At 43.8% G+C, this 243,793-nt stretch overlaps 2 protein-coding genes across 8 annotated transcripts; one reads left to right on the forward strand and one right to left on the reverse strand.

Moving 5' to 3' along the window:
• Nucleotides 1–30,852: 30,852 nt before the first annotated feature.
• On the reverse strand, nucleotides 30,853–137,605 carry shld2 (shieldin complex subunit 2). 7 transcript variants are annotated; one of them, XM_067972686.1, is made up of 11 exons: nucleotides 137,545–137,605; nucleotides 100,524–100,679; nucleotides 79,230–79,312; nucleotides 75,538–77,207; nucleotides 63,679–63,786; nucleotides 62,459–62,653; nucleotides 59,894–60,028; nucleotides 59,087–59,293; nucleotides 39,695–39,929; nucleotides 35,222–35,337; nucleotides 30,853–33,065 (listed from the first exon to the last, which is right to left on the reverse strand). In XM_067972686.1, the coding sequence occupies exons 4-11, from the start codon at nucleotides 77,129–77,131 to the stop codon at nucleotides 32,893–32,895; spliced, it is 2,763 nt and encodes a 920-aa protein (XP_067828787.1). In that variant the 5' UTR covers nucleotides 77,132–77,207; nucleotides 79,230–79,312; nucleotides 100,524–100,679; nucleotides 137,545–137,605; the 3' UTR covers nucleotides 30,853–32,892. The 7 variants fall into 7 exon arrangements, with proteins under 7 accessions (XP_067828787.1, XP_067828784.1, XP_067828786.1 ...); XM_067972683.1 differs by lacking the exon at nucleotides 137,545–137,605 and adding an exon at nucleotides 137,357–137,525; XM_067972685.1 differs by lacking the exon at nucleotides 137,545–137,605 and adding an exon at nucleotides 137,254–137,343.
• Nucleotides 137,606–137,978: 373 nt separating this feature from the next.
• On the forward strand, nucleotides 137,979–228,536 carry glud1a (glutamate dehydrogenase 1a). The gene is made up of 13 exons (XM_067972689.1): nucleotides 137,979–138,594; nucleotides 163,615–163,695; nucleotides 164,459–164,514; nucleotides 178,688–178,751; nucleotides 185,097–185,191; nucleotides 195,421–195,600; nucleotides 197,116–197,253; nucleotides 197,872–198,009; nucleotides 204,287–204,367; nucleotides 210,188–210,311; nucleotides 214,900–214,991; nucleotides 221,531–221,593; nucleotides 225,777–228,536. The coding sequence occupies exons 1-13, from the start codon at nucleotides 138,156–138,158 to the stop codon at nucleotides 225,894–225,896; spliced, it is 1,671 nt and encodes a 556-aa protein (XP_067828790.1). The 5' UTR covers nucleotides 137,979–138,155; the 3' UTR covers nucleotides 225,897–228,536.
• The last annotated feature ends 15,257 nt before the right edge of the window (nucleotides 228,537–243,793 follow it).

The following is a 243,793-nucleotide window of genomic DNA, read 5'->3' on the forward strand; positions in this document are numbered from 1 at the left end:
TCTGGGGCACTGGTGGAGACGCTAAGATTGGCCTCAGCGCCCCTGGGCTAGGGAGGAGAAATTCACTGACACTCGCTGTGCATGTTCACTCACGAAGATTAGACACTTGGGCCTGACACCAGGATCTCCAGGCAAGGAGCGGAGAAAATTGGAGAGATCATTTTCTTTTAAAAGAAGCTCACTTTCTCACAAATACCGTCAGAGAAATCAGTGGGAAAATACTCCCGGGTTCAAAGTCACTCTTATGCAGGACTTGTTGTTCAGTGCAGTGCCCAGTGACCCTTGGTTACGATGCTGCGTCACCTTCAGATGGCTATGTACACACCTGAATACCTGCTACCTAGCAGGGTGGAAAGGTCCATCACTTTAATAAAGGCTGTCTCGCTGGGTTGATACTTGGTCCTGAACTCAATGGCTCTTTCATCATCATCAAACAGGCACTCGTAGGATGACCAAGGTGTGGTGTGCAGTTCCAGGTCCCCAGTGATGGGATTTTGACTGACCAGCAGCTTTCTGAAGTCCCAGACATGACCTAAAAGACCAACAGATGCAGCAGTAATGGGCTTTAGTCACAATAAGTAAAACAATAAACAGAAGCAGGGATATCAGGTCAACTGGGCAGAGGCACAGGACAGGTAACACTGTCCATATAGAACTGGGAACCACAGGTGCAATGCCCAGTCTGTGCTGAGCCAGGGTAAGAGTTACAATTTGGCTCAGTGAGCTCGGATTCTCGAGGAGAAAACTCAGAAAGGGATCCTGTTCCTGGTCAAATACCCAATGATCCCTGCATTTACATCGGGTGAGGACAGGATCCAGAAAGGCTGTGAATTCACTGCTCACTTCACGGTTAAATGGCTTGTCGACTCTCAGTATCTCGGTTCACCAAACAAGAAGCAGCGTTTTCAGCAGTGGTGGGAGAAATTTAGGAAAGGAAACAGACTGTCCATTATTCAATGGCCCTTACAGACATCGAGCATCGTTACCCCTCGGTCACTCCTTACACACACCGTCCATCATTATCACTTGGTCAATCTTTACACACACTTTCCGTTATTACCCCTCGGTCACACCTTACACACACTGTCCATCATTACCCATTGCTCAGTCCTTACTATGGACGCTGTGTCTCACTCATCCAATTTTTAAAAAATCTGAGCGTGCCAGGCTGTCCGATTTCCCCAAAGCGTCAACGTGCCTGGGTGATCTTTGACCTGCTCCACGTTCAGCAATACTTTCCCTTCCCACTATATGTGTAGGTGTTCTCTGTACATGAGGTAATGTCACGTTATACAGTGCACCATCAGCCGCAGCAACCTGTAAATATTTTACTGAACAGAAGCATAAAATAATGGAGTGTTTGAATCTGCTTGTTAGTGACCCGTGTTTAGATGATCATATAATAAATACTGCACTTTTTTTTAAATGAGGTTTCTCAAGTTTTACAAAATCTTTTTTTCCAGTGCCTTTTTCCACACACGCGCGCGCCAGCCTGGTATTAGACTATAGAGAGGGTCTCAGAAACCTCTCCAGCCTGTCCTCACCTATACAGTTTGTAGTTGGGTCACTAAGTAGCAATCAGAGAGGGAACCCTGTCTGATTCTCCCCTCCCAACTCCTTCTGGTTCCTGCACTCCCAGGAGGTGAGTTTTCCTGCTCCAACCTTCCAATACTCTGTCATGTAAATGACACTACAAAATCTAACACTGAAAACTATGCAGGGTGACGTAAGGTTTAACTCGATATGTCACTAATACTAGGAACCCTTACTCTTAATAGAATAAAGGTCAGAATAACCTTTGAACGAGTGAACTGAAACAAGTTTTCATCAAAAAACACTTTCTCTGGGAACCAGGTGGGAACGCTGGCCTTTCATCTCCAGGTCAAAGTTCAAAGTCTGAAGAAAAGAAAAAAGGAAGACTTGCATTTATATAGCGCCTATCGTGACCTCGGGACGACCCAAAGCGCTTTACAGCCAATGAAGTACTTTTGAAGTGTAGTCACTGTTGTAATGGGAAACACGGCAGCCAATTTGTGCACAGCAAGGTCCCACAAACAGCAATTTGATAATGACCAGATAATCTGTTTTAGCAATGTTGGTTGAGGGATAAATATTGGCCAGGACATTGGGTGAACTCCCTTGCTTTTCTTCGAAATAGTGCCATGGGATCTTTTACATCCACCTGAGAGGGCAGACGGGGCCTGAGTTTAACATCTCTTCTGAAAGACGGCACCTCCGACAGTGCAGCACTCCCTCGCTCCCTGCATTATGTGCTCAAGTCTCTGGAGTGGGACGGGTTCTCCGTTTAACGTCTCATCTAAAAGACGGATGAAGGGATGAAAGTCTCCTCGACTGGCTGTAAGGGTCCTCTGTGCAATGAGTCTGAGCAGACTTCTTGTGGACATGTGCCCACAGCACAAAACTGTTGCTAATTGGTAATCTTATTCAGAGGCTAGAGTTAGGCTAATGTGGGAAACGGAAAATATGTCACAATGGTGCAACAAGAGGTGCTCTTGAGGTAGGATTGAAGCTTGGGGAAGAGTAAAGGGAGCTTTACAACAGAGGTGGCAGAGCTGTACTTGATCTGGGAGTGTTCGATGGTGACAGTGGAGCCTTAAGTTTCCATAATATCGCCCGTCACCGCCCCTGCCGCAGCCCATCTGCTGCTAAAACCCTCATCCATGCTCTCGTTACCTCCAGACCTGACAATTCCAATGCTCTCCTGCCCGGCCTCCCACCTTGCACCCTCCGTAAACGTCAGCTCATCCAAAACTCTGCTGCCCGTATCCTGACTCGCTCCAAGTACCGTTCAACCATCACCCCTATTCTCGCTGACCGACATTGGCTCCCAGTCCGGCAACACCTCAAATTTTAAATTCTCATCCTTGTGTTTAAATCCCTCCATGACCTCATCCTTTCCTATCGCTGTGGCCTCCTCCAGCCCTACAACCCTCTGAGGACTCTGCGTTTCTCCAATTTTATTACGTTAAAGGTGCTGTATAAATGCGAGTTGTTGTTCTTGTTGTTGTTGTTGTTGAGTGGGAAGTGTTCCATTCTCCAGCAGTAATGTCCCTCATCATGATGATCATAAGAAAAAAAACTTTTACAGCTTTGAATATCAGACAGCATCCAACCCCTGACTGGTGAATACACCGCGTGGTGTGGAGTTCAGCTGTGTTTGATTTCCAGTCTGTGCTGAGTTAGCTGATCTCAGATTAGAATTAGCCTGAGAAGGAATGAAAAACATTAAGCAGGATTCTCACTCCTGATCGCTGTCCAGGGCCACCGCTGGGAAGTGCGCTTGTCAGGACAGGATAAGGATTTCATGCATTGCCCTCCATGGTTAAATAGCTTGCCACACTCTCTGTTTACTGCTCACACATAAAGAATAGCTGCTTTGTGTAAGGTAGTGGTGGGGAGAGGCACTGCAGGTGCCTGTGGAAGCCCCGGACCTTCAGGAGAGAAGGGGAACAAACATCGGGAGAAAAACAGGGAGTGGTCAGAGGGCACAGACCTGAGAGCACAGTGATGAGGACGACTTTGAGTCGTGCATGTACCACTAGGCCTGGCTGCAGCTTATCGAGGTTCACGTACTGCACAGAGTCCGCACATTGATGGTTTGTGGACTCCACAGTCAGAAGTCGAGAGTGCTGGGATGAAATATGTGCTACGAGCTCCTTCAGTACCGTTGTATTCACTGTTTGAGACCCTTTAGAAACAAAACATTCAGGAACAGTTAGCTTTATACGTATAGAGAACTGTCAGACAGGCAAAATTAACGTGTATAAAACCACACACTAAACTGACACCAAGCGTGAACGACTGGAAGTGGGATTACCAGGAGGCACTTAGAGAATGTTACAAGGATTAGGACTGAGACTGACAAAAGGTGCTGTGCTCCTGTTCAATAGTCTGGGACTAAGAGTGACTAATAATAGACAGGAGTTTACAAATGACTTCTGGGTCCTCTCACTCAGTCCAGTGCCTTTAATCTGGATCCTGTCACTCAGTCCAATGGCTTTAATCTGGATCATGTCACTCAGTCCTGTGCCTTTAACAGGAAAGTATAAGGATCCAAACCAAACAACTTTTAATTTGATTCACAATCTCAACCAACAATCACACCTGGGCATCTGAATCCCAGTCTCAACATCCAGACTCACCCTGAATCCCAGACAACCTCCAGACTCGCCCTCATAGAATCACAGAATGATACACACAGGAGGATGCCATGATAGAGGTCTTCAAGATTATGGAGGGGTTTGATAGTGCCTTTATTGCACTGCTTGTGGGCCCGGAGGATCAGGAGTGCTTCATCCTGGCCCAACAAGCTCACCTCGCCTACAGGAACACTGAAAGTGACCACACCCCCCCCCCCCCCCGATGTCTGGTATTGGGTGAAGCCCCCCACCCTGCGGCTGGCTGAAGCCCCTGATCCCCGGTGTCATCCACATCCCCTCACCTCCCCCACTCTGATTTTTTTCAAAGCCTGATGATCTCTTTTTCCCTTCCGACCCCCTCTCTGATTTGCAGCTCCTTTCAGGATGTCAATCTGGCAGATTGCAATGCACTCAATTCGCTTCCGGGTTCCTCACACGAGTATCTGCGGATGGTGGGGCACCCGGCTCGCAGTAAAAATGATGCCCAAAATCGGAAACTCATTTATAAAGAATAGGTTTACAATATTTCTGTTTTTATTTCAGATTTCCAGCATCCGCAGTATCTTGCTTCTGGTTTAAAGTTTCAAACTTAATTACTGCTGTAGTTAATGCACCTGTTTCTCCTCCCCTCCCCTCCACCTGCCCCAGTATCCAGCAGTGGGCTGTAGTTTTCAAAAATTCATCAATCAGACAGCTTGTGGCCTCTGTAAACCCAAAGCAGGAGTTTTAAACAAAGCATTGGGAATGAAGCTGCCCTCACCAGCTGCTTGATAACCAGGTGGATGGGAGGTCAGTCTATTGTTACAATTAAAAAAATATTTTAACTCAGCACCAGTCCCAGGAATTGAGGGCAAACCCGGTGCTTTCTGGTCTGAATGGCTCAGTGCCACACAATGCACCTATTAACTACACAAAATGGGAGCAAAGAATTAAGTATTAACCTGGGGCTTACTGGGGGTGAAGCTCAGAAGCACTATTTCAGGAGTGCTTCTCTGCAGTCCATACCTCACCTCTCATGGTTGAATGGGTTTCACACAGTTTGAACCCACTATCAATTTACAGTTTTTTTCTCCGCCTCCTCTCCTGATTAACTCCTTGCTGGGACAAGGTTCTACCTACACTACGAGCTCCTTTTCCTTATCAAAGTGGCCATGTAACTCCAGAGAGTCAGTGCTGGTGAGCTATTCGACAGCAGGTGGCATCACATCCACGCTGGATCCTGTCCTCACCCACTGTCTGCACTCTCAACATGGGTCCCTGCGTAGCAATAGGAGCTGGCCTTGGGCTTAGTGGTAGCATTCCTGCCTGTGAGTCAGAAGGTGCAGGATCCGAATCCCACTCCAGACAGTCCCAGTGAGTGGAGACCAGAGCTCTGGCTCTGAATTCTGGGCTGACAGCCAGTGAAATAATCGCACCCGGTAAATGTGGGTGGCTCCCCCCACCTCATTGTGTGGATGGTGGGAGCCCATAAAACTCTAACGTCGTAAAGGTTTAAGCACCCTATTGACTGGTATAGAGATGGTCACAGGATCGATCATGGTGCGGCCTGTTGGACTGTGAATCAGCCTGTGAATCCTTCCACTACTTCACATTATTCTCCAAGGGAAGAGTGCGAAGATACAAAAACAACAACTGCACAGTGATTGGGTGCAGGTGAATTTTTCCCCTCACAAATGCGGGGTTGCTGAGGCCAATTGGAGAGGCCCTACCACCACGCAGGTTGAAACCTGACGACTCAGCGCAGACCCTTATTTGCATTTGCAACGGGTCTACTGCCTGGTTCCGGCGAGGGCACGGTACCTTAAGTTTTTTTCTTTCTCACTATGGCGGTCGGTTGGGAGCTTGGTAGGTCGTTTTTTAACCCAGCGAGTTGTAATGATCTGGAATGCACTGCCTGAAAGGGTGGTGGAAGCAGATTCAATAGTAACTTTCAAAAGGGAATTAAGGACAATACACTGGATAACAGTGAACACTCTCACAGGGTAGGTTGGCATAAAGGATTGCTAATGAGCACCGCTTCCCGCAGTAGAAACTATTGGGGGTTCAGCAAGGGGCATTGTCCTTTCTCTGGTGCATCGTCCTTAATTAATACCAAATGTGATCAAAAGGATTTGATGTATTAAATATTTAAAACAGAATATATTAGTACTGATCTACCATTAGTAAGTAGAAACAATTTAAATTGAAGATAATGCTTCTGATCAGTTCCAGTTACTGAAGAGCCTATCAGATATCTCTCTGGTCCTTTACAATTCTCTACAAAATGTGTCTTAAACAAAGCCAATTTTCTATTTTCCCTTTACACTCCGCTGATGCTCATGTTAAGTCTTATTGACGAACCACAATCGATTTCTAAAGAGTGAAAAAACAACTGTTGGTCCCCAGACTTCGCACCCAGTTTTCACTGAAATGTTTCACTTCAAAGTTGACCAGTCCGAGCTGGATACAGCCTGATGATCACATCTGGATCGGGATTTGTTTCCATTCAAAAAAAAACAACAGACTCGTCAGCCGGAGTCTGCATTATAAAAATGTTTGTGTTTCTGTTTTGACAGCTTGGGCTGATCACCTGTTCCTACAATCTCTCCGTGTCACAAAATCCTACACAGCAGCAGTTTTGTTTCTTTGCCCAGCGAGTTGTAATGATCTGGAATGCACTGCCTAAAAGGGTGGTGGAAGCAGATTCAATAGTAACTTTCAAAAGGGAATTAGACAAATACTTGAAGGGAAAATATTTAAGGGTGACCTGACAGAGGTCATATAGAATCATAGAAAGTCAAGGCACAGAAGGAGGCATTGGGCCCATCATGTCCGTGCTGGCCAAAAAAGAGCTATCCAGCTTAATCCCACTTTCCAGCACTTGGTCCGTAGCCCTGTAGGTTACGGCACTTCAGGTGAACATCCAGGTACTTTTTAAATGAGTTGAGGGTTTCTGCCTCTGCCACCCTTACAGGCAGTGAGTTCCAGACCCCCACCACGCTCTGGGTGAAAAAAATTCTCCTCAGCTCCCCTCTAATCTTTCTACCAATTACTTTAAATCAAAGGCACCTGGTCACTGACCCCTCTGCTCAGGGAAATAGGTCCTCTATAACCTCTCTATCCAGTCCCGTCATAATTGTGTATACGTCAATTAAATCTCCACTCAGCCTCCTTTGTTTCAAAGAAAACAATCCCAGCCTATCCAATCTTTTCTCATAGCTAAAATTCTCCAGCCCTGGCAACATCCTCATAAATCTCCTCTGTACCCTCTCTAGTGCAATTATATCTTTCTTGTAATGTGGTGACCGGAACTTGTCGCAATACTCAAGCTGTGGCCTAACCAATGTTTCATGCAGTTCCAGCATAACCTCCCTGCTCTTATATTCTATGCCTCGGCTAATAAAGGAAAGTACGCCGTTTTAACCACCTTATCAAACTGTCCTACTACCTTCAGGGATCTGTGGACATGCACTCCAAGGTCCCTTTGTTCCTCTACATCTCTCAGTATCCTCCCATTTATTGTGTACTCCCATGCCTTGTTTGCCCTCCCCAAATGCATTACCTCACATTTCTCTGGACTGAATTCCATTTGCCACTTTTCTGCCCACTTGGCCAGTCCATTGATATCTTCCTGCAGTCTACAGCTTTCCCTCCTCACTATCAACCACACGGCCAATTTTTGTATCATCTACAAACTTCTTGGTCAAGCCCCCCACATTCAAGTCCAAATCATTAATACATACAACAAAAAGCAAGGGACCTAGTACTGAGCCTTGCGGATCCCCACTGGAAACGGGCTTCCAGCCGCAAAAAATGACTGATCTTCAAGATCATGAACGATTATGATAAGATAAATAATGATTGATTGTTTTCACTAGTTGGCAAGATTGTAACAAGAGGTTACAAATTTAAGATAATCACAAAAAGTGCAGGATGGTGGGATGTGCAAAGAAACATTGAGGCAGACTTGAGGGGTTAATGGCCTGTCTGTGTGCTGGAACCTTCTATGGTGGCGGTGTAGCAGTAATATATCCGTTACAGTTAACGTACCATGAGATCAAGGAAAAGAGGAAGTCCAACCATTACAAACGAGCATGCGGAAAGAAAATTTTGATATTTTCAGGTCCTTCCTTGCTCATGTTTCATTAGAAGAAAAACCTTCTCATACACAAATTCCTGTCAACTGCAGTGAAAACGCGAACCAAATTAGTCAAAGAAGGCAATTACCAGCCTTACAACCCAACTACCTACAACCCGATGTCTGCTGGGCCTGTCCCGGGGGGGAACTGAGCATCTAAGATTGCTAACCGGTCGGTTTTGGGCTGGACTACCTGGAAGTGTGAACCAGAGATCAAGAAGTCTGAGGTGCTACACAGAAAAGCAACCCAATTCACACAAAAAAATCTTCTTTGGTTGGAGGTTCCACACATCCCTTCCTGACTGCCCACCACCCTCTCCAGGACCATTGCCAATCAAATCTCAAGGCTCTCGAATCATGTGACATTATCCGAATATGTAAAACCATATTGGCAAATTTAAACTCCTGCAAACACTGTGGGAAGAACGGGGCCGAGATTCCAAGTAATTACTGGGCAGGCGCGGGGTGCTGGGCACAGCTCCCAACCAGCGGCACGTAACCTGAAAATCAGCCGCAACGTTAACAAGATCTCGGTCAGTACATAGAGAAGAAAGTCTTGCATTTATGTAGTGCTCTTTCCAGACCTCAGGATGTCCCAAAACGCTTTACAGCCAATGAAGTGCTTTTGAAGTGTCGTCACTGTTGTAGTGTAGGAACCAATGTAGCCCTGTAAAAAAGTCTAAAAAAAAGCCTTCGGTTTCAGGAAAATGTTCCCAATGATGCACAATGGAAATCACAGATCGGAACCTAATTTCCTGTTCAATATCCATTTATATCATAGACCCCTCTCAAAAGGGGAATTGTTCCATGAGATGGTGCTTCTGCCCCAATTACACTCTGGGGTGAATATCACATCAAAACTGCGCAAGCCCAGTTATTTTATTAATTTATTTCTCTCTTGTCTTCCTCAAGAGTCTGACTCGCTCATTATAGCACACGTTCTGGTAGTGACCCTCCAGCAACTCATACAAGCAGCAGCTCTTCACGTCTGAGCCTGGACAGTGAGGGTTAGCAGCTTGTAGAAACCCATCACCGAGTGACCCACCAGTGTGTTCAGGGTAATGATTTGTGGGGTACAACACCCGGAGTTCACATTAACTAAGCACCAAACTTATTACCTGCCGACACAGCCCTAGATATGTACTACACAAAGTACACTCTCCAGAGTATATACTACTTAGAGTACACTGTCCCAGATATGCACTACACTATTTGATGGTTTACACAACCTGAGCTACAGTGCCTAAAATATACACTGCCCAGTTACATGATAAGGTTATGACTTGCACTGAGACTCTGGGTTATGCTCTCCCTTATATGTGTGAAAAAATTACTTTTACAGTCAGAGAGTGGATTACTCTATATTACTACCTAAGTTATACAGTGTTTAACAGCTACTGAGATGGGAAACTATAACCAACCCTGAGAATCCACAGCACAAGACTGAGTGGAGAGGAAATCTCTGTTTGTTTGCAGTGTTCAGCCTTTTCAGTATAATTCTCGACCACTTGCCATTTTTGTCTGGCACCTTAATTCAGCAAACAGCAAAACATGTCACTGCAACAATGAATGGAACCTCAGTCCTAGCAGAAAGGATAAATAGGGCGCTGAAAAAGGCTTTAAACTAGCAAGATGGGAGGAGGGATTTGGTTGCAATAACAAAAACCTAAAGATAAAAGAAACAGGAGATGAGTGTAAAGGGTAAGGAATAAAGATAACATAAACAGTCAAGGAACAAATACAGTTATAAAACAGAAGTATAAAGGATTGTTAAAAATAAAGCAAAAGGAACAACTATGAATTAGACTGCCTGCACAGCAACGAACACGGCGTCCAAAATAAAAAGGGGAACTGGAGGCAATAATCCACAGTGAGGAATGAGATGTAATAGGAATAACTGAAACATGGCTACGTAAAGAATAGGAGTGGCAACTAAATATTGCAGGTTATAACATAATCAGAAAGGACAGGGAAGGAAGAAAGGGAGGTGGAGCAGCAGTACAAATCAGAGATAACATAATGGCAATAGAAAAAAGGATAGAAACAGGATGCATATGGATTGAAATAAAAGATAAGAGATCGATCATGCTGATAAGGGAATATTACTGAACATCTAATAGTGGAAAGGAAGTGGAGGAAGAAATATATAAGCAAATATATGAAATGAGTAAAGGACATAAAGTAATAATTGTGGGAGATTTTAACGAACCACAAATAGACTGGCAAGAAGAGATAGGTAAAAGGGTGCAGGGAATGGAGTTTTTACAATGTGTGCAGGGCTCCTTTCTTACCCAATATGTAAAAGGCCCAACAAGAGAGGAAGAACTGCTGGATCTAGTAACGGGAAGTGAACCAGAACAGATAACCAATGTAAGTATCGGGAAACATATGGGCAATAGCGATCACAACATAAGGTTTAAGATAAAGATTGAGAAGGACATAAGTAAGACAAAGAACAAAGTAATAAATTGGAAAAAAAGTTAATTTTAAGGGGATGAGCATAGAACTAGGGAAAATAAACTGGAAAAAATTACTGAGAAACAAAGAAATAGAACAGCAGTGGGAAACATTTAAAACGATGATCAGCAGAGTCCAGGAGAAATATATCCAACTAAAAAGCAAGAAAAAACTAGCCAATAATGACACACCTTGAATGATTAAAGAAATAAGGACAAAGCTGAAACTGAAGAAAAAGGAATACACTGTGTACATAGACAAAAAAGGAGTGGATGACAAGAGGGAATATGAAATGGTTAGGAAAGAAGTAAAAAAAACAATTGGGAAGGCAAAGAGAAACTATGAAATTCAATTATCAACAAATTTAAAAAGAAATAGTAAATTATTCTGCAGATACATAAATAACAAAAGAAAAATCAGGATAGGGATAGGGCCACTAAGGGACACATATGATAAATTCACAGGTAATGACAGCGAAATGGCAGAAATATTGAATCATTACTTAGCATCATTATTTACCAGGGAGACTAACATAGTCAGCATGACATTAGAAGAAGAAATCAAAAAAGAAATAAAGACATTTAAGATAGAAAGGGGGAGATAATTGATAAACTAATCAAACGTCGAGAGGATAAAACCCCTGGTCCGGATGGATCGCATCCACGCATATTAAAAGAAGTTAGGGAAGATTAGACCAATTAGCTTAATATCGGTGGTAAGATAGATGATGGAAGCCTGACTAAAAATGTCTGGAAAAACATTTGCAAAGCAAAAATATAATAAGATTAGTCAGCATGGATTTCAAAAGGGAAGGTCATGCTTGACCAGCCTTACTGAATTCTTTGAAGAAGTAACAGAAAGAGTAGACAAGTGTAATGCAGTAGATGTAATATTTTTGGATTTTCAAAAGGCCTTCGCTAAGGTACTGCATAGTGGACCCATGACGAAGGTCAGTGCATGTGGAGGCAGGGGACAAATAGCAGAATGGATAGCAAGCTGGCTACAAAACAGAAAACAGAGAGTCGGGGTTAAAGGTAGTTACTCAGACTGGCAAAAGATGGGAAGTGGTGTTCCACAAGGATCGGTGCTGGGTCCACTGTTGTTCACCATTTACATAAACAATTTGGACTCGGGAATCGAAAGCAAGTTAAACTTGGACCACACTTGGAGTACTGTCAACAGTTCTGGTCTCCTTATTATAGAAAGCATATAGAAGCACTGGAGAAGTTGCAAAAAAGATTTACTAGGATGATACCAGAAATGGAGGTTATACCTTTCAAGAAAGATTGAACAGGCTGGGGCTCGTTTCTCGAAGATTTTTCCAGTTGTGGGGGAGACGAGAGCTAGGGGCCATAAATATAAGATAGTCACTAATAAATCCAACAGGGAATTGAGGAGAAACTTCTTTACCCAGAGAGTGGTTAGAATGTGGAACTCGCTACCACATGGAGTAGTTGAGGCGATTAGCATAGATGTATTTAAAGGGAATCTAGATAAACACATGAGGGAGAAAGGAATAGAAGGACATGCTGATAGGGTTAGATAAAGTAGGGAGGGAGGAGGCTCGTGTGGAGCATAAAGCACACGGACCTGTTGGGTTGAATGGCCTGATCCTGTTTTGTACATTCCATGTAATTCTATGTAAGGTAAGTACAGGAGCTTCACGCCGTTCAATACATTTGAATGGGGAGCCAGACAGCGAGATGCCATTTTCGCACAGCTTTTGGAGGAGCATCACATCTCGGCCAGCAACTTCCGGATTTCCGTGTTTAACTGCGCATGTGCAGTCGCTGGAAGTTACTGTCTGATTTGCACTTGAATAACGATGAGCACTGTTAGCCTCAGCGTTATTTTTACAGCAAAATCCGGGCCAATGTGTTTAGTCAAAATGTATTTGGTCTAATGGGTATCAAAACACCATAAAAATTGGTTAAAATTACTCCAAACAAAAATCAATTTTTAAGATGTTAGTGTCACATCTTAAAAATGTCACAATTACTGCAGCATTTTTACTGCAAACAGGATTGAAATGTTTGCTTGTAAACATCTGCAAATGAGATCATTTTATTTTAAGAGTGAGTGCTAATGACGTAAATTGGGGGAACTGGCTGGGAAAGTGAGTGAGACGGACAATTTGGAGTTCTGGGTTCAAACTCAGGCTACTGATGGGATGAAAGTCTACTCTCACTGACTGTGAAGGTCCTGTGTGAAATGAATTTTCCCATTACTAAACTGTCAATAGACTTGTTCATCTCACTCCATGAGGACGGTTGATGTGGGAGATGGAAATGCCACTCTGATGCTCTTTCAAGGTTGGGGCATAGCAGAGGGAGCTTTCCTCTGCATGTGGCTGTGCTGTAATTAACCTGGGAGCACTGGGTGACAAAATTGGCAAAATCAGCCCATTCCCCAACATGGACATGCTTCATCTCGATAAGCACTGATGCCGGTCCTGCTTCCCCGAATAAAAAATAGACTGGTTTATAGAACTTTGTTTCACAATTAATGGGAATGAGTGGATAAGTACGATAGGTAATTAATTAAACCTGACCTTTCGACCTTTGACTCTGAAAGTAAAGAGAAACTTGACATTTCTTTATAACCGTCCTATGAGTTAATGTTAAGAAACAAATGTGCCCTCCTCCTCACCCCTCCCCATCCCTCAGATGAGCAAGGCATTAAACCAAGTGATGATATCCAGCAGTGAGTCAATTACTCAGAGATTAACTTCCATTTCCTCTTCAAAGAGCTAAAACTCAAATTATTCTCACTGAAATTATTAGCTCTTAAAAGACAGCACCAGGATTGGTTTAACGGGTGACTAATGAGCACCACTTCCCCCAGTAGAAACTGCGGGAAGGGGGCAAGGTGCTGTCATTGTTATCCAGTATATCGTCCTTAATTAGTACCAAGTGCGATGAAAAGCATTGGATAAATGAAATCTCATACGATGTATGAAATGTTTAAAACAGAATATTTTATATTGTTCTGAATAAATTATACTGATATACTAAATTGAAGATAATACTTCTGATTAATTCCTGTTACTGAGGATCCTATGAAACATTTATCGAGTCCTTTACAATTCTCTACAAAATTTTCAGCTTGGCAGACTGTAACTAGTAGGGTGCCACAAGGGTCAGTGCTTGGGCCTCAGCTATTTACAAACTATTTTAATGACTTAGATGAAGTAACTAAGTGTAAAGTATCCAAGTTTGCTGATGATACAAAGTTGGGAAAGTAAGCTGTGAGGAGGACACAGAGTCTGCAAAGCGATAAAGGCAGGTTAAATGAATGAGCAAGAAAGTGACAAAGAGAGTACAATGTGGGGAAATGTGAGGTTATTCACTTTGGTAGGAACAATAGAAAAATGTAATATTTTTTAAATGGTGAGAAACTATTAAATGTTGGTGTTCAGAGGGATTTCAGTGTCCTCGTACAAGAAACACAAAAAGTTAACAGGCAGGCATAACAAGCAAATAGAAAGGCAAATGGTATCTTGGCCTTTATTGCAAGGGGGTTGGAGTACAAGAGTTAGGAAGTCTCGCTGCAATTGTACAGGGCTTTGGTGAAACCACACCTGGGGTACTGTGTACAGTTTTGATCTCCTTACCTAAGGAAGGATATACTTGCCTTAGAGCCAGTGCAAGAAAGGTTCACTGGATAGATTCCTGGGATGAGTGGTTTGTCCTATGAGGAGAGATTGAGTAGAATGGGCCTATAGTCTGTGGAGTTTAGAAGAATGAGAGGTGATGTCATTGAAACATATAAGATTCTGAGAGGGCTTGACAGGGTCGATGCTGAGAGACTGTTTGCCCTGGCTGGAGAGTCTAGAACTAGGGGGCATAGTCACAGGATAAGGGGTCGGCCATTTAGGACTGAGATGAGGAGAAATGTCTTCACTCTGAGGGTTGTGAATCTTTGAAATTCTCTACCCCAGAGGGCTGTGGTTGCTCAGTCATTGAGTATATTCAAGACTGAGATTGATAGATTTTTGGACTCTTAACGGAATCAAGGAATATTGGGATCGGGGAGGAAAGTGGAGTTGAGGTCGAAGATCAGCCATGATCTTATTGAATGGTGGAGCAGGCTCAAGGGGCCGAATGGCCTACTCCTGCTCCTATTTATGTTCTTATGAAATGTGTCCTAAACAAACCTAATCTTCTTTTTTCCCTTTACACTACGCAGATGCTTACGTTAAAGTTTCATTGACGAACCACAACAGATTTCTAAAGAGTAATAAAACAACCGTTGTTCCTCAGACATCACACCCAGTTTTCAATGAGAGGTTTCACTTTAAAGTTGACCAGTCCGAGCTGGATGCAGCAAGTTTGCGCCGTCAGTGCACCACCACATGGGAGGACAGGGTGGGTTTGTTTCACTTCCTAAAGATTTCTAAATCTAAAGCACCCTGTCTGCTTTACCGGTGCCGCACACTTAGCAGCAAAGCCGTTTACAACACACAACTCTTAGCCATATCAATCCAAAATTAATCCCACTGCCCCGTATCTTTCTTCGCTTCAAATATTCATCCACCTTTCCCTTAAAAGGTGCAATGGCCTCTGCCTCTACTAGTCTCAGTCTCAAAGCATTCCAAGCTCAACAACTCTCTCCATAAATTTCTCCTAACTGCTCTTCTCACTCTCTCAGTGACAGTTTTAAATGTAAAGAATCTTACAACACCAGGTTATAGTCCAACAATTTTATTTGAAAATCACAAGCTTTCGGAGATTATCTCCTTTGTCAGGTGAGTGACGAAGGAGATAATCTCCGAAAGCTTCTGATTTTCAAATAAAATTGTTGGACTATAACCTGGTGTTGTAAGATTCTTTACATTTGTCAACCCCAGTCCATCACCGGCATCTCCACATCACAGTTTTAAATGGATGACCCCTTGTTACTGACTTACAGTGGGGCAGTACCATTATAGTAGGAATGGTACTTTCAGCATCATTACTGTCAATCAACATTCTCCACACTGAATGAAAGCTTTTCTCCCTTCTCTCTTGAATCACCTGGCTCCTTACAGCTCCACAGGTGCTGGTTACCCCGGTACATGACCCGAGTGGCCATTCTTCATGAGCTAACCTGGACACCGAGAGACAGCAGACTATTTGACCACAGAAAACATCGCAGCAATGCCCGATTCTGAAGGTGCTGAATGATTTATTTTTAATCGATACGCAGCAAACTAGCAATTACGGAAACTACACATATCACAGGAGCTGTTTGTAGAAATCCGCCAGCAGTCCCTGTGAAAAGCAATGGGAATGTGTGTGGGCAGAGGGATAGCACCGTGCCCCGCATAGCCTGATGATCGCATCTGGATTGGGATTTGTTGCTATTTATAAAAAAACTGATCCTCAGCCAGAATCTGCATTATAATAATGTTTGTGGTTCAGTTTTGACAGCTTGGGCTGATCACCCATTTGTCCTCGTCACAAAATCCTATACAGCAGATTTCCAATCATGTCCACTCTGTGTTTTATTCTACTATTGGTGAATCTACACAGAAGTACAGAACTCACTCGTGCCATACTGCAGGTAACTTTTCCCTAAATACAGCAAATTGACAAAGTTAGCCATTACCTTCAGGATACTGAATGTTATTTACCAACTACAGAGAACCAGTAATTGCTGTATAACCTACTGTACGTTATATACTGCTTCGGACTTGTGACATTGTAGTCTGTAACACTAGCTGTTATACACTGCACTGAATTTATGATACTGTAGTCTGTAATAATAGCTCACTGCGCTGAATTTATGATACTGTAGTCTGTAACACGAACTGTTTAACACTTCAAACTTTTTTTCTCGTGACCCAGTGGAAGACAAACACTTACTCCAGGGACCCAAAACAATAATATCTTCTGACTAGAGTTTTCATAAAATCACAATAAAGGTCAATACATGCTAGATTTAACCACTTCACTTCAAGTAATAACTAAAATTAGACGTTACTTGAAAAACATTTTAAATACAGTTTAAAAAAAGATCAGGTTGACTTTCACTTACTTAATGTGACGGGTGGGTCTGCCTGTTGTTCATGATCTCATTCCAATCTGGATCACAGGATGAAAGCACTACATGCATATCAGGTGCGCTGTTGAGTCAGTTTCTTTCTCTTGTTTTTAACCTTGTCAAAGTCGAAAATTCCAGTTCGCACATGTAGGTTCTTGTTAACGCAGCAACAACAGAACACTGATCTTACTTAACAGTGGATATTCTTTGAAAGCTCTGATCCAAAAAGATGGCAGACTTAATGACTTGCGGCATGTTCTCAATGTGCTATCACAGGTGAGTTGCACCGGCTTGTTTTCTTGCTCAGGCATCAAGTTTAGCTTCATTATTGATTCAGGATTTTCAAAACCGAAAGGATCTTTCCCAAAACGCTTTTCCTTCAAATTTTCAAACCCCTCTGCAGGGAAGTAGCGACAAAAGTTGTCAGACAGAGCAGCGAGATGTAACCGTATGACATTTCATTTCATTCACTTTTTCTTCATTGATGCTGTTCTCCTCAATACGCTGTAATAGTGTTGGGAACATGGAATAGCTCGGGCGATTACTTTTCAGTCACGCTTGCCACAGTTCTAATGACTTTTGGAATGCTTGTATCTGTTCACAATGTCGAAACGAATCATTGCCTCTTCCTTGTAATTTCAAATTCAGTTTGTTTAAAATTGAGAACATGTCAGCTAGGTATGACAACTTCATTAGCCAGCTGTCATCGTGAAAAAAAATTTGCCAAGTTAGACTGTTTCTCTACCAGAAAAATGTGAATCTCTTTGCGGAGGTCGTACAACCTTGTAAGCACCCTGCCCCATGACAGCCATCGTACTTCAGTGTGAAACGGTAAATGAGTATGTTCCGTTCCCATTTCTCAGCATAACACTTCAAAAAGCCTACAGTTCAGTGAGCTTCCTTTCATGAAATTAACAATTTTCACTACTTCCTTCAGTACTTCCGTAAGATCAGGGGGAATACCCTTGGAAGCCAAAGCTTTGCGGTGAATGAAACAGTGATTCCAAACAATATAATTATCAGCTGCCTCAGATATTCTTCTCACAACTCTGGTATTCCTACTTGTCATATTTGCTGCCCATCACTTTGCAACTAGTCCAGTCCAATTTGTATTTTCCAACTATGAAGTATTGCAGTGCTTCGAATATCTGTGCTTCTGTTGTATTTGTTGGTAAAGTTAGACAACACAGCAAATCTTCCATAAAGTCTTCTTGCCATACATATCTCACATAAACTAACAGCGTTGCACAATTTGAAATATCAGTACTCTTGTCAAGTTGGATAACAAAATCTCCGGCTGACTGTAATCGAGTAATAAGCTTAGCTTCTAAATGCTCTGCTATAGAACATATTCACCGAGACATTCTGTTATCACTAAGAGGAATGCTTCTCAATTTTTCAGCAGACTTCCCATTGAAAATTTTAAGCACCATATCCAGAGATGCTGGAAGAATAAGTTTTTCGGCAACTGTATGACGCCAGTTGTGCCTTATCATTCAAAGTAGTTGACAGACTAAGAATTTGCGCTGAAAACTTTCATTCCTGCAGTCAGAGGGAGTTAGAAGAGAAAATATGCAGGCAATTTTCTGAGAAGTATAAAAACAAGAGAGTAATAGTAGGGGATTTCAACTCTCCTAATATTAACTGGGGTAGAATCAGTTTAAAAGGTATAGAGGGCGCAGAATTCTTAAAATGCATTCAGGAAAACTTTTTTAGCCAGTAGGTAGCAAGAGGGGGCAGTTCTGGACTTAGTTTTAGGGAATGAAGCTGGGCAGGTAGAAGGAGTGTCAATGGGAGAGATTTTGGTGGTAGTGATCGTAATTCAGTTAGATTTAGCATAGTGATGGAAAAGGACAAAGATAGACCAGGAGTAAAAGTTCTCAATTGGGGAAAAGCAAATTTTACTAAGCTGAGAAGTGATTTAGTAAAGTGGACTGGAAACAGCTACTTGCAGGTAAATCAATGTCAGAACAGTGGGAGGCATTCAAGGGGGAGATAGTGAGGGTTCTGAGCAAATATGTTCCCACAAAGAAAAAGGGTGGGACTCCCAAATTGAGAGCCCTCTGGATGTCAAGGACCATACAAGGTAAGATAAGGTAAAAAAGGGAAGCTTATGTCAGACACCAAGAACTCAATACTGCAGAAAGCCTGGAGGAGTATAGAATGTGCAGGGTTGAAATTAAAAAGAAAATTAGGAAAGCAAAGAGAGGGCATGAAAAAATACTGGCAAGTAAAATCAAGGAAAACCGAGATGTTTTGTAAATACATAAAGAGCAAGAGGATAACTAAGGAAAGAGTAGGGCTTATTAGAGACCAAAAAGGTAATCTATGTGTGGATGTGGAAGATGTGGGCATGCCTCTTTATTTTTTATTCGTTCATGGGGTGTGGGCGTCGCTGGCAAGGCCAGCATTTATTGCTCATCCCTAATTGCCCTTGAGAAGGCGGTGGTGAGCCGCCTTCTTGAACCGCTGCAGTCCGTGTGGTGAAGGTTCTCCCACAGTGCAGGATTTTACCCAGCAACGATGAAGGAACGGCGATATATTTCCAAGTTGGGATGGTGTGTGACTTGGAGGGGAACGTGCACGTGGTGTTGTTCCCATGTGCCTGCTGCCCTTGTCCTTCTAGGTGGTAGAGGTCGCAGGTTTGGGAGGTGCTGTCGAAGAAGCCTTGGCGAGTTGCCGCAGTGCATCCTGTGGATGGTACACACTGCAGCCACAGTGCGCCGGTGGTGAAGGGAGTGAATGTTTAGGGTCGTGGATGAGGTGCCAATCAAGCAGGCTGCTTTGTCTTGGATGGTGTCGAGCTTCTTGAGTGTTGTTGGAGCTGCACTCATCCAGGCAAGTGGAGAGTATCACACTCCTGAATTGTGCCTTGTAAATGGTGGGAAGGCTTTGGAGAGTCAGGAGGAGAGTCACTCGCTGCTGAATACCCAGCCTCTGACCTGCTCTTGTAGCCACAGTATTTATATGGCTGGTCCAGTTAAGTTTCTGGTCAATGGTGACCCCCAGGATGTTGATGGTGGGGGATTCGGCAATGGTAATGCCGTTGAATGTCAAGGGGAGGTGGTCATTGCCTGGCACTTGTCTGGCGCAAATGTTACTTGCCACTTATCAGCCTAAGCCTGGATGTTATCCAGGTCTTGCTGCATGTGGGCAGGGACTGCTTCTTTATCTGAGGGGTTGCGAATGGAATTGAACACTGTGCAATCATCAGCAAACATCCCCATTTCTGACCTTATGATGGAGGGAAGGTCATTGATGAAGCAGCTGAAGATGGTTGGGCCTAGGACACTGCCCTGAGGAACTCCTGCAGCAATATCCTGGGTCTGAGATGATTGGCCTCCAACAACCACTACCATATTCTTTTGTGCTAGGTATGACTACAGCCACTGGAAAGTTTTCCCCGATTCCCATTGACTTCAATTTTACTGGGGCTCCTTGGTGCCACACTCGGTCAAATGCAGCCTTGTTGACAAGGGCAGTCAGTCTCACCTTACCTATGGAATTCAGCTCTTTTGTCCATGTTTGGACCAAGGCTGTAATGAGGTCTGGAGCTTAATGAACACTTTGCAACTGTCTTCACAAAAGAGGGAGACGATGCGGACATTGTAGTTAAGGAGGAGGAGTGTGAAATATTGGACGGGATGAAAATAGTGAGGGAGGAAATATTAAGGGGATTAGCATCTTTTAAAATAGATAAATCGCCAGGCCCGGATGAAATGTATACCAGGTTGGTAAAAGAAGCAAGGGAGCATCATTTTCCAATCTTCTCTGGTTACAGGTGTGGTGCCGGAGGATTGGAGGACTGTTAATGTTGTTTAAAAAGGAAGAAAAGGATAGACCAAGTAATTACAGGCCAGTTCGCCTAACCTCAGTAGCTGTCAAATTAATGGAAACAATTCTGTGGGACAGGATAAATCGTCATTTAGAAAGGCACGGATTAATTAAGGACAGTCAGTATGGATTTGTTAAGGGAAGGTTATGTCTGACTAACTTGGTTGAATTTTTTGAGGAGGCAACAAGGAGGGTCGATGAGGGTAGCGCGTCTGACGTAGTCTACATGGATTTTAGCAAGGCTTTTGACAAGGTCCCGCATGGCAGACTGGTCAGAAAAGTAAAGGCCCATGGGATCCAAGGGAAAGTGGCAAGTTAGATCCAAAATTGGCTCAGTGGTAGGAAGCAAAGGGTAATGGTCGATGGGTGTTTATTGTGGCTGGAAGGCTGTTTCCAGTGAGGTTCCGCAGGGCTCAGTACTCGGTCCCTTGCTTTTTGTAGTATATATAAATTATTTAGACGTAAATGTAGTGGGCATGGTTAAGTAGTTTGCAGATGGTACAAAAATTGGTTGTGTGGTTGATAGTGAGGAGGAAAACTGTACACTGCAGGAAGATATCAATGGACTGGTCAGGTAGGCAGAAAAGCGGCAAATGGAATTCAATCCGGAGAAGTGTAAGGTAATGCATTCGGGGAGGGCAAACAAGGCAAGGGAGTACACAATAAATGGGAGGACACTGAGAGGTGTGGAGGAACAGAGGAACCTTGGAGTATATGTCCACAGATCCCTGAAGGTAGCAGCACACAGAACGGTTGTTTATAAGGTGGTTAAGAAGGCATACGGGATACTTTCCTTTATTAGCCGAGGCATAGAATTTAACAGCAGGGAGGTTATGCTACAACTGTATAAAACACGAATTAGGCCACAGCTTGAGTACTGCGTACAGTTCTGGTCACCACACTACAGAGGGTACAGAGGAGATTTACCAGGATGTTGTCAGGACTGGTGAATTTTAACTATGAGGAAAGATTGCATAAGCTGGGTTGTTTTCATTGGAACAGAGGAGGCTGAGGGGAGATTTAATTGAGATGACTAGCCCTCCCCCAATGACGCCCCTCCACCCTGGTTTCACCTCCATCTAATACTTACCTGTTCATGTCCTCTTCCTTCCTCTTCTCCCATCCGACTGAGAGCCAGCCTGTCAATCAGGCTGGCCTGTCGGGCGGGAAACGTACAAAAAAAAAGTCCTAACGTCAAAATCGTAAAGACTTCTGGGTTTTCCATTAAGAATTCCAACGCCCGCCCTCTTCCTGGCTCCCCGATAAAATCATGCCCACTGTATCAGTTATACATTGCATATAACTTGTGATATTATAGTCTGTAACACTAGCTGTTATACACTGCGCAGAACTTGTGATACAGTAATCTGCAACACTGTATCTGTTATACATTGCTTAGAATTTGTGATACTGTAATCCTTAACACTAGCTGTTATATACTGTGCAGAACTTGAGATATTATCGTCTGTAACACTGTACCCGTGGCCTGTAATCTGTGTCTAGTGACAGAAGGAGAATAATGCGATCATAAATATCACAAATAAAACCTAAATTATCAAAAGAAATCAACCAGATCATCTTGGATTTCTCCTGACAATTAATCATCTGAAGGAATCTTGGAACAAGGTACGGCCTTGCAGTGCATCGAGCCAGTCTCCTCCTACAGATCTTCTTGTGGAGGCAGAGGGCATGGCTGAGGTACTAAATGAATACTTCAGATCTGTCTTCACTAGAGAAGAGGATGCTGCCATTGTAGCAGTAAAGGAGCAGGTAGTAGCAATATTGGACAAGATGAAAATAGATAAAGAGGAGGTACTTAAAAGATTGGCAGCACTCAAAGTAGAAAAGTCACCCGGTCCAGATGGGATACATCCTAGGTTACTGAGGGAATGAAGGGTGGAAATTATGGAGGCTCTGGTCACAAGCTTCCAATCCTCCTTAGATATGTGGATGGTGCCGGAGGACTGGAGGATTGCAAATGTTACACCCCTTCAAAAAAGGGGAGAGGAATAAACCCGGTAATTATAGGCCAGTCAGCCTAAAGTCGGCGGTGCGGAAACTTTTAGAGACAATAATACGAGACACTTGGCACTTGGAAAAGTAAGGGCTAATAAAGGAAAATCAGCACGGATTTATTAAAGGAAAATCGTGTTTGACTAACTTCATTGAGTTCTTTGATGAAGTAAAGGAGAGGGCTGATGAGGGTAGTGCAGTTGATGTTGTGTATATGGACTTTCAAAAGGCATTTAATAAAGTACCACATAATAGACTTGTTAGCAAAATTAAAGCCCTTGGGATTAAAGGGTCAGTGACAGTGAAAAATTGCCGAGGGGACAGAAAGCAGAGAGTAGTGGTGAACGGTTGTTTATCAGACTGGAGGGATGTACGCAGTGGTGTTTCCCGGGGTCAGTATTCGGACCACTGCACTTTTTGATATATATTAATGGCCTGGACATTGGTATAGAGGGTATAAACTCAGAAATGTAGTAAACAAATGTGGAGGATAGCAACAGACTTCAGAACATAGACAGGCTGGTGAAATGGACAGTCACGTGGCAAATGCAATTTAATGCAGAGATGTGTGAAGTGATGCATTTCAGTAGGAAAAATGAGGAGAGGTAATGTAAAGTAAATGGTACAATTTTATAGGAGAGACCTGGGAATGCAGATACACAAACCTTTGAAGGTGGCAGGACAAGTTGAGAAGACTGTTAAAAAAGCAAATGGAACCCTGGGCTTTATTAATAGAGGCATAGAGTACAAAAGCAAGGAAGTTATGCTAAACCTTTATAAAACATTGGTTAGGCCTCCGCTGGAGTATTGTGTTCAATTCTGGGCACCACACTTTACGAATGATGTCAAGGCCTTAGAGAGGATGCAGAAGAGATTTACTAGAATTGTTCCAGGGATAAGGGACTTCAGTTATGTGGAGAGACTGGAGAAGCTGGGGTTATTCTCCTTAGAACAGAGAAAGTGAAGGGGATAGAGATGTTCAAGATCATGAAAGTTTTTGATAGAGTAAATAGGGAGAAACTGTTTCCAGTGGCAGAAAGGTCGGTAACCAGAGGACACAGGTATAAGGTGACTGGCAAAAGAGCCAGAGGCGACATGAGGGAACATGTTTTTACGCAGTGAGTTGTAATGATCTGGAATGCACAGCCTGAAAGGGTGGTAGAAGCAGATTCAATAGTAACTTTCAAAAGGGAATTAGATAAATACTTGAAGTGAAAAAAATTACAGGGCTATAGGAAAAGAGCAGAGAAATGGGACTAATTGGATAGCTCTTTCAAAGAGCCGGCATGGTGGACTTAATCGCTTCCTCCTATGCTGTACCTAATACGATACTTTGATACAGACCCCATATAACCTGCCCAACACAAAAATCTACCCCATTTAATCAGCTGTGGAAATGTAAAGGACAACTGAAGCTGCTCGAATGAAGGCTTCCACTTTGAGATTCATAAGCCAGATTGGTCCTGAGCCAGGGACATACATAATGGCTGCAGAAACTGCTGAATGCAGGAAGATCTGAAATAACAGCCTCTTCAGTAAAGCTGCCTGCTGCCCTCTCCCACACGGATTCTTAGAGGAGGGAAGTCCAAATTGGCAGTCCAGAGCTCCTCGGTTAATGCGGTACCGAGCCACACAGCTCACCTTGGGTTTCAGGTCAGAGTTAACTAATCTGCGCTAGGGCAATGGTAGAGGGTGTGCAATTTGCCTCAGTGCCCCTTAGCTAGGAACGGGAAAAGCCAGGGCTCCCGCTCCTAACTGTTATTCAGTGACTCCTCCCTGGAAAATCTGTTGTATAGGTAACAGCAGATTCAGGTCCTGTGATGTCCCGATGGTAAAACAGCCTGTCAACGCATAACGTCTGGGCATGTACATGAGCAATGAGCATTTCGGTGAGGAACTGGAGGGAAACGGTCACTCATGGACCTGTACCCCAGCAAGAGTTAGCTTCTTTAGGAAAGGATGGGCGAAAAAATGTTTGGAAAATTTGTTGGTGCAGCAAAGAGGCCCACCCAGAGTTGTGCGACATGCGCTGACACTCACAGTTTTACATTCCTAATGTCAACCGTGAGGCTGTTGGGAGGTAACTGAGCACAGATATCAAACATCTTCCATAGAGAATGACGAAAAACCATTGGGAGGGATACTATAATCAGCTCCCGTACCTACTGACTGTTACAGTGACACTGGCTTTACTGTGTACGGTTTTGGACACCTCTTTGCAGGAACAATATGATAAGCAATGCAAAAAGGCAGCGTAGATTCCATAGGTTGTTACCAGCGATGAGGGTTTTTTTCTTATTCATTCATGGGATGTGGGCATCGCTGGCAACGCCAGCATTTATTGCCCATCCCTAATTGCCCTTGAGAAGGTGGTGGTGAGCCGCCGCCTTGAACCGCTGCAGTCTGTATGGGGAAGGCTCTCCCACAGTGCTGCTAGGTAGGGAGTTCCAGGATTTTGACCCAGCAATGATGAAGGAACGGCGATATATTTCCAAGTCGGGATGGTGTGTGACTTGGAGGGGAACGTGCAAGTAGTGTTGTTCCCATGTGTCTGCTGCTCTTGTCCTTCTAGGTGGTAGAGGTTGCAGGTTTGGGAGATGCTGGCGAAGAAGCCTTGGCGAGTTGCTGTGCTGCATCCTGCAGATGGTACACACTGCAGCCACGGTGCGCCGGTGGTGAAGGGAGTGAATGTTTAGGGTAGTGGATGGGGTACCAAGCAAGCGGGCTGCTTTGTCCTGGATGGTATCGAGCTTCTTGAGTGTTGTTGGAGCTGCACTCATCCAGGCAAGTGGAGAGTATTCCATCACACGCCTGACTTGTGCCTTGTAGATGGTGGAAAGGCTTTGGGGAGTCAGGAAGTGAGTCACTCACTGCAGAATACCCAGCCTCTGACCTGCTCTCGTAGCCACAGTATTTATGTGGTTGGTCCAGTTAAGTTTCTGGTCAATGGTGATGGTAGGGGATTCGGTGATGGTAATGCCGTTGAATGTCAAGGGGAGGTGGTTAGACTCTCTCTTGTTGGAGATGGTCATTGCCTGGCACTTGTCCGGCGCGAACGTTACTTGCCACTTATCAGCCCAAGCCTGGATGTTGTCCAGGTCTTGCTGCATGCGGGCACAGACTGCTTCATTATCTGGGGGGGTTGCGAATGGAACTGAACACTGTGCAATCATCAGCGAACATACCCATTTCTGACCTTATGATGGAGAGAAGGTCATTGATGAAGCAGCAGAAGATGGTTGGGCCTAGGACACTGGCCTGAGGAACTCCTGCAGCAATGTCCTGGGGCTGAGATGACTGGCCTCCAACAACCACTACCATCTTCCTTTGTGCTAGGTATGACTCCAGCCACTGGAGAGTTTTCCCCTTAATTCCCATTGACTTCATGTTATAGGGCTCCTTGGTGCCACACTCGGTCAATTGCTGCCTTGATGTCAAGGGCAGTCACTCTCACCTCACCTCTGGAATTCAGCTCTTTTGTGCATGTTTGGACCAAGGCTGTAATGAGGTCTGGAGCCAAGTGGTCCTGGCAGAACCCAAACTGAATATCGGTGTGCAGGTTATTGGGGAGTAAGTGGCGCTTGATAGCACTGTCGACGGCACCTTCCATCACTTTGCTGATGATTGAGTAGACTGATGGGGCAGTAATTGGCCGGATTGGATTTGTCTTGCTTTTTGTAGACAGGACATACCTGGGCAATTTTCCACATTATCGGGTAAATGCCAGTGTTGTAGCTGTACTGGAACAGCTTGGCTAGAGGCGTGGCTAGTTCTGGAGCACAAGTCTTCAGGACTACAGCTGGGATGTTGTTGGGGCCCATCGCCTTTTTTGTATCCAGTGCACTCAGTCGTTTAGAACCATAGAATAGAATCATAGAAAATTTACGGCACAGAAGGAAGCCATTCGGCCCATCGTGTCTGCGCCAGCTGAGAAACGAGCCACCCAGCCTAATCCCACTTTCCTGCATTTGGTCCGTAGCCCTGCAGGTCACGGCTCTTCAGGTGCACATCCAAGTACTTTTTAAATGAGTTGAGGGTTTCTGCCTCTACCACCCTCTCAAGCAGTGAGTTCCAGACCCCCACCACACTCTGACTGAAAAATTCTTTCCTCATTTCCGCTCTAATCCTTCTACCAATCACTTTAAATCTATGCCCCCTGGATATTGACTTCTCTGCTAAGGGAAATAGGTCCTTCCTATCCACTCTATCTAGGCCCCTCATAATTTTGTACACCTCAATCAAATCACCCCTCATCCTCATCTGTTCCGAGGAAAACAACCCCAGCTTCTTGATAGCATGTGGAGTGAATTGAATTGGATGAAGACTGGCTTCTGTGATGGTGGGGATATCGGGAGGAGGCCGAGATAGATCATCCACTCGGCACTTCTGGCTGAAGATGGTTGCTAACGCTTCAGCCTTGTCTTTTGCACTCACGTGCTGGAGTCCGCCTTCATTGAGGATGGAGATGTTTATGGAGCTTCTCCTACCGTCAGATGTTTAATTGTCCACCACCATTCATGACTGGATGTGGCAGGACTGCAGAGCTTTGATCTGGTCCGTTGGTTGTGGAATCACTTAGCTCTGCTTTGTCATGTTGCTTCCGCTGTTTAGCATGCATGTAGTCCTGTGTTGTAGCTTCACCAGGTTGGCACCTTATTTTTATGCTGCTCCTGGCATGCTCTTCTACACTCTTCATTGAACCAGGGTTTATCCCCTGGCTTGTTGGTAATGGTAGAGTGAGGACTATGTCAGGCTATGAGGTTACAGATTGTGCTGGAATACAATTCTGCTGCTGCTGATGGCCCACAGTGCCTCATGGAAGGTCACATTTGAGCTGCTAGATCTGTTCTGAATCTATCCCATTTAGCACAGTGGTAGTGCCACACAACGCGTTGGAAGGTGTCCTCAGTGTGAAGACGGGCTTCGTCTCTATAAGGACTGTGTGGTGGTCACTCCTACCAATACTGTCATGGACAGATGCATCTGCGACAGGTAGATTGGTGAGGACGAGGTCAAGTAAGTTTTTCCCTCGTGTTGGTTCGCTCACCACCTGCCGCAGGCCCAGTCTGGCAGCTATGTCCTTCAGAAGTGGTGCTACCGAGCCACTCTTGGTGATGGACATTGAAGTCCCCCATCCAGAGTATATTCTGTGCCCTTGCTGCCCTCAGTGCTTCCTCCAAGTGGTGCTCAACATGGAGGAGGACTGATTCATCAGCTGAGGGAGGGCGGTAGTCGGTAATCAGCAGAAGGTTGCGTGGCCCATGTTTGACCTGATGCCATGAGATTTCATGGGGTCTGGAGTCGATGTTGATTACTCCCAGGGCCACTCCCTCCTGACTGTATATCACTGTACCACCACCTCTGGTGGCTCTGTCCTGCTTGTGGAACAGAAGTCTGGGACATAGTCATACTCACAGAATCATACCTGAAAAGTATGACTATCTCAGGCTGTTGCTTGACTGGTCTGTGGGACAGCACTGCCAATTTTGGCACAAGTCCCCAGATGTTAGTGAGGAGGACTTTGCAGGGTTCACTGGGCTTGTTTTGATTTTGTCGTGTCTGGTGCCTCGTGGTCTGTTCTGTTTTATTCTTATGACATTTTGTAGCGAGATTGTACAACTGAGTGGCTTGCTAGGCCATTTCAGAGGGCGATTAAGAATCAACCACATTGCTGTGGGTCCATAAGTCACATATTGGCCAGACCGGATCAGAACGGCAGGTTCCCTTCCCTCGAGGACATTAGTGAACCAGATGGGTTTTTATGACAAACCGGTCGTTTCATGATGGTAGCCACCATTACTGATGATAATTTTTTTAAATTCCAGATTTTATTTAATTTAAATGTCCCAGCTGCCGTGGCGAGGTTTGAACTCTGACTCCGGGTTATTCGTCCAGGCATCTGGATTACGAGTCCAGTAACATAACCACTATGCTTCCGTACCCGAGGGTTACAGTTGTGAAGACAGACTTGAGAATTATGCTTTTTTCCCCACCCACTGGAGCTGAGAAGGTGAAAGGGTGATCTGACAGAGGTCTTCAAGATCATGAAAGATTGTTTTCACTAGTTGGCAAGACTGTAACAAGAGGGCACAAATTTAAGATAATCACAAAAAGTGCAGGACGGTGGGATTAGACTAGATACTTAATGTGGAAGAAACACCGAGGCTGACTTGAGGGGTTAATGGCCTGTCTGTATGCTGGAACTTTCTATGGTGGAGGCGTAGGAGTAATATATCCGTTACAGTTAACGTACCATGAGATCAAGGAAAAGAGGAAGTCCAACCATTACAAACGAGCATGTGGAAAGAAAATGTTGATATTTTCAGGTCCTTCCTTGCTCATGTTTCATTAGAAGAAAGGCCTTCTCATACACAAATTCCTGTCAACTGCAGTGTAAACGCTAACCAAATTAGTCAAAGGCGGCAATTACCAGCCTTACAACCCAACTACCTACAACCCTATGTCTGCTGGGCCTGTCCTGGGGGGAACTGAGCATCTAGGATTGCTAACTGGTCAGTTTTGGGCTGGACTATCTGGAAATGTGAACCAGAGATCAACAAGTCTGAGGTGCTATACAGAAAAGCAACCCAATCAATTATCCACCAAAAAAAATCTTCTTTTGGTTGGAGGTTCCACACATCCCTTCCTGGTTGCCCACCACCCTCCCCAGGATCATTGCCACCAAATCTCAAGGCTCTTGATACGTGTGACACTATCTGAATATGTAAAACCATATTGGCAAATTTAAACTCCTGCAAACACTGTGTGAACAACGGGGCCGAGGTCCCAAGTAATTACTGGGCGGTCGCAGGGCGGCGGATGCAGGGCACAGCTCTGTAAAAAAAAGTAATAAAAAAGCATTTGATTTCAAGAAAATATTCTCATTGACGCACAATGGAAATCACGGATTGTAAACTAATTTCCTCTTCAATATCCATTTTGTACCATAGATCCCCCTTCAAAAGGGATATTGTTCTATAAGATGCTGCTTCTGTCCCGATTACACTGTAGGGTGAATATCTCAGCGAAACTGTGCAAGACTGAATATGCCCAGTTATTTTATTAATTTATTTCTCTCTTGTCACCCTCAAAATGCTGACTCGCTCATTATAGCACACATTCTAATAGTGGCTCTCCAGCACCTCATACAAGTGGCTGCTCTTCATGTCTGTGCCTGGACAATGAGCGTTAGCAGCCTGTACAACCCCATCACCAAATGACCCACTAGAGTGTTCAAGGTAATGATCTGTGGGGTACACCACCCGGAGTTCACATTACCTGAGGACCATTACCTGGGTACACAGCCCTAGATATGTACTACACAAAGTACACCCTCCACACAATATACTACCTAGAGTACACTGTCCCAGATATGCACTACACTATTTGATGGTTTACACAACCTGAGCTACAGTGCCAAAAATATACACTGCCCAGGGGCAAACTACCCAGTTATATGATAAGGTTATTACTTACACTGAGTCCCTGGGTTATGCTCTTCCTTATATGTGTGAAAAGATTACTTTTACAGTCAGAGAGTGGATTACTCATCACCTTGTGTATATTACCACCTAATTAATGCAGCGTTTTATAGGTACTGAGCTGGGAAACTATAACCAACCCTGAGAATCCGCAGCACAGGCTGAGCAGATTTCCCATCTCTCTTTGTTTGCAGTGTTCAGCCCTTTCAGTACAATTCTCAACCACTTGCCATTTTTGTCTGGCACCTAAATTGAGCAAACAGCAAAACACAACACTGCAACAAAAATCGGTAACCAGAGGACACAGATTTAAGAGAATTGGCAAAAAATCAAGCGGGGAAATAAGGACAACACTTTTTATGCAGCGAGTTGTTATGATCTGGGATGTACTATCTGAAAAGGCGATGCAAGCAGATTGAATAGTAACTCTCAAAAGGAAATTGGAGAAAACTTGAAGAGGAGAAATTTGCAGGGTTATGGGGAAAGAGCAGGGGAGTGGGATTAATGGGATAGCTCTTTCAAAGAACTAGCACAGGCACAATGGGCAGAAGGCTTCCTTCTATGCTGTATGATTCTATAACACTGACAAATGTTAAACGAGCGGTCACTTATAAAGTGGATGGTGCTCTCCCACTCCCCATTGTGCTCACGCACCAGCCTGGGAGAAAGGACTGTTTGTCCATAATGATGTTAGCTGAACCGTCTCATCCATTATCTTGTGTCTGACATATTCAACCACGAGAAGAAATTGAAAATTGCTGGAAGGTGAAAGTCTTAAGCACACGTTCAGTGTCATTTATAAAGATACCGATGGTGATAAATCTCACCTCCATCAGGAGTGATGTCTGCAGTTTTCACAGAAAGTCCAGGAGCCAAAGATCTTCCACGACCGACCACAGCCTCAGTTTCATACATCAGTACAAGCTGTCCGTCACTCGGTGACGCTTTAAAAACGTTCGGCCAGTTTGAAAATATAGAACACACGTCGCAACATATCACAGACAGACAATCCCTCATGGCTCAGCAAAGAAAATATCTTTTCTGCATATATCGTAGGTTAGACAAAAACAGGCATTTCAATAGAATGGGGTTGTGAGCACTGCAGGGAGAGGGTTAAATTATATTATATCCCGAGTGCTACGTAGAAGGTACTAACAGGGTTAAACCATAGCTCCAGTAATCTGTATAATACATTAACGGGATAAGCACACAGACCTCATTCTCTGTATAATACATTAACAGGGTTAGAACACAGATCCCATTCTCTGTATAATACACTAACGAGATTAGAACACAGACCCCATTCTCTGTTTAGTACATTAACAGGGTTAAAAGGGCCCCATTCTCTGTGTAATACATCAGGAGGGTCTCCGAGTATGGTTATGTGTGTCCATGCGGGTCCCCGGCTGAGGAGAGTCCGTTGACTGTCTCTGCTTGGGTGAGGCCTGAGGGCAGAGTTGAGGGTCCACTCCCAGGAAGGAGCATTGGAGAGGTGTAATGAAGGCAGCCTGGGACCAAAGTAGTGAACTGGAGAGACAGGGTGCAGCAGGACTGGGATCTGACTGACTGGCGGGAATGATATGGGTGATTCTACAATCCCGCAGTCTCGGGGATCCCATTCCGGGACAATGCGGCTTTGCAATGGGATGACCGGATTGTATGGTCACCCACTATCTGTACGCTAGGGTTGCCAACTCTGGTTGGACATATTCGGGGAGTTTCCTCACATGACCTCCCGCCTCCAACCACCCCGCCATTGGTCGGCTGACATGCCCGTCCTCGCGGTGCACTGCCTTCCCACGCCGATTGGAAAGTGAGCAGACTCTTTGTTACCTGATTGGAAGATTCTTGTCAGTCAAACAGCCTTTTTTTTCCCGTCTCCAATAGATTTTATAACTAATTAACAAGATTGTGCAAAGAAAATGGAAAAAAAACACACAATTGTTTTCAATGCCCCATGACTTTTCTTTCGGGCTGTTTGCAGCAGTGTCCGTGAGATTAATCTTTAATTCCTGGAGACTCCATGACAATCCTGGAGGGTTGGCAGCCATACTGCACACACACAATTTCTGGCAGGGACTCAGGAAGGACTCATTTCTGCCACTTTCCAGTCCAGAGGTGCAAAGCCCAATTGAGCTACCAATCTGAGACCATCCAACACAGCACAAATTCGGAATCAAACTTCGGACCTTCACGTGCCTGTGGTTTAGTTGCATTTACTTTCTGAGCTATCAGGATCCACTCCCTCCACCACTGGCGCACTGTGGCTGCAGTGTGTACCATCTACAGGATGCACTGCAGCAACTCGCCAAGGCTTCTTCGGCAGCACCTCCCAAACCTGTGACCTCCACAACGCAGAAGGACAAGGGCAACAGATGCATGGGAACGCCATCACCTCCAAGTACCCACCTAAGTCACACACTATCCAGATTTGACAAATATTGCCATTCCTTCATCATCGCTGGTCAAATCCTGGAACTCCCGACCTAACAGCACTGTGGGAGCACCTTCACCACATGGGCTGCAGCGGTTCAAGAAGGCATCCCATCCCCACCTTCTCAAGGGCAACTAGGGATGGGCAATAAATGCTGGCATTGCCAGCGATTCCCACATCCTGAGAATGAATAATAATAAAAGAAAAGGATAGAGCTAACTCAAAGGTAAATTTACTGACCCTGACCTGCAATTGAAAGGAGCATGGGTTGAAGATAGGGCTATGACTGCAGCCAATTCTCCAACCCACACTTTTCCCGCTGGGAGCTTGGGATCAGTGAATTCACCTTTACATTGCTAACCAAGTCAGAGGTTAAAGGTCAGAGCGGAAATCCAACAAGTAGAAATCCTGTTTCATGGCGATGCTGTTTTCATCCAGATGGAACAGGCTCTGCACTGTCAGTAGGTAACAGTCACTAGGGTCTGCAAACAGTGAGCAGCACAAATCCGCTATCACCATCCCGTATGTCACCTTGTCAGATGGACCTGCAACACACAAACCAAGCACTTTAGTGACTGATCTCTCAATTAGATTCATGCAGACACTTCCCATTTTAATGTCGATTTCCATTGTGGGACAGCACATTGAACTATCTACATGATGCAGCAGGCTCTGCTGACCCAACTCTAGGTCAACATGTGATCTTAGTTATAATGCCACTGCTGAACACTGATCATTGGATCAAGTTGATCGTTTGACCTTTCCAAATCAGATGTCTGGTATTGGAAAATCAAAAGAACAAGATGGGTTTGGATGTAGAAGGTCACTCTGTACATTTGATCTCATATTTCCAAGTTACCAATCCCAGAGTCAGCCCATTACAGCATCCAGTGCTCTCTTAAATGAGTCCAGTGTCCTGGGCTCAACTACTCATCCTGACAACCTGTTCCAACTACTTGCCCTTGAGAACCCTGACCCTGTGCCCTCTTACCCTGCTGCTTTGAAGCTATTGTCCTAGCTTTACTTCCTCTATCCCATAAGACAACTTCTTTTCAGGGTGAAGAGTTCCATCTTATTAAGTTGTCCTACACAGCTCAGCCTCGAACACTGGGGAACACCTGGTTGCTCTCCTCTGCATAGCCTCTAGGATCTGAACGGCCATCCTATGTCACACCTATCAGATTTGTACCCAGTGCTCCAGATTTGTTCTCACCAGAGCACTGTAGAGCCTCAGCACTGGCAGTGGCATTCACCAGGCAGAGCTATAGAGCATGGTCTGTGCCTCTCACCCATCAAACTTTCCATACACGGCTAAACTCATTGGGATAGAAATTGGGATGCATAGCACCCACGTTTTGGGTGTAAAACGAATGCAAAATAAACCAATTTAGCAGTGTGACGGCCTGAGCCCAATCTGCACAGGCATTGGTCCAACAGCTAAATTTGTGGCGCCCTATTCTTAGGTGTCCCAGGCGTTGGGCCCCTTAATTAGGGGCCTAAAACTTGCTGCAGGCCCTTCGAGAAATTAGTCGGTGATGGATTCTTCAGCGACTCCCACGGCCAATAACTTCAGGTAAGTTTAAAAAAAATTGTTAATAAAAAAAACCCTTCCAGTGGAGCCGGGAGGAACAAGATGGCTCCTCCAACTCCAGAAGAGGCGCGATCGTCTCCCGCCCTCCCCCCCCCCCCCCCCCAGCGATAGCGCTCCAAACCACCCACCCCCTGATGTCTTTGGTCGGGCGAGGTGCCTGTGGAGGTGCGACCAGCGCTGGCAGCTCGCGCCGAGTACGTTAATGATGCCCAAGGGCCAATTTCCATCGCTCTTCAGTTCTCTCGGACATGCCCTGATTGTGCAGTGCCGAGTCTAGGCCCTAAAATGGTCCCTAATTTCTAGATCATTAATCTGTGGGGTACACAGGATGCACAGTGAGTACCAAAATAGCCAGTTCAATTCACTGGCAAGGAGAAGCTCCTATAGTTATTATGGAGATACTTTTCCGACTTTGTGCTTGTGACTGTGAATTGTTCCCGCCACAGATGCATATTGGAAATTTGGCCAGTGCGTGCCAAAATTCCCAATATGTGATCCCAGAGTGGGAGGTTCCTGCTGGGAGTGGAAATTCAGAAAATGACACCTTGAATTAACTCCAACAGTATTCCTCACAAGTGGAATAGACTGAGTATTACACAAATGTACTGTGCAGTCTTTAGACAACGAATTAGGAAAAAAATAATCGCATGGTTTTACACACTTGAGCATTTTTTGAGGGAGTGTAATCTTTGTGTAATTGGAGATCACAGCAGGGAGGCAACAACAATGCAAACTCTCCCCCGTAAACGCTCCCAAATCCGGAGATTACAACTAAACCTCACTTTTATAATCCATACTCCAGATCTTCATGCTTCAGCTTGATTGGACTGGGGATAGATTTAGAGGATAATAATTCACATGTAAAAGGTGACTGGCTCCATGCTGGCTACTTGTGAGTCACTGAGACTTCCTGCCTGATGCCGCTCCAGTCTCCAGTGTGCCTACCCCACATGCTGAAAAGGCTCCTCCTGCCTTCCTGCCTAAAGTCACTCCGGTAAGTGAGTTGGAGTGATGCATCTGTAGAACTTGAATTTCTAAGCACTCAGCACTTGTGCTGTCTGGCTGCTCTGGTGATATCCTGTACTTGAGATAGAAGCTGGGGTCGGTTACCTACGAGTTTGATTAGCCAGGCGGGAGGAATATTGAGAAATATCTTCTCCATGAGTTTGGACGAGACAAGAACGTCAATCCTGGAATCTCCGTCTGCTAGCACAAGCACTGTAGGCCTGGGAAAGCACAAAGAAAACACGGATCAGGGAATGCTGAGCTGTCAGTCTAAACCATCTGATAGCTTGCTCCTGGCTGATTGAGAATGTGCAGGGCTCTCCCTGTATCTCTTCCAACTAAATACACTGCTGACATACTTACTTTGGATTGTACTGATGGGTGTTATGTAGATACTTACTCAAATAACAACAGTCGGTGTAATCCACTGTGTGGGAACTTTGATGGAGACTCTTTATGGGTGTGGCGGGGTGTGAATTTAGCATGGCAATAAATTAATTAAATGATCAATAGTGCCAACAGTGTTGGGATTGGAATGATTGTTTTTTGCGCTCATGGTGATGATGTGTGTTATTGCCTCCTCACATACAGTACGGGGTTAGAACCATTGGAAAGGTCCTTCCTTGCTCCAGGCAGCACTCTCTGGTGATAAATAAGGTTGGCTGGTTGCCAATTAAGCCTCCCTCCACACTGCCGTCTCCCATCTCCAGCCTGGTCATAAAGTTAGTCATGCCAAAAATTTGTGGAGGACGTCCTCTGTCTGGGACCTCAGCTGCTGACCCCGCCAGAGTTCACAGGCTCAGGAAGAGATCTCTTAACATCCCAACCGCAGGTGACCGTGCCAGTAGAGGGGTATATCCAGGGCCCACATCTTACCCCAGAGGACAGAAAATCAGCTGAATGCTGCAGGTTTTGGGAAGGTATGCTTCCATCTCCCCAGAAAGATGTTAGTGCCCCCATCAGTCACCTTATCAAGGCGGGGTGGGTGGCAGGGGACGGGAGGGGATATTTTCAAGAAAGACCCTCAATATTTGGTGGTCCAAGCCTGGGAGCAGAGGCCCAGGGCAGAGCGCGGACCGGGAGCGGAGGCCCAGGGCAGAGCGCGGACCGGGAGCGGAGGCCCAGGGCAGAGCGCGGACCGGGAGCGGAGGCCCAGGGCAGAGCGCGGACCGGGAGCGGAGGCCCAGGGCAGAGCGCGGACCGGGAGCGGAGGCCCAGGGCAGAGATTGCACCTCAACAGGGCCGGGACCAATATCATCACGGGGAGGTTTGCTAGTGCTGTTGGGGAGGGTTTAAACTAACTTGGCAGGGGGATGGGAACCTGAGTGTAGATTCAGAAGGGAGAGAAGCAGAGCTGGAAATGAAAGGCAGAAAATTAGTAAGTGAGTTTGGAAGGCAGAGGAAACAAAGGCTAGAAAATAGGCAACAAAGGAGTATGGCAGCGTTTAATGGTATATACTCCAATGCAAGGAGTCTAGTGAATAAGGCAGATGAGCTGAGCACACAGATAGTCACATGGAAGTATGATATCATAGTTATTACGGAAACATGGCTCAAAGAAGGGCAGGAATGGCTGCTCAACATTGCTGGTTACAGGGTTTTCAGACGAGATAGAGAGGGAGAAAAAAGGAGGGGGGAGGTCGCAATATTGGTTAAAGAAACAATTACAGCTGTGAGGAGGGATGATATGTTAGAAGGATCATCAAATGCGGCCATATGGGTTGAGCTGAAGAATACGAAAGGGGCAATCACACTACTGGGAGTGTACTCTAGATCCCCAAGCAGTCAGAGGGAGATGGAAGAGCAAATACGTATGTAAATTTCTGAGAAGTGCAAAACAATAGGGCAGTAATAGTAGGGGATTTCAACTACCCGAATATTAACTGGGATAGAATCAGTGTAAAAGGTATAGAGAGAGCAAAATTCTTAAAATGCATTCAGGAGAACATTTTTTAGCCAGTATGTGGCAAGCCTAACAAGAGAGGGGGCAGTTCCGGACTTAGTTTTAGGGAATGAAGCTGGACAGGTGGAAGGAGTATCAGTGGGAGAGCATTTTGGTGGTAGTGATCAGAATTCAGTTAGATTTAGCATAGTTATGGAAAAGGATAAAGATAGACCAGGAGTAAAAGTTCTCAATTGGGGAAAAGCCAATTTTACAAGCTGAGATATGATTTAGCAAAAGTCGTCTGGAAACAGCAACTTGAAGGTAAATCAGTGTCAGAGCAGTGGGAGGCATTCAAGAGAGAGATAGTGAGGGTTCAGAGCAAATATATTCCCACAAAGAAAAAGGGTGTGACTCCTAAATCTAGAGACCCCTCGATGTCAAGGAGCATACAGGGTAGAATAAGGCAAAAAAGGGAAGCTTATGACAGATGCCGAGAGCTCAGTACTGCAGAAAGCCTAGAGGAGCATAGAACGTGCAGGAGTGAAATTAAAAAGGAAACTAGGAAAGCAAAGAGAGGGCGTGTAAAATACTGGCAAGTAAAATCATGGAAAACCCAAAGATATTTTATAAATACATAAAGAGCAAGAGGATAACGAAGGAAAGAGTAGGGCCTATTAGAGACCAAATAGGTAAATTGTGAGTGGAGGCGGAAGACGTGGGCATGGTTCTTAATGAATACTTTGAGTCTGCCTTCGCAAAAGAGGGGGACGATGCAGATACTGTAATTAAGGAGGAAGAGTGTGAAATATTGTATGGGATAAACATAGTGAGAGAGAAAATATTAAGGAGTTGGGCATCTTTGAAAGAAGATAAATCACAAGGCCGAGATGAAATGTATTCCAGGCTGTTAAGAGAAGCAAGGGAGGAAATAACGGAGGCTCTGACCATCATATTCCAATCCTCTGCGGCTACAGGCTGCTAATGTTGTTTAAAAAGGGAGAAAGGGATAGATCGAGTAATTACAGTCAGCCTAACCTCAGTGGTGGGCAAACTATTGGAAAAAATTCTGAGGGACAGTATAAATTGTCATTTGAAAGGCTTGAATTAATCAAGGACAGTCAGCATCGATTTGTTAAGGGAAGGTCGTGTCTAACTAACTTGATTGAATTTTTTGAGGAGGCAACAAGAGGGGTTGATGAGGGTAGTGCGTTTGATGTAGCCTACATGGATCTTAGCAAGGTCCCACATGTCAAACTGGTCAGAAAAGTAAAAGCCCATGGGATCCAAGGGAAAGTGGCTAGTTGGATCCAAAATTGGCTCAGTGGCAGGAAGCAAAGGATAATGGTCGAAGGGTGTTTTTGTGACTGGGTGGCTGTTTCCAGTGGGGTTCTGCAAGGCTCAGTACTAGGTCCCTTGCTTTTCATGGTACATAGCAATGATTTAGATTTAAATGTAGGGGGCATGATTAAGAAGTTTGCAGATGATACAAAAATTGGCCGTATGGTTGATAGTGAGGAAGAAAGCTGTAGACTGCAGGAAGATATCAATGGACTGGTCAGGTGGGCAGAAAAGTGGCAAATGGAATTCAATCCGGAGAAGTGTGAGGTAATGCATTTGGGGAGGGCAAACAAGGCAAGGAAGTACACAATAAATGGTAGGATACTGAGAAGTGTACAGGGACCTTGGAGTTCATGTCCACATATCCCTGAAGAAAGCAGGACAGGTAGACAAGGTGGTTAAGAAGGCATATGTGATATATTCTATGCCTCGGCTAATAAAGGAAAGTAAGAGCAGGGAGGTTATGCTACAAATTTATAAAACACTAGTTAGGCCACAGCTAGGATACTGAGTACAGTTCTGGTCACCACATTATAGGAAAGATGTGATTGCACTAGAGAGGGTACAGTGGAGATTTACGAGAATGTTGCCAGGACTGGAGAATTTTAGCTATGAGGAAAGATTGGATAGGCTGGGGTTGTTTTCTTTGGAACAAAGGAGGCTAAAGGGGAGAATTAATTGAGGTGTACAAAATTATGAGGCGCACAAAATTATGAGGCGCCAAGAGAGAGTGGACAGGAAGGGCCTATTTCACTTAGCAGAGGGGTCAATAACCAGGGGGCATAGATTTAAAGTAATTGGTAGAAAGATTAGAGGGGAGTTGAGGAGAAATTTTTTCACCCACAGGGTGGTGGGGTCTGGAACTCACTGCCTGAAACGGTGGTAGAGGCAGAAACCCTCACCGCATTTAAGAAGTACTTGGATATGCACATGAAATGCCGCAACCTACAAGGCTACGGACCAAAAGCTGGAAAGTGGGATTGGGCTGGATAGCTCTTTCTCGGTTGGCACAGACACGATGGGCCGAATAGCCTCCTTCTGTGTCGTATATTTCTATGATTCACCTCAACCACTTCATGTGGTAGCGAGTTCTACATTCTAGCCAGTAAAGAAGTTTCTCCTGAATTCCTTATTGAATTTATTAGTGACTATCTTATATTTATGGCCTCTAGTTTTGGACTTCCCACATGTGTTGTTCACACATAGCTCTGTTGCTTCTTCTTGTAGGTTACAAAGTTATTGCAACACTGTCTTACTGCCTTGTGACACACTTCACTCTTTATCTTCTACCATGTGTAGTGTGTCTTAGGATGATGTGGGGTCCTTTGGGGAGAAACCTTATATAAGGTGCTTACCTGTAATAGATTCGCAGGGCACTGTCTGGTAAGCATGGAATACACTGCTGGTAGATGCCGTTCTCATCAAATCCCAGTTCAGTGCCACAGCTTCCACAGCCGGAGTATGTGAAATGAGAGAGAGAGGCCAAGACAGTCTCCGCTGGAGTGAGAGCATCCATCGTGAACAAAGGATTACATATTGAATAGGCACTCCACTGCATCGTTACTAATTGGGTCTTTAATTGAACAGTTCCTGCGAACAGAGACACAGACAGCAGTGAAATTAATTATATGTTATAAACAAAATACAGTGACTCCCTGCTTTTTTAAAATTCGTTCATGGTATGTGGGCGTCGCTGGCAAGGCCGGCATTAATTTCCCATCCCTAATTGCCCTTGAGAAGGTGGTGGTGAGCCGCCTTCTTGAACCGCTGCAGGTGGGGGTGAAGGTTCTCCCACAGTGCTGTTAGGGAGTTCCAGGATTTTGACCCAGCGACGATGAAGGAACGGCGATACATTTCCAAGTCGGGATGGTGTGTGACTTGGAGGGGAACATGCAGGTGGTGTTTCCATGTGCCTGCTGCCCTTGTCCTTCTAGGTGGTAGAGGTCACGGTTTGGAAGGTGCTGTCGAAGAAGCTTTGGCGAGTTGCTGCAGTGCATCCTGTGGATGGGACACACTGCAGCCACAGTGCGCCGGTGGTGAAGGGAGTGAATGTTTAGGATGGTGAGAATCCCTACGTGGTCAGTTTTTAGTAAAATATTAAGATGCCTACGTGGCAAAGAAGCAGAATGCAAAATGGTTAGAAAGGGTTAATTAGTAACTGAGATTGATACAAGTGGCCTTGCCCCCCTGCTGGGCCATATGTTTGCTTAGTCAGCAGGCCTGCATTGTCTTATCAATGATAGGTCTTTGATGTGATTCAAGGACTGGTCTGAATGTCTCCATGTTTATGGCAGATCAATATAGGTAACGAGCTTAGCCAAAGTTGAAAGACATTCCAGGTTGGGAGATAAGGAACAGAAGGAACAGGGAAGAACATTCCAAGTTGGAAAGTGAGGAAGTTATCCCCTTTGATGTCTAACAGCAGCATGATCAGCACATGGACGATCTATGATTGGCCGGCAATAATGTAACCTCACATGGCAACCTATGCCCGGCTTATGATTGGTGTTGACCCTCGTTAAGTATGTTCCAACCCCTATTCATCTGTATAAAAACGTGTGGATTTCTGTATGTTTTTGTTCTTGCTCTGCCAGCATAGAGGGACTCTATCAGGAGTCCAAATCAATGCTGCAGACTAAGAACCCTGCTATTAAAGATGTGTTGAACTTTAAAATGTATTCGACTTCAGTTATTACTGAACCAGACTGAGGGGAAAGAATACGAATCGTCATTTGGTGGCAGCGGTGGGATCTTAACGGTCGTTCACCGAGAGTTCGCGGAGTAAGAGGCGGATTGTCTCAGACACGGAGGAAGGAAATGGCGCCCCGATGTAAGTAGTCTTAATTTACTATGTCGGTTTTCCTCCAATCCGTCAGTCTGACGACGAATCGTCCAATCGCTAACACTCGTGTGCGTCCTTACAAGATTCAGGTCAGTCTGGCGAATACACAGAAATAGCAGGAAGAGGTCAGTGGTCGAATATCACTGAGGGAATAACTTGTAAGCGGTAGGTCAGTGGTTAATATCACTGAGGGTAGTCAGGGTTTAAGTTCCTGATGATTGGATATAAACAGGAACTATTGATAAAACTTAGATGCCGAAAAAAGGCTCAGGAATTAATTTGGAAAATAACAGAGGTACCTCAGCCAAAGAACTAATTGCTTTATGGAGACAGTACTGTAAAAAAATGGATAGAATTAAGTGACTAGACAAATGTTTAAAAGACAGAGACCCGAAAAAGAAAGGTTTTGTTGTTTAAGTGTACTGTCCCTTTAAAAAGCCTGTCTTGATCAGTGTTTTTTTTTGTCGGTGTTGTGGGCCACGCCCCCTTCTTACTGTGTCTTACGTGTTTTCTTCCTTTGTGTAATGTATCTGTCTTGTCGTGTGTTTAATTCTGATACTGCCGAATTAAAATTGGAGTTATTGAGGTTAAGTGACCTATTAAATTCTGGTTCTTATAAAGTGTGGGCATGTTAAATTCCAGACATGGGATCTTCAAAAAATTGGCATTTTGATTGTTTATTTTGTGATTGGCTGTAGTTTAAAAAGAGATTAAAAATTAATGGGATACATTAAAAAACTATCAGGATCATTGTGATAGGAAAAGTCGGAAAGCTGGAACAGCTCGGAGCGTTGATTATAATCACATCCACTAAAAGTATGTGAAAAAATAGTGTGCAAAAATATAGTATAAAGCAATCCACAAATGTGAGAAGTAAAAAAATCAGTCAAACCTGTGTGAAGTGAAATTTTGAAGGTGGGAACTTAATCTCAAAAGGGAGAAGGATCAAGTTACTCCTACCACAAGAGCAAGTTAATATTAACCCCTTCCATCCCAAGAAGCCAGACTGTCATGCCAAGAGCAGTTCAAACAGATAGAAATGACCCAGTCGGTTGAGAACTGTCTGAGGTTTGCCCAGAACACAGGTGAACATGAGGTAATAATTGGTATAGGTTATATTAGTAAAATTGTCCCGATCACTCGGAAATGCCAAAGGCTACAATTGACTGAGATATAAGTTTTCACGCTACAGTGAAAAATTGATAAGAAAGGAATGTAAAACAAATCATATGAAAAGGAAGCATAGGTTAGACAATTGGAAGTCCATTACTTGAGCTATGTACTGACACAGGGTACTAAACACCTATCAGTTTTACCCTGCCACAGTATGATAAGGAAGTTTTGACAAGTTCTGGGGCTATTCAATTTTATTTGAAATTAATAGTAGAATACAAGATCTGACCAAAGAGGGGAGACCTTCCCTGACAAATTATATAACTCGCATTGAGACTGCTAAGAAAACTCAACAATTAGATCAACACCTCCTAACTCAAGTGTTAAAACAAAGAGCGACATGGAATGGAGGTGGACATCGTAAAAAGAGATAGGCAAATATGGAGACGTAAAGATCTGTGATAAGTGATATAGCAACTGCCTTTACCTCAGTTGTTAACACCATTGATTTGACAACATTAGATCAAAAGGTCAGAGATTTAGGGTCTCGCATTAAAGATATATTAAAAGATAACTGAAAATACAGATAAGGAATTGTCTGAGGATCAAATGCTGACCATATATTTGCAAAGGATAGCTACAGTGCTAGAAACACATGCCCAAACCATTAATAAAAGAGGAATATAACGTATCTTAGCAGGCGGCTACTAATGATATCTGCTTAATGTGGTTACATCTTGAAAACACAGAGATTAGGACTTGGAGTTAGAAATTCCAGTCCCAGCCCTGCGTACATCTGTATGTGGAAGAGACAGTGTTTATTTCAGACAGGCTGCGGGCTTCAGAGAAAGAGCAAGAGTGGAACTAGGCAAATTCTCTCTCCTGTTTTGTTTTCTAAATTTGTTTTGGGTATAGGGATTATTCCTTTGGATAAATAAATAATAAATGAAGATTTGACAAATTAATCACTTGGGCTCTCAAGAAGAGCCGCAATGGATTTTCTGTGTTTCTTTTAAAACAGGTGACCCTGGTTTTTTTTGGGACCACGTGAGTGTTGATGGTGCAGGATTACCAAGAGTAGTTACAAAGTTACGGTGCAACCTTTGCTGGAGAAATTTGGTGCAGGAAACGATCCAGTGGTGTTAAAGATTTAAGACTTTAGCTGCAGACATCAGCAGATACCAAATGTCACAGCGTGGTGATATCAACCTGATTCTCTTCTTTTGAAAACATTTTGATTTGTTTTGTTTTAACCTATTTGTTGTCTTCCGAGACAGAGTGCTCGAGGTGGGGAGATATGGGAATTTCTCTAAAGTCATTGAATTGGGCATGATAAAAAATCAATCTGGCATAAATATACAATCGAGTGGAAGTCAGGAAAGTGTAGTTGAGAATAGTAAATTGATAGCTTTCTCGTGGAGATATTTGTGTCCTTGCCTATAATGAATAATGAGAAAACTACACTCAATAGCCTGGCCACGACCCTGACATCGGGACCATTCAGGGGGAGATAAGCACTCTAGACACCCCTGATCTTTTTGATAAGATAACCTGAAAACCTAAGAATGGCTACAGTGGACATAAAAGATACAAATGTATGTTGCCATCATCTGAAACGGAGATCAGGATGAAGAACATGATTACAAAGGCCTATGGCCTGGTGAGCTATTGCAACCACTCTTTAAACAAACCAGTTGCTTTTACAGGACTGAATCCTACAGGACATATGATGTGTGCCATGGAAAATGTTCGGAAATACCATGAGGAAGAAGAGACTGGCCAGCAGAAAGTTAATATCCAAGAACACTAAGCTCATTCCTATGAGATGCTGCTAGTATGCGGAGATACATGAAGAAGATACAGTGAAGAATGAGTCTCAGACAGGCTCAGTTACTTGACAACAGCACAACAGGAAAATGGTTAATGTGGTCCAGGCGAGTGAGAAATCCTTTTAAACAAGGCACTGACACATGGTCCATAGAGAAACCAACTAATTAATGAAACAGTCAGGAAACACTGGTATCAATCAAAAGGACTGAAATTAAAGTAAAGAGGGACACAGTAATTTGGATTTCCAAAATTCAGGGTTAGGTTCCCATCAGTTAACAATAAAATTGGGAGAAACAATATTTAGAAGATATCCGCACGATGGATACAAAATTACAAGATTATGAGGGGCCCAGATAAAGTAGACAGGAAGTACCTGTTTCCCCTAGCAGAGGGTTCAAGAACTAGAGGACGTAGATTTAAGCTGATTGGCTGGAACAAAATTAAAGGGATGTGTTACTAGACATGCTGTCACTGTGTGTCCACATAGTGTTGGACACAGCCTAGAAGCACAGTGTGGGTTTAATAATACCGGTACCAATCGGGATATTAACTGTACCATGGAGTCCCTAGAGGCGGATCTAAAACCCACTCAAGTGGTATATGCCGGAGAGGGCGAATATTGTGTTACAACTAATTTGAAAACGTTTAAATATGCCAATCTAACTTGTGATATTTTAAGTCCAGAATTCTACTCCATTTCTGAAGTCCTGGTTCGGATTGGACCCGAGGAACTGGTAGAGATACATCGGCATAACCTCACCACCGTACAAGTTTCTGAGAATGTCAGAAAGGACTTAAAAGAATATCAGGACACATTTGGGTATCTGACACCCCTGTTGCCTAAATACTTGAAAGCATTGCGAATGGAGATACGCCTCTCCCAGAAGGTTTATTATAACCTACAACAGGACAATAACAACATTAAGCATGACATTGACCAAATTAAAGTCACCACCTGGTGAAATGACCTCTGGAATTTGGGACTGAATATACAGATCCATCTTTGGATTAGATTAGTTTCATATGTATTAGTCGTAGTGCAGTTTGTTGTAATGTGCTTCTTGATTTTCATTGCATGTAATCAATGTAAGTAGAGGATGAAGGGTTTGGCAAAGATAGTAAAACAGAGCCTGGGTGAGAATGTCCCCATTGTCTCTGTGGTTTCAACTAAGAACACATCTTAATGGTACCGGGAGTAGCACCTGCTGGGGTAAGGTGCATGTAAAAGGGAAGACAATTATAGTTTGATAGGATTATCAGATGCTCTGCCTCTCTTCCACCCGGACTGGTGGCCAACACGAAGGGAACCTGGTTAAGATGAGGTACAGCATCTAATGGGATACTGTAGGGAGAATTTGGATTAAGGGATATAATGGGGAGGGCACCAATTCACAGGTGTAAAATGGTCTGAAAGGTACCATTCAGTCTAGTTAGGCTGGAAACAAAATATAAAGCACCATGGGATATTTGACTATGTTAGCCTTTTCAAACTAACATGAATAGGTTTAGCTGACCAAGGACATTCGCAGCTTACTTGAGAGATGTTTAGAAGGAGTCTGTTCCTGAGAACAGATAAGAGTACAAAGGCGTATTGATGAAACATGTCTGTGTTCTATTGGGACTTCTCTAGTTCAAGGGCTAGTCATATTCATTGTTATAACTCTTATAGTTTATTGCTTACTTGAATGTTGCTGCACTGCAGAACCTGCAGAACCAGTGAGCACCGTAATAATTGGTTATCATGATATGATAAAAGGGGGGAATGAGAATCCCTACGTGGTCAGTTTTTAGTAAAATATTAAGATGCCTACGTGGCAAAGAAGCAGAATGCAAAATGGTTAGAAAGGGTTAATTAGTAACTGAGATTGATACAAGTGGCCTTGCCCTCCTGCTGGGCCATATGTTTGCTTAGTCAGCAGGCCTGCATTGTCTTATCAATGATAGGTCTTTGATGTGATTCAAGGACTGGTCTGAATGTCTCCATGTTTATGGCAGATCAATATAGGTAACGAGCTTAGCCAAAGTTGAAAGACATTCCAGGTTGGGAGATAAGGAACAGAAGGAACAGGGAAGAACATTCCAAGTTGGAAAGTGAGGAAGTTATCCCCTTTGATGTCTAACAGCAGCATGATCAGCACATGGACGATCTATGATTGGCCGGCAATAATGTAACCTCACATGGCAACCTATGCCCGGCTTATGATTGGTGTTGACCCTCGTTAAGTATGTTCCAACCCCTATTCATCTGTATAAAAACGTGTGGATTTCTGTATGTTTTTGTTCTTGCTCTGCCAGCATAGAGGGACTCTATCAGGAGTCCAAATCAATGCTGCAGACTAAGAACCCTGCTATTAAAGATGTGTTGAACTTTAAAATGTATTCGACTTCAGTTATTACTGAACCAGACTGAGGGGAAAGAATACGAATCGTCAATGGTGGATGTGGTGCCAATCAAGTGGGCTGCTTTGACCTGGATGGTGTCCAGCTTCTTGAGTGTTGTTGGTGCTGCACTCATCCAGGCAAGTGGAGAGTATTCCATCACACTCCTGACTTGTGCCTTGTAGAGGCTTTGGGGAGTCAGGAGGTGAGTCACTCGCTGCAGAAAACCCAGCCTCTGACCTGCTCTTGTAGCCACAGTATTTATATGGCTGGTCCAGTTAAGTTTCTGGTCAATGGTGACCCCCAGGGTGTTGACGGTGGGGGATTCGGCGATGGTAATGCCATTGAATGTCAAGGGGAGGTAGTTAGACTCTCTCTTGTTGGAGATGGTCATTGCCTGGCACTTGTCTGGCGCGAATGTTACTTGCCACTTATCAGCCCAAGCCTGGATGTTATCCAGGTCTTGCTGCATGCGGGCACGACTGCTTCATTATCTGAGGGGTTGCGAATGGAACTGAACACTGTATAATCATCAGCAAACGTCCCCATTTCTGACCTTATGATGGAGGGAAGGTCATTGATGGAGCAGCTGAAGATGGTTGGGCCTAGGACACTGCCCTGAGGAACTCCTGCAACAATGTCCTGGGGTTGAGATGATTGGCCTCCAACAACCTCTACCATCTTCTTTTGTGCTAGGTATGACTCCAGCCACTGGAGAGTTTTCCTCCTGATTCCCATTGACTTCATGTTATAGGGCTCCTTGGTGCTACACTCGGTCAAATGCTGCCATGATGTCAAGGGCAGTCACTCTCACCTCACCTCTGGAATTCAGCTAATTTGTCCATGTTTGGACCAAGGCTGTAATGAGATCTGGAGCAGAGTTCCTGGTGGAACCCAAACTGAGCATTGGTGAGCAGGTTATTGGTGAGTAAGTGCCGCTTGATAGTACTGTCGACGACACCTTCCATCACTTTGCTGATGATTGAGAGTAGACTGATGCGGTGGTAATTGGCTGGATTGGATTTGTCCTGCTTTTTTGTGGGCAGGACATACCTGGGCAGTTTTCCACATTGTCGGGTAGATGCCAATGTTGTAGCTGTACGGGAACAGCTTGGCTAGAAGCGCAGCTAGTTCTGGAGCACAAGTCTTCAGCTTAACAGACGGGATGTTGTTGGGGCCCATAGCCTTTGCTGTATCCAGTGCACTCAGCCATTTCTTGATATCACGTGGAGTGATTTGAATTGGCTGAAGATTGGCTTCTGTGATGGTGGGGATATGGGGAGGAGGCCAAGATGGATCATCCACTCGGCACTTCTGGCTGAAGATGGTTGCAAACGCTTCAGCCTTGTATTTTGCACTCACGTGTTGGACTCTGCCATCATTGAGGATGGGGATGTTCGTGGAGCCTCCTCCTCCCGTTAGTTGTTTAATTGTCCCACCACCATTCATGACTGGATGTGGCAGGTCTGCAGAGCTTTGATCTGATCTGTTGGTTGTGGAATCACTTAGCTCTGTCTATAGCATGTTGCTTCCACTGTTTAGCATGCATGTAGTCCTGTACTGTAGTTCACCAGGTTGGCACCTAATTTTTAGGTACGCCTGGTGCTGTTCCTGGCATGCTCTTCTACACTCCTCATTGAACCAGGGTTGATTCCCTGGCTTGTTGGTAATAGTAGAGTGAGGAATATGCCAGGCCATGAGGTTACAGATTGTGCTGGAATACAATTCTGCTGCTGCTGATGGCCCACAGTGCCTCATGGATGCCCAGTTTTGAGCTGCTAGATCTGTTCTGAATCTATCCCATTTAGCACAGTGGTGGTGCCGCACAACATGTTGGAGGGTGTCCTCAGTGTGAAGACGGGACTGCGCTTCCACAAGGACTGTGCGGTGGTCACTCCTACCAATACTGTCATGGACAGATGCATATGCGACAGGTAGGTTGGTGAGGACGAAATTAAGTAGGTTTATCCCTTGTGTTGGTTTGCTCACCACCTGCCGCAGGCCCAGTCTGGCAGCTATGTCCTTCTGGACTCGGCCAGCAGTGGTGCTACTGAGCCACTCTTGGTGATGGACATTTTGTGCCCTTGCTACCTTCAGTGCTTCCTCCAAGTGGTGCTCAACATGGAGGAGGACTGATTCATCAGCTGAGGGAGGGCTGTCGGTGATAATCAGCAGGAGGTTTCCTTGTCCACGTTTGACCTGATGCCATGAGATTTCATGGGTCCTGGAGTTAATGTTCAGGAGTCCCTGGGCCACTCCCTCCTGACTGTATACCACTGTACCGCCACCTCTGGTGGGTCTGTCCTGCCGGTGGAACAGGACATACCCAGGGATGGTGATGGAGGCTGAAAGGTGTGAATCTGTGAGTATGGCTATGTCAGGCTGTTGCTTGACTTGTCTGTGAGACAGCTCTCCCAATTTTGGCACAAGTCCCCAGATGTTAGCGTGGAGGACTTCACAGGGTCGACTGGGTTTGGTTTGCCTTTGTCACGTCCGGAGCCTAGTGGTCCGATGTCGGGTAGTCCATCCGGTTTTATTCTTACTGCTGGCCTAGTAAGGCATTAGCAGCCGTGGAACTGAGCTGCGCAGAGCAGGGTGTTTCTCAGTTTGAATTTCAATCTGTGGCAGTGTCCACAAAACCATTCCCCAACAATGAGAAGATAACTTCAGGAGAGGAAGGAATAAATTGGCGAAGAAGATGGCAAGGGGCTGATTTTACGAATGCATGCACCCAGCGACGAGTCTCAGATACCGGGAGAGCACATCAGTAAATCACGGGCATTGTCCCCACTATATTCCGATACACGCACCCAGCGGGTGAAGCTATCTCAACAACAAAACAACAACTTGCATTTACATAGCACCTTTGATGTAATAAAACATCCCAAGGCGCTTCACAGAAGCGATTATCAAAAAGAAATTGACTACATAGAACACGTGACCAAACTTTTGGTCTAAGAAGCAGGTTTAAGGAGCACCTTAATGGAGAAGAGAGAGAGGTAGGGAGGCGGAGAGGTTTAGGGCGAGAATTAGGGCCGAGGCAGCTGAAGGTACGGCCAGCAATGGTGAAGTGATTAAAATCGGGGATGCGCAAGAGGCAAGAATTTTAGGAGTGCAGAGATCGCGGAGGATTGTAGGACTGGAAGAGGCTACAGAGATAGGGAGGAGCGAGGCCATGGAGGGATTTGAAAATCAGGATGAGAATTTTAAAATGGAGGCGTTCCCGGACCGGGAGCCAATGTAGGTCAGCGACCATAGGGGTGATGGGTGAACTGGACTTGGTGCGAGTTAGGATACGGGCAGTAGAGTTTTGGATGAGCTCAAGTTTATGGAGGGTTAGGATTAGGGTTAGGGAGGGAATGGGAGGTCGACCAGGAGAGGACTGGAATAGTCAAGTCTAGAGGTAACAAAGGCATGGATGAAAGTTTCAGCAGCAGATGAGCTGAGGTAGGGGTGGAAATGGGCGATTTACGAAGGTGGAAGTATGCGCTCTTGGTGATGGATCAGATAAGAGGTCGGATATGGGATGAAAGTCTCCTCTCACTGACTGTGAAGGTCCTGTGTGAAATGAGTTTTCTCATTACTAAACTGTCAATACACTTCTGCATCTCACTCATGAGGACGGCTGATGTGGGAGATGGAAATGCCACACTGATGCTCTCGAGGTTGGGGCATAGCAGAGGGAGCTTTCCTCTGCATGTGGCTGTGCTGCACCTAACCTGGGAGCACTGGATGACAAAATTGGCAAAATCAGCCCATTCCCCAACATGGACATGCTTCAGCTCGATAAGCACTGATGCCGGTCCTGCTTCCCCAAATAAAAAATAAACTGGTTTATAGAACTTTGTCTCACAATTAATGGGAATGAGCGGAAAAGGATGATAGGTAATTAATTAAACCTGACCTTTTCACCTTTGACTTTGAAAGTAAAAAGAAAGTTGACATTTCCTTATAACTGTCCTATGAGTTAACGTTAAGAAACAAATGTCCCCTCCTCCTCCAATAGGATATATTTACCTTAGAGGCGGTGCAACGAAGGTTCACTAGATTGATTCTTGGGATGAGAGGGTTGTCCGAGGAGGAGAGATTGAGTAGGATGGGCCTATAGTCTCTGGAGTTTCGAAGAATGAGAGGTGATGTCATTGAAACATATAAGACTCTGAGAGGGCTTGACAGGGTAGATGCTGAGACGTTGTTTCCCCTGGCTGGAGAGTTTAGAACTCGGGGGCATAGTCTCAGGACTGAGACGAGGAGAAATTTCTTCACTCAGAGGATTGTGAATCTTGGGAATTCTTTACCTCAGAGGGCTGTGGATGCTCAGTCGTTGCGCATATTCAAGACTGGGATTGATAGATTTTTGGACTCTAAGGGAACCAAGGGATATGGGGATTGGGCGGGAAAGTTGAGGTCAAAGATCAGCAATGATCTTGTTGAATGGTGGAGCAGGCTCGAGTGGCTGTACAGCCTACTCCTGCTCCTATTTCTTATGTTCTTATGCAAGTTCAGGTCTGGGGCAAGGGGTAACCGTAGTGGAAGTTTGGCTTGGTGGGCTAGGGGAAGGGAGGGAAGCGGCAGAGGCAGCTGGTACGAATGGTCTCAATCTTAGTGACAAAGTATCTCCTGTACCGTCCCCACGATATCCCGATTATCACACCCAGTGGGTGAGGCTACCCCCAGGAGCGTCCCCTCTATATCCCGATTATCACACCCAGTGGGTGAGAGGCTAACCCCGGGAGCGTCCCCTCTATATCCCGATTATCACACCCAGTGGGTGAGGCTACCCCTTGGAGCGTGCATTCCTAAAATCAGCCCTCAAGTTCATTTATTTAAGAAATGAGGCTGCCCTGTGAAGTAAATGAAGAATGGCAGGCAGTTGATATTTTCCCCAGTCATTGGGGAATGTCTGTGGGGCAAAATCCAGACTCGTAAACAGCCGGGCAGAACAATTTTGATGCTTGGGCCGTGGAACGTGGCGGATCCGACAGCAGCCAAGGCAGGTCGACAAGTTTCCACTCGGAACACTTCTGTAACATTAAAGGGACACAAGGCTTTTGGCCGCAAATCTGATTTCTTGCTGTTAATCACAACCAATGTTTGCAGAGATACTGAATGTCAAAGCAAACAACAGTGTTACTCCACCGGGAGTTAAGTGAAAGGATTTAGCCAGAGCTCCATATGACATTATCTGACAGTATCCAGTGCTCCTTGGCTCAAATTTCTAATCCAGGCTTATCCATGACCTAATGAAGAATTTCCAATAGCTAAAATGGAAAAGTACCAAGGAACATTACTGAGATTAAGCTACAGATAATCCCATAAAGCAAACACAGTAACAGATACCAAAATCCCATCTAAACTGGGACCCATCCGCACATGAAATCAACTGGCGAATGATAGCTCGAAGTGTATCCAGGCCTGTGCTAATGAAACGGGCATCAGCACGAGTATAAACAGACATCATCCAACATGATGGCAGCAGGAAATCAAATTAAGCATAATTTGAAAAAGAGACAGTGAAGAATGCAAATAAACATCTGGCTCGGCAGCAAGGGGTAGTATAAAAGCAAGAAACAATAAATGAAAGGCTGGAGCCCATGTCACAAGCAAGGGAAGAATCAGAATTAACGGCCCAGAAATTGCTTTTAAAATAGTGGTGAGCCCAACCGTTATTAAGGGCGAAATCGAACAGCAAGTTCCGGCGACCGCACATGTGCGGTTAAACGGGGAAATCTGGAATTTGCTCTTCCTGGGTTTGCCAACAATGTGACAGTTTCACCTTAAAGGGATATCGCTGGCTTCAATCAATGAAATCAACAGAGCAGAGCCAACTTGCTCTCCTGCCCAGCTGGTAAAAAACTAATCTTGCCACAAAACAGGTACGCTCAGATTTTTGAGTCTAAACTATCATTTAACAATGCAGTTAGTCTTAATGACTGACAAACATCCTCTCTGGCACTAAAAATCAACTTTTACAAATGCGGAGTCTCATTACTCCTCATTTAATTGTTCTTGGTCATTTAAGAAAACTGTTTAAAATTAAGAAATTTAATCGTTTTCCTTCGGTCACTTTTATCTCAGTCTTTTACTCTTATCCTCTCTTTGTTTCCCTTTCTCTATCTCATTTTATAATACCTTATCGGGCACATCCGAGTTTTCAGTCAGCGCAGTTTGTAAATGAACTGCACTTTCTGGTTCTTACAGCATGGTTTGCTTCAAACTGATTGGTTGAGGGGCCTTAGCGATCCTTTCACCACTCACACAGCCCGGGAAAGAATGCTGATTTTATTTGAACTCGCAGTTCAAGGAAGTTGCTGCCAAAAAGAACACAGTAATTTAGTGGGTGAATTTAAATGTAATGAGCGGTGAGCAGTGCTGGTTCGTCACTCGGAGCAATTTACAGGCAAACGTTTTGCTGCAAATCTTGCCCGTCAATATAGGGCCCATCAATATTTCAATCAACTGTAGTGTGGAGCCTCATTAATTACCCTCATCGAGTTAACCATCATCACGATTGTTGGACCAACCGTTAAGTGTGAATCACAGAATCATACAGCACAGAAGGAGGCCATTCAGCCCATTGGTAGCGTCTGGAGCTCCACCTAGTGCTAGAAGTGTGCAGCTGCAGCCGCTTCTTTCAGATAGCGGTTATTGATTTGTCAATTTTTAGTGAATGGGGCACTTGAGCCAATCAACACATTTTGAACCCTGCAGACGTTCTCATCCCCTGGGGCAACTTTCTCTACATTTGCCAGACAGAGAACTCAGTCTTTCTCAGGATCTCAAATCAATGGAACTCTGTACATGCCTCAGTCTTTAAAACTCAATCTTGATGTCACCTAATCATTAGTTCCAGATTTTGATCATCTTCTCTCCTGCTCTTTTCAACCACTGCAGTGTCCTGAGCTGTGAGCCCTAGTCCTTGGAACAGACTTTTCAATGGAAAAATATTCGACTAACATTAGTTTCACTGTTAAATATTTTATATTTTTTAGTTAAAATATGTATAAGTACACAAAAAAGAGAGTGACACCGGGCCAATAGTGTTGGGAAGATTTGAAATGTTAGCTTCGATGAGGCTTAACAGAATGTGCAAAATGAATATTAAAGACCCCATATTATAAATGATTCTATGTGTAAGTTTTCATTCAGACTCCCTTCTCCTTTAAACATTTTATTCAAATGAATGGAGTTTGAGTAGAATGGGCCTACACTCTCTGGAGTTTAGAAGAACGAGAGGTGATCTAATTGAAACATATAAGATTATGAGTGGGCTTGACAGGGTAAATGCTGAGAGGTTGTTTCCCGTGGCTGGTGAGTCTAGAACTAGGGGACATAGTCGCAGGATAAGGGGTCGGCCATTTAAGACTGAGATGAGGAGGAATTTCTTCACTCAATCTTTGGAATTCTCTACCCCAGATGACTGTGGATGCTGAGTCATTGAATATATTCACCTGACGAAGGGGATAATCTCCGAAAGCTTGTGATTTTAAAATAAATTTGTTGGACTATAACCTGGTGTTGTAAGATTCCTTACATTTGTCCACCCCAGTCCATCACCGGTATCTCCACATCATGAATATATTCAAGGCAGAGATGGACAGATTTCTGGACTCTAGGGAAATCAAGGGATATGGGGATCGGGAAGGAAAGTGGAGTTGAGGTCGAAGATCAGCCATGACCTAATTGAATGGTAGAGTAGGCTCGAGGGGCCATGTGGCCTACTCCTGCTCCTATTTCTTATGTTCTTATGAATGAAGGGCATTGGTAGGACGTATACTTTTAAGCAGTGATGCAGAATTGACTGTACAAGTGTTTCTAAAGTCCACATGTAATCTCGTGCTTGACTCATTCTATCAGTATGTATAAAATACTCTCATGCCACCTAGTGCCAGCTATAGGATGGTCTGTATGAATGAATCTGATGCCAATTAATACCAGCTATAGGGTGGTCTGTATCCTTGTGCATGAAGTATTCTCGTACCAACCAGTGCTTGCTACAAAGGACAGAGTGGGCGAGAGTGTATAAAACATTCTCATGCAATCTATTGCCTGCTTTAGGATAGAGTGGATCAGTGGGTATCTAAAGAGGTTACTTCTATTTGTTGGTAAATCAAAGATAAGTGCCCATTATTGCAAGTTATTTTGCGTCTGTCTTCACAAAAGAGGGGGACGATGCAGTTGAGGAGGAGTGTGAAATATTGGATGGGATAAACATAGTGAGAGAGGAAGTATTAAGGGGTTCAGCATCTTTGAAAGCAGATAAATCGGCAGGCCTGGATGAAATGTATCCCAAGCTGTTAAGAGAGGCAAGGGAGAATGCAGGAAAAGGGGATGCATTTGGGGAGAGAGCAGGAAATAGGGCTGTGTAAAATAAATTCCCAAGAGCGACCTAAGTTCAATGTAGCCTGTCTGTGCTAAGATTTCTGTTTCTAAACTCATTCATGCCATCTAGTGCCAGCTACAGGTTCAACTGTGTCAGTGTGTTTGAAAGCTCTAGCATGCCATCTAGTGCCAGCAAAATAGGATAGACTGTGTCAGTTTATATAAAGCATTGTCTTGCCAGTTAGTGCTATTCCACCATGGAGAGCATCTGCCATCTACAAACAAGCACTTTCCAGCATCAGCAGGACACACACAGACTGCTTACCACGAGTGGGAGGGGTGTGTACCAGGGCACCACAGCTCAGTCTGACCGTGTTCTCAACCCTTTGCAATATCGAGCAGGGATCACTGAATAGGGAACCTCAGCTGGTTTCTCCCCTCCTCAGCCTCCCTGGACGCTGAGGCTAGCTGCAGCTTCCATACTGCCATCTAGCCGAGATCAGCCAACTCAGCGCAGACAAGAACTGAGCCAGAAACCCTCTGCTGCGCCCGATTTAAAGGGATTTTGTATTTGTTGCTTTAGTTAGAGAGCGATGGCCACGGCCCAGCTCCCTGTGTTTACACTGCTGCAACCTGTTCCCTTATCCCAGCGAATCACACAGCCAGGTTTTACAATGCAGTCAGGATACGAGGCCAGGCTTGTTTGAACCGTGGAGCGCAGCTGACGGAGAGAAACTGCCCAATGGCTGAGCTCGTATGAGGGGTGATTCTGTGATCCGGGGCTCCCGGTTGGGACAGGATCTTGGGGAAATTCCAGAGAGCAGGACCTGCGATTTTCCACCTACAACAAATCCCACAACGAGCCCCATTCTGAACAGCGGATCGCAGCTGTGGCGTAACTGTTAGCGTTAGGGTTGAGTGACACCTTTGCCAACTGGAGTATCATTCACAGCCAATCCAGACAAGTAACCTGAACTCAATACAAACAGACAGATACTGTTCCTCACTGCAAATCCTAGGGAGCGCACCTCTGCTCAAATAAAGAGGAGCCGTACTCCTCCTCGCCATTCATGGGTTGGTTATTAAAACAAGAGATTTTTGTTACACAAAGCACAAATATTGCAGGTACTGGAAATCTGAAGTAGGTTAGGCAGCATCATACGATTCCGACAAAGAATATATTGGCCTTGGAGGGGGTGCAACGCAGATTCACCAGAACGACACCGGGGTTAAAATGGTTAAATTGTGAGGTTGGCTTGCATAGACTGGGCTTGTATTCCCTTAAGTATAGAAGATTAAGGGGTGATGTAATTGAGGTGTTAAAGATGATTAAAGGAATTGATAGTGTAGATAGAGAGAAACTATTTCATCACGTTTGGGAGTCCAGAACAAGGGAGCATAACTTTAAAATTAGAGCTAGGCCGTTCAGGGATGATGTCAGGAAGCACTTCTTCACACAAAAGATAGCGGAAATCTGGAACTCTCTTCCCCCAAAAAGCTGTTGAGGCAGATGGAGGTAAGATACAGATCAGCCATGATCTAATTGATTGGCGGAACAGGCTCGAGGGGCTGAATGGCCTACTCCTGTTCCTATGTTCCTACGGGTCAGAAACCTGAAGCATTAATCTAACCTTTTTTCTTTCTCCACAGATGCCGCCTGATCTGCTGAATCTTTCCAGCAATTTCTGGCTTTTATTTTATGAGTTTTTTTGTTAAATGAATCTGTGTATTTTCAGTTTGACAATGATGGGGGATGAAGAACTGAAGGGCGCAATGCCAAAATTTCTTTCAGAAAATAATATTTTGGGATACGGTATATGAGTAATTTGAGTCATGCCATGTGGTAAGTGTAGCATGCATGGGAGGAACAGGTGACTTTGAACCTACGGTTCCCTAAGCTCTCAATCACTTGGAAATATATCGCCGTTCCTTCATCGTCGCTGGGTCAAAATCCTGGAACTCCCTTCCTAACAGCCCTGTGGGAGAACCTTCACCTCACGGACTGAAGCGGTTCAAGAAGGCGGCTCACCACCACCTTCTCAAAGGTAATGAGGGATGGGCAATAAATGCCGGCCTCGCCAGCGACGCCCACATCCCATGAACGAATAAAAAACTGGGGTTCTCCTCACCTCATGTCTGGGTCTGTTGTAGACTAACTGATAGAGATTGATTGCTACGATTAGTCAACAACTCCGTTATTATTGCGTCATGCGACCACCAGGATGGTAGCAGGTGAACTAGATGAACCTTGGTCTTTTCTCATCTCGCAATTCCTATGGTCCTAATCTGGGTGTTATGTTACAATTAGAAACAAAATTATCCAGAAGTAGAATCATAGAAGTTTACAACATGGAAACAGGCCCTTCGGCCCAATATGTCCATGTTGCCCAGTTTATACCACTAAGCTAGTCCCAATTGCCTGCACTTGGCCCATATCCCTCTATACCCATCTTACCCATGTAACTGTCCAAATGCTTTTTAAAAGACAAAATTGTACCCGCCTCTACTACTGCCTCTGGCAGCTCGTTCCAGACACTCACCACCCTTTGAGTGAAAAAATTGCCCCTCTGGACCCTTTTGTATCTCTCCCCTCTCACCTTAAATCTATGCCCCCTCATTATAGACTCCCCTACCTTTGGGAAAAGATTTTGACTATCTACCTTATCTATGCCCCTCATTATTTTATAGACTTCTATAAGATCACCCCTAAACCTCCTACTCTCCAAGGAAAAAAGTCCCAGTCTGTCTAACCTCTCCCTATAAGTCAAACCATCAAGTCCCGGTAGCATCCTAGTAAATCTTTTTTGCACTCTTTCTAGTTTAATAATATCCTTTCCATAATAGGGTGACCAGAACTGTACACAGTATTCCAAGTGTGGCCTTACTAATGTCTTGTACAACTTCAATAAGACATCCCAACTCCTGTATTCAATGTTCTGACCAATGAAACCAAGCATGCTGAATGCCTTCTTCACCACCCTATCCATCTGTGACTCCACTTTCAAGGAGCTATGAACCTGTACTCCTAGATCTCTTTGTTCTATAACTCTCCCCAACGCCCTACCATTAACGGAGTAGGTCCTGGCCCGATTCGATCTACCAAAATGCATCACCTCACATTTATCTAAATTAAACTCCATCTGCCATTCATCGGCCCACTGGCCCAATTTATCAAGATCCCGTTGCAATCCTAGATAACCTTCTTCACTGTCCACAATGCCGCCAATCTTGGTGTCATCTGCAAACTTACTAACCATGCCTCCTAAATTCTCATCCAAATCATTAATATAAATAACAAATAATAGCGGACCCAGCACCAATCCCTGAGGCACACCGCTGGTCACAGGCCTCCAGTTTGAAAAACAACCCTCTACAACCACCCTCTGTCTTCTGTCGTCAATCCAATTTTGTATCCAATTGGCTACCTCACCTTGGATCCCGTGAGATTTAACCTTATGTAACAACCTACCATGCGGTACCTTGTCAAAGGCTTTGCTAAAGTCCATGTAGACCACGTCTACTGCACAGCCCTCATCTGTCTTCTTGGTTACCCCTTCAAAAAACTCAATCAAATTCGTGAGACATGATTTTCCTCTCACAAAACCATGCTGACTGTTCCTAATCAGTCCCTGCCTCTCCAAATGCCTGTAGATCCTGTCTCTCAGAATACCCTCTAACAACTTACCCACTACAGATGTCAGGCTCACCGGTCTGTAGTTCCCAGGCTTTTCCCTGCCGCCCTTCTTAAACAAAGGCACAACATTTGCTACCCTCCAATCTTCAGGCACCTCACCTGTAGCTGTCGAGTGACACATCTCACTCTTGCCAGAAGTGTGCCAGCCCTTCTTTCCTCCCAGTGTCTCAGTCAGTAACGCCATTGCCCAGTGCGCTACTGAACCATGTTAACTAGAAGGTCCCAGGTTCCACTCTTGGTCTGAGTTTGCTGATCTTATCTGGGGCACTGGTGGAGACACTAAGATTGGCCTCAGCGCCCCTGGGCTAGGGAGGAGAAATTCACTGACACTCGCTGTGCATGTTCACATACGAAGATTAGTCACTTGGGCCGGGTGCCTGAGGTGCCTGACACCAGGACCTCCAGGCAAGGAGCGGAGAAAATTGGAGAGATCATTTTCTTTGGAGGAATCAGTGGGAAAATACTCCCGGGTTCAAAGTCACTCTTAAGCAGAACTTGTTGTTCAGTGCAGTGCCCAGTAACCCTTGGTTACGATGCTGCGTCACCTTCAGATGGCTATGTACACACCTGAATACCTGGTACCTAGCAGGGTGGAAAGGTCCATCACTTTAATAAAGGCTGTCTCGCTGGGTTGATACTTGGTCCTGAACTCAATGGCTCTTTCATCATCATCAAACAGGCACTCGTAGGATGACCAAGGTGTGGTGTGCAGTTCCAGGTCCCCAGTGATGGGATTTTGACTGACCAGCAGCTTTCTGAAGTCCCAGACATGACCTAAAAGACCAACGGATGCAGCAGTAATGGGCTTTAGTCACAATAAGTAAAATGATAAACAGAAGCAGGGATATCAGGTCAACTGGGCAGAGGCACAGGACATGTAACACTGTCCATATAGAACTGGGACTCACAGGTGCAATGCCCAGTCTGTGCTGAGCCAGGGTAAGAGTTACAATTTGGCTCAGTGAGATCGGATTATTGAGGAGAAAACTCAGACAGGGATCCTGTTCCTGATCAAATGCCCAATGATCCCTGCATTTACATCGGGTGAGGACAGGATCCAGAAAGGCTGTGAATTCACCACTCACTTCACGGTCAAATGGCCAGTCGACTCTCAGAATTTGGTTCACCAAACAACAAGCAGCATTTTCAGCAGTGGTGGGAGAAATTTAGGAAACAGACTGACTATTATTCAATGGCTCTTACACACATCGAGCATCGTTGCCCCTCGGTCACTCCTTACACACTCCGTCCATTATCACCCCTCGGTCACACCTTACACACTCTGTCCATCAATACCCCTCGGTCACTCCTTACACACATTGTCCATCATTACCCATTGCTCACTCCTTACTATTGACGCTGTGTCTCACTCACCCAATTTTTTTTGAATCCGAGCGTGCCAGGCTGTCCCATTTCCCCAAAGCGTCAACGTGCCTGGGTGACCTTTGACCTGCTCCACGCTCAGCAATACTTTCTGTTGCACCTTCCCACTATATGTGTAGGTGTTCTCTGTACATGAGGTAATGTCACGTTATACAGTGCACCATCAGCCGCAGCATCCTGTAAATATTTTACTGAACAGAAGCATAAAATAATGGAGTGTTTGAATCTGCTTGTTAGTGACCCGTGTTTAGATGATCACATAATAAATACTGCACTTTTTAATGAGGTTTCTCAAGTTTTACAAAACCTTTTTTCCGGGGCCTTTTTCTACACTAGTGAGTGCCAGCCTGGTATTAGATTGTAGAGAGGGTCTCAGAACCCTCTCGAACCTGTCCTCACCTATACAGTTTGTAGTTGGGTCACTAAGTAGCAATCAGAGAGGGAACCCTGTCTGATTCTCCCCTCCCAACTCCTTCTGGTTCCTGCACTCCCAGGAAGTGAGTTTTCCTGCTCCGACCTTCTAATACTCTGTCATGTAAATGACACTACAAAATCTAAATCAAAAGCAAAATACTGCGGATGCAGGAAATCTGAAATAAAAACAGAACATGCTGGAGAAATTCAGCAAGTCAGGCAGCATCTGTGGAGAAAGAAACAGACTTAACGTTTCAGGTCGAAGACCATTCGTCAGAACTGGAAGATGTTAAAAGAGTTAAAGTTTTTGAGCAAGTACAGAGCCAGGGAAAGGTGGGGTGGGAGGGGAGGGGAGGAAAGAACAAAAGGGAAGGTCTCTGATAGGGTGGAAGGCACGAATGATTAAATGACAAGCGGGATGATGGTGCAAGGCAAGGAAGGTGGTAATGGGACAGGTTAAGAAAGAAAAGATTGATCAGGAGCAGCTGTAAACGGCAGCAGCAGAACCATTACCAGCACTAGCTGACTGAAAAAACGGGAGCAGTGGTTATGATCTGAAGTTAGTGAAATCAGTGTCGAGTCTGGAAAGTTGTAAAGTGCCTAAACGAAAGAGGAGGTGCTGTTTCTCGAGCTTACGTTGAGCTTCATTGGAACAGTGTAAGAGGCTGAGGACAGAGAGGTCGGAGTGGGAAGGAGAATTAAAATGGCAAGTGACCGGAAGCTCAGGGTCATGGTTGCGGACAGAGCGGAGGTGCTCAGCAAAGCGATCACCCAGTCTGCATTTGGTCTCCCCAATGTAGAGGAGACCGCATTGTGCGCAGTGAACACAGTATACTAAATTGAAAGAAGTACAAGTAAATCACTGTTATACGCTCTCGTAACCTCCAGTCCCGACTATCCCAATGCTCTCTTGCCCGACCTTCCATTTTGCAAACGTCAGTTCATCTGAACACTGCTGCTCGTCTCCTGACTCGCTCCAAGTACCGTTCACCCATCACCCCTATTCTCGCTGACTGACATTGGCTCCTGGTCCAAAAACGGAAATTTTAAATTCTCATCCTTGTGTTCAAATCCCTCCATGGTCTCACCCTTCCTATCGCTGTAACCTCCTCCAGTTCGACAACCCTCAGAGAACTCTGCGTTCCTCCAATTCTGGCCCCCAGTGCATCCCTGATTTCCTTCGCCCCTCCATTAACGGCCGTACCTTTAGCTGCTTAGGCCCTAAACTCTGGAATTCCCTCCTTAAACTTCGCCGCCTCTCTCCTCCTTTAAGATGGTCCTTAATGTTAATTGTATCGTGTTGATTTATATCAATTAGTGTTAATTGTATTCAGGTGGTGTGTCATTTGGGACCTGCTTGTATCCTTTTTATCTGAGAGCTTATCTAGTGTATGGTGTGTGTATAAGGGGGATCTCTGAGAGTAAAGGCTCGGAAGCAACTGAAGACCAGGCTCCAGTATTCTACCCTTCACCACCTGGCTACCCAATTTATAACACTTATAACCTACCTCTTTGACCAAGCTTTCGGTCACCTATCCTAATATCTCCTTATGAGGTTCGGTGTCAAATTTTGTCTGATAACTCTCCTGAAGCACCTTGGGAGGTTTTACTACGTTAAAGGTGCTGTATAAATGCGAGTTGTTGTTGTTGTTGTTGTTGTTGTTGAGTGGGAAGTGTTCCATTCTCCAGCAGTAATGTCCCTCATCATGATGAGCATAAGAAAAAAAAAACTTTTACAGCTTTGAATATCAGACAGCATCCAACCCCTGACGGGTGAATACACCGCGTGGTGTGGAATTCAGCTGTGTTTGATTTCCAGTCTGTGCTGAGTTAGCTGATCTCAGATTAGAATTAGCCTGAGAAGGAATGAAAAACATTAGCCAGGATTCCCACTCCTGATCGCTGTCCAGGGCCACCGCTGGGAAGTGCGCTTGTCAAGACAGGATAAAGAGTTCATGCGATGCCCTCCATGGTTAAATAGCTGGCCACACTCTCTGTTTACTGCTCACACAAAGAATAGCTGCTTTGTGTAAGGTAGTGGTGGGGAGAGGCACTGCAGGTGCTTGTGGAAGCCCCGGACCTTCAGGAGAGAAGGGGAACAAACATCGGGAGAAAAACAGGGAGTGATCAGAGGGCACAAACCTGAGAGCACAGTGATGAGGACGACTTTGAGTCGTGCATGTACCACCAGGCCTGGCTGCAGCTTATCGAGGTTCACATACTGCACAGAGTCCGCACGTTGATGGTTTGTGGGCTCCACAGTCAGAAGTTGAGAGTGCTGGGATGAAATATGTGCTATGAGCTCCTTCAGTACCGTTGTATTCACTGTTTGGGACCCTTTAGAAACAAAACATTCAGGAACAATTAGCTTTATACGTACAGAGAACTATCAGACAGGCAAAATTAACATGTATAAAACCACACACTAAACTGACACCAAGCGTGAACGACTGGAAGTGGGATTACCAGGAGGCACTTAGAGAATGTTACAAGGATTAGGACTGAGACTGACAAAAGGTGCTGGGCTCCTGTACAATAGTCTGGGACTAACAGTGGCTAATAATAGACAGGAGTTTACAAATGACTTCTGGGTCCTCTCACTCAGTCCAGTGCCTTTAATCTGGATCACGTCACTCAGTCCAATGTCTTTATCTGGATCATGTCACTCAGTCCAATGGCTTTAATCTGGATCATGTCACTCGGTCCAGTGCCTTTAACAGCAAAGTGTCAGAATCCAAACCAGACAACTTTTAATTTGATTCACAATCTCAACCAACAATCACACCTGGGCATCTGAATTCCAGTCTCAACATCCAGACTCGACCCGAATCCCAGCCTTGACCAACAGCTTGTTTCACTCACCCTAAATACCACCTTTGAAGGACAATTACATTTATCTGTCCTGGATTTAGGCCTCACCTTCTCTTCCGCCCCAAATAACTAAGAAGAATTAATCCACCACAAATTTAACAAGATAAATTACAAGTGCATGGGACTCACATCAAGGCTATAGGGGTGACTTTGTGAGGCTTCACTGCCAGTGTCACATGGGTCAGGGAATCGGGATTACAGTGTGATAGCATGATTCACACTCATGACCTGTGAGACGTCACACTGGCTCTGAAGTCGAGTGAAATTACCCTTTATAATTACTACTCTGGGCTCAGATGGTGGTTATGAATCGTTTGAACTTTCCTGTCTCAGTAGCAGGCTCTCTGGTAACTAGTACTGCTGCAGTTTAGTTTGGTAAGGTACTGAACTTTCTCCAGCATTTTGTATCCAGACCCAAACATACTGTTAACCCCAAGTGCCAATGCACCTTTATCCCATAATAAACAATGTCAGTAGAACGAAGCACCTACACTGTGCAGCCTGAATCTGTAAGCAGGGTCCCAGCTTGATCATTTTACTCCTTGGGGTGGATTGCAACATCTCCTCTCCCCGCCAGTGGTCCCAGTACACAGTGATATCTGAAAGAGCAGGAACACAAACACATCACCGACCAGTTAAAAGGAACCTTGATTCAACCTCTCTTGCCAAAACATCCAAGAGACTTTTTTTTTGCTTGCAAGCATATTTTAAACCTGATTGAGAATTCTGGACGGCCCAGAAGATGACTGCGGTAAAGATGAGGAGCTGGACTGTTATTTTATTCATAGATATGCAGAGGTTTACAAGAAATCACTGGGTTCAGCAGCACTGGGTGGATTCTGCTGACCAGCTGCTACACAAATTATCTCCACTTCACAACTCGGCTCAGTGAGCACCACTCTCGCCTCCAAGTCCTCAAAGTGCTTTGGGATGTGAAAAAGCTCTATATAAATTCTGTCTTGTTATCTTAGCCCATGTAATTTCTTTCATCAGGATTCAGCTGTACTTCAGAAACCTGAGCAGCAGGTGGCAGCATTTTGCCATTAGAAATGGATTATGGAGAGAAGATTTCCATGTGCACTGACCCAAAATCATAAACCCATTTATAAAGAATAGGTTTACAATATTTTTATTTTTATTTCAGATTTCCAGCATCCGCAGTATCTTGCTTCTAGTTTAAAGTTTCAAACTTAATTACTGCTGTAGTTAATGCATCTGTTTCTCCTCCCCTCCCCTCCCCCAGTATCCAGTAGTGGGCTGTAGTTTTCAAAAATTCATCAATCAGACAGCTTGTGGCCTCTGTAAATCCAAAGCAGGAGTTTTAAACAAAGCATTGGGAATGAAGCTGCCCTCACCAGCTGCTTGATAACCAGATGGATGGGAGGTCAGTCTATTGTTACAATTAAAAAAATATTTTAACTCAGCACCAGTCCCAGGAATTGAGGGCAAACCCGGTGCTTTCTGGTCTGAATGGCTCAGTGCCACACAATGCACCTATTAACTACACAAAATGGGAGCAAAGAATTAAGTATTAACCTGGGGCTTACTGGGGGTGAAGCTCAGAAGCACTATTTCAGGGGTGCTTCCCTGCAGTCCATACCTTCCCCCTTGTTGCTGAATGGGTTTCACACCGTATGAACCCACCATGGTGATTAACTTCTTGCTGGGACAAGGTTCTACCTATACTACGAGCTCCTGTACCTTGTCCAAGTGGCCGTGTAACCCCGGAGAGTCAGAGCTGGTGAGCTATTCGACAGTGGGTGGCATCACAGCCACGCTGGATCCTGTCCTCACCCACTGTCTGCACCCTCAGAATGGGTCCCTGTGTAGCGATAGGAGCTGGCCTTGGGCTAAGTGGTAGCATTCCTGCCTGTGTGTCAGAAGGTGCAGGGTTTGAACCCCACTCCAGACAGTCCCAGTGAGTGGAGACCAGAGCTCTGGCTCTGAATTCAAGGCTGACAGCCAGCGGAATAATCCCGCCACCACCCCCACCTCACCACATGGGTTGTGGGAGCCCCTGAAACTCTCCTGTCGTAAAGGTTTAAGCACCCTATTGACTGGTATAGAGATGGTCACAGGACCGATCATGGTGTGGCCTGTTGGACTGTGAATCAGCCTGTGAATCCTTCCACTACTTCACACTATTCTCCAAGGGAAGAGTGCGAAGATACAAAAACAACAACTGCACGGCGATTGGGTGCAGGTGAATTTTTCCCCTCACAAACGCGGGGTTGCTGAGGCCAATTGGAGAGGCCCTACCACCACGCAGGTTGAAACCTGACGACTCAGCGCAGACCCTTATTGGCATTTGCAAAGGGTCTACTGCCTGGTTCCGGCGAGGGCACGGTACCTTAAGTTTTTTTTTTCTACCAGCCAGAAATGTGCACCGCTTTCTTCCCGCCATATTCGGGGCTTGGTTGTTTGGTTAGCTCCCGAAAAATGAGTGCCTCGTGGCCGAATTTGTAGGCCTAAATGTCTGGTGCAGTGTCATGCCGGCAGTGGTTCAACAGGTAAAGCTGCCACTGACTGACGCTTCAGGACTGTGAAAGTTGCTGATACCAATCGCAATTACTCAGAATGAAAAGCTAGGATATCATCAGTCCTGAATTTCTGAAGCCTTACACAAAAACATTTCTTTGATGTTGTTCCCAAAACTCAGACTCATTAAGTGCACGGCGTCATCTACACACTAATTTGATGGTGGCTTTGGAAAGAGATTAGGATTTTAATGGTTCTTCTATAACTAGAATCTACCGTGACCCAAAAACAATGAGACTGCGCAAACCTTTCTTACTTCCACACTTAGCCACACATTTCCAATGGGAGTCACTGTATTGTGAGAGACAAATGAACCCTCTGTCGGTCAGTGAATCTCTGTGGTGGGGGGAAACAAGTCAGTTCTTTTACACTGGTGGGACTGTAATTTACCCGTCACTGCTATTTTTCCCCAGTGGTCAGATCTTGACTACAACTGCTGGACAGTGAGGTGCTGGCAGCCTCCTTTTCATCGGACAGCTGCCGACTGTATTCTAACTCGCACCAAGTCCCGTTCACCCATCACCCCTGTGCTCGCTGATCTACACTGGCTACAGTGGTAACAAAAGCATGGATGGAGGTTTCAGCAGCACAAAGGCTGAGGCAGGGGCGGAGACGGGAGATATCACCGAAGTGATGGAGAGGACGCGGGGACGGAAGCTCACCTCAGGGTCAAATAGGACGCCGAGGTTGCGAACATCAGGACTGATTCGTACCGTGCTCTTGAGAAGATCCAATCTTGTGGCAAAAAGCGGCCAAACTAATGCTTTTTGTTTTATAATATCAGCTTAATATCTAACAGTGATTTAACAGACTGTGCATCCTGTATCACCAACATAGGGGGCCAACCACAATTCCATAGTTACGTACGGACTGCGACCTTTTTGAGGACCGCAATAGCAGTTTAGCAACAAAATAAAATCCCACTGTTTTTAAAAAAAGGTGAGGCCGTACGTTTTCCTTCCCCAGTGCACTGACAGAGCATGTGCGCATGTGTATGCACAGATGGACATGTTTGTGCAGGTGCAAGTACCTGTGTATATGTTTATGTACAGATGTATGTGCAGGTATATGTATATTTCTGTCTGTGCAGGTGTATATGGTTGTACAGGCGAATATGGTTGTACAGGTGATTATTTCGGTACAGGTGTATGTGGTTGTACAGGTGTATGTATATGTTTGTGCATACAGAAGTTTAAAACTAAACAAAAAACTGCTCAGTAAAAAAACAAGTACGTACAGTTATCACCACCACACTCTAAGGTAGCAGTAATGGGATTAAATTTATTGCAGTACATATTCCCCCAAAGGCCTAGTGAGAATGGGCACCAGCTTCTACAGCACTAAGTTTTGATTAGCTAACTCAGCACAGATCGGGAATCAAACCTGCACTCTTTTAGGTCCCAAATCGGCCTCAGTGCTGCTGGGCTGGTGAGGAATCAAATTAACCAATATTCCCGCTGATAAGCAGTACCCATGCTGGAAAGGATGCGCGTGCGTGTACAAGAAGACTGAAACAACTTGCTTTTATGTAGCGCCTTTCACAACCTCAGGACGGCCCAAAGTGCTTCACTGCGAATGAAGTACTTTTGAAGTGTAGTCACAGTTGTATTATAGGCAAATGTGGCAGCCAATTTGCACACAGCAAGATCCCACAAAAAGCAATATGATAAATGACCAGATAATCTGTTTCAGTGATGTTGGTTGAGGAATAAATATTGGCCAGGACATTGGGGAGAACTCCCTTGCTGTTCTTCAAATAGCACCATAGGATCTTTTCTGTCCACCTGCGAGGGCAGATTTAACATCTCATTCAAAAGGTGGAGCCTCTGACAGTGCAGCACTCCCTCAGTGCTGCGCTGAAGTGTCAGCCTAGATTATGAGCTCAAGTCTCTGGAGTGGGACTTAAACCCACAATCTCCTGACTCAGTGGCGAGAGTGCGACCATTGAATCAAGGCTGTACGTATCAGATGAAGGTTAAATGAAGCAGGAAAGGGCTTGGCTATAAATTCCCATGGTCAAAACGTCTGCCAATGATCAAGCTTGGATTTCCTGAAAGCCCCAATTACCTCTAAACATCCCCTAGGGATTAACAATTAACAAAGAACACCTGTCTTCCTGTCTTCCACTTGTCCCGGGACCCCCACTGACCCTTCGGTCGGCAGGGGTTGGGGTCAGGCCATAGTGCCCCCATAATGGGGATCCCGGGAAAATGTGTCCCATGGTTTGTCATTTCTATTTTTCAGATTTGATGACTGCTTGGACCTGCCCGCTGAAGAATGGGCCCCAGAATGAGGGGAGCGGGTGACTTCAGCCACAGGCAGTGTAGATGCTGCCCCCACACTCCTCACACTCCCTTCCACTGGTTTTTGTTGGTGTACAAGTGGAGCTACGGTGCTTGAAAGGGTTAAATCCTAACACTTTCTTTTGTGAGCCAGAGGATTTTGTGTCACTTGCTGATTGAGAGTTGTAAGAATGGTTGGCGTGTTCTAGTGCGATGTACAATGACCTCCTCAGAGATCCCATTCATTTCACACTTTCAAACAAACAAAACACAAAAACCCCAAAATAATTTCTAATTGTGCTGACCACCTGATGTGAATCAGTTGACATTTGAGAGAAAAAGAGCAGAGGACCTAGTACAGCTATATTCGGGTCTCAGAATAGCTGTGTCTCGTGGCACTGTTCTGACAGTATAATGGACATGGTCAAGGCCCTGTATTTCCTTTTAGTCAAGGCCCAAACAGGACTTCTAACTCAGAGCAAAGCACAATCAACGGCCCACTCAGGTTAACCAGCAACGCTCCCAGTGCGGCAATGCCTCAAATTTTAAATTCTCATCCTTGTGTTCAAGTCCATCCATGGCCTCGCCCCTCCCTATCACTGTAACCTCCTCCAGCCCTACAACCCTCCAAGAACTCTGCATTCCTCCAATTCTTGCCTCTTGCGCATCCCCGATTTCCTTTGCCCCTCCATTGGCGGCTGTGCCTTCAGCCGTCCAGGACCTAAGCTCAGGAATTCCCTCCCTAAACCTCTCTGCCTCTCCACCTTTCCTCCTTTAAAACATTCCTTAAAACCTAACTTTTTGACGAAGCTTTTGGTCACCAGTTGTAACATCTCCTTATGTAGCTTGGTGCAAAATTTTGTCTGGTAATGCTCCGGTGATGTGCCTTGGGACGTTTTACAACGTTAAAGGCTCTATATAAATGCAAGTTGTTGTTGTTGTTGTTGTTGTTCTTGATGCCTAGCACGTAGCAGCTCTCCAACAGGAGCATTTGAAAATACGAACATACAAAATTGATGGGCAGGTAAACAGCAGCTGATCCATTAAGCCTGCCCCACACCATGATGGCCGGAGCATCATGACTAAACAATTTCTCCCTCCCTCCCCCACCCGAGGAGAACTCCAAACATTGTTTGCAATTTGCTCTCCTTCTCCGATGAAGGGACCGAATCTTGCCAGGATGTAGCTTCAGGGTTGGGACAGCCCTCCGGTACCTCACCCCAGGGGGCCCTTACACATGAGCAGCAGCATCACAGCTCAGCCTGATCCAGTTCTCATCTGCCATCCACGGATTTGTACCTTGCAGCAGGAGGCACTGGATAGTGTTGCTAGCTTGGATCACTACAACTGCCTACATTACAACAGTGACTACACTTTAAAAAGTACTTTGTTGGCTGTGATGACCTTTGGGATGTCCTGAGGTCAACTGCTGGCTTGGCTGAGATCAACTAACTCAGCGCAGACCTGTGTCTGAACCTGAGACCTTAGTACCACAACATGCAGTTAAGTCGTCATTCCATTAAACTGACTGCCCTTCTCTGACCAGCTTTATGTAATAAATTGGATGGCCAGGTGGTGAAGAATAGAATACTACAGCCTGGTCTTCAGTTGCTTCCAAGCCTTTATTCACAGAGATCCCCCTTATCCTTGATAAGCTCCCTCCTATAAATGGATACGAGAGTCCCCAATTGATACACACCACCTAAATACAATTAACACTAATTGATATAAATCACATGGATACAATTAACACTTTACAACTCTTATTCCAGCTGGACTGTCACCCTCCATAAGTACAGGGACTGTACTGGAGGGCTGGAGAACAGTGAATGTTATCCTGTTAATAAGAAAGGAGTAAGGTAGGAAAACAGGATGTTATCAAGAAATACAAAACTGCAGAAGCTGGAAAACTGACAAAATAGAAAATGCTGGAAATATTCAGCAGGTCAGTCAGTGGAGAGAACCGAGGAGTTAATGTTTCAAGTGTGGCCCCTTCATCAGGACAGGAGCAGAGCAAAGCAGAACAAAGAGGGAAAACACACACATGAAATAGAATGACCTGTAACGTCATTGAGGGAAAAACAGAAAAGAAAGAAAGACTTGCATTTATATAGTGCCTTTCATGACCTCGGGACATCCCAAAGCGCTTTACAGCCAATGAAGTACATTTTGAAGTGTAGCCACTGTTGTAATGTAGGAAACAAGGCAGCCAATTTGTGCATAGCAAGGTCCCACAAACAGCAATGTGATAATGACTGGGTAATCTGTTTCAGTGATGTTAGTCGAAGGACAAATATTGGTCAGGATGCGAGGGAGAACTCCCCTGCTCTTCTTCAAATAGCACCATGGGATCTTTTACGTTCACCTGAGAGCACAGACTGGGCCTCGGTTTAACAGCTCATCTGAAAGACAGCACCTGTGACAGTGCAGCACTCCCTCAATACTGACTCAACCTTCTGATTCAGAGGAGAGAGTACTACCAACTGAGCCACAGCTGACACAGATGATTAAATGGCAGAAGTGATATTAACATGAGACAGTAGGGGGTCTAATGAGAGAAATAAAAGAAATTTAAGACATTTATGAGACACAGAATAGCTCAGGGGGTGGGGGAATGAGGCAGATAGAAATGGAATCCTTATCCCCCACCTCCTGAGCTATTCTCACAGTCTCTGGGTCCCATAAATGGCTTTGATTTCTCTCATTACTATCACTTCTGCCATTTAACCAACTCCTGTTTTCCACTCAAACACTTCACAGGTCATTTTAATTATTGTGTGTGTGTGTGTGTGTGTGTGTGTGTGTGTGAGTGTGTGTGTGTGTGAGTGTGTGTGTGTGTTTTCCCTCCACTTTGTTCTGTTCCTCTTTAAATGCCGTTCATCTTGTAATATCTTCCCGTTCTGATGAAGGGTCCACACCTGAAACATTAGCTTGTCTGCTCTCTTCAGGGATGCTGCCTGACCTGCTGAGTGTTTTCCAGCATTTTCTGGTTTTGTTTAGGGCATTACCAATGCTCATTTCATACACCCTTTATACTACAGACTTGTCGTGCTGATATTTATGGTGGTCGAGCTCTGAGTAGGGACAGCCAGAATAAGATGGCAGCCCTGGAGGTGAGCAGTGCCAGATGCTGCCACCCACCTCTGCAGGGCTGGTGCTGTGTCTCAGGAGATGGTGCCCCTGTCTCTGGGAGGACAGGCACACCACCGGATTAAAATCACAGCACCTCTAGCTGATCTACTGGAATGTTTTACGCCAGGTAACTAAATAAGTTAGGCTTTCCAGCAAAATAATCTATTTGGATTTGCACGAAGTACTAGCTAAAGTTCCACATATGAGGCTTTTAAAAACAATTAAAACTTGTGCAAATAACATCAAATCAGCAATCTGGAATAAACCTGGTTGGCAATAAAAAACAGGTGGTGATCTTAAATGGACAAGATTAGAGGAGTTCCTCAGGGATCTGTTCAACTTCTCCTGTTGTTTACCCTATTTATAAATGATATGCAAGAAGGGTTAGAATCATAGAAAAGATACAGCATAGAAGGGGGCCATTCAGCCCATCGTGTCTCTGCCGGCTCGAAGAACAACCAGGTGCCCATTCTAATCACACCTTCCAGCACCCGGTCCGTAGCCCTGCAGCTTACAGCACTTTAGGTGCAGGTCCAGGTACTTTTTAAAAGAGTTGAGGGTCCTTGCCTCTACCAACAATTCGGGCAGCAAATTCCACACACCCACCACCCTCTGGGTGAAAACGCTTTTCCTCATGTCCCCTCTAATCCTTCTGCCAATCAGCTTAAATCTATGTCCTTTAGTTCTTGAATTCTCCGCTCGAGGAAATAGGTACTTCCTGTCTACTCTATCTGGGCCCCTCATAATTTTGTACACCTCAATCAAGTCTCCCCTCAGCCTCCTCTGCTCCAAGGAAAACAACCCCAGCCTATCCAATCTCTCCTCGTAGCTGCAATTTTCAAGCCCTGGCAACATTATTATAAATCTTCTCTGCACTCTCTCCAGAGCAATTATGTCCTTCCTGTAATGTGGTGACCAGAACTGCGCACAATACTCCAGCTGTGGCCTTACCAGCGTTTTATACAGCTCCATCATTACATCCCTGCTTTTGTATTCCATACCTCAGCTAATAACGGAGAACATTCAGTATGCCTTCTTCACAACCTTATCTACCTGTACTGCCACCTTCAGAGACCTGTGCACATGCACTCCAAGGTCTCTCACTTCCTCTACCCCTCAATATATTCCCGTTTACTGCGTATTCCCGTTTACTGTTTGCCCTCCCTAAGTGCATTACCTCACACTTCTCCGGGTTGAACTCCATTTGCCACTTTTCCGCCCACTCCACCAGCCCATTGATATCTTCTTGGAGTCTACAGTTATCCTCTTCACTATCAACTACACGGCCAATTTTTGTGTCGTCTGCAAATTTGCCAATCATGCCCCCTACATTCAAGTCCAAATCATTAATATATACCACAAACAGCAAGGGACCCAACACTGAGCCCTGTGGCACACCACTGGAAATGGATTTCTATTCGCAAAGACATCCAATGACTTTTACCCTTTGTTTCCTGTTACTGAGCCAATTTTGGATCCAATTCGCCACATTTCCTGTATCCCATTGGCTTTTACCTTTCTGATCAGTCTGCCATGTGGGACCTTGTCAAATGCCTTACTAAAATCCATGCAGACAACATCCACTGCACTACCCTCATCAATCCTCCTTGTCACTTCCTCAAAGAATTCAATCAGATTTTGTAAGGCATGACCTTTCCTGAACAAATCCATGCTGACTATCCCTGTTTAAACCATGCCTTTCCAAGTGACAGTTTATCCTATCTCTCAGTATTGATTCTAATAGTTTGCCCACCACCGAGGTAAGACTGACCGGCCTATAATTGTTTGGCCTTTCCCTCGTACCCTTTTTAAACAATGGTACTATGTTTGCGGTCTTCCAGTCCGGATCCGGACAATTTAAATGAATGCGATATGGAATGGCAGATGGATTTTAGTGCTGACACAAGTCTGGATAAAGTAATGGGAGAATTTCCTAGGTACTGTATTTGGTCTCTTTTAAAACCACACATGTTGACACACAGACACACTGTGTTAGCATGTATGTCTGTACCTGCGATTCATGAACACAGAGTTCCAGTTCATGCCCCCGCTGTCAAGGATGTGGCAAGCAAATTGTCAAGTCTTTCCTCCTGAGGAAAGACAATTGTTCCAGGCTAATCTCACACCCCTCCTAATGGCTGACTATAGATAAGATGGACAGAGAGAGAAAGAGGAAGTCTGTATGCCCCAGGGAGTGACACAAAACACAGGGAGATTCAGAAAAAGAAAGAGAAAAAAAATTAAGTAAGTCACCCCATCCTGCCTCCCACCCCCAACAAAAATACAATTTTCACACACAGCTCAACCTATTTTACATTTTCCCTTTTATTTAACATTGATATCTCCACTACTGAACTCCCCCTATAAGGCCAAAGGAATCAAACCTTCTCATAGCTCTGTAGCAACAGTCACAATGGGAACACAGATTTCACGTCAAAATTTATTTTGTGTGTGCACGCCTCCTAAACATTTCTAAACCATTTCTATCAGGCTGTTGAAAGGCTAAAGAGTTCAAATCTGCACCACCACCTCTCTTTGTAAAACAACTGCTTGCAGAGGCATGGCATGGGAACGATAGCCTAGTGTTTATTGTATTGGACAAGCAACCTGGATGTCAAGAGTTCAAATCCCACACTGGAAAGTTGTGAAACTGTGTTCAATAGATCTTGTAATTTGTGGACTGATGCCAGAAAAATGGTGGATTGTTATAAAATCCCAAACTGGTTCATTAATTGCCTTCAGGGAGGGACCTGCCACCCTTAGCTGGTCTGGCCTACGTGACTCCATACCCCTACCCTATGCACTTTAATCTTAATGCCTCCCTCAGGGCAACTAGGGATGGGCATAAATATTTCAATGGCCGGGAATTTCCTTGGAGCTGCTTAGCGAAACGTCACTAACTTCACGGCCATTGTGTTGCCTACCTCCCAAGAACAAATATAAAAGGTCCTTTCCTATGCTGTAAGATCTCTAGTTGATTTTCAAGGCTATAAACTCTACTCGGCGTAGACAATGCTTGGCAGACCCACCCTAATAGAAATAACCAGCCCGAACGTGCCAGAGGAGCTCCAGCATCTTAAAACAACACAGCATGAAATGCCAGTGCTTGCCAGTTTGACAAACATCATCTCAACACATCTACAGCAGAAGAGCGAATCATTCTGGTCCATCATTTCTGGATTGTTTCCTTTTAAAATAAGCGAACAAGCTCACTGGCTGGTTTAGTGAGTAAAACTGTCCAGCGTAACATTAAGCCATACAGGCCAGAAGAGTGTGTGTCGTGTATGGATGACAGGATCAATCTCAGCAGTGATGCCTTTTCTGGCTGAACCCTATACGAAGGCCTATTCACTTTGCGCCATCTATTTGTTCTTATATTACTGTAGCCATGAGAAAGTCTTTCCTTCTTATCTTAAGGAAGACATTGTTGATATTTCACTGCCCACTCTCTCGGAGTAAAGCCCAACGCCCTCGGAGTCTATCTCAGCCATCTGTCTCCAGCTTCCTGCCGATTCGTTGACAGAAGTACAGAGGCTGCGTTTAACTGCAGGAGATTTCCGACAAGGTTTCCTGCCTATAATGGGCTCCTGGCAACCTGAGAAAGCGGGATGGGGCCAGGAGAAAGCTGACCTGGATTCCCAGACAAGTGCCATTGTTTGTGAAGCAGTATTACAGCATTTTCACTGAAGTGAGGGGCTGGACCTCAAATGGAGCAAGAAAGGGAAAGACAGAAAATACAAGAAATAATATAAAAGAACAACAACACAACAACTTGAATTTATATAGTGCCTTTAATGTAGTAAAAGAGCAAGATTTAGGGAGGGAATTCCAGAGCTTAGGGCCTAGACGGCACAAAAGGCCAGAATTAGAGGAGCACTGAGATCTCGGAGAGTTGTAGGGCTGGAGGAAGTTACAGAGATAGGGAGGAGCGGGACACTTGCACGGCACGCTACCCGCTGCCGTAAAAACGGCAACATGCGTGTACACGGCAGGTTGGGGATGAGTTCCCCATTTTAAAATTTTTAACCCACCCTCCTTCCCCCTCCGTTCATCATGGGGGGATTATACTGAAGCCAGGGAGTTCGTTTTTGGGGCTCATCAACTGATCATTTTGACGGTTGAAAATGAACAGCAAAAACAGCTGGTTTTCAAATGCATGTTTGTTCCAAAATCTGCTCCAACCATACACCATCATGCCTGCTGTTCATGCACAGACTGGAAACTTTTAAACTTATTCAGTCTGCTGCATAGGTCACAGACTGAGTGCATCACTCAACAACGGCAGATACTCCTACTATTAAGTCAAGAGTCAACCTGGAGCATGACGCCCTTCCCCAAATCCCACAGATCTTGAGTTTCTGAAAGGATCAATAAATGTCTGGGAATGTGCTCTCTTACCTGTTACTAATAGGACATCTCCAGGGAAAACAGTCAGCGCCCAGAATGCAGCAGCCCGCCACAGTACAACCTTCATGTTGACCCCCGATTGGTCTGTGACCACAATAGTTGCTATGGGGACTCTGCACCCAGTGAATGGTCCTGATTTGATCTGTATCTCCTTCAGGAGGCAGCGGAGCAGAACGGTGACCAAAACGTGATACTTCCTGCTCCTGTCAGTGCAGTTTTTTAGCCGTTCTGTTTTCACGAAGCCAACCTTAGGTGTTGGCCAACGGTCCCTCTGTGCCTTCAGATAATGACCAAGATCGGAAATTCTCTCAGAATCCATCATCTTCATTTTCTTAGATGACGGTGGATCTTTATGTAAACAAACTGGAGATGTTGATGCTTGGGTCACCTGATTTAACTCCTCAGGTTCCTTGGTAGTCTCCACTGATCTTTTTAAAGACCACTTAGCACTGTCTGCAACCTGAGAGCAAAGTATTCCTCCAATGTATGGTTCAATATTAACCTCAACATCACCTTTGGACCAATCAGTGAAGGGATTGAAGAGCTGTTCTGAACCTTCTGATGTCCTTCCATCTGCAGCCTCCTTGGTGGACAGCTGCTGGTTACTCAATAAGCTGAAGAGTTCTGGCGTATTTTCTGAATTGTCAACTTGTCCGCACATTGTCTCACTGGCACATAGGCTCAATGGTCTAATAGAACGATGGGTAGATGCAAGTGACTGACAGGACCTCTTAGTGCCCTTTGTATTTCTTTTCAATTTAGCCATTAAGTTGTCATGGGGCCCCTGCGTGTGAAACTGACTCTCTGAACATCTCTGTGAGAGAATGGCAGCTTGACTGGCTGTCAACACGCTGAGGAACTCAGCGTCCGTTGATAAACCTGCATTCACTGTTGTGCGTCTGAAACAAGATTCTTGCCCCTCAGCTGGAAAGGTATTCTCCAGATATTCCATCAGAGAGTCACGGAGCAATTCAGGACAATCTTCTTTTACAGATACATTCTCCTCTCTTACGCTGCCATTAGGGTCCCGAGAATCAGTCTCATTTTCTCCACTTTGTCTGCTCCCAATGTCAGACTCAGTCTTCAAACTTTCTCCTGTGCAAGCAGGATTGATCAGATCACTATCTTGTTCTTCAGTTATCTTAAGACCCCCTTCAGAGTGCAGCAATACTTTGTTGCTCAACTCTCTCCTCTGCTGTTTCCCTGTCTGTCCAGTACTGAGGTCCTCATCACACAGCTTGTCAGACTCTTTGCTCAGTCTCTGTTCCAGCAGAGAAGTATCAAGGATCTTAAAAGAACATTCTTGAGATACTGTTACGTTTTCTTCCTCACTTTTTGAAGTGGAAGACTGTTCAGATTGGTTGCCCAATTGAGATGTTGCTCCATGCCAATCGAGATGTTTCTGAGACTCCTTGATGCTGTCGTCTGTAGGACTGGCAATGAGAGATCCTTTATCATACAAGACCTGGCACTGAAGCCACTTCTTAGAACTGCCATCAGTTACTGCTTCTTGTGCTGATGTTTTACACTGTGTCAAAATGGCTGGTGCTCCAAGGAAAATGTGAACTTTTTTTCTATTGGTCATGTTGGGTTGATAAATTCTTCAGTCCTTCCAGGTGATGTGGTCTCTTACTGAATCTCAACACTTTCACCAGTTTGGCCTGTTATGAAGACAACAAAACATTGAAAGAACAATCACATAGTTAAAAACTGGAGAAGTTTAAACATTTTAATATGATGTTTACAACTTGCCCTATGGCATAGCCCCATTTCAGGTTGGCTACTCTGACAGGCACGTTGACACAGGTTTTGATCTGTAACCTTATTGTATTGTACACTACACTATCCATCTGGGATTGGGGGGAGGTTAACAATAATACTACTAAACATATAGGAAATTAAAAATGCTATTAAATCACAGTTTTTGGTTTCTATACATCTCCATTACTTTGAATATCACACAGATCATACAAAGCCCAAGCCTTTGAAGGGGAGTCAAAGGTTTCCTATTTAATTCAGCACACCAGCTGAGATCATCTAACTCAGCACGCATTGGGAATTGAAACTGATCTATGTGTTCAAATCCTTTCATGGCCTCAACCCTCCCTATCTCTGTAACCTCCTCCAGCCCTACAACACTCCAAGATCTCTGCACTCCTCCAATTCTGACTGCTTGTGCATCCCCGATTTCCTTCTCTCCACCATTAACGGTCATGTCTTCAGCTGCCTAGGCCCAAAGCTGTGGAATTACCGCCCTAAATCTCACCGCCCTCCTTTAAGTTGCTCCTTAAAACCTACTTCTTTGACCAAGCTTCTGGTCACCTGTCCTAGTATCTCTTTATGTGGCTTGGGGGGTAGTTTCAACCCCCAAGAACAGATGGGTTGGGGGCAGGTGGGCAGTAAAAATGGCTGGTTTTTGGAGCGGGACGCATCCTGGCTCCAATGCTCCCACTTCCAGGTTTAACCCAGGCGCGTTTGGATGCGCACGCAAAACAGAAACCCGGAAATCCCGCCCCACTTAAAGCCAGCAGGCCGATACTTAAAGGGGCAATGTGCCTTATTGTGATAGTTGAGGCACTTAATTTTTTGTGTATTAGAGATGTCATACAAATTTAACCGTACCTGTTCGGGTTTCCCATCGCTTCCGATTCACGTCAGGTGAAAGCAGGTGAGAAGGGCTGGATCCATTAAGCGAGTGCCTATATTGCACTGCTTGTGGGCCCAGAGGAGCAGGAGTGCTTCATCCAAGCCAACAAGCTCACCTGCCATGATCGGACCACAGCGATCTGGACTCCTTCCCGATGCTGGAAACCCCCCCTCCACCGATGCTGAACCGCACCCCTCCCCCACCCCAATGCTGGATCACTGATCTTCTCCAAGGCTCACCCAATGTCGTCCACCACCCCCCACCCCTCCGATTTCTTCCATGGCCCACGAACTCCCTCTCTCCCGCTCCGATTCACAGCTCCTTTCACTTCTGACAGGATCTGGCTGCCTGACGCATGAGAAACCCGGAAGCAAAAATACTTACCTTCAACTGAGTTGCGGTCACAGAGTGCAACACACCCATTTGGCATCTGGGTTCCCCACGCGAATATCTGCGGACCCGCTGGGTTCCCGGCTCTGAGCTAAAATCATGCCCTTGGTGTCAAATTTTGTCTGACTTTTGTCAAATTTTTAATGACTCACCTGACGAAGGAGGTAAGCTCCGAAAGCTTGTGATTTAAAATAAAACTGTTGGACTATAACCTGGTGTTGTGCAAGTCCTTACATTTGTCCACCCCAGTCCATCACCGGCATCTCCACATCATCTTTAATAGGTTATTGAACTAGAGAGGAGAATGGGATTAAATGGATAGCTCTTTCAGACAGCCAGTGCAGGCACAATGGGCAGATTAGCCTCCATCTGTGAAAAATTCCATGGTAGAATATTGAATTTATATCAGCATACTGCTTTCCCACTAGAGGGCACAGCATGGAAGAGAAAAGGCTCACAGTAAACTTTCCATGAAATGATCCAGTTTGTGATAACCCTGTTTACATCAATACACAGAGCAACACCTGTGTCCTTTACTCTGGTATTCTCAAGATAATACTCCAAGTCACCTCGTTTACTTGGGTGCCACAGAATATCTATATCTAAAACCGTTGAGATAACACTCTGATGGGGCTTTTATACTTACCCCAGTTTTTGGGTGAGAGACGTCAAACTGATGAGCCCAGCTATCTGTGTCAATACTTCCATGTGCCTCTGCCCTCCTGTGGCCTATGAAGAAAACGGAGCATGAGCAGAAGACTGGTTCTTGGCTTTCCAAATCAATGTCCCCCAACGGGACTACCAAACAGCAGCACAGGATTGCACAAATAATTTTCTTTTCATGAATGAATGTGGGAAAAAAAATTCTTCACAGTGCAGGCCTGGAACAGACGCCCGAGCTGGCCTACTGCGTTGTATGTGCTTGTGGGATAATGCACTTTTTCCTACATTGCAGGCCGGCTTTAGTGGACGCAGCTTGTTTACAAGGCCCTAGCGTGAGGCAGCAAAGCCGGCAGCAGATTGGGAGACCCAGCAAAATGGTGGGTCTCCAGTCCTCAGCTCGGGTGAACAAAGGCGGCTAACTATATTTGTCAGTGCTGATGACTGTGCAAGACTCGTGTCAGGAGTCAATTCCACTGCAGTAAGTTAAAAATGCCTTAAGAATCACCATTTATGCGGACACTATGTCCTTTACTGAAATTAAAGTTGTTACTGTCCTAAGGGACTGTCTTGCTTCAGGTAGTAAGGATCTCTGTTGTCAGATCCAGTGTCTTTGTCACTCATGAATGAAATAAAACATTTTGCCAAACAAAACGAAAGTGCCCAGTAGAAAGAGAGGGAGAAAAATGAAAAGGTTTTAAAGATCATTCTCAAAAGGGAAAGTGATAAGTAATCATTGAAGCCACCCTGTGATTAAATGAAAAGCAAAACACTGCAGATGTTGGAAAGTTGAAATAAAAACAGAAAATGGTGAAATACTCAGCAAGTCAGGCAGCATCTGTGAAGAAAGAAGCAGAGTTAACGTTTCAGGTCGATGACCCAGAGGTCTCTCTGTCCTCGGCCTCTTATACTGTTCCAATGAAGCTCAACGGAAGCTTGAGGAACAGCACCGCATCTTTCGATCAGGCACTTTACAATCTTCTGGACTCAACATTGATTTCAATAACTTCAGATCATAACCACGGCTCCATTTTTTCAGGCAGCAAGTGCTGGTAATGGTTCTGATATTGCCATTTACAGCTCCTCTAGACCCATCTTTTGTTTCTTTACTTGTCCCATTACCACCCTCCTTGCCTTGCACCATCGTCCCTTTTGTCATTTAATCACTCCTGCCCTCCACCCCATCAGAGACATAAGAACATAAGAAACAGGAGGTGGAGTAGGCCATCCGGCCCCTCGAGCCTGCTCTGCCATTCAACAAGATCATGCCTGATCTGCTACCATAATGCCATTTTCCTCCACTATCCCCATATCCCTCGATGCCTTTAATATCTAGAAATCTATCGATCTCTGTTTTGAATCTACTCAATGACTGAGCCTCCACAGCGCTCTGGGGTGGAGAATTCCAAAGATTCACCACCCTCTGAGTGAAGAAATTTCTCCTCATCTCAGTTCTAAATGGCCTACCCCTTATTCTGAGACTGTGACCCCTGGTTCTAGACTCCCCAGCCAGGGGAAACATCCTCCCTGCATCTATCCTGTCAAGCCCTGTAAGAATTTTGATTGTTTCAATGAGATCACCTCTCATTCTTCTAAACTCTACAGAATACAGGCCTAGTCTACTCAATCTCTCCTCATACGACAATCCCGCCATCCCAGGAATCAGTCTGGTGAACCTTTGTTGCACTCCCTCTGTGGCAAGTATATCCTTTCTTAGTTAAGGAGACCAAAATTGTACACAATATTCCAGGTGCGGTCTCACCAAGGCCCTATATAATTGCAGAAAGACATCTTTACTCCTGTACTCAAATCCTCTTGTAATAAAGGCCAACATACCATTTGCCTTCCTAATTGCTTGTTGCACCTGCATGTTAGCTTTCAGTGACTCACGTACGAGGACACCCAGGTCCCTCTGAACATCAACATTTCCCAATCTCTCACCATTTAAAAAATACTCTGCATTTCTGTTCTTCCTACCAAAGTGGATAACTTCACATTTTTCCACATTATATTCCAACTGCCATGTTCTTACCCACTCACTTAGCTTGTCCATATCCTCTTGAAGCCTCTTTGCATCCTCCTCACAACTCACATTCCCACCTAGTTTTGTGTCATCAGCAAACTTGGAAATATTACATTTGGTTCCCTCATCCTAATCATTGATATAGATTGTGAATAGCTGGGGCCCAAGCACCGATCCCTGCGGTACCCCACTAGTCACAGTCTGCCAACCTGAAAAAGACCCCTTTATTCCTATCTCTGTTTTCTGTCTGTTAACCAATTCTCAATCCATGTGCTCTAACTTTGTTCACCAACCTCCTGCGCAGGACCTTATCGAAAGCCTTCTGAAAATCCAAATACACCACATCCGCTGGTTCCCCCTCATCTATTCTACTAGTTACATCCTCAAAGAACTCAAATAGGTTTGTCAAACATGATGTCCCTTTCATAAATCCATGTTGACTCTGCCAAATCCTATTATTATTTTCTAAGTGTCCTGTTATCACATCCTTTATAATAGATTCTAGCAATTTCCCTACTACTGATGTCAGGCTAACAGGTCTGTAGTTCCCTGTTTTCTCTCTCCCTCCTTTCTTAAATAGTGGGTTACACTTACTACCCTCCAATGTGCAGGAACCATTCCAGAATCTATAGAGTTTTGGAAGATGACAACCAATGCATCCACTATCTCTATAGCCACCTCTTTCAAAACCCTGGGATGTCGATCATCAGGTCCTTGGGATTTATCGACTTTCAGTCCCATTAATTTCTCTAGTTCTACTTTTTTTTTTACCAATACTAATTTCTTTCAGTTCCTCATTCTCGCCAGACCCTTGGTTCTCTGGTATTTTTGGGAGGTTTTTTGTGTCTTCTTCCGTGGAGACAGACACAAAGTATTTGTTTAATTTCCATTTCCTTATTCCCCATTATAAATTCTCCCATCTCTGTCTGTAAGGGACCTACATTTGCCTTCGCCAGACTTTTCCTTTTTACATACCTATAGAAGCTTTTACAGTCCGTTTTTATGTTTCTCGCTAGTTTACTCTCATATTCTATTTTCCCTTTCGTTATCAATTTCTTGGTCCTCCTTTGCTGAATTCCAAAATGCTCCCAATCCTCAGGCTTATTGCTTTTTCTGGCAACTTTATATGCCTCTTCCTTTGATTTAATACTATCTTTCATTTCTCTTGTTAGCCACAGTTGGACCACTTTTCCGTTGGGTATTTGTGCCTTAAAGGAATATATATTTGTTGCAAATTATGTATTAATTCTTTAAATGTTAGCCATAGTCTGTCTACTGTCATACCTTTTAATGTAGTTCCCCAATCAACCACAGCCAACTTGTGCCTCATACCTTCGTAGTTTCCTTTGTTTAGATTTAAGACCCTAGTTTCAGATTGAACTACATCACTTTCAAACTTAATGAAGAATTCTACCATATTATCGTCACTCTTCCCTAAGGGCTCCTTTACAACAAAATTATTAATTAACCCTTTCTCACTGCACAATCTAGATCTAAAATAGCCTGTTCCCTAGTTGGTTCCTCAACATATTGATCTAGAAAACCATCTTGTATACATTCCAGGAATTCGTCCTCCACAGTATTAGTACTAATTTGGTTTGCCCAATCTATATGTAGATTAAAGTCCCCCATGATTATTGTATTACCCTTGTTACATGCACTTCTAATTTCCTGCTTTATATCATGCCCTACATTACCACCACTGTTTGGTGGCCTATAAACATCTCCCACCAATGTTTTCTGCCGCTTGCTGTTTCTTAGCTCCACCCAAACTGATTCTACATCTTGATCTTCTGAGCCAAGATCCTTTCTCACTATTGTACTGATCTCATCCTTTATTAACAGCGCTACCCCACCTCCTTCCCTTTTGTTCTTTCCTCCCCCCCTCCTTTCCCTGGCTCTGTACTTGCTTAAAAACTGTTTAATCTTCAACTTCTTCCAGTTCTGATGAAGGGTTATTTACCTGAAACATTAACTCTGTTTCTTTCTCCACAGATGCTGCCTAACTCACTGAGTATTTCCAGCATTTTCTGTGATTAAATGGACTGTCTATTTGCTGTCAATAACTATCTTTGTTCTTTAACATATTTAATTTTCCTTACAACTCTCTCTCCTTTTCTCCCGGAGGTGCCGACTCTTGCCATAGCAGACACCCTCCAGTGCCTCATTCAAGTGGCTGGGCTTCACATATGATCCCAGTTAGCGTCAGCAAGCTATTTACCCTTCAGCTCATCCGACACCCAGTCTGTGCATGTTCTAACAGGGATCACTGGATAGTGATCAGGAGTGGGAATTCTGGTTGATTGCTCCTCTTCCTTGCCAAAGGGTGCTGAGCCTGACTGTAGTCCTTCAACTACTACCCCAGGCTGAAATTGGCAACCTTGGTACAGAAGATGGATCAAACTTGGGACCTTCCTAGTCTGTATGGTTCAGCACTACATCAAACGGTGAATTTGCTGAACGATCAGGGGAGTTCATGTGTACAGTTTCATCTAATCAGCAATTCCCCACTGGCACTGAATGGTGAGACTGTCCAATGAGTAACTGAGTTATGTCGACAGAAGATCCCAAGTTCGGGAACAGTTGGAGCAACAGTGGAGGTGCTACCGTTGGTCTCAAAACCTCCGTGTTAGGGAGAAGAAAATCAGCCACGGTCACTGCTCCTGGCTGCTAACCAGGGACCTGCAGGAAGTGCGTGTGTGTGTGTGTGGACATTATATGAGGATAGCATCAGGCTTGACTATGATAACCCCCGGTAGAACAGCCTGGCAGCACATGAATAACGGGTGCTTGGGCTAGAAACAGAAGGCCAAATGACGCTGTGGAACCCCAGCAAGAAGCCAACGCCGTCAGCACGGGAGGGGAAGAGGAGAAAATTGGCAAGGGAAAATGAATTAGTTGCGAAAGACAACAGTTATAAAAAGTACATGTTGTCAAAAAATCCAATCAGTGTAACTAGAGAAGAAAAGAGCTCAAGACCATAGTGAGTCCATAATCCGGGGACGATCAGGGAAAATCTGAGGGGGGGGGGGTGAAACTGGACAGCAGCTGGCTCTAAACATAAAGTAGCAGGTGCACTGCTACAGCACTGGTCACTCCGTTTGTCTGCTCTACTCATGCCTGTATCGATTAATACAGCCCTGTTATCCCCAGGAGACTAGCTCCATATTCCTCGGCTCAGAACCCAATACCTTTTTATCTTCCTTGCTGCTAATGCATGCCTCTTGAAACACATTCCGCAGCATACGATGAACGGCTTAGGTCAGAGTCTGATCTTCGTGCCCTAATGGAATGTCTGCTCTTTAAAAGGAGTAGATTTGATTTTATTTGTTGGAAAATGATGCTTAAGGCAAGGAATACAAAACACGTTCAATTCAGTGGCTTTTGTGATAAATCATTTAAAGGAGCGCTGTCAATGAGAAATTTGACATAGCAACAGAAGTAGGACATTCAGCCCCTCCAGCCTGTTCTGTCATTTTATTAGATCAAGGCTGATCTGTACCTCAACTCCATTTCCCCACCTTTGCTCCATATCCCTTGATACCCTTGCCTAATAAAAATCTGTCGATCATAGTATTGAAAATTTCAATTGTCCTAGCATCCACAGCCTTCTGGGGAGAGAGTTCCAGATTTCCACTAGCCTTTGTATGAAAAAGTGATTCCTGATATCACTCCTGAATGGCCGAGCTCTAATTTTAAGATTGTGGCTCTTTGTTCCGGATTCCTCCACCAGAGGAAGTAGATTCTGTGTGTCTACCCTATCGAATCCCTTTATCATTTGAAACACCTTGATTAGGTTATCCCTCAATCTTTTAAACTTAAGGAAATCCAAGGCAAGTTTATGCAACTTGTCCTCATAATTTATCCCTTTAAGAACTTGTATCATTCTGATGAATCTTCGCTGCATCCCCTTCCAAGACATTCCTGAGGTGCGATGCCAAAAATTGAATGCAGTATTCGAGATGGGATTTGATCAAGGCTCTGTACAACTGAAGCATCACTTCCTCCCTTTTGCATTCCAGAACCCTTGAGATAAAGGCCAACATTCCATTAGCCTCTTTAATTACTTTTTGTATCTGTGATCTTAGTGATTTTGTATGCTGTGATCTCCGCCCCAGCCTGGAACTGGTCCGGTCCTCTTTTGAAAGTATGCAGTGAATACGCACTCTCTGCGCGAGCCAGCAACTTATTTCATAGGTCTACAATCCCCTAGGAAAAGAAAACCCTGACATCTAACCTAGATCTACCCTTGCGTAACTTATGGACATGAACATGGGATGTTTTTCTACTTTAAAGGCGCTATATAAATGCAAGTCGTTATTTATATTGGGATCCACTATCATAAGATCGGAAAATTTCAACATCCCCTCTTTCCCTGTTAGTATAAGCACTCTGAAATACTGGGGCTGGGGGAGAATGTTTTCAGAGCGCACTGTCTGCTGGGGAGGGCAGGATTTGGGGTGGGACCTGAATCTGGCAGTGTTCCGACCCACTTGGCCCTGCCTGAAATCCTGGCGCCTTTGGGGGCGGGCCCAAAATATGCCTGCCCACAAAATGAGCGAGGCTATTGGAGTGCAGAAGAGGAAAATAAGCCATGCAAAGTATTTATACCCCTATCAACTCTGGGCTCCAGGAACACTTCTTGAGTCCCTGGCATCCAGTCTTGCTAGGGCCATGGGGAAGGGAGGAGGCGGTTCCCAAGTTCCCAGGCATTGGAGATGGATCAACTGCATTACCAATACTAGCAGAAGATGATAGGAGCAGCATTTCCAAGACCTGTTGGAAAATGCTATAGCAAAATTTCTCCCCCCCCCCCATCCCCTCATTAGGAATGACGCAGACATCAGCCAAAGAATTATTATTTAGCTGTATAAAGAAAATCTTGAAAAACGGTAGCTTATTTCACTGGAACAGATAAGGTTAAAGGGGAACTAACTAAAGCTTTCAAAATTATGAAAGGTTTTCAGACAGCAAATAGTTTCAGACTGCTTCTACTGGATGACCAATTAGTACAGGTGGCAACGAACCCGGATTATCACTAGAAAAATGAAAGGGGAAGTTAGATGATTTTTTTTCCTCACACTTGGAATGCTCTACCAATTGGGTACTGAAACAGAGACTGTAACATAACTTAACAGGGAATTGGAAAAGGATATGGGGAACAGGAGGGGAATTGGGATTAGAGCTCCAGTTGAGGCGTTAACATTGGCGCAGGCATGATGGGCCGAATGGCCTCTTCTGTGCTGTAAGTTCTATTATTCTAAAGGAGAGACTTCAGCTTAACATCAACAGTTTTAAACCACGTGATACACCCTGGGCCCCAGGTTCCATAGAGGAGACTTCAATTCAACCGCAACATTTAAAACATTCACAAGGTATATCCTAGTTCTTAGACTCTGTAAAGAAAGCTGAGTAAGATTGGGAAGGTTAAGAGGGAGTATAAACCAAGATTGATGGTCAGTGTAAAGGGATATAGGCAGGCTATTATATGCACATAAAGTGAAAGAATAGTCAAAGAAGGGTGGGACCACTTAGAGATAAAAGGGGTCATCTTGTGCTTGAGAATAAGGTTATGCTAGAGATCCTTTTACATAAGAAGGTGAAAGTAGGCGTGCAATAGTAGCTGAAAAGGATGTGGAAGGCCCACTACTAGGGATAGGTATTAAGAAGGACACAGTATTAAAAAGTTAATGGGTTTAAAAATAGGACAGTCCCCAGGCCCAGATGGGATGTATCCCGGAATGCAGAGGGAGGTGGGGAAGGGTCAGACTTTCCAAAGATCTTTTGAACAGCAATTGTGCAAAAAGGGGGCCAACCTGGAGTGTACCCACCTGTTCAAGGAAGGGGAAAAGGATAAGCCACAAAATTGTAGACCAATTAGTCTTACCTCAGTTGCAGGACCGGATTCTCCTCCCGTCAGTGGGTTAGTGATGGAGCAGGACTTCCATCCGCCCATGTGACTGCTGCTAACCCACTGCTTTTCCTCACAGGCCCTCATTAGCAATGCAGGGCAGGTGTGAAGCAGTAATACTGCTCATGATTGGGTTACAATTCAGTTTAAAAGGCTGCAGCCAGTTAAAAGACATCATCACTTTTGAAGCAGCAGAAAGCACGAAATGTCTGATGGAGCAGCAGTCGCGGGGCGGGGCACATCAGGAGCAGGAAGGGCTCCAAGATTCTATGTCCGATCTGTGGAGCTGTTGCTGAATGAAGTCGTGGCAAGACGGAATTCGCTGTTGGGCACTGAAGGCAGGAAGCTCCATTAGAGGCTAGTTCAAGCTGTATGGAGGGAAGCTGCAGAGGCGCTCACTGCAAACACTGCCACCCCAAGAAGTGCCACACAATGCAAGAAGAGGTTCAATTACCTCAAAAGGTGGCCAAGGTATGTCAAAGCACTGTTGCCAGCCCACATCCTCCACCACTGATAGAGGCTTCACTCACCTCCTTATATCTCCTGCTCTTCACTTGTCAGAGAAACTCACTTATGCAAAGGGCAACTTCTGCAAACACCCAAGCAACAACAACAACTTGCATTTATATAGCACCTTTAACATAGTAAAACATCCCAAGGCGCTTCACAGGAGTGTTGTCAAACAAAATCTGACACCGAGCCACATAAGGAGATATTAGGGCAGGTGACCAAAAGCTTGGTCAAAGAGGTAGGTTTCAAGGAGCATCCTAAAGGAGGTGAGAGAGGCAACGAGGCCGAGAGTTTTAGGGAGGGAATTCCAGAGCTTAGGGCCTAGGCAAATGAAGGCACGGCTGCCAATGGTGGAGCGATTAAAATCGGGGATGGGCAAGGGGCAAGAATTGGAGGAGCGCAGAGATCTCGGAGGGTTGTAGGGCTGAAGGAGGTTACAGAGATAGGGAGGGGCAAGGCCATGGAAGGATTTGAAAGCAAAGATAGGAATTTTAAAATTGAGGCGCTCCCAGACTGGGGGTCAATGTAAATCAGCAAGCACAGGGGTGATGGGTGAATAGGACTCGGTGCAGGTTAGGATACGGTCAGCAGAGTTTTGGATGAGCTCAAGCTTATGAAGGATGGAAGATGGGAGCACCATCTAAACTCACAGCCACTCTGTCTACTAACATAGTCTGCCATAACTGCTTCTGCTAGTCTTAAAGGCCACCATTTAAAGGTGATAATTGTATCCATGTGATTTATATCAATTAGTGTTAATTGTATTCAGGTGGTGTGTATCAATTGGAAACTCGCTTGTATCCATTTATAAAAGAGCTGATCGAGGGTGTGGTTGGGTGTAAGGTGGATCTCTGTGAATAAAGGCTTGGAAGCAACTAAAGACTAGGCTCTCGTATTCGATCCTTCACCACCTGGCTATCCAATTTATAACAAAAGGGTCAATGTACCTGCACCGCTCATCAACATGGCATGCACATGTTCGCATGGGGAAAAAAAGATACCTGTGCCACACAAATTCCTTTAATAATGTCTTCTATCCCCACAAAGAAAAAGGTGGTGCATAATGACCGACAGAGAACTGCAACTGAGGGAGGAACACCAATACTGAAAATTCAGAGTCTGCAGGATAAGGAAGTTCTTGCAGATAGTAGGCAAACCAGGGCAATGAGTCTGTGTCTCTAGGGCCCCTTCCAGTGCCCACAGGTGAGGGAGCTTTAGACATAGGCCCGGAACCCTTTGATACTGCAAAAGAAGACAGCGGGAAGCTGGTCCCTCTGGGACACCAGTTTCTTTGAGACGAGAGTCACTCCAAGTCTCCAGGGGAAACGTCCCTGCCACCCACTGCTGAACCTTATCTCACTCGGGGAGCACCTCGTACGAGTAGTAGATTAGGAGCTACAGCAAGTAAGTTAACTGGCACAAAGGGGAGTACACGTTAAGGAGCAGTTGTAGATAGGGCGAATGGATTTTCTGACACCTTTGGGTGAATGTTGTGTATAAAAAGGAAGGATATAAAAGGATATGGGAAAAGGGCAGGGAAATGGTATTAGAGTAGACAACTCCAGTCGAACAGCTAACGCAGGTGCAATGGGCTGAATGGCCTCCTCTGTACTGTAAATTCTGTGACTCTAAGAGGAGACTTCAGCTCAGCACCAGCATTTGAAACACTCACGTGGTGCATCTAGGACCTCAAACTCCATAAAGGAGACACCTCAACTCAACACCAGCAATGTTAAAGCATTCCTGTGGCACAGCTTGGACCTCAAACTCCATAAAGAAATGACTTCAACTCAGCACCAACAATTTAGAGCACTCACTTGGCATACCCTGGACCTTGCACTCCATAAAGAAGAAACATCAGCTCACCTCCAGCATTATTAAAACACTTACTTGGCAAACCCTGGGCATCAGCATCCATAAAGGAGACAATTTGCTCAGCACCACCAATTTAATGCACTCACTTGGCACATCCTCTGCTATTTTACCTCACTTGTTTTCTTCCTTCATCTATATTCCAAGAACATCATATACCCAGACAGCAGACAGTATTTATATCTTGTAAAGTGCTATTTTGATAAGTTATTTTTCACTGAAGAAATCTATTACTGCGCAGGTTTTGCTTCAATGCCTCATTTCCGAAATAGAATCCACTAAACAGTACATGTCATCTCAGAAATTTCAGAATTTAGTGTTATTAAGGCTAAAACCCCATAATCCATTTTGAAGCTAAAATTATCTTGACCTTGATTCACAGTATGATGACCAGGCTGCACTCACCACTTCACTTGCTGCTCCTCTTGAGCTCACTGCTCACCATGCTACCTGCTGTTCCCCTCAAGAAATTCTTGGTCCCCTTCTCCCCCTCCGACAAAGTCCCACTCCTCATCCTGTCCAGCTTCCATTGCGCCAATGCTGATCGCACTCTCCACTAAATGTCAGCCCTGCTCCCCTGAAAAAGCTCCACTGAGCTTTTTACCCACCCCAGGTCTAGTGCACATGACTGCAGCCACCCAATCAGAGGGCTGTACTACTGTCAAACAGTAAAAGATCAAAGAGATGAACTTGAGATAGCATAGATTTTTCATTGGGCAAAACCAACATGAAATCGGCGGGGGCGGGGGGGAAGAAGAACCATAATGCCTATTTGGCATCCCATGCAATTTTCCACTGGTATTTTTCCCTGCAGCTGGTAGTGTCAAGTCAGTTTGAAAGTTTGCATATGCTAATGAGGTTATCATGTACTTCACGCAATTTTCTGCCATTCCTGCCAGGATAGCACTGTTTCATCAACATTCTCATTTAAATGCGAGCTCATGGTTGCTAAGGTCTGAGCTGTTGACAGAAGACATCAGCAATGGCTGAAGACAGCAAGGAGAATTTACACCTTATCAGTTAACTTTTTATTCCTTCTACAATCAGGGTTTCTGCCACATGTCTGGGGAAGTTACAGTGCCGTGGCAGGAGCAGCTCCGAGGAAATTCTCGGCTTTTGCCACCTTATTTTAACCCAGGCATTCACGTACCTTTGTGGCAACTGTATGTCCAGTGACATTTTTGTCCCAATCGCAGAATTACTACCACAATGGGTTTCTCCATGGGGATTCCTCGGTACCTGAATTTTTTGAGGAAGAGGAGGACCGCGGAGTGACGCCAGGCAGGTCAGGCTGCACCAGTGGCACTCTGTGCCCACTAGAGGTAACCATGCACTCGCATTTAAAGATTGAGAGACATATGCGTATGTATATAAATATATATATATATATACATACATATCTCTCTATCTCTGTCAAGCTGTGAGTCACAGGGAAACTGTAACGGAGTGCTGCAAATTGACCTGCAGCCAAGCATCCACAGGCATGACACTACCAGTATGAAGGTCACAAAAGCCTTTCACTTTATATTTGGATCATTTCAAGGTGCTACAGGTGACCTCACTCACATTAGTCAATCTGCAGCACATAGATGTATATCTGCAGCACATAGATGTATAAAGCAAGTGACTCATGTATTGTCTGCTTGAATAAATAATAATATCTCCTCTCCATGGACAACTGGCAGCACCATGAGAGGGCTGTGCAATTTTATCAAATGCCAACAATCCTGAATGTCTAGGGGATTATAGTTTGCACTCCTGGGCTTTACACTGTCCACCATCACAATACTTTACCTACACAAGCTGGAAAGGATTCCACTCTTCGAATGTTCAGCTTGTTAGCAATATCAGCACTGGATTATACAAATCAATGCTTAGTTCCCAGACTTATGGCGGGGGGGGGGGGGGGGGAATTGGATAAGGGCCATTTTCGAGTGCGGGTAACGTGATACGCGAGTACCCCGCGCCCGGTGGCCCCAATGCAGGCAGCATGTGAACTTCGTGCTGCCTGCTAATTATCATGATAGCTCCGTGCAGCCAGTGCTACCCGCGCTGCTGAGAGGCTGCACAGAGAATGAGGAAGTTGGAAATGGGGCGTGCTCAGCACACATCAGCAGCAGCCTGCACCTCTTAAAGGTGCTGGTGCACATTTTAAATGGCAGGTACAAAGTTTACTTGGATGGCCGTGAGGATAGCAGGACTGGCACGAGAGAGGGCTCCATGCTTCTCTAATGATGCACTGGAGGCCCTGGTGGAAGGGGTGGATGAAAGGAGGGTCAACGTGTACCCGCAGGGTGGCAGGAGACTCTCCAGACTGCAGCTCCGCAGGCATTGGCAGGCAGTGGCGCAGGAAGTCAAATGTGGGTGCAGTGCCGAAAGAAGTTCAATGATTTGACACAAGCGGTCAAGGTGAGTTAATGCAAGTGTCAAGTGGCATATCCTACCAACTGCACCACTGCTCCATGCATCACACTCCCCATCACCCACCCACCACCAAACACTGCCCATCCATACGCAATGCTGCACTTGGCATGCTGCATCTCACCCACACATAGTACCACATCTGCAGGCCACACAACCACCACTCACAGGTCATACACACTGGCAGCTATTCGACCACGACAGGCACATCACCCCACACCTTGCAGGATACTCAATGACACATTGTCCTCTGTCTAGTAGGAGAAGGTGGCGCAGACAGCCGGCAGCAGGAGAGACATGAGGGTGGACGGGGACACTTACACGTCCTCACCCCTCATGGAGGAGACTGTGCTTTGGATCATTGGGCAAGCCATCGCTGCAGCCGTGACAACATGCCACACTGGAGGTCCTGATGAAGGGGTCTCTGCATATCTAGTGGTCCTTCTCCTTTCCCACATCTCCTTCCTCCCATAATCTTTTCTGACTCACATGCTGCAGATGTTGTTGGCACACACGTCTTACTTGCTCCTCTCCCCACTCCACAACTCAACCTGTTTCCCTTTGTCATTGCAGATACTCCAACGACATCGAATCATGGAGGTCGATGCCCGTTACCCTGGGAGCAGTCACAATGCCTTCGTCACACGGCAATCCAACAGGCCAGCTATCTTTCACCCACCTCAGCAAGTCAAAGGCTGCCTAGTGGGCTACAAGGGCTATCCCCTCACTCCATGGCTCATGACTCCGGTCAGGAACCCACGCACACGTGCACAGCAGGCCTATAACGAGAGCCATGCTGCCACACGGAACATCGTGGAGCACACCAAAGGCCTCCTCAAACAACGCTTCCGCTGCCTGGACCGGTCTGAAGGAGCCCTGCAGTACTCCGCTGAGCGGGTGGCAGATTCGTGGTGGGAACGTGTGCCTGCCCTCAAAACCCCCATTACATATGGGCGAACTCAAGGCACAGTGCAATCTCAACAAGAAACTCCAGAAATTATGTACATGCTCATAATCATCTCATTTCAACCCATTAAGATTAAAAGTGAAGCTCCAGCTTTGGCGAGAGCTCCTAAAGTCCACCTTGAAGTCCAACTGAAAGTTTGGGTGTATTGGAGATCCAGCTAGATCAATCTTTGATCCTCTCCCATTCACCACGTCCCATTTTGCTCCAGATCACCAGTAATAGCGACCGGAAAACTTACTTGTGGTTTGACCAAGAGACTAGGACCCCAAGTCGAGAGGCCAAGCAAGTTGGCAGTTTAGTGGCCTCAAGAGTGCAGGAAGTTGATGAGCAGGTGGCAAGATGAATATTCCACGCTGGTTAAACAGCAGGCATTTCAGCAAATCAGATTTGCCAACATACCTTGAGCTGCAAATTGTAACCCTCTAAGCCCCGGTATCATTCTGGTGAATCTCCGCTGAACCTCCTCCAAGGCCAATATATTCTTCCTGTGGTGTGGTCCCCAAAACTGAAAGCAGTGCTCCAGATGAGGTCTGACCAAGGTATTTAGCAAGAGAAAGAAAGAACGTGCATTTAACAGCATCTTTCACATCCTTAAGACATCCCAAAGCACTTCACAGTCAATGAAGTACTTTTAAAGTTTAGTCACTGTTGTAATGTAGGGAAACACGGCAGCCAACTTGCACACAGCAAGATCTCGCAGGGGTGAGGGATAAATATTGGCCAGGACACTGGGAGAATGCCTTTGCTCTTCTTCGTATTTTGTGATGACTTTCTGCTTATTTTCTGTTTTGTGTAAAGGAGAATGTGGCAGGCATCCCACATCTTCTCCAGTGATCAACATACTGGGATTAGTGATTAATTGGTAAGTTTGGGCATGCTGATCCATATGTGGGATATATAAGGATGCTGCTTTCTGTTCAAAAGAGAATTTGGTCTGGGTATAAAAAGTGTCTTTCAGCCGTGAACACCAGACAAAAGTGTTGTGTAAAAGCCTGAACTATAACAGGGCCCTTTCTGTATTATCTGGTGCATAGATCGTTCAGTTGGTTGATGTCATACATTTCAATTTCCAGTAACCCAGTTATTAAAAGTTAATTAACTTTCAGCTAATTTCTGTGTCTCAGGAAAGAAAAATTACTATGGTTACGGTCAGTGTGAAAAAATATGAAAGCGTTATTGGAACTCATTCAAGATGGCTGCCGGAAAACTGATTGTTCTCGGCAGCTTTTCTTTGTGACCATTGGCTAATTAAGGAGCAGGAGATTTATGAGCGTCTATCTCCAGTAGGCAGACTGTGTGGTTAAGCTAATGTTTTTACAACTTTGCAATATGCATGGACAGAACCGCCGTGTCTTCGGCATAAAGGCTATTTTAGTGTTAACTATTTAATGATTGTATACTGTTACTGACAAGTCATTAGTGTGGTACTTTCTACGTGGTAATTTACTGCTGACAGTAAGTGAAGCTATCTAATGGAATCATGCAAGTTTAACAGCTGGAATGAACCTTCTGGCCCTCAGTTGCTGCTGAATGATGAGCACCTGATGTCTACAGTGAATCTTCAAACACCATCCTGTTTATCTGGTGATATCTAGCAAAGTCTGACAACTGCTATACTAACAGGCAATAAGCCCTCTCAGAATGTAAAATTCTGAAAGTCAAAATGATGATGATCAGATAGTACAGACATCTATTTGGTTTGTGACATTTAAGGGATACTCTTGCTTCTGTTAAGTTCTGTTAATGTTATTACTCCCAATAACACTGTGGACTAACTCAATCCAATGACTCATTTTTCATATGCAGCTTTACTAATGCCAAGGTTGCTGAGTGCATTGTCTAATGTGGAACTGACTCACACCGAGAAGCAGGTCAGGCAATTATTTAACCACAACGGAGGGGGCAGATGTGTCATAGCCATGTCCAATTCCATTCTTACCTGGTAACTACAAATGCACACTTTCAGTAGAAATCACAAGATAGCAACAAGGAATGGTAATCCTGCCCATTTTACATTTCCCTAGCTCAGACACAGTGAGGACCAATTAATGGGTTAGTTGCTGGGATCAGCTAACTCAGCATAGAACAGGAAGTGAATCTGGGACCTTCTTTCTCTAAATGTAGTGCATTTATCCTCTAAGCCATTGGAGGAGCTTCTACATCATTCAGCTTAAGATTCCTGATATAACCTAATTGATTTTACATTCTTGTTTACTCCCAAAACAATTAACAAAGTATGTTGGTGAATTTACTGTGCTAGTTTCAGCCTATAAATATACGAGTAACATTATGCTGCATGCCAGTATTCAGGGAATAACTTTATTGACGAGACTCACCTCCAATTGACTCCAATACCAGACCTACATGGGGGAAAACTAGTTTGAGTGTAAAGCACAGTTATGCCGAATAGATATTTTTTGGTCCAAATTATCTTCATCCTTCCTCTCCTGAAGACGATTCATGCTAAGATATGGTTACACAAGCACCAACAATCCTTTGATACCTCACCCAAGTGGCTAACCTTCATGTGTGAGCCAGGACAGAGTGTGTCTGCAGGCTATTTGTTCATGAAAGGGCATCCCAGCATTTCCCTGCCTGACATCCACACATGCACTCTTCCTTCACAGTTTCACTGGGTCCAAAGCAGCAACCCTGGCTGATATCGACCCTCCCTCGCTTGGAGACACTGAGGCCGATTGCATTGCTCCTTATGCAGTCCAGGCTGAGATCAATTAACTCAGCCCTAATAGGAATTCATGGTCTGAGAGAGTCAATACTATGCCACGCATTTACCACTGAGCCCAGGGACTCTCAAAGATGAACCTTTCTGGTAAGTGGAGTTACCTGTGATTACGCTGTACAGATTGTTTCTATTTAAATCCTCTTACTGTATAATCTAATCCCCAGTTCTTTTCCACATTTATGATGAAAAACATGAAGAAAGTAATTTGCCCTGGCTCTGTACTCAGCACTGAGACTAGAACTCATGCAGCTGGAATTATTTCCAGATCTATCAGCAGCATTACTTATAGTCACGCCATCACAACATCTGACCAGTACTGCAGCAAAATCAAACACTTTTGTTTACAATGCTGCAGAGGATTACTGTGTCAAGCCTCAAGGAGGAGGATTTGTTTGTGGATTAAAATATACAAGATTGAAAGAACTAAAATCCAGAAGATGGAAAGAATTCAATGCTGCTTTTAAGTGGTAAGATGGAGAATGTGTTTGCCCGTTGCCAAGTCACCAAACAAATCTAAATATTTAAAAGAACATTACATTTCATATGTGTGGGGCGGCTCATTAAATTAATCTATTAAAGAAAAAAAATCCAGCATCACCCTTTTTCCGATTGTCTCAAACAAGGAAAGTAACCATATCGATTTACTGATTTATAGATGAAGATTCCACAAAAGTAACCCATTGAAATGGTGGAACTTAAATCAATTAGGTGACTCAGTTTACTTTTTCAAAGTGGTTCCAGCTAGAACTTTGATTTCTGACCCAGCTGAATACATAGTCATGTAATAACATAAGATATAAAAAATAAACAATTCCTGCTGAAATCGTTGAAATTATCCACAAAGTTAGTAATTTAATGTTGGAAATCACTACAAAGAGTTTTTAATTTATCCTCACAGGCCTGCCCCTTTCCCTGGGGCCTGCTTCAATTCCAGAGTTGGAAACTTCACCTCAGCTTGGGGTGCTGGGGAGGTAGACAAATTCTGAGTTTGCAGATAAATGCATCATAGGAGTTATAGCTTTCACCTTGCTCCTATGAAATTGCCATATCCCGAGTCTGTCAAGACAACCTACTTCATATGAGAAGCAAATAGAAAAGAATCCTTCAACTGAACCAGGGATTTTTAGCTCTTGTTGATAAACTCTGCATGTGAGCTCGATGCATCATGGGAACTTATTGTTATCATTTGTGGTTCTGGAACTACAATACCCAAAATATGCAATGGCAACCACAACTCACTTGGAACACTGTGTCCAGCATTGGTCTCCTCACATGGTGGTGATATCAAGGCTTTGGAAAGGGTGCAGAAGAGGGCCACTAGACTAATTCCCAGTTTAAAGTATCTTAGTTATCAAGATATGCTAAAAGAGATGGGACTCTACACTTTAGAAAAGCGCAGACTTAGGGCTGATCTGATCAATGTTTATAAGATGATGAAGGGAATAGTGTTCGAATTGACAATTTGTTCCAAATTTGTCACAATTTTAAGTTGTACAAGGCCAGACCTAGGTTAGATGTCAGGAGGCGGTTCTTTTCCCAGAGAATGGTGGGCCTCTGGAACAGGCTGACAACTCGTGCGATGGACAGTGATTCGCTGAATTCCTTCAAGCGAGAGCTGGACCTCTTTCTGGCTGGGGTGGAGATCACCTTTTATAAAAGGAAAGTACTGCATCGAATTATCAGGGCTAGAGTGATCTCCTGGACTAGTTTCAATTGCCTGGGGCGGGGGGGGGGGGGGGTAGGAGAGGGGGGGTTCAGTAACGATGGGTGGGAGAGGAATTTCCCAGATTTCTTTCCCCAAATTGGCCTGGGTTTTTTATTTGTTTTTTTCGTCTCTCACAGGAGATCACATGGTTTTGATTTGGGTGGAGAGTGTATATATTGTGATACATAAGGCATCGCAGTTGCGTGGGACAGGCTAGATGGACCAGAGGGTCTTTTCCTGTCCGTCATTCTTTGTATGTTCGTGAAATTTACAAAAAACAGTGAACTACGAGTGAGAGAGAAAAAGAATCAAAAATGTTGAGCTCAGACACTGCAGTTTCAACAGTCAGTCAGCCAGCCTGCCCAAGACCATGGTGAATGATCACGTGCTCAAGGTGCCGCATAGTAAGGCTCAATGATTAATAAATTCTTCCTGATGTAGCTTCATACCAAAAACAGCTTCAGCAAGAACTACAAATCCACCTTGAGAAGTAAGGAGGAAATATGTTTTATAATCATGTAAAGAAAGAAAAGAGGGTTTTGAGGAGGAAAGAAGGGAAGTATAAACAAAATTACTTGCATCTTAAGCAAAAATTACAAAACCACTGTTGAAGTTAGGGCAATAAATTGTGTAGTGTACATAATTGAGAAAAGGCAGTTTGGGGAGGGAAGAACAAATTTAATTGCATCGTAAGGAAATTTTCTAAAGTGGCAGGTAAATAGTATCCCTATCTTTCAGTATCAGTAAGGTGTATAATATTTTCACCTGTGCTAGTCATGTGCTATATTGCTTCAGTTAACTTGCTGTATTAGAGCGAAGGGCAAGCTGGTGTCATGTTTAATCTGCCATTGGGCCGAGGTAAGTCTCAGAAATCGGGCTCCAGGTTCCAGATTACCTGTGAGCAACAGCATGGGCGAGCTACTAATATTTATCTGTACTGATATTCAACTATACTAATATTTAACTAAAGTGCTCACAGATTCAAATGTCTTACTAATAATCAGGACACAAGACCTGTGCAAGACCTATGTTGTACATTGCCAATAGACAGGAAAAAGGGGTGTACATGTCTTTGTGTGTGAATTACTAACTAAAGGACACAAGAGCCATGTGTGCACAAGTGTGTGTGTGTGTGTTGCTGATGAACAGGTCACGGAGAGTTATATGTGTATACTGTGTGTTATGAACAGACAGAACACAAAAGCCCTGTGTGTATACTGAGATTTTTTTTCTTTTTCCCTCATCTTTTGCCAATTATTCCTCTCCCTTCATGAAGGCATTAACTTATTGCTGGAGCTTGGTTCCATAGGCTTTGATTGCCCTCCCCTAACAGTGAATGTTGGTAGACATTTAAACCACAGGATAATCTCAGCAAGCTTGATCCTGCCCTCACCCAACATCCACAAAACAAGTGAGTATTTCCTGCTGGGGCCGCTTGATAGCGATCAGGAGTGAGCACCATGGCTGCTTTTCCCTCTTCCTAACCCAGGTGCGCTGAGGCCAGTTATGGCCTTCCTACTGCTGGCTGGACTAAGGTCCGTTAACTCAGCCAGAACCTAGGGCTTAGCTGGTTAAGGCATGCAAACTAGGAAAGTCATCAGGATGCTTTGTACACTGACCTTTACTAACAGAAAGGACACAAGAGCCATATGTATGCACAGTATTCTCCATCTTTTTCATCTGAATAGTTAAGATGAAAGCTGGTATACAATATTACCCAGAGTGTTCCTTTCAACATTGTTTAATGAAAAACGTCTTCCCTCCCCTCTCCATACCACCCCCGCCACCCTCCACCCGCAGCCATGTAATCTCCTGGGAGAGGCAAAAAAAGAGAAAAAACCCAGGGCCAATAAGGAAAAATACACTCTGGAAAATACACTCTGGAAAATTCCTCTCTGACCCCCTCAGGTGATCAAAACCAGTTCAAGAGATCACATGCAAAACATATCAGGTGTTATCAACCGTCTGCTGTTACTTAAAAGCTCAATGTGATAAACATACAACATTTTCTAGCTACATTTTAATGGTCACAAAGCAGCAGTGTCAATTTTACTCTCACTTGTCTCAGAGTCAGAAGGTTGTAGCTTCAACTCCAGGGTTTGAGCACATGGTCCAGGCGACACTATAATGCATTACTGACGGAGTGCTGCATTGTCAGAGGTTTTGTATTTCAGATGAGATGTTAAACTGAGGCACCATCTGCTTGTTCAAGTGAATGTTAAAGATTCCACAACACTGTTTGAAGAAAAGCAGGGCTGTCTCCCGCTTTCTTGGTCAACCTTCCTCTCTCAACCAACTCCATTAAAACAGACAGATTAACTAGTCATCCATCTAATTAATGTTTTTGGATCATCCTGTGCACAAAATGGCTGTTAGGTTTGCCGACATAACAATAATCTGTATTTCAAAATAACAAATTTTTGGTAAAGCACTAATAAATCCAATAAAGAATTCAGGAGAAACTTCTTTACCCAGAGAGTGGTTATAATATGGAACTTGCTACCACGTGGAGTAGTTGACACAAATAGCATAGATGCCTTTAAGGAGAAGCTAGATAAATACATGAGGGAGAAAGGAATAGAAGGATATGCTGATCAGGTTAAATGAAGTAAAGTGGGAGGAGGCTCGTGTAGAGCATAAACACCGGCATAGACCAATTGGGCCGAATGGCCTATTTCTGTGCTATAAATTCTATGTAATTCTGTGTAATCTCTGAATCATGTTCGTTGGTAGTGCACTTGAAGAACAAATTTATTTGTAACCGATTCTAACTTGAAATGGTTCTTGGAACAAAATTAGTGTTATGAACATCACGTTGGAGTTATGGTGTTGTGAAATCAATATACTGCACTCAGCGCCATAAATCACAAAAACTCTGTCAAGCATGCAGGGCACAGAGTACGGTTCCTAAACAGATAGTCATGGGTTGGAGATCCAGAGCAGTCTGACACTCTGATCTGCGTAGCACCATTGGGAACAAGTTCTGTCAGTCTGCAGTTGGGCCACGAGAGGGAGCATCTTGCTAAGATAACAAAAATAACTTTGAAATAAACTAATTCTTGATGCACCGCCGATGGCCTACTGGGTAAAGGCACCGCCCAGTGTAGCACTAACTAAGTTATACATACCAGAGGATCCCAGGTTCGATTTCCGGTCACTGCAAGGCTGGCTGATCTCGACCGGACAGCATTTTGGGTACCATAATTCACCACAGCTCCCTGAGGTAAGGAGGGGAGAAAAATCAGGCAGGGTTCCCACTCCTGATCAACATCCAGTGACTCCAGCTGGAAAGTAAGCACATGTGGACATCGGGTGAGAACAAGATTGGTTTTGGCTGTGGTATCCTTTATGCTTGCATAACATGCCGATGCACATTGGAAAGGCTCACACATGGAGAATGGCTATTTGGGCAAGGTACTGGGGGTTGCTGGTGCCCATGGAGGTGACCCTGCATGAGTCAGTGCTTTGTAGAGAGAAGAGAAAAGGGGAAAACATTAGAAAAAATATACATGCTTGGTCGGTTGAACCAATCATCCGATAAAACCAGGTAACCTTTGTTCCCACTTTCCACTCACCATGAATTTTCCACTCTTCACTTTTCAAAGTCACCTTCATTTTCATCCTTTTCAGAGAAGCCAGTCAGAACCATTGCATGCGTCATCAGTAATTCGCCATACATCAGCCTTTCTGCCTTGTCTAATTTGCTCAGAGAAACTTCAATCTGGAGGCTCAGACAGTATGCAGGACACAAGCCATTTGCTTTTCTGGTTTATCATCCCTTCTGAATCCCTTAGCTGTGCTATTTCAATCATTGACAAGCCCATCTCTGATCATTTACTTGTCTTTCTAAACATCCACATTTTCCTGCCCACCTCCAATCCTACTGCTCTCACCCTCAGTCCCTGGGCTCTCTCATTATCACACTCTGGTTCCCAGCTTCCACTCCTCTGGCCCTCCACTCACTGCCTCAGTCACCCTAATCAACAGTTCCTTTAGGTCTGCCTCTGATGCCCTTAGCCCCCTCAATTGTTTCACTGTCACCTATCCATACTGTTTCTCCCACTACAATTCCTACCTCCGCACTCCCAAGTCAGACCCTCAAGCAAAACTGCCTTTCCCTCTCAGTGACCAAATCCTCCTCCTACTTCTGGATTAACCTGGAAGGAAAGGACAAGCCTAAGCTTTTCAAAGGTTAACCACCTTCTCGAATCCCTTTCCAACCTCATCTCTAATGCCAAAGTGAGGGGAGATCATGGATTTTATTTTATCTTCAACCTGCCTTTCCTCTCTCTAAGAACCTTAGATTGTTGTCACCCAGCTTGCCACTCACCACTTCCACCATTCTCCGTTCAAATCATTTTGCTCTGGGTTCTGTCCTGCTCACATCACCAAAATTGCCCTGGTCAAATTCTCAAATGACATTGTGACCATGGTGCATCATTCCTCTTTGACCTTTCTGCCATGTTTGGCACAATCAACCACTCCATCATCCTCCATCACCTTTCCTCCGTGGTCAACCTCCACTGCACTGTCCTTGTTTGGTTTCATTTCTGCCTGACCTATATTTTCTACAACAGTTTCTCCTCACACAGTCATTTCTGGAGTTCCCCTGGAACCATTCTTGGCCCCCTCCTTTTCCTTGCCCTCAGTAACATAATCCATAGGCAGATGTCAGCTTCCATATAATGGCACCTAACTCTACCTCTCTGCTGCCATCCTTAGGTCCATGACTATCACTGTACTGACAAATTGCTTCTCTGACATCAAATTGTGAATGAGCCAGAACTTTCTCTAGATTAACATTGGCAAAACCAAAGCTATCTGTCCATCTTCCATCAAATCTCTGCATCCTTGTCCACAACACTATATCCCATCCCATGCGCAAACTGTTCAACCCTGAGCGAAGCTTCAATACTGCTTATTTCCACCTCCATAGCATTGCCTTCCTCCATTCTTAATTCACTCCAATGCTACTGAAACCCTTATCCACACATTATCCCCAGACTCAATTTCTCCAACACTCTTCTTGCTAGCCTTTTAAACTCCACCTATATAAATTCCAATTCACTCAAAACTCCACCACCCACATTCCGTCCCACGCATCCACTATGCTCATCACTCCTATCCCCCTTGACCGCCACTGGCTCCCAATCCAAGCACTGAATTCAAAATCCTCCCTCTTCTTCAGAATTCCACTAACTCACCCCACATTACCTCTGCAACCTCTTCCTAAGTCCCAGTCGGTGGTCTCCAGTGTTCATTTTCTAGTGCCTTGTCTAAAGCCCCCATGCTCTCTGGGTCTCTTAATTGTCTCGGTCTTACTCGTAGATGCTCCACCCAACATAAACTCCAATTCATGAAAAACTTGTCACTCTTTGATTTGTTTCATTTAGAATTAAACTCCTCCCGCTTGCCATCTCCTCACTTCCAAAAACTTCCTCAAAAGCAATCTGTTCGACTAGGTCTTCACCTCCCGACTCTTCTACTGCTTGGAATCTGTTTGTCCGCTGTGAAATATCTTGGGAACATTACTATGTTAAAGGTGCTGTATAAACGCAAGTTGTTGTTGTTACCTTTCTCTATCTTAGTCAGTTTAACTTAGTGAAGGCTTATTATCAGATACTGAAGGAGTTAAATGTTCAATAAACTGCAGGCATTGCATTTTTATTGAGCAACCAGAACAGTGAAGTTGCTGACTCTGCGCTTCCAATCTTAAATTAACCTTTACCCTGTTAGACCTTGGCTACAAACTGTGATATAAAATTGCAAGTGCATTGGCATCTCGTCATCAAGTTGGCTTTGGATCACTGGGATACACGATAATTATTAACGTGAAGTTATGGGAATAAACAGATTGGTGATTATCTTATCTGCACATTTGCACGAGGGGGTCCTGCTGTTTTCTCTGAGGCTCTTTTTCATATGACTGAGCAATACAGATACAACTAATCATCTTCCAACATCTGTGTACAGAAAGATTAGTTTACTTAAAAATAGCTTGAAACATCTGCGACGATTCCTCTTATTAAATGTTACTTGTCATGGCTCTCCCACTGGTTCAACACACTTACTTAGTGAGCAGCTGAGCTGCACAAACCAAAATCTCCCAGGCTCAATGTCTGGCCTGTCATGAATTAGATGATCTTAGGAGGGGTGTGGTAGAGGCACTAAAATTGGTCTCAGGAGCTTTGAGTTAAGAGAGGGGAAAATCATCCATGATTTCCACTCCTAATCACTATTCATCAACATCTACTGGAAGTATGTGAATGTAGATGTCAGGTGAAGACCAAATCCGGCTTGATTGTGACGCCCCCGGAGATTAAATAAGTCTACTCATTTTCACTGTCAAGGCTTACATGTAAATAATGTCATTTGGGTGAAATCCTGGAGGTGATAGGTGCCTGTAGACCCATATCCTAGCAAGCAGTCAACATTCTAATGAGAAGAGTGAAGAATGGCAAGAAAAAAGAGAAAGTAGCATTTGTCACAGACCAAAAACTATCCACCCATTGCTTTAGTTTATTCAGAACTAAACAACATTGTTTTCTCTCACTTTTTCAGAAATTGTATGAAATTACTTTTTTTCTGTTACTTATTATCTTATAATCCCTAATGTGATCTTTTTATGTTTCCTGCTTTATTTTTTAAATTTTTACAGCTTATTGGCCCATCCTCTCTCCTGCACTGTCAGATTCTTTTGTTCCCCAGTCACCTCATGTGCTGCCTCCTGCCTCCCTCCCCACCGATTCCCTGAGCTGGGAACCCAACCACTGGCCCATCTCCTCCGATTGAGGTGGGGCGCGTTTGAGTTTCTCCGATGGGTGAGGACAAAGGGATTGGGTAAACTATTAATGAACATTGTTAACCAAAAGCTCTTCCTCAAATGGATGCTGTGTACTTACTATACTGTGATGAGTTAAACCAATCTACATTATGATGTACAATATACGTTCACATCTTGATTGGTGCTTTGTTATCTGCATTACAAGTTTCTTTTGCCAACTAGTACAACTGGAATTTAAAGAAGAAGGGATGTCTTGGGAATTGTTTTTTCTTTAAAGAACTGTCCCATTATCTACTCAGAATAAATGCTTTTTTAAAAAAAAATTCAAATTATTTTTACCTCAGTGGCAACCCAACATGTACATTACATACCCAGCCGGCATCATGTCTTTCAGGGTCTGGCAGTTCAGGAATGTCTGAAGTCACAGTCCTCCCCACAGTCAATTAAACCATTCTAGACGTGCAGGGCTTTTCCCCCATCAGTGACATCACTAGCGTGGTCTAAAGGCAAAGGCACTGAACATAGCTGGTCTCCATTGAGCTAAATAAAAGAACACTTGGATTTTTATCCATATTTTTATTTGAATAGGCAATGTGACAGAACTTTGAACAAAAGACACACCCCAAAGTTTCCATTCCATTTATTACTAAGGTAATGTGTATTGATGCAGAAAATTTTCCAATAATATACAAGCTATTTCATCAAACAGGGTATCAGGAAAAAAATCTGGGGATTCAGGGCAGAGGTGCACAGCCAAATAAAAAAAATGGGTTCTATAAGATGACATCCATAGGAAAAATAACATTGATACTCTACTAAACATTAATGAGGAAAGCTGTGTTCAGTTATGATCAGGTCCTTATGGAAGGATGTGGAAAGAGTGGATTCAGAGATATGAAGAGAGACTAAGGACGTTCAATTTACTCTCATAAGAAAAAAGGTTGGGAGAATTGATTGGGGATTTTAAAATAATGAACCATAGAATCTTAATGCACAGAAGGAGGCCATTAGTCCCACTTCACTGCTCTTTCCCCATAGCCCTGCAAATTTTTCCTTTTCACGTATATATCCAATTCCCTTTTGAAAGTTATTATTGAACCTGCTTCCACCACTCTTTCAGGCAGTACATTCCAGATCATAACAACTCACTGCAGAAAGAAATTCTCCTCATTTCCCCCCTGGTTCTTTTGCCAATTATATTAAATCCGTGTCCTCTGTTTACCACCAGTGGAAACAGTTTCTCCTTATTTACACCATAAAAACCAGTCATAATTTTGAACACCTGTACTGAATCTCCAAGTTATACATTCATACAATACATCAATAATTAAAGAAATCAAAAATTTGGATATGGAGATATATTTTGTGCAGAGCCAGGATAGGACATAAGCTAAAGAGTCATGAGTTAAACTTAGCACAAGGAATAACTTCAGGCATAGAGTTGATGACTTATGGATTAGACTGCCACCTTATGGATTAGACTGCCACCTAGTGCGGTGGATGCTGGCTTGGTTAAAACATTAATTCAGCATGAAGTGGCAGTGTATGGGACTGGTATAGGAAAAAAGTTGAAAATCTTAGTTCCTACAGGCAGTGCACAGAAGAATCACAAGACTTATTCCTAGTGGCAGAGGGGTCTGGAAGGAAATATTGGAGGGACTTGGCTTTTCAACTTGAAAAAGGCATCTCAGGGGTGATTTATAGAGAAATGCAAGTCAGTAAATAGTATGGAATGTACAAGGATGAACCTTATCCATACCATTTACTATCTTATAAAATTCTATATCATCATCTCTCTGATGCCTCCTTTCCAGGATAAAAAGCCCAAGTCTCTCCATTATTTCCTCATTACTCAGACACCTGACGCCCTCTGCTCTACCTCTAGTGCTTGAATGCCTTCCTTGTTTCTCTGTGACCAGAATTGGACATAGTATTCAAGGTGCCGTCTGACCAGAGCACTGTATAGTTTGATCACAACTTCCCCAGACTTGTATTCTATAGCTTTGACTATGTAGTTCAACATCCTATTGGCTTTGTTGATTGCACCTCTGCATTGGCTGGACATGTTGAGCGTTGCATCCCTTGTGCATCTCCCCCCTCCATTCACCCCACCATTGGTGGCCGTGCTTTCAGCTGTTTAGACCCCACACTTCGGAATTCCCTCCCAAAACCCCTCTGCCTCTTCACCTCCCTCTCCTCCTTTAAGACCTTCCAGAAAACCCACCTCTGATTCCGTTTTTGGTTACTCCTCCTAATATCTCCTTCTTTGGCTCGGCATCTGTTTTTATCTGATTAAGCCTCTGTGAAGCATCTTGGAATGTTTTCTACATTAAAGGCACCATATAAATGCAAGTTGTTGTTCAGCCTACTTAGACTCCTGGATCTCTTTCAACTTCATCCGTAGCTATTTCGACACCATTCTTGAAGTATGTATGTTGCCCATTTTTCCTTCTTATGCGCATTCAATTTCATTTGCCACTGTTCACCCCACTCACACACTTTGCTTAGCTCATTCTGTAGTTTCTGAGTTGCTTCCTTCAATTCCACTGCCCCCCTAGTTTGGCATCATCTGTAAATTTAACCAATTTGCATTGAGTATTAGAATCCAAATAATTGATGTTTACTAGAAAGAGTAGTGGTCCCAACATTGAGTCCTAGGACATCTCACTTAGAACTTCCCCCCCCCCGCTGACATTACTCCCTAACCATCAGTCAGATTCTTATTCATATCTAAGTTTTGCCCTGAATCCCTACAGATTAATTAGTAATCTTTCATGTGGAACTTGAAATGCCTTTTGGAAGTCTCAGCACCCAATGTCATAGGGTTTACCACAGCAGACTTGGATTGTCACTTCTCCAAAGAAAGTTGGTCATACAGGAACTTCCGTGTCTAAAGCCATGTGACTACTGTTTAATAGGTAGCTGTTGTATAGATAATCCTCAAGTTTACTCCTCAGCTGCACACTCTGTCTATGTTTATATGGGTGTAAGCGTTTTTTTTGTGTAGCTGTAATAGCAGTTTGCAGAGTACATAGTGAGGGTTAGGCTTTGAAATCAATAGTGCTCATTTTGACAATTAACCTTTGACTTTCTGCAACTATCATCCACCCTTCCCTCTCCCTGCAGCTGTTAACATGTCGCATGCATCATTCATCGGGTTCCAGTTTCAATGCCCCCGCTTTCTACAGGCTGCTCATGACACACCACAGGGAACCATCCTAACCTTGGCAGTGATAGGGCAGAGAGGGACAACACCCACAGCACTAATCTGGGAGCAGTAGTAATTGGCAGCTACTTTTACAGCATTGCACATTACTATCTTAAACTAGCTTCTAAACCTTGTACTTAAAACAGACCATGTCCCACTTCAACATGAGCTGTAGAGTTGCCACCTTTTGCAAAATCCAAACAGGGGCAAGGTACAGGCAGTGCTAGGAGTGGGACCATGGCTTGAGTCCTGATTTTGCTTTGCTGATGATGAAAGTTCATTGTAAACCTCAGTAACCTTAATAGTACAGCATAACATACGGAAGTGAGCAGGAAAAATAAACTTCTATTTTAATTGTCACTACATCAAAGGTTGAATTATCTTGCCCTGACAATCTGGTTGACGATGCCATGGAGGAGCTAGCTCATGCTGCAGAACTGTGTTAGTTTGACATATAAGTATCATGTTGAGGATTGACCTGGTAGCACCAACAATACAACCAAATCAATTCTCACTTTTCTTCCCTCGATCCTCTCCCTAGTCTTCTGAAGGTACTTACTTTTACTTTTGTTGGAGTTTGATTGCACGGCCGCCAGCTACTCATTAGTATCTTGCTTAAAAAAATAACTTGCAATAATAAAGTGCCTCTCACCACCTCGGGACGTCCCAAAGCACTTTACAGCCAATTAAGTACTTTTGAAGTGTAGTCACTGTTTTAATGTAGGAAAGTGGTCATTCTTTACATATGTGCCTAGGCACTGAGTGTCAGCATGCTATTTTACCGGTATAGGCATCATAAACAAGTTCAATTCTGTTCGCAACTAGTACCTTGTCTATTCCAACGTAATAATTGGTATATTTTGAAACATTGTGACACTGTTTTAAAAGTATGAGCTAATAACATTTTCTTTCCTGTCCTCCTCTCCTGAAGGCAATGACTGTGAATAAAGGCAGCTATCCAGGATGTTGCCCGAATATCGAATCTTCATGTGTGAGCTTAGGCAGTGATTAGAGGCTGGCATCAAGGACAAACACGATCCTGTTCTCACCTGACAACCAATTTCCAGCTGGGATCACCGGACAGCAATCAAGAATGGGGACCCTGGCTGATTTTTCCCCTCCATAACCAAGGAGTGTAGAGGCCAATTGTAGTGTCCCAACAGCAGCCTTGGAGCAGATCAGCTAACTCAGCACAAAGCAAAAATTGAACCAGAGACTTTCTGGCTATAGGTTCAAGTTCTATACTGGGCAGTGGCTTTGTCCACTAGATCATCAGGAGGGCTTAAACTGAAAGAAAATATCCTCCCTAGGGATACCAGAATTTTCCAGTGTTGATCAACAATAAAAGTATTAGAAAAAAGGACTCCCAGTGTCCACTTTACATTACCATACACCTCACTTAAAAATCAAACCATCAGGTCTAAAGCACAATGGGTGGAAACTGTAGCGAAGAAATGCATTGTATAGCATTGGAAAGCAACTAAAAAACTACCAATGAAAAACTACTAAGGACCAATCCTGAATGACCAGTTAGGAGAATCTACAGGTAAAAGAAAGGAGGTGAATCAATCAAATTGGTTTAATTGCTTTTTAAAAAATTTTTTGTTCGCCATTTCTTCTCAACAAATGAAATTTGTAATGTCCAAAGTAAGGTTTTAAACAAAATATCAATTAATACGCAAGTGGATAAATTTACTTAAAATAATAATCTTTTGTGTCTCTTAATACCTTGATTGAAGAGAGCCTTTGTCTTACAGATAACATTGCCACCTCTAAGTCAGAAGGTGAAGGGTTCAAGCCCAGCTCCAGACAGCCCCAGCGAGTAAAGACTAGAATATAGGCTCTAAATACTGGGCTGACATCCAACGGCAGACTCACATCTGGACGGAGTGACCACTGGTTCAGTGATAGTATTGCAGTTCTGAGTTGGAAGAAAAGCGTTCAGGCACCATTTCAAATAGCCCTGTCAAGCGGAGACTGGAATGCTGGCTTTGAATACTGGATTGGCGTCCAGCGGGGATGCTTGCGTCCAATGGGTGCTGGTGCCCCCTCCATTGCTCCGGTGTCTGCCAGGCCCAGGCTACATTTACACGACAACTGCAGTGTTGGTGCAAAACCAATTTGTATTGACATTTCATCGATAGTGTGAATATACCATAAGTTAGTTAGAAAAATAAAGTAGAATAACCATCAATTTTAGAGCAACTGGCCAGCATCGGCAGATTTAGATCTCCGAAGGAAATGTGAATACTGAAGGTATTTATTTTACTCAAGGCAAAACCTCCCATTCCCACCCCCCCCCCACCCCCACAAAATTTAGATTTTGTACAGTCTAATCCAGACTCAAATAAAATGGAGTCGAAAATCCACAGCTCTTTGAGCACATGCCTGCTGTAACTCCAGTGAGAATGTGGTTAAACGGCAGCAAATTGTGTCAGGTCCTGGATACCCCAAAACATGAAAACATCTTAAATTTAACATTCATATACACAATTTCAAACCAACAGTAATAAAGATGGCCACAATAAAATAGTTACGCCAAATGTTTTAAAATATAAAAAGCAAACATAATTTTGATGATAAAAACCTAGATATTATTGCCACAGCTCCTATAGTACAAAATTTTTATTCTGTAAATTTAATAGATTTATCAATTTGGTCCACCTGGTCTTGTGGGGATGGAGCCTCCACCGTCCCAGACATCAGCACAGGGGGTGGAGGTGTGAACTCCCAACACCGGCAGTTCCCCTGTCACTGGCCTAGCAGAGGCCCGGCAGATCATTGGTAACCATTGTGGCAAGTGAGACCAAATATACTGGGTCTTCGAATGGCACATGTGTGGACCATTTTAGAGTCCTAATCTGGTTCTGCATGAATCCACCCCCACCCCAGATTACTGAGGACCTTTTCCGCTAACATTTCAACCTCCTCACACGGGGAAACCAAGGGGGTATAATAGAGAGGTTTCTTGTGGGGGGGGGGGGGGGGGGGGGTGGGAGGGTACTCAGTAGCAGGGTATTCTCCCTCCCAGGCAGGAAATTTCCACTGCTATATGCAGCCTCTGGGGTATGGTGGGTGCCCTCGATGTGCCCCAATTATGGGTTCAGCACCAGAAGTCCCATGCGGACAGGTCCTGGCAATTATACCAGGATGCACTCCACTCCACTGGACTTTCGGCTCCAATGTATTTTTCTAGCTGGCTATGGAATTAGTTCTGTGGCCCAATATTAGTGGTCATTTTATGAATTTGTGCCACCAGTCACATATATCAGAAATTCAAGTGCGCTATCATTAAAATTACTCCTGAATTTCTGATGCATGCTGCCGCTGTCAAGGCTCCTGCCAACAGGGCAGGCTAGTAAAATTACTCCTATTAGCTTCCATATTGTAAAAATATATTTTTAAACATTTTCCTGTAAATATGATCAATGGCAGATTTTGACAGTAATTTTGTGACTGCAGGATTTTGAATACCCAGTGATAAAAGGAATGGACACCAGCCTCCAGCGAGAGGAAGCTTTGTTAAGTCCTGAGTTAAGTCCTGTAAAATCTGATAATGTGTTTTTCGGTTATTGAGTTGCTACACTTATGTTCATGTTGGTGGTTTCATAACATGTTTTTTTCCCTTCCTTCTGGTTTAGTAGAACTTCCATTTTAGACTGTGTCACTGATTGCATTAGGAAAAGCATCACTGATTAACTCAGTGCGACATGTACCTTCAGTTCTTTCAAGTGTTTGTACATTCCTTGACTGCTTATGTTTATTCAATGATTGAAGGCACTCGAGTTATCTAAACCCTGGATAATGGGACTAAAAGCTGACCTACGTGCTGACTTATTCCCTCCAGTCTACCACTGCGGCTGTCTCATGTCAGAGGGACGAGAGATGATCCTGTTCTGAGAGGTGCTAGCATCAGATTGGCCGAGAAGGGGGCTGGTCCACTTCCAGTTTCCCTCATGACCCTCTGCCTCGAAGCTGGTCATTCATTCCGATGTCTGTGGACATCACTAAACCAGACCTATTGACCCGAGAGATGGCATTACCTTTAGAGTTTTTGGTCACCTATCCAAATATCTCCTTATGTGGCTCGGTGTCAAATTGTGTTTGATAACGTTCCTGTGAAGCGCCAAGGGACGTGTTATTGACGTGTTATTACATTAGAGGCGCTATATAAATGCAAGGTGTGTGTGTGTGTGCATACGTGGTTACGTGTGTGTGTGTATGTGGTTACATGTGTGCGCGTGCGTGCGTGTGGTTACATGTGAGTGTGGTTACATGTGCGTATGTGTGTGGTTATGCATGTGTGTGTGCGTGTGCTAATGTGTGTGCGCGCACGTGCATGGTTATGTGTGTGTGGGTTATATGTGTGCGGTTACACGTGTGCATGTGGGTGTGTGATGATGGGTGAGCGATGATGGGTGAGCACAGGATTGGGCACAGTTTCAACGCCCTCCCTAAATCTTCCTAACAAGGTCTTTCTTTGTAAGATTCTACAAAGCATCACACACAGTCACTGTGGATATAACAAAACAGCAGCACACTGACCGAGGAAAAGTTATTATTCATTAAAAGTCATAGCACAGCACTGAGTCACACAATCAGAAACAGCTTGTTAGTTAGGAGGTCTTTCACCTTTCATGTACTAGTGAATGTCCTGTGTTGTTACTCATAGTATGCCAGTGGGTGTCTCGGATGGACTCTTGTGTCTGTGATGTGTGTTTTTACATTGATGTGATCTATTTACTTTGTGGCTTTCTAATACAGCTCCCTGCGTATCTCCCTGTGATTGATCTGTTTTTCTTTTTGTGAGTGGAATTGTCTATTTCAGCTCTCTCTGTATTTCTTTGTTCCTGACATCCTGTTTCTGCCCTATCTATCTCTGTGGTGTATTTATCTGCTCGTGCATGTTTGTACATATATGCTCTGATTTCCATAACTATTTTTTGTGTGGGTGCTCTCTTCAGCAGCGGCAATCCTCCTGGTGCTTTTGTAATGTAATTAGTAGGAAGGCTGTGGCTAGTAGGACTGAAGAAAAGAATGGGGCAAGTATAACTGAAGCAGAAAGTGGGACATAATCAGGGGCGAAGGCTCAGTTAAGGCCTTAAGTAGTGGGGAGTAAAAATGCATGGCTGCCTTGAAGGTTAATGGAGGAATGGAGGTGTTATGAAACAGACAGCTGGGAATCAGGGCAGTGGTTTTTAAAGAGGTAGAGGGGCTGACATTTTTTTTCAACCATCAATAGGGAGTGAAAGCCACCGTAACGGCAGATGGGAACACAGCGGGCACCTTTGCTTTTGAAACAACAGAAGTGCCAGTGAGCAAGTGGGGAGCAGAGGAGCCACAGACTGGGCTGCCAGGAATTATAAGATTTGTTAAAAAACTTTGGAGCTGTAAGAGTCTGATATAAGACGGGGTTGTGGGGGGGGGGGGGGGGGGGGGGGAGAACAGGAAGTGCACATGAGACAGATAGTAGGGGGTGAAACAGGAGGAAGGACAAAACAGTGGCTGCAGCTGGGTAATGCGTGGCATTAGGCCTGTAACTACACAGTGGCAAGCAACCGTTCATGCATGAAATTACCATTATAAATGTTTGCATAAAAATTATCAAAAATGCTGACAAAAGATTAGACAGGAAGCACATGCAAGATTTTTAATATAGATATTATATGTGTGTATCTGATCGATAGATAACTATCAGGGCCACTGGTTTCACAGAGAAATGGATGGAATCATGGAATATCATCTCCAAAACACCAATAAAAATGGAGGGAACCCCACGTACTAAAATCAGAATTTGACTTGCTCAGTCTCTGCCAATCAGTGACCCTGATAATTTTTATATAGTCTGCAGTACATTTTCTTTCTTACATCATGCAAGAAAAGTTAAACTGATATTACCATATCGCTATCATCTTCATTATCCTTTCACCTATTTTACCCATGCCTACCTCACAATGTGGTAAAGTTTTAAAAAAAGATAAACAAAAACTCAGTCTTAGTTGTAAAAACTTGCCTTTTGTAACCGTTCTACAGTTTAATTCTCAGAAATGACATTAGAGCAGTAATTCAATCCTCATGTTGCAACATTCGTAAAGTATGTGACAAGTTTACACTCAGTACTTGAAGGGCTCTTGGCTAACATAGCGGATCGACTCTCCTTTGAACTGAATCCTGCACCCTTATACATGCTATGAGTGTGATAGCATGGCACAGGGGAAACAATTATCCCTTAATGATGGTATATTGTACCAGATGCTCACTATGCTCTCCTATCTACTCCGAAAATTCATAAATACCATACAGCTAGACTGTTTGCATTCAGGTTATAACTAACAATGAGGTAATTAAACAGCAACAGTGAGACACAGTAAGATACTGAACTTACATAATATATAAACTGCTTCAAAACAAGTCATCAGCCCAAAATCCTTGTGATTCTCTTCAGTAGTTCAAGTCTTTTATGAATGTATACATTGACCTTGGTATCTCTGTCCCCATGTACAATGCACAAAAAAACCCTAAAAACTATGGTATGGACAGGATATTATATTGAATGTCCTTACTTTAATGAAAAGTCATGGCCTGTCACAGTCCATTTCATGTGACACCTGTTGGCCATTGAAATCACATCTTGTTCAGTTCTTGCACACCTGTCAATGCATTTAAACAAAGTACAACCTGAACTCCTCTTAGAACAAAGCTCCCTGTTGGTTCAGCCACTCAGGAGGTAATGAAGTTATCTGTAGCTCTCATATTATAACACTTGCCAGCAATTGAAACCAACTAGAATCTACATATAAAATACCCATTGTCTTTCAAAGGAACAATAATTTGACTATCAAATCCGGGCGTAGTCCCACATCAAGGAACATTCTCAGGGACAGCTGCTTGGGTTTCAGTCTTCACTTAGAAGTTTGATCAAGACAAATCAACCTATATCTTAACAAAGAGGGGGTGTGCAAGAAAAATGAAGCAGTGACAAAAATATGAAATAAATTAAAATAAAAAGCAAAAGAAAATTATAAGCAGGATACAATAAAAACAACCTTTAAAAATATATTTTTTAAAACATGTAAAAATCTGCAATGGAAATGGCAAAAACTAAGCGAGAGAAAACGGTGAGAAAAGTGTCGCGTCAGCACACATTTTCTGTCTGAAACCGTGTTTCTGGTTGTCACACTTGGTGTCGACTTTTTCCGATTATAAATACCTATGTCCACGTTTATAATGGGAACCAGTGGTGCTGTCACTCTCATCTTTTGCATCTCCCAGCTCCTCAGAAACTCCAATGCTCCACCCAATTCTATTCTGCTTCTCAAATTGATATAGTTTTGCTACATTTTAAACTCAGGCAGCAAAGAGGCATTTTTCCCACACCTCCTATGAGCTGAAACTTACTCCTTATGCATTATGTGAGTGGGAATAATGTGCCACAGAATGAATAATTATTCTTTTACTTCAGTATTGAGCACTGGAGATTTAATGAGTTATCCACTATGTTCTCCTGTCCATCCCAAAAGGTGTAAATATGCTGGCAGACCATATCAGTCAGGCTATACCGAGCAGTCAAATTTATTTACAGACTTTTTAAACTGAATTCAAATTCTCATACTGCCATGGTGGGATTGGAACTCATGCTCCCTGGATTATGAGTCCAGTAACATAAACACTACAGTACCATACCCTCTTTAAATTGTATTCCCGCCCAGGTAAGGGCTCCTCCCATGTAAGGAGGACCTAGCTCTAGAAATTGGGAAATTTGAGACTTTAGGATCAGGGGACTTTCGAAAAGCTGCAGATAAATTAACTTGTACACAGTCCTGGGGCTTTACACAAGGCAGTAGCAGGAGGCCGCTTATGTAGCCATCCAATGTGATAATGGGATGAAAACGGGACTCCCTTAGATATTCTCTCAGGTACAGTGGTGCTGGCCAAACCTGTAAGTGGTCTGGACATCTTACAATCAGGAGTACTTCCATACTGCCCAATATCTAATTATATGTTAGTTGTGGGGGAAGCTACTAGAATCTGTCATAGAGTGACTTAGCACTTGAAAAATTATGACCTTATCAGGGAGAGCCAGCTTGGCTTTATTAAGGGTAAGTCATGTCTGACTAATCTAGTTGAAATTTGAGAGGAGGTCACTATTAAGGTGAATAAGGGAGTGTTTATTGATGTTATGGATAGGGACTTCCAGAAGGCATTTGACAAGCTTCCACACAAGAGGTTATTAGCAAAAATGAGACTGCACGGAATTGGAGGTAGCCTTTTGACTTGGGTTGGAAATTGGTTGGGAGGTAGGAGACAGTCAGTGGGGATAAAGGGTATATACTCAGATTGGCAGGATTTGATAAGTGATGTTTCCCAGGGATCTGTTCTGGGGCCTCAACTTTTCACCATATTTAATAATGACTTGGGTGAAGGAATTGAGAGTTGTATATTCCAAGTTTGCAGATGACACTGAGTTAGGAGGGACAGTAAGTAGTCAAGATGGGAGCAGGAAGTCAAAAGGGATATAGTGAGTGGGCAAAGCTATGGCAAATAGAGTTCAATGTGGGCAAGTGTAAGGTCATCCACTTTGAACCCAAGAAGGATAAATTGGAGTATTTTCTAAATGGTGATAAACTAGGAACTGTAGTGAAGCAAAGAGATTTGAGAGCCCAAGTACACATATCACTGAAAGCTAGTAGACAGGTACAAAAAGCAATCAAAAAGACTAATGGAATTTTACCTTTATCTCAAGGGGACTGAAATACAAAGGAGAGGAAGTTATGCTTCAGTTATATACAGCCTTGGTCACACCCCATCTGTAGTACTGCGTTCAGTTTTGGGCCTCACATCTCAGGATGGATACATTGGCCTTGAAGGGGGTGCAGCGCAGGTTCACCAGAATGATATCGGGGCTTAGAGGATCAAATTATGAGGACAGGTTGCATAAATAGCTTGTACTTCCTTGAACATAGGAGATTGAGGGGTCATCTGATCAAGGTGTTTAAAATGTTGAATGGATTTGATAGGGTAGATTGAGAAACTATTTCCTCTGGTGGGGGAATCAAGAACAAGGGGACATAATCCTAAAATTAGTACTAGGCCATTCAGGAGCAAAATCAATCATGACTTTTTCACGCAAAGGTTACTGGAAATCAGGAACTCTCTCCCCCAAAAGGCTGTGGTTGCTAGGACAATTGGAGCTTTCGAGACTGAGATAGATAGATAGAGTTTTGTTGGATAAAGGTATCAAGGGATATGGAGCAAAGGCTGGTAAATGCAGTTAAGGTACTAATCAGCCATGATCTAACTGAATGGCGGAGCAGGCTTAAGGGGCTGAACAGCCTACTCCTGTTCCTACACGATAGCATAAGCTCGGTTGTAAAACTAGGACCCCTCTGTGAACGGAAATGGACATTGTGTTTTTCACACATGCCCGTACTTACGTTTCTCCAACGTTTTCAAAGGTGGAGTGAAGCACTCGATGAGACGAGGGCAGATATAAATTACTAAATGGGAAAAAATTAACAGACCATGAAACCTGTCCCTTTCATGGCCGACTTACTTTTGTTAAAGCATTTCTTTCTAGGCAACGTCTAACGGCAAAATCTGACCTATATTTTGAGCTTTCAGCTCCAGTCCCAAGACTGTGACTCACAGTCCTTTGTTCACAATTTCACTGACTGTGTCCCTTTTCTTTGTGTTCCCAGCCAGGGCAGGGCTGTGATGCTAACTTCCTCTCTGCCACTACTGATTCGCCAGTGGACCTTTCAATAAAACTGGGTACCTCTCCTCCCCTCTTGGGTGTGAATTTAAGGAAAATATCCCCTCCTGCTCTGAAAATGAATGGGGGCTAACCTGGGATGAGACAACTGAACCGCCTCACGGTATCAGTTTGAACTAGACTGTGAGCTGTGATATTTCACAAACTGACTCATGTGGCTCCAATACACATCTTGACTGCCTGCAGCCTATGGCTTTTAACAAACCTGTGCAAAGTAATTTTGTTTTAAGACACAAATATAACTCAATCCCAAAATCTTTTCTGTGGAAAAAAAGTTCAAAATCCTGAAACGTCACAGTTTAGTATGTGGTTTCCTCAGAACTAAATCCATCTTGATCAAGTTTCTATACAGTGTGTGTTTTTATGCCGTTAGTTGTAAGTTACTCTTTGTTTCTATAACACTGCTAAGAATAACCAGATGGGAACTCTACCCACCTTACCCATGACACAAATGTTCCTTCAGCACGCTTCCTGGAAACCATCCTTTTTTTATAGCATTGATTGTCAGACATGATTTCTAATAACTGGAAAAGAAATCTGGTCAATTTGGACAAAATTCAACTGGGAAGGTTAAAGTATAAAGGCGTTATTCCGCAGCTAATGCTGCGAAAGTAAATCCCATAAGCTAAGCTAACAAACTCATCATCTGCAACATTATGCACAAAGATTTTTTTCATTTGTTACCTGAATGACAATGTCCTATTATTTTACTTTCCATCTTCCATAAAAATCATCTCATTTAATAAAATACACCAACAGCATACTAATCAGAGGGGTCAAATCAGTGATAAATCACAGCAAAATAAAATATTACTGAACAACTAGCTTGTTTATTTTTTACACTTGAATATAAATTTTGATTTGAATATAAATTCCCTGTATTTACCTTTGAGGACTAAAACGCAAAAGACTCAGGCAGAGTCCTGCCCACAGGTTTCTGCCATTGCTGCTCTGAGCTGCTCACTATGAGGTACGTGACAGTAGGATTGGCATGGCTCTAACTCTAAGGCTGTAAGTGGCAGGAAGCAAAGAGTAATGGTTGACTGGTGTTTTCGTGACTGGAGGGCTGTTTCCGGTGGGGTCCCGCAAGGCTCAGTACTAGGTCCCTTGCTTTTTGTGGTATATATTAATGATTTGGACTTGAATGTGGGGGGCTTGATCAAGAAGTTTGCAGATGATTCAAAAATTGGCAGTGTGGTTGATAGTGAGGAGGAAAGCTGTAGACTGCAGGAAGATCAATGGACAGGTCAGGTGAGCAGAAATGTGGCAAATGGAATTCAATCCAGAGAAGTGTTGGGTAATGCATTTGGGGAGGGCAAACAAGGCTAGGGAGTACACAATAAATGGGAAGATACTGAGAGGTGTAGAGGAAGTGAGGGATCTTGGAGTGCATGTCCACAGATCCCTGAAGGTAGCAGGACAGTTTGATAAGGCGTTTAAAAAGGCATATGGGATACTTTCCTTTATTAGCTGAGGCATAGAATATAAGAGCAGGGAGGTTATGCTAGAACTCTATAAAACATTGGTTAGGCCACAGTTTGAGTACTACATTCAGTTCTGGTCACCACATTACAGGAAAGATATGATTGCACTACAGAAGGTACAGAGGAGATTTACGAGGATGCTGCCAGGGCTGGAGAATTGTAGCGATGAGAAAAGGTAAGATAGGCTGAAGTTGTTTTATTTGGAACAAAGGAGGCTGAGTGGAGATTTAATTGAGGTATATAAAATTATGACGGGTCTAGATAGAGTGGCTTAGCAGGGGGGGTTAATGACCAGGGGGCATAGATTTAAAGTAATTGGCAGAAGGATTAGAGGGGAGCTGAGGAGAAATTCTTTCACCCAGAGGGTGGTGAGGGTCTGAAACTCACTGCCTGAAAGGGTGGTAGAGGCAGAAACCCTCAACTCATTTAAAAAGTACTTGGACGAGCACTTGAAGTGCCGTAACCTAAGGGCTATGGACCAAGTGCTGGAAAGTGGGATTAAGTTGGATAGCTCTTTTTCGGCCGGCACAGTCACGATGGGCCGAATGACCTCCTTCTGTGCTGTAACTTTCTATGATTCTAACTCCTATGTTCCCTGATCCCTCAGGCAGTACTAATATTTCCACGTTGGAGCACTGTCAAAACAGCTTCCTATTTAAAGTACTAGCTAGCATAGAAGGTTCAAGTATAGGACATCTGTGACCCCTCCCCCCAGAAACTATGCCGCTGAATCACTTTAGGATAGAAGTTGGAAGAGACATAACTGAGTGAATTGATATTTCCCTGACAAGAGATACAGCGTTCATTTTGTTTCACGTTAGGAAGATGTGAATAGCACATTGTACTGATAACACATCACTTAGCCTTTACTTCTTTACTCAGGTCATAAAGTTTCTAGTAATTCAGAAGAGTACAAGTAGTTTATTTGTAGAATAACGGATAATTGGGAGTGAGCTACAGGTTGCAATATAAACCGAGGAGCTCGGATTAGCTTCTAACATCGAAGATACCCTATTCTGTTCGTCCCTTATCAATTTGTTACAAATTATTTCCAGCTGTTGTCTATGACCAACTCATGCAATGCACTATTCCCAAGGTAATGGGGTGGAAAGCTGATCTTTTCTGAGCTGCTTCCTCGCCCGGCTTTGGAGCTGAATTTCAGGACAGCATTATGGGCACGTGCTAATTAGCATGTGAATATTTGTTCCTTTACTTTGGGAACACACCTCACCCCTCTCAAAAATCCAGCTGAGATCAGGAATTCACCATTCTGAGGAACCCCAGTATTTTGCTTCATGCCACAGCATGTTAATACACTGATGTGCTCTGCTCCATAAAAGAAAATCAAGGACAAAAAAAGACTCCTAGCCTATCATGTTTGCCCCTCGAATACTTCAACTTACCCAGCCTAGCATCCATCCACATCTTGAACTCCCCTGACTTCTTTGTGTAAAGATATTTCTTCAAAGAATCTGTTTTAAATTTTTACTCATTTAAATTTATGCTCTCGTTTTACTGGCGTGACCAACCTTGAACTAATATTCTAGATTCACCTTATTTACACCATTTAATACATTATATATCTCAGCGAGGTCCCCCATAACCTTCATCTTTCTAGACTCTGAAGTATAAGGCTCTCTAAACATTTCTCATAGTTCACTCGCTCTATAGCTGGGATCATTCTTGTTGCTGTTCTCTGTATCTTTTCCAATGCACGTTTGTCCCTTTTGAAGCATGTTGATCAAAACTGCACACAGTATTCCAAGTGAAGCCTGACTAGGCTCTATAAACCCTCAACATAATCTCTTATGATTATACATCCCAAAATTCACTTTTCTTTTTAATTGCTTCTCCACATTGTCTTGACAATAAAAGTGATGAGTCTACTATTACTCCCAAATCCGTTTTAAAGTCTTTGCATGTTAATTGTATTCCCCTCATTGTATATCTATACTGCTCATTCTTTTTTCCAATATGCAATAATTTTTTCCTAACTTTCATTTGTCATTTGCCTTCCAAATCGCATAATAGACCCAAATCCTTCTAAAAAAAACCTTAACTTGATTCTCCACCCCTACTTTAATGTAATCTGCAAGCTGAACAAGTTTACAATTAATTTCTGCATTCAAGTTACTGATGTAGATAAGAAACAACAAGGGTTCAAACACGGATCCCTGCGGTACTGCAGGAAGCACCATGTAGTTTGACACAAATACTGTTTCCCATTTTTTAATCCAATTTCTTATCAAGTCTCAAACTCTGGATTCCCATGGATTTTAGTTTTTCACTACAATCTGGTGAAGTGCTCACCAGTAGTAATTCGGACATAGTGCTCATTGAATACTGTGATTTCAGCCACTTGTGGTGCTCACTACAATGCAGGTATAACTCTCAAAATATGGACCCTACGGCACTAGATTTTTACTTAGCTTATCCAGCAATAAATGAAACACTGGAACTCGGCTCAGCCTGTTATTTTGACTGACTGACTGACCGACTGACTGACTGCAGTTACCAGGGAGCCAGACCATACTATAGTCAAGTCCACTAATACTTACAGGATTGGCATGGAGTGGTGGTGCACTATCTGCATTATATTTTACAGCAGTTGCCGTGGAACTATGGCATGCTAAAATTCTGTCTGCTAATATTTACATTAGTTGCCATGGAGTTATCGCGACAACTAGTCATCGTCCCATTTCTAGCAGGACAGCTGCTTCTTTCCAGTCCTGCCTGTTCCACCCTCACATCTATCTTGTAATATGGAGACCAGAACTATACAAAGTACTCTAGGCCCCTCCACGTCCAGATACAGCTTCAAAAATCACCTCCTTAACCCTCAGCTGAGCTTCTGACCTCACATTCTCTCCATCACTGACTGCCTACTTCACCTCCTCAATATTGTGCATCTTCACCCCTACCTCAGCCCAGCTGCTGCTGAAACCCTCATCCATGCCTTTGTTACCTCCAGACTTGACTAATCCAATGTTCTCCTGGCCCGCCTCCCATCTTCCACCCTCCATAAATTTGAGCTCATCCAAAACTATGTTGCCCATATTCTAACTCGCACCAAGTCCCGTTCACCCATTACCCCTGTGCTCGCTGACCTATAGTGACTCCCGGTCCGGGAACACCTCGATTTTAAAATTCTCATCCTTGTTTTCAAAGACTTCCATGGCCTCTCCCCTCCCTATCTCTGTGACCTCCTCCAATTCTGGCCTTTTGCACATCCCCAATTTTAATCGCTCCACCATTGGTGGCCGTGCCTTCAGCTGCATAGGCCCTAAGCTCTGGAATTCCCTTCCTGAACCTCACCGCCTCTCTACCTCTCCTTCTTTAAGATGCTCCTTAAAACCTACCTCGGTCACCTGTCCTAATATCTCCTTACGTGGCTCGATGCCAAATTTTGTTTGATTACATTCCTGTGAAGCGCCTTGGGACGTTTTACAACATTAAAGGTGCTACGTAAATGCAAGCTGTTGTTGCTGTTGTTGTTGAAGGTGCAAGTTGTATATATATATAGCTAGCTATACATCCCAATATTTTCTTTAATGTTTTATTTTACTTTATTTTTCGCTTCTTACAAAAACTGAAGTGATGCTTTCAACGGACTATCCACAGATCTCTTCCCTGCTCAGTTACTTCAAGCAAGTTGCCATTTAATCTGTAATCTACATTCTCACTTCTTTTACCCAATCTCATGTCTTTGCACTTATCTGTATTTAACTCCGTCTGCCTGCTCTGCTCAGTGAGCTAACCTGTCTTCATCCCCTTGGATATTGGCACATTGATTAGCATCATTTATTAGCACACATTGGATTCAGGTACTCACTTGATAAATTCGCTAAGCCATCAACAGCACTGGGTTCGTTTTAACAGTGGAATTCAGCAACACATGATTTACAGAACACTGTCTTATCTAATCTTTAAGTGAATTTCCTAGCCCAATATAAATACTGTGACCTGATAACAATTAATTGAATGCTAGACTGTTCTTGATACCTGATAATCTTATAACAACCATAAAGAATATAAGGCTTTCCATAATCAATCCATCAGAAAAAAAAATTATAACCACAAAGGTCTGTAGCTTTAGTTGGCCCACACTTAAGAGGGTTTGTAGATAGCACAAGCAAAATTTACTTTTCTACTAATCAGACCATTACAATTTGAAGGCTGATTACCGTTCACATCGCTTTTGCCAAGAGATAGTTCAGTTGTTTCTATCTGTTCTGAAGGGAGGGGAGGGGGGAGTAAGGGATATTATTTTCCCCTTCATCTCCTTTAGGTGCTGACTCTTGCTGTAGTACAGTTCCACTGGTACCAGCAGCCCAGCAGAACCTTGCCCAAATGGCCATTCTTCATGCATCAGCCTAAAGAATCAGTGTTGGAATTCTATTCAACCATGGAGGGCATTACAGCTGAACCTTATCCTGTCCTCATATCGTGCCCACACCTTCCAGCAGGAGTGATCAGATAGTAATCAGGAGTGGGAACACCGGCCTATTTTTTTGCCCCCTAGCTCAGCCGTATTGAGGCCAACTGGAGCGGCCAAACTGCTGGGTTGCCTTTGGAAAAGGGAAATTAACCATGCATTGAAAATGACATACTCTTGAGGTTAAGTGCATCACCAAGCAGTATTCCCATCACCTCGCCTTCCCAAATGTAAATTTCTCTCATACTTGACTACTTCTAGTGTCACTGCTTCCTTTTATGTAACCCCCAGCCTTTTTTCCTCGTTCCCGATTGATCCTCCCTGTCCAACCTATATCTCCTGCCAAGGATAAACTCACCAGCCAGCTTTAGTGACTCAGAGCAGGCTGTACAAATAGTATTCTGGAATAAAAAGGACACATCATCCTACCTGTTTAAGTAAACATAATGCATGTTAATCTTATGTTCCCTGTCCATGGACTATTTGTTCTGTAAATTTCAATGTTTTTGTTTCTTTGTCTCCATTTTTCTGTTTCTGTGAATCTTCACTTTGTTTTTTTCTATATCTGAGCATCCTTGCCTTTGTCTCTCCACCTCCATGTTCCTATATTCCCATCTCCATGACAGTATCAGCTTCGCTCAAGTGTTAGCTCTCTTGTCAGAGTCAGAAAGTTGTGGGTTCAAACCTCACTCCAGGACTTCAGCACATAGGGGTTATGGGGAGCGGGCAGGAAATTGGACATGAAGCTGAGTTCGGATCGGTCAATGCCCTGTGGGTGGCGGAGAGGGCCCAGGGGCTATGTGGCCGGGTCCTGCTCCGACTTCTTGTGTTCTTTAGATTTGTGGTTGGGATCAGATCAGCCATGATCTTATTGAATGGCGGAGCAGGCTCGAGGGGCCGATTGGCCTACTCCTGCTCCAATTTCTTATGTTCTTATGTTCTTATAATCGAGGTTGACACTTCAGTGCACTACTGAGGGAGTGCTGCATTGTTGGAGATGCTGTCTGTGGATCAGATGTTAAATTGAGGGTATGTCTGCCAGTTGTAAAAGATCCCACGGCATTATTCAAAGAAGAGTTGGGAGCTCTCCAAGAGTCCCAGCACATTCCTCCTTCAAACATCACCACTAAAAACAGATTAACTAGTCATTTATCTTATTTGTTGTTTGTGGGACTTTACTATGCAAAGAATGCTGAGTGTACCTGCAAAACATCAGTGACGTCATATTAAAAAGTAATTCATTGCTCTGAAGCACTTGAGGATATGATAAGGCACTATATAAATGCAGGTTCCTCCTATCTGTTTTGATTATTTTGTAATTTTTGCACCTTATTTGTAATACAGAAGAAGAATTTAAAGTCTATATTGTTAATGCTAAGCAAAAAGTTTAGTTGTGGAGACAGAGAATCTTCTCCCTGAACTGCTCCACTGAGCCAGGTGCTATCTGTTGGACCATCTCATTCCTGAGCCGCACTTCTGTACAGACATCATGAAGGCATTTAATTTAACCCTTTTTATTTGTCATGTTAGGAATTTTCTGCACTAATCCCTTGAACTGTTGACTACTGACCGGATGATGACAGGTAATCAGTAGTACACCATGCTTCACTGAATACCGTATCTTGATCAGTATCATGTCTAGTCTTGCAAAGGTTTGTTATCAGACTAGCTTTCATTCAAAATACCAGCAATTCACACAGTAAATGCATTAGGTCCTCAGGCCCAGTTTTAGGGTCAGAAATTTATAACAAACCTTGTTTTTGTGCAAATTGTGTTAGGATCAGCCGTGCCTCTCGCCAAGGTGTTCCAGTACAGCTACAACACTGGCATCTACTCGACAAAGTGAAAAATTGCCCAGGTATGTCCTGTCCACAAAAAGCAGGACAAATCCAATCCGGCCAATTACCGCCCCATCAGTCTACTCTCAATCATCAGCAAACTAATGGAAGGTGTCGTCAACAGTGCTACCAAGTGGCACTTACTCACCAATAACCTGCTCATTTTGGGTTCCGCCGGGACCACTCGGCACCAGGCCTCATCATAGCTTTGGTCTAAACATGGACAAAAGAGCTGAATTCCAGAAGTCAGGTGCGAGTGACTGCCCTTGACATCAAGGCAGCATTTGACCGAGTGTTGCATCAAGGAGCCCTAGCAAAATTGAAGTCAATGGGAATCAGGGGCAAACTCTCCATTGGCTGGAGTCATACCGAGCACAAAGGAAGATGGTAGTGGTTGTTGGAGGCCAATCATCTCAGCCCCAGGACACCGCTGCAGGGGTTCCTCAGGGCAGTGTCCTAGGCCCAACCATCTTCAGCTGCTTCATTAATGACCTTCCCTCCATCATAAGGTCAGAAATGGGGATGTTCGCTGTTGATTACACAGTGTTCAGTTCCATTCACAACCCCTCAGATAAAGAAGCAGTCAGTGCCCACATGCAGCAAGACCTGGACAACATCCAGGCTTGGGCTGATGACTGCCAAGTAACATTCGTGACAGACAAGTGCCAGGAAATGACCATCTCCAACACGAGAAAATCTAACCACCTCCCCTTGACATTCAACGGCATTACCATCGCCGAATCCCCCACCATCAACATCCTGGGGGTCACCATTCACCAGAAACTTAACTGGATCAGCCATATAAATACTGTGATTACAAAAGCAGGTCAGAGGCTGGGTATTCTGTAGCAAGTGATTCATCTCCTGACTCCCCAAAGCCTTTCCACCATCTACAAGGCACAAGTCAGGAGTGATGGAATTCTCTCCACTTGCCTAGATGAGCGCAGCTCCAAAAACACTCAAGAGGCTCGATACCATGCAGGACAAGGCAGCCCGCTTAGAATCATAGAAAGGTTACAGCACGGAATGAGGCCATTCAGCCCATCAAGTCCATGCCAGCTCTATGCAAGACCAATCCAGCTAATCCCACTCCCATTCCTATCCCCATAGCCCTGCAATTTTTTTCCTTTTAAGTATTTATCCAGTTCCCTTTTGAAAACCATGATTGAATCTGCCTCCACCACCCCCCTGGCAGTGCATTCCAGATCCCAAACACTCACTGTGTAAAGAAGTTTTTCCTCATGTCACCTTTGGTTCTTTTGCCAATCGCCTTAAATCTATGTTCTCTGGTTCTTGACCCTTCTGCCAATGGGAACAGTTTCTCCCTATCTATGGTGTCTAGACCCTTCATGATTTTAAATACCTCTATCAAATCTTCTCTCAACCTTCTCTGTTCCAAGGAGAACAACCCCAGCTTCTCCAGTCTATCCACATAATTAAAGTCCCTCATCCCTTGAATCATTCTAGTAAATCTTTTCTGCACCCTAAGGCCTTCACATCCTTCCTAAAGTGCGGTGCCCAGAACTGGACACAATACTCCAATTGTGGTCAAACCAGTGTTTTATAAAGGTTCATCATGACTTCCTTGCTTTCGTACTCTATGACTCTATTTATAAAGCCCAGGATCCCGTGTGCTTTTTTAACCGCTTTCTCAACCTGCCCTGCCACTTTCAACGATTTGTGCACATATACCCCCAGGTCTCTCTGTTCCTGTACCCCATTTAGAATTGTGCCCTCTAGTTTATATTGCCTCTCCTCGTTCTTCCTACTGAAATGTATCACTTCGCTTTTTTCTGCGTTAAATTTCATCTCCCTCGTGTCCGCCCATTCTACCAGCCTGTCTATATCCTCTTGAAGTCTATCACTATCCTCCTCACTGTTCACTACACTTCCAAGTTTTGTGTCATCTGCAAATTTGGAAATTGTGCCCTATACACCCAAGTCATTAATATATATTAATAACCTTGGTTATTAATATAACCAAGGTGATTAATATATATCAAGAAAAGCAGTGGTCCTAGTACCAACTCCTGGGGAATACCACTGTATACCTCCCTCCAATCCTAAAAACAACCGTTCACCACTACTCTCTGCTTCCTGTTACTTAGCCAATTTTGTATCCATGCTACTACTGCCCCCTTTATTCCATAGGCTTCAATCTTGATGAAGAGCCTATTGTGCAGCACTTTATCAAAGGCCTTTTGAAAGTCCTTATACACCACATCAACCACATTGCCCTCATCTACCCTCTCTGTTATGTCATCAAAAAACTCTATCAAGTTAGTTAAACAAGATTTGCCTTTAACAAATCCGTGCTGGCTTTCCCAAACCAATCCATACTTGTCCAAGTGACTGCTAATTCTGTCCCGGATTATAATTTCTAAAAGTTTCCCCATCACTGAGGTTAAACTGACTGGCCTATAGTTGCTAGGTTTATCTTTACACCCTTTTTTGAACAAGGGTGTAACATTTGCAATTCTCCAGTCCTCTGGCACCACCCCTGTATCTACAGATGTTTGGAAGATTATGGCCAGTGCTGCTGCAATTTCCACCCTTACTTCCCTCAGCAACCTAGGATGCATCCCATCTGGACCGGGTGACTTATCTACTTTAAATACAGCTTGCCTTTCTAGTACCTCCTCTTTATCAATTATTAGCCCAACCAGTATCTCAACTTTACTGGGACTCTGATAGCATCTTCTTCCTTGGTAAAGGCAGATGCAAAGTACTCATTTAGCACCTTGCCCATGCCCTCTGTCTCCATGAGCAGATCTCCTTTTTGGTCCCTGATCGGCCCCACCCCTCCTCTCACTACCCGTTTACTGTTTACATGCCTATAGAAGATTTTTGGATTCCCTTTTATGTTGGCCGCCAGTCTATTCTCATACTCTCTCTTTGCCCCTCTTATTTCCTTTTTCACTTCCCCTCTGAACTTTCTATATTCAGCCTGGTTCTCGCTTGTGTTATCAATCTGACATCTGTCATATGCCCTTTTTTCTGCTTCATCTTACTATCTCTTTTGTCATCCAGTGTGCTTCTGGCTTTAATTGCCCTACCTTTCTCCCTCGTGGGAATGTACCTAGACTGTACCTAACTATCTACTCCTTAAAGGTCGCCCATTGTTCAATTAGAGTTTTGCCTGCCGATCTTTGATTCCAATTTACCCGGGCCAGATCAGTTCTCATCCCACTGAAATTGGCCCTCCACCAATTGAGTATTTTTACTTTAGAGTGGTCCATGTTCTTTTCCATAGCTATTCTAAACCTTATGATACTATGATCGCTGTTCCCTAAATGTTCCCCCACTGACACTTGCTCCACTTGGCCCGCCTCATTCCCCAGAACGAAGTCCAGCTTGATTGGCACCCCATCCACTATCTTAAACATTCACTCCCTCCACCACTGGCACACCGTGGCTGCACTGATCTACAAGATGCACTGCAGCAACTCGCCAAGGCTTCTTCAACAGCACCTCCTAAACCTGCGACCTCTATCACCTAGAAGGACATAGACAGCTGGCACATGGGAACACCACCACCTGCACGTTCCCCTCCAGGTCACACACCATCCTGATTTGGAAATATATCGCCATTTCTTCATCGTCGCTGGGTCAAAATCCTGGAACTCCCTGCCTAGCAGCACCGTGGGAGAACCTTCACCACACGGACTGCGGAGGTTCAAGAAGGGGGCTCACCACCACCTTCTCAAGGGCAATTAGGGATGGACAATAAATGTTGGCCTTGCCAGTGACGCCCACATCCCATGAATGAATAAAGCTGTTATATACAATGGATTAATAACACTTTAGTTTCACGGGAGGGGCTTCAAATAAGGAGTATATTATATCACAACCATCATTCCACTTCATCTGGAGAAAAGTAAATGCTGGTGGGTGTGGGGTGTTTTCACGGACTGATTTAAAATATATTCTGGCACAGAAAGAGACAATTCTATAGTGCTTCCGTTTTCCTAATGAACCTGATTTTGAAGAAAAAAACGAATCAGGATTTTCATTCTTACTAAAACTCTGATGCAAGGTAAGAACTGGTGCACAGGGTAATCCCTCCACCAAGGAAAATGTCCTATCGCGCACGCGCACACACATACACAATATAAAGTTTACCCGAATAAAGCTTTTGAAATTTGTCTTTTAACTTTTCTTCAAATAATTATGAAAAAAAACAAAAAGACATTATTAGAAGCATTGCATCAATTGAACTAATTAAATGCTGCTGAAGCATCCTGGGAAACTATGCACATTGCACATGCTCAGACTTGAGGCCCTACCTTGAGCTTTAGACCTGCACACCAGAACTAGCCACGTCCCAGTTGAGCTATTCCATTGCATCCATGACACCAGCATCTACCTGGTAATGTGGAAAACTGTCCTGATATGCCATATTCACAAAAAGCAGGATAAATCTAACCTAGCCAATTACCTCCCTACCAGCCTACTCCCAAAAAACAGCAAAATGATGGAAAGATTCATCAACCGTGTCATCAAGAAACACCTGCTCACCAATAACCTGCTAACCAACTCTCAATTCAGGGTCTACCAGAACCATTCGGCTCCAGATCTTACTGCAGTCTTGATCCAGACACGGACTCAAAACATGAATGCCAGAGGAGAGGTGAGAACAACTGCCTGCAATCTCAAGGCTCCAAGATGCCACAGGAAAATTGAGATCAATGAGGTTTCCTCTAACTTAATATTGGGAAGACCGAAGCCATTGTCTTTGGTCCTCGCCACCAACCCCATCCCTCTCCCTGGCCACTGTCTGAGGCTGAACCAGACCATTCACAACCTTGGCCTCCTATTTGATCCTGAGATGAGCTTCCGACCACATATCTGTTCCATCACCAAAACCGCCTACTTCCACCTCCGTAACATCGCCTGTCTCCGCCCTGCCTCAGCTCATCTGCAGCTGAAACCCTCATCCATGTTTTTGTTACCTCCAGACTCGACTATTCCAATGCTCTCTCCTGGCTAGCCTCCCATCTTCCACCCTCCATAAATTTAAGCTCATTCAAAACTCTGCTGCCCGTAACCTTTTTTAAAAATTCGTTCACGGGATGTGGGCGTCGCTGGCAAGGCCGGCATTTATTGCCCATCCCTAATTGCCCTCGAGAAGGTGGTGGTGAGCCGCCTTCTTGAACCGCTGCAGTCCGTGTGGTGACGGTTCTCCCACAGTGCTGTTAGGAAGGGAGTTCCAGGATTTTGACCCAGCGACAATGAAGGAACGGCGATATATTTCCAAGTCGGGATGGTGTGTGACTTGGAGGGGAACGTGCAGGTGGTGTTGTTCCCATGCGCCTGCTGCCCTTGTCCTTCTAGGTGGCAGAGGTCGCGGGTTTGGGAGGTGCTGTCGAAGAAGCCTTGGCGAGTTGCTGCAGTGCATCCTGTGGATGGTGCACACTGCAGCCACAGTGCGCCGGTGGTGAAGGGAGTGAATGTTTAGGGTGGTGGATGGGGTGCCAATCAAGCGGGCTGCTTTATCTTGGATGGTGTCGAGCTTCTTGAGTGTTGTTGGAGCTGCACTCATCCAGGCAAGTGGAGAGTATTCCATCACACTCCTGACTTGTGCCTTGTAGATGGTGGAAAGGCTTTGGGGAGTCAGGAGGTGAGTAACTCGCCGCAGAATACCCAGCCTCTGACCTGCTCTCGTAGCCACAGTATTTATGTGGCTGGTCCAGTTAAGTTTCTGGTCAATGGTGTCCCGTTCACCCATTTCCCCAGTACTCGCTGACCTACATTGGCTCTCGAGCCGGGAACGCCTCCATTTTAAAATTCTCATCCTTGTTTTCAAAGCCCTCCATGGCCTTGCCCCTCCCTATCTCTGTAACCTCCTCCAGCCCTACAACCCTCCGAGATCTCTGCGTTCCTCCAATTCTTGCCTCTTGCGCATCCCCGATTTTAAACGCTTCACCATTGCCAGCTGTGCCTTCAGTGGTCTAGGCCCTACGCTCTGGAATTCCTTCCCTAAACCTCACCGCCTCTCTACCTCTCGTCTCCTTTAAGACGCTCTTTAAAACCTACCTCTTTGACCAAGCTTTCTGACTCAGTCGAGGGAGATTGCTACCACTGAGCCACAGCTGATAAAAGATGAATGGAACAAGTCTGCTGATATTGAATAAAGCAGGGATAACCTATCAGTCATGCCTGATGAAGGGGCTTAAAGTGGGCGTGGCCAATTGGAAATATGGCCAGAGATCACTTACATATTTTGTTCTCGACTTCATGTTCTAGTCAAGCTTTCAAGTGGCACGGGAAGCACCTGGTCAGTTTCCCAGCTGCAATACTTAAATGAGACCCCCAGTGACATCACTTACATATCCTCGCAATTTCACACTGGAATAGCCTTTACAGACTGCTTACATGCAATTTCCCACACTTCCTTGGTGAGCTCCAAATTCCAGGCCCAATATGGGCTGGGAGCTTACCCTCATTACGTAAATAAAGCTGACCCCACAAAGTCAGCACACTAATGGTTAGGTATGTGCTAATAACACAATGTCCAACAAATGCCCAATCGGAAAATCTACGCTAATGTGTCTGCAACTGGTCAGAGCAACATATTGATGCTGTGTGAGGTTTGAGTTTTAAAACAATTTTAAAGATCTTTTGTTAAAGCCTGAAATTCAAACAGTGATCTGCTCAGGAACAACAGTGCGGCCAACATTTTTTAAGAGGGTGGAGAAGAAAGGGAACAAGAGTGCAAGAGTAAAGGCAGTTTTATATTTTTGTTAATTATAGAAGGAGCTATAACTAATGTCTGTGATATTAAATGTTGCCTGCAAAGTAAAGAGCAACCCAAAAGGATCTATAACTGTACTTTGAACAGTATAATCTCAATGGAGGCTTGTCAGTATTTAGTCATCTGATTGGATATTTTAGATTTAGATTTCCAATAAGATTGCAAGATTAACTGAGTGCAGACTTTGAATCTAAAAGTATGGTTATCTGATGCCAGATGAAGCAGTTCCACATGAATGTGAATGGTGGCCGTTTGCCAGTGCCAATAGAGAACTGCTAAACACCGGTTTCCTATCGATAGATCTGCAATACTATACATTACTGGTTGAGCTAATATTAGGAGGCCTCTAGCCCAGTGATCCCAAAATATAGGGTAACACGTGACTCAGTGCTGATGTCACACCATTCTCATCTTACCACTGGTCTATTAATATTGTTTGCGGATCAGGGACTTAAAATATGCGGTCCAATAATTTCAATCAAAACAGTACATTCAGTTTTAACATATTCTATATTAATTTTTAACTCACCTAACGTACTACGAGTAATAGCATTCTTTTAACATTGTTATTAGATACCCCATTTTCCCCTCCCATCATCCCAATGAAGGCCATTCCACAGCAAATGGGTACCCTCTGATATTTCAAATAGTCAATTCGAATAGACAGACAGTGAATATTAGCAAACTAAAACCCCTGGTCTGGATGGATTGCATCCACGCATATTAAAAGAAGTTAGGGAAGAGATAGCAGAGGCACTATTACATATATATAAAAATTCATTAAAAAAGGGAATAGTGCCAGACGATTGGCAGACAGCTAAGGTTATTCCTATATTTAAAAAGGGAGATAGAACAAGTCCAGGGAACCATGGACCAGTTAGTTTAACATCGGTGGTAGGAAAGGTGATGGAATCTTTACTCAAAAGATGTAATAGAAAAACATCTAGAAAATGACAATATAATAAAGAATAATCAGCACGGATTTCAGAAGGGAAAGTCATGCTTGACCAGCCTTATTGAATTCTTTGAAGAAGTAACAGAAAGAGCAGACAAGGGTAATGTAGTGGATGTAACATACTTGAATTTTCAAATGGCCTTCGATAAAGTACCGTACTGTAGACTCATGTGGAGTTAGGGAACAGGTAGCAGAATGGATAGCAAGCTGGCTACAAAACAGAAAACAGAGAGTAGGGGTTGAGGGGAGCTACTCAGACTGGCAAAAGATGGGAAGTGGTGTTCCACAGGGATTGGTGCAGGGACCACTATTGTTCACAATTTACATTAACGATTTGGACTCAGGAATTGGAAGTACAATTTCAAAATTTGAGGACGACACCAAATTGGGGGGTGTAGTTAATACAAAGAAGATTGCGGCAAAATGCAAGAAGACATTAGTAAACTTTCAGAATGGGCATGTAATTGGCAAATGAATTTCAATATAGATAAGTGTGAGGCGGTGCATTTTGGTAGGAAAAATAAGGAGGCCACATATTGCTTGGATAATAAGAGTCTAAATGGGGTAGAGAAGCAACGGGATCTCAGGGTACAGATAAACAAATCACTAAAAGTAGCGACGTAAGTTAATAAGGCCATAAAAAAAGGCAAACCAAGCACTGAGATTCATTTCTAGAGAGATAGAATTGAAAAGCAGAGAAGTTATGTTAAACTTGTATAGACCATAAGACCATAAGAGATAGGAGCAGGAGTAGGCAGTGTCCTAGGCCCAACCATCTTCAGCTGCTTCATCAATGATCTTCCCTCATCATAATGTCAGAAATGGGGATGTTCGCTGATGATTGCAGTGTTCAGTTCCATTCGCAACCCCTCAGATAAAGAAGCAGTCCGTGCCCGCATGCAGCAAGACCTGGACAACATCCAGGCTTGGGCTGATAAGTAGCAAGTAACCAGACAAGTGCCAGGCAATGACCATCTCCAACAAGAGAGAGTCTAACCACCTCCCCTTGACATTCAACGGCATTACCATCGCCGAATCCCCCACCATCAACATCCTGGGGGTCACCATTGACCAGAAACTTAACTGAACCAGCCACATAAATACTGTGGCTACAAGAGCAGGTCAGAGGCTGGGTATTCTGTGGCGAGTGACTCACCTCCTGACTCCCCAAACCCTTTCCACCATCTACAAGGCACAAGTCAGGAGTGTGATGAGATACTCTCCACTTGCCTGGATGAGTGCAGCTCTAACAACACTCAAGAAGCTCGACACCATCCAGGACAAAGCAGCCCGCTTGATTGGCACCTCATCCACCACCCTAAACATTCACTCCCTTCATCACCGGCGCACAGTGGCTGCAGTGTGTACCATCCACAGGATGCACTGCAGCAACTCGCCAAGGCTTCTTCAACAGCACCTCCCAAACCCATGACCTCTACCACCTAGAAGGACAAGGGCAGCAGGCACATGGGAACAACACCACCTGCACGTTCCCCTCCAAGTCACACACCATCCCGACTTGGAAATATACCGCCGTTCCTTCATCGTCGCTGGGTCAAAATCCTGGAACTCCCTTCCTAACAGCACTGTAGGAGAATCTTCACCACACGGACTGCAGTGGTTCAAGAAGGCGGCTCACCAGCACCATCTCAAGTGCAATTAGGGATGGGCAATAAATGCCGGCCTCGCCAGCGACGCCCACATCCCATGAACGAATAAAAAAAAATTCGGCTCCGCCATTTAACAAGATCATGGCTGATCTGATCTGTATTCCACTTTCCCGCCCTTTCCCCATATCCCTTGACTCCCTTGTTGATCAAAAATTTGTCTAACTCAGCCTTGAGTGTATTCAATGACTCAGCCTCCACAGCTTTTTGGGGTAAAGAATTCCAAAGATTCACGACCCTCTGGGAGAAGAAATTCCTCCTCATTTCCATCTTAAACGGGTGACCCCTTATTCTGAGACTATGCCCCCTAGTTTTAGATTCCCCCATGAGGGGTAACATCCTCTCAGCATCTACCCTATCGAGTCCCCTCAGAATCTTATGTTTCAATAAGATCTCCTCTCATTCTTCTAAACTTCAATGAGTATAGACCCAACCTGTTCAATCTTTCCTCATAAGCCAACCCTTCCATGGTCTTATGGTCTTACGGATCAAAACAGTACATTCAGTACCTTTGTTAGACCATACTTGGAGTACTGTGAATATTTCTGGTCTCCATATTATAAAAAAGGATATAGAGGCACTGGAGAAGGTGCAAAAAACATTCACAAAGATGATAACAGATCTGAGAGGTTATACTTATCAGTTGTAAACAATTTTACAACACCAAGTTATAGTCCAGCAATTTTATTTTAAATTCACAAGCTTTCGGAGATTTTCTCCTTCCTCAGGCAAACATTTGCCTGAGGAAGGAGAAAATCTCCGAAAGCTTGTGAATTTAAAATAAAATTGCTGGACTATAACTTGGTGTTGTAAAATTGTTTACAATTGTCAACCCCAGTCCATCACCGGCATCTCCACATCATACTTATCAGGAAAGACTAAACAGGCTGGGGCTCTTTTCCCTAGAAAAGAGAAGGCTGAGGAGTGACCTGATAGAGATCTTTACGATAATGAAAGGGTTTGATAGAGTAGACGTAGAGAAAATGTTTCCACTTGTGGGAAGTCCAAAACTAGAGGTCATCAATATAAGATAGTCACTAATAAATCCAATAGGAATTCAGGAGAAACGTCTTTACCCAAAGAGTGGTAAAAATGTGGAACGTGCTACCACATAGAGTAGTTGAGGCAAATAGTATAGATGCATTTAAGGGGAAGCTAGATAAGCACATGAAGGAGAAAGAAATAGAAGGGTATGCTGATAGGGTTAGATTAAGTAGGGAGTGAGGAGGCTCGTGCATTGAATAAACACCGGCATAGACCAGTTGGGCCGAATGGCCTGTTTCTATGCTGTAGACTCAACCATGGGGGTATATAACACCAAAGCCTGCCCTTATCCTCACTCAACATCCATATTTTTTAAAGGGTCATTGAACAGAAATCAGGGGCATGATTTTAGCTCGGAGCCAGGAAGGGGGCGGGGGCGCGGGTGGAATTCCTGACGGGAAACCGGAAGTACGGGTTTCTCGGATGTCCTTACGATTTTGATGTAAGGATGTTGTTTTTTTTGCTGGTTTCCTGCCTGACAGGCCAGCCTGATTGACAGGCTAGCTCTCAGTCAGACTGGAGAAGAACCAGGAAGAGGACGTGATCAGATAAGTGTTAGATGGGGTGGAGGGGCTGTCATCAGGGGGTGGGCCCAGTCATCTGGGGGGGTCGGGATGCATCGCGAGGTCAGGGTCGGGATTCATTGCAGGGAGATTGTGGGGGTGGGGTCGCTGCTGGTAGGCTTGTTGGGCCTGGAGGAAGCACTCCTGCTCCTCCGGGCCCACGAGCAGTGCTATAAAAGGAACATACCTGCAGTTTCAGGCCTTCTCGCCTCCTCTCATTTGGCGTGAAGTAGGTTTGGGAATCCCGGCCCCCGGGGGCTAAAATCAAAAAAGCTTTGAAAATGGAGGCCTGTAGCCTCCTTAAAAGCTTTCAATGCCCGACCCACCTCCTGAGAGCGGGTTGGTTGCCCGCCCCTGTGAAAACCGGAAACGTGCGGGTTGGAAGTGGGTTTTAGATTTTTGCAATTGTTACTGCCCCCCCAACCCACCCAATTTCCAGGCTAAAATCACACCCAGGTGTGGGAATTTGACTTTTCCCTTTTCCTGTCCATGATCCTGACATCAATTGTAGTGCTACATATAACTTACAGCAAAGAAACAGGTCATTTGGCCCAACTGGTCTGTGCCGGTGATAGGGTTTCAACTGAAATGAGCTAACTCAGCACAGGTCAGGGATTGAACCAGGGACATTCATGGCCTGCATAGCTGAGTTATACATTGTGTGCCACCTTGCTACAATGTGACCATTTTCAATGTTTAAAAAATTTTACAGCTACATGTTTTGAAACATTATAAAGATAATGTCAAACCATGACTACATGTCACTCACATGAAGTGACTACCATTTTAAAAATGATCGATTTTGAGGCATTTTCACTGTGAAAAATAAACAGCCGAATGTTTAAAATGGTTTGCAATTTGAGTCATTCTTAGTCACCATAAATTGTTGCTCGTGGACGATTGCCTGACATTGACAGCTCTAAATTACAGTCAGAGTGACCAACTTTAACCAAGTTCAAAAGCAGAGAGCAAGACTTGGGAAGCAAGGTTGGGAACATGGATGGATCTATATTTTTGCTGTTGCTGATGAGTTAATTGAAAACTTTAATAACTGATGTCTCTACTTCATAAGGAGCAGAATGGGGAGGGAAGAAACTGTCCAGTTTATCAATTAGAAATTTCGAGAAAAACGTCCGAAATCAGCAATCCATCCAGCTGCATTATGGAGAACGTCTGCGCTCTCTCGTTACCCTGTATTTGGAACAAGATCCCAAGGCAACCCCAGCCACTTGGGATGACCACACCAGATAATTATTCGACTTTTTAGGTAGGAAGTCATCTTTCATTTAATGGCAGGTATCTGATCTATTACATCCGGGTCATTCAAAATTATTTTCAAACACACGCAACTTACGATCTTCGAAGTTTCAGGAACAAAATAATTAAGTGTTTATCGAATGAGTAATATGATATTCCTTCTGGTGACAACAATTAAAGAAAGCCTGCAGCCTCCCTACCTCTGGCACTGAGATGGCGACGATTAACGAAAAGACCCGAACGAAAGGGCATCCTGCAACCTTAACCCTTTTTTGAAAAACTTTTCCCTCTCAATACATATTTCGTGATGAGTGGACTAAATACCATTTGCATAGGCTACCATGATTATATTTTAAGACGTAAACGACGCCGCTGGTACGGAAATTACCGAAGATTCCCGAAGCACCTCAGGCCGGCCTGGACCAGACGGATAATTTCTATTGGCTTGGATCGCTTGTCAGATGATCCTCACAACGCCACCCCCATCTATCCTACCCGGGGCGAGCGGGCACGCGCGCGCGCGCGCGCACACGGAGCAACCTCTATCTCGTGCGCGTGGGTATACGACAGCGGGTAAACAACTTGCGGCGTGGTGCGCGCCTGCTCGTTCTCGTTCCCGCTCACAACGTCAGATGCTTTACGTTCGTACAGGCGACCTCTCCTCCCCCCTCCCCGCCTCCGCCTCGCGCACGAGCACGTGCGAAAACGCCCCGCCCCTTTCTATAACCACCCGCTGGCCCTTCGCCCGGGCGCATGCGTAGAAGTCGGCAGCTAAAACCAAGGGGGAGGAGGAGGAGGGGGTGCATGCGCAGTGGCGGGTCTGAGGGTGTTTATGTCACTAAGCCTGCCCTCGGGCGTTCAGTGAAGCGGCGGCGCTGAGTGCCAGGCGTGGAAGCTCTCGGTGCTGTCAGTGTGTGAGTGTGTGTGAGGCGCAGCGCTTCCAAGTCCCCTTTGAGCACGGTGACTGCCCCCCGCCCCCCCCCCCCACCCTCTCGCGCCATGTACCGGTATTTAGGAGAGCTGCTGGCTCGCGGGGCCGCCGCCGCCGCCGCCGCCGCCTCATCGTCACCCGGCGCCGCTGCCGCTGCCGAGAGCGGTTTGCAGCGCCTCAGCGGCCCGGCTGCCCTGCTCCAGTGCCGGCGGTACTCCAGCGAGCCCGCGGAGAACGAGCAGCAGGACGACCCGAACTTCTTCAACATGGTGGAGGGGTTTTTCGACCGCGGGGCGAAGATCGTGGAGGACAAGTTGGTGGAGGACCTGCGGACCCGCGAGTCGAACGAGCAGAAGCACAGCCGGGTGCGGGGCATCCTGAACATCATCAAGCCCTGCAACCACGTCCTGTCCATTTCCTTCCCCATCAAGAGGGACAACGGCGAGTGGGAAGTGATCGAGGGCTACCGAGCCCAGCACAGCCAGCACCGGACGCCGTGCAAAGGAGGTAAGGCAGGGCATTGCACGCCTAGCGGGGCAGTTGCAGAAACTCCTGCCTCGTTACCCCATCCCTCAGTGGGGCAGCATCAGGAACTCCTGCCTCGTTACCCCACCTCTCAATGGGGCAGCATCAGGAACTCCTGCCTTGTTACCCCATCCCTCAGTGGGGCAGCATCAGGAACTCCTGCCCTGTCACCCCATCCCTCAGTGGGGCAGCATCAGGAACTCCTGCCCTGTCACCCCATCCCTCAGTGGGGCAGCATCAGGAACTCCTGCCCTGTTACCCCATCTCTCAATGGGGTAGCATCAGGAACTCCTGCCCTGTAACCTCATCTCTCAATGGGGCAGCATCAGGAACTTCTGCCCTGTAACCTCATCTCTCAATGGGGCAGCATCAGGAACTCCTGCCTTGTTACCCCATCCCTCAATGGGGCAGCATCAGGAACTCCTGCCTTGTTACCCCATCCCTCAGTGGGGCAGCATCAGGAACTCCTGCCCTGTTACCCCATCCCTCAATGGGGCAGCATCAGGAACTTCTGCCCTGTAACCTCATCTCTCAGTGGGGCAGCATCAGGGACCCCTGCCCTTGTCACCCTACTCAATGGCACCGCTGCAGGAATACTTCTCCTAAAAACAGCCCACACTCCAGAAGACTATTATAAACACTATCCCATCCCCATTGGAGTTATGGTAGGAATAGCAGCTCTTACCCCATCCCTCAGTGGGGCTGCTGCATTAATACCTCTCTTATTACCCTTTCCAATTTCACTGCTGCAGGAATAAGCACTGCTGTGTAAATACATAACTCCTAGCAAGGCTGCTTCATACCTGTAGGCCAGATAGACTAATAGACCTAGTTCAGGAATGTGCCTTTATATAACTATTAGAAGCAATATATGATCTGTATATTCTAAGGTAATGTTGCTCCTATAGGAATATATAACAGTGCTAACTATGCAGTCAGCATAGGACCAAATACAAAGGTGAGGTAGCAATAGGTAAATAATGAGCAAATCAACATAATGTATGAGAGATTTGGGCAGCGTCATAAGCTATTGATGGTAATGAATTCTGAAGTGAGATTATTTTCATTATAATCATTCCTTTGCATTTTTCAAAATAAAATTGTTAGTGTTTCTAATCTTCAAAATCAATCTTGCCTGTTTACTGGGTGGAAAGCATTATTTCATTGTGGATTTCCTGAATGACATTGGCCAGGGCAACTAAAGTATTTTTAAAAAAATTAGTCAAATGGTGACCTGCTGGAATTGTAATGTGCAGTGGAAAATTGGGAAGTAAACCAGCTTATGTATTGTGACTATAATAGAGTCCATGCACAGAACCCTTCATAGAGTCATAGAGTTATACAGCACGGATAGAGGCCCTTCGGCCCATCGTGTCCGCGCCGGCCATCAGCCCTGTCTACTCTAATCCCATATTCCAGCATTTGGTCCGTAGCCTTGTATGCTATGGCATTTCAAGTGCTCATCCAAATGCTTCTTGAATGTTGTGAGGGTTCCTGCCTCCACAACCCTTTCAGGCAGTGAGTTCCAGACTCCAACCACCCTCTGGGTGAAAAAGTTCTTTCTCAAATCCCCTCTAAACCTCCCGCCTTTTACCTTGAATCTATGTCCCCTTGTTATAGTACCCTCAACGAAGGGAAAAAGCTCCTCAGTATCCATCCTATCTGTGCCCCTCATAATTTTGTACACCTCAATCATGTCCCCCCTCAGCCTCCTCTGCTCCAAGGAAAACAAACCCAATCTTCCCAGTCTCTCTTCATAGCTGAAGCGCTCCAGCCCTGGTAACATCCTGGTGAATCTCCTCTGCACCCTCTCCAAAGCGATCACATCCTTCCTGTAGTGTGGCGACCAGAACTGCACACAGTACTCCAGCTGTGGCCTAACCAGTGTTTTATACAGCTCCATCATAACCTCCTTGCTCTTATATTCTATGCCTCGGCTAATAAAGGCAAGTATCCCATATGCCTTCTTTACCACCTTATCTACCTGTTCCGCCGCCTTCAGGGATCTGTGAACTTGCACACCAAGATCCCTCTGACCCTCTGTCTTGCCTAGGGTCCTCCCATTCATTGTGTATTCCCTTGCCTTGTTAGTCCCTCCAAAGTGCATCACCTCGCACTTTTCCGGGTTAAATTCCATTTGCCACTGTTCCGCCCATCTGACCAACCCATCTATATCGTCCTGCAGACCAAGGCTATCCTCCTCGCTATTTAACACCCTACCAATTTTTGTATCATCAGCGAACTTACTGATCATACCTTTTACATTCATATCCAAGTCATTAATGTAGACCACAAACAGCAAGGGACCCAGCACCGATCCCTGTGGTACCCCACTGGCCACAGGCTTCCAGTCACAAAAACAACCTTCGACCATCACCCTCTGCCTTCTGCCACTAAGCCAGTTTTGTATCCAAAGTGCCAAGGCACCCTGGATTCCATGGGCTCGTACCTTTTTGACCAGTCTCCTGTGGGGGACTTTATCGAAGGCCTTACTGAAATCCATGTATACCACATCCACTGCGTTACCCTCATCCACACGCCTAGTCACCCCCTCAAAAAATTCAATCAAATTAGTCAGACATGATCTTCCCTTGACAAAGCCATGTTGACTATCCCTGATTAATCCTTGCTTCTCCAAGTGGAGACTAATTTTGTCCTTCAGAATTTTTTCCAATAATTTTCCTACCACTGATGTTAGGCTCACTGGCCTGTAGTTCCCCGGTTTTTCCCTACTCCCCTTCTTGAATAATGGTATTACATTAGCGGTTCTCCAGTCCTCTGGCACATCCCCTGTGGCCAGAGAGGTTCTGAATATATGTGTCAGAGCCCCCGCAATCTCCTCCTTTGCCTCACACAGTAGCCTGGGATACATTTCGTCCGGGCCTGGGGATTTATCCATTTTTAGGCCTGCTAAAACCGCCAATACCTCCTCCCGCTCGATGTTAATATGTTCAAGTATATCACAGTCCCCCTGCCGTATTTCTATGTCTACATCGTCCTTCTCCATAGTGAAAACAGATGCAAAAAATTCATTTAGAACCCCTCCTACATCTGCCGGCTCCACACACAGATTGCCATTTTTGTCCCTAATGGGCCCTATTTTTTCCCTAGTCATCCTCTTACCCTTAATATACTTATAAAACATCTTAGGATTTTCCTTTATTTTGCTCGCCAGTGTCATTTCATGGCCCTCCTTGATCTCCTAATTTCTTTTTTAAGTATCCCCCTGCACATTTTGTACTCCTCTAGGGCTTCCTCCGTCTTTAGCCTTTTGTATCTGCCAAAAGCCCTCCTTTTTTTCCTAATCCATTCTCGTATATCCCCTGACATCCAAGGTTCCCTGGAGTTCTTGGAACCACCTTCTAATGAGACAGGAGAAATAATTAATATAATGTATTAAAATATATTGTTGGGGAACTCTTTTTGGTGGGGGGGAGGGAGAGAAAGCTCACCCAACAGAGGGAAATAAATAAACAGGATTCTCCTTGTTTGCTCTTCGAAATATTTTCTGTTCTCTTTTCCATACTCCTCCCCCACCCAAAAGTAAGATCTATATAGTAGTAGGTATAGGCAGCATGTCTTTTGACTTTGTGATGTTTAGCACCCTTAGTTGGAAAGTATTCCTTAAAGAGAGAATCTTGCTATTAAAAAGAATGGGAATAGACTTTGTTCCAAGTTGAAACATGGGAATGGGTTACATTAGAGGGAATTGAATTAAAATACACACACATGCTAAGATGGGTACCTAGTGGTACCAACATGTATTAACTGAGCTGCATCGTACTGTTGGAATCAGTAAATATTCTGGCTCAAATTGGAACTCTGTTTAATGGTTAGTGCTCTTGCTTTTAAAAGCTTATGGGCCTCATATGAAGGGTATAAGTGCAGGTTACAGGCATTGCTGTGTGGAGAAAATACAGTAGTATATATTCATAATATTTAGTAGGTGAGTGGAATGAAAAAGTACAATCTATAGGTTAGAGGTGTTATCAGTGCAGTGAGGATGGTTTTTTAAAAAAATGTTAATTTTTTGTGAGATGGGCTGTAAAACATGTTCTCAAAAGTTGCTTATGTTTCTTTTATTACATTTATTTTTGGCCAAATTTGGGCCCTTTCTTTTCTTTAGGGTTTGAAGCTTATTTCTTTTCATAATGAACTAAAATCCTGTTCTGATGCATTCAGCATTACATGGAGTTGCAAACTTTGCAGTTGTTTTTAAAGTGTTAAAATCATGTTGACTGTGACTTCTGTAACTATGAAAATATTTTATTGAGTCAGAATTTTTCCATTTTACAAGTCATTTCACTTGGGACGCTTTAATACATTAAAGCCGCTGTATAAATGCAAGTTGTTATTAATTCACTAAAGAACATATACAGGAAGCTGGAAATATTCCAAAGGAGAGTGGAATTTTATTTGAAGAACCTTCTCCCACCCGCCCCCCACTCATCACAAGTAGTGTCCATTTTATTTTCTACCTCTGCCTTTTCACCAAGCGATAATTGATCCTTAGTGATTTCAATCTTCCCTTGAACTCGCCCATCCCTTCCTTGGCAGATTTTTTTTTTGCCTTGTTCACCTCTGTCTCGCCCCTCACATCAGCTTCCCCAAGCACAGTCGTGGCCACTCCCTTGATCTTGATATCACACATTGCCTCAACCCCTCTACTGTTTTTATCATGTGGAGAAAATTGCTGGACTATAACTTGGTGTTGTAAAATTGTTTACAACTGTTTTTATCAGACTCAGCTCTCTCTAACCACTTCCTTCTTTCCATTCTCCTGTACATCCCCCTAAGCCTGCCCATAGTCTCTCGCTTGTCACTTTCTGCCACTGGAAACCCTAACTCCAGAACTGTCTCTAGTGCTCTTTCGAACTGATCTTTTTCACCTCTGGCTTGCCATCTATGACAAAACTTTTCTCCATAAATATCGATGCGCCTGTCCCGTTACGATCCCATATAGTCCCCCATCCCCACCACTCCCTTGGGACAACATAAGCTTGAGTGACTTTGGCCTTTATATTTGGTTCGCTGACCCCAACACCTCTAGCTGGTTAGCCTCAATTTATATCCGTGTTCTCTTTCACTGCCAATTTTCTTGCCACAATCCTTATTACTACAAGATCATCCCGAAGAGCAGGAACAACTCCAAGCTTCTCTTTTCAGCTACTGACGGCTGCCTCATTCCCTGCCCCCCCCCCAATCCTCACCTCAGATTTTATATGCAAAGAATTTTTTTGTGTCCAAAATCACTGCAACCACTGGCTGTCCTTACTTTTCCAAACTCCAAGTTTCTTCATCTGGCCTGCACCAAATCACAACTTCACCCTTTCCTTTTTTGTAATTTCTTTTATCTCTCACCAGCTCTCTTTATCCCTTCCCACCCCAGCTCCTGCCCACTCAACTACACTTCCTCATCCCCATGCTCACCAACATCATCATACTGTCTATTTCAGAATCATGACTATCAGCCTCTCCAAGAAACCCACTCTAAACCACTCCACTCTCTGCAGCTATCACCTTACTTCAAACCTTATCTTACTCCCCAAAGTCCTGGAATGCATTGTTGCCGTGAAATTACCCTCCCACTTCTCTCGATCATTATTTGAGCATGGAGACATTACATTCCTACCAACTGCTTCCCCTCTGTATGCATGGGCACTTCCCATTGACCCTTAGCTGTCCCCCTCCCTTCGCCATCTACATGATCCCCAGGCGACAGTTTGCGAAAGCACTGAGTCAGCTTCCACTGTATGCTGAAGACACGTAGCTCTACTTTGCTGTCTCTGTCACTGACCCAACAGTTGTTGCTATACTTTAAAAGTGCCTGTCTGGTATCCAGATGTAGACCTAGATATGGCAAAACTTCCCCCTACTAAATGCTGGCGCAATTGATGCCATCCTTTCTGGCTCTTGGCAGAACCTTTTCCCTCGAGTCCATCTGTCCCTCTGGCTGGCACCTCAAACTGAATCAGAAATGCAGGACCTTGGCATCCTAATGGCCCTGAACCCATATCCACTCTGTTACCAAAACTACTTGCTTCCACTTCCATAATGTTGCTCGCCTGTGCCCCATTCTTCCCTTCTACCACTGAAATCATAGTCCATGCTTCTTTCACCTTCATGGTTTGATTTCTTCAATGCCCTACTCACTTGGTCTCCTGTCATCAACCCTCCACAAACTTCAGCTTCATCTAAAATGCCACAGCTCGCATCGCCACCCACACTGACTGCCACGATTCCATTGATCCCATCCTCTCCCAGCTCCTGTACTCCATGATGTCGGTTTCGAAATTCGCATCCTTGATTTGAGTGATCTCCTCCACCCTAGTCTCTTGCTCTCTGCTCCACCATTGTCAGCTGCTCATTCTGCCATCATGCTCCTGCCCTCTAGACTTCGCTATCCCGTTCTTGTTATTTCCCCCCTATTTCAAACTATTCCTCAAAATCCTCTTCGACTGCCCCTTCAGTGCCCTATCTGAGCCTCTCCATTCCCCTTTATTTTCCCCACGCTCAGTGTCCACTACATCCTTCTCCTTCCTATTGTAAAGTGCTCGGAGACTGAGTCCTGTGTGTGAAGGATGCTAAAATTCTCTTCCTTGTTTTCAAATCCCTCCATGGCCTCGTCCCTCCCTATCTCTGTAACCTCCTCCAGTCCTACAAGCCTCCGAGATCTCTACTCCAATTCTGGCCTCTTGCGTATCCCCGATTTTCATCGCTCCACCATTGGCGGCCGTGTCATCAGCCGCCTAGGCCTATGCTCTGGTATCCCTTCCCTAAACCGCTCTGCCTCTCTACCTCTCTCTCCTCCTTTAAGAACTCCTTTAAAACCTACCTCTTTGACCAAGCTTTTGGTCACCTGTCCTAATATCTCCTTATGTGGCTTGGTATCAAATTTGGTTTGATAACGCTCCTGTGAAGCGTCTTGGGACATTTTACGACAATAAAGGCTCTATGTAAGGTCAAGTTGTTTGAGTGTTATTGTCGCACTAGATTTTGGTTTAAAGCTGATCCTGGAATCCCTAGTTGTAATGCAGCATTTTAAAATTTCCAAATTTTGCTAGATTGCTCTGTTCTGGTGTTTGCTACTGGTTTTCTGAGTAGATTAAATGTATTCTCTAAGTGCCTTTTCTTTCAGGTGTGGCATACACACGGAATTTTAAGTACATATATGGAATGGAACCTTGATTATCGGCACTCTTGATTATCTACTGGAGGCTTTGTGGGAATTAGGTTTAATGTTGCATAAATACAATTGAGTATTTTCTAAGCTTGAGTTTTCACAGACACTGGGTTCTTGACCCAGCAGGATAAGTAGTTATTAACTGAAATTTCCATTGTCTGCTACAATTTAATGACCATGCAGCTCTGACATTTTGTTTCCGGTCTAGAGATGATAAAGAGCAGGGCTTTCGGTCTGAGACCTAAGTAGAAGTGAAGCGTCAGGAATTTTTTCTCAAGAACTTCTCATTTTTACAATGGAAAAATCTGGGCCTGTTGTAGAATCATAGAATCACACAACACAGTAGGAGGCCATTCGGCCCATCATATCTGTGCCGACTCTTTGAAAGGGCTATCCAATTAGACCCACTCCCCTGTCCTTTTCGCTTGTAGGCCTGCAAATTTTTCCCCTTCAAGTATTTATCCAATTCCCTTTTGAAAGTTATTATTGAATCTGCTTCCACCACCCTTTCAGGCAGTGCATTCCAGATCATTACAACTCGCTGCTTAAAAACATTTCTCCTCATGTTGCCTCTGGTTCTTTTATCAATTACCTTAAATCTATGTCCCCTGGTTACTGACCCTTCTGCCACTGGAAACAGTTTCTCCTTATTTACTCTTAGCAAAACCATTCATGAATTTTTGGTCCATTTAGATTACCTATCAAAAGTAAAACCGCACTCTTATATACAAAGTTTAGGACACTGCTTAATTATCCACCCCATTATCTGCCATCGGGTGCCCCATCATTATAGTGCATAATTCAGGTTCCACTACAAATTATGTTTACCTGGTGTATTGTAAAGTGGTAGCTGAGGTGGGACTGCGAGATGCCGTGTTGTTTGCACATGACTATCTTGCCTCTGGAGCCAGTCCCAGCTGATGAGATGAAAATCTCTGCTTTGTGCCAGCTATAAAGGTCCTACATCAATGTCATGTCCAAGCTATTCATGGGCATGGCTGTGTACCACTTGTATTTGGCACAAAGTAAGAACTGGATACCTGAGAGAGGGAGTCAAATAAAGGAAGCTGTGCATTTATGCATGAATCTGGTATACTGATGCACATGATGGGGAGGAGAAGGGGACATGGGAGTGACCAATGACTCTTTTCCATGTAGGCAAGCGTATAAAAAAAGTGAATGTACTATAATGAAATGCAAAATCAGGCTGCACACAAACTGTAGTTGCTGTGTTGGCAGGAAGCTGAGAGCCAATATTAAGGCACTTGAATATTACAAATATGTGGAACTAGTGTGCTCTGTGGTACTGATGCCAGACATAGCTCAACTGTGGCTAGCTGAGGTACTATGGTAACAGTTGCCATAGCAATTTGAATGATTGATTAAATCTGACCTCCGGTGCTTTGTAAGAAAGTAGCTTTGATTGTGTTATGTCACAGATGTGAAGTAAAGCTCATATCCAATATTCTTGATCACTATTTAACATTGGTATTTGACTGCATACATTGTGCAAGTACAGTGTACAGTAATGGTGTAGAGCAAGTGGCTGGATGAATGACTCGATGGAAAGAGGTCCTAATGCTGACAGGTGTGTTCCAGAAACCCGGTTAAGTTTAAAAAATACCAGCATCAAGTTCCAACTGGTTACGAGAAGACTTTCATTTTACATTGTTGATTAAATGATTAGGTGTGATGCAATCCTGGTGCATTCATACTGAACTCTGGTGTTTACCCTCTATACAATAGTTCCAGTGGTCCGTCAGTCTACTGCACTCTTGAGTAAAGTGCTTGTTGAAATGAGAGTTGCATTAGGACTCATAATTTAGTATGCAGACCTGAAAATGATCTTAATCGAGCAACAGGGATTTGAGTTTGATTGCATGAACTCAAATTGATCTGTTGCTTTTAGCATTCTTAAATGGAACTGAAGAAGAAGCTACTTCACCAGAAAGGTGTTTCACTTGTAGCTTCCAGCTGCTTAAACCTCCTTATGTACCTCATTTCACATGTCCTTTTTGGAAGTTTAACCTTGACCGGCTACATGCGTTGAAAGTAGAAGATGATATCTCTCTTGATGGCTTTGGGGGTGAATGCACCACATGTTATGAAGCTGAGCCATACAAGGTACCAGGTTTGATTCCCTGACCTGTGTTGAGTTAGCTGATCTCAGCTGGGCAGCAATGTGGGTACTACATCGGGCTTCTTTGTCCTCAGACAAGTGGGGGAAATCAGCAGGGTTCCTGCACCTGGTTACTATCCAGTGTCTTCTCTGTTTCCCTCCCTCTCGTGTGAGATTGTTGGGTTAGGACTGAATTGGACTTGACTGTAATGCAATCCCTTGTGTCAGTCTTGGCTCAGTGGTAGCACTGTTACCTCTAAGTCAGAAGGTTGTGGGTGAGCTCTACTTCAGAGACTTGAGCACATAATCTAGGCAGGACACTTCAGTGCAGTAGTGAGGGATTGCTGCATTGTCAAATGCCCCATCTGCCCACTCGGGTGCATGTAAAAGATCCCATGGCACTATTTGAAGAGCAGGAGAGTTCCCCCGGTGTCCTGGACAACATTACAACAGTGACTACACTTCAAAAGTGTTTCATTGGCCTTGAAGTGCTTTGGGCATCCTGAGGATGTGAAAGGCGCTATATAAAATGCAAGTCCTTTTCACTTTTTCCTCCCCCACTCCCCATATTCCTAGCTATGGTCAAATACGTTGCTGCTATTTTGTCAAGGCTCGCACGTGAAGAATTACTCCTTGGTTGAGGGTTTTGCAGGGTGCTGACACCTGTGGCACTGTACAGCAAAATGAGTGAACACCTTCAGAAGAAAGTGAAAGGAATTCTTGTTAGAACTTTTTTTGATGGGGGCATTGGGAAGTGGGTTACTGTGCAATGTTTCTTAACTGGTCTTAACTGACTTTGAAGTTTGTTATTTGGAAACTTTTTGATACGTAACAAATAACTGTTCACATGTACCAAAATGTTGTTCAATTTGGATCAGTTTGAACTGATCTTCTCCTGGCTAACCCCTCCCCTCCACATTAAAATGTTGAAGGACACAGCCATTACTAATCCTATAATGGTCTAGTATTTCATGAGTCTATTCAAAGGAGGGTATTATTCTGTAGAACTAAAAGCAGGAATGAGATTTATTACCATACAGTTATTAACAGTGCTGGTACTCCACAACCACATGGTCACAAGTTCAAGTCACAGGACTGCCTGATGGTTGATAGCAGCACTGTCTGTTTCATTAGTTCTTGGTCTGATCTCACAGATTTTGGATCATTTCATAAGTCCACAGGCCTGCTGCAAGTGTAAAATGACATGAGCTGATCATGGCATTATTGCCTGTAATCCAGGCCCAGATGACTGCCCTTCTGGATGGGCAGGCCTGTATGATGGCATGGGACAGGAGTTGTATTGGAGTCTTTTGTTTAGGAAATTACGGTGTAATGTGGCACTTCACACTCCGATGAACCTTCAAAAGATATCTAGACATTCAGAACTCAAGTATGTCTGGAAGTTTATGTAGACCTTAGAGACCCTGTACCTTATTTAGTGAGGATGGGAGGCGTGCAAATGGTTATTCTAAAATTTAAAATGAAAACCGATTCCTCCCTATGACTAAGAGTGCAGGATTCTTTTTTAACTCTTATTGTATATTATTTCAGATGGATAATGGTTGTATTAACAGCATGTGTAACAGTTCAGGATTTATGGCAGTATAAGACTGTTTGATTGCTCTAGTTCACTGTGTACCCATTGAACACAGATTAGGTATTGCATCATCCCTTGCTGTAGATTCTGTTCTTGATGAGTGAAGCCAGATGCGGGAACATTAATCAGTAAGTTAACTGATAGTAATGAACGTTAGAGTTCAAGCTTTTTAAAACACCTATTTCCCTCTCAATGATTGTACCAGTGCAGGTTAGGTCATGCCCCTTGTGATCAGGTAGCATGGTCCAGGGTCAACACAACTATTTAGGAATAGTACAGTGAAATGGAATTTGCATAATATAATTCTTGTGTCTCCTGCAAACCTGTTGGGTGGAAAGTAGCAAATGCTAGACTACTTTCTACAGGATAAAATGACTAAAGAAAGAGAGAGTTGCATTTAAATAGCGCATTTCACAACCTCAGGACTCGCAAAGCACTTTACAGCCAATTAAGTACTTTTGAAAATTTAGCCACTGTTGTAATGTAGGAAACGCAGCAACCAATTTGCTCACATCAAGGTCCCACAAACAGTAACGAGATAATGACCAGATAATTTATTTTAGTGATGTTGGCTGAAGGATAAATATTGGCCAGGACACCGGGAGAACTCCCCTGCCCCTCCTCTTCAAAATAGTGCAGTGGGATCTTTTGTGCCCACCTGAGAGGGCACGTGGAGCTTCGGTTTAACGTCTTATCCGAAAGACCGCACCTCCGACAGTGCAGCACTCCCTCAGTAGTACACTGGAGTGTCAGCCTGGATTACGTGCTCAAGTCTCTGGAGTGGAACTTGAACCCACAATTTTCTGAACCAGAGGCTAGAGTGACACCACTGAGCCAAGGCTGACACCTATAAAATGACTAATCAAATTTATTTACTGATTAACAATTTGCATGGCAGAGAAATGGGAAAATACTGTGTGGCAGAACAAGGAATCTACATATAGTCCACAAGTGCTTAATTTATCCTTTTTTAAAGCTTCAGATTTTTTCAGGTAATAGTGAAAAGTAGATAAGTGGTTTGGCTCTGGGATCTTTCCCTTTGTGAGAATGATATAACAGCCATTCATGACAAGAGCTGCTGCTTCTGACGGGCTCAGAATTAGAGGGGTACTTCCAGGCTTTAGGGCTACGCTATTTCAAGAATATGTTCCCTTTTACAGATGGAACTGGCAGTTATGATTGAAAGAGCAATGGCACAGATTTTCAAAATATTAGAGTACAGTATTAGAAACACTATCCCATGGAATGCTAATGAGAAGATAAGCGGACCTTGTCTATGGTAGCAATAGTTAAAGCAGGAAAACGTCCCAAAGCGATTCACAGGAGTGTAATCCGACAAAATTTAAGCCAAACCGAGCCAAAGGAGATATTAGGAGGGGTGGCTAAAAGCTTGGCCAAAGAAGTAGGTTTTAAGGAGGGCCTTAAAGGAAGAGAGAGAGTTATAAACAGAAGCCTAGACACACTTAAGGTACTGTTATATTGCAGAAGACCCATGCTAGTGGCACAGACTGCTGACGTGCAGGTCTCATGAATCAGGCTGGAACCTAAAAGCAGGCATTCTAGTCTTCAATTTGGCAGCAGCTAGGAAGAGCCCACAGCTTTTATGTTGCATGCAACACTGTGTATCTAAAAAGTTTACTTCCAGATTGCAGAATGCTGCACAAGAGTCTGGAATCAGTGCCACTAGCACGGGTCTCACTCAATGCAAGAGCAGCTAAATTTAGTAGCTCTGACTTGATGTAGCATTTTTCAATGCTGAAGGTGTTGTGTTCAAAGAGAGTTCAGTAAAATACTGCTGATTCAGGATGGGGTGGCTAAACATCTTTGAAATAAGAATGCTGCTGGTGATTTTTTTTAATGTATATTTGTGCAATGATATGAGATTGACTCAGTTAAGACTACGTCCAGTATTCAGGTCAAACAAGTTAGAAATCAGTGGAATAACTGAGCCCAGGTATTTAGGGTTTGGGTCAGTGGAGAAGGATGGAGGGAGGGAGGGAGAGGCGGGGTGGGGGGGGGGATTGAATTGAGTTGAGGGGGAGGGGGGAAGTGGAAGGGGAGGGTGTATTGGCGCATCAATCTCTGCATGGTAATGGAGGGAGGCTCTACTCGGGGATGATCTTTGCTCAAAATACGGTTGTGGATTCCTACTCCATGTATTGGGTGGGGGTGGGGCTTGCTGGACTCTTTGCTAAGTTGAGGGCGCAATGAGGGATGTTCCCTGCTCAGAGGGTGTGGTGAATGATGGAGCTGGATTTTTTGATTACTGGAGAGGAGAGATCTCTGCTCTGTAAGGGGGCATGCTTAACCCAACAGGGTGATTTGCATTCTACTTCATGGAGGGACTATGATTCCTGTTGTGGAGCAATCCCTGCTTAGTGGAGGTGGAGGTGGGTGGGGTGGGAAGTCTCTGGCGAAGGAATTATTTTTCCAAGTGTTGAGGCATTTTTAAGGTTAAAATTTCCAATTTAATTTTTATCAGCGAAACAAGTATTGGAACTCAAGCCATGGTCTCACCTCCCCTGTTGCCCATATTCTGCTCCAGTGTGAAGTTGGCAATTCTTTCCCTAATGCTGGACTGGCTCTGATGCCTCTGTTAACCCGTGGATATCTTAGTGCTGCCCAACTGTCCAGAAATGGACAGAGAGGCAGACAGACTGTGTTTGTGTCCTGTTACAGATGCAGGGGAAGGTACTACAGTCTTGACTGATTAGAGACAAGTGCTGTTTTGTAGCTTATATAAGGTGTTATGTTAAGTGTGGCTTGGTTTAGAGATGCAAATTTATTACTAGAAGTATTTCAGTTATATGAATGACACTAATAGTTCAAAAAGACTTTCACTCCCCCTCCACTAAAGATTATGTTGTACCAGCAACAATTAGATAATTTCATTGACATGGGTGAAAAGTTTAGCAATAGTTTGTGTTTTGTGAAACTATAAGGCTGTTAGAAGTTGGAAATGACTCCAGCAAGGTCAAGATTGCAATTACTAATCTGTTCAGATGGGTTATTGCTCAAGAGCGCACACTGTGGATTTGCTAGACTAAGAAATGCTGTTAATGATAGAATGTGATTTTTGAACTTTGACCAGTTATTCAGCTCTCGCTACATGGCTACGCGTGAGCTACGGAAAAAATAAAAGCCTTCACCTTTTGATCAGCTGCCTAAGTGGCCGTTCACCCAATCCTGTTTCTAATTTCATCCAGTATCCACTTGTTTGCTCTTGATGAGGGTCATTGGATGGTGATTAAGAGCAGATACTCATAAAAACATAGTTACAACATGGGCAGGAAGAGACCGTTGAGTGAAGGAAGGATTGGGGTGGGTTTTGATGCTCCTCCTGTTTTAATAAAACGCCTGCCAGTGCTCACTTTCAATGCTAGTGTATGATGTATGGCCAGTTGGGGAGGTTGATCAGCCCCTGTGGAATTGTGCCTCAGCTAGGAATCAATGTCTTAAATGGGAACAAATCTGTGGAGATAAAAGAACTTCCACATGATGCAACTGATGCATACAGTTAAATTTGCTGTAGCAGCAGTAGTGCCACCTGTTGAATAACATAGTAATTCTATACCCCTTTTGGTAAAACTGTTCTTTTTTTAAAAAAAATGATCCCGTCAGTTCAGATTATATTGATGGAAGGCATACGTCCCAGCTACTGGATAATATCTAACTGGAAATAGACCTGAGCGTAAAATGGGTATCTGAGATTTTTATTTTTATTTCAAGGGCCTGAATAAATTGTACCTTTTTTAAGGTTAGAAAATAGTAACCTGCAGAGGATTAAGGTGACTTGCTGTGTCGTGACAATGTGACGTAGATGATATAATGTTATTTCAAAGCAAAAAAAAAGTTTGTTCCGTCACTGTGACGGAAAAGATCATTTTAATTGGTTGGTTTGGACTACCCTTGTACTAAAGGAAAGAAAGTAAAACTTGCACGTCTATAGCGGCTTTCATACTTCAGGCCGACCCGAAGTGCTTTACAGCCAATGAAATGCTGTTGAAGTGTAGTCACTGTTGTAATGTAGGAATGTGGTCACTAAGGGAATGTTCCTTTACTGTATAATTGAAAGCGAAACAGTTGTTGGGAAATGCTTACTTTTCAAACGGTTATGTTCATGTATAGGTTCAGAATAGTTCTGTGAAAATTGCATCACATGAGTGTTGGACCACTGAATTTATTGTTGAGCCATCAGATTAACAGATTTTCGTTCCCACCCTAAATCTCCATGCAATCTGTAAATAAGAGGGTGATCTTACTATTTGCGTATACAATTCAACTTGAATTATCACCCATATGGCACATGTAGGTTTGCATTTAGCTGCCTCCTTTGCCTTCCTGTTCTCTTCCCTGATCCCACAGAACAGTGCCTGCCAAACCCTTGCAATTCATCCAAGAGCAATTGGCCTCCACATACACCCAGACATTGTGATGTGTTCTGTCCTGTTAATCATTTAGCCATCACGCTGCTTGTAGCAAAATGCTCCGTGCAAAAACATCTGAAGAGAATGAGGATTTTGAACATGTTCATTAAACAACTAGCACAAGATCCTTGTGTTTGGCCAGTGACATTCAACATAATGTTTCTTTATACGGGATTATATGGAATGCAAACTACACAGGTGCAGAGTAAAGGGAGGTAGAAGCACTCATTCATATTTATAGAGATTAAAATGGGTTGTCCAACAATTATTGGTGGAAATCTAGCATACGATATCCTTCGTACTGCAAGAGGACACCCCTTGTTGGAAAGTAGATCATCAGTCCATATCTCTGCACTGATGAGTATTACTGAGAGAGGCAACCTCTCCCACATGTTTCACAGGCTTGTACAACTAGTCTATTGCTCAATATATTTTACCATAAGGGGCGAGATCTTTATTATCTTTTCCAGCACCATTTGGACCATTGAAATCTGCCATGATCGGCTTGTCTGCTAATGTCATTACAACGGTCACATCATCTAGATCACTATAAAGTTGCTTCACATTGTCTTTGTCTTTCATCATTGGTGGATAATGCTAGTGCCTTTTGCATCTGTTTCAGGCAGTCATTATTGCCTTTTGATAGACTATACAAACTTTGCAGTGATATCCTTGCAAATTGTAGATCCTACATGAGCATTACTGGTAGATCTCCCCAGCCACTCCAGATGTAGTTATAGCCAGCACCATCTTCCACTAGTTGTCCCCCTCCAGCTGGACTGGCCTTGCTCAGTGCAGCAGTGTCATTACCACCATGAGCCAGCTCTCGTGCTACCTGTGCAGTTTCCATTCTGAGCATGTCTGTTGAAAAAGTTATGATCTTCCAAGAAGCCAGTGTAAAATTCCATTTTTTTTTTATTACTTGTTTAATGACCACAGGTGTGGTTTATCAGCCATGGTTAGATGGCCCAGTTGATGAGACTATAATATTCAGAGCACCTTTTCTAGACCGGTCTCCATATGGGGCGAATCTCAAATAGTACAGCTTGGTCATGCTGAATAGTACTGCAGCCTCAAACATCCAATGCTGAACATCTGCAAGTTTCCAGACCAGCCAAGTATTGGTCTAGGGTTATGCTGGGCAGCATCGCTTCACTGCACATCCATTGCTGTATGTTTTCTATCTTCTCCAACAAAAGGTGGATAAAATAGATTTTAAATTTTTAATTAACTGGTTTGCACTGAGCCATATCCACCCTTTCATCCCTGAGTTCATGCTCCAACAACAATCCATGTTGAGCATCATAGAATCTCCATCCACCCTTCGCCTTACTACACAGCTATCCCCATAGCTCTAAGTTAGATCCTCTATACAGCTTGGCTAGATTACAGATGACTGGTGGCCAGTTTTTTTCCAAGCATGCTAGTTACTTATCTGGCCTCTACCCTTTGACCTTCCTGACATGATGGCCCTATCAGTTACCACTGTTACAAGTTTTCAGCTCATGGAGGAATGGAAGCCTCTTTATGTCTAAATTGCAGTCAGGGAGAGTGTATGTTCCCAGAGAAAAGGAATTTTAACTGTTGGATGGAGAATGAACAGGGGGGGAAGGAAAGGGAAGGATATTATTACAATGGATAGTGGAAAAAAAACAGCAGTACTGTTTTTAGTTTTATTCACTGCCAGAAGCGAAGAACATGACTAACAACAGAAAAATGTAAAGGAGGGGGAGGAATAATTATGGGGCTAGTTTAAATGAATGTTGAATAACTGGATGCAATCCAGTAAAACAGTTTTAGGCAAGTGAAAACAAATATGGGAGTGAGGAGACGGTGGTTGCTCATAAACTTGTTTTACCATGACTGAGCACACATGTGTTGTGGTTTCCTGTGGAATATTTGTTCTGATTGTGTCTGGCGTCAATCAGGGATTTCAATGGCCTTGAAGACTGAGATTCTTGCAAAAAACATAAGTTTAATATTTTATTCTGTCTTTTGAATAACCCACAAAAGTTTATTTTAAAATGATGGTGAGGCTTATCTCAACATTCAAATGTAGGGCTGTTTCACTAGAAATACTCTTAGTTATTTGCTCATGGAGCTCGCAAGTTGGCAGACTCCAGCACTTCTGTATTGCAAACTTCTGGCCCTACCTTAAGCAGAAATCTGCTGATATTCCTGTAGCAGTGTGAGCTTTGAAGTTCTCAATCTGCTGTTTTGGATGGATGGAAGGGGCTCGATTTTCAAGTGAAAGTGCGGGGGCAGGGGCGCTCCGAAAATCGCTAAAATATTAAACATGATCACAGATGTGTCATGTTGCGATGAGCGTACTGAGGCGCTTAGATTGCGGGGCATGTTAACATCAATTCATATTATGTGTGCTGAATGTTAAAGTTCTGTCGCCAGACATTTGTCGGGTGCCAGTCTCGGCGTCCCCAACAGACAGGCCTCTCGAGGTTGCGGCTCAGCTCCAACGCCTCCTGCTCCGCGTCTGTGAGGACGACGATCTGTTGCAACCCCCCTCCGGTCGTCACCCTCTCCAATGCATTCTGGGCTCTCTTCTCTGATAAGGGGAGAAAGTACAGACGTGTGAGTGAGTGATGGTGACCGTGGCCAACCGTGAATGCATTGGTTGGGTGAAAGAGATGCATCAGCGGGTGAGTATGAGACAGAGCCATGACGTTGTCTGAGGATTGGGTTGAGTGGTAGTGGTGCGGTGACTAATGGGGAGGTGAGGAAGTTGAGGATGCGCCTTAAGTTGGTGTGAGGAGTGATGTGATAGATTGGTGTTGGCAGTGCAGAAGGAGTTGGGGGGTGGAGGCGGTGATGGGGAAGACTGAATGTAGGAGAATGAATAAGTATACTCACTTTGGCTGACCTAATTAGGCCATTGAAGCACTTCTTGCACTGAATCCAGGTGCGGGAGATGATGATGCTGCTGCTGGTGACCTCCTCTGCCACCTCGAGCCAGGCCTTGGGGGCAGAGGCAGGCCACTTCTTCCTATCCGCCAGATAGATGACATCCCTCCTCCTCCTCCTCCTCCTCACCCCCAATGAGTGAGGCATTGCTAAATCTAGGAGCAGCCTTTCCCCTCTGCTACTCCATTGTGCTGTGTGGGTGTTTGCTCCAGGAGCAGCCATTGGAGGACTGCCCTTTTAAATAGAGCTTCTCCAGCTGACAGCCTGTGATGCTGGTGTGCAGTCCGCCCGCTGCGCAGCTTTTGGACGGCAAACCCGGAAGCCACGTTAAGTGGCTCCGATTGACCCGCGATCGCGTGGGAACGGACAGATTTTATTGGGCGGGTTACCCACGCGCCCTATCTTTTCTCCCCCCCCCCCCCCCCCCCCCCCCCCACTGTCATCCCACCTCCCCGCTAACATCGGGGCCAAGGTGTCTAGACTTGAAGGGAGGGCTGGGAAGCGTGATGCTGTTAGAACATTTGCCAGCTTATGTTGCAAAATTTAAAATTTACTGCTAAGCATAGGAATGACCCCTGAACAGTTGAAAAGATTTCAAATTTTTTTATGCCACCACCTTCTCGGGCAATTAGGGATGGGCAATAAATGCTGGCCTTGCCAGCGATGCCCCCGTCCCATGTGATACAACCATCAAGCCAAAATACCAAGTGTTTTCTTTCCAATCCTTAGGATTGCCAGAAGTGAGCTAGATACTTGGCAGATAAAGGAACACACCAGTTCGCAGGGAGTGAGAGTTTGCCTGCAGGAGTGATAGAAGACCCTGAACTCCAGAGTAAAAACCTCATAACATAGTGTGTAGGCTGACTTGTTTATGTTACAACACTGCTTCTAAGGTTGTCTTTGAAAAAAGTGCATATAATATAGGAGTATAGCACTGTACTGACATGTTGCCTTACCAAGTGATGCCTCTTATCACCAGATATTTGGGCTGTATTCAGAATAACTTGAATCTGATTAGAGACATTCCCCTGGGAGTATTTTTAATGTTTGAGGACTGGTGATTGATTCAGCCCCTCTACTCACTGCCCCCCCCTCCCCCACGTCCATCACACTTTGTAGGAACAGCTTTAACTTAAGTCAATGCTATACTCCAATTCACCAAAATAAGGTGTACTTACTGTATAAGAGCTGACTTCATCTGACGACAGCCACTCCCAGTATTAGTGGACGAGCAAGGCTGATGGGTTAGTCTGTTCGGGTGATAGGCACAGTGTTACAAGCGCTGCTAATTTCATATATCCAGATATAGAATTTAATTTCAATTGTGTTTGACAAAAAGAGGATATTTACTGAAATATTGTAATAATCTCTGAACTTTTAGACTTTCTGTATTGAGCATTAGTAAACCTATTGGAGCATAATTCAGAGTTTGTATGTAGGGTTTATACTTTTGTTACTTGTATATATTCAAACTAATTTTTATGTAAGCATTGTGCATGCACCAAATAAAACCACCCCTAAGACACTGCAGTGCGATGAAGTACTGGTTTTGTTTCCGAGGTGACGTGCTTGGTGAGTTTGTGGAATGCAATTGCTTATTGTTGGAAACCTCTCCTTCTTTCGTCTGCCTCCTCCCCTCCTCAGCAACTGCAACCAGAGTGGAATATCAACATAGTTTTTAAATAAGCTCCAAGCAGACTTTCAGATAATGGAACCTTGTAAATTGCTTTTTAAAAAATAAATTAATAAGGAATATCCTGGTAGGCAGAAAAAGTCCATCTTTCGGGCTGAAGCATCTGGGGAAAAAAAATTCTAATTTTTGCTGCATTCTAAAGTAAAGTGTGCTCCTGTATTGAAAATAGTAGGCAGTGAAGGGGCGACCCAGTAAACACTGTCCTATTCAGTGATTTAAAATCATGATTTGAGCAATTAGGTCAAGAGCCAGGGAAGCTCTAGATGTAATCTCCATTTTGTAGTGAACTTTCTGTCAACGTTCCAACTTTCCAACAGCAGCTCCTTTCTCAATAGCGGTTAGCAAGAATCTAGCTCAGCTGAAACGCACGATTCATACGGGCAGTACTGATAATGGTGGCAAGTCAGCAAGCTTTAGGGAGGGAATTCCAGAGTTAAGGCCCAGACAGCTAAAGGCATGGTCTCCAATGGTGAGATGAGGGAGGTGGGGGATGCACAAGAGGCCAGAGTTGGGAAAACGCAGTTCTGGGAGGGTTATAGGGCTGGGGAAGGGAAGAGATGAGGACGGGTGAGGTCATGTACGGATTTAAACAGAAGATGGGGGGACAGTGGTGGTGGCGGCGGCTAGTGTGGCTCTAAGATGACATGCCTGGCAGTGGAACTTTAAAACCTTTTTGTGGCAGACTTGATAATCTGATACCTGAATCAAGTAGTTCCACAGTACCCCAGGACACTGTTGATTGATCAACCAGCTTGGCACACTGGAATCTGGCAGGGAAGACAGGTTGGTCACTGAGGGTTGCTTCTACCTGTTGCAAGCAGCAGGAATCAGCTCTGAAAAGCTGCCCTGCTTAAACTTCCAGTGCCGCATAATTCTTCGCTCTGCCAACCTGCAACTAAACTCTGAGTTTAGGCAAGCATGATGTGTGCACTCCATACTAGGCAAATAAAACCTACAGATACTATAATCTTCACAATAGCTTGATTTGGAGAATGGTAAAGGTAGCGATGGCATGTCCGACACCTGATTGACCTGGAAAAATGGGGAGGCATGGTTTGCTTGTTCTCTTTTCTTCACCCCGCCCCCCCCTCACTTGCGTTCTCCATTCTAGCTGCATTGCCTTGAGACGCACTATGTGAGCACCCCGAAGCTCGACACCCTATACAAATCGTGCTGCGCTTACCCTGTGGCTCCCAGCACCCTTTGGGGAAAGAATAGGAGGGGAAAGATCATACAGAGCATGGGCTCTGCACAGTTCTTTAAAGAAGTGACAAACTGCACCTCATTTTAAAAACAAAGACATTCCATTGGGCCTGGGATTATCTGCATGTGCATCTGTTGCAGCTGCCTTAAAGAGCGCTGAGAGCAGATTACCTGTCTGTCCTTTCAGCTGCAATTAATGTGTGGACTGGAGAAAATAGTTTCATACCCTCAAAAAAAAACAGCAATTAAGTGTTATGTTTTTATTGGATTTATCAGAATTCAACTGTAATGAATTTTATACTTTTTGAAACATCATGATTTTGCAGCCTAGCTTGCTGAGACTCCTAGTCTGAATGAATGTCATTGCTTTTGATGAAGTCTAAATGGTTGGTTCTTTGTCGGCACAAACAGCCATCTGAAATTAACATAAAAGTCCAAAGCTTACCGTTAGCTTCTAGGTGCTGAAGCAGCTTCACGCAAAGAAAAACGCTGTTGTGCCTCCTGTCCTGACGTTGGCCCATTGGTGGCCCAGTAGGGATGAAGGCCCATGCTTTGCACTATGTTTAGTGGCAACATTTGAGACCCCATGAAAATTTGGATCTGTTTGACCCCTGATCTGTGTTGAGTTAACTGATCTCAACTGGGGCAACGGTGGGGCTGCTACAGTTAGACATGGCACCTCTGCCTTAAAGGTATTTTCCCATGGTTTCTGCTCCTCATCACTATACAACGACTCCTTGTGTATGTTGAATGAGGGCAGCACTGGGCTTGACTGCAGTGTTTTCCACAGTGGGTTAGCCTGTCAACACTCACTGTCGGGGCTCACCTTTGAATAATGGTGCCCTGGTAAGATACCAGAAGGTGCCACACAAAAGGTTGTTACACAAGATAAGGGCTCATGGGGTTGTGGTAATATATTAGCGTGGATAGAGGATTGGTTAACGAACAGAAAAGAGTAGGAATAAACGGGTCATTTTCAGTTTGGCAGGCTGTAACTAGTGGGGTGCCGCAAGGATCAGTGCTTGGGCCTCAGCTATTTACAATCTATATTAATGACTTAGATGAAGGGACCGAGTGTAATATATCCAAGCTTGCTGCCGATACAAAGCTAGATGGGAAAGTAAGCTGTGAGGAGGACGCAAAGAGTCTGCAAAGGGATATAGACAGATTAAGTGAGCGGGCAAGAAGGTGGCAGATGGAGTATAATGTGAGGTTATTCGCTTTGGTAGGAAGACTAGAAAAACAGAATATTTTTTAAGTGGTGAGAGACTATTAAATGTTGGTGTTCAGAGGGATTTCAGTGTCCTTGTACATGAAACACAAAAAGTTAACATGCAGGTACAGCAAGCAATTAGGAAGGCAAATGGTATGTTGGCCTTTATTGCAAGGGGATTGGAGTACAACAGTAAGGAAGTCTTGCTGCAATTATACAGGGCTTTGGTGAGACCACATCTGGAGTACTATATACAGTTTTAGTTTCCTTACCCAAGGAAAGGTATACTTGCCTTGGAGGCTGTGCAGCAAAGGTTTACTAGATTGATTCCTGGGCTGAGCGGGTTGTCCTATGAGGAGAGATTGAGTAGAATGGGCCTATACTGTCTGGAGTTTAGAAGAATGAGAGGTGATCTCATTGAAACATATAAGATTCTTAGAGGGTTTGACAGGGTAAATGCTGAGAGGCTGTTTCCCCTGGCTGGAGAGTCTAGAACTAGGGGACATAGTCTCAGGATAAGGGGTCAGCCATTTAGGACTGAGATGAGGTGGAATTTCTTGAGGGTTGTGAATCTTTGGAATTCTCTTCACCAGAGGGCTGTGGATGCTCAGTCATTGATTGTGTTCAAGGCTGAGATAGATAGATTTTTGGACTCTTATAGGATATGGGGATAGGGTGGAAAATTGGAGTTGAGGTTGAAGATCAGCCATGATATTGAATGTCGGAGCAGGCCGAAGGGCCATTTGGCCTACTCCTGATCCTATTTCTTGTCTTAAGGCATCTGGGTTCCATGGGACTGAGGTGGAGAGTCAACACCAAGGGTGGGGTGGGGGGAGGGTCTCCAGTGCCATCAGAAGTGAAAATTTCCCACTGTTTTGTTATGAAGATTGGTGGTTGCCTATGATAACCATGTTTATTTTTAAAGCCATCCAATATCTGTGAACGGCCCACCTATTTGCTCTACCTGGAATAGCGGAATCCTATTATGTATTTGCCAAATGGGAATTCCTGGTTGGTACTCGGCATCCTACCATTGTGTTGCTGCTTTTGCACTGGTGCTTGTTCAGCTCAGATTCTGGGGGACAAGTGAGGGACAAATCTCTGAGCTTGCTCTTGGTGTTGACACTACCTAATTGGGTCCAATTATCCCAGCAGCAGACTCGCTGGCCCTGAACAAAAAAAAACTAGGCCCACCAGCATAAGGGAGTCAGATTTAGAAGTGTAAGTACCAGGAGTCAACTTACAGATACCAGTGTCCTGGAATCTGACCTAAAATAAAAGCAGCTACAGGCTGCCTTGGATTATTAACTCACTTTATTGTAAACTGTACCATTTTTACCATGCACTTAACTTGTTTATCTGATAGTCTACTCAATTTCACATCAGCAAAGTAACAGCTGTAGCAAGTTGGACTGCAAGGGAATCTCCATGAATTTTGGCCCAGAGAGAGGGCCTTCTATCGTAATTTTAGCCCCAGTGTATCTACAGCCTTTGATCAGTTTTTAACAAAACAGGGAAATATCTGAATGTTACATCTGTCTGGCCCCATTCATAGGTTGAGTGCTTATTAAATCCCTGAAGTCTCACGTTTGTCCATGCTCCCAAGTCCCATCGGTCTTTCCCCGCAGAGGCAGTTGTAATATCTCGTTGTTCTGGATTGAGTTCTGTCTACAGGGACAATCATAAATCTCTAACATTGACTTGAGTCAGCATTTTGAAATGGAAAATTTGAAATGAGAAGTCTTGATATTTTCAGTTTAGCAGCATTGAATACCATATTTATTGTTCATCTGGCCTCAATATAAGCTGGGACTGCAATAGCTAGTTTTATGCAGTCATTACCCATTTTTGTGGGTGCGGAAAAGAGAATTTGGGGAGTTCCCATGATTGAGGTTTTTAATTGCAGTGTTCTCTGTAATTAAACATTATAACCCAAGTAACCTCAGAATATCTCTTGAATCTCATGGTTCTTCCCCATAGGGGGAAGGCGGGTAGAAATTGAGAAAGGGAATTGGAAATTATTTAGAGATTTTTTTATTCGTTCATGGGATGTGGGCACCACTGGCGAGGCCAGCATTTATTGCCCATCCCTAATTGTGCAAGATTGTACATCTGAGTGAGTGGCTTGCTAGGCCATTTCAGAGGGCAATTAAGAGTCAACCACATTGCTGTGGGTCTGGAGTCACATATAGGCCATACCGGGTAAGGATGGCAGGTTTCCTTCCCTAAAGGACATTAGTGGACCAGATGGGTTTTTACGACAATCCAGCAGTTTCATGGCCACCATTACTAATATTAGTTTTTTTTAAATTCCAGATTTTTTTATTTAATTAATTGAATTTAAATTCCCCAGCTGCCGTGGCAGGATTTGAACTCATGACTCCGGATTATTAATCCAGGCCTCTGGATTACTAGTCCAGTAACATAACCACTATGCTCCGTACCCGTATTTGAGATAATTGGTTGCCTTTTATAACCGGTAATTAAGAAAGACCTAAAAATAAAATCGTAACTACAAATGTCCCTAAAAAGATGACCTCTGACCGGCTCTTTAAAAGGTTTGTCTGTATATGGTCTTTTATTTTTCAGTTTCCTGTGTGCTGTTGTGATCGTACTCTGGTAATTTGAGTTTTTGTGCCTGATTATAGGGATCCGTTACAGCATGGATGTCTGTGTAGATGAAGTGAAAGCCCTGGCCTCTCTGATGACTTACAAATGTGCAGTGGTTGGTAAGTGCTGAGATCAGTTTACTGATTCTCTGTTTTGGGACTTTTAAGTGTATGAAACAGATCCATCTGTGTCCAGGAGGATTGTGGCAGTGCACGCGCACATTTTATATTTTAAGAATTCAGTCCTGGTACTGTCTCTAAACTTAAATTCTGGGAAAGTTGTGATGTAGAAACTTGAAATTTCACTCCCAATTAATCAATTTGGAAAACACAGATTATGAATGCTACAGTTTGGCCCCTTTATCACCCCCACCCCACTAATCACACGATAAATAGATCCTTTCTACCCATTGCCTGCTTCCCAAGATTCTCCCATGTGTATATATCAATGGTGTCCTTTCACTCCTTCCCCTTTATTCTATTGCAAGCATCCACTGAATAGGTTGTGCAGTAGAAGCTGTATAGTGACATACACAATATTTAACAATTATGATGGATTATTTGCTATATATTAATTTTTCTGTGTCCCTTGTGGTGAGTTAAAATTAAAAGTCTGGATTACTGGGTGTTCCGCTGTTTTGTGGAAGTAGGACTCTGATGTTTGATCATTAAATGGCTTTGACCTGTGTTATGGATGGTTTTGGAGCCTGCATTCCAATCTTGAGACGGTAGCCTGAAGCTGGTGGGGGAGGGAAGAGGAAAAAGGGGACTGAAAAAGGGATATTTTATCTGATTCTACAGAAATATGTTGAAGCCAGAAACTTTTTCCTTTTGCTAAAAATGCCTCAATTTTTCTCCTCTTTGCCTATTACCTGCGTTCTAGATGTGCCATTTGGTGGTGCCAAAGCTGGAGTGAAGATTAACCCAAAGAAGTACTCAGTAAGTATTTTCTTGCCAGCTTTTTTAACAAACTTGCTCCTTGCTGTGCGATTAAATACCGCCCATGTGGGTTGAGTAGCACGCAGGTAATTCATTTTAAACTTTTCTGTATTGAGTATTTTGCATAAAACTGAGGCTTACCCTTTCCTCTGTGTCCACTATATTCTGCTTGATCCAGTTGGTCGCTTGAAAGTGTTGCGTCATTGAAATTATTAGCTGCAAAGAAAGCTGTTGGCATTTCCTGTCCCTTGTGGGGTTAAAAAGTGCTTTTAACTTAAATCCTTGTTTGTGATCGCTCCTGCTGCTTCAGAAAAAAAATAGGTGTAACGTGAAGTTTTCTGCTATTGATAAAGTTGTAGCATTTGAGTAGGCTGTACATATGGCCAAGAGCAAATGGAATGCAATTGCTCAAGTGCCCTATTAGCATGGAATCTCTTTCATTGTTCACTGGAGATAGTAGTAGAACCTGATCAATAACTATTGTAAATATCTCCTCGGTGGGGTGGGGGTGGAAATAATAATTGGGGGCGCAAACAACCAACTCAATTTTAAAAACTTTTGACTTGCTTTTTAATATTAGTACTGTAACAGCAGCCAAGTACAGCTGCAAATGACAGTGTTGAAAGTATTGGTTAAGTGGATAATGAGAAAACAAAACAGCAACATATTTCCCATGACAATTAAAGGACTTGAAAGACATGAGAAAATAAGGTTGATGGAGTTTGCCAGCATCCCCGAGTGCAGATCAAATACTAAATTCTTCATGCAAGATGTATTGAGTGATGTACCCTAAACAGAGTTATCATTTTGAAGAGACCAACAATTCCCTTGCCCTCTTCCTTCCCCATCAGGCACAAGCTCTACTTTAGCAACTCTATATGGTCCTTAACATTTTATGATTTGAAGAAGTTATAATCAAGAATTTCTCGAGCTATTATCCGGACAAAGGGTTCCTGTCACCACGCATAGTCTCTATTGTTGACCGGAGGTCACCAGTTACGGTTATTGGCTTAGTACAATTCGCTTTATTCACGTTGTTAGATCATATATATATATATATATATATATAGCTTATACGTCTGGTTAGCTATAGACGTGCAGTTTGCACCGGGTTATACAGTTTTATACCCAAACTAGGATCTAAACACACACCCACTAGGTTTCTCTGACACTCCCTGAGTGGTCACAGAATATAAAGGCTAATACCCGAAAAGGAGAGCTGACGCTGGCCAGGCGTTCCGTTCTCTCTCTCTCTTTCGACATTGTCTCTACATCCCTGACGTAGGTTCTTCCACTTCCACGATGGTTGGTCTTCGGAGTCTTCACTCGCTCCACGCCCGAGATTCTTCATTCTTATTCCGAATCTTATCTCTTCAAGCTGTGCTGTCTTTCTCCCGTTGGTTTAGGCTTGCTTGCCTAGTCCATGTCTTCTCCTTATTGGCTCTGTCCCAAGGACTTAGGTAGCATTACCTCATTACTCCTTTTCTAAATAAGGACTTGTGTCTTATCACATCTCCTTTGTCTTTCACGACACGTCGGAATAAACTCAGTAGTTTCTGCAGACCCTGGCCAACACTATTTTAAAAAGCGCGATCATGTTCAGGTTCTCTCCGTGGATCCAGCAATCAAGCTTCTGTCGCTTAAAATGGAGGGAATACTTGAATACAGCAGGGTTCCAGCAGTGGAGGCGCACTGGAGTGTATAGATGTGATGTACACTTTTCACATGGCTTAAATCCTATTGCTGTGGACATGGAATAGGGAATGGAGCAGACAATTGCATCGCTTCTATGCAACACCTCTATTAAGATATGGAGGTTCTTAACACGCATGCAGCCTCTTCCTAACACAACTGGAGCTCATCACGTTCATAGAAACAGCAGGAGTGAAGCCAGATCTAAAAGTAACAAAGTCCTCCAGCGCCAGTGCTCGAGTACCTTTTTGTTAACAATGCAGTGTTAGACTGAAAATGATGCACCTTGGGATGGGGACAAACACTGCCATCTTCGAGATTGTGCAGTTTAACTGGAACTTCTCAGAACTTGATGGTACCCTTGTCCAATATTGGAATATATTTACGCCAACTAAAGCAGCCCTGTAGTCTAGTAATAGGAGAATATCAAGGTTGGACCACAAAGGCGAATAAAGCGCAAGAGAATTGGCTCTATGCTCAAGGATTTCTCAATGTTTGATCATTTGGTACCACTTTCTGTTCCATTTTAATAAAGAAATATGGGGAATCCGTTCAGTTCCTTGAAGATAGATTGCATAAATTGGACTGTGTATAACAACTGTAGGAAAGCATTTACTTAAAGTAAACTGATTGCATTCAGCAATAATGATCCACACTGGACCATATCCTCCATAATTGTACATGGTTAAAATTGGGTGCATATAAGGCGTGCAGATTTAGGATACTCTGTGTACTCAGATACTTGAAGCCCATTCTGTCCCATCAAAAGGGAAGTGAATTTAAAACTTGGAGAAAGTTTTAGGTGCAAGGCCCAGACTTCCACCTGAGTACAATATTTTACTGCTATGCTGTAGCACTTATTAAGTACTCAATATCAAATAATATATCATCAACCTAAAGCAATATTTCACATTACACATCTGCTAAACTCCTCTTCTCCCTTCCCCCCCCCCCCCCCCCCCACTGAAAAAACAAATTCCGGTTGGCATATATGTGTGTAGCAAAGATTCAATGGTTAGGAAAAAACTCAAGGGGTATAAAACAGCATCCCTGCCACACTTTGGAATAGGTCAACGCTGACATGGATCCAGCTCACTTTAATTAGAGGTAATGTAATGTTAGAATAGCCTGTCTGCTACTCTGTAGACACAGCCACTGGCTGCTGTCCGACTGGAAACTGGTCCAAGGCCACACCCACCTGGCTGATTGAAATGGTCACAAATCTCCTTGTATTGAATTGGAGGTTTTGCCTTCCACTTCCTCTTTCTCAAAAGGAAAGTTGTCATTTTGAAACTTAGTTCAGAATTGAGAGTTCAGCTTCAGTCATCTGAAGAAGAAACAAATTTGCAGTTTGATATCTGATCCCCCTCATTTGTCCCATAATCCCTTGTTCATTCTTTTTTGCAATGAAAAAGTGCTGTTGTGCACTTCATGACAGCCACAACTCCCATTTGGCTGCTGTTTATACAACAACTGTGGTTCTTGCATTTGGCTGTGGCCTCTCAGACTCCACTCCAACCAAATTATAGTACTTTATTCTTGTCTTGTTAGTGTAGGATTAGACTTGCTAGAACTATCACACAAGGTCTTGGATGTGGCATGTCTGGGATAGACACCATTTGAAAGAAAGATTCCTGACCTTTTTAGTTCTTCTGGCTTTTTAAAGTGTCACTCTTTTTCGCCACCTGCCCTAAAATCCACCCACTAGTTATCCACAATTATTGGACTCTGCCATCCTCAAAATAGATTAGCACTGAAGTTGAGAGCTGCTTTACTCTATTATTGGGCACTGTTAAAGGAAGACCCCAGTGCTCTCAAGTTAGTGCAAGTTTGAAATGTACTCGCCCATAGAGGACAGGCATCTTCCAATCAGTCTGAAAGCATTGCAACGGGACTAAGTCGCCCCGTGTGATGAATGCTGTCTGCGTTTTTTTTTTAAAAAAACAAAATACAGTCCCAGGCAGGTGCATGGGACCAGGTATTTGGTAAGGATGCATTGTACATTAGGAAAAGATACAGGATTTAAGAGTTGCTTATTTTCTCTCGTACTCCTTTACAATGGAATGTGCTAAATTGACTGGATTTTGTGCCGAGGATATTTTTTATTTTCCTATCAGTAAACGATCTTTATTTTCTCTCCATTCGGATGAGCCCAGTGGCTGCTGTTCATTGGATCGTATCCTCGCGTCCGAAGGTTTTGGGAATGTGGAGGAAGAGATGTGGAAGGTTGCTTCACATCGCTTCGTGTTTTGGCTATACCACCAAAACCCACAGATCTCTTTATATTGATCTTGGTTATAGCTTGTGTATTATAAAACAATATATCTTTGCAGCAACTTGAGAAAATTAGATAAATTGAAAGCATCTTTGTCCATTCCCCCCTTGACCCCATAGGCAGCTAGTAGGTGGCCTCCTGTATCACTGGCTGTTGTAATAATACTAGGAGACTTCTTGTGACGTTGGTCAGTGTCACAAGATACCTTGCTGTATCACAATAAGAATGTTAATTGTGTACCACAAGATATATTGTCATATAATAGAATGACCCTTGTAAAACAGCAATGAGTAAATTATAATGAAGCACACTTGCAAGCAAGAGACGTATATAGGTGAAAGGAAGGGTAAACTTTTAAAATTAAGATGAACCAATTGTAAAACAGAGTACAAAAAATTAACCTTAAGTAATGAGGTGGAATAAAATAAGCACTTGCTTAAGTAACGTGGCTACAGTGTGTACCATCTACAAGATGCACTGCAGCAACTCGCCAAGGCTTCTTCGTCAGCACCTCCCAAACCTGTGACCTCTACCACCTAGAAGGACAAGGGCAGCAGGCGTATGGGAACACGACCACCTGCATGTTCCCCTCCAAGTCACACACCATCCTGACTTGGAAATATATCACCGTCCCTTCGTCGCTAGGTCAAAATCCTGGAACTCCCTACCTAACAGCACTGTGAGAGTACCTTCACCACACGGACTGCAGCGGTTCAAGAAGGCGGCTCACCACCACCTTCTCAAAGGCAATTAGGGATGGGCAATAAATGCCGGCCTTGCCAGCGATACCCACATCCCATGAATGAATAAATTAAAAAGTTTAAAAATTTTGATAATAGTTAAAAGTTTTTTTTTAAAAACTGGGCTTTATTAAAGCAATTTTTAAAGAAAAATCTTGCTGCACTTTGTTCAGCAGTACTCATTCTTACACTGCATGACCACAATAAATAATATTACCAGCAGAGGGAAACTGCAGGGTCTGAGGCTAGCTAGCACTGTGGTGTGTCACCCTGGTGCACCCACCATTTTCAGGCCAACATTTATCCCTCAAACAACAACAGTAAAACAGATTATCTGGTCATATATATAAATGCAAGCTCTTTCTTCTTTCTTATGTACATTAAGCTATGAACAAACATAAAATAGTAGGAATATGCCTATTTTGCTTCTGCATGTCTAAAGTTGTTGATCGAATGGGTTGGCCCGGCATGTGAACCAGACCAGCTTTTTGGCTGCCATTCCTGAAGCATTCCTGTAGCCTAGTTTGTTGCAAGCCACATCTCACTGGAACTCCTGTGTTGTGCATATGTGAATCATTTTTTTGGCAAAGAAGTTTTGTTTTCTATAGTTCAGAATCCTACTCAGTCAGTAATCTTGAACCGTGCAGAAAGCACACAAATCCTAGCACTTTCTTTGAAATTGGCAATTTTACATCATCTAATGTAACGTGTAAAGGTGACCTGAAACCTGGTACATTTTCTTACCATTGCTTCAGTTCAGAATGTCCTGTGACTTTTTCCCCCCAGTTTCTAGCTGCTTTCTTGCCGGGGATAGTGACTAGGTATCACAGCCCTGCTCCTTGATTACTGCCGATGGAATTCTGATCCAGAAGAACCAGGCTAAGACAGGCCCTGTGCTCTTTTTTTATATAGTGTTATTTATTACCGCACTATGGCCAGAGGTAACCCAGATAGTTAGATCAGTTTTGGATTGTTCTAGCAAAGAAATGACACAGATATGATGCCCCAATTACCTCCCTCTATGCTGTAAACTTTTCTGGAACTAAGTAGTCCAACAGCAGCACTGTTACATAAGATGACACTAGTGCTTCCAACAGCACTGATCTGCACCTCACGCGTGAACAGTAGTTGTCGGCAAAACTGGCTACCAGTTTTTCTGGCCACGGGCAGCCAGAGCTCTCAACACAATTCTACTCTCCAGCAAAGCAGGTTTTGCTTTCCCAGCCCGTACCAAACTTCTCGTGACATTGGGGTAGGTCTCCAGCCAGAACATTAGTCAAACATTCCCACCAGTGCTCCACATTCTTTCTCAGTGAAGCACATTGCAGAAGTGGTTCTTTGATATAAATGCAGCATTACCTGTACCATTATCCGTAGTAAGGAGGTGTGGTGCAATTGCTGGGTTCAAAAAGTGGGATCTCGTTTCCAAACTGACATCATCCTTTTATCTTGAACACAAAATCCGTTTGCCAAGGTGTGGATTCTTTACAAATTCTATTATTCTTGGCCTTTTGATTCTAGAGAGGGAGTACATGAATGTTGAAAAGTGCCCAAGTTTTCACATTGCTTAAAGCTGAAGAAAATGCTCCTGCAGCAGTTTGCTTTTTTACAACTTCCTTCCTTTCTTCATATTTATTGCTGAATATTTTTATTTAATTTTTGCTGTATTTTCCTCCCTCATAAATTTCCTGCTCTGTAATGTGGTTTATATTAAATTACTGCCCTCTCCTTAACATCTTGCTGACTAATGGAAACTATTAGTATCCACTTGCACTGTTGCTTTTGATGACTTGTGTATCTGCACACTAACTCTCTCTACTCCATTTTAAAATCTTACCATTTTCTATTCCTACTCGTACTTCCAAAATGTATTCCTTCAAATTTCTCCGGATTGAACTGCGTCTGCTACGTATCTGCCCACCCAGTTCGCCTATCTATATCTTCTTCAGTCCTCGACACAATTTGCCCTACACCCCAACTTGGCATCACGATGCGGTTTCCTCTACATTGGGGAGACCAAACGCAGATTGAGTGATCACTTTGCGGAGTACCTCCATTCGGTCCGCAAGTGTGACCCTGACCTACCGGTCACTTGCCATTTTAATTCTCTGCCCCACTCCCACTCTGACTTCTCTGTTCCAATGAAGCTCAATGGAAGCTCGAGGAATAGCATTTCATCTTTTGATTAGGTACTTTGCCACTTTATGGTCTCAACATTGATTTCAATAATGTCAGATCATAATCATTGCTCCCATTTTTTTCAGACAGCAGGTGCTGGTAATGGTTCTGCTGTTGCCATTTACAGCTCCTCTAGACCCATCTTTTGTTTCATTATCTGTCCCATGACCACCCTCCTTGCTGTGCACCATCATCCCTTTTTGTTATTTAATCACTCCTGCTCTTCACCCTATCACAGACCTTCCCTTTTGGTCTTTTCTCCCTCCCTTTCCCCCCCACCTTTGTCTGACTCTGAACTTGCTTAAAAACTGTTAAATCTTTAACTTCTTCCAGTTCTGACAAAATGTTATCGACCTGAAACGTTAACTCTGTTTCTCTCTCCACAGATGCTGCCTGACTTGCTGAGTATTTCCAGCATTTTCTGTTTTTATTTCAGATTTCCAGCATCCGCAGTATTTTGCTTTTGATTCAATATTTCCTCAGTTGCGAAGTCCAGATCCTTTATGCCTCAATACTTGCCCCTGTGGAACACCACACCACATCTTTCCAGTCTGAAAAATGTCTCTTTATCCCAACCCTTTGCTTTGTGTCCTCCAACCATCTCTCTATTCCTGTGCCACATTCCCCTTAATTCCATCAACTTTATCACAAGCCCCTTATGTGGAACCTTATCAAATGATTTTTGACAATACATATAAAATCACATCAACTACATTTCCTTTTTCTATCTATTCTGTTATTTCTTCTAAGAATTCTGTAAAGTTGGTCAAGCATAACCTACCTTTAGCAATCCTTGCTGACTGACTCTGATTAACTCCTCTTTCTCAAAGTGCTTAGTAATTTCACCTTTATTATATATAGACTTTAATAGATTACCAACAACTGAAGTAAGACTAATTAAGACTAATTTCTTGCTTCATCTTGTTTTTATTTTGAAGACCCTCCTGTCCTCTCGCACAATTTTCTTTTCCACACAATTTTGTTTTTTAATCAGAGCATCCGTTGTTTCTTCCCTAGATTCCCTCAGGATCCACCAATATAAACAGTGAGAGCCTTGTGATTTGTGCATCATCTTTAGTACTATTGCTGTTAGAATAATGGCCTCCACTACCAGGTCTTCACCCATCTCTGGTGGTTCCAAATCGCAATATACACCTCTGTGAAAACAGAGGTAAAGTACTTATTTAGTATCTCTGCCATTTCTTTGCACTCCACAAGCTTGACTCCTTCATCTCTTCGTACCTGTTACATTTCAGGATTTTTCACCATTTTTCCACATTGCATTTAAATGTTTGATTTTTAAAGTGAGGTGTTTTTTTTTAAAGTGGCTAAAATGAGCTAAACATTAAAGTTATTTCTCCAAAGATTAGCAATTCGTTAGCCTGTTTTGGTAATCAATAAACACCTATTGTGTTGGGAAATCACTGGTCCTAGCTACTTGGCAGGAGCTGTCTGGCATTGGACATCCCCTCTGTTTGTGAACATGGAGATAAAAAAGGGACAGGAACACACATACTGCCAGTCAGGGTTTGAACAGGAAGCTGCTAGGGCACGCTTTCGCCAGAAACAGGAGAATAACCGGAAGTAATTTTATTTAAATCAAACTCAAGGGATATGGGGATCGGGTGGGAAAGTGGAGTTGAGGTCGAAAATCAGCCACGATCTTGCTGAGTGGCGGAGCATTCTCGAGTGGCTGTATGGCCTACTCCTCCTATTTCTTGTGCTCGTATGTAAACAAAATGACCTATTAATGTGGAGAAAGGTTGCGCATTGATTATTTTGTCTTATTACATGAAGACAAGTTAAACTTGCTCTGTATGTGCTCTTGCTGTGAAATAAAGCAACTTAACAATTCATATCTGGCTTCATGAGGGCACGTGTGAAAGACACAACATCCACTTCGGATCACAGGGAGGTCCTGCTAGGTTACACTATCATATAGTTAAATATTGGATGGTATGGGCACAACCCTAAACATAAGATGCTTGGACAGTTTACTAAAGTGACCAGCAGTACGTCACCCAAGTGAATGTTTACGGCAAGACCCGAATTTGAAACACAGTCCTGCTCTGACCTTGGCTAAATTTCAGCTGTGGCTCAGTGGTAGCACTTTCACCTCTGAGTCAGAAGGTTGTGTTGGCAGTAATAATGTAGTGTCTTAAATCTCAGCGATGCTGAGATTATCATGGATAGCACGTCCAGTGAGGTGGTCACACCGCAGGTAAAGATTACGCAGGTAGAAAGGAAATGGATGACCGCCAGGCAGAGTAAAAGGACTAGGCAGGTAGAGCAGGAGTCCCTTGGGGCCATCTCCCTCTCCAATAGATATTCCGCTTTGGATTTTGTTGGGGGAAATGGCTTATCAGGGGAATGCAACAAGAGCCAAGACCGTGGCACCACGAGTGACTCAGCTGCACAGGAGGGGAGGAAAAAGAATGGGAGAGCAATAGTGTTAGGGGATTACATCGTTAGGGTAACAGATAGGTGTTTCTGCGGCCGCAGACGTGACTCCAGGTTGGTATGTTGCGTCCCTGGTGCTAGGGTCAAAGATGTCACGGAGCGGCTGCAAGACATTCTGAAGGGGGAGGGTGAACAGCCAGAGGTCGTGGTCCATATCGGTACCAACGACATCGGTTTTAAAAAAGGGATGAGGTCCTACAAGCAGAATATAGGGAGTTAGGAAATAAATTAAAAAGCAGGATCTCTAAGGTAGTAATCTTAGGATTACTCCCAGTGCCACGTGCTAGAGAGAGCAGAAATAGGAGAATAGACCAGATGAATGCGTGGCTTGAGAGATGGTGTAGGAGGGAAGGGTTTAAATTCCTGAGGCATTGAGACCGATTCTGGGAAAGGCGGGACCTGTACAAGCTGGGTGGGTTATACCCAAGCAGAACCGGGACCAATATCCTCGCAGGGGCATTTGCTAGTTCTGTTGGGAAGGATTTAAACTAGTATGGCAGGGGGATGGGAACCAAAGGGCAGGTACAGATATGACAAATTCAGACCAGGAAACGGGAAATAGAAAAGCAGTTAGTGAAGTAGTTAGCGACTCAAAGGCAAAAGCAGCAAAGGTTAAATAGTGTTCAGCACAATAATTTGACGGGGTTAAAGGGTATATACTTCAATGCAAGGAGTATTACAAACAAAGCAAATGCTTGGGTATAACCCACCCAGCTTGTACAGGTCCCGCCTTTCCCAGAATCGGTCTCAATGCCTCAAAGGGTGGTGAGTGTCTGGAACGAGCTGCCAGAGGCAGTAGTAGAGGCGGGTACAATTTTGTCTTTTAAAAAGCATTTGGACAGTTACATGGGTAAGATGGGTATAGAGGGATATGGGCCAAGTGCAGGCAATTGGGACTAGCTTAGTGGTATAAACTGGGCGGCATGGACATGTTGGGCCGAAGGGCCTGTTTCCATGTTGTAACTTCTATGATTCTAGACACATGGCAGCATGATATCATTGCTATAACGGAAATCTGGCTTAGAGGGAGATAATTGGCAGTTCAATATTCCTGGATATAGAGTTTTTAGGCAAGATAGAGTGAGTGATTTTTTTAAAAAAAGAGTAGGGGCAGCATTATTGGTTAAAGAATCAATTACAGTTGTGAGAAGGGATGATATGCTAAATGGATCATCAATCGAGGCCATATGGGTTGAGCTAAGAAATACAAAAGGGGCAGTCACACTACTAGGAGTGTACTATAGACCCCCAAACAGTGAAAGGGAGATAGAAGAACAAATATGTAGGCAAATTTCTGACTGCAAAAATAAGAGGGCAATAATAGTAGGGGACTTCAACTACCCTAACATCAACTGGGATTCAAACAGTGTGAGGGGCACAGAGGGCGCAAAATTCTTGATCGGTGTCCAGGAGAACTTTTTTAGCCAGCACGTGACCAGCCCAACAAGAGGGGATGCAATTCTAGATTTAGTCCTGGGAAATGAAGATGGGCAAGTGGGTGAAGTGACAGTGGGTGACCATATTGGGGATAGTGACCACAATTCGGTTAGTTTTAGCATTATTATGGAAAAGGACAGAGTTAAATCAGGAGTAAACGTTTTAATTTGGGGGGAGGTGATTTGGCAGAAGTGGACTGGACACAACTACTTGAGGAAAAATCAGTGGCAAGCCAGTGGGAGGCACTAAAAAGTGAAATTCTATGGGTACAATGCAGACACGTCCCCTCAAAGAAAAAGGGCGGCAAAGCCACATCTAGAGCCCCCTGGTTGTCTAGAAGTATACGGGGCAAGGTAAAGCAGAAAAAGAAAGCTTATGACTGTCACAGAAAACTAAATACTGCAGAAAGCCTAGAGGAGTATAGAAAGTACAGGGATGACGTAAAAAAGGAAATAAGGAGAGCAAAGAGAGGGCATGAAAAAATATTAGCTAGTAATATTAAAGAAAACCCAAAGATGTTTTATCAGTACATTAAGAACTAGAGGATAGCCAAGGAAAAGGTGAGACCTATCAGGGATGATAAGGGTAACTTGTGTGTTGAAGCAGAGGATGTGGGTACGGTTTTAAATGAATATTTTGTCTCTGTATTCACAAAGGAAAGGGATGATCCGGACATAGTAGTTAAAGAGGAGAGATGTAAAATATTGGATAAGGAAGTACTAGAGGGACTGGAATCCTTGAAAGTTGATACGGCACTAGGGCTGGCTGGATTGTTTCCTAGGCTATTGAAGGAAGCCAGGGAGGAAATAGCGGATGCTCTGAGGATCGTTTTCCAATCCTCACTAGATACAGGGGAGGTACCGGAGGACCGGAAGACTGCAAACATAGTACCATTGTTTAAAAAGGATACGAGGGAAAGGCTGAACAATTATAGGCCTGTCAGTCTTACCTCAATGGTGGACAAACTATTAGAATCAATACTGAGAGATAGGATAAACTGTCACTTAGAAAGGCATGGTTTAATCAGGGATAGTCAGCATGGATTTGTTGAGGGAATGTCAGGCTTTACAAATCTGATTAAATTCTTTGAGGAAGTGACAGGGAGGATTGATGAGGGTAGTGCAGTGGATGTTGTCTACATGGATTTTAGTAAGGCATTTGACAAGGTCCCACATAGCAGACTGGTCAGAAAGGTAAAAGCCCATGGGATACAGGGAAATGTGGCGAATTGGATCCAAAATTGGCTCAATAACAGGAAACAAAGGGTAAAAGTCAATGGATGTCTTTGCGAATGGAAATCCATTTCCAGTGGTGTGCCACAGGGCTCAGTGTTGGGACCCTTGCTGTTTGTGGTATATATTAATGATTTGGACTTGAATGTAGGGGGCATGATTGGCAAATTTGCAGAAAACACAAAAATTGGCCGTGTAGTTGATAGTGAAGAGGATAACTGCAGACTCCAAGAAGATATCAATGGGTTGATGGAGTGGGCCGAAAAGTGGCCAATGGAGTTCAACCCGGAGAAGTGTGAGGTAATGCACTTTGGAATGGAATACGTAGTAAATGGGAATATATTGAGAGGGGTAGAGGAAGTGAGAGACCTTGGAGTGCATGTGCTCAGGTCCCTGAAGGTGGCAGTACAGGTAGATAAGGTTGTGAAGAAGGCATACTGAATGTTCTCCGTTATTAGCCGAGGTATCGAATACAAAAGCAGGGATGTAATGATGGAACTGTATAAAACGCTGGTAAGGCCACAGCTGGAGTATTGTGCGCAGTTCTGGTCACCACATTATAGGAAGGACGTAATTGCTCTGGAGAGAGTGCAGAGAAGATTTACAATAATGTTGATGTGGAGATGCCGGTGATGGACTGGGGTGGATAAATGTAAGGAATCTTACAACACCAGGTTATAGTCCAACAAATTTATTTTAAAATCACAAGCTTTCGGAGATTATCCCCTTCGTCAGATGAATGAGTGAAAAGGTTCTCAAATCGCATATCTTATACTAGGCTGGGACAGCATCACACCAATCAAAAGGTGTCGTTGTTATTCAAACAGGCCAGTCACGGAGAACAGCATGTCCCAGTACACTGGATATACATTGTGTCAATTACACAGACAGGCAGAAAGAAACCCAAAATGGCAGAGAGAGAGAGAATATTAAAAAACATAATTTTTTTCCCCCTTTTTGCTGGTGGGGTTACGTGTAGCGTGACATGAACCCAAGATCCCGGTTGAGGCCGTCCTCATGGGTGCGGAACTTGGCTATCAACTTCTGCTCGACGATTTTGTGTTGTCGTGTGTCTCGAAGGCCGCCTTGGAGAACGCTTACCCGAAGATCGGTGGCTGAATGTCCTTGACTGCTAAAGTGTTCCCCGACTGGGAGGGAACCCTCCTGTCTGGCGATTGTTGCACGGTGTCCGTTCATCCGTTGTCGCAGTGTCTGCATGGTCTCGCCAATGTACCATGCTCCGGGGCATCCTTTCCTGACTGGCCTGTTTGAATAACAACGACACCTTTTGATTGGTGTGATGCTGTCCCAGCCTAGTATAAGATATGCGATTTGAGAACCTTTTCACTCATCTGACGAAGGGGATAATCTCCGAAAGCTTGTGATTTTAAAATAAATTTGTTGGACTATAACCTGGTGTTGTAAGATTCCTTACATTTTTACAATAATGTTGCCAGGGCTTGAAAATTGCAGCTACGAGGAGAGATTGGATAGGCTGGGGTTGTTTTCCTTGGAGCAGAGGAGGCTGAGGGGTGACTTGATTGAGGGTACAAAATTATGAGGGGCCCAGATAGAGTAGACAGGAAGTACCTGTTTCCCCTAGCGGAGAGTTCAGGAACTAGAGGACGTAGATTTAAGCTGATTGGCGGAAGGATTAGAGGGGACACGAGGAAAAACTTTTTTACCCAGAGGGTGGTGGGTGTATGGAATTCACTGCCCAAATTGGTGGTAGAGGCAGGGACCCTCAACTCTTTTGAAAAGAGTAGCTGGACCTGCACCTAAAGTGCTGTAAGCTGCAGGGTTACGGACCGGGTGATGGAAGGTGGGATTAGAATGGGCACCTGGTTGTTCTTTGAGCCGGCGCGCACATGATGGGCCGAATGGCCCCCTTCTGTGCTGTATCTTTTCTATGGTTCTAATAAAAGCATTTTGGGATGCTTGCATCATGTTTGTGATCATTTATCAAATTTGGAGTATTTTCATTTTGAAGTAAGTTTTGAATTGGTTAATTAAGTGAAGAAATGCTTTTGTCTAGCCATATGTCGAAAACTGAATTTTGCTGCTTCATACCTGAACCCTAGAAAAGGTCCTGCTTCTAGTCAGTATAGAGCTTTGCATTGCACCATCATATGACTGACTCTTTTTCTGCAATATTGCAGGATTCTGAATTGGAAAAAATCACACGAAGATTTACCATTGAGCTAGCAAAGAAAGGATTTATTGGTAAGTTTGTGGAGAATTCTTCTATTATATCATATATTTTACTGGTGGTCCTGTAATATTCCCAATGCTACTAGTGCAGTGGAAACTGCCCCATTCATATTGTGGATTGCATTCAACAACACTGGACCAAATCGTGCTTGACGACTTCATTTTCCGACTGCTGGACCTCTCATGGTAGCCGCTCAGAGCAAGTGGAAAATTCTACTGATGGCCTGTATGGGCAGACTGAATCACTTAACCCAGTAGGAAGAGAAAAGATAGAGAGCCCTGTATCTCCAGAGGCAACAGCAGTGCTTCATTTACCTTACAGTACAGGTGCATCAACAGCAGTATATGCACCACAAGGAAGAAAGCAACACTCTACACAAGAGTGTATAGTGGGGTCTCCTGGCTTCATTAATGTCATAATGATTAATTGGAGTAGGTTCAGTGGATTGCTACAAACATATTCCAACATAATGTTGCATTCAATCAAGTTACTGTACTTGGAGCAAACAATAACAATTTACATTTACATAGCACCATAGAAGGGAGGCAACAGAGAGTAGGAGTTATGGGCAGCTTCTCTGAATCATAGAATCAAACAGCACAGAAGCAGGCCATTCAGCCCTTCGTGTCTATGCTGGCTCTTTGAAAGAGCTATCCAACTAGTTCCACTCCCCTGCTCTTTCCCAATAGCCCTGCAATTTTTTTCCTTTTCAAGTATATATCCAATTTCCTTTTGAAAGTTACTATTGAATCTGCTTCCACCACCCTTTCAGGCAGTGCATTCCAGATCATCATAACTCACTGTAAAATAAATTCTCTTCATATCCCCTCTGGTTCTTTTGCCAACTATCTTAAATCTGTGTCCTCTGGTTACCGACCTTCCTGCCAGTGGAAACAGTTTCTCCTTATTTACTCTACCAGAAGAGTGTTTGGATGTGGGTAGTAGTATCCCATGGGATTCTGTTCTGGGACTTCTTCAGTTCTGTGTACATCAATGATTTGGGATATGGGCTGGGGGGAATGGTGTCTTAAATTTGCAGACAGTACTAAATCAGGAGACATAATAGATAATTGTGTGGACCAAAAGAAGCTGCAAGGGACTATTGATAAGATAATGGAATTCAGTGTCAGTAAATGTGAGATGATACATTTTATTTTAAAGTAATAATTATACTTCAGGAGAAAGCTGGGTGATGTGGAAGAGTGAAGGGATTTGGGGCTTCAGGTTCACAAGATATTAAGAGCAGTGCCTCAAGTGGATAAGGCCATTTAAAAAAAAAACAAATGGAATGCTAGGTTTTATGGCAAGAGTATAGAACATAAAAGTTGAGATGTAATAGTCAATCCATATACAACCTTAGTAAGACCACAGTGGGAGTACTACGTGCAGTTTTGGGCTCCGAAGGATGTTGAGGCAATAGAGAGGGTACGGCACAAATGCCTGGAATGAGGAAATTCAAATACAAAGAAAGACTTGATAACTTGGGGCCGTTTTTATTGGAACGGGGAGATTCAGTGATGATTTGATAGAGGTATTTAAAATTGTGAACGGATGGGACAGAGTGTATCCAGTGGTTGAGGGGTCGAGACAAGGGAACATAAATATAAGATAAATACAAGGAGAAATGTTTTTTTGCACAGAGTTGTGAGACTATAGAATACATTACCAGAGTTAGCGATTGGTGCAGAGACTATGTCAACAGTTAAGAGTACGATAGCATAGTGGTTACGTTACTAGACTAGTAATCCAGAGGTTTGGACTAATAATCCAGAAAACATAAGTTCGAATCCCATCCTGACAGTTTGAGAGTTTGAATTCAGTTTTTAAAAAAAAATTCTGGAAATAAACAAAAACTGGTATCAATAAAAGTGGTGATGAAGCTGTCGGATTGTTGTAAAAACCAAACCGTTTCACTAATGTCCTTACCCGGTCTAGCCTATATGTAGCTCCAGTCCCACACCATCGTAGTTGACTTTTAACTGCCCTCTGAGGTGGCCTAGCAAGCCACTCAGTTATATCAAACCGAAGAAAGCCCACCACCACCTTCTAAGGGCAACTAGGGAAGGACAATAAATGCCGGCCTTGCCAGCGACGCCCAAATTCTGAGAACTAATTTTAAAAAATATATAGGTGGTTGAAGGGAACAGGAATAAAGGGATATGGGAACAGATGGAAACATGGGGTTGCAAATTCTATGTAATTCTTCAAGGTTTAAAAAAAATCCTCGGGCACTTTACAGAGTAATAGCAACAGCGACTGAATACCAATCCATGGAGAGAGCTTAGGAGGGGTGCTTAGAGGTAGAGGGGTGGCAGGGTTTTGAGAGGGAGTTCCAGAGAGCAGAGCCTAGGCAACTGAAGGCTCTGCCACTGATGGTGGGGCAGAGGAAGGGTGAGATGCACAGACTGAGAATGTTGAAGTGTGTGGAAGGGAGAGTAGGTCCAAAAGAGTAGAGGTAGGGTGCACCATGGCCATGGAAAGATTTGAAGACAGGAATTTGGAATTGATTGTATTGGGGGAAGGGGAGCCTCTGAGTACAGGAGTGATGGACAAATGGGATTAGTACAGGACAGGTTTTCAGCAGGTGTATTTTGGACAAGTTGGATTTTATGGAGCATAGATGAAGGTAGTTAAGCAAAGAGAGCATTGGAATAGGCACAGGTTTCAATGGTGAAGTGGCTAAGGATGGGGAAACAGGCAGGCAATGTTATAAAGGTGGAAATAAGGTGACTTATTGATGGGATTTAAAGCTCAGCTCGGGTCAAACAGGATGCCAAGTTTGCGCGCTGTCTTGTTGAACCTGAGTGAAAGAGCAGGGAGGGGAATGGAACCGGCCAAGGGAGCAGACTTTGTGGCGAGCACCGAAATTCATTGCTTCATTGCTTCAGTCCTCCTGGTAGTAAACTGACTGAGGAGCTAAATGTCTGGAGATGGAACAGTAGCCACAGTAGGATTACTGAGTTATGCTTGAAATTCCAGTTTCTCTCTTTTTAAAAAAAATTCCCTGTTTATACTATTATTTGGAAGTGATGTGTATCCCCTTTTCACATTGTTAGACTTACTTCTGCGGGAAAGAGGATAAGTTGCAGGCCCCCGCCAATTGACATCAGAGTGGGTTCTCCCAGCCCCGCGATCAAGTAGTGATCGGCAGAATTTTGGGCCGATTGAGGGTGAAACCAGGCCTGTCTTAAATTCCTGCACTAGTTTTCATTTTTCCTCTCGTTTCTCTTTTCTCCCTCTTTTTTTTCCCCTCTCCCCACCTAAAGGTACTGATTCTGCCTGGGCATGGAATTCTGGGTGTCAGCAGCACCCTGGTGATTTATTCATGTGGCCATTCTAAATAGTTGACCTTCAATGGCAATTCTGCTGTGGAGGCCATCATAGCCAAGGCTGATCCTAACCCAGTGTTCCCACATGGCTCTTTTTTTGTTTCTTTCCCATCCCTCTTTCCTCCCTCTCCCTCTTTCCTCCCTCTCCCCAACCCAGCATGCTGAGTCCAATTGTAATGACCTAGCTCCTGCTGTGGCGGAAATCAGCTAACTCGGCACAGATTAACAGTGGAATCTGTGATTCACTGGGCTATGGGAGGATCTTGTCAGCAGTTTTACTGTGTGAGCTGGCTTTATGAAGGAATGCTGTTTTCACTGTTAATTCAAAACTTTTGTTGTGGGCCTTTTTTAATGCAAAAAAAAAATGATTTGACACCAGTTAAATTCCTCTGACAAATATCGTGTAGGGACAAGGGGTTGGAACTTTCATCAGAATTGGATGGTTGGACTCCCATAGTTGGTGATACAGAACCAAAGGCTCCTGTCTTCATTACCCTTTAGCAATTTCCTTTTTTTTTTGTCCCAATTTTGTCCAGTCCTAACCTGAATATGCTGGGTTAACTAGAGTGATTGCACAGTGCAGGCAGCGGAATGGTACCTTGCCCAAGAGGTCAGCCTTCATACGTGAGTCTTAACAGGCTACTCACCATAGAGAGTATGATGCCTGATCCATACCCTGCCTGACTCCATGTGCACAATTTTAGCTCATAGCCTGGAACCCAGCACGTCTGTAGATATTCGCATGGGGAACCCTGAAGGCAAGTGAGTGCATCACATTCTGCAATCACTACTCCATTGAAGGTAAGTATTTGTGTTTCCAGGTTTCTCACGTGGCAGGCAGTCAGATTGACAGACTGGCTGCCTGACGGGTGGGAAAGGAGCCGCAAATCAGAGAAGAGGGAGAGAGAGATCGTGGGCCGTGGAAGAAATGGGGTGGAGGTGGACGACATTGGGTAGACCTTGGAGAAGATCGGCGTGGGGGGGTGTTGGCTGATCATGGGGGGTCTGATCACGTCAGGTGAGCTTGTTGGGCCTGGATGTAGCACTCCTGCTCCTTTGGGCCCTGAAGCAGTGCAATAAAGGCACTCACCTTATGGATCCAGCCCTTCCCACCTGCTTTCACCTGACGTGAATCAGAAGCAATGGGAAACCCGAACAGTTCGTTTTACATTTCTAATACACAAAAAAAAATTAAGTACCTCAACTATCCTAATGAGGTACATTGCCCCTTTAAGTATCGGCCCACCAGCTTTAAGTGGGGACAGGACTTCCGGGATTCTGTCACGCGTGCATCCAAACACTTCAGGGTTAAACCCGGAGCCGGTTGGAGCCGGAATGAGGTCCCACTCCAAAATTCAATTATTTTTTACTGCTCAACTGACCTGCTCTTGGGGGTTAAAATTACTCCCCATATGTGAGCTTTCCAACAGGAGTTAAATGCATATCAATTTGGAACAGGAACCCTGGCTGGCATCAAAACAATCTGGTTTTAGACTCTTACGTGGCATTGTACTTGAATTATAAGTTGATTCCAACCTTTTTTTGTGCTGCAGTAAATGTGCACTACTTTGCACCATCTCCTTCCCAACAGAGCTAAATCCTATTGATTAAAACAGAAGTGACACAAAGCCTTTGAAGATTGCAGTAATATTTGTGCAGAATTGTTAAATTAGAATTTTCCACTTCATTGCAGTGGACACCTCTTCTGTTGGGTTTTGATGTAAGTGGCACCCATTATGTATGTGTTCTTTATGTTTGAGATCCTGCTATTTATGTGCAGTTTTATATTTTATGCATAATACAATGTATTATAATAGGGTATGGTAGCCTAGTGATTATGGTAGTGGACTAGCAACCCAGAGATCATAACCATGGCCCCAGGAAGAAGAAATTAATTGGAATGATTCAAGGATTTCTTTCAGGGAGGGGAACCCCCAGTACATGATTAACTCATAATGTCCTCAAGACAACTAGATTAGGCAATAAATGCTGGTGTGTGTGCATGCAAACCTGCATACTGTGGGATTAAAAGTGCTGCCTGTTTGACTTTTAAGCGTTATTTTTAGGAGGTGTAAGGCGTTAAGTTACCACCTGTTTTATTATAATTATGTCACCTCTTTTGTCGGTCTGGCCTAACATCTTTGTAACCAAGGAGGCAGGTGCACTGCCTGGCCCCAGGATACTGCTGGCCACCAGGGATCATCCAGACACAACTGCCCCACTTTATTTTCCCCATTCCCATTCAACACAGTTCAGGTAGGGAAGTGAGCATGGGGCAGATTGAGATTTATCCCGCTCACTTAGACAGTGGCAATCCATTACCAGGGCCAAAATGAGTGATGTAGGCAAAATACTTTGGAAGTCGTGTTTCGTCATTGCCCGGTTTCTGAGTGATACAGTGGGTGTAACAATTCAGTGATCAATCACAAGAGGGGTCTGCCTAGTGAACTGCAGCTTGCTTTTGTATCATTTCCATTCAATTTTTGAAAAAAGTTGTGTAATCTTTTGAATTTATTGAATAAACTGTCAGCTATTTTGATAATTTGGATAATGCGGAGAGTTAGAACCTTGTCCTTTCCCATTTTTCGTGATGAGAATTGAATCCAGCTCAGCCTGATTGAATGAAGGTTTCTCTCTGCTAGCTATGAGAAACGTGCCTTGGCCAGTCGTAACAAAGTTCTTGTCGGGCATGAGTCAACAGCACAAAGTTATCTATGCTTGATTATCTCACCCTGAGCATTTTGGAGTTCTTCATGCTGTCCTGGCATGCCTCCCACATGCCTAAGTAGTATAACAGTCATTAGGTTTGTCCATTCAGTCAGCTGGCCCGAGAATAGAGTGGTTGTTGCAGATGGAGGGGAGAGGAGAAAATAACTTTTGGGAGAGGGGGGACGCGGGGAAGCGGAGGATTGGGGTGTATTAGTGTGTGACATCTGTTATGGTTTCTATTTTTAATGGGTCCCAGTGTATTCATGTGAGACTCCAAAAATTCTTGGAAGATCAAAGAGTTTTTCTTTGCCCTCTTAGGACCTGGTATTGATGTGCCAGCCCCTGACATGAGCACAGGTGAGCGAGAGATGTCTTGGATTGCTGATACTTTTGCCACTACAATGGGACACCAGGTGAGTGAACGAAGGAAACTGAATAGGGAGGGAGAAGGCTTTCCGTGCATTTTGCTTCTGAATCAATTCAGTTGGATTACATTTTTAGAAACTCTTTATTTGTGCAAGACAAAAAGGTTATTTAATGAAAGTGGATATGGATTTTACAATGGGCTAATTCTGACTTCCAGATTCTGATGTGAGATTCAAATCCAGCCAAGAAATTACAGGGCATAAGGTGAGCAAAAAAGCATAGAGGAGAAAAAGGGAAAAAAAGTTTCAATAGAATATTGTCATCTGTTTCAGGCTGTTGGACTAAAGTATCGCAATTGTAACAAATGTTTCAATTCACAAACTCTTCATTTCCACAATACTTGATTAGTTTGTTACAATTGCTTTGAATTAAAGAGCCTAAAATTGTTCCGATGAAACTGAAACCAGCATTGATTGGCCTACAATGAGCAGTGTGCCACACCATTTCATTGCCGTTTTGCCACACTGATTGAAACTGAACATTGCATTCCAGTGCCACTTCTACTTTTGCCCCTTGCCGTACCCCACCTTGCACTCCATGATGGGATGTGAGCCTCTGTTTGAGGAACACTGTGCTATTAACGTTTGGCTAATGGGCCTGTAGTTGCCGAGTCAGTTTTGTTCCCCTGTTTAAATTTTGGTACGGTGTTTCTTTCATCGCCGTAGTCAGTGCCCCACAAATTTCCTCTCTAGTCTCCTTTAGCACCCCAGGATATAGGGCTCAATTTTTGACTTCAACGCATGGTAATCTGACGGAGTAAATTATCCGCGCGTTTTTTTTAAGAAAACACCTGATTTTCATCCTATTGATTTCAATCGGGCGTGTTCTGTAGCGCAAAGGCACTCAGCTCTGTCAGGTTATCGCTCATGCGGTGAAGATTGAAATTTACCCCGTGGTATCTGACCCTGGGGATTTGTTGGTCCTTTTGTTCTTTTAACCTATCGAGTACTTCCTCCTCACTGACCCCAAACTCCTCTGGTTTATTTGTCACACTCCAATAATTGGTTAGCAAATCAGGATTTTCCTCCCTGATGAATACCATAATTGATGTGTATATAGACTATAGTATATTAGGGTATACACCAATCTAGAGCCTTTCTCAGGGTTTATTTGGCCCGTATCCCTAAACTTAAATTGATTTAATTTTTTTTAACTCAAACAAAATCCTTGGTTAGGCCACAGTTTAAATATTGCATCCAGTTAAATATTGTATCAATTTTTGTACGCATTACTTTAGGAAGGATGTCAAGGCCGTGGAGTGGGTATAGAAGAGATTTACAAAGTTGTTAAAAGGGGTTGAGCGGCTTTAGTAATGAGGAGACATTAGAGAAATTGGGGCTCCCTTCGTTAAAACAGATAAGATTGAAAGGAGATCATAGAGGTATTCAAAATCTTCAGGGATTTTTGTTGAGATTAATAGAGGAAAATCTATTTCCACTAGTCAGTAAATGGAGGGCATAAATTTTGAATTAGCAACAAAGGGGCAGGCTAGGAGAGTTTTTTTTTTACACACACGGTTTTAAGGGCATAGAATGCCCAGCCAGAACCAGTACTGGAAGCAGAATCCATAATAAATTTTAAAATGTATGTGTATAACTATTTGAAAAAGGACAGGGAAGGGAATAGGATGAGGGTGTTGGCTTTTTCAGACCCTGACACAATGGGCCAAATGGCTGTCATCAGCATCATTCTAAATAAGTTTTTTTTCCAATTACCCAATTGCATTTATCCTTTAGTTGTAACTTCTTCCCTAATGGATCTTTTACTTTGGATCTTTCATTGAGATAACGAAAAAGTTTTATTATTTTTGGTAATTTTGTGCTGTCCCTATTTAGTGCCCTCTCTTTCCTCTTTCTCTTTTTAAACTTTTCTTAACCAGTTTTAACTCCTTCCACAGTTCCTCCCCTCCCTTTTTAGCCTGAAGGATTTGTATAGATATTTTTTCTTGGGTAAGTTCTTGCATATTTAACATAGCTTTGAACATTTACTATTTTTCATCAACCAATCTATTTCTTGGCAATCCACCCCACTATATTTATATTTATTTTAATTTGTCATCTCATTGTCTTTTGCCTTCAAAATCATATTACTGTCTTGTTACTCACTGGCACTGATTGCCAGCTGACCTCACATCATTACAATCACTTAGCTCCAGAAATTCTTTTTCCACATTATGGATACTGTCTTTCTTACTTGCAAGAAGCAGGTGCGGATGCAAGTTCTCTTGTGGGGCTCAAGAAGCAGCCTTACATCGTCATTATCTTCTAATTCGGATTCTGTCACCACTTACATTAAGCCATTCCCATTTTATACTGGGTGGTTTGAAGTTGCACATTATCCGTACATGTCCTTCTTATTTCATTATATAAAGTGCTGCCAAGCCAAGTTGTTAACTCTGTCCACCCCTTGTCAATAGCTTAAGCCAGATCTTGTTTTTGTCCTACTTAGATGCCTTTTCCCGACACATTTCAACTTCCAAATTATCCTAAACTTACAAAGCTAGCCCTACTGTTATCTCTCCTGAACAACTTCTACCCTTGTATATTGAATTTGCTTCCACTTTTTGTTGGGGTGAGCCAAGCTTCTACGATTCCTGTAGCAGCATCATTTCCCTCTGCTCTCTTTGCTCCCAATTTCAGCATTTGATTTAGAATACTTCTAATCAGGTAAAGGTATTTAATTGTACCCTTAGATTGTTTTAAGTCTCTTTTTTTTATATTGATGCACTATGCCTACATTTATTATTTTTATCTCCTTTTTCATCCCTTGACCTGGAAGCTCTACTTACCCAAAGTTAGTGATTCCCTTCCCCCCTCCATGTTTTTTTTGATCAGCTGGGTGTCTGATATAAATGGAAGCCCATCACTATACTTGAGATTCTCCAGAACAAACTGAAAAATCGATATTGGTAGTTTCCATTGGCCTGATATTGAACGCACACCCTCCTGTCAACTACACATAGGGGTAGTGCTGGAGTTTAATCAACTAAGACCACATACATGCCCTGCACTTGACATATATGCTTCTCTCTGCTTGTCCAGTTATGGCTGTCCTATCTGTTAGGGCATTGGCTTGCTGGAGCTAAGTGGGAAGAATCCCAGTCCCAGTGACTGGTCTATCTCTCTAGGTTCCATCAATGAGCCAGGCTGGTCAACAGCACCTTGAAGTAGTGCTTGGCTCTGTGGTAGTAAGTCAATATCAGAGAATCCATTTAGTTCCAGTCTCTCATCAAACCAAAGAGACTCTTCTTGCCTGCCATCTTTTTACCCACTATGTTTCAACCACTCCCTAAATAAACTGAGTCATCAGGGGAACTATTTAAAACCATTTTATAAAATCTGATATTTCCTGAAAATCTTGGATACTATGGTAATGCACAAAATGCACAATGAGATGGTCTACCTGCTCACTCTTGATTTCAAAGTGGTGTCCTGGAGCTGTTAGAGATAATTTAAGATGAAAACACAAAAATTGTGAACACTGAGCTTGCAATAGAAAACCAGATGTTTGGAATAAGAACTTAAGAATGAAACTTGTGACTCTCAAAAGCAGAAGTTCACTGCTGTAGTTTTAATATTGACAATCACTTCTACAATTTCAGCTGTGACTCCATTTTCAAATGTTCTCTTTAACACCCACCCCCCCCCCCACAAATACCAACGTTGTGTCCCAGGTATAAGGAAGAATATTTCAACTTTCAGCCTTCTGTGTTATGCTATGCACTCTGTGATTGAATTTTATTATAAATTGTTTTTTGTTCCTGTGTAAATGAGCAACCAAAAACCTTCCTGATGGGGGTGGGGGTGGGGGGGGGGGGGGAGGGAGGAGGAAATATGATAAGTTTATACATTGGCAGAGAGATAACATAATGAGTCCCATTAAAAATTACAACTGAAGTCAAAGATGTCTTTTTCCAGACAAATCCTTTCTTCTCAGTTAAACATGATGAAAGGAGTCCAGGAAGTCTATAACTGCGAGTAGATCAAACTGAAATAGCCTTGAATTAGTTATTAAGCAAACAATGGCTATTTATAAATGGATAATTTGCACTCTCCCATACCTTTCATGTTACACGTCTTAAATTCCTAATTGCAGGCCCAGTAGAAATGTGCATTTAGGCCTTGTACAGAGATAAGAACGTAAGAAATAAGAGCAGGAGTAGGCCATACAGCCCCTCGAGTCTGCTCCGCCATTCAATAAGATCACGGCTGATCGTCAATCTCAACTCCACTTTTCCGCCCCGTTCCATATCCCTTGATTCTCTTAGTGTCCAAAAATCTATCGATCTCAGTCTTGAATATACTCAACAACTGAGCATCCACAGCCCTCTGGAATACAGAATTCCAAAGATTCACAACCCTCTGAGTAAAGAAATTCCTCCTCATCTCAGTCCTAAATCGCCCACCCCTTATCTGAGACTATGACCCCTAGTTCTAGACTCTCCAGCCAGGGAAAACAGCCTCTCTGCATCTACCCTGTCAAGCCCTCTAAGAATTTTGTACATTTCAATGAGATCACCTCTCATTCTTCTAAACTCCAGAGAATGTAGGCCCATTCCACTCAATCTCTCCTCATAGGACAACCCTCTCATCCCAGGAATCAATCTAGTGAACCTTCATTGCACTGTCTCTAAGGCAAGTATATCCTTCCTTTAAGTAAGGAGACCAAAATTGTACACAGTACTCCAGGTGTGGTCTCACCAAAGCCAAGTACAATTGTAGCGAGACTTCCTTAGTCTTGTACTCCAACCCCCTTGCAATAAAGGCCAACATACCCATTTGCCTTCCTAATTGCTTGCTGTACCTGCATGTTAACTTTGAGTTTCGTAGACAAGGACACCCAAATCTCTCTGAACACCAACATTTAATAGTTTCTCTCCATTTAAAAAATATTCTATTTTTCTATTCTTCTTACCAAAGTGAATAACCTCATATTTCCTCACATCTTATTCCATCTGCCACCTCCTTGCCCACGCACTTAACCTGTCTATATCCTTTTGCAGACTCTGTGTCCTCCTCATAGCTTACTCTCCCACCTAGCTTTGTATCGTCAGCAAACTTGAATACATTACACTCGGTCCCTTCATCTAAGTCATTAATATAGATTGTAATTAGCTGAAGCCCAAGTAGTAATCCTTGCGGCACCTCACTAGTTACAGCCTGCCAACCCGAAATTGACCCGTTTATTCCTACTCTCTCTTCTGTCTGTTGACCAATCCTCTATCCATGCTGATATATTACCCCTAACCCCATAAGCCTTTATATTGTGTAACAACTTATCGAATGCCTCTTGAAAATCCAAATATACTACATCCACTGGTTCCCCTTTCTCTACCCTGCTAGTTACATCTTCAAAAACTCTAATAGATTTGTCAAACACAATTTGTCTTTCATAAAACCATGTTGACTCTTCCTAACCATATTATGATTTTCGAAGTGCCCTGTTACCACTTCCTTAATAATGGATTCCAACATTTTCCCGACAACTGATGTCAGGCTAACTGACCTGTAGTTTCCTGTTTTCTCTCTCCCTTCTTTCTTGATAGTGGAGTTACATTTGCTACCTTCCAATCCACTGGGACCGTTCTAGAATCTAGGGAATTTTGGAAGATCACAACCAATGCATCCACTATCTCTGCAGCCAGCTCTTCTCGAACCCTAGGATGTAACCCATCAGGTCCAGAGGATTTGTCGGCTTTTAGTCCCCTTAATTTTTCCAGTACTTTTTCTTTACTAATATTAATTATTTTAAGTTCCTCGCTCTTATTAGATGCTTGGTTCCCCTCTATTTCTGGTATGCTTTTTGTGTCTTCTACTGTGAAGACAGATACAAAATACTTGCTTAACGTCGCTGCCATTTCTTTATACTCCATTCTAATTTCTCCTGTCTCAGCCATTAAGGGACCCACGTTTACTTTCGCTACTGTCTTCCTTTTTACATGCTTGTAGAAACTCTTTCTATCTGTTTTTATATTTCTTGCTAGTTTACTCTTATATTCAATTTTCTCCCTCTCAATTTTTTTGGTCATCCTTTGTTGGTTTTTAAAACTCTCCCAATCCTCAGGCTTACTACTCTTCTTCGCAACATTATAGGCCTCTTCTTTTAATCTAGTACTATCCTTAAGTTCTTTAGTTAGCCACGGATGAATCACTTTTCCCCTGGAGTTTTTATTTCTCAGTGGAATGTATGTTTGTAGAGAATTATGAAATATTTCTTTAAAAGGTAAGCAATGGCAAACATTTAATCTAATTTCTCAATCTACCTTAGCCAACATGCCCCTCACACCTATGTAATTGGCTTTATTTAAGTTTAAGTAAAGTGGAATGCAGTGGATCAACTAGTTATTCTGCAAGGTATAGCTGAAAGAAAAAAGACACCCTTGCTCAGAACCTTTATCGTATCTGTCAGAAATTTCTACAGGTGCTTTACATACAATGAATTGTTTTGAAATGGTGTGTTTCTTATGTAGACAAACGTAGAAGCAAATTTGTTGGTGACCCATGCAAGGCCTCATTTATTGTCCATTGATAGTTGCCCTGAGAAAGTGGTGGTGTGACTGCTGCTTGAACTGCAGCAGTCCTTGTGGTGATGATATCCCACAATGATGTTGGGAAGGGAATTCCGGGATATTGACCCAGTAACAATGAAGGAGCGGTGATAGGGGGGACACTCCTTACTCTCCTTTGAACAGTATCATGGGAACATTAACATCCACCTGAGCTAATGGAACAGGCAGACCAGGCCTCGGTTTGACGTTTCATCCAAACGAACAATATTCCCTAAGTGCTACACTAGAATGTCAACCTAGATTAGACATTCAAGTCGTGAAATGGGGCTTTATCCCATAACTTGAGGTGAGCACGTTACCAATTGAGCCAAACTGATAAGTAACTGGTTGAAGTTTGGGCAGAACATTGCTTTTTGCCTTTGGGGTGTACGGTCCCCACCGCTAAGTGGGCAGGGTGGTGTTAATGCGATTTGCCTGCTATATGCAATGGACGGTAAAACCAAAAAGATAATTAACCAACATATTTTAAAATATCAGACAATTTCCATTTAGCAACTTGTTAGCCGTTGCATCCAGAATCTCATTACTACGATAATCGAAATTTAAGGGGTGTGAACAGCTGATTTGAAACTGCTTGAAGACCCGACTTTGGCTGAAATCAGCAGAGCCCTTTAAATGGGTAAGTACAAGGTAAGTAGTTATTGAACTGTCCGAAATAGTCTGTGTGCTTAATACGTTATAAGTGGGGCCTTTGTAATTGACTCATACGGTGATGGCAAATGGTTAGTGCCATTTGCTCGATTATAGGTGTGCTAAGTGGTGGGGATTGTATCTGTAATGGCATCAAATTACCAGCTATGTGTTACAAATAACTCCAGAAGAGTATGCAAGTGAAATATTATTGCTTCTCCAAGACTTATTGTTGAAGGCCACTCTCAGGGACACTGTAGCGTACTGCACTGCAGAGTGATGAGATAAAGGTGTCCACCTACAGTTCCCTGCACAGTATTTCAGTCATGTCAGTGTGAGCAGTGGCCAAGTGGGGACCAGGCATTTGCTCTGAGGGAGCAATGGACTAACTGCTCTATTGTAATGGCGCCCTTTCACTTGCTGCATGGAAGCTGGGATGCTGCTGCTTCCAAATGGCGTTCTTTTGCCTCAAGTGCTGAAAAACAAGAACAGAAGAGAGGACTGAATGCCAACCCTTTGAACCTCCCACAGCCAGGATACTGTGGTTAGAGGCAGATGAAGCAGCAAATTTGCCAGGAGCACAGCTGAAAGGGAGGTGGGCCACACATGGTGCTGGGTCCTGTTATGAATATTACTGTTCTACATTGTTGCTCTTAGTCACCAAGCAACTGGTTCAGTGATCGTGTGTATAACGAGCCAAATCTTATGCATACATGGTAATTAATGTACTGTATACAGAGTTATGGTTTGAATAGCTTTTCTATGGACTTTAACCCAGCTCCCTGGCGATTGCCATAGGAATAAGTTGACTCTGTTTCAGTTGTAAAATGGAGTGCCTGGATTTGTATGTTCATCCTTTATCTACCCTCCGTCTAGACCTATGGCAGGCATCCTGCTCACAGGCCTCTGTTATTGTCACTAGTGAGGGTTTTGGAGCCTGTCAGCAGTAGGGAGGTAACTGGTATGACTGCACTGGGTGGAGGAGGAGACTGGAAAAAGGGTCCTGGCATTTGGGAACATTGAAGGCTGGGGTGATGCGATCTAGAGCATGGAGAAGGGCAATAGGCTTGGAGGGATTTTCTTGGATTATGTATGGGGAGTGGGGGGTGCTGGAGCCAGAGATCACTGAGGAGGGGTAGATTCCAGGATCTGACAGCAATAGCGAGAGGCAGGGGGTCTAGCTGTACTCTGGAGCGGGGGAAGTAGGCTGAGAATTATTCCATCCTGTCCCCTGCCAACCTGAACCGTTCCCACTCTATTCCTTGCCCCCCCTCCCACTTAGACTTGTAGGCTGCTGAAAGCCAGTTTTCAGCATTAAACGTTATTATACTATATTTGCAGATTGTATACAAGAGCAGGCCAAGGGGACAGAGGCAGAAACATCAGGGGATGTGGTTATAGGTCTGACATGGGCCTGAAAGTCAAATAGTGGGTCAGATGAGGTGGTGGACTGAAGCAGGTCAGTGTGGGTCAGGGACAAAAAATCCAGTGCACTTTCAACAGGAGTTTGGTCATTTTTATAGATCGGTTAAATATCTTTTTACATTAGTTACTTTATAGATTGTATTTTTTTAAAACCTGTGTATAATTGGCTGGCTGAGAGAGAGGCACATATTCTGAGCAATTTGGTTTAATTCCTGTTTTTTTCATTGATAGATTTTGCTCAGTCCTACAATCACTGAATTCTGTGGTTGTAGTGGAAAAACTTTTGAAAAAGTAATCTGATTCATGTTATGCATTGCACTATTGGTAGATTTTGGTTATATTTTTGAGCTACTAAGTTGTGATTTGAAAATTGAAATCTGAGCAAATCAAAGTGTAACAGGATAAACAGGAAGTGTGTACTATCATGCTGTTTCTTTTTATATAAGCAACCACTGCATACAGCACTGAAAACCAGTTCCGTTGAGTCTTTCTTTCCTCCTCTTCACCCTCCCCAAAGATTTTATCTGCCGATTTTCTCTTCTCCCTTCCGTCCCCTCCTGAGCACGCTGACTTCTTGCTCCAGTACGGTTCCATGGGTGGTTGGTACCACCAGCACGTTGCCCAAGTTGCTGTTCTTCATGGGTGAACCTTATCTACCAGTGGGGCACCGCAGCCAAGCCTGACGCTCCCCAAATGTCCAAGCACTGGTGCTTCCAGTGGGAGTCGCTGGTTAGTGATCAGTCATGCCCCCCACCCCTGTCTGCCAGCATATGTGTACACCAACTCTGAGGGGAGGGAAGCAGGTTGTGATTTTTTTTTAATCCCCTCCACTTTCTGTAGCCCAAGGCTGCTGAGGCCAATTGCTGTGCTCCAACCACCACCCTGGCTGAGATCAGCTAATCACACAGACCAAGGATCAAACCTGAGACTTTCCTGATCTGTAAATCTCAGCTACTTCGTTATTCGATTGAGCTGTCGGCCAAGTTCTCTGCTTTGGTTTGTGACTGGTATGGGAAGTAAACCAAACCTCATTGTCTAATTTTTTTTCTTCATTCATGGGATGTGGGCGTCGCTGGGCAAGGCCAGCATTTATTGCCCATCCCTAATTGCCCTTGAGAAGGTGGTGGTGAACCGCTGCATTCTGTGTGGTGAAGGTACTCCCACAGTGCTGTTAGGAAGGGAGTTCCAGGATTTTGACCCAGCGATGATGAAGGAACAGCAATATATTTCCAAGTCAGGATAGTGTGTGACTTGGAGGGGAACGTGCAGGTGGTGTTGTTCCCTTGCACCTGCTGCTCTTGCCCTAGGTGGTAGAGGTCACGGGTTTGGGAGGTGCTGTCGAAGAAGCCTTGTCGAGTTGCTGCAGTGCATCTTGTAGATGGTACACTACAATAATCTCTCTAATATTTGGCGACATGGTGAAACAGAGTGCTACCTGGCAGTGGTGGTGCTCCAATCTTGGAAGAGTGGGGAAGGGGCAGCAGTAGGAGGATTGCCCCCCACCCCTGTCTGCCAGCGTATGTGTACACCAACTCTGAGGGGAGGGAAGCAGGTTGTGATTATTTTTTTTAATCTATCTTATTTCTGTTGCAGGATATAAATGCTCACGCCTGTGTGACTGGTAAACCCATCAGCCAGGGTGGCATCCACGGGCGTATTTCTGCCACAGGACGTGGCGTGTTCCATGGGATTGAGAACTTCATCAATGAAGCGTCCTACATGAGTGCCCTGGGAATGACCCCAGGCTTCGGAGAAAAAACTTTCGTCATTCAGGTTTGTGGTGGATAGTGAACAAATGAACTGATTTCGTCTTCTGTCCTCCTTCCATTGTTGCTGGTGTCCTGAGCTATGGGCCTTGTCCTTTCACCTTTTTTTATAAAGAAAGAAAAAGGGAAGCTGAATGCTGATGACGGGATAACTAATTTTACTGTGCTGTTACTTTTTTGGGTTTTACCTTAAATATTCTACCTGGGTGCTGTGTCACCAATCACTCCCATAAACAAACTCTCCTCCCCTTGTGATCCAGCCTGAGCCTTCACCTACTCAATGTCTAGGTAAATGATGGAGAACCAGGGATAGAACACAGAGCCTTTGCCATTGTACATTGGCTTACTGGAATACATAACGTACTACCACATGATTCTCCTGATCGTCAATGAACGATCAATTGACCGAGACTCTGACGAAAAGCCAATTGATATGGGAAAGGTCATCTTTTGAATCTGGAGATGGGTTACTGATACACTGGACTCTGGATGCCTGCTGGTGGGCAATACAGCAGTTCTCTTCGAGTTGAACATGGCAAATTGAGGCATTTTTGTGCTCTGAATGTATATTGGTCTGAGATCTAGGACCTGCTGTTTTCTCTAGAGCAAAATTCTCTTTAGAAAGCCATATGATGGGGCTATATTGCTGCAGCATTTTTTTTCCCTGGATATCATTGGAACCTTGTATTAATTTGGGAATTGCCGTTGAGTGTCCTGGATAAAGGCATTAGTGTATAGACTAGAAGTTCGCAGGTTCGAATCCCAGTCTGTGCTGCATTAGCCAAGTCAGCCCTTAGGATATTTTAGTTGACCTCAGTACCCCGGGCTAGTGGGGGGAGAGGGGAGAAATCTGTCAGGATTCCTGCTTCTGCTAACTAGTGACTCCCTGCTGAAAAGTGCATATGTATGGATATCAGGAGTGGGCTCGACCATGATGTGTACAAAATTGAGGGGCCTAGATAGAGTAGACAGGAAGTACCTGTTTCCCCTAGCGGAGAGTTCAAGAACTAGAGGACATAGATTTAAGCTGATTGGCGGAAAGATTAGAGGGGACATGAGGAAAAACTTTTTTACCCAGAGGGTGGTGGGTGTATGGAATTCACTACCCGAATTGGTGGTAGAGGCAAGGACCCTCAACTCTTTTTAATAAAGTACCTGGACTTGCACCTAAAGTGCTGTAAGCTGCAGGGCTACGGACTGGGTGCTGGAAGGTGGGATTAGAATGGGCACCTGGTTGTTCTTCGAGCCGGCGCAGACACAATGGGCCAAGTGGTCCCCTTCTGTGCTGTATCTTTTCTATGGTTCTAAGAATATTTACTTAAGTGAGGTACCAGAGGGCTACTAGTGTCCATAGGACCATTCCCTAGCAAAAGTCACTACCTTCATTGGTGAGAGTGGGGGTAATTTCAAGTAAGAAAGTTTCTTGAAAACTCTGAAAATAGATATGTGCAAAGATCTTGACAGAAAGTGTCCTCTCTGGCGATAAATTAACTAACTCTTGTGTCTCTTTTATATCCTACAGGGATTTGGTAATGTAGGCATGCACTCCATGAGGTACCTGCACCGCTATGGAGCCAAGTGTGTAGGTGTTGGTGAATTGGATGGCTGTATTTGGAATGAGAACGGAATTGACCCCAAGGAGCTAGAGGATTATAAACTGGTACGTGAATGTTAAACCTCACCAGTGTGCAGCGTAAAGATTCGCTGCTCTATCATGGGCTAGAAGGACTAGTACTGCTCAGCAGAATTTTTTTTTTCTTTCACTGCCAATTCCAGTTGTTAAATGCCTATTTATAAAATGCCAACTGGCCATTTTCAACTTGGTTGCAGTAAAGAATTTTTTTGAGTCTCCACTGAACAAAAAATGCTTAATTTTACTGAAAGCAATGGAAGTTTACGCGTACAGTGCATTAGATAAATGTGAGGGAAAAAATTTCTGGAGTTTGTGTTGTGCAATCTATATCGGACATGGAGCTGCTGCTGTCTACAGCACACAAACTGATTAGATTTCTCAGTCCTTTGCCCTATAGAATGAAAGCAGTGGAAGTGATGTATTTCGAAGTAATTTCTAATCTGAGGTTCAAATGACTTATGAGCTGCTCAATTTTTTCACTTTTTTACACCTTAAGACATCATCTGAACCCCTTTTGAGTAGGTTTTATAATTATTAGAAAATTATATAGTTAACCATTTTTAACCTCCCACTCCACCACCACCACAAATTGCATACCAGGCTCCTTGTGTAGGTGGCAATAATTTTGTTGGTTTGTGTATACAGGCAAATGGGACGATTGTTGGATTCCCCAAAGCACAGCCATATGAAGCGAACATCCTGGAGGCAGAGTGTGACATTCTCATCCCTGCAGCCGGTGAGAAGCAGTTGACCAAGAGCAATGCACGGAATGTCAAAGCAAGGGTGAGCAGAATTCCTTGTTAGCCATGTCTTCAGCATGTAGGTGCGGAGAAAATGTGGCCTTCTCCCACCCCAATTGTAGCACATTGTTTATGGCTCCAGCACTACAGGACGTGTCTTTTGTAATTCGCCCCTTGCAACTGCACTGTGATAAACCAGAATCATTACTCATCACCTTCCTTAGCAGTGGAAAATTTAGGTGAAACTCATTGACAAATTAAAGCTTTTTTGTGTAATTTTAGTTTGATAATTCAGTAATGCTATATTGAGGAGATAAAAAAACAGCTGCATTCAGAATCATGCCCCCAGCCTAAATTGATACAAATGTCAGAACTGTTTATTCAGTTGACTCCAAGCGTTGAGGGAGGAACCAAGCAACACAATTCAAACAAAAATATACTGAGATTTGTTCACTTATTTGCATGACTGGCACAGCTTCTTTTGAATCCATGAATCCCTGGCAACTGTTTTTGGGGGGCATTTAATTGGCTTGGACTGATCAAAAGATCTGGACTTTCATAGATTAGGTCAGACCATTTAGCTGCTGACGTCGGTATGAATGCAAGAAAGTAATATTGATGTATATAAAAGCTAATTATAAAGCTAGTTGATCTCTTGAAGGCTAATTGGACCAGGATGCACAGATGTAATTTAGTCCCCATTTTAAAATCGTATATTATTTTTATATTTCCATTATAAATTACTATGTCCACATTTATAATAAACGTGTCACGCTGTAATTACAACCTCCTGCCATTGATGGCACGTAGTGCCTCCATTGCAGGTGGGGACGGTGTAATCAGTATGGCAAGCATAAATAGGTGGTTTTCATTGTAAAAGTGGACATAGAAATTTATAATAGGAAGAAGTGCACACAGATGCAAGCTTTTTAATATAGATCTATAGTTTAGTCCACAGCTTGGAAACCATTTATTATTTTACTTGGTAGCACAGTTTTAACACCTGCTGTAAATAAATGCATTGGCCCGGAAATTGCTCATGAACTAACGGTGAGGCTAACAGGGCTCACCATTATTTCAGGGCAAATGGAAGAGCAACTTCCGGCAAGCGCATGTGCGCAGTCAAATGCGGAAATCCGGAAATTGCTCTACCACTTGCCCTGCTCGTTTGAAAGCTTTGCGTTAGAGATCTCGCCGGCTGAACGGACCAGCTGGAAACTAACTAGTCCCTCTATTTAAAAAAAGGTACGCTGGGTGTTTAGGTCTGAACTAACTTTTAATGACTGCCAAACAACCTCTGTGGCACTGAAAATTATCTTTTTAAAAAATGTGGAATCTTGTTCCTCCCGATATTAATTGTTGGGGACGATTATATTAAAAAAATTAATTTAAAATTTTTATTTTTTTACTTATGCTTTCTGTCTCTTTTATCTCTGTCTTTTAATCTCTTTATTTTGCTTTCTCTAACTGATTTTATAGTGAAGTTACTAATCTATCTGACATTTCCTGGTTCTTAGCCTGTGTGGCTTGTGAAGGAGGCTTTCACTTCCTGGTTCTGACTTTGTGGCTTGTCAATGATGCTTCCAGCTGATTGGTTGAGGGGAGAGAGAGATTCTTTCCCCGTTCTCACAGCTCAGGTGCCTAGGAAAGAACTCTGCACTTCTTGCAGGTTTCCACTGAAGCAAGTTGACACCTAGAAGCCCGTGAAAAGTTTGGGGGTGAGTTAGTTACTTGCAAGCAGCAGGCGACGTTTGTTCGCTGCTCAGCTCAATTTCCAGGTGTACTAGAAGATCCCCTGTGGCATTGCCTATGGGGAGTAAAGACCTAATGTGGTCTTCAGATGAAGCAGGGTTAGAGAGCGGGGAATAACTGCCCATTCTGTCTCATTTTGTGTACAGTAATACTTTCATTTTATATTTATTAAATCGCAAAACTTGCGGCAATGTGGGAAGCAGAGAGGTAGAATCGGAGCATAGGAGCGTCTCTGCATTACAGGCTGGGGAGCTGGGAGAGGCAAACTGAGACGCTACAATGTCACCACTGGCAGGAGGATGTATTTACAGTGTCACAAGTTTACAAAGGCAGCTTCCATTATAAATTCCTCCATTCACATTTTATAATAGGAACAGGAGTGTAGGCCATTCAGCCCATCGAGCCTGCTCTGCTACTCAGTTAGATCATGGCTGATCTGTAGATCAATTTCATTGATTAGAAAATAGAGACAGTTAAACTCATTTACCTGCCTTAGCTCCACATCCCTTGATACCCTTACCTAGCAAAAATCTATGGATCTGAGACTTGAAAGCTCCAATTGTCCTCCAGCATTCACAGCTTTTTGGGGAAGTGAATTCCAGATTTCTACTACCCTTTGTGTGAAAATAATGAAAGTGTGCACAGATGTAAGATTTTTAATATATTACAGATGCCTGTTGATCAATTAATTTGTTTGGTAACTAAAACCTAAAATGAGGCCTATTAGTGTGATATTCTACCACTTCCCACAAAACATGAAGGGAATGCTGAAGAGGCAGAGGATGGATGTAATAGCTAAAGAAATCTAACACGAGGTTTTCTATTCAGTATCTTGGGTACACTGTCAGAACTTACCTAAGCATTGCTTACATTGAAAATAGATACGAAGCCATAGGGAAGCTAAGGCTCGCCTATGAGACTAGTCTAAGATATGGAAATGTCTAGAATGAGAAGGGCAAAAAATGACTGGAAAATATAACACACTTCTCTAACTCACTCCTTCCCAGAGTACATCATTACAACAAACAGTGCTTCTGACTATGTTACCAATAAATTTAGATCCTGTTTGTAGCTTGGTTTCCATGTGACCGAAACCTTGTTGTAGATTTGCAAATACTACACAAACTGATATTTCTTCCCCTCACTCCAGTGCAAATCAGGCACTGAGCTGCTGCACTGCACATGGCTGCAACACAGCAGAACCCTGGCTTAATTTCTGAGTTTAGCCCTGGCCTTCATTGGGGAACAGAAACACCCCAGGGAATGGGCAAGTGCCCCCAGATTTGGGGAGGGAACGTTGCGCTGCCGCAGGCCAAAGAAGCAGAACTAATACCTGCCAGCTGTGGGGCCTTCTCGTTGTTGTCAAAAATAGCCGCCAGAGGGCCTCCAATCCTGCTGCTCCTCCTCGCTGGCTGAGAATTTTTTTTAAATTCCCCGTCTTGTGGTTACAGGTTACTGGCAGCTTCTTTGCAGACAAACTACTTCCTGAGTGGAAGTAAGCTGGGAGGCAGTTTGACATTACTCCCACTTTGTTAATGCTTATTTAATGCTTCCTGTTTCAGGTGGGGACTCTCTGCCAACGCTCTGGGATACCCACAGAAATGTGCATGAAGCACAAAAGGGGGTAAAAACCTGGCATGATGGGTCTCAACCCCTGTTTCATCTCGTCTGCACCCATGAGCAAAATCAGCCCCCACTTGTATAATCCAGGACTAGAACTGAAAGCAAGCTGTGCAGTACTCACTTTCTGCCACCATGTGGAGTTAGCAAGCCTCATCAATGCTGTACTACAGGGATATCTAAGCTTTTTGTCTTCGTAAGTTGCAGAAGTGCAGACCGTGGAACCTTATAGGCCACATGTAAAGTTTAAACCTTGTTGCCTTTAATTTGCATATATTTCAAATTGTAAATGAACAGTGCTTAGCCTTTCCAAGCTACCATACCCACAAAATTCAGAAAGGACAAACTATCATAAAATCATACAGCACAGGAGGAGACCATTCAGCCCATCGTGCCTGTGCTGTCTCTTTGAAAGAGATATCCAGTTAGTCCCATTCCCAGCCCTTGCCCATTGCCTTGCAAATGTTTTTCAAGTATATGTCCAATTCCCTTTTAAAAGTTACTATTAAATCTGCTTCCGCCACCCATTCAGACAGTACATTCCAGATCATAACTACTCACTACGTTTTTAAAAAAAAATTCTCCTCATCTCTTCCCCTTGGTTCTTTCGCCAATTATCTTTAACCTGTGTCCTCTGGTTACTGACCCTTCTGCTGGTAGAAACGGTTTCTCCCTATTTACTCTTATCCAAACCCTTCGTATCAAGCAAGAATTTTGTGAAAATAGGACTCAATTGCCTGGGCTTCAAGGTCTTTACAGTTTGCACTTCAAAAGTAATCTATTGATTTGTAATCATTTATATATGCAAACAAGACAGCTGATTGGCACACTGCAAGTTCACAAATAGCAATGAATGACCAGATAATCTTTTTTGGTGGTGTTGGTTGAGGGAGGAATGTTGGCCAGGACACCGGGAGAACTTCACATTGCCTGGGCTTCAAGGGCTGGATTGCTAAGACTAGACGATGGCAGTTTGGACATCTTTGTATCTACTTTTAAGCATCCACTTGGCTCTGTTGGTACCATTCTCACTTCCAAGTCAGAAGTTTGAGTTCAACTTCCTACTATGGCTTAATGCTTCAGTATAATAGTCAGAGAGTGCCAAATTGTCACAGGTGTCATCTTTAAGATGAGACATTAAACTGAGACCTCATCTGCCTGTTTAACTGGATGTAAAAAATCCCATGGTGCTATTTGAAGAACAGGAAGTTCTGCTGTCCTGGCCAACATTCTTCTCTCAACCAACATCACCAAAAAAGATGATAAGGTTATTCATTGCTATTTCTGAACTTAGTTTGCAAATTGGTAGTTGTGTTTGCATATATAAATGATGATCTATAAAGTGTTTTCAGACTTTTTGAGGCCATAAGGTGTGCTATAAATGGAGTATCTTTCTAGGTATCAGCCTTGGCTCAGTGGTAGCAAGCTCCCTTCTGAACTAGGTCATGGGTTCAAGCCCCACTCCGTCTTTTGGAGGAGAGATTATGCTGAGGCCGTATCCATCACCTCCCGAGTACTGTTACGCACGCACACACGTGTTTCGTGTCTCTCTCCTCTGTGGAAGACCTCAAGCGCTTCGAATACTTAATACAAGGGGCCGTTGTGTGTGTGTGTTTACACACCTGGGCAGTGAGTGCTAGCAGAAGGAATTAAAAGTGGGGACCATCACAGCTGCATGGGAGAGAGCTCGATCATTTGCACATGCAGAGATCACTGAAAGAAAGAAAGCTTTTGTATTTGTTTTAAGATATTCTCGCATCCTCAGGATTCCCAAGTGCTTTACGTCCAATAAACTATTTTTGAAGTGTAGTCACTGTTGTTATGTAGGCATTGGAGACTGTCAGAAGTGGGGACCCTAACCAGTGATTTGTGCTTTTTTTTAACCTTCCTCTTGGCTTCAGTTTGCTGAGGTCAGTTCTGGTGTTCCTACTGCTGTCCTGGTTGAGATTGAGATTAACTCAACACATGATCAAACCCAGGACCTTTCTGGGATGTATGCTTAGTGCAGAATCCTTTGTCTAGCTCACCACTTAACCCTTCCTAAGGTGCACATATCCCTAACTGTTGATACCAATTGATCTTCCATTTGATTTGTAGGAGATGTAACTATCCAGATGCATAATCTAAGTAGTATTTCTAATTCAAATTACTGCCAGTGTGAACAAGATGTAATCTGGCCTAAATTTGATCTTGATGCCAAGTGGTTTTTTAAAAAAAAATGTTTAACACTTTATGTTCTGATGATTTGCAGCGTTAAAATAGTTGGACTTCAAGGATGTTGAGGCATAATGTAATAGAGACGGTGACAGTTCAACCAGCAAGGAATGCAAGCCTGCAAATGGTTAAACAGTTGCAATTTTTGAGGGGAGTGAGAGAAATTAAAATGAGCAAGCCTTTCCCGAGCCTACGATCTTTATTCAGGCCCGCGGAGAACGGTTAAGAGTTATTGCAGATTCTGCGGTTGCACGTGTTTCTGTATGCAGCTGTTCAACATTCACAAAATGAGTCCAATAACAGGTTTACCATTTCCTCTCCTCCTAAACGTCTCCAATAATAACAACAACTTGCATTTATATAGCGCCTTTAATGAAGTAAAATGTACAAAGGCGCTTCACAAGAGCGTTATCAAACAAAATTGGACACCAAGCCACATAAGAAGATACAAGGACAGGTTGGTCAAAGAGGTAAGTTTTAAGAAGCGTTGTAAAGGAGGAGAGGTTTAGGGAGGGAATTCCAGAGCTTGGGGCCTAGACTGCTGAAGGCATGGCCGCCAATGGTTGGGCGAAGAAAATCGGGGATGCGCAAAAGGACAGAATTGGAGGAACGCAGAGATCTGAGGGTTGTCGGGCTGGAGGAGGTTATAGATATGGAAGGATTTGAAAACAAGGAAATACTCTCGAATCTGTAATATACCCTGACATTGACTCCAACCCTCTCTCTCTTTGCAGGTTGTTGCTGAAGGTGCCAACGGGCCGACGACTCCCGAGGCCGACAAGATCTTCCTGGAGAGGAACATCATGGTTATTCCAGTGAGTTATGGTTTGTCTTGCTGTTTCACGCTCAAATGGATGTTCCCCTTCTCTCCTAATGGCTGCTGCTTTCTAATAATCTCTTGTCGGAAGTGATCTTTTCAGATACTCTTCTGTTTTCAGTGAGGTTTATGTGAATCACATGCTGCTTCCTGATTAAGCAATGCAATTTGGCAGATTTTCTGTGGTTATGGCCACTTGCCAGATGTTTAATAATGAACAGTTCGTTTTAAAATGAAATTCAGCAATATTTCTTTACTAAAGAATGATAGAGACTAGAACTAAGTCTATAAATGTTGTTGCTTCATTTTAGGACGATCTCGAATCAGAACTGAAACACAATGAGGGTGAAAGAGGTCTTTGCCAGTGAAACGGGCCCATAGCAAATTGGCAGCCCGTTTTACACTCTGCCCAGTTCTCATGACTTCAATTGGAAAGAAAATCGGGCGCGTGAAATACGGGCTGACTATTTGCTACGGGTCCGTTTCGCGCTACTGGCGAAGACCAATTTCACTCCTAACGCATCCCTTGTTCCTCAAATAGCTACATCCTTGATTTTTATGGTTTAGGTTTCGTTTATGTTTGTGTTTTTGCTCTCTGCTCAGTGCTTGCACTAGATGAGAGCAATAGCTTACTGCATGAGGAATGCCGCTGTGTGCGACTGGCCTGTGGTACAATGCCGCCTGGGCACCTGGATTATTTTTTAAATGTTCCAGGGGACAAGCACATTTACAGTAGATTATTTGTACAAATTAGTGGATTTAGCAACCTCCCTAACCAAGATGTGAGCAGCACATGAGACGGAACAACTGATCCAAATAAACATTCAGGATGAAAGTGGCTGCCAAGAGTCAATGTGAAAGGTGCTTCACCATTAAAGCAATGATTGAGTTTTATCTGTTTTCTCCCCATCTCTCCTGAATGCAGGTGGGTGAGGACTTAGTCAGTTTCCTGGATGGATGCCTGGTTATTGTGAAGATTGATAACTTTTTTTTTAAAACTACGTAATTGAAATGGATCGCAACTCAAACACTTTTTATAAATACCTAGCGTGGTTATATAGGAACGGGAGTAGGCCATTCAACCCCTTGCGCCTGTTCCACCATTCAGTTAGATCATGGCTGATCTGTATCTTAACTCCATTTACCTGCCTTGGTTCCATATCCCTTAATGCTTTTTGCCAACCCTTGTCTCACTGAGCTGGACAACAGAAGAGAGGTGGTGTGGTTGACAGTGTCAACGGCTGCACAGTGGTCGAGGAAGAATGATTCACCACCATAGTGACTTTTTTTAGAGCCGTTCCTATGCTGTGGTAAATCGGAACCTGATTTGAGAGTTTCAAATGACGTTGTGAAAAAGGTGGACACGGGTTTGGAAAGTGACAAGACGTTGAAGGACAATAGAGGAAAGACAGCAGTTTTCAAGAACAGTGGGGTCGAAGGTGGTTTTCCATTGCATGTACCGTTGCCTGGTCCGGATGGGATGCATCCGAGGTTGCTGAGGGAAGTAAGGGTGGAAATTGCAGAGGTACTGGCCATAATCCTCCAAACATCCTTAGATACGGGGGTGCCACAGGACTAGAGAATTGCAAATGTTACACCCTGGTTCAAAAATGGGTGTAATGATAAACCCAGCAACTATAGGCCAGTCAGTTTAACCTCAGTTTTTAGAAACGATAATCCGGGACGGAATTAACAGTCACTTGGACAAGTGTGGATTGATTAGGGAAAGCCAGCACAGATTTGTTAAAGGCAAATCGTGTTTAACTAACTTGATTGAGTTTTTTGATGAGGTAACGGAGAGGTTAGATGAGGGCACTGCGGATCATGTGGTGTAATGGACTTTCAAAAGGCATTTGATAAAATACCGCATGGTAGGCTTGGCATCAAGATTGCGGCCCATGGAATAAAGGGGGCAGTAGCAACATGGATACAGAATTGGCTAAGGGACAGGAAACAGAGTAGTGGTGAACGGTTGTTTCTCGGACTGGAGGGAGGTGTACAGTGGTGTTCCCCAGGAGTCGGTGCTGGGACCACTGCTTTTCTTGATGTATATTAATGACTTGGGTGTACAGGGTACAATTTCAAAATTTGCAGATGACACAAAACTTGGAAGGGTAGGAAACAGTGAGGAGGATAGTGATAGACTTCAAAAGGATATAGACAGGTTGGTGGCATGGGCGGACACGTGGCAGATGAAATTTAACGCAGAAAAATGCGAAGTGATACATTTCGGTAGGAAAAATGAGGTGAGGCAATATAAACTAGAGGGCACAATTCTAAAAGACGTACAGGAACAGAGAGATCTGGGAGTATATGTGCACAAATTGTTGAAGGTGGCAGGGCAGGTTGAGAAAGCAGTTAAAGCATACGGGATCCTGGGCTTTATAAACAGAGGCATAGAGCACAAAGGTAAGGAAGTTATGATGAACCTTCATAAAACACTGGCTTGGCCACAACTGGAGTATTGTGTCCAGTTCTGGGCACCGCACTTTAGGAAAGATGTGAAGGCTTAGAGAGGGTGCAGAAGAGATTTACTAGAATGATTCCAGGAATGAGGGACTTTAGTTACGTGAATAGACTGGAGAAGCTGGGGTTGTTCTCCTTGGAACAGAGAAGGTTGCGAGGAGATTTGATAGAGGTATTCAAAATCATGAAGGGTCTAAACAGAATAGATAGAGAGAAACTGTGCCCATTGGCGGAAGGATCAAGAACCAGAGGGCATAGATTTAAGGTGATTGACAAAAGAACCAAAGGTGACATGAGGAAAACCCTTTTTACACAGTGAATGTTTAGGATCTTGAATGCACTGCCCGAGGGGGTGGTGGAGGCAGATTCAATCATGGCCTTCAAAAGGGCACTGGATAAGTACTTGAAAGGAAAAGATTTGCAGGGCTACGGGGATAGGGCAGGGGAGTGGGACTAGCTGGATTGCTCTTGCAGAGAGCCAGCGCGGACTCGATGGGCCGAATGGCCTCCTTCCGTTCTGTAACCTTTCTATGATTCTATGTATAGATCATAGTAGATTGTGCACTTACATAAAAAGCTTATCAAAAGACTGTTATTTTAGTATTGATCAGTTTTAAAAGTACCAATGATAAATTGCGCATTATACAGATTTTATTCATCCGTATAATTTTGCTTCTCACATTAAAAATGTTTGTAAGCTTTTAGCCTTATCTACATGGTCTTTTAGCCTGGCATTTTCCCACCAAATCAGAGAGATCTAGAAGCCTTGATATATATTTCCAGTGCATACCCCATTGGTATAAAAGTTCATTGTCCTGTGGCATCCAGTCAAAGATAGTTCACACCAGGTCAAGTTTTGGTTGATGGAAAATGTGGGCTCGCTTATGGAAGCCGAATAATGCGGAGAGAACAAATAAAGGGTGTAGGCACTTTGCCTGAATTATGACAATGCAGGTACTTCAAGCTGATAATTTTGAGAGTGAAATCTCTGCCAAGTGCCGAAGGCACACTACGTTTAAGTTTACTTAGACAGATTTAAAAACAACGTACAACATTCAGAAATGAGGGTGTTTCCTTCAAAGTTGGATGGTTGAATGCACCATTTATAGAATGAGTACAGCCCATGGAAACTGGGTGTGGTAACTAGTTATGCAGCTGCTGCGTTTCGAGTTTAGAAGAATGAGAGGTGATCTCATTGAAACATATAAAATTTTTAGAGGGCTTAACAGGGTAAATGCTGAGAGGCTGTTTCCCCTGGCTGAAGAGTTTAGAACTAGAGGTCGTAGTCTCAAGATAAGAGGTTGGCCTTTTAGGACTGAGATGAGGAAAAATTTCTTCAGAGGTTGTGAATCTTTGGAATTCTCTACCCCAGAGTGCTGTGGATGCTTAGTCGTTGAGTATATTCAAGACTGAGATCGATGGATATTTGGACACTAAGGGAATCGAGGGATATGGGGATGGGTGGGAAAGTGGAGTTGAGATCGCAGAACAGCCATGATCTTTTTGAACGGCGGAGCAGGCTCGAGAGGCCGTATGGCCAACTCCTGCTCCTATTCCTTATGTTCCAACAAAAATCTATCCGTCTCAGTTTTGAAATTTTCATTTGACCCCCAGCCTCAAAACCTTTTTAAGGGGAGAGTGTTCCAGATTTCCACGACCCGTTGTGTAAAGAAATGGTTCCTGATATCCCTGAACAGCCTAGATTTAATTTTAAGCTTATGCCCCCTTGTTCTAGACTCCCCCAGCAGAGGAAATAGTTTCTCTTTATCTACCCTATCAGAACTTTTAATCATCTTAAACACCTCAATTGGATCAACCCTTAATCTTCTATACTTATAATACCAGCCTAGTCTATGCAACCTGTCCTCATAATTAAACCTTTCAGCTTTGGAATGAGAAGCGCGCCATGGCTAATGCCAGTGTACAGTTCCACAAGCAACACCAGCCCTTGCCCAAGCTGCTGCTGTTTTGAGTTAATTTTAAGAGCTGGTAGAATTGTTCAAAAACAAAAAATGCAATCAAACCTAATCTGAAATTTGCTATCCTGCGGCCTTCGCCTTATCTCAGCTGCGCACTTGGTATGCAGATTGCTCTTAGGAGAAACGTGTCAAATGATATCACAGTTCCTACTGGAGTTTACCTTTGAGGTCGCAGCTCAAACAATTCCATCAGAAAGAACCGATCAACACCAACTACTTTTACCGTTCTAGGAGTAATCCAGGATCAAGTTCTGCTATGACTTTAATCTGAACTAGTCATTTATATGTTTAAAATATGTGTATAAATACAGCTCTGTATGTAAAGTTTAAAAAAAAATTACTTAGCTGCTTGATTAGTGCTTAGACTGGCCATCAAATGAACAGTCAAACTTCAACACCTGAACTTTAGAATAGAAAAAAAGACCCATTACCTCATGAGTGTTTTTTCACACATGAAAAGGTAAGTTTGTTAGAGCTTTAGCCTATAGAACCATACAAGTTTACAGCACAGAAAGAGGCCATTCGATCCATCATGTCGGTCAGTTCTTTGCTAGAGCAACCAAAAATTAATCTTGCTGCTCCCTCCATCCCTGCAGGCTCGTACATTCCTCTGCTTCAACTGTTTACCTACTCTTCCCTTACAAGAGCCACTAGTATCTGCCTGACTACCCCCTGTGGCAAAACAATCCGAGTTCTATCAACTCTCTGCATAAAGAAATTTCTCCTAACCTCTTTCCTTACTCTTAATAGCTCTGTTAAGTTGATAATTCCTTATCACTGACTCACCAACCAGAGGAAATAATCCTGGAGTATGTATATTCCTTTTATATATTTGAAAGTCCACCTTTTTCGTTGTGCACCAGGGTGACTTTATGTGCTACTCCCCTCCTCCCATGGTGTATGGTGAAACTTTTTTAAATGTGTATCTGAGGCTGGACTGTCCTAATAATATTGTAAAATGTAATAATTGCTTCGCTGCAGTGACCATCATAAATTATTTAAGCCCTATTATGTGTGTATCCGCCCCCGCCCCTATTCCTCCCTGGTGCCCCTGCATCTCACACCAACTGCACTTGAGAGAGCGAATGGTCAAGCTGATCTAAGGCCTCTGCTGATGCTACTGTGAAGTGCCTGAGGAGATGTGGAAGAGCAGCTTGCTGGTGACTTTTTTTGAGGAGTGGAAACTGTTGCCGTCCGGCCCTCTCCCCACAGTGCTTCAGCTAAGAACGGGATCTCAGGAAGGACAAATATAATTTTCGGGTGTGAAGCCTTGTATCACTCGGTACCACAGGTTGGTGCTTCAGTGCACTGTACCACCTGGATCACTGGGATTCAGATCTGTGTAACTTTTATCTCCCCTTTTTTTTTTGCAGGATCTGTACTTGAATGCAGGCGGCGTCACTGTTTCCTACTTTGAGTGGCTGAAAAATCTGAACCATGTCAGCTATGGCCGTCTGACCTTCAAATATGAGCGAGACTCCAACTACCACCTGCTAAGTAAGTGATTCAGAGGCTTTCGTGAGCACGTATCTGAGTACAGTACTGAAAGCCAACACTCCGTGCAGAGCAGCATAGAGTGGTCTTGTGGTTTTTAGTCCTGCATTTATAATTCAACAGTACAATGAAATGAATGATGCAGTGTGCTACAAAGCCTTCACTTGGACATCTGTAGAGCCATTACAATTGGCCTCTGCCCATGGGCTAGAAAAGGGGGAAACTCAGTCAGCATTTCCACTCCTGATTGCTGTTTGGTGACTCCTGCTGGAATGTGACATGGACATTTGGTCAGTTTACATAGTCTACAGCACAGAAACAGGCCATTTGGCTCCACATAAGCCTCCTCCCATCTAACTCTTCTTCATCTAACCCTATCATCCTCACTTATGATGTTCTCCTTGGGTGAATAGTCCACTATCCAGGCTCCAAATGGTCCTTTGGGCAAAGTGCTGACCGGCTGCTGTCCATGTGGACCTGTACCCCAGTATAGGTTAAAGGCCCGAGAGGAGAAAATTATGGGAGAGGGAATCTTTCACCTTTGGGAGCTAAGTTTGAATCCATCCTAAATGGAGGGGGTGTTTCTTTCTGTTAAATAATATCTTGGAGGGGGACACTGTACTTTGGACACTGACTCCTGTGACCTTGGTTTTAACCTAGCACAGATGGTGGGTGAAACTTGTTAACGGTTGTAATCGAGCAGCCACAGATGCACAGGTTTCCTTATGGTGATAATTCCGCAGTCTTGCACCAACTTAGTGAGTGCTTTTAGAAATCTTGTGGCTGAACTTTTCTTTTTGGATTTGATCTGTTTTCTACAATTCTTGAGGGTTTTGCTTGCTATTAAAGTTAGGGTTTTTGTTTCCTATCCTCTGAAATCTGGCGACTAACTGGCACAAAACACTAGCTGTATAGATTAACTAATGTGCAGCAGGTTTGAGGGGTCAGCCTCGAGTTGGTCTGCTGCATTTGCTGTTATACAAATCTATAAGAATTGGCACTGAGCGAAAGAGGGAGTTATCTGAGCTTGGCACCCACAGGACTACACACTCTATAGTACCCATTTATACTAACCGGACAGCAAAAATGACTTGCAATTTAATTATAAGCAGTGTTACGGTAGGTGCACAAACTATTAAATGGTTAGCTGCTGCATACAATAGGTGGTAAAATGAGCTGCTGTAATTCCCTTGCAACAGCCTATGATTATAACAGCTTTACATAGTGCAGAGCAGGTAATTTGGCAGGGAGGAGAGGGATCACTTGGATGTGTCTGGCTGATGCACGAATAATTATTAGTAATGAAATTACCAGGTCTGACTTAGCTTGGCACTAATGAGATGAGAGCCAGACATTCAAAAGTCCAGACTAGGCTGTGCTCTGTCTGCAAGCTGGGCCCAGGCCAGAAAGAGCCTGCAGCAGATCACTGGATGAACCATGGTCAAGGGTGAAGGCCCGTAACACAAATCAATAAGGTTGAATTGAAAAGGAGAGATGATTGAGATAAATCTGGAAGTAATGATTAGGTGAAGCCAAGCTTGAGTGGCACAAATGTTCAAACCTGAAAACTACATTTGCCACCCAAGTTCCCAGTATTAGCTGGAGCACTGTAGGATGAGTGTAGGGGTGGGGATGTCTCCTGCCTCCTCCTCCTTCCCCCTCATCCCCAGAAAAAAAGTCAGCAACAGGCTGCTCCTGTTTCTCTGAAGTTTCCAGGAGAGGTGCATCAGTGGAGGCCTCTGATCAGGTTGGCTGTTCGATCTTTCAAGTGCAGGTGGCGGATGGTGCAGGGAGGAAACGGGGTGAGGTGGAGAATACACAGACTTAAAATGGCTCAAATGTGTCCTTATAACAACAGGAGCTGTAGTGAGCCACATGGCCCCCCCGAGCCTGCTCCGCCATTCAATCATGGCTGATCTTCGACCTCAACTCCACTTTCCTGCCCGATCCCCATATTCCTTGATTCCCCTAGAGTCCAAAAACCTATCCATCTCAGCCTTGAATATACTCAACAACTCGCATTCACAGCCCTCTGGGGTAAAGAATTCTAAAGATTCACAACCCTCTAAGTGAATAAATTCCTCCTCATCTCAGTCTTAAATGGCTAACCCCTTATTGTGAGACTATGCCCCTTCATTCTAGAGTCTCTAGTCATGGGAAACAACCTCTCAGCATCTACCCTGTCAAGCCCCCTCATAATCTTATATGTTTCAATGAGATCACCTCTTATTCTTCTAAACTCCAGAGAGTGTAGGCCCATTCTACTCAACCTTTCCTCATAGGACAACCCTCCCATCCCAGGAATAAATCATGGAACCTTTGTTGCACCGTCCCTAAGATAAGGAGACCAAAACTGTACGCAGTACTCCTGGTGAGGTTTCACCAAAGCCAGTTGTAGCAAGACTTCCTTACTCTTGAAGTCCAACACCCTTGCAATAAAGACCAACATGCCATTTGCTTTCTTAATTGCTTGCTGTACCTGCATGCTAACTTTTTGTGTTTCTTGTATGAGGACACCCAAATCCCTCTGAACACCAACATTTAATAGTTTCTCACCATTTTAAAAATACTGTTTTTCTATTCTTCCTACCAAAGTGAATAACCTCACATTTCCCCACATTATGCTCCATCTGCCACCTTCTTGCCCATTCACTTAACCTGTCTATATCCCTTTGCAGACTCTTCATGTACTCCTCAAGCTTACTTTCCCACCTAGCTTTGTATTGGCAGCAAACTTGAATACATTACACTCAGTCCCTTCTTCTAAATCTTTAATGTAGATTGTAAATAGCTGAGGCCCAAGCACTGACCCTTGCGGCACCTCACTAGTTACAGCCTGCCAACCTGAAAATGACCCGTTTATCCCTACTCTCTGTTTTCTGTCCGTTAACCAATCCTCTATCCATGCTAATGTTACCCCCAACCCCATGAGCCCTTAGCTTGTGTAACAACCTTTTATGTGGCACCTTATTGAATGCCTTTTGAAAATCTAAATACACTCCATCCACTGGTTCCCCTTTATCTACCCTGCTAATACATCCTCAAAAAACTCGAATAGATTTGTCAAATACGATTTCCCTTTCATAAAATGTTGACTCTGCCTAATCGTATTATGATGTTCCAGTCCCATGTAATTTCTCCAGTACTTTTTTCTTTACTAATATTAATTGCTTTAAGTTCCTCACTCTCATTAAACCCTTGGTTCTCCACTATTTCTGGTATGTTCCTTGGATCTTCTACTGTGAAATCAGATAGAAAATATTTGTTTAATGTCTCTGCCGTTTCCTTATTCCCCATTATAATTTCTCCTTTCTGCCTGTAAGGGATCCACGTTTACTTTCACTACTCTTTTCCTTTTTACATACTTGTAGAAGCTCTTACAATCTGTTTTTATATTTCTTGCTAGTTTACTTTCATATTCTATTTTCTCCCTCTATCAATTTTTTGGTCATCCTTTGGTTTCTAAAACTCTCCCAATCCTCAGGCTTACTACTCTTGGCCACATTATAGGCCTCTTCTTTTAATCTAATACTATCCTTAACTTCTTTAGTTAGCCACGGATGGATCACATTTCCCCTGGAGTTTCTATTTCTCAATGGAATGTATATTTGTTGAGAATTATGAAATATTTCTTTAAATGTTTGCCATTGCTTATCTACTGTCATACCTTTTAATCTAATTTCCCAATCTACCTTACTCAACTCGCCCTTGTACCTATATAATTGGCTTTCTTTACATTTAAGACTCTAGTTTCGGACTTAAATACGTCACTCTCAAACTCAATGTGAAATTCTATCATATTATGATCACTCTTCCCCAGAAGATCCCTTACTATGAGATTAATAATTAACCCTATCTCATTACACAATACAAGATATAAAATAGCCTGTTCCCTGGTTGGTTCCACGACGTGTTGTTCTAGGAAACTGTCTCTAATGCATTCCATGAACTCATCCTCCAAACTACCTTTGCCAATTGATTTGTCCAGTCTATATGTAGATTAAAGTCCCCCATGATTATTCTATCACCTTTGTTACAAGCTCCTTTTATTACTTGATTAATACTCTGTCCAACAGTATAGCTACTGTTAGGGGGCCTATAAACTACTCCCACCAGTGCTGTCTGCCCCTTGTTATTTCTTATCTCCACCTGTATTGATTCTACTTCCTGATCTTCCGAACCAAGATCCTTCCTCACTACTGTCCTTATGTCATCCTTTCTTATCAGGGCTACACCCCTCTCCTTTTCCATTTTTCCTGTCTTTTCGAAACAACAAATATCCTCATTCAGAAGGTGCCTCATGTTACACTGTACCATCACCAGAATCCAATGGGGGCATGGCGAGCACAGCGCATCACAGCACTGCTGGCTGATCCATAGTGGGCTTTTTCTTCAAATCCCATTGACCCTCGAGAGTTTTCTGTATCTGATACTATCCAACACTTACTCTGAAACTGTAGTCAATTTCACTCGGTATGGATGCTTGTGATGGGGTTGGGGGGAAGAATTGCTATCTTGCAACAATTTGCCAGATCTTTACTTCATTGAATTTTGACTCTGTCTAACCAGTAACTTTTCTTTTCTTCCTCAGTGTCCGTCCAGGAAAGCTTGGAGAGGAAGTTTGGCAAGCACGGTGGCACAATACCAGTTGTGCCAACAGCAGAATTCCAAGCCAGAATAGCAGTGAGTCTCTGGGACCTTTTCTCTTTTTTTTCCCACTCCCCAAATCTAACGGACAGGCAAACCGATCTAGGTCATATTCTATGGTAAGCCCAGAACAGTAAAGCGAAATCCAGAAAAATGTGGTAATCATAATGCCAAGGAATATAATCCTGGATGTAATCAGGACTTCTACAGCGCAACTAAATGAAAATGGAATTTTGGAAGACCAGTCTTTACTGTTTCTGATAGAGCAGGTATTGTATAGAATATCTAAGCTTAAGGGTGATAGCAGTAGTCGCATTGAAGAGGTGTGAAGCTGCACTGAAACTAAATGACTGAACTTGTATTTTGAAAATGCTATTGGCATAGAAAACTACATATGCTGAAGGAAAATGTTTGCCTATTAACCCTTAATTAATTTTGCTTGGGAGAGAACTTGCTGAGTCAGCCGCACACAGCTCTTCTTCCTCCACGGCAAGTAAAAACTGGTAATTCGTGGCTGGTACCAGATAAATAACCATGAAAGCTTCTAGGTTGTTGCAAAAACACAACTGTCTCTAATGTCCTTCAGGGAGGAGAACCTGCCACCCTACCTGGTCTGGTCTACCTGTGACTCCAGACCAAAACTGCATAGTTTTCTCTGAAATAGCCTAGCAAACCACTCCGATGGGTGAGCGGGACTTGATGCGTGGCTGGATACGGGCAGCAGTGTTTTGGATGAGCTGAAGTTTACAGATGGTGCAGGATGAGAGGCTGGGGAAGAGGCCAGTAACGTTATGGAGGTGGAAGCAGGTGGTCTTTGTGATCGAGAGGGAGAGAAGCTCAGCTCGGGGTCGAATATGATAAGTTCCCAACAGTCTGGTGCAGCCTGAGACAATATTCTAGATGGAATGAGCGGGAAGAGTGAAGAGTTTGTGGCGGGGCTGAAGACGAAGGCTTCGGTCTTTCCACTGTTTAACTGAAGGAAATTGCGGCTCATCCAAGATTGGATGTTGGACAAGCAGTGTTAACAACACAGACAGTGGCGGGTCGAGAGAGGTGGTGATGTCTGGATGATGTCACCAAGGGAGCAGCGTGAGGAACAGGAGAGCAGCAAGGATTGATGCTTGGGGGACTCCAGGGGTAACATGCAGAGACAGGAAGAGAAACCATCGTTGGAGAAATTCTGGTTACAGTCAAGTGGGTAAAAGTGGAACTAATCAAGGACAGTCTTACTGGGCTGGATAACGGAGGAGAGGCGTTGAAGGAGGGTGGTGTGGTTGACTGTGCATCCATCAGTGACCACCTAGAGCTGTTTCCGTGCTCTGGTGATGTGGAAACCTGATTGGAGAGATTCAAATGGAGTTGTGAAAAAGATGGGTACGGGTTTGGGAGGTGACAAGACGTTGAAGGACTTTGCAGAGGAAAGACAGCAGTTTTCAAGGACAATGGGGTCAAATGTGGTTTTTCTTGGAAAAGCTACCTAAACTTGGGAATAAATATGATGCGTTTTCACTGGTTTTTAAATTCACATGCTTCTATTGCATGTATAGATCATAGATTGTGCACTTACATAAAAAGCTTATCAAAAGACTTATTTTAGTATTGATAAACAGTTTTAAAAGTACCAGTGATAAATTGAGCATTATTATTTTTATCTGCTGATTTTATTTATCTGTATAATTTTACCCCTCAAACTTTTGTTTGTGAGCTTTTAGCCTTATCTACATGGTCTTTTAGCCTAGCATTTTCCCACCAAATCAGAGAGATTTAGAAGCCTTGATATATATTTCTAGTGCATACCCCATTGGTTTAATAGTTCATTGTCCTGTGGCATCCAGTACCAGATAGTTCACACCAGGTCAAGTTTTGGTTGATGGAAAATGTGGGCTCGCTAATGGAAGCCGAATAATGTGGAGGGAACAAATAAAGGGTGTAGGCACTTTGCCTGAATTATGACAATGCAGGTATTTCAAGCTGAAATCTCGGCCAAGTGCCGGAGGCACAACAAGTTTAAGTTTACTTGTACGTTTTTTAAAAATCTGTCAAATATTCAGAAATGAGGGTGTATCCTTCAAAGTTGGATGGTTGAATGCACCATTTATAGAACGAGTACAGCCCATGGAAACTGGGTGTGGTAACTAATTATGCAGCTGCTGTGTTTGTAGAAAATTTAGATGTTTTTGGTCCATGAAACCTGCCCTCTTGTCTTCTCCCTGATGGCACAACCAAGATCGTGAGTTTGAGTGGGGAGTCTCAGGAATAATCCCATATGTTCCTACTCTGTAGCACCACACATTAGTGCCATATAACAAAAGGTCTTCTGTTTTTTAAAAAAAAAAGTACATCTCCCTCGCCTGATTACTGGCCCTGTCCACCGGCTGATGCTGAATGTTGGAAAGTAGAATTAAAGAAATACTTAAAACCTTGCCATTTTATCTTTTTAAAAACTAAAAGGCCTCCCTTTTTCCACTTTTGTTTCCTGCACTGTCCCCAACACCGGAGAGGCCCGAGACCTGCTCCCAGGCCTTTGGGAATTGTAAGAGTGCCACAGGCTGACTTGCTCCTTGCATTGTCGTGGTATTTCATTGAAGTTTCCACTCCATGCTGGGACGTGCTGGCCTCCATATCACAGCATGGTTAACCTCATCAGGTAGGGAGTTATGGACATAGGAAGGAACATAGGAAAAGGCCATTCAATTAGATCATGGCTGATCTGTACTTTAACTCCATCTACTCCCCTTGGTTCTGTAACCTGTAATATGCTTACCTAACAAAAATCTATCAATCTCAGTTTTGAAATTTTCAGTTGACAGCTTTTTGAGGGAGAGTTCCAGATTTCCACTACTCTTTGTATAAAGAAGAGCTTTCTGACATCACCCCTGAACAGCCTAGCTCTTATTTTAAGATTGTAGCCCCTTGTACTGGCCTCCTCCACCAGAGGAAATGGTTTCTCTCTATCTATCCTATCAAATCCTTTTCTTAAACACCTCAGTTAGATCACCCCTTAATCTTCTATACTCAAGGGAATAAAAGCTTAGTCAATGAAACCTGACCTCTTAATTTATCCCTTTTGGACACAAACCCTCAACCTTTTGAGTTCATGACAGTGTATTGCAGGCTCAGAGGACTCTTACCAGACCCGTCTGAAGTTTCTCCACTGAAGGCAGCGGCTGATCATTTTGAGTCTTCAAAAGTGAAATAAATTGAAATGTTTTGCAGTGTTTAATCCACTAACTGTGATCTTTGTCTAATGTCCCACTGTAATGTCTGAAGCAGTGGGAAAGGGAGAAGGTGAGAGAGCAAGTAACTGCCTCCTTTTTCCAACAAGAACCCTACCTCAACTCCAGAAGAAATGAGAATGTTGTAGACAGGTTTTTCTACCTCTCACCGTGGCAAAGCGCTGGTTGGCAACCAAATCTCCTGTTGTATTGGTAACCCAAGTACAAGTGGACCCTGTTCAGGTGGAGTTTAAGTTGGTGTTGGTTCAAATGCACTGATCAAACAACCTAATCCTTTGTACCAAAAATATTCATCTGGTTAAAGTTTTGGTGCCATACAGGCAAGGGATCTCCAAACTTGACCATAAATTACTGTCAACTAGCAGCCCATACCCCCTGCACCATTTGAATAAAATTGGGTGTGGGTAAGTAGTGTCATTGGCATGTTTAGTGCAAGTTTCAACCGAGGCGTCAGACCAGACCTGAAGAAATACTTCCTTTTTATATAAAAACCCTTATCAGACATATCTGAAACATCTCAAAGCACTACTGCACAATTAGCTGCTTTGAATTGCAAGGACTGTTATGTAGGCAAGTGCCCTGCAATTCATAAGAGTTCAGCCACCGGTCCAGAGTGCCAATTCTGTGCTCTTGAACTGGTCTCTGTATAAAGCGAGCACGTAGAATTTACAGCACCGAAACAGGCCATTCGGCATCTCCTGGGTTGGTTTCATGCCTGGTAGAGTTCCGAGTTAGCATGATACATGCAATGGCGAGGCGTTTGTATTAAATTGTGGTGTGGAGAAGGGAAGTGTGCACAACATCTGACTTGTGCAACCTGCACCAAGTATGCAGGCCATTACGGAGAGGCTGTCATGTAAAGAGCAACTTCTGCTCCGTCCACCTGCCTGGTCGTGAATACTAAGCCTGGGTTCTGGATTGTGGGATTCCATGTTTTACAGAGCTCTAAGTCGCCGTATGGTGTTGGTTGGGGGAGGGAGTATTGGGTTGCCAGTCACCCCTGGACTGCTCACAAGGTGCTCCTGAGATGGAGGGTTGGGTTTGTCTTGAATGCTTTGGTGTGAGACTGAAGATCTTTTCCTGTGATTGATTTTCAGTTCTATTCCTTTCCTAGCACATAACATATTTTCAATGTTAGTCCCAGGCTGTGCTGCTTTACAACGCTGTAGGAAGCTGGTGAGGCATCTCGCCTTTGCTCAACATTTATAATTAATTTGAAGCAACTTCTGTGTTTTGCTCCAAAACAGAGATGTTGTAAATGCTGGTATTGAAAGCATTACCTGTATTACAGTGTTTGGCTGCCACATGTTGGTTTAATAGCAGCTTTTGCTGTGCATCTGTTGAGAGCAGACATCCCTAGTAAATTCTGCATTTCAAAGTGACTTTCATCTTTATGCATGTTACATCGAATTACATTTGGGTGTGTCTACGGAATATTTTCAGTAGCCAACCATAAATAACAATAACTGGAGCTGCAGCAGTTTAGGTTGTTTATACTAGGGGATTGTGGCAGGCAAAAAGCTGTTTCCTGTTAGTGTTTATTACTTATCGGTCCTCCGCCCTTTTTCTACCCTTCCAAAAGAAGTCTCTAGTGTCATGCATTGTCCTGAGGGAGGATTCTTACTCCCAATTCTGCTCTGACCAGTTATTCTAACCAGCGGGTGTGCAAGAACAGCCCAGGGTGACTGGTCAGGCAGCATTTCCCTCTCCTGTGAGAAAGCACTTGGCCTTTGCATGATTCCTCCTGGTGGCAACTTGGCTCAGCTCAGTGATTGACCATGTGGGGAGTCAGCCTCAAACGGACAATTCTTCTCCTCTGGTAGACATACACTCCATGTCACAGTGCTGTGGCTCTCGAGTTCTGTTTGAGCCTGTAGAATTCACTTATTTTTATTGAAAAAAATTTTCAAGATCGAATGACTCATGCAAGTTTTTTTTTTGTATTGATTGCGAGCCAATTCTTTCAGTGTTAAATTAACTTTGAACTGGAGACGGTTACAGAAATTCAATGTCCAAACTTGCTTGGCGTTCCTTAATCTCTGACTATAAGCAGTCGACTCTACGAGTGAATGCAAACCTCTCTCTCTCTCCATACTTGTAAACAATTTTACAACACCAAGTTATAGTCCAGCAATTTTATTTTAAATTCACAAGCTTTCGGAGGCTTCCTCCTTCCTCAGGTGAACGATGTGGAAATGAAATCCTCGAAATGAAATCGCATTTATAATTCACAGAACAATGCTTGGTGATTACAGACAGATCACCAAGCATTGTTCTGTGAATTATAAATGCGATTTCATTTCGAGGATTTCATTTCCACATCGTTCACCTGACGAAGGAGGAAGCCTCCGAAAGCTTGTGAATTTAAAATAAAATTGCTGGACTATAACTTGGTGTTGTAAAATTGTTTACAATTGTCAACCCCAGTCCATCACCGGCATCTCCACACCATCTCTCCATACTGGTTGCATCCTCAGCCTTCCCTGAATTGAAACATCAAGTGCCCCTGAACTGCAACAATTAACCATTGAGAGCTGTGCTTGCATTACTGCGTCAGATGGTGAACTGCAGCACGGCTGTCAATTCTATTGGATAATTATTTGCGATGTTCCTTGAGAGGGCCATAGATCTGCAGAGCAGTAAGGCTTCAATGCCTCCTGGAGTTTGTTGTGGGAAAGCATCAACTTGAGGCCAAAGGAGGAGAAAAATATCGAGTTTTTGCTGAGAAATTTAGTCCTAATTTTAATTATGAATAAAATTCAAGGTGGGACTAAAATTATTTCTAGGACTGAAACACGCTAGTCTTGGAACAGATGTTGGAGAATCAAACAGATGTCATTAAAACCCAAGTTTATTATTTCCCAACCTTGTAGTTTCCATTTGTGTGAGAAAATAAATAATTGACATTGTTTTGTAACCTGATTTTTCTTCATTCATGAAAAAAACTAGAATGAAAGCAACAACTAAATTGTTCTAAATTAAAATGAGTAAAATCTGGGAACAGAAGACTGGACTGAAACTCGAACCACATTATTTAAGACTAAGTAAAACTCAAAAGGTCCAGAGATGAGACTAAAATTATCTCGCTGGAGGTCAGACCAGTCCCCACAAGGTGGTCTTATCTGCCCCTAGTGCCTAATTCGGAGGCACTGGGGGAAGCCTAGACACAGGGCCCCTTGGGAAGGTGGTCAGTATCCATTTCAAAGAGAGCTTGCTGCCTCCAGGACAACAATATCCTAATTCACACTGACAGATTGCCTCTTAGACTAAGCTACTGATATTTTCACACACGACTGCTATTTTTTTTCTAGCATATTAAAATGCCCCTCTCTTCCACAGGGTGCCTCCGAAAAGGATATTGTCCACTCTGGTCTTGCATATACCATGGAGCGCTCAGCCAAGGTACGTATAGGGATAAATATGTTGTGCAAAGAGATGCAGAATGGTCTCACTTTGGGAAGCTGTACAATGTTTATACTCAGTGAACTCAATTCTGTGCTACCACAGGGGTCTGAACAGCCATTATTGTCCAGTGCGGCATGGAATTTCAGGGGTCTTTAATCCTACCTTTTTTGTATTTGGGGAGGGGGTGAGGGGAGAATCGTCCACACGACCTTGATTTCCATGTTTGATTTGGAAAAGAAAAGACCTTGCATTTATGTAGTGCCTTTCATGTCTTCAGGACGTCCCAAGGCGCTTCACAGCTAATGACAAACTTTTTGAAGCGTAGTCACTGTTGTTATGTAGGCAAATATGGCAGATAATTTGCACACAGCAAGGTCCCACAAACAACAATGATCTAGGTAATCAAATAATCTGTTTTAGTGGTGTCGGTTGAAGGATAAATGTTGTTGCCCAGGAGACTGGTACTATTCCCCTTCTCCTTTTCAAATTGCACTGTGGGATCTTCTGTGTGCACATGAACTGGTAGACTGTGCCTCAGATAAACATCTCATCTGAGAGATGGGACCTCAGTACTGCACTCAAGTCTCTGAATTGGGGCTTGAGCCCATAACCTTCTGGCTCAGAGGCACAAGTGCTAACACTATGCCACCTCTCCCTTGTGCCCCCTTAGAGAGCTGAGGCACACAGAGTATATGCCGAAATGAAGCCAGGGGGAATTCCCTGGCAGATGGGTGTGGTGACAAATAATGGTCTGGCTTTTCATGTGAACCTACCAAATTTCTTTTATGTAATGAGAGAGTAAGATGCACAGGGTTGAATAGGAATGCTTTCAGACATTGCATAAAATAAAACCTGAAATTCTCCCTTGTTTCAGCATTCTTAGTTATTTCTGTGTTCAACCCTTGCCTCCGGCAGTATGATGCTTGCTGTTTAGTATTGCATTCACCAACAAAGAGCCTGTGTCTCCTGGTAATCCACATAAATAGTAATTGGTCCTACACAACATGCTTTTCTGCTTTATTGCTGTAATTATTTTCCCTTGGCCATGTTTTAAATAGATGGCTTTTTGGCTTCCTTCTCTTAAACTTAACTTCAATGAATTTCTGAGGGAGCACTGCACTGTTGGAGGTGCTGTTTTTTGGATGAGACATTAATCGAGGCCCCATCTGCCCTCTCAGGTCAACATAAAAGACCTCATGGCACTATTCTAAGAAAAGTAGGGGAGTTCTCGTGTCCTGCCTAACACGTATCCCTCAACCAACCTGACTAAAACAGATTATCTGATCATTTATTTAATTGTTGTTTGTGGGATCTTGCTGTGCACAAATTGGCTGCTGCGTTTCCCTACTTTACAACAGTGGCTACACTTAAAGTACTTAATTGGCTGTGAAGCACTTTGGAAGGTCATGAGACTATAAAAGGTACCATATAATTGCAAGTTAGTTCGTTCTCTTAACCTAGAGCTGAACCCAGTTGTGGACTAAACAGGTATCTCACGCTCTCGCTCTTCTAAATGGTGTGTCTGGAAATTTCTGGACAAGATAAGTCTTTATTTTAAATAAAGTCAAATGTACATTTCTTCAACTTCAGTGTCTTGAGATTTAAGGGGTGATTTCCCTGAACCCATTCTTCCAGTGGGGAGGCGCACTCTTGAGGATTGCCGATCAGAGAATGGGAGTTACGTTGTTCGCTGTCTCTGACTAGTGCTCACTCTGAAGTCACTTCCCTGTCATGAGAGCAGGAATAAGGAATTAACACTATAGAATCATTAATTATGAGCCTTCCAATTAATTTTCATCAGCAAAGCAAATGCCATAGCTCGAGCCACGATCCTCCCCTGACCTGCACCCTGTCTTGTTTGGACTTGGCAGAAAGTAACAACCCTGCCATTACCCTGAAATTTGATAGCTGCGTTGGGATTCTGACAATTTGCATCAAGATAAAAGACAAGGTGTGGGAAATTGAGTCCATCTAAACTGTGCACCAAGTCAGCACACCAAACCCTGCCCCACCCCGATCGGATTCAGGGTAAAGCTCTCCCTGCACTGCCTCCGTAGTATCTCTTAAGCCAGTAGTGTCACAGAATGAAGAATAGAATAGAATGGTTACAGCACAGAAGGAGGCCATTCAGCCCACCCAGCACATGCTGGCTCTTTGTAAGAACAATCCAGTTGGTCCCATTCCCCGTGGCCCTGCAAATTTTTTCCCTTCAAGTATTAATCCAATTCTTTTTTGAAAGCCATGATTGAGTCTGCTTCCACCACCCTTTCAGGCAGCGCATTCCAGTTCATATAGAATTATATTTTTGACTCAAGTAATTATATTCTTGATGTAGATTAATGTTTAACTCACTATCCAGCAGTGTTATTGAACAATAGCTGTTACATAATCTCATATAGGGACAGAAGCATGGCAAGATTTCTCGCAAGCTTCACCAGAAAGAGATATTGGAACTTTCAGCATGCTCTGCATGAATGCAGCGACTATCCGAACACAACATTTTCTCTTTCAGAATGTCCATTAGCAGAGTCAGTGTAACTTAAGGGAGGGTCCTTGTCTTCAGCAGATATGACATTGATGAGGCTGCCCTTGAGGGTATCTGGTGCCACCAGCCCTTTGTAGACAAGCTCGCTAAATTCAGGGGAGTAATCATTCATATCCTTTATTTGGACAGTCACAGTAGCTAAACCTGGAGGCATGCTTCCTCCACTGTCCAGTACCTCAACTACAAAAGTGTAGCTTGCATCTGCAGCCACAACGATGTCCTGCAGGCCATACACAGCCCGCAAATCCCCATTGACTTGCCCTCCTGTGGTCTACTCAGTTTCTGGATTTTTTTTTTTAAATTCCGCTGGTTACACCTGTTTGAGTTTCCTGGGTCTGGAGGTTTGTAAAGGTCTGTTCCCAGCGCTGCTCCCTCCCCAAATGAAAATCAAAACAGACACAAATTCAAACAGTTACTTTTGTAATGGCTTGCGATTGAATGCTTTTTAATTACTCAAATTCATTTGTTTTTTTTTAAAACTTGAGTTCTAACTTCCCTTTAGAAAAAGGGGGAAAGACTGAGCACTCCTGTGTGTATTCTTTTAAATTAGGTGTTTTATCATTCAGTATACGTAACCTGCCACATCTCAAGTTTGGTCACCCGTGCCGTAAACCCTTATGAAAAGGAGTTACCCCACCCCCCCCCCCCTCCCCTTCTCCCCCCAACACCAGAGATGCAGGTTCCCACAGCAACCCACAAGGCGGCACCAACTGAGATCCCTTGTGTGATTGTAGTCACGTTGGATTTGCCCCGCCGTTGGCAAAGAGATCACCCAAACGTAAATAACACCTTTTGACAGCACAGTCCATTTTAGTGACCTACGTGCATCACATTTGAAAAGCCGTTGAGTTACTTGTCATACAATGGAGAAAAGCTAGCAAAGTATCTACTTGGCACACCCTCCTGTACACCCAGCATTGCCCAGAACTAATTAAAATTGCAAGTGCTCATGATGTGGAGCTGTGTCTGATTTGTTAAAAGATCATGTGACTCTGCATCCTTCCAAATCACGTGTGCCTATTAATCCTCCAAAGTGGAGCTATTCAAATTTTAAGCAGAAAGGTTTGCTTTGTAGAGAGACTCCTCTGCCCAGTATTCTGAGCTGTGTGCGCTCTAAAATGGCAACTTGTGAAACAAAGGCAGCTCTGTCCTGCAAACTTCTTCCTTTTGCTGAAATCTCTTGCAACTGTGTTCTGCTACAAATCATGTTCCTTTGTACTTTGTTTTTCACAATCAAGTACGATCAAAAACTTTTTTTAAAAAATCTTGCACTTGGAGGGAATTGATCTTGTCCTCCCTCTCCCTCCAATTTTATCCTGTCCTCTACCAATATCCTTGCACAGGCACTTTCCAGCACAAGTCACTGAACGGTGAGCAGGAGCCTTTAGTGGGCTCCATCTGGAAGGTGCAGTTATTTGGACATCAAGGTGCAGGTAAGATTGGGGTTGGCCATCATGGCTTTCATGGTTGAATGACCTGTCAACGCTCAGCAACCCTGGTCGGACTTGAAGAATGGCTAGTGGGGTGATGTACCTGAGGGCTGTCAGAGCTGTAGAACTAACCCAAAGAGAGGAAGGGAGGAAGAAATAAGGGTGTATGCATTCAATTGTAATTTTATTTTTCCCTGTATTACAGCAAATTATGCGCACAGCGATGAAATATAACCTGGGCCTGGATTTGAGAACAGCTGCCTACGTCAACGCTATCGAGAAAGTCTTCAAAGTGTATAATGAGGCTGGTCTGACCTTCACATAGAGTGGGCACCATCCGTCCTTTTCAAACCCCCTTTTACCATTTTCCCAGCCTGACATATCAAACGTTTACATATAATACCAGAAAATGTTTTTGTTGTTTTTTTTCCTTTTTACCTTTTAAACCATTGGAACACTAATTCTCCAATTGAAGCTGCCAGAATTAGTCGATAGCTTGAATAATCAATTAATGTAACCCAAGTGTCAAAATTAAGGCTTACAGAAAATCTTTACGATCTCACACTGCTGGCAAGTGGGAGCCATGTTACGTTTACTGAAGGAAGGAGTTTTCCCCTGTGTTGCATCCAATTTGTGGTCCCTAGCTAGCAAGCTCTTTTGCAGTCTCATTAAATCGACAAATATGCTCACTGGTGGGGTGATTCTGGAAACCTGTTTGCGTTCTGGGGATACGTTCTTTCAGCAGCATATTTGGTCAGCTAATCTCCTAACAGAATGGGTTTCACCAAGGGATTGCCAAATTGTCTTCACTGCGTCTGATTATTCCAAATGTCTGCATGTTATCTGTAGCACATCTATCAAATTGTATCATTTGAGAGTCCTGCTGTGTGCATAACAGGACAGAACAATATTGCTTATGTGTGGTCAAATCTTATTAATGGACTGCACCAGACTGATTTTTTTTTAAAAGGTATACTATGATTGCTATTTAGCAGGAATTATTTTCTTTAATGTGCTGGCAGTGGGGATGCTACAATTGGCCAGAGTGCACCTGGGCTTCAGAGGATTAAAATCAGCTAGGTTCCTCCTTCCTGATTGTTGTCCATTGACCGTGCTGGAAAGTTCGCCTGTGGATTAGGCTCCACTGTAATGCTGGTCACGGTCGAATAGCTTGCGAACGCTTGCAGTGGAGGCTTACACATGTAGAGTGACAACTTGGGTGAGTGCAGGCTGTCAGCAGCAATGTTGTACCCCAACGAGAGTCAGTAACTTCAGGAGAGTGGGGTGGGGGAGGTTATGTTTGAGTTAAGACAGTACAACTACCCAGAAATAACAGGTCATTTGGGTTGGGGTTCTGTTTACTCAAACTTGCTTCAGGGAACGCCACCAACCATATAAAAAGTGGAGCCGGCAAAAGGGGACTCGGAAGTGATGGGAGGGTTTGCAGACACGCACTGAAAAATAATTCCCAGAGTAAAGCTTACTTTTTCCTATCTGCCATGTTTTTCTTCCTTTCCCTTCCCAGTCGATTTGCTTAGCAAATGCGCCACTGTGGTTCATATTGCATCCACATTGCAGCACGTTACATACTCTCTGTTGCTTTCAGAGGAACAATGGGCCCTCTCATCCACAGCGGAGTTGGAGCATCCGTGTACCCGAGTAGTCGGCCCCATCTGTAGAGGCCACTAGTGCAGTTTCACACTACGGACCTGTATGGGCATTCCCCAGTCCTTGGGAGGGTGGGGAATACAGAAATGAAAGTTGGCAATCATAACTTTCAAACAACTTGTACGTCTGCATTTTTTTTTATTGGTGCTGTGGAATCCATCCACCCTCTATTGAGATCCGGGCAGAACACCTAAAACCAGCAACCAAGACAATTACAGAAGCAACTTCTTCAGTAGTAAATCCATCACCGGTCTTTTTTAAAAAAAAAAATTTTTTTTTAAATTACACATATCTGTTGGGTAGAATTTCCATTTAAAACTGCGAAAAGTCAGAGGACGTGACTTTTACTTTTTCAATTTACATTTATATTTTTCTTAAATGCTGTTGGGGGCTCTGTTATTTGTTCAGTGAGGCTCGGCTGTACTCCCTGAGCTTTGCATGTTTCCCATGTGCTTTGGAGGCCAAACATGACTTCCCCCCACCTTGTGCAACAATTGGGACGGTGAGGGCCTTCTATTCTGTAAGCCTTGTTAGGAACCTACTGCCGTTGAAGAACTGTCTTTCGTCAAAGTACCCTTCAATCTTGCCTCAAATACTGTCAGAATAGATGTGAAAGTTGTTGGTGTGTTTTTTTTTAAAAATCCAATCCCTTATTAACAGTAACTGGGTGTCTGTATAGTAAACCCTGTAGATTGACTTCAAGTCTTCAGCTTCAGTGAACCAAGTAAAGTCACAGAGACATGGCACCTTTAGGCTGACTTTAATTAAAATAGGAGTGTCCAATGTAGCTCCCTGTACTGCAATGATGTTTTTTGCAGATTACCCAGGCAAACCACCGTAACAGCATCTGATCTTGTAATTTTGCCTGTTAGATTTGCGACAATGCACTTTTCACCGTAGTAACCAGATTGCTTTGAGCTGCTCGGATCTATTTGGTAAGACAGGTTGCTCAAAACTGAAAACTGCAGGATACTGGCAATGGTGCCATCTTCTGCGGAGGTTTTGAAGCAAGTTTCTTCCACCTCACTATCTCATGAGGCCTTGGTGAATGTCCAGAATGGAATTGTGTTTGACAAAGGGACACTTAAAGAATGTGTTTCATATTTCTGTAGGATTAAGCATGTCAGATTCGTCAGTTTTTGGCATTTGGCCCTTGTGGGTGCAATGAAGTGCCAGATGTAATTTATGCACCTGGGAAGAACCTTTTTTAAAACAGCAGTTTTTGTGTTCTTTTCTACATTCTTTGTAATTGCATGAAGGTGAATTGACAGATTATTAAACTTTTGACATTTCAAAAGTGTCGATGCACGATCACTTTCATTTTTCATGCATTAATCCTTCCATTCTTTTGTTTTGAGGCATTATGCTGAAGTTAGTAACACTACCCAATTTCTCCATTTCTGGTCCACCACATTATATGTCGTTGGTTGTCAAACATTTCTGGATCATCCTCCACCATCAAACATTTTTTGAGCCAGATCCAACCAAATACCCGACTTCAAGGTAATGGAGAAAGTGTACAAACAAATTGACAGGAGGGCATGGTATTCAAAAAAAGCACAATTTCAGTTGAAGACAAACACAATACTTTCTAAGGACTTTCTATTGAATGTATTGGATAAGTAATACCCAAGAACTAGTAAGCGTACAATAAAGAGACAAACCTGAGATGGATTAATAAGACAACATGCAAAATCAGTGAAACATACTACAAAACCTGTAGGGAGCAAGGTGAGGAAAAGCACTGGGAAGAATAAGAGTCTCCAAACAGATGTTAAACTATTTCCCTCTCTGCCCCTTTTTAAGAATGTAAACTGAATTGAAAGGATGAAGAAAAAATATTTAACATTAAAAGGTTACTGCCTGGAAGTTTTTTTAAAATTTATTCATTCGTTCATGGCATGTGCGCATTGTTGGCAAGGCCAGCATTTACTGCCCATCCCTAATTGGCCTTGAGAAGGTGATGGTGAGCTGCTGCCTTGAACCATTGCAGTGCTGTTAGGTGGGGAGTTCCAGGATTTTGACGCAGCGACAATGAAGGAACGGCGATATATGTCCAAGTCAGGATGGTATGTGACTTGGAGGGGAACGTGCAGGTGGTGTTGTTCCTATGCACCTGCTGCTTTTGTCCTTCTAGGTGGTAGAGGTCATGGGTTTGGGAGGTTCTGTGGAAGAAGCCTTGGCGAGTTGATGCACTGCATCCTGTGGATGGTACACACTGCAGCCACGGTGCGCCAGTGGTGGAGGGAGTGAATATTTAAGGTGGTGGATGGGGTGCCAATCAAGTGGGCTGCCTTGTCCTGGATGCTGTCAAGCTTCTTGAGTGTTGTTGGAGCTACACTCATCGAGGCAAATGGAAAGTATTCCATCACATTCCTGACACGCCTTGTAGATGGTGGAAAGGCTTTGGGGAGTCTGGAGGTGAGTCACTTGTTGCAGAATACCCAGCCTCTGACCTGCTCTTGTAGCCACAGTATTTATATGGCTGGTCCAGTTAAGTTTCTGGTCAATGGTGACACCCCCCTAACCCCCCCCCCCCCGATGTTGATGGTGGGGAATGGTAAGGGGAGGTGGTTAGACCCTCTTGTTGGAGATGGTCATTGTCTGGTGCGAATGTTACTTGCCACTTATCAGCCCAAGCCTGGATGTTGTCCCGGACTTGCTGCATGCGGACATGGACTGCTTCGTTATCTGAGGAGTTGCGAATGGAACTGAACACTAAAGAAGCAAGCTACCCGTCACAGAAAGTTTCTGAACTAAACCTAATGGCTTGATTATATATTTTGCATGGACATCCTAGACTGGCTTAAAGGGCTCAAAACCAATAAATCCCCATGGACAGACATTGGAGGTGCTACGTGAGACTAGAGACAAAATCTACAAAGTGTTTAAATCAGGAGTGAGTTGCTGAATACATAGGTGGTCCCGGTGGATTGGAAATGAGCCATGGTGGTAATTATTTTAAAGAAAGGCAATAAAGCAAACCTGAGTAACTGCAGATTTCTTGGAGCTTGTATTGTCCCTCCTGCTGGTACAGAGGCTCAATCAGGCAGCATACCCACAACTCCCAGAACTCAGCAATGCCACTTTGTACTGCAGCAGCAAAGAATGCAGCATTTTGTGAATTTGCACATTTAAAGTGTGAATTTGGCCACCAATATATAAATGATTTCAATTACACTGATACCATGATGGAGCAGCAAGTTTTTCCCCCAATTGCCTGTAGTTCATGTCAATCATAGCAGGCTCTTCCCTCTCAGCCAATGCACATTGTGGGTGAGGGCAGGCCCAGCACCATGTGAGTATTGCTAACTTGCTCCCTGTGCTGCTGACGTGACTGGACACACCCAGTCCCAATCCTCACAGTCTCTTAGGTGCCAGCGTGGCAGGAAATTGGAGATAAAAAAATTAGACATAACAGGGAGAGGAAAGAAAGAGCAGGGTAGAAATTACTGCCAGTGATTTGATTGTACAAATGCATTTGCTTCAAATTCCTCTCCACTATTTTAATGCCTCAGCAGTAAGGAATCAGCAATGACCTTTCCCAAATATCAACAAAACACAGGTTGGCTTCAAAATTCACCTGGTGTTTTTTGTTTTGATAATTGAATGAATATTATCATGAAGTCTCTTCCCCTTTCTCTTTCACCCTTGCTCTCTGACCCCAGTATATCTCTCTCAGCTTAATGTACATTTTTAAGTTTATAAAGCACAAAAAAAAGCTACAACATGTGTAATCAGAACATTGTCTGTCTCTCTCTCTTACACATACACACGGCCTCTGCTTTTATTTTTTAAAATGCTCAATACAAATTTTACCTCAATAAACCCTTTTGAAATTTGTCATCTTGTTTTTCAAAATCATTTGAAGAAAAGATACTGAATAGAAAATGCTAGAAGTTAAAGAAAAATATTCCATTGGTACAGCTGTCTGAACAGCACTGTTGGATCTTGGGAGCTCATGCTCAGTCTTCACAATCCAAAATTCATCTCAGCATCATAGCTCTGGGCCTTCCAATAAAATAATAATGAAAGTGTCAAAAAAGGGGGCAAAATGTAAAGAAACTAGAATAGAGAGAGAAAAATGAATAAGACTGGAAGTGAAGGACGAGAGCAAAAGACATTGAGTGTTTAGAAGTGAAAGAAGAAGAGGGGAGAGAACAATGGAGAGGAAGATAGAAAGAGAAAATGAAGTAAAAGAGGGAGAAGTGGAGGAGGAGAGTGCAATGCATTATGTACCAAAACTGTGGTTCCAGACCCCACCTCCCCTCCCTAGGATAGATGGGAGATATTACAGGCCTCATAATTCACTGAAAGATAAAGCAAGTGATGTTGCACAGTGAATGTTACAGTTCCAGCCCCAAGTCCTGCAACGCTACCAGCTCTACCATTTGGAATGGGGTACTTGATCCAGGTAGGATCATAGGATGGAGAACATATATAAAGGCTTCCTATTGCACCTGTTATTCCAGCTGATTTGGCAGGAGATGGAAATGCCTTCAAGCAATTGTAACAAATATTTTCTACAGTATAATTTTTTTAAAAAGCATACAGCTCCCAACCTTCCCAGTCCAGTGTTTGTAAAAGTCAGTGACAGACCTCAGCTGCAGCGGAGGTTGAGGGTGTTATAACTGGCTTAAACATCTATGGGTTATGAATGGGAAAAGTGAACAAGTGGTGTGATAAACAGAGGCTCAGCTCACCTCAAACTGTAAAATTCCTGAATGATATCTTTGTTTAGGTGGCACAGTGAATGTAGCAGTGTAGAATGCATTCCTACAACATCAAACAAGTTCTAATCCAACACATTCTGTGAACAAACAACGAAGCTTCAACACTTTATTGCATCAGTGCTACACCTCTTCACAGGAAGCCAAGCATTACAAACAGGATACAAAGTGAAATAGTAAAAAATTTAACAATAGTGGTCTAAATATAAACATTTTTCAATTGCCAATTTTTTTTTCAAAAGTGTAAAATCACACTGATACAGGGTCTAATCTCAATACAGCATTTACAGGAGGGATGTCGTGTGGCCGTTTTCTTATAGACCATTCTTTCTGATTTGCACCCCCTGTGCCCCCCACCCCGTGTTTGGCCTTAAACATCCAAATACCTGCAAGGAAACCCCATGGCTTTTGGAACCTTCCAAAAAAAACAAGCTGGATGGGCATCCCAGCAGATTTTGTGTGGACTGTACATTGTAACCTTTAAAGAAGCAGGATTCGTTAATCACCATTATTGGTGGTAGAATCACTAAGGAACAATCTGCCAAATATGAGCATAATTTATTGTTTATTTTATTGCAACTGAACGATGGTTTTTGCAGTGCAGTGATCAGGGGCAAAGTTGTGGTCTGGTGGGAAGGGACCCCTTTGAAATGCACTGCTCATTAATTTTTAATGTCCGTGAACTGCAAGCAATGGGGGGATTGCCTTCAGTGCTCACCTCCCACAGGCCACCATAGAAGGGGACGAGGAAGAACAAAGAGAAGCCATGGAGATCATGTGGCGCCAGAGGCAGGCTACCGTGGTGGGGGGTCTGCAGTATCAGCCAATTTTCTGCCCACAAATGTGTCAACCTGAGGCACTGTTCAGTAGGGTCACCAACTCCTTTCCCATTTAACAGGAACAGCAACATGAGGGCATGACGGGGTTTCAGCCAATGAAGTATTTTACAGTCAATGAAGTACTTTTGAGGTGTAGTCATTGTTGTAATATAGGAAACACAGCAGCTAATTTGCGCACAGCAAGATCCCACTGAGGGATAAATATTAGCCAGGACACTGCTCCTCTTGGAAAAAGTGCCATGGGAACTTTTACATCCACCTGAGAGAGTTTAATATCTCATTCCAAGGACAGTACTGCACTCCCTCAGTACTGTGTTGGAGTATCAGCCTGGATTATATGTTCAAGTCTCTAGAGTGGGACCTGAACCCACAACCTTCTAACCTCAGAGGCAAGAGTGCGACCCACTGAGCCACAGCTGACAAGCCTTGCTTAAAGGAGTAAGGGGGAGGAGGGAGTCACTATATGGGACAGATCCTCGCCATGGAAGTGCCTGGTGCAATAGCCATGGGAGAAAACCATGGAAAGGGTTAATGGTGACTTCTGCCACCTCTGAAGATGGAAGGATATGAGGAAAAATCTATTAAAGTTAAATCAACAATATTATTATGCACAGCAAGCACCTGCCATAGGTAGTTATGTAATAAAGTCCTTTCAGCTAAACTCTCATCCTTTCTCATTTGAATGGACGAAGCTAGAACAAGAAGGTACTCCACATTCAATTCTGGCACAATAGAGACAACCCAAGAAATGCTTTGTTTGAATGGGGATATTCAGGACCTGTGCATCTGTGTAGATGATCCTCCTCCCGATATCCCCACCATCACAGAAGGCAGTCTTCAGCCAATTCAATTCACTCCATGTGATATCAAGAAACGACTGAGTGCACTGTACACAGCAATGGCTATGGGCCCCGACAACATCCCGGCTGTAGTGCTGAAGACTTATGCTCCAGAACTAGCTGCGCCTCTAGCCAAACTGTTCCAGTACAGCTACAACACTGGGATCTACCCGACAATGTGGAAAATTGCCCGGGTATGTCCACAAAAAGCAGGACAAATCCAATCCGGCCAATTACTGCCTCATCAGCCTACTCTCAATCATCAGCAAAGTGATGGAAGGTGTCGTCGACAGTGCTATCAAGCGGCACTTACTCACCAATAACCTGCTCACTGATGCTCAGTTTGGGTTCCGCCAGGACCACTCGGCTCCAGACCTCATTACAGCCTTGGTCCAAACATGGACAAAAGAGCTGAATTCCAGAGGTGAGGTGAGAGTGTATGCCATCGACATCAAGGCAGCATTTGACCGACTGTGGCACCAAGGAGCCCTAATAAAATTGAAGTCAATGGGAATCAGGGGGAAATCTCACCAATGGCTGGAGTCAAACCTAGCACAAAGGGAGATGGTAGTGGTTGTTGGAGGCCAATCATCTCAGCCCCAGGACATTGCTGCAGGAGTTCCTCAGGGCAGTATCCGAGGCCCAGCCATCTTCAGCTGCTTCATCAATGACCTTCCCTCCATCATAAGGTCAGAAATGGGGATGTTCGCTGATGATTGCACAGTGTTCAGTTCCATTCGCAACCCCTCAGATAATGAAGCAGTCCGTGCCCGCATGCAGAAAGACCTGGACAACATCCAGGCTTGGGCTGAGAAGTGGCAAGTAACATTCATGCCAGACAAATGTCAGATAATGACCACCTCCAACAAGAGAGAGTCTAACCACCTCCCCTTGACATTCAACGGCATTACCATTGCCGAATCCCCCACCATCAACATCCTGGGGGTCACCATTGACCAGAGACCTAACTGGACCAGCCATATAAATACTGTGGCTACAAGAGCAGGTCAGAGGCTGGGTATTCTGTGGTGAGTGACTCACCTCCTGACTCCCCAAAGCCTTTCCACCATCTACAAGGCACAAGTCAGGAGTGTGATGGAATACTCTCCACTTGCCTGGATGATTGCAGCTCCAACAACACTCAAGAAGCTTGACACCATCCAGGACAAAGCAGCCCGCTTGATTGGCACCCCATCCGCCACCCTAAACATTCACTCCCTTCACCACCGGCGCACTGTGGCTGCAGTGTGTACCATCCACAGGATGCACTGCAGCAACTCGCCAAGGCTTCTTCGACAGCACCTCCCAAACCCGCGACCTCTACCACCAAGAAGGACAAGAGCAGTAGGCACATGGGAACAACACCACCTGCATGTTCCCCTCCAAGTCACACACCATCCTGACTTGGAAATATATCGCCGTTCCTTCATCATCGCTGGGTCAAAATCCTGGAATTCCCTTCCTAACAGCACTGTGGGAGAACCTTCACCACACGGACTGCAGCGGTTCAAGAAGGCGGCTCACCACCACCTTCTCAAGGGCAATTAGGGATGGGCAATAAATGCTGGCCTTGCCAGCGACGCCCACATCCCATGAACGAATAAAAAAAAAGGAATGTGCATCTTAAAGCATTTGCATGCAGTATGCCCATGAAGCTGCTCCTGCTCTATGTGCTTTCAGTGTCACATTACTATTATTTTGTTTGCTGGACAAGATGGTGCATTATCAACAAGATCAGACTTACACTGTCAGGGGCCCGAAACATTTCAAGTCCCCCATTCACTTTGAGATCACCCTGAAAGTCGTAGTCTGGGGGAGCATCGAGGAAGTGAGGGTGGCATTTCCAAGTCCATGGCTAGTGCCATAATGCTCACACTATGTGTAACATAGTTTTACTGAGTGACTCACACAGGCACATACAACCTCAGTAATATCACACGGAACATCATTCAAAAGAACACGTGCTTAAAGGCTTCTCTTTGAGGCAGAATGATGACATTTTGTTCTGATCTGTTTTCTCAAGAATGGAAAAACACAGCACCTTATGATCATGGCTCTGCCAAGCACCAGAACAGTTATACACATCCCAGAGAATGTCGGTGGTGAAATTGAGTAGGTTACACATGGTCAGTGACCATGCACAGGTGCAAGTGATGATTCGTCAAGACCAAATACCGCAATTCCTGCCTCTGCCGCCATGCCTAGGGATTCAGACTTTTGAGGGTCTGCTCACAAATAGAAATTGTTATCCGCAAAGAATTGTTTACATGAGTCACTTCAGTCTGTGCAAATTGCACTGCAAAGACTGGTGAGGGGTATGGAGGAGTCCATTAGCCAGATCCAATCGAGGTGTTTTAAGATTATTAATGGAGTTGATAGGGTAGATAGAGAGAAACTATTTCCTCAGTGGGGGAGTCCAGAACAAAGGGCCATAACATTAAAATTAAAGCTAGGCCGTTCAGGGGTGATGTCAGGAAGCATTTCTTCACACAAAGGGTAGTGGAAATCTGGAACACTCTCCCCCAAAAAGCTGTTGAGACTGGGGGTCAATTGAAAATTTCAAAACTGTTAGGCAAGGGTATTAAGGGTTAAGGAACCAAGGAAGGTAGATGGAGTTAAAATACAGATGAACCATGATCTAATTGAATGGCGGAGCAGACTCGAGAGGCTGAATGGATTACTCCTGTTCCTGCCTTCTTATGTTCCTAGATCTATGTAGTCCTGGATGAACAATTGTCTGCACTTCAGTCTATCCTGGAGTCTGATGGCGGTACAGGCCACAAGCACATTGGGAACATCTCATGAATGCTCACACTGCAGCTATATTGGTCTCCAATCCCAGATGCTCTTTTCGCCTCCTTCAACGTGCTGGGAAATTGCCTTGAGACCTGGAGATGGGACAGGCATTCACAGGCCTCACGGCTGTCCAAAGCTTTGCTTTCATCCAGAGCTGAACTTCAAACCTCACATCCTATCCATCACCAAGACTGTTTAGTACCACTTCTGCAGCATTGCCCGCCTCACCGGCACTGATACCCTTATCCATGCTTTTATCACCTCTAAACTCAATGTCTCCAATGTCCTCCCATCCTCCACCTTCCATAAATTCTGACTTGTCCAAAACTCAGCCACCCATATCCTGGCTAAGTCCCACTGACACATCACCCTCTCATCCTCACTGTGCTACACTGCCTCCCTCTTTCTCAAAACATTAGGGTAGAAATACGTCCTGGGTAGTCGCATAAAATGGGCATTATCGAATCGGCCCCCAGTTATCGAATCAGCCGCCCCCCATTATCAAATCGGCTCCCCCTTATCGAATCACCCCTCCCCCCTACCCCCCAAAATCCAGTTCCATTGACTTCAGTAGATCAGAATACCGGGTGGGACGTGTAAGAGGCAGCCAATGCGATTCCCCCCGTTTGGTGCTACTGCACATGATCAATTTCCACCCCATTGAATTTAAAACCCTTCAAATCCACCCATGGCATTAACCGACCCTACCTTTGCAAATTCTTCCAGTGTTACATCCTTCCACCATTGGCGGTCAAGCCTTCAGCTGTCTCAATCCCACTCTCTGGAACTCCCTCCCTAACCCCCTCCATCTCTTCACTTCTCTCTCCATTTTAAAAACCTTCTCAAAATCCATTTTTGCGCCCAAGCTTTTTGCCAACTATCCTAATTATTCCACCGTGGCTCAGCACCTGTTTCTTTATTCCTATTATCTATATTTTCTCTCTCCACTCTATAAAATCCCTTAGGTTGTTTTCCAGGCTCAAGGCGCTGTATAAATGCAAGTTTATTCATAATCAGCATCGCACATTTTGTTTATGGAAATGAAAGTGTCGTGAAATTGTATTCATGGTTTCCGAGAGTATGTAATGTACTCCTCCTGCAGTGCAATACTGGCCCCCCTAGTACTCCCGAGTCAACCACGAGCTGTGCTGCCATTGCCTTGTTTCTAGGCTACAATTAGAAAAGAGCTTCAATCAAAACAGCCTAAGAGAATGGAATCAGTTCGACATGATTCCCACAGAGCAAAGCTGCTTCACCTGCCTGTATTTGGGAAACGCCTTGTTGCTGCAATTACTGCATCGCAGTTGCTCAATTAGCTTTGGGGCCAAATGCTGGCCTGAAAAGCTTGCTTTCTGCTGCTTTGAACTGGGAAACGTCCGGTGGAGCGGGACACCATTTCATTGGAACTTCAGAGAATGACTCAATTGGAGAAGCAGCTATTTGCTTCATCCAATTCTTTTTTCTTTCTCGGGCGTCGCTGGTAAGGTCGGCATTTATTGCCCATCCCTAGCTGCCCCTGAGAAGGTGGTGGTGGGCCTTCTTCTTGAACCGCTGCAGTCTTTGCAGTGAAGGTGCTCTCGCAGTGCTGTTAGTTAGGGAGTTCCAGGATTTTGACCCAGCGACGATGAAGGAACGGCTGATATATGCCCAAGTCGGGATGGTGTGTGACTTGGAGGGGAACGTGCAGATGGTGTTGTTCCCATTCACCTGCTGCCCTTGTCCTTCTAGGTGGTGGAGGTCGCGGGTTTGGGAGGTGCTGCCGAAGAACCCTTGGTGACTTGCTGCAGTACAGACAAAAGTCTTTACTATTGTCCTGAAGGTGCTAACTCATGCTGCAGTATATGCTTCTGTAAGTGCCTCCAGGACCATGCCCAAGAGGCCATTTATCTCTGAGCCAGTGAACATCACAACAAAGTCCTATCCTGTTCTCGCCCTGCAGTTATACATACTCTTTGTTGGTATAGGTTACTGAATAATGCTCAGGAGCAGGAACTCTAACTGAATTTCCCCCCAACCCCAACCCAGAGGTGCTGCCCAGGTGAGGTATACTAACAGAGTACAGGCTAATGATTGAACCAGGGACATTTATGCCTTATGGATTAGTACTTCACCTGGTGATGAAGGTCTTTCAATAATTATTTAATTTGCTACTTAAGTGAAAGTAGATCAGATTATTTTAATGAAAAGTAGAAGATATTAATAGTGTAATAAGCTTCACACACATACGCCTTTTTGAAAACTCCAACTCCAAAATAGTATCCCCAACTGTACACAGCCGGTGGGGTGGTCCGCACCCCTGGCGTCTACCCACCTTTCTCCACCTCATACCTGGTTGGTTATTAATTCATTCGATGTTTGTGGGGCATTGCTGTACAAAATTAGTTGTTGCAATTGCTTACAGAACAACAGTGACTGTACTTCAAAAGTAATTTATTGATTGTAAAGTGCTTTGGGTCATCCTGAGGATGTGATAAGGTTCTATATAAGTGCAAGTTACTTCTTTCTTTTCACAGCAAAAAGGCAGTTTCCAAAAAGCAGACTATAAACCAAAACTTGTGCCTTTATTCATGCCATGAGTGGGCGAGCAGACTAACAATAATCCCTTAATGATGACACAGTGAAACCTATACAAACGGACACTCCCAAAAACTGACACCTGCAAAAAAAAGGACATTTAATGACAGTCCCAAATAACTTACATTGTTACAGATACAATCTGCACCTTGAAACCACGGACACTCGTAAAATCCGAACTACGGACAGCCTTCAATGCACCAAGTCGGTTTATAACTTAAAACACAGGACACGCAGATCAGCATGAGGCAGCAGCGGGTGAAAGAAACGGCTTTTGTGGAATGGGGAGCTCTTTACCCAGCGGAAGAGAAACCGCTCTATCTCCGGGAATGAATGCCTACACGGCTCTGTCTCTGGGATAGAGGGGTTTCTCTGCCGCAATGGATGCTGGGTAAAGAACACCCCATTCGTCAGGCAACACCACAGCTCACTCCACCAGTGTGTCAGGTACTGATGAGCTGCTCGCGTCCCCCACCCATCCCCCAGGACTTCAAACATTAGCAGCTGCAGCACACGGAGGGAGGGGTTCCCGGACAGGGGTCTGCAGGACATTAACCCCCCCCCCCCCAACCCCGGTTTGGCTGGGATCTCCCTGGCACTCAAGCCCTACAGCAGCCACCTCGCCCTGTGCAGGCTGCCAATGCAGCAGATCCCAGGATCAGAACATCCCTCCCTCAATGGAAAAGGACCCCGGGATGGCAATGAACAGGGAAACCCAATGAACAGAAAATGAACTGAAATCACATCCCACTAGCAGGGCTCCAGGATTAGGCATGATCCCAGGTGAGGGCAAAAAAAAAAGGAATGTTACAGGAGATACAGCCAATCTTGGGATATTTGGCACATCCGGGTCACTGTACATAAAATGACCATTTTGAAAATAAGGACACCTGATGAAAGTCCCTTAGGTGCCAATTCTTTACAGGTTTCACTGTATATTGCACTGGAGACCATGTGACATGCCCATGACTTTTCCTTGTCTACTCCAAAAATCAGTGAATACCACAGTGTTAGGCCACTATGTTCAGATTGACAATTATACACACTGTGAGAGGCACCGCAATACCTCACTGACAGTCTCACACCTGAACCTCAACTTCAGAACGGTACCAGTGTGATATTTTCCATTTCCCAAACCAACCATCCTTGTGGCCATCCAGAGTGAGATTACCAGCGTAGTGTGAAACTGTAATGAACTATAAGCCACTTTCTGTTGTGAACTTGCCCTCACGAAGAACTGAATTTAGACTGCTCTCAACTTATGTAGGATCCCTACAGCCAACTGCAAAGGACTTTTATCACATCAGTCTGGGCTGGATGGAAACCCAAATCCTAGAGGGCAGCGTGCTGTTCTCACCTTGTTTCAGGACTGGACTCTGTCTTCCCACCCAATGCACTTGATGAAATCTGAACTGATGCCAACATGCACATGCATACATGGACTACCCTAGTAAGTCAAGAGTGAGGTTGTGTTGGGGGCGTGAGTCAGGGTATATCTGGTATAGTTGAGGATAAATATGGTTTTTTTTTATATTATTCGTTCATGGGATGTGGGTGTCGCTGGCGAGGCCAGCATTTATTGCCCATCCCTAATTGCACCTTGAGAAGGTGGTGGTGAGCCACCTTCTTGAACCGCTGCAGTCCACCTGGTGACGGTTCTCCCACAGTGCTGTTAGGAAGGGAGTTCCAGGATTTTGACCCAGCGACAATGAAGGAACGACGATATATTTCCAAGTCGAGATGGTGTGTGACTTGGAGGGGAACGTGCAGGTGGTGTTGTTCCCATGTGCCTGCTGCTCTTGTCCTTCTAGGTGGTGGAGGTCGCGGGTTTGGGAGGTGCTGTCAAAGAAGCCTTGGCGAGTTGCTGCAGTGCATCCTGTGGATGGTACATACTGCAGCCACAGTGCGCCGGTGGTGAAGGGAGTGAACATTTAGGGTGGTGGATGGGATGCCAATCAAGCGGGCTACTTTGTCCTGGATGGTGTCAAGCTTCTTGAGTGTTGTTGGAGCTGCATTCATCCAGGCAAGTGGAGAGTATTCCATCACAATCCTGACTTGTGACTATAAAATGGTGGAAAGGTTTTGGGGAGTCAGGAGGTGAGTCACTCACAGCAGAATACCCAGCCTCTGAACTGCTCTTGTAGCCACAGTATTTATATGGCTGGTCCAGTTAAGTTTCTGGTCAATGGTGACCCCCAGGATGTTGATGGAGGGGGATTTGGCGATGGTAATGCCGTTGAATGTCAAGGGGAGGTGGTTAGACTCTCTCTTGTTGGAGATGGTCATTGCCTGGCACTTGCCTGGTGCGAATGTTACTTGCCACTTATGAGCCCAAGCCTGGATGTTGTCCAGGTTTTGCTGCATGCGGGCTCGGACTGCTTCATTATTTGAGGGGTTGCGAATGGAACTGAACACAGTGCAATCATCAGCGAACATCCCCATTTCTGACCTTATGATGGAGGGAAGGTCATTGATCAAGCAGCTGAAGATGGTTGGGCCTAGGACACTGCCCTGAGGAACTCCTGCAGCAATGTCTTGGGGCTGAGATGATTGGCCTCCAACAACCACTCCCATCTTCCTTTGTGCTAGATATGACTCCAGCCACTGGAGAGTTTTCCCCCTGATTCCCATTGACTTCAATTTTACTAGGGCTCCATGGTGCCACACTCAGTCAAATGCTGCCTTGATGTCAAGGGCAGTCACTCTCACCTCACCTTTGGAATTCAGCTCTTTTGTCCATGCTTGGACCAAGGCTGTAATGAGGTCTGGAGCCGAGTGGTCCTGGCGGAACCCAAACTGAGCATCGGTGAGCAGGTTATTGGTGAGTAAATGCCACTTGATAGCACTGTCGATGACACCTTTCATCACTTTGCTGATGATTGAGAGTAGACTGATGGGGCGGTAATTGGCCGGATTGGATTTGTCCTGCTTTTTGTGGACAGGACATACCTGGGCAATTTTCCACATTGTCGGGTAGATGCCAGTATACAGCATATACCTGTGCAGATGAGGGTTTACCATGCTGTGCAGAAATATTCCCACTGTAATTGAGGGTACATGTCGGTACACAACAACAAATTGTGTTTATATAAGACACTTCACAAATAGGCATAAGGAAATAGATGCTGAGCCAGAGAGAGAAAGCGATAAGGAGGGGTGGCTAATGGCGTAGTCGAAGAGATAAGGGTCAAGAAGAGTTTTAAAAGAGGAGAGAAAAGTGCACAGGCATTTAAGGAGGAAGTTTTAGAGGATAGGGTTAAGGTGGCAGAGGCTCTTCCGCCTATGGTGAGGGAGGGGAGATACATGAGATGCCAGAGTCAAAGGGACAGAGTGTTTGGGGGGAGCCATAGGACTGGAGGAGATGGCAGAGGTAGGATAGTGTGAGATTGGAAGAGATTTATAGATGAAGACAAGGATTGTAAATTTACCTCATTGGGAAATGAGGAGCCAATGTAGATCAGTGAAGAAAGGATGATGGATAAGTGAGATGCACAACAGGACACAATACAAGTACCAGAGTTTTGGATGAGCTTCTAGAGGATGTAAGGCCAGCATGGAGAGCATTGGAGTAGTCAAGTCTGTAGGTGGCAAATGCATGGATAAGGATTTCAGCAGTGGAAGGGCTGACGTAGGGGCAGATTTAGGCAATGTTGTGAAAATGGAAGTAAATGGTCTTGACGATAGATGGGATGTGTGATTTGAAGCTTGACTCAAGATTCTGAATCGTCTAACTCAGCCTCAGAGTAGCCAAGGAAGGTGATGGAGTCAGTGGCATGGAGTCTGTAGCGATGGCAGAAGAATTCGCTTTGGTCTTCCCAATGTTGAGCTGCAAGAAGTTGTGACTCATCCAGGATTTGAATTCAGACAAATGGAGGCAGTCGTTGGGTCGAGAGAGGTGGTGGTGAGGTAGAGTTGGGTATCATGAGCATATGTATGGAAGCTGACCCCGTAGTTGTAGATGAGATCACCGAGGGCACATAAATAAGGAAGGTGAGGTGGGAAAGAATGGGGGGGGTGGGGGCGCTGGAAGTAATGATGATGGGGAAGGTGAAGAAGCCATGGTCTGAGATGCGGTGGCTAAGTTTGGATAGCTGGCAATGGAACAATGCAAGGGCAGTCCTACAGAGCTGAATGATGAAGGAAAGGCATTGGAGGAGAATGGTGTGGTCAACCATATTAAACACTGTGGAAAGATTGAGGAGGGATAATGCATCTCAGTAGCATTTACAAAGGGTGTCATTCATGACTTTGGCTAGGGATGGTCAGTGCTGTGAGAAGGGTGGAAGCCAGACTCAGGGATTTGAACAGACAGTAACAGGAGAGGTGGGTACAGAGCTGGGAGGAATCGAGTCTACAGAACAGAAACAGGCCAATTGGCCCAACTGGTCAATGCCGGCATTTATGCTCCACACGAACCACCTCCCTCCCCTCTTCATCTAACCCTATCAGCATATCCTTCTATTCCTTTCTCCCTCATGAATGAATCTGTGCTATTTGCCTCAGCTACTCCTTATGGTAGCACATTCCACATCCTTACCACTCTTTGGGTAAAGAAGTTTCTCCTGAATTCCCAATTGGAATTTATTAGTAACTGTATTATATTTATGACCTCTAGTTTTGGTCTCCCCCACAAGTTGGAACATTTTCTCTAAGTCGACCCTATCAAACCCTTTTATTATCTTAAAGACCTCTATCCCTCGGTCCTCAGCCTTCTCTTTTCTAGAGAGAAAAGCCCCAGCTTGTTCAGCCTTTCTTGATAATATATCCTCTCAGTTC

Source organism: Heptranchias perlo, chromosome 36 (genome assembly GCF_035084215.1).
Source record: "Heptranchias perlo isolate sHepPer1 chromosome 36, sHepPer1.hap1, whole genome shotgun sequence".
Lineage (NCBI taxonomy): Eukaryota > Metazoa > Chordata > Chondrichthyes > Hexanchiformes > Hexanchidae > Heptranchias > Heptranchias perlo.

Coding starts and splice junctions, on each gene's coding strand:
- shld2 (XM_067972686.1), bottom strand. CDS start 77,131: ATGACCAATAGAAAAAAAGTTCACATTTTCCTTGGAGCACCAGCCATT. Junction 62,654..63,678: donor ACAGATTCAGGCTGCACAGT/GTAGGTGCTTCG, acceptor TTGTTTCTAAAG/GGTCCCAAACAGTGAATACA. Junction 35,338..39,694: donor GCCCTGCGAATCTATTACAG/GTAAGCACCTTA, acceptor GTGCTTTCCCAG/GCCTACAGTGCTTGTGCTAG.
- glud1a (XM_067972689.1), top strand. CDS start 138,156: ATGTACCGGTATTTAGGAGAGCTGCTGGCTCGCGGGGCCGCCGCCGCC. Junction 164,515..178,687: donor TTAACCCAAAGAAGTACTCA/GTAAGTATTTTC, acceptor GCAATATTGCAG/GATTCTGAATTGGAAAAAAT. Junction 210,312..214,899: donor CTCCAACTACCACCTGCTAA/GTAAGTGATTCA, acceptor TTTCTTCCTCAG/TGTCCGTCCAGGAAAGCTTG.